This window comes from Ovis canadensis, chromosome 25, assembly GCF_042477335.2.
Source record: "Ovis canadensis isolate MfBH-ARS-UI-01 breed Bighorn chromosome 25, ARS-UI_OviCan_v2, whole genome shotgun sequence".
NCBI lineage: Eukaryota > Metazoa > Chordata > Mammalia > Artiodactyla > Bovidae > Ovis > Ovis canadensis.
The window spans coordinates 51,079,344-51,304,912 of NC_091269.1; the positions used below are offsets into that span (position 1 = coordinate 51,079,344).

Here is a 225,569-nt window from a genome sequence, read left to right on the forward strand (position 1 = left end):
TGCCTCACCACCAACCAGTCAGAAGGGGTCACAAACCTGTAACCCTCACCCCAAATGCTGCCTTCTGTTTCCAGGGACCAGAGATGACCATCCTGTTAGGTCTCTGGTTTGGCCCTTGTCTATTTCATCTTTGAGAGGGGCCAACTAAATTACTGCAACTACAAGGGTAAAAGCTGGTTTCAGATGTGAAAAACCCCAACTTAGATCAGGTAGAGAGACTTCTGCTCTGCTAGGCAGGCCTACGCCCAAGAAAGAGACCTCCGCCTCAATTCCCCAAAAGTATCTTGAGTATGAAGTCTCTCAGGGGGCCTATGTGCTGTGTTAGGGGAAAAACGTTGTTTTTATGTAAATCACTCAGGGATAATCAGGGAGTCCCAGGCCAAGATAAGAAAAGGGCTAAAAAAAAAAGTCTCAAAATTAATTTGAATCTTAGTTCCAACAGTCCCTGTGGTTAACACCACTAATTTCTACCCTACTCAGACCGCTCATCATACTCCTACTCATTCTAACTTTTGGCCCATGTATTTTAAATAAATTGATAACCTTTGTAAAAAAAAAAAACAAATCAGTGCCGTTCAGGTAATGGTACTGAGGCAACAATATCAGGCAGTGTCTCAGAATGGAGAGGAAGATTCCTCTCAAGGATAAAAAGACAGGGGGGAATGTTAGGACCAAACTGAAGCCAGAACAGGCTCTAAGGGGCGGGCTAGGCCTGAGAAAAGCTGAGGCTCTGGGAATTCCCACAGGCAGTGTAGCTCGACCAATCAGAAAAAAAATCCCCGTAGCCCCCCACCCGCGCCAGACCTGAGCCAATCCGGATACGGATGCGAGGTTTAAAAGTCCCACGCGCACACATACGGTTTAACCAATCAGCTATGCTGTTACCGAAACAAAGAACCATCTGTATAAAAGTATATGTGATTCAGAGCTCGGGGCCTTTGTCTGATTCCACTGTGCTGGATGAAACATGGGTCCTGGCTCGAGCTGGTAATAAACCCCTTTATGCTTTTGCATTGCTGTGGACGTCTTATTCTCTCAGTTTTGGGGACTCGGACTCTGGGCATAACAAGATGGACACATGGGAGGGAAGGAGGGAGTCAGAGGGGCTGACACTGCAGATGAGAGGGGCGCCCAATCATCGCGAGAGTTGGAACCTCAGGGAGCGGCCAGCTCCAGCCAAATGCCGTGGGGGTGGGGGACGGCTGTCTCAGACGTAGGAAAAAAGAGCCGAGGAAGCCGGGGAGAGGTGGAAAACGCATGAAACACAGGTGTCTTCACAACGAGTTACAGAAATTGACCTTTATTTATTGTACTAAAGTCTGTTTAACTTTTGATACAAAGGAAGGTTTTAGTACAGAAAACCCCAGTCTGTGAGAACAGTACCCGTGCACACTGTACCATCTCTGTGCCAACCCCAGCCGCCCAGAGCAGCGGCCCCGCGGGTGCCAGCGAAACCCCTCGCCAGCCTGTGGCTGGTCCTAGCTGTCGCAGCCAGAACGCGTGTACCTGTGAAACAAGGGCAGCACGGAGACGGAAACGTGTCTCCTTGCGAACGACTGTGCAAGAAAATATATCCCTTTTTAAAAAAATGTCAGTATGGCTAAACTATAATCTAGTGTCTAGAATTACAAAGAATAAAATGAAATCAGCGATTTCTTGCTAGTAAAATGAAATGTTAGGAACAGTATTAAAATAGAGGTCCTACCCCAGTGACACTTACCCGGAGCCCCGTACAGTACCTATTATTAACAGGACACACAGTTTAAAGAGGAACCACACCAAATCTTCAGCCAGAAACATCTGGCATCAGATGCGTTAAAAAACAAAACAAAACACAGCCATCCTCGTGGAGCTCTGCTCATGGTGTGAGAGCTGAAGCCAAGACTAGATAGATCCCAGCTTCTCTTGAATTGTAACAGTGACCACATTGATCCTTAAGCTTCCGTTAAGAGCTCTCTTTTCAGAGTCTGAAATATGAATTGTTTTTAGATCAAACAGAGCTGATGTCCCTGCCCCATTGTAAAGCATTTGGGAATTACTCTGCAAAATCTGCACTGGTAAAGGCTGTCACTATTCACAGAACCTAAGGAGGACCCAGTGGCATGCCTCAGCCCCAGCCTGACATCCTGTCCAGAATTGGCTGTGTCACAGTGAACCCACGAAGCTCTGAGGACCAGAGAGAATGCTGGAATCATGAACACAGGTGGATGAGAAGTAAGAGGTTGCAGGAGACGAAGTCTGAGGGACGCGCCTACAAGACGGTGGAAGTCACCTTCCTAGGTGCAGGAGGAGAGCGCGCAGCCCCATGAAGGCACTCGTTCCGCACGCGACGGTCTAAACAGCCGCAGTCACAGGGCCTTCCAGGAGAGGGGCCGCCGAGGAGCGGGGCATTCGTCAGAGCTCTGGCCCCACCGCTAAGACCCTCCCAGAGCAAAGCGGCCCCCAGTGAGGTTCCAGAGTCGTTTCGTTGAAAGCAGGCACAAAACCAACACCAAAGCGACAGTGAGGAAAAGGGCGGGGGCTGGGCAGCGACAACATGGAGCCATTCAAGTAAACATAAGCCACTGAATACTTAGAAAAGGCTTGTAAACTTGTGATCTGAAAGGTTCTCTTTGCAGCATCTGTTGAGCTGGCTACAAGGAAGGTTGGTGTCGAGTCCCCCACTCCACAGTCTCTGTCTTAAAGCACACACGTGTGGGAGAAGCGCAGTCCGCTGGCCGGGGTCTGGGTCCCGTCCGTCTGCGGCCTTCCGTGTACAGAGGAGGTGCTTCTGGAGCCCCGGTTCATGGATCCCTCCCCTTCGTGTTTACACACAGAGGCATCTATCCGTAGTCACTGCAAAGAGCTGCGCCAGGCGGTCGGGCTGGAGGCCAAGCTACAGTCATCCCCAGCACTGTGTTCTAGAGAGGGCAGGCTGGGATCCACAGGACTTTATTTTGCTCTTGATTGACCACTGCCAAGATCTGAGTACAAATGCTCGACAGGGCTCCTCCCTGGACGACCCCTGCAAGAGAGTCCCCAAACACACACGTCATTGGCTGGGAGGAGGACGCCCAGAAGGAGGCGAGTAAACAGATCTTTCGCTCTTCCTGGTTTCAGCTACTTGGCTCAACTGCTCTACCCCCGCCTCACTTCTCTTTCATCAGCAAGAAATTGGAAAAGAAAAAAAGAGTTGAGTGCAAATCACTTCGGCTTTTTATCTATCCCTCTCGGCAACTGTTCATACGATGTTAAAATCTGGGGCTCACAGGAAGGCTGGGGTCTGATTTTGCCAGGTTGCCCTGACCCCTGTAATAAGGGTGACAGGATGTGACTATGCAAATTTGCCAGGCTCCGCAGCAGGGATGACCTGGGCTGGTGTGCCTAGTCGTGCAACGGGGAGTCCCAGTATATTGGAACGCAGTCTGGGGTATGCTGTAATGGTCCAGTTGGCAGCAAGCTTCTAGAGGGAACAAGGCTGGGTCTCAAGAGCTGGGCAACCCACGAACCAGAGAAGATTCTCAACAAAGATGATGGGCCATCCCCAGCTCTGGCTCAGGCCTGCTGCTCGGCAAGGTTTCAGCACCACGGCCCAGCAGACACTAGACGAGGGCTCTGTGCGTGCTCCATGGAACAGCGCCATGCCCTGGCTTCTTGCCACAGATACTGACAGTGAACATTTAGAAATTGCTATGACAATGCGACGGAGCAATTTCACATCTGCTAAATCTGATAAGAAGTCAAAGCCTGTATGTCGTAAGTTTTGAAGTTTTAAATTTTCCTTTCTCTAGTAAATTGCTAAAGTATTTAACTGAAATATAGGCCTGTAATGGATTTGAAATTAAAACACAAACACACTTACACGTACACAGAAGAGCCAGGGCTGGGTTCTGAGACCAAATAGTGCATGAGAAGCACCCATCATAACACTCTCTACAAGTTAATTAAAAGCACAGTCTCCACCTCTCTTGACCACAATGCTGTTATGCCCCCTACCAATGACTGATTTCATGGAAGAAGTTGGAAGCCACCAAGTACGATGGCAACTGCTAAATTAGAGTTTCTTTTAGTTTGCCTTGTTTCAAAGCTAAGAGACAGTAATGGTGCAGTTTGTCTTCAGATTCCACTGCAAAACTGGCCTACCCTGGAGGATGCCGGGGATAGACGGTCACAGCCACCACTGCTGTGCCACCTGCCTGGTGAATGCTGGAGCTGTGCCACAGGGTGCCTGTGCAGCCATAACTCAAGACCAGATTGTGACCCAAGGACAGAATCCGTGAACTTTACCTTTGGATCGACAAGCCCCCGATGCGGCCCTGTGCCTGCACTGAGATCATCTGTAATGAAAGTGCTCACTGCGGTGGCATCACCAGGCGCCCCGGAAGTGCGGGCTATAACACCTCCAAGAAGGGCATCCTTGGGAAGGCTGTGTCCGTCCTTGCCACCCGCTCCTCTCTGGGCCTGACGCACACCTACCTGTGAAGTACCTGCTGTACTCCTGTTCAATCTTCTGAGCTGTCTCAAACTGCTCTTTGGAATGCCTCTGAGTCACCTTGTCCTTCAGGTAGATGGGGTCTCTCTGCTCCCTGTCGGGACATCCAGGAACCTGGCTGAGCCTTCTCACCTTCCCCATGCCCTCCTCTCAGCTTCTCTGTCCAGAATAACAGGGCTATTCCCCACCGCCCGTGCGCCCCTGGTGGAGCACAGGGCAGCCTGCTGGCCCCACAGGGAGCTCTGGGCAGAGAAGGGGAAGAGATCAGATGCCCCAGCTGGCCCCCGAGTGCAGGTACCAGAAGACTGGGAGCGCCAAAAGGTAAAGGTCGGTGGGGAGCATATGGGGGCTCGGCAAGTCATTAGCCTAACCACAAAGGCTGAAGCTCAGTAAGAGCAAAGGCCCGTCCACATCACAAGTCAGCTCCTGGTAGAGCTGGGCTGCCCAGTTCCTGTGTCGCTGTGAGCACCAGGACGAAAGGTGGGAGAGGGAGAGAGGGCATGGGGGTCAGGAGGGAGGGAAGCAGACAAAATGGCACAGACTCGAGGCGCTGCGGCGGCCCCCAGACAGCACGGAGAGGACTGGGGGGCGCTGTGCCAGCTTAACACGACTGGCTTAACGTGACTGGTGTGAGATGGGCACGTGGGGGAGGGCCACTCCCACACAGGACGCCTGCTCGACGCCAATGCCCCGCCACCTCCCGTGGCTTCGAGCCAGCAGCCCATGCCCAGCACGGCTCCGCAGGGGCCTGGCACCTACTTGACGTGCTTGGCGCTCTTGTAGTGGATGAAGATGACGATGGGGTAGATGTGCATGTGGTGCAGCCGCTCGATGGCGTGGGGGGCGACGTCCAGGAGGCAGTGCCGGTTCTGCGGGGAGGGGGCGGGGGAGCGCCGGGCAGGGGCCGGGCTGGGCCTCAGGGACCCAGCCTTCGTCTGCCACGGAGGGGCCCCACTCCTCACCCGACACTGCCCGGCCTCGCCCTACCCGTGAATAAGTCAGGTGCTACTGATGAGCAAGGCAGCTTGTTCATTCTGACACGACGAGGGCATGTGACACCCGGTGGGGAGACCTCATCCAGGGAAATCTCTCCCCACAAGGCTGTCGGCGTTGATGACGGCCAAGGCTGGGAACGGGGGCCATGGGGGGTCTGGACAACCCGACTCCAAACCCCTTTCCTGCCTTTACCCAGATACAGGAACGTTCTAAAGCGCCACCCCACTTGGCCTCGGAAACGTTACCCGGAAAGCCGATGGGTACCTTTTCCGTGATCTCCTTTATGGAAGCCACAGTGGTTACGTCAAAGTGGCCACTCCTCCGCTTGTAATCGACAAACAGGCAGTCTTTGACGCCCCGCTCGATGGCCTGCTGGGAGGCCTTCATCACCTCTGCAAAGCGCAGACACAGGAATCAGCAGGTCGGGCGCCGTGAGCCATCACTGCACGGGCTGGGCAAAGCACTGCACGGAGACCCAGCCCTGCCGGCCTCACTCCCAGAGAAAGAGCCAGAGGCTGAACGCCGATGCGACCCAAGTCAGAAGGGTGAAAAGACTGTGAGATCCATCCCCAGGAAGCAGCTGAACAAACACAGACACAGACACAGGTCTGAGGGCCGCCCGTACCAAGGGGGCATCTGCAGAACTTGCCAGGCGCCTCGTTCACCAGCATCTCCTTCACCACATCCAGGAAGGGCCCCAGGATCAGGACGGGCCTCAGGGAGGTGCAGTCCACCTTTTGGACCCGCTGATAGGCCAGGCTCACTGAATCTGCAGGGAAGAGGGCAGCAGAGGATGGGTATCCACCCGGAGCAGAGGGAGGGCCGCCGGGAGGGGCTGGGGACTCACTGCTCCCCTGACCTTGCTTACCCCAGGCAGACCTATCTCCTTTACTCCACAGATCTCCTTCACTCACAGGGACCCAGCTCACCCTGGTCTGCCTGGGACTCGCCCAGTTTTAGCACTGAGCGTCCCACACCCCGGGCACACCAGGGCACGGCCACTCCTGCACCGTGTCCCCACTCCTTGGACACCCAAGGCGTTGCAGCACTTTATTCTGCTCAATTTCTCTTATGTGTGTTCAGCACACAGTCCCCTCACTACTAGACAGTCTGTTCTCTACACGTGCCACCTCCCCTGAGCGGGGCGGGTCATGTGACCCAGACCTGCCCCATGCAGTGAGCAAACTATCCCCCTTCCCATGAGCTGAAACGGACAGGACCAGGGGCAGTGACCCAGCTCTGATCCTGCAGATGACAAGCACCCTCAGGAAATGACTGAGCCACGAGACAGAAGGGACTTGGCTCCCTGATGGTCCCCAGGACAGAGCTGCCTCCAAGGGACGACCCACCAATCCAGACTCATACGTGGCAGAGAAAGAAGCTTCTTATGCTTCACCCATTGTTATTTGGTCTCAGTTATAGCACTCAAACCAATATCCTAGTTGATACATGTAGTTAAGTCTCCTCTTCCACAAAAAGAATAAAAAAATGCTCACAGAAAGAGCCTAAAACCAGCATGCAAATATCTTCCTGACACCTCTCGGGTACCAATCACTGTGCTGGCAACTCAGAAACACTTTTAAAAACTTTTAAAAGAATAGAAAGCACAGACCCAGAGCCAAGAACTTCCTCCAAGAAGAGATAAAAACATCCCCTCTTTTAAAATTCTGAACGTGACTGGTAAGCTAGGCATCCTCTCCAACCCTCTTTCTCCAGTCTTGGTCCCTGGCAGCTTCCTCTCAACTAGCATCATAGTTGGTTATGAGGATTCAAAGTATATCCCATGGACAGAGGAAAGTGGTGGACTACTGTCACAGGGTCACAAAGAGTTGGACATGACTATAAAGCATATCCTTTTACATGCTCAGAAAACCTAGAAAATACGTATGTCCAACAAAAATGACACAATAAATATTCTGTAACTCCCTCTTCCACTCAGTCTTAGGTTTCTGTTGAAAGCATCCCTGTTGCTTCACACTGATCCTCCTTTATCCTTTGCAGCATCCTCCCACATGAAGGCACCGCACCTCTCCATCTCTCTGGATATGGACATTAAGACCATGTCTTCAACTCAACAGAATCGTCTTCTCCCCTAATGACTATTAACATTCCACACTGAGGGGCACCAATTTAGAAGTTTTCTGATCCTCTCAGAATAATCTGCTTTGTCAGAAGTCCTCATAATAACAGAATCACAGGGTTCCAGAGCCACTCACAAGCACGATATCCAACCAGAGTCAGAGGCCCAGCGAAAATAAACTCCCTGGGAAGGGTAAATATACAAACATATAATCTGGAAGCAACCTAATGGAGGTATATAGACTCCTTTTAAAACTGGTACAGATATTAAAATCAAAAGCATTAAAGTAATCATATACCTAATACTCACATAATATAAAAGGAGGTAATTGGTGTCATCCATAACAGAAAGGAGTGGGGGGAACACAGAGATGTAGCTTTTATATAAGATTGAAATTAAGCTATCATCAGTTTAAAATGAATTGCTATAACCTAAAGATATTTTATGTAACAATAGTAACCAAAAAAAAAAAATATATAAAATATACACAAAAGGAAATGAGAAAGAAAGTAAAACATGTTACTAAAAAAAAAAAAGAAAATCAATGAAATACCAAAGAAGGCAGCAAGGAAGGAAAAGATAAGATGAAAAAGCAAGAAGACATATAGAAAACAACTAAAAAATAGTCTTTCATGTGAGCAATTAAGTATAAATGGTTTAAATGCCCCAATTAAATGACGCAGATTGGCTGGATGCATAAATAAAAGAGATCCAACTCTATGCTGTCTACAAGAGACTCACTTTAGATCTAAGGACATACATAGGCTAAAAATGAAAGGACGAGAAAAAATAGCTCATGCAAATGGGAATCTAAAGAGAGCAGGAGTGACCATAATTGTATCAGACAAAACAGACTTGAAGACAAGACTGTCACAAGAGACAAAGGACATTACAGTCGGCTAAAAAGATCATTTCTCCAAACAGATATATCAAGCATAAATATATGCGCACCCAGCACTAGAATTCCCAAATAAGTCAAGTGAACGCTGATGGAACTGAAGGGAGAAACAGACGATACAGTGTCAGGACAGGGCTTCAACATCCCGAGTTCAATTACGGACGGTACAACCGGTGCTGTGCTGCGCTAAGTCGCTTCAGTCGTGTCCGACTCTTTGCGACCCTACGGACTGTAGCCCGCTGGGGTCCTCTGTCTATGCGACTCTCTAGGTAAGAACACTGGAGCAGCTTGCCATGCCCTCCTCCGGGGGATCTTCCTGACCCAGAAACTGAAGCCACGCCTGTAATGTCTCTTGCACTGGCAGGAGGGTTCTTTACCACTAGCACCACCGGGGAAACCCAGCACAATCAGACAGAAAACCAATAAGGAAACCGCACTCGAACAACATTATAAACCAATGGACCTAGCAGACTCCCTGCTAGAGCCTCCAAGGAAGCACGGACCTGCCAACACCGTGATTTTGGCCCAACAGTACTAATTTTGGACTTCTGGCTTCCAGATCTGTGAGAGAATAAACCCATACTGTGCTGACCACAAAGCTTGTAACGTATGTTGCAAAAGCCCCAGGAAATGAATACACGGTGAAAGCTAGAGGACAACGAATAATATCTTTAAAATGCATGGATAAAATACCGACCCATCTACAATTCTATATCCAGTGAAAATCTGCAGAATCGTGGGAAGATTGGCAAACAGAGACTGAGACTGTCACCAACAAACCTGCATCACAAGGAATGCTAAAGATCATCACAAGGGCACAGTCCACGGGGCCGCAAAGAGTCAGACCTGAGTGAGAAGCTGAGCACACGCGCGCGCGCATACACACACACACGCAAAGGGCATGTTAACTATAGCTAACCTCACTGTGGTTAATCTTTTGCACCTCATACACATATCAAATTATCGTTTTGTACACCTTAAACTTACACGATAATATATGTCAGTTATATCTCACGTTGGAAAAAAAAAGAAATGCTGAAGGGAGTGCACATCAGAAAGAAAAAATCAGAGGGAAAGAGGATGACAGGAAGGAATCAATAATGGAAAGGATAAATATAAGTGAATAACTGATGCGTAAATCAATAACACTGCTGGCTTTAAAAATATGTATAAAATGAAAACGATAAGCAAAAGGTAGGAAGGAGGTAAGGAAGTCATGGTGTTCTGATGTTTCAAAATTATTGGGGAAGTGGTCAAAGTCACGATTCATGTTAGTAGTAAGTCAGATACACATTGTGAGGGCTGCTGTAATCACCACCCCCAAAAGAAGAAAAACTAAGAGACTGAGGAGGGGGCAGAATAATGAAAATGCTTGATTAATCCAAAAAAAGTAAGAAAAGGGAACATAAAATGGGCAGGATAACAGAAAACAAATAGTAAGATGGTAAATGTATCAGTGATGATATCAGTAATTCAGTACTCTGATTAAAGGATAAAAATTGTCACTGGTGCATTCAAACATGAAAATATCTCAGGCTGTACACTTTTCTATAGATGTATTAGCACTTTTCTATACACATGTCTCAATAAAATGAAAAAAGATGAAGTGTCACGGTGAGTTAAAAAAAAACCCTACATGCTGCTTACAGAGCCATGTAAATACGAAGCTGTAAAAAAGTATGAAACGATGGAAAAAGATGAACTATGCAAACACTTAACCAATAGAAAACTGGCGTGATAATTATACTTTAACAGGATAGAGATAGTTTTCTGGCCTTTTTTAAGGCCAGAAACATTACTAGAGATAAAACATTTTATAATGATAAAAGGGTCAATTTAACAGTACGATATAACTATTTAAAGACAACTTCAAAATATGTGTGTGCACACTAAGTCGCTTCAGTAATGTCCGACTTTTTGTGACCCTGTGGACTGTAGCCTGCCAGGGTCCTTGGTCCATGGCTTTCTCCAGGCAATACTGGAGTGGGTTGCCATACACTTCTCCAGGGGATCTTCCCGACCCGGGAACTGAACCGCGTTTCTTATGTCCCCTGCAATGGCAGGCGGGTTCCTTACCACCAGAGCCACCTGGGAACACCCCATAACTTAAAAACATATAATGAAAAAAAATACACTGAAGAACTGCAGACTAGACAAGTGGCTATTTTCCAAAGACATCTCCTGGATATACACCACAGACCAGAGATGCTGTCTACAGAAGAAAAGAGAAAGGAGGACCAAGCAACTATCATTGTGAAAAGACAGTCTTTTTTTTTAACATTTTAAATTTAAAAATATAAAAACCTATTTTCAGCTTGAAGGCCATATAAGAGCAGGCAGTGAAGCAGATCTGGCCCATAGACTCTGGTTTGCCAACTCCTGACCTGACTATCGTGACCGTGGGCCATGAGCAAGGGCGGGACTCACTCAACTCACTGCGCCGAAGACCTGAAATAACACGTGAGGAAGCAGGGGAGGAGGCGGCCAGCTGTCCTGCCTTCTGAGGCCCACTGCCCCCCAACCCCTACAGCCTGCCTATCAGGGAGGGCACAGCTTCCAGGAAGGAGTCACACCCAGGGCTCCAGGGACCAGCATTCATCAGAGCCTCCTGCTTTACAGGACAAATATACCGCTCCACAGGGTGCCTGACACTCCCTGACATGCAGCCCCAGGACTGGGCGGGTGCCTGGCCCTGGGAGGATCTTGTAAGGATAGACACAGGAGTAAAGCCAGGAAGGTTACCACCAAGCAGCCTGGAATAACCCCACAACACACTAGAGGCAATGCCCCGGGCAAGAACTGCTTTTTGCCCACCCAATACCCATTCTTCCTTTCTTCCTTACTAAGAGAACCTGCTTTACCGAAGCCAGCAGGGCACCAGTGAAAACCTTGCCATTTCAGCCTCCCTTGCAGTTGCAAGCAGTCAACAAGGTGTAAGTGGAAAATGAAGAGTGGGCTTCCAGGCAAGCTGTTTAAAGAGGCACACTGTTGCCATGCCCTTTTCTTCTCCTTGCTGCCTGAATGTGGATGAGATGGCAGGAGATGGGGAGACCGTAAGGACGGAGGACGCATCCTACAGGTGGTACACTCTGAAGGCTGCAGCACCACCAGCCCAGCCCAGACACATTCCTCGACCAATTACGTCTGAAAAAAGCAAACCTCTGTCTTTCAAGTCACTGCAGTGAGGCTTCTGTGGTGAACAGCAAACCTCAGCCTGCAAGCCTGCTGGAGAAGCCAGCTCAGTCACTTGCCTTCGAAGAGTGGAATGGAGTCATTGGAAAAGGTGTCCAAGGCAAGGAGGTCTTTCCCATCTTTGGACCCGCTGCGTTTGTGCTTATGTTTCCTTCGAAAGAAGGATCTGCGTGCAGCCGCCGAGAGCGTCTTTGCGGCGCTGTTTTCATCTTTGACTTCAGACATGCTGAGCCTCCGGGAGAATTCTTGGTCCATTCTGAAGACGAGAGTACAGCAGTGCTGGGAAGGGCCAAGGGACCATCGCCTGTCGCCCTGCCCACCTGCGCCAAGGAGGGTCAACGCCGGGGCTCCAGGCTCCCCCACCACCCTCTGCAGGCTTCCCGGCCACTTCAGCACCCAAGCCCCGGAGGACCCCCTGATGCCAGTACTCTGGGGTGGCACACAGACCAATGCTGGGCAAGTTCTCAGAGCAGGTCAACTCCTATATTCAGGTGAGGGTCAGAGGGCACTGCTAAGACAGCCTTCACTTGTGACACTAAAAGTTATAATTCCAGCCACGAAAAGGAGGAAAGCATAGAAATGTACTGTAACATGGAAGAACCTTGAAAAAAATCATGCCAAGTATAGGAAGTTGGTCACAGAAGACCATGTGCTGTATGTGTGACTCCATTCATGGAAAGTCCAGACAGGGAACCTTGTAGAGACAGGTTCCAAGGAGACCAGGGGTGGCTCAGGGTTGGCAACAGGGGGCAGGCAGACAGAACAAGGCAGGTAGCTGAAGGGTACAGGGCTTCTCTCTGAGATGATGAAAATATTCTCAAATTGACTATGGTCATGGTTGCACATATCTGTGAAAACACTAAAAGCTAAGCAATTGCATACTTTGGATCAATCGCCTGGCACATGAATTATATCTCAACACACATAATTTTAAAAAAGCATGTCTCCTAAGTTGCCGCTACACTTCTGTATAGCACTGACTTGGATACATCACTGACCTAAACTTGGAACAGCTTTTTGAACAAGCGACTCTGGCAAAACTTACAGACCAGAAGCTGAGACGACATCAGAATAAGCCCCCAGCAGCCCAGGCCGTCATCACATGGGACGTCCCCACGGGTGCCGCCCGCCCCTGCCCCAGACTCTAGAACACTCACACGTATTTGCTGGGGATCTGCCCGCGCTGGATTTTCTGGGCATTCTCATCCAGCTGCCAGGCCATCCAGGACCCAAATGAGCCCTGGGGCAAGGTGTCATCCACGTACAGAATGTCGTCTTTCTTAAAGCTCAGCTCGGGCTCCACCTCTGCCAGTCGCTCATACAGGGCCCTGGACAGGGAGACGGAGGGGAAGAGTCAGGCCACAGGCCACCCCTTACAGCCAAGCTCCCAGGCCCACTCTCCTGCTCTAAAGCTCTCCCCAGACCATGATCAGGACCCATCTCTCCCCATTCTAGCAGCAGTTCCCAAAGGAGGGAGCCCGGGCTCCTGGAGATCAGGGCTCCCTCACGCCCATCAGATAAAAGCCTTTTTGCCAAGAACCAAGGCCATATCTCCGCTTCCAAAAGAGTCTTTCCCATTTGTACCCCTCCCACATCAAAGTTGATGCTTCCTACACAGCGGAAACATCTCAGAATGGAAACGTGCCATCCTTGACTGAGGAGGGTGTGCCTAGACATAGGGACCCCAAACCTCATGGAGCACAGTCAATCAGTATTTTCCATTCTTGTGTGGCCTCAGATCTCATGAAGAAAGCTGCATGCCTCCTAGAAAATGCCTGATGCCTGTCCCCCACCCCCTACTCCACCCTTTTCCGGCATTACTTCCGGGCACTCTGGATGCTCCGACATCCACAAACACTGCAGAGGGATCTGCCAACCTGAGTCAGGAGAGACCCGGAGAGGGGCACGGGCCACAGGAAAACGAGGCTCAGTGGTCTCAAACTTCCCCAGGCCCAAAACCCTAAAGAGAGAGCCTGTCTCACCCTAGGAGCTTCCAAGGGTTTTTCTAAGTCACAAGCATCTCATCATAAGCTTACAATTTGGGGCCCAAGTAATAATGCTCATAGTCCCATCCCTCAAGGGCAAGAAACACAGGGTCATTCACAGGGAACAGCCTCCACCAAAAGCCCCTCCCCAAGTGCCAAGTCCCTGGCAGCCCTGGCCACTGATACCTGATGTAGAAACTGTCGCCAGGCAGGCCCTTGACCTTGGAGAACTCCTCGGGGCGGTACTGCACCTTCAGGCGGACACTGTCCTTGGGCTTTAGCATCTCCACGTAGACCTCCTCCACCGTCTTGCTGCGTACGTCCAGACCGCCGTACTACCCAGAGACGGGAGGCGGGGGTCAGAGGGCAGAAGCAGGGAGGCCTGGGCACCCATGAGGGGCCAGCAGTGGGATAAGGAGGAGATTCAGCATCCCCATCACTGGGCATCCATCTGCCCCACGTCCACAGAGGCTGAGGCCTCTGCCGAGTGCCTGCTCTGCCCTCCACTGCTCCCAGCAGAGACCCTGTTCTAGCCTCCCAGCCAGTAAGGCCCACTGGAAACATGGCACTTCCCCTTGCTAACGCTCCTTGCAGCTTTCAGCACCTACCACCTGCCTCCCCCATCCAACAGGAGACCCAGTGAGAGGGAGATGGCACTCGCCATCCTGGTCCTACTGCTGCCAGGCGCAGAGCATCTGCCCCCCCGATGCCCAGGCTGGGTCCTAATATGCCTGATATGCCTGCTTCCCTAATACTTACCCAGAGTGGGTCTGGGGAGCATTCAACACCCAAGGGGGATGCCAGCAGAGGCTGTGCTCCCCCGCCTCCCATGTCACCTGAGATGGCAGGAAGCCCGACACGTGGGCAGAGGGCAGCCTGGCTGCGGCTCAGCAGCTCAGAACTTACCTCAAGGATGAGGTCCCCGGGCACAAGGCCGTCGGCGCCCTTGGCAGGACTGTCGTCCTCCACCTCGGCCACAAACACCCCGTGCAGGTTCCCTCCACATAAGTGCACGCCAAGCTCCAATTGCGACTTCTTGATGAAGACGACTCGTGGCTCTGGGGTCTTCTTGGTGGCATCTCCCACCGTCCTTTCAGGAAGGAAAACGAAGCTCTTCAATTGTGCACAGGAAGGGAGGCAGGCGCGAAGAGAGATAAAACAGCGGTGACACCCTAACCATTTTCTGCTCCCCTCTCGGGTCTCATAAGGCCCCAGAACCAGGAGCCAGGAGCGAGGCGGACACAGACTCTGCCGCTAGTGGCTCGGTTCATAGGCAGGGCACTAAGATGAGGCAGAGGTGAGCACACAGCCATGGCCACACAGCCACTCAGGGACAGAGTGGACCTCACCGCCGCGATTTCCAGCCCAGCTGTCCAGCACACGTCGTGGGCTGCATCTCACCCACCTGGACTGCACTTGTTTTCCTAACTTTGTTCTCCCGAGAAAGTCAGAGCCGGGGTAACCTCCAGGCCACAACTCATTCGGCAAATGTTTACTGAGCAGTGTCTATGGCCCAGAGGGTGCTGAACCAGAAGCCACCAAGGAACTCACAACACAGGGGCGCTGAAAGGCTAGCAAATAACCTGAGCAGAGGCAACGGGGCAGCAATGGAGCGTGATGAGTGGGACCTCAGGGGAGGAGCCAGAGAGCGACAAAACTTCTGCTGCAGGCAAGTATAGCCAAGGTTGCCAGGAGAAATATCAGTAACCTCAGATACACAGATGACACCACCCTTAGGGCAGAAAGTGAAGAGGAGCTAAAGAGCCTCTTGATGAAAGTGAAAGAGGAGAGTGAAAAGCTGGCTTAAAACTCAACATTCAGAAAACGAAGATCATGGCATCCGGTCCCATCACCTCATGGCAAATAAACTGCAGATGGTGACTGCAGCCATGAAATTAAGAGACACTTGCTCCTTGGAAGAAAAGCTATAACAAACTTAGACAGCATATTAAAAAGCAGAGACATCACCCTGCCAACAAAGGGCCATCTAGTCCAAGCTATGGTTTCTTCAGTGGTCATGTATGGATGTGAGATCTGGACCATAAAGAAAGCTGAGCGCCAAAGAATTGATGCTTTTGAACTTTGGTGTTGGAGAAGACTCGAGAGTCCTCTGGACTGCAAGGAGATCAAACCACTCAGTTCTAAAGGAAATCAGTCCTGAATATTCATTGGAGGACTGAGGCTGAAGCCGAAACTCCAATACTTGGGCCACCTGATGTGAAGAACTAACTCATTATAAAAGACCCTGATGCTGGGAAGACTGAAAGTAGGAGAAGGGGACGACAAAGGATCAGATGGTTGAATAGCATCACTGACTTGATAGACATGAGTTTGAGCAAGCACCAGGAGTTGGTGATGGACAGGGAGGCCTGGCAGGCTGCAGTCCATGGGGTCGCAAAGAGTCAGACATGACTGAGCGACTAAACTGAAGTGCACTCAGTGAAGGGTCACAAGAAGAGCCCTAAAGATGCCCCACTCTCCAGCCTATGACTTCCGTGAAGAGTCCATTAACGCCATGCCAGAGAAAGGGCTCCATCCAGGATTGCAGGGACAGCCTCCCAACCCAGCCTGCATAGCCCTCTCCCCTCCTCCCTTCCAGTTCCTGCAAGAACAGGGCCTCCTCCTGCCCACATTACCACTGGTCCCTCCTCCTGACTTCTCTCCATGCCCACCCTTTGCATGGCTAACCCCTGCTCGTCCTGAACACCGTGACTCAGCTCCCAGCCACACTCCATCATGGCCCCTGGTCCCCCTCCCAGCACTTCAGCTGTGCTGCACACGCCTGTTCACTGATCTGCCACCCTCAAACCAGGAGCTCCTTGGGGGCAACACTGCTGTGGATGGCCAGAGCCCCAGCCTAGAAGGGTGAGGACTGTGGGATTCAATGTCTGAGAACAAGTGAAGTGAGAAGAGGAGGAGAAAAACAGAAGAAGTAGAGCTAAGAATGAGTCAGTGGAAAAACTAGAGAAAAAAGAGCAGGAGAGAGAGAGGGAAAAAGGACTGGCAGGCTCCCCACGCCAAATCCTGACAAGCTGGTGAGCCATCTGCAGTGCGGGGCAGCACTGGGACCCACATCCCTCAGAGGATGTACACAGGCTGCAAAAAATGACCCTCCTGGCCGCCCCGCTCAACCCAGGTGCACTGATGGAAGGCTCTTGGCAGGCAGTTACTGACCTGGAGCTGGGGGTGCTCTGCTTGGCCGGGGGTGTGCCAGGGCCCTCGTCCTGCTCCATCAGCGGGTCGATGACAGAGGGATGCTCTGGGGTGGTGGCACCGCTGCCCTGGAGAGTGGAGTGAATACCGACGGGGTCCAGGTGGGAGCTGGGGACAGAGGACAGGAAGAATAAGGAGCGGCAGGCAGCTGCCCAGAGCCATCCCTCTGTGGTGGTGCTGGGCTCTGGGATGTGAACAAAGACCAGGTCACACAGCTCTGCGATCTGAGTCCTGAGAAGAGCAAGCGCCTTGGCAGCTTGGACTCAGCTGTCCACCTGCATGATCTGCCTGTCCTCAACTTGAGGACAGACGGTGAGCCCGAGGACACATGAATCGGCTGCCCCCCTTTCCTGTGTCTGAGCATCTCAGCCCCTCCCTCCGCAGGCGCTGCAGCGCGGGGGCACCAGTGAGCCCGAGGACACATGAATCGGCTGCCCCCCTTTCCTGTGTCTGAGCATCTCGGCCCCTCCCTCCGCAGGTGCTGCAGCATGGGGGCACTTCTCTTTCTCTGCTTACTTGTCCTGCAACCTGCAGCACAAAGGCAGGTGTCCGGCGTCTGCCCATGGACAGGGGTCGGACTGCTCTATGTGAGAATCCACCAGAGGCCTCAGTGCCTGGCTACCACACACATGCGCCGGGGCTTCCTGCTTCACAGGGTGCCTGGCCACCTGTTTCCATACCCTATTTCAGGAGGGGAAGCCCTCCTTTGATATGTTTCTTCTCCAAAGCCCGAGGCTGCTCAACTCTCCCCTCACAGCAGCAGAATCCCCAAAGCTTGCAGCTGCACGTGGTTTCCTCGGAGCAAGCCACACACCTGCGGCCTCCACTTCTCCTCCCGCAGCCCAGATGCCCCTCAGAGGCCTGGGACCTCACCTGGACCGGGAGTGGCTGCTGAGCTGGTGCATGTGTGGGTTGTACTGGGCCAGAATGGTGATGGTGTCACACTGCTGCCCGATGATGAGCCGGGCCTGCTGCTCTGTGGCGCTCCGCAGGTTGATGCCATTGAACTAGGAAACACCGAGAATGGGCTCAGCAAGGAGAGAGGAGGGCACGGAGGAGGTCCTGGGACTCAGAAAGGGATGAGGGGAGGGAGAGGAGGGTGGCTTCCCACTCACCTCAAGTAACTGGTCCCCATACTCAAGGCCAGCCTGGTGAGCGATGCTCCCCCCGGTCACCTTGGAGACGTAGACGCCGCCCTTCTCCCCACTCACGATGGAGATGCCCAGTGGCTCGGAGCCCTTCTGCAGCTTCACATGGCGTGGCTCCTCCACATAGGGCCTTGGAAGAGAGCCAATGGTTTTGGGGACTCAGACTCAAAGGGAAGGTCTGGGGAGAGTCTGAGGTCAGGCATGCATTCGCTATGCATAGAGGGCCAGGGAACGTGGACGCTCCTATGACGACACAGCTGGATGGGCACACGATGAAGTCCACCTTCACACAGGGTGATGCTCAACCTCATGCAATACAAGCACGACCCCCAAGACGGACGCAGAGGCACCAGTCCCAAAGTCACAGAGTGGTCTGTGTGAACTATAAACACTGATATACGCAGGGAAAGGGCACGTAGGTTTCCACGACAGGAGAGGAACGGCCTCACGATGTGCAATTTACAAACCTCCAGTGGGGTCTCAGACGCCCTCGGAGGAAAAGAAGTGCCTTCTGGGATGATGTTTACCCCCAAAGGGACAATATGAAATATCAGGTTTTGTATTTACCAGTACACAGGGTGATGTAAATTGATCATGAGATTAAGCTGCTGCACACCCGAGGCACTTAAATGGGACCGGGGAGGCTGAGAGCAAGGTGACACCATGCACTCGCTGGCCCCAGGCTGCCACCCACCGCCCTGTGGGTCTGAGGGGCCTGGGGCCTGGGGTGGGGCCCTCCTGCCAGGCCAACCTCAGACTCCTCAGCGAGGAGGACCTGGGCCTGGCAGCCGCAGGCAGTCTCAGGAGGGATCTGTAGTGGCGGAGGCATCTGGAAGGTGCAAAGGGTTAGAAAGAAGAGAGGGGTGATTGGAGGGGGAAGACAAGCACAGACGCCTGGAGTGTGCACACAGACAGACAGACAGCTGCACGACGCTGAGCCGCCAGGACCGCACTGCACGCAGCCTGAGCTCCAGGCAGAGCCACCCCCCAGGCCCCCCTCCTCCAGAGCACACGGGTGGGTGTGAATCCACGTGCAGAAGGCTGGGAGGGCAGCGGGGAGCCCTTTTGGAGGTAATCCTTCCTTTTTAACCTCCTGAATGATTTAAACTTTTATAATACGCAGAATTTTGTCAAAACAATAAAGCTTCTTTGTAAAAGAGGTTTGTAAAGTATACTTAATATTACAAATAGCTTGAAACATAACATTAAGGAGGAAATGTTTACATATATAAAATAAGATAAAACGCACTTACACTGTAAATGTAATACTTGTACGTATTGCACACACACACACACCCCCACCTCAAAAGGTTAAATAACAGCAATTAAATCTCTGGTTGATGATCAGTGGTCCCCAGCCTTTTCAGCACCAGGGATCAATTTCATGGAAGACAGTTTATCCACGAACCAGGGTTGGAGACGATGGTTTTGGAATGATTCAAATGCATTACATTCATTGTGCACGTTATTTCTTATCAACTGCCACCACTGATCTGACAGGAGGTACTGGTCTGAGGCCCAGATGTTGGAGACTCCTGAATTATGCAACTTTTTTTCTTTCTAAATCCTCCTGAAACCATCTCCCCCAACCCTGGTCCATGGAAAAACTGTCTTCCATGAAATATATCCCTGGTGCTGAAGAGGCTGGGGACCGCTGATCATCAGAGATTCAATTGCTGTTACTTCTTTCTACTTTTCCAGTTTACCCAGTTTTCAATAATGACAGTGTATTTTAGACTGAGGAAAAGAGGGATTATTTTTAATGAGTAATCCGTCCTTCAGCCAGGTCGCACACATGTTAAACTTGATGTCGTTTAAGCACCATGAAGGCAGGCGTCATTGACACACACAGGCTCACACACATTGGTTCTCTGTGCCCTGTAGAGGAAGCTGAGGGGATGTCCGACTGCATGTGATTCTAAGGAACCCACCTTACTGGGGGGAAGATCTTGTTCCCTCAAAGATCTGAGCTGGGGTTCAGTAAAACCACACACCCACCCCTTACCCCTTCAGGGCCAGTGTGTGCTCCCGTCTGCACAACGCAGGTGAGGCTGTCATGAACACAGCCATACCCACTGCGCCTGACTCCCCTGGGGGCCTCCTGGCAGTTACAGGCACATGCGGCTCTGCAGTTCACACTTGCTAGGCGTGCTGTCTCACAAGTTCAGACTGTCAAGTCAGAGGAGGTCTCCTTAATGAAGGGCCCAGCCAGCAGCATCGTTTCTATGGCTCATAGCCACAAGGGCCCTCGGCTTTTTGGACTGAAGTGGAGGAGAGTAGCTCCAGTCCTTGTAAGTAAAAGTGTTGGTCGTTCAGTTGTGTCTGACTCTTTATGGCCCTATGGACTGTAGCCCGCAAGGCTCCTCTGTCCCAGGCAAGAATACTGCAGTGTGTTGCCGTTGTCTTCTCCAGGGGATCTTTCCGACCCAGGGATTGAACCTGCGTCTCCTACCCTGAAGGCAGATTCTTTACTATCTGAGCCACCAGGGGAGCTGCAGTCCTTGCAAGGAATTAAATAAAGGTAAGTTTGAGCTTAATCCTATCTCCCACTAGCATCCAGAGAGAACCCTTTAAATAGAAATCTGATCTGGTGAATCCCACTCTGAAGAACAACAGAAGCAGATGAGGAGCCCACAGAGTTTGTGCAGGGAGGGATGGCCCTGAGGAGAGGCACGTCTGGAGGGACAGCTGCTTTTCAAAATGAACCAATAAATGGCCAAGTTGTACGTGTATGGCTCATACCCTTTTTTTTTTTCCTATGTGTGTTTTATCTCACAATAAGCGTGGGGGGGCAGAGGTCAAGCAATGCAGCTATGTTCTGGGGTCAAAAAGCAAAGGATAAGAAGGAGCCTGATTCTAATTAGGATAGGTTGATCGCTAACCAAGTGAGCACAAACAGACTACTCCAACCTCCCCAACTTCAGTTTCCTCCCCTTAAATGGGGTCAATGATGACACTGCTGATCACGGGCTTACACGGGGATTTCACAGCTTACTATGTGGACAGTGCTAAAACAAGGGCCTGGGAGGCAGTGAATGGCATCACTCCATCACCATGTCAGGTCGACGCCAGCATCACTTGCTGGAGCCCCCACCTCTGCCTGCGGGCACTCGGTGGAAGAGCTCACCCTGCCTCTCTGGCCAGCCAGGTGCGCCCCTCCTCCTGCATCAGGAGCACCCAGGATCTCCTCATGATGTCCTGCGGCAAGACCCCAACGAACGCAAGGCGACCCGAGCTGCAGCGGCCTCGCTGGAGGTCAACTCTGCGGGCCCTCCCCAACCCCCGGCACCTCCCAGGACTCAGCGCTGGCCGACTGCGGGGGTGCCCGTCCCCCGGGGCCTGCTCACCTGTCCTTCCTGCGCTCCCCAGGGGCAGCAGGGTTGACAGCAATCCTGGGCAATGTGGCGGCTGAGGTCTGGGGCTGGCTACAGGAGGACAGGCCTTCGACGCTGAGGGGAGACTGCGGGGGCGTGCTGCACTCCGAGTGCGACAGCGAGCCTGCGGGGTGGGCGGGTGCGGCCGAGACAGCCCAGACACATGGCCGTGAGCGCAGGTGCCTGAGGCCTGCCCTGCCAGCACTCACTGATGGCGGAGGTGGTGGGGGAGCTGCGAGCGGTGCCCAGAGCCCCCACCCTGAGGACGGAGGGGCCAGCAGGTGAGGGAAGCCCTGAGGGAGGCCTCACCTCTGTCAGACCCCATGACAGACCGCGGGTATCTTGGTGTCGATGGGATTTTAATGCGTTCTGCCTTGAACTGCAAATTGCTCGAAGACCCTGTGGCTCCACAAGAAGACGACAGTTTAGGCCTGCGACTGAACAGCGCCCCTCACTCCCTCCCCACCACCCTAGGCGTCAGGAGAGACACGCGGTTACACAGAAGTAAGCGGGCCCGGCCATTTGTCCCTGGGGGCACCTCAGCGTGGGACAGTCAGGGAAAGCAGACGCTCAGTCCTCAGCATGCGAATAATCTGTGCAGGGGGAGGCTGCCGCAGAACGGCATCAAGTCTGGCTCCAGCCCCGAGCAGACGGTAACTCAGGTGACAGAGGTCACTGTAGCCTTGTCTCCACAAGGCTGGAAGCAGCCCCACAAGAGTGTCCTTCTGGGGTAACTGTCAAGCTCGACTCCGGGTGGCATTCTCTGAGTGAACAGTAACGCAACATCCCCTAGAATGACCTCAGGGTAGTGAGCAAGGCTGCTGGGCTAGAGATCATCGGAACAACATGGCCACCGTGGGAAGCTGCAGGAAGGCCACAGGAAAGGGCTCTGGGGGCAGCATGGAGTCAGCCTCGGCCCCCGGTCAGGAGAGGGGCCACCAGGAGGTCTGGGCATGAGGGTGTGGATGCAAAGGAAAGCTGGTGCCCACTCTGGCGAGAAGGCTCCAGTAGCGCAGTTACCGAGGCGGGCGCTGGAGGGCAGGGAGTTGGACCCATGGGAGGCTCTCATGTCAGAGCAGTCGCTGCAGGCCCTGGGGCTCAGGTCCAGGCTGAGGCGGCCCTGGTGCTGGACACTGCGTGAGAAGCAGACAGGTGAGCAGCTCGGGAGGAAGACCAGGATGGGACCAAGTGACTGGCTTTCCCGAGGCCCTCTGCCAGCTCAGAGGAACCCAGAAGCCGCTCCCGGGCAGTTGAGGACAGCGATCACCCACAGCCTCATGCAGAGGGCCCTGCAAGCCCCGGGCCAGGACCAGGCTCAGTGGGACAGAGGGCTTTCTACAGGGACTGCAGAAGACTTGAATCCTGCAGGAGGTGGGCAGGACGAAGCTGGACGGCACTGAGGACAGAGTCCTGCGCCTCCCTCAGGAACGCCCGCCCAGGAGACTGGAGAGCAGAGGGCGGGGAGACGACACAGCCCAGGTCAGGGCTGGCCTGCGGGCAGCCCCAACAGTGACCTCCTCTAACTGTGAGGCTCCATCTCGTCAGTGCTTGCAGCCTTCCAGTGGTCTTCACTGCACTCAAGATAAAACCCAAACTCTGCATCATGGCCACAGACCCTGCAGGGTTTGTGCCTTCCTCCTGACTCACCATCTCTTTCCCGGACTCCCCTCCTCTGTCCCTTGAGCCCATCACCTCTCTCTCAGACACCTGGGCTGCGGCACCCACGGCCCTCCTTCCCAGAAGCTCCTCCCCCAAGTCCTGTGCGACTGGCCTCCTCTTGCCCCTCTGGTCACGGCAGCATCTCCCTGCGTGGGGTCCTCCCCATGGCCCAGTTGAACTTCTCACAGCCTAATCTGTTGACATTTTAGGGTCTTCAAGGTCACTCAGCACCATCTGATCTGAGTAGCTCTGTTCTCTCTCTCTTTTTTTTTTTTTACACCCGCCCCCCACCCCCGCACCTTGAACACAAATGGCATAGGAGAGGAAGTTTATCTGCTTAATTCTCCACTAAAACCCTCCAGAACTATTGCAGTCTGTGGCATGTAGTAGATGGTCAATTAAAACCTTAAAATCTGTCAAGTAACTGAAGCAATGCGTGACCTTGCGTCAATCTATTCAGTTTTAAGGCTCCATTCTCATCTATCAACCAAAGACAGTTAAGAGTAAGGTTGCTATAGCAATCAGGTGAGATGATGCTTATAAATGTCCGAGCATACTGCCTGGCACTCAGTTATCAGCTGCCATCACTACCATCTTCCTATAAATACCTTTTCAAGCTCCATGCTGGTAAATGAAGACAGCGACCTTAAAGTTTACTTCCCCTGGAGTCCCACTGCTTCTCTACCAAGTCCCTTCCCCATACAGAGCCCCTCTACGTACAGTGGCTTTACACGAGGGTAGGCTGGGACGGCTGGGGTACAGGGAGGCGTGAGCGGCCTCACATACCTGGGGTGCAACCCGTGGGGGCCAGCCTCTCTGGGGATGGGTGGAGAGCTGCAAGGGCCGACCCTGTGGCTGCGCACGGTGTAGATGGGGTTCCTCAGGACGGAGCTCACAGTGCTCGGGGCCATACTCCGGGGAACCGTGCCTGGAAACGGGTAGGGTAAGACACCTGCCCCGCAACACCCAGCTAGCCCCGGACCCATGCAAGCATCTGGCCCTTCTCCATCATAAAGCAGGAGAACTCTCTTCAGTGCTGCCTATTTCCCAGAGTGCCATGCTCAGAAAAGGCTCTGAAAAGCTAAAAGATGTCACTGATACAAAATGAAACCCTCCAGGTAGGTCAGCAACTGCTAAATCTTTGGGACTGCTCTGTTGAGGACAGGCAGCAGCTCCCTGAAACGACCGTCTCCGCTCTCCCTGAGGCTGGGTGGCCTCGTGAGCCCATATCGACCCTCCTCCCCAGCCCTGCCCTGCCAGCTCACCCACAGATGCCCTGCTGGGGTAGAACGGAGGGTTGCTGTGTCGACTGGAATGTCCAGGAGAGTAAGGGGACCACTCCTGGAGATCTGGGGAGAGCTCTCCACTGGCCGGGGTGCACTTCTGCTCCTGCAGAACCAAAGGCAAGAGGCAGTGGCTGGAAACAGGGAAACATACGGGCATTGGCAAGCAATTTCTGTCCTCTACGACCTAGCTTCTCCCACTTGGACACACGCAGTGACACCTGGGAGAGTTCATAGCTCGTTACTCATTCATGTTGTCTTAACACATCTGGAAGAGTAGAACTTCCTTCAGAAATACTTGGGAAGAAAACCAGACAAAGAATCTGTTCTTTCAAAGAAACAGATTTTCTGTGTAGAAGGTGGAACACGTGTATGCCTGGGGCACACGTCTGTAACAGCGCCACGTGACTTGCCCAGCCACGTGAAGCTGTGTCTGCCGACAGAAGCACATTCGTTCTCCTGCTCACAGCCATGTCTCCCTCCAAAAATGACCACAGCACCTGCAAAACCTCACCCGTCCTCCTGCCAGCTAACAGATTCACACGGGCTATACAGTCTCCCTAAGCTCTTCAAGGTAGGTCCCTACCACTGGGTTCCATTGTAAAAGTCAAAAGTTTCTTGCTAGATAAGCAAACCACAGCCCACACCCAATACGGTGCTCCTCTCCTGGCTTCATGTTACCACCACCATGCACGCCTCCGGGGACATTCCAGTCTCCTAAGGGAGTCTGTTTCCTGTTGGCATCTACCTGCTACCCCCACCCCCTACCCCCAGGCAGGTGCTGAGAGCTAAAACAGAGGAGCCAGGGCTAAGCCTGAGCTGGGGGATGCTGGTACAGGCAAGCATGGGCCCCTTCATGGAGTGCTCACAGCCCACTGCCCCACCCTCCTCCAGCGGGCCCTAATCCCCCCTGGATCAAGCACCACCTCCAGGAATTGAGCAGGGATCACGACTGGAGCGAGCTTGGGCCGAAAGATGGGCGCGGACTTGGGCCGGCGGCGCTTCTGCCCCAGCTCGTCCGCCTTCTGGGAGGTGAGGTCCTCGTCACAGGACTTCTTGGCTGGCAGGCAGGAGGGGTCCCTGTCCCCTTCGGGGCAGTAACTTGAAGCGATGCGGACCCTGGCTTTGCGAGGGGGCGAGGCGTGCATGGGGTCCCCAGGGTCCATGTCAGGGGGCAGGGCGCTAGGGGGGCTGGTGGATGGGGAGCTGCCCACCAGCGTGGCCTCTGACTCAGAACTGGTTTCCAGCTTGTGCTGGAACTTAATGGAGTCACCTCTCCTGGGAGGTTTTGGGGGCGTCAGAGGTCCCACCCTCTTGGAGGGCAGGGGGGAATGGGCAGGCCCAGAGCCTGGGAGCAAGTAGTCTATTTTGGGGGGCGTCTGGGGGCGTTTGAAAGTGTTGGGGTCAAAGATAGATTTTCTTTGCTTTGGCTTCCTGTAAACAGAGAGCTTCTCGGGCCCCGCCATGGAGCTGAGCACAGCCTTGGGCCAGGTCCCACCGCTGTGGGTGTTGTCAGGCTCTGCCTTGTCCAGGGGGGCCTCTGCCGCCCCACAGGAGCCCACCTCGGTCTCGAAGGGCAGCAGCGGCCGCCGGCTGCGCACGTCTGCCGGCCCGTAGCCACGCTCCCCCGAGGCATCTGAGCGGAAGGAGCTCAGGCTGCGCTCGGACGCGCTGGGACAAGCCTGGGGGGAGACGGAGAAGGGTCCCCCGGAGAACGGCTTGTGCAGGAAGGAGCTGCTGCCTCCAGGGGGGCCCAGCTCCTTCCTGTCCTCCAGCCTGTCCGCGTAGAAGATGTCTGTCTGCGTGGAGTTGTTGTGCTGCATCAAATTCCGTTTATTCTGAGCCTGGACCTCTGGGCCGTGGGCTCGGTAGCTCAGCATCTTCTCAGAGTCCTTGATGTTTTCAAAGATATTCTGGCCGCTCCACGAGGCGCTCTGAGGGAACACCTAAGTAGGGGTTGCAAAGGAGTGAGGGAGAGAGCGGGTGAGACGGCAGCACCTGGAGCTGTCACCGAAAAACCCCCCTGGAGGTAAAGCCGTGGTAGGGAATGGGCCACACAGCCCAAAGTCGGACAGATGGACAGACGTGCAGGCACACGCCTCGCCCGTGGGTGAGGCCTGTTTACAGCCTGGCCGCTAGGAACCCACAGGAGAGACACAAAGTTTCCCGGCTTTGAGCGTTTTCTGAAATCATGTGCACTGTGTTCTGCCTAATTTTTTAAACAATTAAACAAAATGTAAAAGCTTCATTCTTAAAAGGTATTTCTTATAGTATGCCAAGGCAACGGCATATTATTCAGCAATAAAAAGAAACAACCTATCAGGCCACGAGAAGACACTCAGGAGCCTTAAATGCATATTACAAACTGAAAGAAGCCAATCTGAAAATGCTACAGAGTCCAGCTATATGACATTTTGGAAAACACAAAACTACAAAGATAGTAAAAAGATCAGAGGCTGCCAAGGGTTACGGGGGAGGAGGGGATGGATAGGTGAAGCCCAGAGGATCTTTAGAGCAGTAAAATTATTCTCTATGGTAGTGTGCTGGTGGATACATGTCCTTATACGCTTGTCCCAACCCATAGAATGTACTCCAAAAGTGAATCCTCATGTCAAATGAACACTTCAGTCAATACTAATGTATGAATACTGGCTCATCAGTGGCAACAAATGTACCCCCACTGACACAAAATGAACAGTAGAGATAGTGGATAATATGAGAACTCTCTGTACTAACATAACTTTTCTATAAACCCCAAACTGCTCCCCTAAAGGTCTGTTAATTTTTAACTAATACTTTAAAATATCTCCTAATGAAGTAGATGAGCCTATTTCCAACCTTCTTAGAAAAGTTGACAGGAAAGCACAATGAATGCCCTTAAATCCACTCAGATTCAAAATATTCTGCCAAATTGTCTATACCTATTTACCCTGCAGAACATTTGCCAATGAGTTACAAATATTATGACATTTCACCCCAACAGCTTCAACATGCCTTTCCCTCAAATAAAGCCATTCTCCCGTATAATCTCAACACCATTATCATACCCAGGAAAAGTAAAAATTTCCTAAGATCATCTAATTATCTAGTCCAGATCCAAACATCCTTCATAGCTGGGTTGTTTGTCCGTTTTGGGTTTTTAAACCAAGATCCAATCAGGGTTAGTGCACACCCTAGATTTAGAAATCAAGACTTTTCCCCCAAGGATCCCAGTGATGTGGAGAAGCAGCTCGGGAACATGGAGCTGAGGCTCTGCCCACCCCACAGATGGCGAGAGCAGAGCCAGGGCAGGGTGGGGCGCTTACCTTCAGGAGGGACAGGGTCAGGGAGTCCTGGCAGCTTCGCAGCAGAGACTCACACTCATTCAGAGACTTGTTGTCCAGTGCAATGCCATTGATCTAGGGCCGACAAAGAGCCCGTCAGGCTCACGCCAGGCCAGGGGTTCTGCCCAGCTGCTGACCCATGCTGGACAGCGGGCCTGGTTATGTAAGGTGCCCATGTCTGGAGCTGGCAAAGGAGAGAAAGCCCCTCGCCAGTAAGGCCCTCAACGTCCAGTCATGGGGCTTCTGAAGCAAATGAAATACACAGCCTTAAGAGCACTCTGGGGATGGGACTTGTCTGGCTGGGACCAGAATACCAGGGATCCCAGGGAGCATCCCACCCCTGCTGCTTCCTGCTGTGTGATGCTGGACCACGGCTCAGAACTCCTTCACACGCAAAGAGGAAGAAAAATGTGTTTGAGCCCCCAGGAGTGGGAGGAGACTGAAAATGAGGTCCCGGCGTGGGAGGCCACAGAGGAGCCACGTGACACCAAGCAGCATCACAGAGACTCCCACAGCCCCACGTGCCCGAGTCTCTGCCCACGCCCCCCTCAGACTCGCTCCAGTCCTTTTTAAAAGTGTACACGCAGTAGACGACCGGTGATACTGGGGTGGTGCTCTTGACGGAGCACCACTCAGCATCACGGACCACGCCATCAGCACAGCCGACCACGTGACAGAGCTCACAGCATAAAGCCAAGTGAGAAAGGCCATCTCAGATGGGCACACACTCTAAATCCTACTTACATAATATCCTCCAAATGACAGAATGATGGAGCTGGAGAACAAATTAGTTGCCAGAGTTATGACAGGGGGTGGGGGGCGGAACATGCTGACTACTGTGGAGGTTAATATAAAGGGTAATTCATTGTGAAGTATGACGGAAATCAAACCAATATTGTAAAGCAATCACCAATCAATTAAAAGTAAATAGAATTATAAAAAATATAAATAAATGTTAACATGAGGGAGATCTTTGCAGTATTGGACAGTTCTGTATCTTGATATTTTTTCTTAATCTAAAATGTGATAAAACAACAGAAATCTATACATAGACACTGTGCCCGCATCAACTGTCTGGTTTTGATGCCACAGTTACATAAGATGTAGCCAACTGACGTAACTAGAGGATGGGTATAGAGGACCTTCCTGTATTATCTTTGCAACTTTTTAAATACTACTTAATATCATAACTGAGCTATCTCAGCAACTATTTGAAAATCAAAACTTAAAAATATATATTCAGAGTGATTATCTTGGAGCGGTAGATTAATTTTTTGGTTTTTATCTTGGAAGGGTAGATTAATTTGGTTGGTTTTGTTTTTCTTTGTAACTTTCCTACATCTTAAAAATTTTCACAACGGCCGTATTGCTTTTAAACTCTAGCTTGCCCCCATATCTGAAAAACCGCTGGCAAAGACGTGACATAACAAGCTACCCCAAACACTGCAGATGAGACTGGAAAGGCCACAGCTTCCTTGGAGCACACGGAGAAAGGTCGCCACGTCACAGGATAAATGCTTACAGCCTCTGATCCACCAGTTTCCCCCGCCCCCCCCAGAACTATACCCCATGGGAATACACAGCAGTGGCCACACAGCACTGCTATAGAAGCAAAAATGTCCTGACCGTGCATCAGGGGACTGGCTCAACAGCCACTACGGAGCATGCAGTTTATTGAAACGACCAGATTTAAAGATGCAAATCTGGAAGAACCTCAAGGCATGCTGTTAAAAATAAAAAGCAAGGTTAGCAGTAGCACAGTATATTAGGACCACATCTGAAGTTTAAAACAAAAAAAAAGTGGGAGCTTAAACTGTAAGATAATAAACATTTGTTGCTTCAAAAAAAAGTGGGAGATACAAGTTTTGGAGAGAAAAACACAAGGAGTTGTTAAAAGTGGTTGCCACCAGGGTGGGAACTGGGAGACAGGGAGTCTAGAACTGGGAAAAAGAGTTCCCAAGACTTACGGCCACGATCCTGTCTCCCACGGCAAGGGACCCCTCCTTGGCAGCTGGGCTTCCGGGCACCACGGCGGCAGCATACACTCCATTCTCGAGACTGATGCCACTGTCTGCAAACCACAGAGGCCCACAGTCAACCCCCGCCAGGGTCAAACAGCCCTCCGGCTATCTCCCCTCATCTTTGTGAGATCAACTTATAAAAGGGATGTTGGCAGACTATGAACTATGCATCTCAGCACCCCACCCAGATCAGACCATCCAGGGGCCTGATCACGTCTGGTCTAGTGAGTCAGTCAGTCACAGCAAGACGCAAGACCCAGACGGTCCCCCGGCGGGAAGCACACACACTGCAATGCCTTGTTCTGGGAGTAAGGTACGCTTGAAAACACTCGCACCCTCTCTGCACAAGAAAGGGTACCCTATCCATCTCCACGGCCCCTACCTTTATGCCCGCTCAGGTTGATGTGCAGTGGGGTGACCACCTTCCCACCCAGGGACTTCCTCCGACGCACAACCATGTTGATGGCCCCCTCCCCATTGAGAAGTGCCTTGATGGCCTGCTTCTTGTCCTTGTTGATGAGGTCCACGTCGTTGATTCTCAGCAGCCAGTCATTGACCCTGAGGAGGGGCACAGCCAGGTCACTGCCTGAGAAAGCCTTGGGACCAGGGGAATGCCTGTTGCTCCTACTCGGGAGCAGAACACCAGAAAGCAGGTACCCCACAAACACATTCAGAAAGATTTCCTCTTCCGAGAGGGTAGAGTAGTTAACCTTGTAGATGTTGCAGCCTGGGTTCAAATCCACGTGCTGCAACTTACTGGCAGTGTGACGTAGCCCCTTTGGGCCTCAGGGTTCTCATTTGTAAAATGGAGGCAACAAGCACCTACCTCATGGAATTGCAAAGGTTAATGAAAAGTGACTGAACTTATATAAAGTGATTGAACTTAGCAGTTCACAAGCACTATGTAGGTGCTAATTGTTATTATTGCTATGTCATGGGATGAGCAAGCAATGCATATTCTAGACTCTCACACACACCACCTGAGTCCCCCTTTAACACACAGAAGTAAAAGGAGAAAGATCAGATTCAGAGGCAATTTGGAGTCGGTGTGTCCTTTAAGAATAGGGTTAACAGTTGAACCTGCAAGCTTCAGGTTGCTTCTAAGAGCCCCCCAGATCCTAGGATGCATTCATTTAAATGCCAGCTGGTGGTCTCCCTGGTGGCTCAATGGCAAAGAACCCACCTCTCAATGCAGGAGACAAAATGTTTGATCCCTGATCCATGAAGGTCCCACAGGCCATGCAATTACCAAGCCTGCGAGCCACAGCTATTGAGCCTGTGCTCTAGAGCCCGGAACTACCACTACAGAGCCCGTGTGCCCTACGGCCTGTGCCCTGCAACAAGAGAAGCCGCTGCAGTGAGATGCCTCCACACCACAAGCAGAGAGCACCCCCTGCTTGCTGCAACTAGAGAAAGTCTGTGCGGCGAGGAAGACCCAGCACAGCCAAAAATAATTTCCTTAAAAAAGAAATATCTTATCAATGTCACCTGGCTCTCCTCCAGGTCCTCTGCATTAGGTCAAAGGGAAACGTCCCCCTCCCCGCCAGAGCCGGGGTCCTGACGCTTACCGTAAGCGGCCATCAGCGATGCTTCCTTTGTCCACCTTAGTGACAAATATGCCACAGTCCCCCGGCAAACAAGGCTCGTTCACACCTTCTGCCATATCGAACCCAAGTGCTTTCAAGTCAATATCCTCCTGCCAAGAACAGCAGCAACAGCTCACTTTAAGCAGGGGTGAGAAACACTTGGCACTTACACCTCTGGCCACTCACTCCAATGCGGGGGTTGTCCCTTCACTCTGACGGGGCACTTGGTCCCCAGGATGAAAGCTCTGAGCAGCTGTGATCCACCCCTCTCTGCCACTGCAGACACACAGCCCCCTCATGCTCTGCTCTCCATGCACTGCCAACATCTGCCAGGGGATATAGGAGGCCAAGCTGCGGATGCTACCTGGCTCGGACAAGTGCTGGCAAAGGATGCATCTGCGCCCCGGGAGCAAAAGCTGACCTCCCAACTAGCAGCCATGATGCTGGAGGGCACTGTGAGAGGGCCGGCCCCCTCTCACTTCCGTCCCAAGCCTGCATGTTGAGGAGAGCTGGGGAGAAAAAGACCTGCGGGCAGTTTACCGTCTCCCTTTCGAACTCCACAACTTCTGTTTCCCACTCCATAGAGTCTGTGTCGATGGCCGAGTCGTGCGAGCTGTGGGCCATCAGCTGCCGGAACCGGGCCTCCTTTTCCAACTGGGATTCCATCTGCTCCCTGCAGACGACGAGAGAGTCATGGCAACGGCCCTCTGGGGGGCAGAGTATCCCAGCCGAGTCCACTGCGAAACGAAGTGGACCACGCCCATCTCCCTCACACTACGCACCAGCTTCCTAATAAATCCGAGGATCAGGTCAAGGCTTCCTGAATCAGTGGGTTTTCACAGTTTTTAAGCCTCAGAAATTTGCCCCAAATTTATCTAGGTAGGGGTTTAATGCAATTCTGATAGAAATGCCAGGAAGACTTTTAGAATAGCCAAGACTATTCTAACATGTATATGGAAAGGCAAGGAATTAGAATGACTAAACTGATTTTTAAAATAAAGAATAAAATGGGAGGGATCATTCTACTTGATTTCAAGACTTATACAGCTACAGAAATCAAGGCTGTGTGGAATTGCCAGGAAGACAGAGACATGGATCAATGGAACAGAATAGAAGACCCAGAATCAGCTCCACAAAGCACAAAAGATACAGAAGTCGTTCCATAAAGAAAGCACCGTCTTCAACGAATGATGCTGGAGCAAGTGGACATCATGGCAACAGACTCTCAACCTAAAGCCCATACCTTATGTAAAGATTAACTCACGATCTATCATAGATTTAAATGTAAAACTATAAAACTTCTAGAAGGAAAGTATAGGAGAAAATCTTTGAGATCTAAAATAGATTAAGGGCTTTTCAGATATAACATAATCCATTAAAGTTTTTAAAAAATCAATACATTGGATTTTATCAAAATAAAAAGCTTTAGCTCTCAGAAAGACCCAGGGAAGAGGATGAAAAAAGACTCAGAAACCTTGTAATCTTCCCCAGCAACACCCTTCTTCCTAAAACCTGGGCCCAGATGCCCTTCCGACTTCATCGTCACTGCCCTGACACCCTCGTGCTACACGGTCACCGCACGTGGCTCAGCTCTCGCCCACTATGCAAGTGTGCTGCTTCTGCAGACGGGGGGCTTCCTGGGCAGCAGCACCAAGTCCCTTGCCTGCACCCCACCAGTTAAGAGAACTCAGCACCGAGAAGGTGCAAATACAAATGTGCTGAACAAACAAACAAATGGAACTTGACATTTCTCAAAAGTTCCAGGCAACTCTGGCTCAATTACTGTACGAAACCTCTTCCCGTGCTCAAGCACCCCAGGGCTCCAGGCTTTGCTCTAATTTGATTCTACCGCTTGCTAGATCCAAACTGGGTCCCTGGAGAGCCTTTTTGCCTCTTAACCTCCGGGATTTTCTTAGAGTGCTTAAGTCCCAGGGCTTCTGGGTTTTCATTGAGCAAATGAAGCTGTTTGTCTCATGTTAAGAGATGCTGCTGAACAGGGAGGAAGGGGAAGCAGTCACCCCCACTTCTGGAAGGCTTTGCTTGAATGTGCGAGGCTTGCACACTCACTAGCTTCTCACCACCCTATTGGGTTGGGAGGTCTCACGAACAGACAGAGAGCCACTGCTTCTCAACTACAGAGTCTGGTTCCTATTCTGAACTGCAATGATGGCTGTTGGGATCTGCCAGTTTCTCTTTTTCAGCTTGGATCTTTATATTTTCTATACACTGGGAGAGGCTACCAAGTCTGAAGTGACGTCCCTGGAGCAGCACTGCAATCAAGTGTCTGACGCCCCACACAGCACAGTCAGAGTAGACTGGAGTGGTAGTAACAACCACCTTCAAATGCTGCTTCACAACCTGTCATCTTTCTGGCCCATCGCATACTGGTCTCTCAGACGGCCCTGCCTTGGGTCCACCTCCATGTGCTGCGAGCCCCCACAGGGACCGATGGCTTGTGCCTCCCCCAGGGCCTGGTCCACAAAGAACAGGTACCTTGCAAATCCTTGCTGAGTTGGCGAATGAACGAGGGAGGGAGAGGGGGAATAATGGACAACACATGCTTGCCTGTCCCCCAGCGGACTGCCCGGGACAGGGGCCTTCCTTCCGATGCCCCTGTGCACACGGTGCCCGTCCACCTCCACAGGCTCACCAAAGGGCCGCTGCCACTTCTGTGCTGGTCTGAGGATTTCTAATTAATTCTCAACGTAGAGGCAACACTGGGACACATTTTATGGACTGACCGAGTAAGGGGACCGGCGGCCAGGCCTGCCCATGGGGCTGCTGTGCTCTGGTGGGAGGGGGCCCCGTGCTCCCCGAGTGCCAGCTCATCCCAGTAGCGCCCACCCCAGCATACTTGAGCTCCTTCAGCTCCCGGCTGACATCGTTCTTCTGTTTGCGAGTGTCGTCCAGGCTGCGCAGGGCCTCAGCCAGCTCACTCACTGCCCGGTCCCGCTCCCGCCTCAGGTTGTCACAGAGCGTCCTGACAGAGGGGGCAAGGGGCAAGGTCACTGTAAGGGGCAGGGGCGGAGGACTCATGGCCTGCAGTGAAGCTTGCAGCCCATGCTCCTAAACACCCCGGATGCCTGCCTCGGCCCCAAATGCATGAGAGGAGTGCTTGAGAGTCTGGAGACAAGACCTCCCAGGCCAATCCCACACAGGGACAGAGGGGACACCTTGGATCTGGCAGAGGGGACAACCCCATGGTTACCAGGCAACAAGCATCTCATTCTGCAGTCCAGAGTTCATCCCACAATTTCACCCTCAGTATACCTGGGGTCAAACACCATGCTCCCGCGCTCCCAGCCCATCTGGCAAGCCCCAGTGCTCCAGCACCGACCACATGCTTCATGCAGGTTTTTCTAGAGTTGCCCTCCACCCCACAACTAGATGGAGCCCCCCATTTGGACAGAAATCATGTCTTACGCATCTCTGCAGCCCCGAGCCCTGTGCAGGTAGGCTTAAAAAGTCTCTACTAACAAATGTGTGGCCTCTGGGATCCCAGGATCAGCTTGGTCAGTCAGACAGGAGGTGGGGACAAGTGACCCAGCAGCAGGGGAGTCTGTGCTCTGTGCCACCTGCAGAACTGCATCCTGCCACCGGACGGACCCTGAATGGGCAGGTCCCTTCCTCTCAATGGCCCCAAGTCCCCTCCAACCCTGAACCTTTATCTCCCGATCAGCCCAGAGTACATCTGTCTCTCCAAAAGGCCACAAGTTACAAAAAGTCTCACTGACCGGGTTCTCAGTCATCACCAGAAACACCACGCCACTAGGGCCTCTCCTGGCTTTACTCCAGGCCAAGCTCCAAGTCTACACTCAAGGGCTCCCCTCCAGCGGTCCTCACTACCTGCCCTCAGGAGCCCTGTCGGCCGTTTCTCCTACTGACTCTGGAAGTGTGCACCCCACTCATGCCACACCCAGTCCCAGGCCTGCCCTGAGTTCACCAGCCACCTTTGTTCATGATGGTCCCTCGGGCTGCAGGACCCATCACCTTCCTCCATTTAGAAAAAATGCCACTCAAGCTTAAGTTCTGGCTCGAATGCCATGCTTTCAGGGGAGACCTCCCTACCTGCCCCCCAGTTCCCTGCACACCCCCACGGGTTTACTGTTCACGCATCTCCCTCCCCGCATTGCCCTGTCCCATGACGTTGCTCGGCCCCCGCACAGGCATCACACACGCCCAGGAGCCTAAAAGGCTATTTCTCTCCCAGGGTCTCCTTAAAGCTCAAGGGACACTGGTTGTCAACAACCAATGAATACTAGCTGTAAGAATGCAGTTCTGTGATACAAATGAATTTACTTACCAAACAGAAAGAGAGAGAAACTTAGAGTTACAGAATGAACCTCTGGTTGCTGGGTGGGGAAGGGAAGGATGAGCGGAAGGGAAAGCTAGGGAGTTTGGGATGGACATGTACACAGTGCCATATTTAAAGCGGATAACCATCAAGGACCTACTGCGTAGCACTGGGAACTGTGCTCAATGAGATGAGCCAGCCTGGATGGGAGGGGAGTTTGGGGGAGAGTGGATACATGTGTATGTACGGCTGAGTCCCTTCACTGTTCATCTGAAACTATCACAACATTGTTTGTTAAGCAGCTATACCCCAATACAAAATACAAAGTTAAAAAAAAAAAAAAGAATGCATTGCTGAAATGTCAGTTGCACCAGAAGCCCCCTAAGCCTAGCCTTGCGCCACTTCACGAGGGTCTATGCTCTGGACACAGCATGCACTTGGACATCTAGGGTGAAGGCAAACAGGAAGTTGAGATGCAATGGAAAATTCCAAACTTTCACTATGAGGCGAGACTGGGGCATCACCTAGAGTGAGAAGGACTCGGGTCACTCCCACCAGACCTGGAAGTAAGTGGTAAAGACTCTGACCCTCCCACAGACCCACTGCGTTGTGGGGAGACCTGAGCCCGTGGGGGCCCCAGCGCCCATACCGGATGCTGTCCCGCTCAGCCACGATCTTGTCCCGCTCCTGGAATGCCCAGTCCCGCCGGCACTTGGCCACGTCCGCCTCCTGGAGGGCTTCCTTCAGCTCCTGGCACAGAGCCTTGCACTGCTTTCGAAGGATTTCAGCCTCCTTGTTGGCTCTCCCGGCGTCCATCGTCACTGTGTCTTTGATCTGCAGGGGGACAATGAGCGAGCAGAGGGGGAGGTTACTGGGCCTTCTGGTCCACAAGTGCCCTCCGACTGGTGCAGGAGCTGGGGCTGCACTCTCAGGAGCCGGATGGAGGGAAGTGCTGGGATCCCAGCCAGAGCCCATTCCGACACACCCCAAACCGTGACGACACGCTCCACAGCCATGCTCAGACCCCTAGCGATGCTGTACTAGTGTTCACTCAAACTCTCTCAGCCCCTCACAGAGCCAGGACTGGAAGCCCGGCCCCTCCTCTGTCCTGGTCTCAGAGGCCCAGACCCCCAGAGGGCTCCTCCTAAACCCCACCTGCCACTTCCGGGATGTGTGTCTTGCAGAGAGCCCTCTGCATCTCTCTAGACAGTGCTTGTGGCAAATCGTGACACGAGGCCCCACTGCAGTGAAGGGCGCAGCACTGGTCACGGCGCTTCCCCACCCGCTGCGTCTACAACACAGCTGTCACACTCTGGCACACAGTCATTGCTAAGTCTGAAAATCCACTGACTGCTATGTTTGCTGGGGAAGTCCTAGGTGTATCAGTTCCTTTAAAAAGCTGAAATCTAAAGGATCTGCTTCTAGACCTGTTTCCAAAGCACGACATGCTCCGTTAAAATTTCAAATCAAACTCTTTGAAGCATTCATACAGAAAGCTCCCTCTGTGCTTCCACAATCCTCAGAAAACATGAAGAATATGAGAGACAACGAAGTGAGTGCCTACTGCTAGAGTAACTCCTAGTCCAGCTCAAACGCTTTCTGAAGAAGTGAAATACACACAAGGCGAGAATGCTCCTCTGGGTCATCGTCCACCTCCCCCAGTGCCTCGCCTCCTATCCCCCTGCTCCCCACTGCTCCTTCCTCACTTCACGCAGTACCTCCCCCCTCATACCATGCTCCCCAACTTTCTACCAAATTCAATCCCCCAAGCAGGACTGGACATCAGAGATGCAGCTGCGTTCAAGGAGCAGTAGAAAGCACTGCCAGTCCAAGTGGCCAAGCTTGCCTTTCAAGGGGACAGCGGCTCTGTCAGACGGGCCTGTCTTAGGAAGCGACCCAGTCTCCGGAAGGACCTCTGTGAAAGGCAGCAGCGCCCCACGGCTTCCCTGGGGCAGCAACCAGTTTCCATGTCCTCCTGAAGCCGGCAAGCGTTCACGGAACCTGGCAGCCCACAGCCGGAGGTTGGATGCCGGCCCAGGTGAAGGAAGTCCCTGGCTGTGCCCTCTCTCAAAGGTGGGAAGCAAGGGAGAGAGGTGGCAGAGCTGACCGGATGTCCAGAGCGAGGCAAAAACCCTGACAGGGCCCCCACCTGCTCTTTCTTTGCACAACCCACTCTGCAGAAGACAATAGGGTGGGTGGGAGGCAATGAAAGAGAAAAGAGGGTAAATAAACTGGAGGTACAGAGAGGAGGTGGGGAGCACAGGAAGGCACACGTGTCAGAAGGAAAAAGAACCACCAGCCCTGTTGAGCAGAACAAAAACAGTTCTGAGACCTGGGCCCTGGCCTGGCTCAAGGTCCATCTCAGGTGACCCCGCAAGAAGTGGCTGCTGGAGAGGGGTGGGAGCAATCCTTAGGGGCCTCGCAGGCCATGGGGAGATAAGACCCTCCACGCCCATACCTCAGAGCCAAGACGGCCCAGGCCAGAGACTTAGTTAGCCTCTTCTGTCCAGACGGGGAGTGGTCTTGTCCCAGAACCCAGACAGATTCCAGAGGGAGCCGATGGTTTCAGCTGTGGAAGCTACAGGGGTGGGGGCTGGGCTGTCCTCACCTACTGACTGGGATGGGTGCCCAGAAAAGATTCCTGTCTCAGCGGACAGGCAGACCTCATGTGTGGCCAGTGCCCCCTGTGAAGGTTCAGGGCTCCAACTGGAGGCACACGTGAGCCCTGGCAGAGTGGGCGACACGGGCCACCAGACCGAGCACTGCGGGGCAGCCGGGGGTCTTCCTCCGCCCCCGTGCTTCTGGATTCCTGCCAAGAGCACAACTGACCTCTATCATCTCAGCCAGGTGGCTGCTGGCCTATCACAGCCTCACCTTCAACGGCTTTAACACACTGTCCTTGACGTTGTAGTTCAGGGACTGACTCAGGCATTTCTGATGTTTTTACTCTTCATCATTTTGTTTTCCTTATTTGGTATCAACATTTTCCCCAACAATTAAGCTCTCATACCAGAATATGAAAATGAGGTTGATGTTTTCTCCAGGGCAGTCACCAAGCCACAACATATTATATTTGCTTAGTAAGAATCTCTTCAATTACCTAGAATAATAGTCCAATTCAGAGTCAGACAGTACGTTGGTAGATAGATGTCAGGAGCCGTGGGTGGGGGTGGCGGAGGGATGGGGAGTTAGTGTCTAATTGGGACAAAGTTTCAGCTTAGAAAGGTGAAAATTCGAGAGATGAATGATGGTAAGAGCTACATGACAATGTGAATCAACTTAGTACCACTGTACTGTGCAGTCCAATACCATTAAAATAGTTTGTTTTATATTATGTGACTTTTACAGCAATTAAAAAAAAAAGAATCTCTTCATTATGGTCTTTTATTCATCAAAGAAAAAATATTCCTTTTCACGATGGCTTTCACCTTGATGATGTGGAGAAGTCTCACTCTCTCTGCATGAAACTGTCGTTATTTGGCCATTTTTGCCTATAAAAACAATTTCATAGGATGCACCCTAATCCTAACAGGGTGGTAAAGTTCAGATGGGCATAAAAATAACCCTGATAATAAAGACTTAACTCATCCCTACTTTACGCAGATACTATTCTAAGTGTGTTTTCAATGTTAATTCAGCTGATGGTTGCAACCACCCTGTGAAGCGGATGCTGTAGATGAGGCAACTGAGAGGCCCAGAGCTCTGAGAGAGGTAAGAGGTCACGTGGTTGAGGAGGTCTGCCCTCCAAGCACTGCTCCCAGCACTGCCAGGGCCTGAGGCAGCATCACTGTCCAGAGAGAGGCTCCCCAGGCCCTGGCCACCCCTCGGGTATCAGCCCTGGCCACCCCTGGGGTATCAGCCCTGCCTCAGGCTCAGTCCAGGGGGCTCTGGCTGCAACAATCCATGCATACACTCTCTCTGCCCAAACCGCCCGACCTTTAACACCTTCTTTTCACTTTTCACAGGCCAGTTTTCAAGCCTTTATTCTAATGGACCTGCAGAGCAAAGCAGAATTGAGAAGAATGAATGGAGAACTACTCCAGTGGAAAGACAATCTGCTCTGATCAAGTTCAGCAGCAACAGAATGCAAAGGCAATCTCAAATAGGGAGAGTCCACGGGCCTATGTCCACGGCCCTGTGCTCCGACTCAGCAGAACACACCTGGTCATAGGAGTAAGCAGTGTCAGCAATGAGGCCTGGGTGGCGAGGCAGGAAAGATGCAGAGATGCCACACTGGTCACTCAGCAGTCAAGCTCAGCAGCTCAATTTGGATGCTCCTGAGCCCCACTCTCTGCAGATATGTCCCCCAGGAAGCAAGGCTTGAAAGGGCCCTTGGACTCAGCCTAGTAGACCATCTTCCCATCAGGAGCCCAACTACCCCTCCACAGAGCAGATTCCTCAGATGTCGGGGGAAAGGAACACTGAGTGTGCTCTTCCTGACTCGCAAGGCCAGATGTATCTATGGCTCTGGGACCCTAGCCTTGGGATATCTTCTTAATGAGCAAGTCCTTGAGCTGACTTCCAGCTGGAGACTCATCAACCATCACATCCCCAAGGGCATGGGGGAGCGTCTGCATGTGTCATCCAACCTTCTTCCTACACTGTCAGCTCCAGATACCCGGGACCATAGCTGGACCTCACCTGTGTCCGATGCAGCCTGACCAGAGCCTGGCACCGAGTGTGAGCTCAGCAGCCGCCCAGGCGACATCCGACAGCCCAGCCAGCAGCAGGCCTAAGGCGAGAAGCCATCAGCTCCCCGCTGCTCCAAGCAGCAATGCACCACAGCCCTTGCTCCCTCACCACCTTCCTACCTGCCGCAGTGCCTCCATCTCCTCGCTGGCCGCCTTCTTCTCAGATGTGCTGCTCTTGAGCTTGGACTCGGCCAGCTCTACCTCGGTCTGCAGCTTGTCCAGCTCGGAGATGACCTGGTCGCGCTCGCTCATGATGAGCTTGTACTCGCTGTACACTGCGTCCCGCTCCTCCTTGTACTTCTCCGACTCCTTGGCGGTTTTCGCCTGTGTGGTCCTCAGCTCCGTCAGCTCTGACTGCAGTAACTCCATCTCCCACTGCAGGTCCTTGTTCTGGGCCGTGGCTTTGTTCAGCTCATGGTGAATGGCCTCGAACCTGGGGCAGAGGGGCAGCCAGGACGTGGGGGATGGGGACCTGCCCAGCCAGCTCTGCTGTGCTGGACAGTGAAGCACGAAGATTTGAGAGAGGTCATTCTCCACACCCCCAAGAGAGAAAAGTCATGAAGGACCAGTGCCCCTGGACCCAGACTTTTTCTCAACCTTTTACACATACGGGAAGTTCCACGGAAGACTTCACTGCCTCTGCTCTACCAGAACAACAACAACAAAAAAACCCCAGAATTCTTTCTTTCTTCCATGGTCAAGCTACATTATTTTTATAAATTAAAAAAAATAATACTAGAATCGCAGCCTATGAAAGATAAAAGTGGCCTGAATGATCACTGAGTCTGGCCACCTCATTTCACAGATACAGATGATAAGGCTTTGAGATACAGGTGACTGGTCCAAGGTCACCAGGTTGGCATCAGGGCACAGCTCAGTCCTTTCAGGCAAGGAAGATCCTTCCATGAAGGTAGCCCTGCAAATTAAAGCCTGCAGCTCCAGAGCAGCATGTCTGAATGTGGGTTCCTTGGCGCACCAACCCTGCATGGTGCTCCACTGAAGGTGTGCCCTTTACAGACCGATGTTTAGGAGACATTGCATCTGCCCCCTCCTGGGAGAATCTAGTGCCCAGTACCAGAGTAAAGGCTCTGAGAAGTCCTGCAGGGCAGACACCTGTTTATGTGCCAGCTGGCAATTCCCAAACCCCCTTACAGCCGGAGACTACCTTTCATATAAAGCTAACAGGCAACTCAGAGGACAGCTATGCTGCAGAAATGTACTTAAGAAACACTGTTTGAGGGCTGCGGTCAGAGCCCTACAGATTATCTACCTTAATAAAAAGTAGAGCTTTTGGGAGAAATGCTGCCTAGGACAATTAACTTCCCTGTCTGTTAGGTGAGTGAGAGACAGGGAGGGAGAGGCTTGTGGGGCAAGCTCAGAACCAGGACGGTCAGAACACCTGAGCCGCTCAGACGGGAGACGAGCTCAGTGCCCGCGGCATGCTGAGAGTCAGGAAGGTGGTTTCTGGAGATGTGGCAGGGAGCCTTGCAGATGACCAAGAGCCCACGGAGGAGAGAGTGGTCCCTGGCAGGGAAGGCAGCACTCGGCCCTCGGGCCATTCTCCGAGAATGAAAGACAGGCCAGCTGCTGCCTCCCGTAGCGGCCCAGGCTCCTACCTCCTCAGGGAGAGGGCACACTGGTGCTGCAGCTGGATGGCCGTGTCCCTCTGCTGGGTCAGCATCTCCGTCTGCTTCAGCAGGCGCTGGTTCTCCTCCTCCAGCTGCTCCAGGCGGCTCAGGTCCGAGCTGTGGATGGCGACTTTCTCGCTGTACCGCTTCCGCAGGGCGTCATAGTCCTTCTTCACCACCTCCAGCTTGTCCAGGGCCGTGTCGTACAGCTTGTTGAGGATTTCTGATGACCCGTTGTGCTTCAGCACCTGGGGGCCAAGAATCATGCTAACCAAAGGTTGGAGGGCAGGAAGCAGGACAAACTGGCCTCCGTCTGTCTGGGGGAAGGACTGTTGACAAGGGAGGAGAGGTTATACCCTGTGGCCTTCAGGAGTCTCACGGTCTGATTCCACAGGCCCTGCAGTCACACTGAGCTGATTCACTCATTCACAAACATTCCTTCAGTAATGTTCAGGAAAGAGCTATTATAGCAGGTCTGAGACGTCTAGCCTTAGGGAGGCCTGCTTGCAAGCTGACCCTTGGCTGGTGTCTGGCAACATGAATGGTAAGTAGTCCACTGCACTGATATAAAACTTTTCCCAAGTGATAGGAAGAGTTTTCCATGACTGGAGTGGATGGACAGTGAGTCTTGGGCTTTCTTCTGGGAGTCTTGAATTTCATAACATGCTAAGCAAGGGGCTATGTATATGGCCACTCCCAGTAAAAGCTTCCTGGGCAGGGAGAATCTCATGGGCTTCCCTGGTTACGAGTCTCACGTGTTGTCATGATTCAGTGCTGGGGGAACTAAGCCTGTCCTGTGTGACTCCACAGCAGGATTCTCAGAACCCATCAACCAGTTTCCTCTGGACTTTGCCCCATGCAACCCTTTCCAGGAGAAAGGAGCAGTGACCCCACAAGAAACTGACCTAGACTTGCCCAGGAGTGTCCAGGCGTCTCCAGCAGAGGCGTGGGTCGGTGGTGGCCGGCTGCAGGGTTGGGGGCAGTGAGTGCAGGAGTGCATGCATGGGATCTTTTGAAGGAGGTCACCATTATCTTCATCACCTCCACCACAGTTTTGGCCCCAGGTAAATAGCAGGGAGGGAACACAGCCCCACCCATCAACAGAAAACTGGATTAAAGATTTACTGAGCATGGCCCCACCCATCAGAATAAGACCCAGTTTCCCTCTCAGTCAGTCTCTCCCATCAGGAAGAGATGAGCCTCTTATCTTTTTCCAACAGAGGGCAGCCAGACTGAAAACCACCATCACAGAAAACTAACCAATCTGATCACATGGACCACAGCCTTGTCTAACTCAGTGAAACTATGAGCCATGCCATGTAAGGCCACCCAAGACGGAGAGATTATGGTGGAGAGTTCTGACAAAATGCGGTCCACTGGAGAAGGGAATGGAAAACCACTTCTGTATTCTTGCCTTGAGAACCCCATGAACAGTATGAAAAGGCAAAAAGATAGGACACTGAAAGATGAACTCCCCAGGTCGGCAGGTGCCTAATATGCTACTGGAGATCAGTGGAGAAATAACTCCGGAAAGAATGAAGAGATGGAGCCAAAGCAAAAACAACACCCAGTTGTGGATGTGACAGGTGACAGAAGCAAAGTCTGATGCTATAAAGAGCAATATTGCATAGGAACCTGGAATGTTAAGTCCATGAATCAAGGTAAACTGGAAGTGGTCAAACAGATGGCAAGAGTGAATGTCGACATTCTAGGAATCAGTGAACTAAAATGGACTGGAATGGGTGAATTTAACTCAGATGACCATTATATCTACTACTGTGAGCAAGAATCCCTTAGAAAAAATGGAGTAGCCATTATAGTCAACAAAAGAGTCCAAAATGCAGTACTTGGATGCAATCTTAAAAATGACAGAATGATCTCTGTTTATTTCCAAGGCAAACCATTCAATACCACAGTAATCCAAGTCTATGCCCTGACCAGTAATTAATGCTGAAGAAGCTGAAGTTGAACACTTCTATGAAGACCTATAAGACCTTCTAGAACTAACACCCCAAAAAGAAGTCCTTTTCATTATAGGGGACTGGAATGCAAAAGTAGGAAGTCAAGAAACACCTGAAGTAACAGGCAAACTTGGCCTTGGAATGCAGAATGAAGCAGGGCAAAGACTAATTGGGCTTTTCCAAGAGAACGCACTGGTCATAGCAAACACCCTCTTCCAATGACACAAGAGAAGACTCTACACATGGACATCACCAGATGGTCAACACCGAAATCAGATTAATCATATTCTTTGCAACCAAAAATGGAGACGCTCTATACAGTCAGCAAAAACAAGACCAGGAGCTGACTGTGGCTCAGATCATGAACTCCTTATTGCCAAATTCAGACTTAAATTGAAGAAAGTAGGGAAAACCACTAGACCATTCAGGTATGACCTAAATCAAATCCCTTAGGATTATACAGTGGAAGTTACAAACAGATTCAAGGGATTAGATCTGCTAGACAGAGTACCTGATGAACTATGGAAGGAAGTTCGTGACATTATACAGGAGACAGGGATCAAGACCATCCCCAAGAAAAAGAAATACAAAAAAGCAAAATGGTTGTCTGTGGAGGCTTTACAAATAGCTGTGAAAAGAAGAGAAGCAAAAAGCAAAGGAGAAAAGGAAAGATATACCCGTTTGAATGCAGAGTTCCAAAGAATAGCAAGAGATAAGAAAGCCTTCCTCAGTGATCAGTGCAAAGAAATAGAGGAAAACAACAAATGGGAAAGACTAGAGATAGCTTCAAGAAAATTAGAGATACCAAGGGAATATTTCAGGCAAATATGAGCACAATAAAGGACAGAAATGGTATGGATCTAACCGAAAGCAGAAGGTATCAGGAAGAGGTGGCAAGATTACACAAAAGAACTATACAAAAAAACATCTTCACAATCCAGATAATCACGATCACTCACCTAGAGCCAGACATCCTGGAATGTGAAGTCAAGTGGGCCTTAGGAAGCATTACTACAGACAAAGCTAGTGGAGGTAATGGAATTCCAGTTGAGCTATTTCAAATCCTAAAAGATGACACCAGCAAATTTGGAAAACTCAGTTGTGGCCACAGGACTGGAAAAGGTCAGTTTTCATTCCAATCCCAAAGAAAAGCAATGCCAAAGAATGTTCAAACTACTGCACAGTTACACTCATCTCACATGCTTGCAAAGTAATGCTCAAAATTCTCCAAGCCAGGCTTCAACAGTACATGAACCAAGAACTTCCAGGTGTTCAAGCTGGATTTAGAAAAGGCAGAGGAACCAGAAATCAATTTGCCAACATCTGTTGGATTATCAAAAAAGTAAGAGAGCTGCAGAAAAACATTTATTGCTGTTTTACTGACTATGCCAAAGCCTTTGACTGTGTGGATCACCACAAACTGTGGAAAATTCAAGAGATGGGAATACCAGACCACCTGACCTGCCTCCTGAGAAACTTGTATGCAGGTCAGGAAGCAACAGTTAGAACTGGACATGGAGCAACAGACTGATTCCACATAGGAAGAGGAGTACGTCAAGGCTGTATATTGTCACCCTGCCTATTTAACTTCTATGCAGAGTATACCATGAGAAACGCTGGGCTGAAGGAAGCACAAGCTGGAATCAAGATTGCCGGAGCAACATCAATAACTTCAGATATGCAGATGACATCACCTTTATGGCAGAAAGTGAAGAAGAACTAAAGAGCCTCTGATGAAAGTGAAAGAGGAGAGTGAAATAGTTGGCTTAAAGCTCAACATTAAAAAAACTGAGATCATGGCTTCCGGTTCCATCACTTCATGGCAAATAGATGGGGAAATAGTGGAAATGGTAACAGACTTTATTTTGGGGGGCTCCAAAATCACTGCAGATGGTGACTGCAGCCATGAAATTAAAAGATGCTTACTCCTTGGCAGGAAAGTTATGATCAACCTAGATAGCATATTAAAAAGCAGAGACATTACTTTGCCAAAAAAGGCCCATCTGGTCAAGGCTATGGTTTTTCCAGTAGTCATGTATGGATGTGAGAGTTGGACTATAAAGAAAGCTGAGTTCCAAACTGATGCTTTTGAACTGTGGTGTTGGAGAAGACTCTTGAGAGTCCCTTGGACTGCAAGGAGATCCAACCAGTCCATCCTAAAGGAGGTCAGTCCTGAGTGTTCATTGGAAGAACTGATGCTGAAGCTGAAACTCCAATACTTTCGCCACCTGATGCAAAGAGCTGACTCATTTAAAAGACCCTGATGCTGGGAAAGGTTGAAGGTAGGAGAAGGGGATGACCAAGGATGAGATGGTTGGATGGCATCGTCAACTCAATGGACATGGGTTTGGGTAAACTCCAGGAGCTGGAGATGAGCAGGGAGGCCTGGCATGGTGCAGTCTATGGGGTTGCAAAGAGTCAGACATGACTGAGCAACTGAACTGAACTGACCCCTTTCCATGGCTGATTTTGTGTCCTTTAACTGAAATAAATTTTATCTGTGAGTACGGTTATATGCTAAGTTGTACAAATCCTTTTAGCAAATCACCAAACCTGGGGGTGATACTGAGTACCCCAACACAAGTACCTAAGATGTTCTAGTCCTCTCTAGATGCTGGTGATGCTGGTCAGACACAGTGACTGTGGTCTCAGGCCCTCTTAACCTGATGGGATGATACAGACATACACAGGGACAGAGATAGGTAGTTAGTTAGAAAAACAGGCCAAATAAAATAACCTGAGAGTGTAAGAAGAGCTGTCAAGGAAATAAAAAATAAAATAGAATAATAAGCTGGAGAGAGATTTTTGAGCCACAGAGTAGGTCAGGAGAGAAGCTAAAGCCTGAAGAGGAGTCTCTCAAAAGGTGAATTCTGAGCTCGGGTGCAAACGAAGAGCGGCAGCCAGGAGCACACCCGGCAGAGGAGCGAGCAGGTTCAAAGGCCCTGAGGCAGGAGCCACCAGCCACCCTCCACGCACAAACAGAAGGGCAGGGCAGAGGGACTGGAGCCCAGTGAACCAGCAGGAGTGGACACACACAAAAAAGGCCAGAGAGGCGGACACGGCTGCAAGGCGTACAGCAAGGACTGTATCCCGAGTGACATGGGAACCACAGGAGGGTTTTAAGCAAGAGTGCTCTACTCTGACTTACAAACTACACGATGAGCTAAGAGATGGTCAGGGCCTGCTGACCTCCACTAAGCACCTCAGGGGATCTGAGCCCTTGCGTGGGTTTATTTCCTTATTCCACAAATGATAGCACTGAACCAGAAAAGCCTGTTTAACTGTTCCAGCTCCAGTCCAGGAATCACCTGGCTCCATCCAACATGGATTCTGGGTTATCAGAAGATCTTTGCAGTCAAGAAAAGCAAAACCTAGAAATACTGAATATTCCCTTTGGAGGGAATAATAAATATGATTAACAAGAAAGAGCTCATTCAAATGTCAGAATTTTTCAGAGACAGGGAAAGTGAGTTCACCCCTCTGAGACATTATCTCCTAGGGCTGTGGACTATGGGAAGAAAGGGAATCACAGAAATCAGCTCACTCAGGGCTTTCAGTCTTCTTCCTTTTCTTTTCTCCTTTTTTCTTTTTTTTTTTTTTAAGGCAAAACCCTTTCCTTCAAAGGAAATTTTACAACACTAAACTAGAAACCTCATTTTAAAAAACAGTACACAGGCTCCTCAGGTGATTAAAATCATCAATAGTTTCATAAAAATGCTTCGCTACTGCAGATCAGGACTGCATGCTGAGAAATGGTCAGAAAACCACTGATGGAGCCTCACTTCATCATTTAAAGTCTTCTTAAAAAACAATGCAGTATCTTCCAAACATACAGTAAAGCACAGCAAATAATGCAATAAAATGATAAGAACCCACTACTGTGCTCTCATCTTAAGGCAGTCAATGAGGGATTGATTCCAAGACCCCTTTCAGATACCAAAATCCATGAATGCTCCGATCTTTTATATCACGTGGTATACGCGTGTCTGACTCTTTGCGGCCCCGTGGACTGCAGCCTGCCAGGCTCTTCTGTCTATGCGCATGCTGCCTATCCTTTACATCATCTCTAGATTATGCATAATGCCTAACACAATATAAATGCTTCGGAAATAGTTGCCAGCAAGGCAAATACAAGCTTTGCTTTTCCAAGCTTTCTGGTATTTTCCCCCCCAATTTCTGGTTGGTTGAATCTTCCGATGTGAAACTCAAGGATATAGAGGGCCAACTCTACTTTGTCACATATCTCAAACTGCTTTCCGAAGATATAAATTATTACAGATGCTTAGCCAAAGCCCTCAATATACCCTTCTCTTACTCAGTACCCCTCACATCCCCCTCCAGAATTGCTCCCCTATGTTTGCTATCAACCATCAGAATGCATATTTTACTTCCACTACTTAGTACTCTTGCCTGGAAAATCCCATGGATGGAGGAGCCTGGAAGGCTGCAGTCCATGGGGTCGCTGAGGGTCAGACACAACTGAGCGACTTCACTTTCACTTTTCACTTTCATGCATTGGAGAAGGCAATGGCAACCCACTCCAGTGTTCTTGCCTGGAGAATCTCAGGGACGGGGGAGCCTGGTGGGCTACCGTCTATGGGGTTGCACAGAGTCGGACACGACTGAAGCAACTTGGCAGCAACTTATGTACTCGTGAAAATTCCTAATGGTGTTACATGTGCTTCCTTGTATGCAATTCTGCTTTTGAGGCTTAGGCAGTGGTGCAGGCTGTATTTCACTGTAGAAGTACATCATACATTTTTAGATTTTTAAAAATTCTATTAAATATAACTGATTTGCAATGTTGTATTAATTTCAGGTGTATAGCAAAGTGATTCGGTTATATATATATATATATATATATATGTGTGTGTGTATATATATATATATATGTAGTCTATGTAGTCTTTTTTTAGATTCTTTCCCGTTACAGGTTATTATAAGATATTAAGTATAGCTCCCTGCGCTGTACAGTAGATCTTTGTTGGCTATCTATTTAAAATATAGTAGTGTATGTTGTGGACAGATTTTTTTAGGTTGAAGTATGGTGGCTCAGACAGTAAAGAATCCTCCTGCAATGCGGGAGACCGAGGTTCCATCCCTGGGTTGGAAAGACCCCCTGGAGGGGGGCATGGCAACCCACTCCAGTCTTCCTGCCTGGAGAATCCCCATGGACAGAGGAGCCTGGCGGGCTATCGTCCATGGGGTCGCACAGAGTCGGACACGGCTGAGCGACTCAGCACATACACACAGGTGATTTACAGTGTGCTATTTTCTGCTATACAACAGAGTGAGTCCGTTATACCTAAATACAGAGGTTCTTTTTTACATTCTTTTCCACTGTTTTATCACAGGACGTTGAGTGTATGTCCCTGTGCTGCACAGTATGACCTCACTGTTTATCCGTTCTACATATAACAGTTTGCATCTGCTAGTCCCAAACTCCCAGTCATCCATTTCCCACCCTTTTTCCTCCCTCAGCGACCACAAGACTGCTCTGCATCACGCCCTGTCACTGTGATAGATGTTTGCTGCTGCTGCTGCTGCTGCTAAGTCGCTTCAGTCGTGTCCAACTCTGTGCGACCCCATAGACGGCAGCCCGCCAGGCTTCCCCGGCCCTGGGATTCTCCAGGCAAGAACACTGGAGTGGGTTGCCATTTCCTTCTCCAGTGCATGAAAGTGAAAAGTGAAAGTGAAGTCGCTCAGTCGTGTCCGACTCTTAGCGACCCCATGGACTGTGGCCCACCAGGCTCCTTTATCCATGGGATTTCCAGGCACGAGTGCTGGAGTGGGGTGCCTTACATTGTCTTTACTTTCTTTTTCTTTTTTGCTGTTATAAATGATACTACTGTGAACCCTGTCCATATCTCCTCTCTCACATCTGTGAGATGCTCCCCTAGGGTGGACATCTAGAAGCAGAGCTGAAGGTCATAATATGGGCTTTTCCCCACTGACTGGATGATATAAAACTGCTCTCCGAGTTCATACACCACCAGCTCTGGGCAGGAGTTCTGAGAGTCACTGTCATCAACACAGCCTCACCAAGATTTCAAACACCAGGTTTTCCTTTTAATTTTTAATTGAGATAAAATACACATAACATAAAACTGTTGCAGCCAGCTCTCACCCTCTGAGTATATATTTCAGTAGTGTCACACATATTCACATTGTTGTGCAACCAATCTCTGGAACTTTCTCATCTTGCAAAATCCTGTCCCCATTAAACAACAGCCAGCTATCCCCTTCCCCCCGTCCCTGGGTGCCACTCTTCTGCTCTGCGTCTATGAATCCAGCGGCTCGAGAGGTACATACGCTATTTATTAATGGAATCACACGCTACTGATCTCTTTGTAACTGACTTCCTTCATTTAGCATCATGTTCTCAAGGTTCATCCAGGCTACATTACATGACAGGATTCCCTTCCTTTTAAAAGATGAATAATACTCCATCACATATGTGTACAGCCTTTTATTTGTCCATTCATTAGTCAAAAGACACTTGGGATGTTTCCACCACCTCTTGGAACCAATGAAAACAGTCAGATTTCTGAAGTAATGCCTACCTCATGGACCAAAAAATGTCTTTAAAAAAAAAAAAAAAATTTGCTTTCCTGATTACTAGAAAGGGCAACGCTCTCCTTATGTTGACCTTACGTTTATTGTCTATACACATTTCCTCTTCCATGAATTGCTTGTTCATATCCTTTATTTTCCTTCCCCTCCTGCCCCTCCCTCCCCCACTTCTTTCTTTCTGCAGGACTTTTAAATTCCAGGTACTAACCCTTTTCCAGTTATATTCATTACAAGTATCTTTTCCCAACATATAGCGTTTAAATTTTCTTAGTGTCCCTTGTTTCTAAAATTTCACATTTTAATGTGATAAAACTCACTCAATCATTTCCTTTATGGTTTGCGCTTTGGCTGCTTTATTTAAGAAATTCTTTCCTTCCAAGGATAAAGAAGATGTGGGACACATATATGATAGAATATTATTCAGATATTATAAATAATGAAATAATGCCATCTGCAGCAACATGGATGGACATGGAGATTGTCACACTGAGTGAAGTAAGTCAGAGAAGGAGAAGCATCATATGACATCCCTTATATGTGGAATATAAAAAGTAATGATACAGATGAACCTATTTATGAAATAAAATGAGACTCACAGACTTAGAGAATGAACTTATGGTTGCCGGGGGGAAGGAATAGTTAGGGAACTTGAGATAGACAGGTACACACTGCTATAATTAAAATACATAACCAACAAGGACCTACTGTGTAGCACAGAGAACTCGGCTCAATGTTATGTGGCAGCCTGGACTGGAGGTGAGTTTCGGGGAGAATGGATACATGTGTATGTATGGCTGAGTCCCTTTGCTGTTCACCACAACCTGGGAAGCCCTGAGACTATCACAACATTATTAATTAGCTATACCCCAATACAAAATGAGAAGTTTAAATTTTAAAATGAGAATACATTTGAATCAGCTCTAATGAGGTGGATGAAACTAGAGCCTATTATACAGAGTGAAGTAAGCCAGAAAGAAAAACACCAATACAGTATACTAACGCATATATATGGAATTTAGAAAGATGGTAACGATAACCCTGTATGCGAGAGAACAAAAGAGACACAGATGTATAGAACAGTCTTTTGGACTCTGTGGGAGAGGGAGAGGGTGGGATGATTTGGGAGAATGGCACTGAAACGTGTATAATGTCATATATGAAACGAGTCGCCAGTCCAGGTTCAATGTAGGATACAGGATGCTCGGGGCTGCTGCACCGGGAAGACCCAGAGGGATGGTACGGGGAGGGATGTAGGAGGGGGGTTCAGGATGGGGAACACGTGTATACCTGTGGCAGATTCATGTTGATGTATGGCAAAACCAATACAATATTGTAAAGTGATTAACCTCCAATGAAAATAAATAAATTTATATTAAAAAAGAAGAAATTCTTTGCTTCCTACCTTGAGATCATGAACATATTCTCTCATTAGTTTTTCTAAAAGGAGTTTTATATTTCACATGTAAACCTCTAAACTACTTATTTAAAATATATATTTTTATGTATGTTGCAAGATGGAGATAATAACATTATTTCTTTCCATAAATCACTAGACAAAGGAGAAATAGCCCCCCAAATGCAGAACGGACCAAGGACCCCTGAATTTGTCCAGGCACAGACGAGGTCTGGAGTACCCCAAGGGTATCAGCTGACACAGAGCCCACCAGTGAGGGGTGAGAAAGGCATCCCACAAGGATGTGCCCACACATGCCCAGAATACACAGAGCCAGTGGAGAGCTCTCCTGACTTCAGGCTCACATCTGGAAATGATCCAGCTTCTGGACCAGATTTCCCTGTCTTCTGGGCAGTACCTCAAACAGTCCAGTTAAAAATCACTCCAAACATTTTATACTCTAAACATCCCCAAGCCAGGTAAGAACCACGGAACAAAGGCATTGCTGCCATTCCCAGAGTTTTCCACGAGGTGGCAGCCCTGCGTAGAACAGCCAAATGCACCCCCATAGCTGTCCAGCCTTCCAAGCTTCATTAAGAAACAAAGCTCATTTAGCTCTCATCACAAGAAAAACTTTTACCTATGTAAGTTGATGAGTGTTAACTAGACTTACAGAGGTGAGCTTGTCACAATGAATACAAGTATCAAATCATTATGTTGTAGACCTGAAACTAATACAATGTTACATGTCAATCATACCTCTGTTAAAAAAATAAGGAAACAAAAATGATGTTATCCCAATATTAAAATAAAACCTAATTTTAAAGGCAGCTTTGAAATGATGCAAAGAAAAACCTTGTTGTGAGCATTAGCCCAGCAGAGCCCACCAGCACCAGTCCACACAAAAGCTGGACTTGGCCTCTCTTCACTGGGAAATAGTCCCCAGATGCCCACCATAAGGAGCTTGGATGGGGTCTGCATGATGGCCCAGGCACAGCTTAGCACCAGTGAATCCGCTGCCAGGATGGGTCACAATTTCCCATTGAGACAGGGTCAATCAGAGAAAACCACAGAACAGACCCAGGGATCTTTTCTGATGCCCAATCCAGCCGGCTAATGCAATAGGCTCTGGGATCAGAAGGAACCCTGGGGAGATCAGGCTGATACCTCACACTGTCCCGGCCGAGGCTCTGCCCATTCCACAGCTGAAAGCTCTGCACAAGCGGGTTCTGCTTATTGTGTGCTGAAATCTACCTTTCTCAACTCCTAATGTCTTGTCCGAGCCCTTAAGGCACAAAAACAGTCCCTTTCCCACAGGACGGCACCGAGACACTCAGAGGCTCACGGGGCCCCTAACACTTCTCAGCTTTTCTCTACAAACAGGGCTGAGAATCCTGCCTGTGCTAATGTGCTCAAAAGCCTCTGGAGAAATTTTGGAAAAACCACAGCCACAGTTAACACCAGAGGATTTAAAAGACTATCCTATCAGTCTAGAATTTTTCCTTTTTATGGTTAGAAGATTATGTTCTTAGTAGGCAGTTCAGCACAAACACACTAACCATCAAACTAAACGTTTAGCTTCCCAGCTAAGGCTAACAGCAGTCTGAGAGAGAATATTTACATTTGGCCCAGAGTTCTGAAGTGAAAAAGCTGATACACTTCTCAGCTCAGGCAGGCGGCAGTCTTTAGAGATGACTCCCGTCCGGCCTGTGAGGAGGGGGTGGAAGTGGCCCAGGGGAGGCAGAAAGCCAGGGCCTGGTCCCATTCACACAGCAAGACAGCCACAGCCTGAGTTGTTCCCCACAAGGAGGCCAGGAACAGCTGTACTCACATCCTGCTCCACGCTGGTCAAAAACACGCTGGGCTTCTCTGAGAGCCAGGCCCTTTGGAGACTAAGAAACCCAATTCCTGGGTTATCGGGGAAAAGAAGTCAACTTCCATGAATCATCAGGGAAAAAAGTATATTTAAAGAACGGTAACAGGGCCAAAAGGAAGAGAGGGAAGTTTCCTGGAGACTCAAGCTTCCCAAATAAACTGGTAGAACCAACTTTTTTTTTTTTTTTTTAAAGAAAAGCATTACTTTGAACCTTCCAGGGATATCTCTAAGAACCAAACTTTAGAAAAACACGCACAAAGGAACACAATGATATATGTAAGGGTGCCCACTAAAAAATTATTTCTAACAGGAAAAAGTGCAGACTACTATGATGCTCAACAAACAGAATGCTGTTCATAAAATACTGACAGCTAGCCTATAAAATATCTTGTTGGATGTTTCAAATTTACAGAAAATATAAGGAGACCTATGATATACTGCAAGTTAAAAAAAAAAAAAAGGCAGGTGGCAGAAAATAAAGACAAAACTTTGTGTGTTAAGTATGACACAGAAAATGTCCACATGGAAATATCCCATGGGGTTCAGAGAGGTTGGTCACCTCTAGGGAGTGACACCAGGGCTGAGTGACTTCACTACACTGAAGGTTTTTTTTCTTCTTTAACCAGAGATCAGGTAGGTACTACCGTAGTCAAGATAGAAGATGCAAAAATATCCCCTATGTTGCCCCTCCCCGCCACCAAGGCTTGGCCATCTCTGCCCCAAATCACTTGGGCATCCAGATAGCGCATTCTGACTGCAGTCCCTTGGAGACAGAACTGCTACATTATGCCCGCCCCCCAAAATACACATGCAAGCAAACACACGCAGCCACACACAAAAAGCCACCTGTCTGCCACTTCTAGAGAGGGAGAGGTCCTGGGACCCCAGCCCACAGCACCCTCCCCACCAGCTGCCTCATTTCCTCTGAGATAAATCACACTGAGGGCTGGGGAGCCCACAAATCCCTCGAGCAAACACGCAAGTCAAACAGCACCATTTACCTCGCAAGGGCCTCTTCAAGTTAACAAGGCGTGGGAGGATCCGGGCAACAAAACCGGCCTTGTCCAGGGAGGTCGGCCTTTGCCCCAGGGAGGAGACCTACGGCCGCCCCCGTGTCCCCGCTTCCTCAGCTGCTGGCCTACCCGAGACCTGAGCTTTTCACAGGCCAGATGCCCACCTCAGACCTGGTAAAGAGGCTAAGGCCCTGGCCTGGAGAGCAGGCGGCCTGGTGGCTCAGATACACCCCTGACCCCCGCACTGGTGCTGGGTTTCCTCTCCTGGCGGGGTCCCGAGGTGGCTCCCAGGCCACTTGCTAAGGGGCACTGGCATAGCTAAAGAGAACTGGGGATACTCACTGACCACTGTAATCAGCTGCCTCACCCCAAGGGTCAGAGCTATGGGAAGAGAAAGAAGAGGAGTGGGCTGGAAGAGAGCCAACTGGGCTCCTGATACCCTGGTCTTTGTTCTTACCTCCCTGCTTCCAGGAACCTTCCTGTTACCATCGCTGGGCCAGGCCCACCCACTCCCACTGCCAGACTTGCTGCCACATAACCAACCCCTCTAATCAGAGGCTCTCTGTCGGTGACTGCAGCCAAGAAATTAAAACACGTTTGCTCCTTCCACTTGGAGGAAAACCTATGACAAACCTGGACAGCAGATTAAAAAGCAGAGACATCACTTTGCCAGCAAAGGTCCATCTAATCAAAGCTACGGTTTTTCCAGTAGTCATGTACGGATGTGAGAGCAGGACCATGAGGAAGGCTGAGCACCAAAGAACTGATGCTTTTGAATTGTGGTGTTGGAGAAGGCTTCTGAGAGTCCCTGGGACAGCAAGATCAAACCAGTCAATCCTAAAGGAAATCAACTCTGAATATTCACTGGGAGGAATGATGCTGAAGCTGAAACTCCAATCCTTTGACCACGTGATAGGAAGAGCCACTGGAAAAGACCCTGAGGCTAGGGAAGATTGAAGGCAAAAGGAGAAGAGGGCAGCAGAGGATGAGATGATGAGATAGCATCACTGACTCAATGGACATGAATCTGAGCAAACTCAGGGAGTTTGTGAAGGACAAGGAAGCCTGGTGTGCTCTAGTCTATGGGGTCACAAAGAGTTAGACACAACTTAGCAGCTGAACAACAACAACAAATCAGAGGGCTCGCAGAAAAGGCTCTAGGTATCTCCAAGTATCTCCAGCTTAGGGGCCTGCCCTGAGCCTGCAGTGGGTTAATTCCGCATAAGGCGTCAACAAATATCAGAGAAAGAAAATAAACCATAGAAACAAATTTTTCAATAGAACATAGCTTGTGACAGGAAAAGACTGAAAATAGTCCAAGGGTCAGTCAATAGGAGACTAGTTAAATCAATTATGCGGCTTTTATGTAACTCAATAATCTGCAGCAGTTAAAAACAAGGAAGTAGAATTTGTACTGAAAAAGAAAGATGCACATGACATATTCAGCCAAAAAAAACATGCTAGCCATAAAAGCACTGTGCGATTCTGTTTTGTCGAATATGTTAATAAGATATAAAGTATTCCATGTGTACAGATAAAAGTCTCAAACTTTTCATGGTGATATACTCATGGTTAGTTATTTCTGTGGAGTGAGACTACAGGAAGAATTCTTTTATTTTTTAAATGTCTGTGTTGATTTTTTAATTATTTACAAAATGTATATTAATGTTAACAAATTTAAAAAAGTATAAAAACATGAAGAAAGCACTGCCCTTCCACTTTTTGAACTATTCAATCTAACAGTCATTCGGTAAGGCAGAGCGGGCCAGGAGGCTGCAGCGGGTGAGGGGCACCCTGGAGTGGCCATCAGGGCCTGTACACACAAGCAGAGGCCCTGCAGAGGCACATGGGGACCCAGCAAAGGGTGACAAGGGGAATGGTGTGGGGAGGGAGGCAGCAGAGGGAAAAGCAAGCAGGTACACATAGAGCCACTAAGTAAATAGATTAAGAAGAATCAAAACCAGATTTCTCACTGCTGGAAAAGGGAGATGCGAAAATGGAAAGGAAGAAGACAAGAATGAACCCTTCATATTGTGGTTCTGCGCTGGAATGAAAAATGTGAGTGTGAGCTCATGGTTTCCAATATACATATTACATATTGAAGATACAGGTATGTTAGGAAGAGAGACAGAGACGCATGGCAAGAGATATGAGCGGAAGTGTGTGTGGCTGGGATGTGCTCAGATACTCTCACTCTGTTCCCTCAAAGGTCCTGGAAACCATTACCCCCAGGAGCTCTGAATACACCAAGTACACCCAGCTTTCAGACCTTGCTTCTATTCTCCACTAAAAAGAATGTGAACTCCTAGGATACACATCTGATTTCCAGGACTACAGCAAGATAATTATAAAACAAGCCTGAAACATCTTGTGCCAGAGAACAAGAACGTGCTCAAAGAATGAGGGGATGTGGAGAAAAGACAGAGAAGGGACTTCCGTGGTAGACCAGTGGCTAAGAATCTGCCTTCCAATGCAGGGGACTTGTCCTGGGTGAGGGAACTATGATCCCATGTGTCACAAGCAGCCAAGCCTGTGAGCCACAATAAGGGAAAAGCCGAACACTGCAACTAAGATTGGACACAGTCTTAGTTGAATGAATGAATAAACAGAGAAGCAAGCCTGAAGTGGTTCCCACTGGCCATAGGGGTAACCCACTAAGTAGAACAGGAAGCCGTGGGAGGGACAGAGAGAAAGAGAGACAGAGAGACAGAGAGAGAGAGAGACAGAGAGAGAGAGAGAGAGACAGAGAGAGAGAGAGAGAGTAAAGGAAAAACAAGTATCACTACAGTGGTGAAGCCTAGAGACACCACCTTAGTCAAATGATCAAAGTGAACATCCTTAGTAATAAGTCATATCAAGCCAAGTCCCAGTCAACAGGATGCAACAAGAAAAGGCAGCTTCGGCCTGTGAAAGTCCTGCCTAAGATGAAAAACTCATCCACCCATGGAAGAAAGAAAGAAAGTGAAGTCGCTCAGTCGCGTCCGACTCTTAGCGACCCCATGGACTGCAGCCTACCAGACTCCTCCGTTCATGGGATTTTCCAGGCAAGAGTACTGGAGTGGGGTGCCATTTCCTTCTCCAGGGGATATTCCCAACCCAGGGTTGGAACCCGGGTCTCTCACACTGAGGGCAGACGCTTTACTGTCCAAGCCACCTGGGAAGCCCCAACCATGAGGACCAGACAAATCCAGACCGAGAGACTACCTAGAAAATAACTAACCTGTAATCTTCCAAAGCATCAAGGTCACACAGGTTACAGCCTGGGGAACTGTTCCAGGTTGAAGGAGATCAAAGAGAAACAACAAGTAAACACAGCGCTTTGTTCCAAACAAGCTCCTTTTTCTGTTAAAGACACTATTAAGGCAACAACTGGCAGACCTTGACCAGGGTCTGACGGTTGGATGGTGGTACGTAGCAACATTAATGCCTGATGGGTTACTGTGATACGGGAGAAGATCCTTGCTGGCAACAAGTACACATTTACGTGCTATGGGGTGATGGGACATCAGGCTGGCAACTTAAGAAAAAAGGGAAAAATTCTTTATACTGTACTCGCAGCTATTCTGTAAGCCCGCAGCAGTTTCACAATTTAAAAAAATTTATTTGCAAATGGAAGAAACCTAGTGCTAACAGGTGAGTTCAGATAGTTATATACCAGGTTTGTGTCAATCAAATCGTAACAGTCCTCCTTTAACTGGGGAACCATAAATGCTTCTGATGGGGAAGGGGCTCTGCTTAAATCAGACCTCTGACGCAGTGCTAGGAGGACACTCTGCCTCCTCCTGGGACTTTCTTCCAACCCAAAAGGTCCAACCATCTACGGACACAGAGCGTGTCAGTCCTTGCCATGGCCCTGCAGCCCAGGCAGCTTCAGACCATAAACTGCAAGAGAAGGGGCACTGGCCACACCACCCATAGCAAGCGGTGTTCTGAGTGGCCTGCTCCTCACACCTCTGTCAATGCGAAACAAGAGCTGAGCAAAGGGAAGAAACTGACTCCTAATGCAGAGAGCAGCAAGAGAAACAGGACACACTCCCACCCCCAAACCACAATGGAAACGGTGCCACCTCGTACTTGCAAAGAGATTTAATGTTTCCAAGCTTCTCTCCGTCTATAAGTTCACACAAAATCCATACAAAGAAGCTATAGACGCTCAGGCTCTCAGACTAAGTCAAATTCCTGTTACCCAGCACACATACCACAGAACACCTCCTTGTTAGCCCTAGCAACACTCATAATGATACAGAGTGTGTGTGATTATTTGATTAACATTTGTATCCTCCATCACACTGCAGAGTCCAGGACCACAAGGGTTCAGTGTTTGCTCACAGATAGCCCAATTCCTCACAGAAAGCAGACACCAGAAATACTTGCTAAGTAATCACATGGATGCGTGGGTGGTGGATAAGCAGGTGGTAAGTGGACAGACGCATAGATAGATGGCGGGTGATAGGTGGGCGGGTAGGTAGACGGATGGATGGATGGATAGAGAGTGGTTGGGTGGGTGAGATAGCAGGTGGGTAGATGAGTAGGTGGAGGGGGGCTGGTAATCGGACTGTGAGTGGGTGGATGCCTGACCTTGGCCTGCTCCCGCTGCCCAGCCTGGTGGTACCTGCTGCTGCTGGGCCCGGAGGTCGCCAATTTCCTTCTGGTCCTCCTCGTGGAGCCGCTTCATGTCCTCCCACGACTGCTGGAGCAGGTTGCGTTCCCGTAGCAGCTGTCCATTCTCCCGCCTCAGCATATCCACGTCATCCTTCAGCTGGGTCTGGTCGCTCAGGAGCCGGCTGTGGAGTGTGCTGAAATGCCCCCAACACAGTGAGCCCAGCCAGCCTCCAACTCCCACCAAGGTACCACCTCCTCCTCCACCAGGTCCCAACACCCCGAATACACCAGACAGGCCACTCAAACCCTGGTGTCAGCCACATGCCGTTAAGACCCAAACCATTTTTTAGCAACCTGACACTAAAATGGTATCTGTGTGGCCAAGGAAAGCAGATTAGCCCCCAGCTGGTAGGGACCCAGCACCTTCAATGCTGAGGGCTGGGCCAATGTCAGCAGGTGGGCAGGCAGATGCCCTCGGAGGGGCCCCAGGAGAACAAAGGGGAAGATGCCCCATTGGCCTCTGTGGACCAGAAGCCCAGCAATCTGCCTGGCTCACGCATTCAACCACTTTCCTACCGACCATGCTTCGGAAGCTGACCGCGGATGCGGTATGAAAACTGAGGTCCAAAACCACACACCTACTAGGTGAAGGCCCACTGCTTGCTAGACAGCAAAGACAGAACCAGAAGCCCAGGCTTTGGGTCCAGAAATAAAGACTGGCAAGAGGCAGCAGCTGGGAGCCCCAGGCACTCACTGGTAGAAGTCCGTCTCCTTGGCCACCTCCTCGCACCTCCTCAGGGCATTGGTGTGCTGGCTCTGCAGACTCTGCAGGTCCGACATGGCCCGCACGCACTGGATCTTCAGCCTCTCGTAGTCTGGATTCAGCCTGTGGTAGGGCCTGGCCCAGACAGCAAACAGTCCAGTGAACACGGCACTCGGGATCACCATGACAAGGACGTCTCTCCCTGAAGAGCCATGTCCTAGGTCACTCCAGCCTAGCGGTTCCCAAACACCGGCCACCTCCACACCACCACATCTACCTGGTGCCCTGCTGAGCCCAGAAGTCCTGGCCACACCCAGACAACCGGAATCAGAACCCCCAGGACGGAGGGCCCCTATTGCTTATCTCCCTGGGTGGGCCTGGAGAGCTGGGAGGTGCTCTGGATCTCTGGGAGCCTCCAGGAGGCCACGCGACCAGCCTGCACACTGGTCTACCAAGTCCCTGTGACGAAGCTCCTCCTCTCCTAAGAGCAGGGATTCTCAATCCTGGGTGCATAATGAAAGACCAAGGCCCAGACCAATTACATCAGCATCCCTGAGGGCAGGACTCAGACATGGGGATTTTTTTTTTTTTAAACCCCCTCAAGGGATTCCAATGTGCAGCCAAGATTGAGAAAAATAGCCAGGAGCAGGAGTTCTCAAAGTGAGGTTCCCAGACCTGCAGCATTGTAATCACCTGGGAATTTGTCAGAAGTGCAAATTCTCAGGCCAGCCCCAGACCTCCGAAATCAGACCCTCAGGAGGGAGGGAGGAATGGCCAGCAATCTGTGCTTTACAAGCCCTTGTGGGTGGTCCTGGTGTGAGCTCCAGTCTGGTACCCCCTGCTCTAGGGGGCATCAGCAGCCTCATATAGAAGGGCTAGTCTCTGTGTAGCCACTCCTCTGCCTTGGTGACACGAAAGCGGCTAAGGACAGTTCACACTCACGCCCAGCCCTCAAGCTGTCTGACCAAGAGACAGGTCTTCATAAAAGCCACCCAGGAAAACCTTCCTTGGGGTGAGGCACATACCCCTGATGCTTTCAAAGGAAACAGATTAAACCGAGCCTGCTCCCGCCTCCCTCAGAACCCTGTCAGAATCTCCCCAACCCTTCCTTGCTATCTACCTCTTAATCCCAACAAAAGAAGCAGCCAAAGGTGTTCTTCAAAATAACAAAAAGTCAGGTGGGACCAACCCTTTTTAAAGTATGTATGTGGCGGGAAACAACTAACAGGTCGACAAACCACATAAAGATCTACTCAACAACGAAGCAGGCTAGGGTTCCCAGCAGACAGCAGCGCCCCTGCACAGAGAAACACGGATGCGTGTGGACGCACAGGTCAGTCAAAGGCTCAGCGACGGGGCGACTGGGGCAGGGGATGCCGCGGCATCAAGGCAGTGCCCTTGTCCAGCAGGGGAGGTGCATGGTGCCCACCTCTTGTCAAAGGTGGTCCCGTGGGTGGCAAAGGCCAGGCGCTTCCGCAGCTCGTTCCTCTCCCGGGTCATCAGCCGCAGCTGAATGGAGAGGTTCTCCACCTTCTCATTCACCTGCCGGTCGCTGAGCACAGGCGGTGGGGATGGCGCCTTCCCGGTGGTGCCTGCAGGAGGAAGGTGACACAGTGAACTTGCTTTTGTCCAGCCCTCACCAGCAGCCAGGTGCCATGCTGGGCTCTCAGCTGGCCTTCACTCCTCACACCCACCTTCCCGGGTGGGTCCGGTTAGAACCCTCTTTCCCAGATGACACCCCCAAGTCAGAGAGCAAGAGGCAAGGCAGGGACCAGAGCCCAGGCAGACTGGCTCCAGCATCCGCTCCCGGGGCCCTGGCTGAGGACGCCGGGGCCCCCCTCTCTCTCCCCAGCCTGGCTTTGGCACCTCCAGGATGGCCCAGCCTCATCTTTGCATCTTTGCCTGCTCTGCTACCACCAGCTGTCACCTTCCTCTGGGCAAAGAGGCTGGCCTAAGCCCTGAACAGAGTGGAAGACACAGCCTGAAGAGGAAGGCACGGTTGCAATCCAGAGAGGGTGGCAGAGAACAGAGGCAGCCCATTCCTAAGCTGGGCCAGTGGGCCATGTTCTGTTCTTCCCTGATCAGGGCCGGACAGGTCTGTATGGCTCCCGAAGCTGCCCGACTGCTTGAGGACCTGCTCCACCAGCCCAGATATGCAGCTTAGAGGAGGTGCAGGGACAGCTGCCTATGGCCAAAGGGTGCAGGGAAGCCCCAGGGCCTCTGGTGGCCCAGCCCACAGCAGGGCCTCCTCACGTATCCCCGGGACTAGACATGTTCTGAGAAGGAAACCCCACGCCGTATGCCGTTAGTTAGGAAAAGTGGCCACCACCAACACCTCTGGTGAGACCCCAATCTGTTTCTAGGAAGAATGCACCTCACTCAAATGTCCCAGAAAAAGAGACAAATCCATGGTACTGGTATACTTGTATATTTAAGTATATACTTGCATATTTATATATTATATATTTATATATATATATACTTTATATTTAAGTATCTCTACCTCTCATGGATCCTCAGTGGGGTAAGCAAAACCCACAGCAGTCACCCCAGCTCATGGATGGGATCCAGAAGCTGACTCACCCCAGAAACACAGTATCTGGGTCCCCAGGAGCCCTGTAATATGCAAAGGGCAAGACACATGTCCTCTGACTCAGTGTCTCCTGACCACTGCCCCTCAGCTGACCCTTGTTGGCGGATCTGTTCATGTAAACCAAGTGTCCCCCAAAACGGGGACTCAGGTGTGACCTTGCGTCTTCTGGGAGTGCCGGGGAGGATGGAAAGCTTGACACTGTGGCAACAAGGCAAGCCACGGTCCGAGGCAGGAGACTTCGCCATTACCCAGGATCAGCACCCCAACCACCAAATCTACTACCCCTTGCAATGCGTGTTATTTTAAACCCAGCACCACCATAACATCAGGATTTCTGTGCTCAGACGAGAACTCTGGGGCCAGAATATCTCTAAGGTGGGGTCCAGGACCACCACCAATGAGCATCGTCCTCCCTGCAGGGGTTCTACTCTGCAGTGGGAGGAGCCTTCCCTCACCCTTCTCCAAAGACCCTGGATCCTCACCCTTGTCCCCAGGGCTTCTGGAAGACAGGCTGGTTACAGCTCTGTGCAGCTATGTGACTTGACGTCTTCCTCTCTGCGAACGAAGGCACTTCTACCAGCTCTAGTCCTGACTGTTTTCTGATTTGCACTAACTTACCTGGCTCTCTGACACATGGGGCTGCCTCTGGATATGTGCCTGATACTCCTTCCAGAGAAGCCCACAACTCACTCAGCCTCTAACCAACCCAGGGGGATGCGATCTGTGTAAGACTGACGAACCCAAGACAGGGGATGAACAGACTAAACAGACTCCGACTCAGCTCGGAAGAGAAGGATTTCAATGTAAACCGTCACAACCAACCCACACAACAGCCACCAACACAGATGTCCCGGGCATTCATTTAATCTTCCCAGCAACCTTGGAGGTGATAAGAATATTATCATCTCCATTTTACAGGTGGGAAGGCAGGCCAAGCAAGGTCAAGGAATTGACACAAACAGCGAGTGATGCCCCGGATGAGAGCCCAGCCATCTGTCTTCAGAGCACATGCTCTTTGCTGCAGTCCAGGCCTTGCAGCCCCACAAAGACAACCGTGAGTAGCACTCATGTATGCCTGGCAGTTTCTAAGACGCTTTTCATACATTATCCCATCCCATCCCCTTAAGGAAGATACTGCTGTTATTCCCGTTTTACAGAACAGGAAACAAAACCTTATCAAGCTTAAATAATGGGTCCAGGTCACCAAGCCAGTAAATGACAGCATGGCATATAGAGTGCCCTTTGCCTGACCCCAGTGCCCAGGGCCTCAACCTAAAGGTTCTTAAATGTTTTGATCCTAGGACCTTCTTTATACTTAAAAATGACTGAGGACTCCAAAGAGCTTTTATTTATATGGTTATGCCTAATAACATCTACCAGATTAGAAATTTCAAAAGTATTTTTAAATATTTTCTAATTTTAAAATAACCAGACTTGTTACATATTCACATAAGATGTCTTTTGTAAAAAATTAACTACCCTCTCCATCACCAAACACAAAACACAGCGAGAAGAATGGCACTGCTCTGGGTCTCTGTGACGCTGTTTGATGTCTGGCTTAACGGAGACAGCTACAGTCTCACACGTGCGCAGCATCGCGGATGGAACCTTTAGAAAACTCCACTCCACAGTGGAGTTTGTGTGAGGACGAGCGTGCAAAAGGCAAGAGACACCCTAGTAGCATCACAAAAACAGTTCTGACCGCACTGGCTCCCTGCAAGGACCTCAGGGACACCAGACCATGCTTTGAGAATGACCTGACCTATGGTCAAGTTCAAAAAAAAAAAAAAATCAGAGAAACATCATATCTCAATTTCAAAACTGAAAAGCATCAGCAGCCCCAAAAACCTGCCTCCGGAGAGATAAAGAATTCGCACCCCATTTTAAAAGTGAACCAACAGAAAGACGCAGTCCTCAGCTTTTGCGGAGGCTAGAGAGAGAAGGTGCAGCACCACAGAAGTGGGGGTCAGACCTGTCACCACACACAGCCGCCGCCTCCTGTCTGTCTCCAGCAGGAGGAGGCCACTGGCCCTGCAGCTGGAAAGGACCCGGGGCAGCTGGTCATGGGGACAATGACGTGAGCACTGTCATTTGCTGGGGGCAGCCTAGGTACTGGGTTCCATGCTAAATGCACCTGGGTCCTCACCTCATTGACCCCAGGGTACCCTCCCAAGTACACGCTGTGATCACCGCGTGAGAAACTGACATCTAGCAAGACTGCACAGCTAGGAAACGTGCGGACACCCACACAGACCCGGCTCCGGCTCCAGACCCAGGGCCTCACTCGCCGTGCTGCAGTCTCCCAGCAGGACTGGCTTCCTGGTTCCCTTCCCCTGCCCCGAAGGCTTGCGCATACATGAAACCCACAGAAAGGAAGGTCACCCAGGCCTGTGAATCCATGAGATAGCAGGCTGACGTAGGGAAACTGCTCCCTGGATGCTCCGGTCCTTTCACAATAAGGAGGCAAGAGGGCAGAGGAGGACCACAGGGGACCTCAAGAAAAATCCCAAGATGGGCTAAGCCAGGAAGTTCCAAAATAAATAGCAAGTGTTGCCGAGAACCTTTTCCATACCCATCCAATTCAAAATAAAGTTTTCCCCTTCTACTTGCATCTCAGGGCTGAAAAACATTTTGAGGATGATGCAGTCCTTTCAAGAAAATGGTTGCTGGAATCCTCTAAGTAGCTAGAGGACTGTTTGAGTTCTAGCACAGTGAGGGAGCTCCCTACTTCACAGCAAAGCCCATCTAATCTCCCCCCAGACAATTACTCTGTGAACCAAGCCAAGATCTTTATTTCTCCCACCGACCCTAGATCTACCCCTAAGGCCACAAGGTACAACTGTAATTTCTCTTCTATACCACAAACAGGCAAGCATTTGAAGACAACTGCCAAGTCCCTTTATCATTACCAGAATGGCTAAATTTTTTAAAAAGTAACACCACCAAACGCTGGCAAGGATGCAGAGAAACTAGGATTTTCAAACACTGCTGGTGGGGCTATGAAATCATACAGCCACTTCTGTCAAAGAAAACACTTTGACAGTCTTTTATAAAGTTAAACATGCACTTACCATACCACCCAGTAATCCCCCTCCTAGATATTTACACAAGAGAAATGAAAATTTATGTTCACACAAAAGCTAGCACATAACTGTTTATAGCAGCTGTTGAATGGATAAATGACAGTGTTATTATATTCATATAATGGAATACATCTCGGCAATAAAAAGGCTCTGACTATCACACAAACTGCTGGTACATGCAGGGCAGAGGGAATGGGGAACCTTGAACGCACTAAGCTGAGTGGAAGAAGCCAGACTCAAAAGGCCACACACCGTATAATTCCATTTACATGATATCTGGAAAAAGGCAAAACTACCGAGGCAGGAGAGAGATCAGTGGTTGAAGAGGGCTAGAGGGAGTGGAGGCAAGAAAGGCTGACCACAAAGTCACAGAAGGGAATTCTTCAGGGTAGGGCGATCGCTCTGTGTCTTAATTGTGGCACTGGCTAAATGACTAATGTGTTTATCAAAACTCATCAAACTATACACTAAAAAGGATAAATTTTACTGTGCATACCTCAATGAACATGACTTAAAAAAAAAAAAAGTCTTGATATTAAAAAAAAAAAAACTCATGGTGCCCTAAAACTGAAGCAACCATTCCAGGAGAGGTGTGGCTTGTCACCCCCACTCTCATCAGTCACTGTGCTTTTAGGAAACAGTTTAAAGAAGCAAAATTAAAACTAATGTCAAACGAGTTGCCCACAGACGCCTCAAACGCTCTTTGCGCAGCTGTTCTTTTGGATTCAAATGCAAAACTGTCCACTCTCCCCCACAACTTCACTCCTTCCTCTTCCCAGATCTGGAACCCACTTGAAAAGAAAGCAAGGGACCTCTCTGCGGGTCAACATTTGGTGCTTTCACTGCTGAGGCCAGGGTTCAATCGCAATAGGGAAACTGAGTCAAGGCTATGGTTTTTCCAGTGGTCACGTACGGATGTGAGAGTTGGACTAAAGAAAGCTGAGCCCCAAAGAACTGATGCTTTTGAACTGTGGTGTTAGAGAAGACTCTTGAGAGTCCCTTGGACTGTGAGGAGATCCAACCAGTCCATCCTAAAGGAGATTAGTCCTGGTGTTCACTGGAAGGACTGATGCTGAAGCTGAAACTCCAATACTTTGGCCACCTCATGCGAAGAGCTGACTCATTGGAAAAGACCCTGATGCTGGGAAAGATTGAAGGCAGGAGGAGAAGGGGACGACAGAGGATGAGATGGTTGGATGGCATCACCAACTCAATGGACATGAGTTTGGGTAAACTCCGAAAGTTGGTGATGGGAGGCCTGGTGTGCTGGTGTCCATGGGGTCGCAAAGTCGGACACGACTGAGCGACTGAACTGAGCTGAGGGAAACTGAGCCTGCAAACTGAGCAGCACGGCTAAAATAAATAAATAAATATAAAAAAATAAAAATTTAAGGCAGATTTTCTTTTTCCTTTTTACGTCCAGGGTAAGATTCTGGGGTTAAGCAATTTGGACTGGACTAAAATGGCCCCAAAAGGAGTGCTAAAAGATGCCAGGAAAGCTGGCATGGGCCCCGGAGTTTAAAGAAAGTCATCACTTTTCTGGGCCTTGGTGTGAGAGGGGGCACCGGCGAGGGAAGCACAGCCTGTTGGCCATCATGAGTCCGGGCCCCTCCTCCTGGTTACCCTGACTTGTATTGCCTCCTCTGTGGACCACTGAGGCTCAGTGAGAGCCTGGCAGCTGATAGTCTTCTTGGTTATAAGCTCCTATGCCACACCACAGCCGACCCTGAAGGCCATCCCTCAAGTCTTATTTACAGCTAGACAGGTCACAGCTCTGCTTCTGAGCCCTGCTGACCCGTGGTACCAGAAGCCAAGGAGAATACAGGCACTGGCCAAAGGTGGTCAGGTGGAATGGGGATGTCCAGGTGAACTGCTCAGCCTCCTTCAGACCCTGACCATCAGGAGCAAAGCAAAGCAAGAGAACATGGTCACCACCAGCCTCAGCGAGCAAAACCAAGCCATCCTCATCTCCAGCCCAGAAGAGCCAGCGCCACCGGGGAAGACACAGTTCCACCCACAAAAGCAGCTCAGCTTCACAGAGCTTGTTAGAAACACTCATTTCCAGCCCCACCCAGACCTACCAAGTCAGGAACCCTGGAGGGGAAGCCAACAGCCACCTCCAGGTAAATCTGATTCCCCATAAAGTGCGAGAACCTCTGGTGTGAACCGAAGTTGCACCGGCTGCCCAGAGTGGTTTTCCAATCCCTTGACCTTTTGGCCGTCCAGGATCCACTACATTGAAAAGCATCGCCCACTGACGTCCAGGGGATGCCCTGCTTGGTCAGCACAGGACTGCAGCTGGGCTCCCCGTGGACTTGGAGAGGAAGGAGGTGAGATTCCAGGGCAGCAGCAGCCGCCTCGCCCAGCTCCCAGATCTCCCAGATCAGCTGCTTGCTCTTGAATCCTTGACTCGGGGTCAGTCTGCAGAAACCCAAATCAAGACAGACAGCAAGGGCCTGTTGCTTCCAGGCTGCTCCTGCATCCAGAACGCCATTCCTGGAAGGCCCCACTCAAGGGCCACCTCCTCCCTAGAGCTTCCTGACACCCCTCATTAGACACAGCTACTCCTTCCCCTTGGTTTTCTTGCTCGGTCAGTCACTTCCCTCTTTAGGGCTATGGCCCACATGGTGGTGTGCCCCACCAAGTTCCCATGTTGAAGTCCTTACCTCCCCAGGTGTGGTGTTAGGAGGTGGGGCCTTTGGGAGGTGATCAGGTCATGAGGATGGAGCCCACATGAATGGGATTAGTGGCCTTATTAAGGAGACCCTAGAAAGCTCTTCCCTTTCCTGCCATGTGAGGTTACAAGGGGAAGGCACCATCTGTGAACCAGGAAGTGCCTTCCCAACCCAGGACACTGACTCTGCCTTAATCTTGACTCACAAGCTTCCCAGGATGGTAAGAAATGCATGTGTGCTGTTCCTAAACTGCCCAGTCTAGGCTCTGTGACAGCCTGGGCAGACTAAGACAGCTGGCTAGCCTGTAAAACCTGGAGCCAGGTCCTCTGTGATCTCCGTGAGTGTGGAGCACAGGCTCCATGGGGACAAGGCGCTCCCATCACTTCATCAGAAGTGAAGTGAAGTCACTCAATAGTGTCTGACTGTGTGTGACGCTATGGACTCTAGCCCACCAGGCGTCTCTGTCCGTGGGATTATTCTGGCAAGAATACTGGAGTGGGTTGCCACTTCCTTCTCCAGGGAATCTTTCCAACCCAGGGATCAAAACCAGGTCCCCTACATTCAGACAGATTCTTTACCATCTGAGCCACTAGGGAAGCCTGTCCATCTGATAAACTGAGAAAAAAACAGCCACTGGGTCCAAAAGGACCAGAGAAGGAAGGGTCAGAGGGCACAGGGTCAAGGTGCAACCCTGCCTCGATGCTCATTCACCCCACTATCCTTTCAACCGGAAGCTGGACTTTAAAGGAATCCTTGCTGGGACAGTAAGGAAGCCCTCCAGCTCTTTTTCCTGCCAATAAACCAGGACATCTCTCTCTTTAAGAAGAAAGCTCCCCTGTTACTTTAATTTGTATGAAATTTAAGGCTCATTTTATAAATGTTGCCCCCAAATCTCTCTTCTTCTTAAAATTTCTCGTTACCCAAGATGAGGGGGGGAAAAAAAGGCACCTGAGAAATGAGGTCAGGATGAATAGGGAGGAAAAAATATGATTGCCTGAAAAGAGTGTGCCTCCCCTGGGCAGATCCATGGGGCCTACTTAAATAACAGTCCAGCTACTTAAATGACAGGCCACATGGGGTGGGGAAAGCCTCAAAAAAGCCACATGTGCTCAGCTGATGAAAAATGCCTAGAAAGATATGGCAACATTTAAGTCTGTTGGTATGTTGTTAGCAGGGTGAGGCTGGAAAGCTAAAATGGACAGACTACCTGAGGACCTAATGGAAGCTGGGAAGAGGTGAGGGACAGCCAGGTACCAGCTGTTACAGGGAAAATGCTATACCCAAGATTCCACCTATCAATTTTCTCTTAGCTGTGTATAACTTGCTCTTTTCCCAAACATTCTTGGTTAGGGAGATAAAAGCGGGAAAGTGAAAATTATATTTTTATTATAAGACCTTGCCTTTCCTTAGGTTCATGGAGAAAGACCATAACAAACAAAAGCTGCCAGTCTCCATCTGACTCATCAGCCCCTCAGCCAGGGCCATGGTGCGCCTAAGACGGCCAGGAAGGAGGTGCTCTGCCCATCGTTAGGTGCGGCTGAGCCAGGAGGAATTCCTCCTGAAGGTGCTGCAGTGGGCCATGGCTGACCCTCCGTTCATTCCATTCCAAGGGACTGGTCCAAGCTGGCCACAGACATTCCAGTGCCCTTGCCTGGGACCAGGTTAGGTCAGCTCATCTCCAAACAAGAGGGCTGTTAAAAGTGGATGCTGAGACCCGTCCTCAGAGCTTTTGAAGCCCAAGAACCTGCATTTCTATCATCTATCTGGGTGCTGCTGGTCCAAGGACCACACTACATGAGCAGTGGTGGACACAGACAAGAGACAGGGACTGGGGACTGTGCTGAAGACCTTCTGGGAAAGTCTTCTTTGCCCATCAGGAGACACAAGAGGCGATGACCTCCTTCATCCTCTGGGCCACTAGTGATGATAGAGACGTTCTTTTATCTGCTCTGTCTACCACAGTAGCCACTAGCCACAGGTGCTATAGAACACTTGCAATGTGGCTAGTGTGTCTACTGAAACTAGCGATTTAAATTTCATTTCACATTAATTCACTGGAATTTAAATAGCCACATGTGGCCAGCGGTTCCCACAGTGAGCATTGTAGCCCTGGACGCTGTCAGGTCCAGATGTGACGGCTGCCCCTGCCATCAGCGTGAGGGAAGACACCACACAGAGGCCCGCAAAGTCACCCTTGACGTACTCAGCCCACCCTCAGCACCTTCACCACGCAAGATCACACATTCCTCTCATCCAGGGCCGTATGAATAGGTATTCCGTACTGCAGCAGCCAAAAGCCTCTGGCCAATACAGCCATGGGGACACTGAGGTCAGCCTGCAGAGAAAGGGGCTCCTCACCCCAAGGTCAATGCTGACTCTATGCAGAAAAGCAAGAGGAGGAGAGCTTGGCTGCTGGGGAACTGGAGAGGTTTTGACCTGAAGGGATGCACGCAGATCTTGAGCATCCAAGATCTGGGCACAGACAGCGAAGTGCAGCACAACACTGCTCTCTGCCGGCCTGCTGACACGCATCCAGGGACACGGGTGACCCCTCCATCAAGGGCCAACTGGCGGGTCACTGACATGACGCTTCTTCCAAAGTACACAAAGGTCCGGCCGCACAAAAAATAACTTCCTACTCATGCCTGAAATTCCACCATTAACAATAACTGCTGTGGTTTAAGCACTCTCTCTAGAATCTCCTTTTAAAATGCAAATGCTCCTAGGAAAGGCAACACTTTAATGTGAATGGGTTGGTCACTGGCCACTGTACCTTGTTCCCAAGGGAAAGACAGAGCTGGAAAAGGGTGGGACAAGAGAGGTACGCTCAGAGCTCAACCAGCTCAGTTTTACAAAAACCCATCTTAGCGCTGCATTCAACCTGACTGCCCCACCATGCACTTCCTGAAAGCCAGTCCCATGTTCAAAATCCCCACAACTCCACCACTCAATCCCTGTATCTCACTGACCCAAAGCGGGCAGGGCAAAGTGAACTGCGGTCTCAGCAGAGTCCTCCCTGAACCCTAAGGAGGATGTGGGGACCTCTGAGGGGCTGAACTTTGCCCCACAGATGGATGCTAAAGTCCTCATTCCCAGTAAACGTGAATGTGATCTTACTAGGAAACATGGTCCTTACAGATGATCAAGTTAAGATCATACTAGAGTAGGGCAGGTCCCAAAACTAATGTGAACGGTGTCCTGTTTTTAAAAGAAAATTTGGAGACACATACAGAGAGAGAGCACCATGTGAAGATGAGAGTGGTGCACCTACAAGCGAAGGATGATCTGAGATCGCCAGCACGCCGCCAGAAGGAGAGCGGCCTGAGAAAGACCCGCCCGCTCCTGGGGTCCTCGCCGAAGGATGATCTGAGATCGCCAGCACGCCACCAGAAGGAAAGCGGCCCGGGAAAGACCTGTTCCTGGTGTCCTCAAGGGCACATGGCCTTGCGGACACCTTGATCTCAAGACTCTGGCCTCCAGAGTTTGGACAGAATAAAGTTCTCTAGTGTAAGCCACTCAGTTTATGGTGCTTTGCTAGGACGGCCCTAGAAAATGGATACAATCTTCCCTCTGGTACTCCTCTCATCACTCTGACCTTACTTACAGTGTCTACTCACCTATCGCCCCAGTAGACCCTAAGATCCATGAGCACAAGGACTACATCTGCCTACTCACCACTATATCGTAAGCCCACGTCTGCCACCCTGGAGGTCCTCTGGATCAGTCAGATTAACTCACAAGAGGCCTTTCCCTGGCTAGTTCCAGAATCTCAGACATGAGACGTCCCCTCTCTGAGTGTCCATTTCCCCATCTGTCTATTGCAGGAAAAGGAAAGAATTGGACCAGATCACATCTGTGAGCCCTTCTGACTCAAAACCTCTAGCACTCACCACCAAAGGTGTCAAGGTCAGACCAGGACACAGAGCCACACTAGGGTGTTACACGCAGCACAGGTGGGACACAGGGGACAGGCCACGGAGATGCGGGAAGACTGGAAGACTATGACAACTTTCCTCCCCTGAGACATCTCCAGTGACAGCAGGGACGGCCTCCCTCTATGGCTTCTGGAGCCCAGGTGCAGAGACACACACCTGATTCAGCATGAACTGGCGACTCCTGCCCTCAACGCAACACTCACTCCCTGTGGGCTGTTCCTGCTCACAAAGGACAGTTCCCAAAGGGGTCGGTCTCCTGGACAGCAGGCACTAGGCACTACGAGGCCGGGGGCTGAGGGCAGGGGACAACAGGCTCTCTGAGAAGTCCTGTGCCCTGACAAAGTGGAGGAATGGTGACACGGGTACCTCCCCAGCACGTACGCCCCTGCTAACAGCAGAGTTCTGCCCTCCTCCAGTAAGAGGACGTGCCGATGAGGAACAGGTGAATAGAGATGACTCCACGAGGGAGGTGACAGCCAACTTCCCACCCATGTACCCAGCGCTGCCCTGGCTCGCCCCTAGCCCCCCGCCTCCCTGAGGTCCTCCAGAAAGGAGGGGTCCCCAGGAAGGAGGTACTCACCCACACTGCTGAGTGAGCTGCTGCTCTCCGAGTCTGAGGGCATGATGGACAAGACGCTGTAGGTGGAGCCTGCAGGCAGAAAGAGGGGCCATTTGTTACTGATCCCAAAGGGCTCTCTTGTCTACACCCCAAACCACTGTCAGACCAACTGACTTCAGTGAGCGCCAGGCTGAGAACCAGCACAGCACCAGGCACTAGACATCAGAACCACGGGCCAGGCAGGGGAGACGTGGTCGACAGGCTCTCCTCTGTGGTGCTTCTGTGCCAGCTGCCGCCTCACCTTTGGCCACCTTCTGAGTGATCTCTGCACGCGCAGAGGACAGCTTAGAGTCAGTCAGCTGGCTTCTTGTCAGGACATCTGGGGAAAGGCTTACCTAGCAAGGGAGCCACACATCCAGGTGACAAGGGGCCTGGGGATTTCCTACAGGTTTATATCAGGGTGATTCTGGCTTCCATATAGAGAGTAACAGAGCCTAAGTAAGCGTCTGTCAACCTTTTGTTCTTCATGCCAGACTGTTCTGCTCTTAGGTTCTAACTGTATTCAAGCTCAGTCCTCAATAATTTAGTCAGTGGCCACCCCCTGATTAACAGTTACTCATAAAATTATGAGCAATTACACAGTCACCAAAGCTGGGGGTAACAGGTTTTTCAGGGGCAGAGAGGTTGACACTTGTTGATTCCTAGTGGCAGACACATAACCACCATGGTTTGCTTTGAATTCAAATATCTTCAAAGCCAGGATGTTACCTGCCTGGCATCAGGAAAAACCTCTGGGTCAAGAAATCCAGGTCTAAGCCCAGCTCTTATCCACATGTGAGCAGCTGGCCAGTGGCCTCGGTTTTCTGGATCGCTATTTCTCAAGTCTGTAACATGAAGGGGTTCAACCAGACGGCTCAGGAGGTCCTTTCCCCTGACGCACTTCAGAGATAATGTTTCCCATGATGAACGCAAACAAAGGTGTGCTTTGCTCACCAAGACTACAGATGACACAAAAGCAAAAGGGTGAGCGAATCAACCCAGAGACTGAATGGGAGTTGAAAAAAGCACAACATGCAGAGATGGTGGGTCAAATAAAACAAGACAATGGGAAGAATGCAACGTTTTGTTCTTAGAACCAAAAGAACTACACAATGAAGGCGTGTGTGTGCCGGGCAAAGTGGGTGAGCCAGAGATGAGATTTTTGCAATAAAGCCTTTGAATGAGCCTTAGGGCTTTGGTGTCAGAACACAACCAAGAATTAATGAGACCTTGGACTCCAGGATCAAAAATGCAGGGTCACATCTAAGAGGTTCCCTCCCATCTCAACTGTCGACTAGCTACTCTATACCTGTATACCCTCAGAGGGGAAAGAAGAGGGATAAAGACATGGAGTGAGCAGGGGAGAAGAAGAGCAAGGAAACTCATGGAGGAGGGGAAGAAGAGGTGCACCAGGGGACAGGGAAGACCCTGAAAGGACGGGGAAGACGTGGAGGGGAAAGATGAAGACTACACACAGCGGGCAGGGCAACGAACAGCCCTGGCATAACAGACAGCGTGCTGGGGAGCTAGTAAGAGCAGGTGTGCCCACCAGAGAGAGACGAAAGGAGAGAGGGGAAAAAAGAGAAAATTACAAAACAGGGACTTCGGTAAAGGCAAGCAGTGCAACAGTGGCCTGAAATGGCCAGTGGCCTCATTACCACATTTTCTGAGAATCTCTGATGAACCTCTGGCTGTGTAGCATGGATGGAAGAGGCTCGCTCAGGAAGTGGAAAGGACCCCCCAAAGGGATTCAACTTGTTCAACTGGCCTCCAACAGCACCCCTGAAACAGCTGCTGGATGCAGGGCAGCGTGGCCTGGCGGTCAGTACTGCCTCGGTCCGAGAAGACCCGGGTGCTGGGGGCTCTCACGACACATGCATTCACCCCATGCCCACCTGGCAGGGATACCATAGGTGGGCTCTGCGCATCCTCTGAAGGGAGATGAAACCCGAAAACCCGCGGCAACCCAGCAAGTCCTCTGTCGAGCCTACTAAAAGATATTAAGCGATGTTCAGTGAGCTATATCCTGCATTTCAAATTCAACCCACACGATTCATTTCTGTCTCAACAATGAGCATCACAGACTTCTCACAGCATTCCTCTTCCCCTATCATAAACATCAAGCATGACATAAAGATCTATGAAATAAAGTCAGGTGCAATGCAGCCAATCCATGGGTATCTTCAAAAACCAAGAATACCACAGCATGCCTATCTGCTAAACTCAACTGCTACTTTCTTAATTATTTTTTGCTGCTGTTATGGGGGGAGGGGTGGTTAAAGGGGTTAGGGAGTAATATACCAAACCAGCCGGTGTGTTGGTGGACTGTTTTCAAAAGACAGCTACTCAGATAAAGCAGGCACCGCCTCCCGCTCACACCTCCGAGATCTGAGCTCAGCCCAGCCCCGCTCATGACACCACAGGCTGCGCTCTGGTGATGCTCCCTGCAGAACGCTGCGCCTCTTTCTCACTATTGGCATCAGCAGCGGCCCATCTTCCAGTAAACCGCCCCTCCCCTGCAGATTGTCTCTCTCCTCCCCCGTGGTGAGTTTCCACTGTTAATTAAACTTGGCAGACACCCTTCCCTCTCTCCTCCCACCTTCCCCCCTGGCTGGGAGGAGTCAACTAGCCAACCAACACATTCTGTTCCTCTTCCCTGCCCCCTATGTCCTGACCTGATGGGGCTGTGGGGCCTGACCCGGGGGCGGTATGACATCTTTATCTGCATCTCCGGGCATTACCTCCCCCGAGCTGGCTGGCAGGGCTCCTGGGAGCCAGTGCTGGGGCTGCCAGGGGATGATGAAAATTGGACAAGGCCCAGTTTCTACAATGTTCCCAGGGCCTTAGACGTCATTCAGGGGGGAAAAAAAGGTCCGAAGACGACACTGTCTTGGTCATGCTTTGTCTCTGTGGCTATTGTTGTCTTTAAAAGCCGGTGTGGTCAGGACTGTCGGGAAAAGGCAAAAGGAGTCACTTTCCTCCAAAGTCACGCGGTGTCTTTGCTAAGCGATGGCTTCCGAGGGGTGAGACAGACGTCACCTACCCCTGGGATTTCACAATCCAATCTGGAGGCCGACAGGGGTCCCATCTCACCGTGCCCGCTCCCCTGCCCCGCAGAGCCCCTCACCCTTGGCCATGTGAGCAGGAAGGAGTCCCCTTGAAGGCACCTGCACCCCCTGCCCGCCCACCCTGAACCCGAAGGCACATCCTCCACCTCTCACAGAGGTCTGGATGAACGAGAGCCAGCTTCCCACACCACTGCTGCCTCCACTGCCTCCCCCTCCACCCCCACAGAACAGCAAGGCACTGACCCTCAGGACGGTCCCACAAACTCAGACAAGCCAGTGCAGAGGTCCCAAGAGGACCCGGAGAACATCGTATGATTGTGAGTTCCAGAGGAGAGCAGAGTGGGGGCCAGGTTCTCATGGCCATGTGGAGCAGAGTGATGATACAAGGGGTTCCCTGCACAGCAATTACCTGGGGAACCGGTCAAGGTGCAGGCTCTGGCTGGGGAGACCTGGGGTGGGGCCTGAGACTCTGCATTTCTAACATGCCTGCAGGGAGTGAGGTCCACAGGGGGACTGAACGCAAGGCTGACCCGAGTCAGCAGGCAGGCAGGGATGCGTGTGGGAGCCAGGCAGAAGCCCTGGGAGAGAGCTGGCAGACGGGACTGGCTTGGGCCACAAGCATTGTCTGCGTCCTTCCCCAGAGGCCGCAATGCTAATTGTATTTACTCTGTGACTCAGCCCCACTGGGTCACAGAGACCACTTCAAAAGAACTTCCAGTAAAATCACCCAAGCGGTAACAGAATGCCCAGCCCTCCGAGGCCCCCTCCTGGGGCCTGGGCACCTCCCCCCAACCCGTCCGGCCCCCCCAGAACACACCCCTCCATTCACCTGGGGTTTGTAAAGGCCCTGGTGACTCACGCTTCCTCCCCATGAAACCAAGACACTGAAGGGGCTTGCTCCAGCCTCCAGCGGCAGGCAGAGTCCGCTCAGTGCTCCAGCCTGAGGCGACCCAGCTCTGGGCACTCGGAGGACACGCACCTCCCCCAGCACCCGGGAAGGGGAGAGAGGCAAGCCGCTCTTCCCTGGGAGCTCTGCGACAGGGCGGGGAGGGTCACCACCAGGCCACCTGTCCCAGCCCAGAACCCTCCCTCCGGCTCAGAGCTGACCACCCACGGACGGCCGAGGGCAACCAGTCACTCTCACGCCCACGTGCGTCCAACAGAGTCCCAGCACACAACTGAGCCCTGCGAGCCCGACACTGGGCTGGGTTCAAGAGGCAGAAGAGAAGCCAGGGGCTCGGGAGGCGACGTGCCTGCTGAGAGCCTACGGAAGGCCCTTCCCCTCGCTGATCCTGGGGAGCAGTGACCAGAATACTGACGGTACCAGTCGGCCTGGGTTCAACTCCCAACTCTGCCCCTCAGCGGCTGTGTACCCTCAGCCTCCGCCTGCCTCCACGTGCGCATCTGTAAAATGGGACAAGAGCAGTACTACCCTCACAGCGTATCAACTGAGCTAATATGAAAGGGCCGTGACACAGCTCGCGGCCCCGCGTGTCAGCTGCTGCTCCTGCAATCACACCAGACCTTCCAGCCCCACCGTCCTCAATCCCTGGGCCACCCATAAGGAAAGAGGTCTGCCAGGGTGACAAGGCTGAACAGTCCACAGTGACAAGCTGCTGGCCTGCAGAGCACTGATAACAACACCACCGGTCATAATAATAGCAGCAGCTGATACTGAGCCCTGTAAGTGCTGGGGTGTACTAAACTCTGCACGTATTCTCTCAGTGAATTCCCACACTAACCCTGAGGTTGTCATTACACCTGCAATGGCAGAGGAGAAAACAAAGGGTTAGAACAATGAAGTAACTTGCTTAAGGTCATGGGGTGAACAGGATACAAACCCAGATAGTCCAGCTCAACGTCTGTGCTACTGATCCCTAGTCACAACACTGCTGCCCAGCTCTAAAGGTCTGGCAGTCCGGGGAGACTTCATGGAGGAAGGGGCCTGGAGGCCGGTGGACTTGGACAAGCACCAAGAAGCCAGATCAGCCTGGAGGAGATGTAGGCCCCACCCCTCTGTGTAAGTGAGAAGTCTCAGAGCAGGGCCGCCCCTGTCCAGGACCTCACAGTTTGGAATCCCCCAGAGTGGGCTTGTCCCCTCCATGACAGACACTATGAGCTGAGTGGGGCCTGGGGACTAAAAGTGAGAAGAAAGAAAGAGGGATGAACTGTGGCTTTATGGCCCTGCATGTGCTACTCCTTCCTGCCCATCCCAATGTCCAGACCGTGCTGGGTGCTGAGACACTGGACTCCATGAGCTGCAGGGATGAGAAGGAGGCAGGCAGGTGAAAGTGCTGTGTGCTGAGCCTGCCTCCCCTGCTTCTAAGGACCTCGGGAGCTGCTGGGAGGGTGGGCACCTCTGGCTGCTGAGCAGCCCCGTTGCAGAACCACAGTTCAGTGCAGCTATGCCCCTCCCTAGGGCCTCAGCTTCCTCCTCCTTTAACAACATGGCCCCAGATCGTGAATGCGGAGACCCACGGTTAGAGGCTGACAAGTCCAGACATTTCAGGAGATGGGGAGTGACCGGGGCCCTGGAATGGAGCAGCCATGGAGCCTGGCACATTGATCAAGAAAGCCCTGCTTCAGGTACTTGACTCGCCCACCTCCGGGGGAGGGGGGGGGGAAGCACCTTCTCCCTGCCTTGCACGAGAAGGCTGGTGCCTCTTGGCCAGGCTGGGTGACAGTTGTCACCTGACCTAGAAAGCCCAGGAAGTGGCCCAAAGCAGGATCTGGATGGCTCAAGGAAGGGAGGCTGAGCTGGTCATCATTTCCACCCTAGAGGGTAGGGAGGAGACTGATACAGACTTCAGGAGTCTCCTACTAAAACGCAGTGATGTAATGGAGCGTGTTCGTCATCACTGAGCACAGCCACACCTGATGGGCACCCCAGAACAAAGGATACAGATGAGAGAGAGACGGGGCCGGCTGCGGCGTCTCTGCTCTGCTGCCCTCCCCAGAGCTCATGCCCCTAAGTCAGCAGCCAAGAGGACACGCTGAGGTGGGACAGGAAATGGTGCGGCACAGGCAGCCAGGCTTCCACTGCGCTGCAGCCAGACACGGCACAGTGAGCACGTGTGCCCTGGAGTAAACTTCCGATCCGCACCAAGAGTCCGACAGACCTGCACCCTCCTCTCTGTCTGGCCTGTGCCTGCGTGGCCTGTGCTGCCCTCTACCACAGCCTTGCACCGCAGGCTGTTGCTACAAGAACAGGCCCTGGGCCCACACCCCCTAAGCTCAGCCTTGCCACCTACCCGCAGTGTGACCTAAGCAAGCTGCTTCCACTTTCTGCCCTGCATTCCCTGGTTTATGAAACAGTTAGAATTATGGGCCATAAGAACTGAATGAGGAAAGGTAAAGCCCTGGGGACTGAGCCAGGCACACAGACAAGCGTTCCACCAACGCTAGTTCCCATTCTTGTTACCTGACTCTCAACCTTGAGTGTCCGCTCCCAATACCTGAATCCGGCCCTGCTATGCCTTTGTTTTCTTCCCCTCAGGATAAGGAAGCCTCCCATCCCCTTCCATCATTCTGCCCAGCTATGGCCAGTTTCAAGCCTTTCCAGCCTCGCTTGCTGATCTCTTGTCCTCTGAATCAAACAGAACAAGACAGAGTGTTCACTGTGTGCTGAGCCTCACACCAGGCCACGCTCCAACCTTCTCATGACCCTCACCTGCACATATATGGGCATCGGTCAGCCATTCAAGAGAGATGGAATAACGGTGCTCTGCACAGACACCATCCCTTAGTAGGCATGCCTGCCCTGGGAACACAAAGCCCACTGCTTCACCAAATGCTTAGTGAGCAAACTGGGGATGCAGCAGAGAATAAGACAGAGAGAGTCCCTGCCCTCATGGCGTTCAAAGGAGTGCAGATAGCAGAGAAACAACTCAACAAGCAACTGCATTAGGTAGTAAGCGCTATGAAGAAAACTAGAGCAGAGTGAAATGTAGGGTGAGTGGGGTAGGCAGAGAGGTGGCTGTGGTGGGACAAGGGTCAGGGGAGGGCTCTCTGGTATGTCACATCTGAACAGAGACCTGAAGGAGTCTGGAGGAAGCTGAGTGCTGGAGGAAGACTGTTCCAGGGAGAGGAACAGCAAGTGTAAAGGCCCTGGGGTCAGACCAGGAAGTGGGCAAGGACATGACACCCCAGGCTGGACAGGTCAGGGACATTCAGTCCACAGAGGCCAAAGACGGTCATTACAAAGGAAAGGCCTTGTCTTCATCAGCAACGAGTTGCCATTCGCCCCCCTCTTCCTTCAACAGCATTGACACCTCCCCCTTGCATGCTTTGTGTGATGCCTTGGCTATTACTGACCACCAAGGCAGCTCCGTCTGGGTCCCCAGGACTCTGAGATCGAAAAGGAAAGCCACTTACCCTCCCACCAGCCCAACAGCCCTGCTGGGTCTGAACCTGCTGAGACACCTGCCACAGGGATGCGAGGGACAAAGTGACCGTATGCTGCAAAGAGCACAGGAGCAGAAGCTGGATGGACCTGGGCTCTTCCACTCTGGCCACACACGCAGGAACTCCGAACAGCCAAAACAATCTCGGGAAAGAAGAGTGAAGCTGGAGGACTCACACTTCCTGATTGGGGACAAAGCTGCAGAGATCAAGACAGTGTGGTACTGGCTCAGAGGCAGACACACGGACCAATCAAACAGAACACAGAGCCCAGAAACTAACCTTTGCATAATGGTCGAGTAATTCTGACAGATTGCTGAAAGACAATCCAATGAGGGAAGAAGAGTGTCTTCAAGAAATGATGCTGGGAAAACTTGATATCCACGTGTAAAAGGGGGAATTTGGACCCTTTCCTAACAGCATATGCAAAAATTAACTCAAAAGGAAATCAAAGTCTTAAAGACAAGAGCTAAAACTAGAAAACTCTTAGCAAATGTCAAGATACTGAATTTGGCAGTGATTTCTTGGATATGACACCAGAGACGCGGCAACAAAAGAAAAAGCAGACATGCTGGACTTCATGAAAATGTTTAAAACGGTAAATGGGAAAATGCTATCAACAGGGTAAAAAGGCAACACACAGAGTCAGAGAAAATATCTGCAAATCACATATCTGATAGCGAATTAGTATCAGTATGTGAATGCTAAATCGCTTCAGTTGTGTCCAACTCTTTGCAACCCTATGGACTGTACCCTGCCAGGCTCCTCTGTCCATGGGATTCTCTAGGCAAGAATACTGGAGTGGGGTGCCATGCCCTTCTCCGGGGATCTTTCCAACCTAAGGATTGAACCCGTGTCTCTTATATCTCCTGCACTGGCAGGCGGGTTCTTTTCCACTAGCACCACCTGGAAAGCCCCTCAACAGAAAACTCCTAAAACTCAACAACAGAAAATGTTCAAAATTAGGCGTGACTTGATAGACATTTCCCCAAAAAAGATAATAAGCAATACAAGTGTCTACTGATGGATGAAATGATAAGGAAAATGTGGTATAAACATACAATAAAATATTACTCAACCTTAAAAAGGCAAGAGATTTGGGTGTCTTCTACAACATGGATGAATTCTAAGGACATTATGCTAAGTGAAATGAGCCAGTCACAGAGACACAACCAACCAGTGATTGGTTCCATTTCTATGAAGTACTTAGAGCAGTCAAAACTGTAGAGAAAGCAGAATAGTGGCTGCCAGCGTGAAAGGGGGAAACGGGGGTCACTATTTAATGGGTGTAGCTTTAGTTTTGCAGGATATAAACAGTCTTGGAGATGGATGGCAGGGATGGCAGTGCACTGTGAATGTTTGCATTAATAACATTGATGGTTAAGATGGTAAATTCTAGGCTTACTTTACCACATCAGAAAAACTGGTAGCAAAAAGCAAAACAAATGAAAAACAGTGGGGGCAGGGGGCGGGGGCAGGGGCGCGCAGAAGGCACCTTTCTCTCCCTCCCTCTCCATTAAAGTAACACAAAATCTCTGGGACTTCAGTGTGATCCAAACCCCACCAAGCATCACAAAATCCTACAACAACTTTGATCCAGCAAAGCCCCAGCCCCTCAGTCCTAGAAGTCAAGAACGCTGCAAGCTTCTGAGCACAGGAGTAAGACAGCAGAGATGAGCGTCAGGAAAATGTCTCCAGCACCTGTGAACAGGGTGGGTGGAAAGAGGGAAGGCCTGGAAGTCAAGAGAACAGTTAGGATGCTCCTGCAAGAGCTCCCCTGAACCACTGGTCAGGGGTGCGAGCTGAGCAGGGACACAGAGACTGCAGAGGGGAGGACAGGCTAGGATGAAGGAACTGTGGGTGGGGAGAAGTGGAGGGTGATACTGGGTCGGGGTGAAGGTACTGGAAGGTACTTCAGTTAACAGAGGCAGAGGACTGAAGAAGGCTGGTGAAGAGAGATGAGGAGACCCTGCTGAGGCTCAGGCTGAATGAATGTGCTAAAGGAAATCTCTGCGGGGGTGGCCTGCTGCCACCTGGAGCTGGGGAGCCAGGTTCAAGCTAACACAGTCACCCCGTAGAGCATGGGGGATATGAGTGCCAAGCCTAGAGTGGCTCACTGGCAATGTGAAGCCCTTGGGTAAGAAAAAAGCGAGGGGAAGGGGAAGGTCAGATCTAGGACTTCCTAAATAGCACCCACACAGGAAGTACTGTTCTACGCACTGTGTTGTTGGTGAAGTCACTAAGTCATTTCTGACTCCATTGCAACCCCATGGACTGTAGCCCACCAGGCTCCCCTGTCCATGAGATGTCCCAGGCAAGAATACTGGAGTGAGTCGCCATTTCCTTCTCCAAGGGATCTTCCTGATCCAGGGATGGAACCCAAGTCTCCTATTTGGCAGGTAGATTCTTTACCACTGAGTTACCTGAGAAGCTTACCGTTCTAAGCATATACAGGACAAAATCCTAGGACATGTAACCTGTGGGGACAGGAGAAGGAATACAAATTTCAGAGAGAGACACAGAAAGACTACTTGGGGAAACAGGAGGAACAAGAGAATTAAGTCTTCCAGAAGGCAGTGGGGTAGAGTGGTCGGAGGGGCTGGTCTGCCATGCCAAATGCTAGGCTAGGACACAGAGCACAGACATTTGATTCGGTCATCTGGAGGTCAGTGATGTCCTGCTAATTAAGTACGGCTATTGATTGGCTTTGGTTTCTCCATCAAAACTGCAGGGCTTGGATTAGACCAGAAAAGGCTAGAGGTTCATCATGAAAGAACGGCCATGGCTTGTGACAGCTGCCTGCTGTGCTTAAGGAGCGTGAGGCTACACCTGTGCTTAGGAAAGGAGCCCAGGATGGATCAGCGATGTCTGCCAAGGGCAAGACCAGGGGGTATGCATTGCTCCTGATCTGTGTTGTTCCTAAGGGCCAGTCCACCAACAGAAACACTATTTCAAGGTTCCCAGCTCTTAGCAAGCTTACTACACTCAATCACTGACCAGAATTAACTCTAAAATCCAATCTGTTTCTCCAGCATTCTTTAAATGCCCAGGACTGAAAGGGCCCTCCAGGAGAATAAAAGGACAAGATCTCATCTATTCTTTCCTTGAGGCTCTGAGAAACAGAGCACAGAAGAGTGTGGCCCTCCGGGGAGCCTCTCAGAGGCCCTGCCCCAAGCAGGCGGCTGTCCCACCCAAGAGCCCTGGGACACTTTGCCGGCCTTTTCTTCTTGGATAAGGTGACATCACCCAGAAAGATTCACACTTATTTGCACAATGCTTTTATGGATTTTGAGAGGACCTTCAGAAGAAGATGAAAGGAGTCCATTTTCAAAACCACAGGGACATTTTACAAAGTTTTACAAAAAGGACAGCTACATGCACTGGCCTGCAGGAATCTGCTCAGGTACCAAATGCTGAAGCTGAAGCCCCAATACTTTGGCCACCTGATGTGAAGAGCCGACTCATTAGAAAAGACCCTGATGCTGGGAAAGACTGAAGGCAGGAGGAGAAGGGGAGGACAGAAGTCAAGATGGTTGGATGGCATCACTGACTCAATGGACGTGAGTCTGAACCAGTTCCGGGAGATGGTGAAGGACAGGGAAGCCTGGCGTGCTGCAGTCCATGGGGTCGCAAAGAGTCGGACACGACTAAGAGACTAAGCAACCACCAGATGTTGTCAAACCCCAAACAGGGGAGAGGACTTGGGCTGCAACCCACTCACTCAAGCAGTGTTCTCCTTTCGCCAGCCATCTCCTGCACCCCGCCACAAATAAAGGTGAAACATCGAGAGCATCCTTCTCCCTAGGATCTCGCAACAAAGCCTTCCATCATGCTCCAGTTTCTAACCTATAATCTCATCAAATCCGGCGCTCACATTTACCTTCAGCCTGAGTGCATAACCAACCACCTACTCTAAAGCCCAGAAGACGGGCCCATGGCCACTCTTTCCTCAAATGAAGAAATAATAGTTCCCCCCACACCCTACCCCCAGCAAAATCTGGCCACACACTGTCTACGAATTGTCCCAAATCAGCCCCAGGAATTGGGGGAGGTATGATCACAGAAGGATTTTAGGTTTGGAGATGGATGGCAGGGATGGCGGCACACTGTGAACGTTTTTATTAATAACATTGACGGTTAAGTTGGTAAATCCTAGGCTTACTTTACACCACATCAGAAAAACTGGTAGCAAAAAGCAAAACAAATGAAAGACAGTTGGGGGGTTGGGGTGGGGAAGGCACCTTTCTCTCCCTCCCTCTCCATTAAAGTAATACAAAATCTTTGGGACTTCAGTGTGATCCAAACCCCACCAAGCATCACATAATCCTTCAAAGACTTTGATTCCGGAAAGCCCCAGGCCCTTAGTCCTGGAAGTCAAGAACGCTCCAGGCTTCTGAGAAGGGGGAGGAGATCACAGAAGTATTTCAAATGCACAAATGTGGGTTACCTTTCACACACACAGGCAATCCTCACGAGACAAAGTAGATCGTGATAACAAAAGAAGGTATTTCACTTTCTTGTGCAAGGAGGAAAAAAAAAAAAATCCACATTCACAACCACAGAGTAAAGCAAATGAAACCAAAGCACACCAGTCCCCAAAGACCTCAGGGTCCACCCAGCTCCAGGCACACTGGCCACCTGCAGGAAACCCTGATAGCACAGCACACGCACCCAGGGTCCTTCAGTCAATGGGAATCCCCACGGCAGTGTCACTGTGCTGTGCCTGCCACGACCGGCCCCAGCACAAGGCCAATGCTCAGTTAAAGCCTGAAGAGTAACTGCTGGATCCTCATTCTCAGTTGCACTTCAGCCTCCTTAGAGCCTATGCCACCCAGCCTTGACCTTCTACAGATGTCCAGAGGAGACACACGGAGCCAGGTCACATGGCGAGGTGGAGACAGTGCCAAGGCCAACTTCAGGGTCCCTCATCACTACGGAACCACACATAATAGAAATAATCTGTGAAGGGCTGAATTGTGTTCCCTCTAAAATTCAAATGTCAAAGTCCTAACTCCCCAGAATCTCAGCATTTGGAGATGGGGTCTTCAAAGAGGAAATGCAATTAATACCAGGTCAGTAGGGTGGGCCCTAATCTTTCTAAGAAGAGGGAATCTGGACATAGACAAGTGCACACACACAGAGGAAAGACCCTTGAAGATACAGAGAGAAGACAGCTCTCTATAAGCCAATGCAAGAGACAGGTCTCACAAGAAACCAGCCCTACTGACACCTTGATCAGGGACTTGTAGTCGCCAGGACTGTGAGACAATAGATACCCATCGACTGAGCCCCCAGGTCTGTGGTCCTTTGTTACGGAAGCCCTTCCACACTAATCCAGTTGCTACTGCGCCAGGCTTTGCACAGCCCTACCCAATACGGACATCGTCCACAGTGAAAGCCACGGAAAACTGTCAGATGAATCCTTTATCCTGGGTTTCCCTGGTGGTTGAGCAGTTAAGAATCTACCTGTCAGTGCACAGGACACGGGATCAGTCCTTGGTTGGGGAAAGTCCCAGATGCCGAGGGGCAACCAAGCCCAGGAACCACAGCCACTGAAGCTCAAGAGACTGGAGTCTCTCCAGCCATCACAAGAAGCCATCACAAGAAGTCCACGCAGCAGAACGAAGAGTAGTTCCCCTTGCTGCAACTAGAGAAAGCCCACACGCAGCAATGAAGACGCAGCGCGGCCAAAAATAAATAAATCAATCTTCTTTATAAAAATGCTATCCTACTTAAAACTCACAGCACTCCAGAAAAGGGATACTGCTATCAGCCTCAATTTACCAACAAGGTTCCTGTAGCTCAGAAAGATGAAGGAGCCAGACACAGATTATTCAGCTAGACTTGGAACAAATGTCCCCAGTTCTGGGGCCTGCACCTTTACTCCTAGCTGCCTCTAAGCAAACCCTGCTCCCTCAGCCTGTCCCCCACCCATTCAGCAGCTCCAGTATGATCCCAGAATGGCTCTGTCCACCCAGACCACTGATGACCACCATCTGAGACCACTGCCTTCCTCGTCACCCTCAGACCTCCCAACAGCTACTTAAGGAAACTCTGTTGTCCACTATGAATAGCTCTGGTGTCTTTTCTTCTTCTTTTTTTAATGAATACTGCTTTCATCATCAGGAAAAAAAAATTATTCTTAAAAAGTTAACACTGTTAATGAATTCTATAGACTCTTCAGCCTGTGTGTAAATAAGTAAATGATCAAAAGGAATATCTTTGGAAACACAATTAAGAATAAAAAGGGGGAAAAAATACAAGCAACCTTTGCCAGTGTCCCATCAGCCAAGATGAGATAAGGGACTCACGCGGCAAAAATAAGACCGTCACGGCCAATAACCCCAGTCAGGCCATCTCCCGAAAATATCTATTTTTAAAAGCATGTTCCATTTCATCACGTTTCAGAAAAACAAAGAAGAGACCTTGAGGGGCAGACAGGCAGGCTCCAAAGCGAAACGCAGCACGCTTACAGCTTACAGCAGCGGTGTGGTCGCCCGTGGCCAGACAGTGATTTTCATCTGAAAAATGCGAATCTCCAGTGACAGATGGAGCTCAGATACAGAGCTACCATCAGCATGCAGCCCAACAAAGCGCCAATTTTCATATCTCCTAGGGCCTGCTGGGCCCCCAACTTCTTAGTTTAAATGGAAACTGTTAGACCAGATTTTGTGCAAACATGCGCTTTCCTTGGGGGCAAACATTCTGAGTCTACAACCTGTTGTTTTATTTTCTCAGCTTTCTGTCCATGGCAACAACATCAAAGACGAGAGAGGCAGGTGGGGGGGGCTGTCAGGAGCACCCGAGAACAGAGCAAACACAAAGTGTAGCAAGAGCCGGCTGAATGACTAGGAGGCATCGTGCAGCAGGCGCCTCTTTACTCTGCCCCTCGCTGTCAATCACAGGCAAATGACAGGGCGGGGCCACATGGGAAGAGAGCTCCCCTTCTCCTGCAGCTCCTGCGTGGATGTACCAGTCTGTGTTAGCACAGCTTCCCTCCCGATAAGCTCCAAGGTCCCGGAGAGGGAAACGACACAACAAAATATGCGCACACACAAACACACACACACAGACCCACACATACAGAACTGCTGGGGTGGGGAGAGGTGGCCACGCAGACAGTGAGAGCAGAATTCCCATATGAACAGGATTAGATGACGGGGTTCAAAGTATGACTAATATTCACAGGAAAAGCTGTTGGACACAGTTTCAGCTGCTGATACTGATTCTTCTGAACCACTTTAAAACGCCAGTCACTTTTTCATTCTAAGCGTATTCATTGGAGCCTGTTTAAACCATCTCAAAACACAGATAGGCCTCTGCCCAAACTCACCTTCACGCCATCGGCATGCTTCAGGCAGATGGAAAGAATTCTGAGGCAGGGACATCTGTAAGGACCATTCCAGCCCCTGTTACTAAATACATCTTCCTCTAAAGTCTCATGCGCTAAAAACCTCCTTAAGCCAAGTCACCTACTACAGACCGCATTCCTCTGAGGTGTGTGGTCTTCAGTAGCCTGCACGGTGTGTCTGGGGTTTGTGTTTGGTGGGGAGTGATGGAGAGGCTCCCTCAAGATAACTGAGGAAGAACTGCCAAAACTGAAACACTTCAATCTTTCAGAGTCTCATTTCCCAGTGTGTCCGTATCTCAAGCAGACAAGTCAAATCCCGGCCGTGAGGAAGGCTCACAGCCCACAGGCAACCTCCCAGACCTGGGCCTGTGCCAGGAGAGTAACCAGTGAGGTTTCTCGAAACGGGCATGATAAAAACTCTAGGAAACATCATTTTTAATAGCAACCAAAAAGGGAGAGCAGCAGTCCCCAAAACTCTGTGTACCCCAGAAAAACAAAGAGACCTTGAGAGGCAGACAACAAAAATGGAGGTTGGGGTGGGTCTCCCAGCTCAGAGCCTGCTGCCCAGGGCCCCACACAACCTGGAAGCCTGCGTGTTTCAGGCACCTCTCCCATGCTGACGGCCACTCTGTCCACCGGCTCACCACAAAGGCCACTTGTTTCCCATGAGTGCCCAGAACAGTGGCTCAACCAGTTGGCCCAGTCGGGGACTGTGGTCCTGGTGGATGGGTGGTGACAAGGGCTGCTGTGACCTCAGCAGACAATTAGCAAGGTAGTGTTGAGTTTCCAAGCTCTGGCAGGTCACCCACCAGGCTGGGAGAGCGTGTAGGAGTCAGCTTGCAGACCCAGGAAGGGGTCAGGCAGGGTCAGCTGCAGGCTATTTCAACTCCATGCCTGTCCCTCCACACTGAGCATTGCTTCCTCTGACCCTGGCTGAGGGTAGGGGGGTGTGCAGGAGAAGAGAGGTGATCACAAGGAATTTAGAACCTGTCACACGAGACCTTGTCACATGGGGTCTTGGAGCACAGGATACAGGAGGACAGCGCTCCCAGGAGGGTGGAAATGTGTGGGGACACGGTTCAGTGAATGTGTGATGAGGAGGGTCACTGTGGACCCCTGGGGGTGGGGGCCAACGGTAATGACCATCTTAAGCATGCAGGGAGATGCAAAGCCCGACAGCATCTGCTGGACACTCTGAAAGTCAGATCAATCTATCTCGGCTGTTCTAACCATACCTGAATATGGTGGTTCAGTATGGTTAGAACAGCCAAGATAGATCGTGTCCGACTCTTTGCAACCCCATGGACTACACAGTCCATGGGATTCTCCAGGCCAGAATACTGGAGTGGGTAGCCTTTCCCTTCTCCAGAGGATCTTCCCAACCCAGGGATCGAACCCAGGTCTCCCTCATTGCAGGCGGATTCTTTACCAGCTAAGCCACAAGGGAAGCCCATATTTGACATAAAGCCACAATAACTGTGGGAGGTGGAAAAGAACCAAAAGCTGCAAAAAGGAAAAAATACGAGGTCTGAAGGAACAGACTACTCACTGTCTTTACAGGGCCAAATGGAGATGATGAGAAAAAGGGAAAATGTGGAGACAGTTTAGGGCCAAAAGATCAAGAAGTAAAACTGGCCAGACTTACCCCAAGAAGGGCGAGCACCTTCTCAAAGTGGGGTGCCCCCACTGCTGTCACAGAGCTGCAAGAGACGGCCACTTACCAGGGCTGCAGGGTGTCTTCAGCTGTGGGCACTCTTGACTACGAGGCCCACTCAGGCGCCAACATCCACCCGACCTACCTCCACACCCCTCACCAGTCCCTCCTTGCTGTTGCCACCATCCAGGGGATACCTCCTAGCTCAACTGTTTCTTCTACCTCCCAACTCGCCTCGAGTCTCCAGGGTCCCAGCTCTGCCACCTGCCCCTGCAGACAAGGCCCACAATACCTTCCCATACCCGGTTTCCTCATGCACAATGGCTCCAGAGGGTTCAGGGAATAACCAGGGTCAAGAGCCATTCTGAGCTTCTGGAAACCCAGCAAGCACCACCTCCCAAAAGCGCTTCCCAAGGCTCAGCTCTGTGCCATCTCCAAGCTTCCGGGAAGTCCTGGCTACAGAATAAAGTCTGCCTTGAGGCTGGCATCCAAGGGTCTTCTTCAAGGGCTGGGCCCAGCCTGCCTGCCTGCACCCTCTCCCATTGCTCTCCTCACCATCCAGGCCTCCAGCCTGGCTAACGGGCTATGCCCTCATCACTCCCTGCCCACGCCCACATATCCTGCCTCCACCATGACCACCACCTCTACCAAGGTCTACACCGTCCCTCCAGTGTGCACACATGCACGCTCAGTCATGTCTGACTCTTTGCAACCCCATGGACTGTGGCCCGTCAAGCTTCTCTGTCCATGCGATTTCCCAGGCAAGAATACTGGAGTGGGTTGTCTTTTCCTCCTCCAGGGGATCTTCCCAGTTTTAAATGGGCCCTCTCCAAGGAGCCTTCCCAGACCTGTCCATCTGGAAATTATCTGTTCTGCTATCAGCCTGCTTATACCTCCCTATGGTTCTAATCGACATCTAGCAGGTCTGGCTGCACCTGTGAGAATGGGTCCCAAGGCCAACATTACGGCTGCACGGCCTGCACAGTCTCACGAGGCCCTCCACTTGGCTTCATGCTCTGCTGTTGCTGTCTTAAAATTACTAATGATTTACAAGTCAAGGGTCCTGCAATTTCACTTTGCACTGGGCTGCAAATTAAGTACCCAGTCCTGCTGAGGACTTCACAAGGAAGAGGCTTTTGTTTATGTCTGCATCGCTGCAGTAGTGGGCAGTGGGGCCTGTTATCTAGCAGGAATTCACAGGAAGAGGAAAGGGGTATGCGTCTAGTGTCTCTGCCACCTCGGGCAGCTCATCCAAACGTGTGCAGCTCACCTTTCTCCCTTCCTTCCTGCTCCCCACACACACACACATACGCAGCAGAGCACAGAGCAGCAATTGGCCTCAGATCATGCCCAACACCTATCTTCCCTCCCATCCCCACTATGAAGCACTCCACAGGACACCACAAAAAGAGTCCTCTGACTCTCCCAAAACACAGCATCTTAAGGACACACTGGTCTGCTGAACAGCTCACCCCCGAAGAGCTTTAGGACCCTGATTCAGGAGTCAACCCTGCTCTGCTGCTTACCGACTGTACCACCTTGACCATGAGGCCCAGAAAGGGGACGTGTGGACAGCCCTCTCCAGCCTTCCCACCTGCCTCCCTGCCCTCCTTCAGACCTGGCTGCAGCCCTGTCCCTTCCTGCCACCTGGCTGGATGGCAAGGGCCCACTGTGACCACCTTAACCTGCTCTCACAGTCTTTATCTGTGGTGCCCACAAGCCCCAGAGTCAGGAGAACAGGACAGACATACCCACAGGCCAGACACGGCCTTAGGAACCAGGGAAGGTGGCCACTTGCCCTCACCAGTGGACTCACCCTCCGTGCTGGCTCAGACCTGCAGGAGGTCTGGCACATGCCCTCAATCCCCCCTACCCCGTGACCCATAAGCAGCCTGCTGGCACCGGCACTCAGCCCTAAGCCAAGCCAACTCGTGAGAAAAACTCCCTGGCCGTAAAAAAACAAATGCATTTGGCCCATTATGGAAAGATAAAGATAGAGAACATAATAGAGTCCTCCGTCTTCATCTGATCTGGGGCCACTAAACAAAAAGTTTCAGCTTAAACACACACTAGGTGTGTTTCAGCCCCCAAGATAACACTGTTTTCATGAAGAATCACAAAACGTGTAAGACAGAGGGTAGATAAACAAGGTCCTGTTGTATAACACAGGGAACTATATTCGATACCTTGTAATAACCTATAAGGAAAAAGAATATGAAGAATATATGTGTGCGTAACTGAATCACTGCTGTACACCGGAAACTAACAACACTACAGATCAACTATACTTCAGTCAAAAAAAAAAACAGAAGGTGGCAACCCCAAAGAACAAGTAATCCAATGTACCCGTTTGTCAGATGAGGAAACAGGGGCTCTAGCAGGGTCAGAACTGCCTACCTCTGAGCCCCTAGAACCCCACCACGCTTCACTTGGACACTACATCCGTGCACTGTATTGGCACTAGCTGTTTACAAGCCACCTCCCACACGCCTCTGTGAGTTGCTGGAGACTAGGGTGTTAACTGTTTCACCTCTGCCGATCCAGTATCACTGCCCAGGCCTGGCAATCATAGGCAACTCAATAAAGAAACAAACGACCCACAGAGACATAGAGAAGGCCAACAAAGCTGGGCCTGGAGCCCTAGTTCCCGTGTGGCCACCTTCCCATTCTTCTCTCAGACTGAATGCAGTGGATGCTGCTGCGTAACTTGGGTGAAGGAACAGGAGCATGGCAGACCCGTATGCTGTACACGGCCCCGTTAGGATGCTAGCCTGGGGTCAGACTTGTTTCCAGCCCTGCCTGTGACCACACGAACTGCCCTCTCTGAACCTTGGTTTTTTCCATTGTCAATTGAGTATGGACTGATGATAACACGCAGGTGGAGCTGAGCGCACCCAAAACCCACGTCTCCCTCACCATCAGCGCACAAGTTCTCCCCTAACCCTGGTGGCCGGTGAGAACAGACACCATCAGCGCCACTGTACAGATGGGAAAGCACGGTCTTGAGAGGCCACGCTGCTCCTGCAGTGCCCCCCTCCCATGCTCACCAGGGTGCCAACAAGAGCCCCAGGCCAGGGTGGGGGCAAGAAAGGGCTCCAGGAGCGCCTGCCTCTCAGAGAGCCACACCTGCCAGCCCCACATTGAGCTGGACAGCAGCCCCTGACTGTGACCTGCTAAGTCCACAGCCAGTCCCTGGGTGCCACGGGGAAGCATCAGCTATAGACCCTTCCATGCTGTGGACAGGAGTCCAAGGAAGCTCAGATGGCCAAGCAGAAAATACGGCCTAGAAGTCACAGCAGACACTGTTACCTGGTTTTCTGGTTCTCCCCAGAGGAGACGTTGTTAATGGCAGATGGAGGGAGGGCAGTTTCAGCACGTACCTGCCCCTGGACTTGAGCTGGGACATCCCCTCTTCCACTCCCCACTGTGTCTCCTTCACAACAGAGCGATCCTGGGTCCCTCCCACGGTGGGGCTGACTTCTCTATCCTCGGGTACCAGAGAGGTAGACAAAGCCTGTTTCTAAACCCACAGACACCAACCAAGACTTTAGTACAAGGAGCTACGGGGAAGAATATGGTCCCCATAGACAGCCATGTGTATCTGTATCCACTGCATGGTGACTGGGGTCTCCATTGCCCACTGAGAGGCTGAATCCTGGCCTAGGTGTGTATGTGGACACGTCAGGTATCTGCTGGGATGATCAGTATCCCCGAGGCGATACCTGCGTGAGCCCTGGAGCCCACCTGCCTGCCAGGAATTCCAGCTCACACACATTCTGTATGACTCCAGGCACCTTCTTTAATCTCTCTGTGCCTTGCTGGTGTCTCCCGTAAACAGGGATGATAACAGTATCCACCTGCCAGGGTTTTGGAGACGATGAAACGAGGTAACATTTGGTGCAATATTTAGCATATAATAAAAGCCCCATTTTCCCCCAACACGATGTTAACAGAGTGGCTTCCAGGACTTATGCGTGCTTTTCTTTTGTCTTCTTCATTAACTGAATCTCCTACATGAATGTACATGTTTTACTGTCAGCAAAGAATAAAGCCTTTTTTCTTTTTAAGCTAGGGTAGGAAGAATCCCAAGTAACCCTTTCCTCCAAACACACGGTGCCGAAGTAGTCCTGCCCCTGCTGGTCTGTTTTGAGAGAGTTTCGAGAGGCCCTCTTTGGGGCAGGGCACTCTACTGCTCAGGGAAGCCCCAGGCCATTCTCCTCCCTGACCCATGCTATGCTTCTTTTCCACCCTGCCATCCAGCAGGACTCAAGCCTGACCTCATCCAAGAAGCCCTCCCTGTAGGCCCACCCTGCAACCTTCCTCCTGGGGAACATTAGCCTTCCCTTCACCCGTTCCCCTGTCTGAAGCTTGCCCACCCCACAGCAAGCCTCTTTTGTGCCAATCTGAGAGTCCAGCGGTGAGACTCCCACCAACCCCCTGGACGGATAATCTTGAGGGCAGGGCCACCTGCTTCCTCTGCGATTTCAAAGCACTCACCAGACTTCTCTCCTTGGATCCTCACTCCACAGCCCACGAGTGGGGGAGGGGTTCAGGGATGGAAGTCATAAGTGGGCCCTGCCACTGGATGAAGGCCAGTCTGACCAACTGCAATCAAGGGCTCATTCCCAGTACAGTACTGCGTCCCAGGGGAGGCACGGCCAGGCCCCTCAGCCAACAGACCCCAGGGCTAACGGAACAGCCCAGCTCCACAGGGCAGAACAGCACTGGCCACCGCAGCACCTCCCTGTCCTCCCCCTCCCACTGCTCACATTCCTCCTTCCTCTCCCCTGGCTGGGCTTTGATCCTCAGCCGCCCCACTGCAGGGCCTGGTCCTTTTGAGGGTGCCCAGACCTAAGGACACAGTGAGCCACGCTAAACGGGGGGGAGGGGGAAGAGGCTTTGAGCTCTGTACAAAATGCCTCTGGTTTTTCTCTGTTTTATGTCAAATGACCTATAACGCCCCAGGCAACGGTACATTTGAGCCCTGGGTGCTTAGAAGAATTTAGCAGGACGGTTTAAAATGTCCTGACTTGAAGGTGTCAGATTTCGTAAAGCGAGGAAATTTGGAACACATATGCAGACCTCAACGCTGGGACGCTCGAAAGGTCTCTCAACTGTCCAGACCAGACTGTGTAAAGACAAAAGAGCAGCTCTCCCGAGCTCCTCCCAAGTTTCAGGAATTCTAAGATTGCCCAAGGGATAGCAATCAGCAGTGTGCGTGTGTGTACACACATCTATAACAATGTCTTCTAGCAAAAACATGTCAGTCACGGACAATCAAGCTTATAATACATGTCTTTTTTTAATGACATGAGCATAACAGCCAAATACAACATGTTTGTTAGAATTTTTAAAAATCTATAAAAAGCATATGTAGGACAAATGTTGTGGTTTAATCGCTAAGTCCTGTATGACTTTTTGACCCCATGGACAGGCTCCTTTGTCCATAGGATTTCCTAGACAAGAATGCTGGAGTGGGCTGTCATCTCCTTCTCCAGGGGATCTTCCCGACCCAGGGATCAAACCCATGTCTCCTGCATTGGCAGGCGGATTCTTTACCACTGAGCCACCAGGGAAGTCCACGTAGGACAATTCAGGAGAGTGAAATGCACTGCCTACTAGATAATGTGACTCTATCAGTGCTGAATTCTTGGATGTGATAATGGTGGAGAGTTATGTAGGTGCACGTCCTGGCTCACAGGTGACACACGCTTCAGTGTTTAGGGGTAAAGTATTCCAATATCCACCACTTTTCCCAAAAGAATCAGGAAAAAATTATATGTGAATAAAAATGGAATGACAATGAAAAGAAAAACAAAAAAACAAGTATGCCAAGCTGCTACCCAGCGACGATTCTAGGTGAAAACTATATACATGTTCACTGTACTATTCTTTCAACTTCTTTGTATATCTGAACATTTACAAATGGAGTATCCGAACAAATAGTATCATTTGAAATTTGTTTACAACAGAAAATTTTGAAGAAAAATAAAATGGCTCATAATTCTACTGTCTAGGAGATTTTTAAAAAATCTTGCTATTTAACTACTAATTTAAAAACATGCGAGCAGGACTTCCCTGGTGGTACAGCGGCACCTGCTAATGTAGGGGACACCGGTTCAATCCCCGGTCTGGGAAGATTCCACGTACCTTGGAGCCACTAAGCCAGTGTGCCACAACTTCGGAGCCTGTGCTCCAGAGTCTGCAGGCCGCCGCTACTGAAACCTATGTACCTAGAGCCCATGGTCAGCAACGAGAAGCCACAGTGAGAAGGCCGAGCGCCGCAAAGCAGAGAAGCCCCCACTCGCCGCTACCAGCAAGAGCCCGTGCAGCAACGAAGACCCAGTGCAACCCCCCAAAAACAGGTAATAATGCCGTATGTGTGCACTTACAATGCTGTAACATCTACCCAAGAAGGAAAACATTCAAAGAGGATTTTTTTCTCTTAATAAACTAATAGTTTAGACAAAGAACAATCGAGAAAAAAGCTTACTGTACCATTTCTTAACAGCAGAATGGACCTTTTATTCAAGTACGTGATTCCCAAAATGAGGGCCTATCCAAAGATAAGAAGACATGGGGAAGAAGTATCAAAAATGTTCTACCAAAATATTCTGGACCCCTTTGCCTCTGGTTCAGCTGATGATGGTGGAATTTCCAGGCAGGACTCTCCCCACATCTCCACCACCCACAGATAGGACTGCCCTCTGGGGCTTCCCTGGTGGCTCAGACAGTAGAGAATCCGCCTACAATGCAGGAGACCCAGGTTCAGTTCCTGGGTTGGGAAGATCCACTGAAGAAAGGAATGGCAACCGATTCCAGTATTCTTGCCTGGAGAATTCCAGGGGCAGAGGAGCCTGGTGGGCTACAGGCCATGGAGTTGCAAAGAGTCGGACACAACTGAGTGATTAAAACACAGTGGGGCTCCCCAGAAATCCCTGAGAGTCCTGTGATTGCCTATGCAGGTCCAGGAGTATGGGGGACCGTCCCCCAACAAAACACCCATGATCCCACCAGCTTCAGGAAGCACTTTCCTCCCACCTTCCTGGAGTACTTGAATTTCCTCAAGGCACCAGAAAGGCCCTTCCATCAGGTTTAAGAGACAAGGGCTCACAGTCGCCCCCTCACACTTAGGCTAAGTTGACCCTATCTTCCCCACCTCCATAAAGGCTTGGACACAGTCTGCTGATGTCCACCCTGCCCCACCACACCTCCCTCCCAGCGACAGACTTATCATCAGAGACGGGGAGTAAAGGAAAATAAAGCAAATCCTGCTGAATTGCTCATTAAGATTTTGAAAATGAGGGATTTCCCTGGCGGTCCAGTGGTTAACACTCCATGCTGACAATGCAGGGGTCCAGGTTTGATCCTCGGTCAGGGAACTAGAACCTGCATGCCACAACTAAAGAGCCCGCCCACATGTTGCAACTGAGACCTGCCACCGCCAAATTTTTTTAAAAAATAGGATTTTGAAACCTGTCCACAGAGAGGAGGCTGGTGACAACGAGAAGGAGGCAGAGGTGCAGGAGCATCTGAGAAGAGTCGTCCCGGCAGGAGGAGAGCGAAAGGAGAGGCAGAGGCGTCCAGGAGCGGGGCCAGGAAAGCTTGCACAGAGCCCACCACTGGCCTGGCTCCTAACACCAGGAGAGGGCTGCTCTTCCTGCCAACAGAGTTATCTTTTAATCCAACCCCCGGATGACACCATCTGGCAGGAGCAGCTCCTCGGGGCACACAAGTCACGCGGCTAGGCCCTGTCTGTCCCTTCAGGCCGGGGCTTGCCCTGCGATCCCAGGAAGCACAGCCGCTGCCCCTCCGAGGCCTGGCTTCCGACAGGCCTGTGCATGCCTGGGCGGGTGAGGCAGTAGGTGAGGAAGTGGAGAAAGCTGCCATGCCGGGCAGGGTCACCAAACACAAAGACCCAAGAAGGGAAGGCAGTGGCTCCAAGTCACCGGGCAGGTTGGCATCATGCCAGGAAGAGGCAGCCACCCTAGCATCTTCCTTTTCCCCAGATGTAGTGAAGAGCTTTGCAGCTTAAGAACAGCTGATATCGAGTGGCCGTGGCGGGCTGCCCGGAATCCCGCGCAGGAGGAATCCTGTGGCCCTGGGCAAGCAGAGCAGGCCAGAGCGTGCTGACAGATGCTGAGACCAGTGAGCGGCGCTGCCCAGCCTGCCTCCACTCCACGCACTCCTGACAACTCAAGGACCAGCCTGGAGCTACGTGCTACCTACTGGGAGGATTTCTGAGGCCTCTCTCGTCACCCAGATACAAAAGCCACGTTCTCTTAGAAGCAGCAGGCTTGTCCCCACCTCCACACCAGAGTCTGTCTGGGCGCCTGCCTCTGTGAACATCCAAGTCCCACCCACGCCTCCAGCCCCAGTTCAAAATCCCAGCTCCCAGGGGGTGTGGGTAAGACATGGGGGACGTGGAAGTCTCGAGGCTGGCAGGGAAGGGGGACATGTAATGTGTGCCCTCCAGTTCCGGCAGCACCTGGCAGGCAGCCCTGCAGGTCCTCCCGGCCTCGGGCACGCCGTCTCCACAGGCAGCCGTCCCCTTGCTGACCAGCTCTCCATGCGCAGTGTCCTTCCTTGTGGGCACCTGAAATCTGCCAGAAGAAACCAGGACCCAAAAGTCCAGATCTAGCGGCCCCAGAGGCTGCTCTGATTTCCCACCATAGCTCAGTGGGTGTGCCCTCTGGATCCCAACCACCAGATGTGAAATCCTAACTCACCAGCTTAGACTCTGGGCAAGTAGCTTGCCCTCTCTGTCCCTCAAGTCCTCGCATCTGTAAAATGGGGGAAATAAAAGCCCTTCATCTTCGGGTTGCTGGGACAACCCCTGAGACATCCGTGTCAGCCCCCTGGCACGTGCTGTAAGTGGTCAGTAACTGTCTACAACACTTATCATCTACTGCACTGCTCCATCAGGCCTGTTCCCACGAGCTCTGTCGTGGCCCAGCCTCTGCCCGCTCCTGACACTCATCCCACTTTCTCAAGACTAGACTCACACTTGGCAAGCATCCAGTTCTACAGCCTCCGTTAGGAGGAGCCAGCTCTCTGGGGACACATTTCAAACCCTAGCCTCTCCCGCAAAACCTTCTGCGCAGAGCTCAGTTAGGCCATCCGAGTAGCCCCGTGGAGCCAGCAGACAAGAAATGTAGCACAAGACAGACCATGATGGGGAAGGGTTCTCTTCACCCCTCCCAGTCTAGGCCCGAGTCTCTAGCCTCTCCACCCTAGACCCCAAAAGGCATCCACCATCAGACCATCGAAGATCTCTTAAAAACAGACACGCACCCAAGCAAACAGATGCAATCTTGGTAGTTCCCTGCTCTCCAGCCTTCCATGTCTCCCTCTAGCCTATTAGGGTAAAGTCACAAAGCCTCACCCCAGCACTGAGAAGAAGGAAATACGTACTTGTTAAGCATCTAATTCTCTGCCCAGTTCTCAGCTACATACTTTATATGTATTGCACCACTTAATAACTTCCTCCAAGGCTGGTCTTGTTACCACATCTCACAGGGGGAGGAAGGCACGGCTCCAAAACATTAAGCCTCGCCTAAGCCACATGGCTCAGCAGCATCAGAAGCAGACCTGGAGGCCAGGTTCACAGGCTGAATCCCGGCTCCTGCTTCCTTCTGCAGCTCTTCTGCCCCAGTCCCCGCTGACCAGACAGACCACTGTCCAGCCAGCACAGTGCCCACGGTCACCCAGCACACCTGGCTCCTGCCAAGCTCCTCTCCCCTTGCCTGCAATATCCCTACCCATCACCTGACAACTGCTACTCAACCTTCAAAGCCTGGCCCTCAAGTCACCTCCCCCATGAGACCAGCCCTCAACCAGCTCTCCCTTCTAAGAGACTAAGCCAGTCCCTTCCTTGAACATGCTCCCCCGGCACCTTGTCTCTACCCACTTTAGAGCACGACTCACCAGTCCCCAAGCCAGCCACGCTGCTATCTGCTCCCTCATGTGCATCTCTCATCTGACGCCACCACACCTCAGTATGTTTGCTTCAATAAGAGAATGATCTTCCTTCTAGACTTACAGACCAGCAAACAGAGGATAGGCAGAGACTCAGCTTCTGCAGGGACAACTGGTAAACAGCCCATCTAAAGTGGCTCCCTTGAGGTTACACCTGGCCAAGAGTCCATCCCTAGGTGCGTACACCTGAACAAGCTCGTCGGGACCAGCAGCTCCAGTGTTAGGAAGCAGCCCATCCAAATGGGAAGCTGTGATAAAAGGCAACATGGGTGACTTCTGGGAGCTGCGGTGCTGGAGAGAGACCTCTGGGCCTTCTCCAGGCCCCCGCACTGGCAGGGAGCCCCACACAGGACTCACTCCTACACACAGGGAATGAGCAACAAGCTAGGGGCAGAAGCAGCTCCCCTGGTTGGCCTGAACAGAAAGACGCCAGGGCCTGAAGGGGGCCACAGCACCCTGTTCCAGCAGTGTATCAGCCCCACATCCCTGTGGGGAAGAGGAGGAAAGATGAGCTCGATCCTGACCCACTTTTCCCAGAGCTCCCTTCCCAGGTCTGGCCGGGCCCAGGGAGTTCCTTCTCACCTGGTGACGTCGGTAAGTGAAAACACTCACGCGTGCATTCATACACGGAGGACACCCAGCTCATCAAAACAGTAGAGACTCCCACTTAACAGATAAGAGAAACAGCAGCCAGCGGTAGGTCCCTAAACAGGACACTTCCCACTCCAGAGCCTCCCAGACCTGCAAGCACATCCCAGTTCTCCCTTAGATGGGAGAACAGACGCTTCCCTGCTTCCCTTCCCTGGGCAGGCTCAGACGCTGAGAAAGCACCATGCGCTAGGGGAAGGCTCTCCCGGGCGCTGGCGAAATGAAGGTGAGAGGCAAGCCCACTCTCGGGTTCTGTTTCAGGAGACCTAGGGAGGGGCTAGGGAGTCTTCACTTTTCAGACGCTTCCCAGGGGATTCTGAAGATGAGGACCCAAAAACCTGCTTGGAGAGGAACCTAGGAGGAACTCAGAATCAATGCCACGAGCCTGGCGATTTTTATCACCAGACTTAAAGATGTTCACACCCTTTGACCCAATAGCCCCACTTCCAGATAGGTACCCCAAGGAAATGAAAAAGTACACAGATCCTCATGGCCACATGATATATGCTGAAAAGTAAAAGTGAAAGTGTTAGTCGCTCAGTCACGTTGGGCTCTCTGTGACCCCATTGACTGGAGCCCACCAGGCTCCTCTGTCCATGGGGATTTTCTAGGCAAGAATACTGGAGTGGGATGCCATGCCCTCCTCCAGGGGATCTTCCTGACCCAGGGATTGAACCCAGGTCTCCTGCATTGCAGGCAGATTCTCTACCATCTGAGCCACCAGGGAAGCCCAACTGAAAAATAAGACATTCCTAAATTTCCAATCAAGGGGGACCGGTGACATATTCTGATACGTGCATCCATAGAAAACGATTCCTTTGTTCACTCTCTTAAAAAAGCTTTATAGTATTTAGCTCCAGTTAGTAAAAGTATCTGCAAAATAAAAGAAGGTAAAAGTACCTTCTTTTGATTACCTGAATTTTCCAAATTCTCTACCATGAACATGGCTAATTATATTTTTTAACTGATTATTTTAATGACCAGCGTCAGACTTAAAATGTGAAGCCCGGTTCAGTTAGGGGAGGAAGGACGGCAGACGGCATCTAGTTCAACCATGAACATGAGACAAGAAAAACACCTTCCCTGCCACCCCCGAGGTTCTGCTTGAATACTTAAAGCAGCTGGGAGCTCACTCCCTTTCCTAAAGCAGTGACTGCTGGCAATTAAAAAGTTGCTCCTTACCCTGACTATTGCTTCTGGATCCACATACAGGTTTCTCAGGAGACAGGTAATACGGTCTGGTATTCCCATCTCTTTAAGAGTTTTCCAGTTTGTTATGATCCACACAGTCAAAGGCTTTAGCATAGTCAATGAAAGAAAGGTAGATGTTTTTCTGAAATTTCCTTGCTTTCTCTATGATCTAGCAAATGTTGGCAACTTCAGCTCTGGTTCCTCTGCCTCTTCTAACCAGCTTGAATATCTGGAAGTTCTCAGTTCATGTACTGCTGGACTCTACCTTCCTGTAGCTAAAACCTCCATCTCCCTTGCAGCACATGGCATCAAAAGCTCAACAAACACAACAGAGCTGTCTTTCTAAAGAACTGACTTCAATGGTGACTACCCACTTTCCCACTATGGCCAAGAGGTGAATGTGGGCTACTGCAAGCACTGCTGACACAGATTCCCAACGCCACGTTTAAACCAAGTGTTGATCAGGGTCGGGGCGGGATGACCTGGGGGATTGGGATTGCCATATATACACTGTTGATCCTATGTACAAAATGACCAACGAAAGCCTACTGTATAGCACAGGGATTCTACTCAATGCTCTGTGGTGAGCTAAATGATAAGGAAATCTAAAAAAGAGGAGATATATGTATATGTAGGGCTTCCCAGGGGGCTAAGTGGTAAAGAATCCACCTGCCAATGCAAGAGACGCGAGTTCAACCCCTGGATTGGGAAGATCCCCTGGATGAGGAAATAGCAAATCCTTATTCTTGTCTGGAGGATCCCATGGACAGAGGAGCCTGACGGGCTACAGTCCATGGGTCGCAAAGAGCCCAACACAACTGAGCGACTGAACAAGCACACATCCATGCATATGTATATATACAGATGATTTACATTGCTGTATAGCAGAAACTATTAAAACACAACACTATAAAGCAACTATAATCCAATAAAAAATTTTTTAAATTAAAAATAAGAGTTGGTCACCTCCCCACAATCACCTAGATGAATATCATAAACACCCACATCCCTTTGGAGTCACTGAGTCAACTGTTCCACAAACTACAGCTGCCCCTCCCCTACTAGTGACTACAGCAGCCCTGCACTGGCTTGGGAAACTCTTCACTGAGGCCATTTTTGGGTGAGCAATCTGCCTGAGGTTGCCAGATCAGCCAAAACACACAGATGCTACACCATCAGAAGCCAGGCCGTCTGGAGCAGCCCAGTCGGGAGCAAGCAAAAGACCTTTCCCTGGAGGACAGCAGCCCCTAGAAAAGTGATGTTTCCTTTTCACCTCTCGTCTTATTTATTTCCTTTTACTCCCATTTCTCTTCCACTCTTCTCCCCCAGGCACAGAGGCGACCATTGCTCTTTTCCTTTGTGTTCTTGCAAAATGGGCATTGTTTCGTCTTATTAATTTACACAGCACTGCAGTGTCCACCTCGCTCTACTCCCTACTTTTTCACCAAGCACTGTGCTTTACACTCCATCCCATCGCCATGGGTGTGTCTCAGTCATTCGGATGCACTGCACTGTCACCTCTCCCAGGGACGGATGCCACCCACAGAGCTCTGCAGCACCCCTGCAGGGACTGGGAGGGAGCCTGGGGCGCTGGCATCCAGGAGAGGGCCTGCAGGGTCAGGGCTCAGCAGCAGCCCTGCCAGAGGCTACAGGACAGCTGTCCCAGCAGGGGTGAGTCCCCACCACCCCACACCCTGCCGTCCACTGACATCATCTAGCTTTCTAGTTTCTGCGCAGTCTAAGAGGTGGAAAAGGAGCGTTCAAAGCCAATTCTTACCAAACGTGCCAGAACCATGCCTACTAGGAGAGCAATAAGAAAAGCATTTGCCATGGTAAGCGTCAGCGGCACTGATGGAAACAATTGCTCCTTAATGAAAACCTCCACTGGGAAAGCTCACTACAGACTGACAAAGCACAAACATCAAGCACCGCCTTGCAAAACGTCCTGGGTCCCACCCGCTCTGGTGGGCGGAGGATCCTCGCAAGGACACGACTGTTCAAGAATAAGCGACAAGGGGTTCTCGGGCTCCTTCACTTCTTTGTCATCACACAGTTGCACCACCGAGCACTGCTATGCACAGTTCCTACCACACGTGACTCCCCGTGTGATCTGACAGCACCTGAAGCAGTCTACCTGTTCAATGCGTCCCAGCAAGGTCAAACTGCTTTCAAGATTGCTAAATGCCGATTCCAATCTCTGTGCTAACTTCATCGTGGATCAGGAGCCAAGAGTTTACAGGCCAGCACTGGTTTGTGGACCATACCCTGAGCATGAGACAGAAGGGGGAACAAACCAACCAAGCTGCCCCAGAAGTCAGTGTAGGGTGGTGCTTAAGAGCCCTGGGATTGGGGCATCAATAATAAAACAAGTTACAGCTTACATAGTGTCTACTGGGTGCAAGGAACTGCTCTCAACACTTCACAAATAGTAGCTCCTTTAATTCTTACAAGACAAGGTCCTATTATGCTTCTTATTTCACAGATGAGGAAACCAAGGCACAGAGAGGGAAAGTGACTTGCCCATGGTCAGAGTAAGCAGAGATCCAAGATTTGAACCCACTTCCTGACTCAGACACAGGTGCTTGGCAATTTGACTAACCTGATTCCTGAGTGACCTAACCTCTCCCATCTGTCCCCTCACCGTAAGGTGGAGTAAGGACCCCCAAAGTGTGACCGAGGTCAAATGAAAAAATACAAAACTAGACAAGTATCCTATGCAACAGAAACACCTATCACCTGCACAGCACACCTGCAGGGCACACAACCATCCACGTGCATGGGACCATTTGCCCACATCACGCACCTGCTTTCACACCAGCTCAGAAGGAGGTGACATCGCAGTCCCCACCAGAGACAAGGCTTGCCGAGCCTATATGAGATAGCCATGGGGACACAGCTAGAGGGCAGTGATCACTTGTTCCCCCTCAGCCAATTCACTCTTCAACCACTCCCTTCTCCTCCCCAAAGAGAAGGCCAGCAAATGGGAATGGGTCTCAAGTCTCCTGGAGAACTTGGAAAGTATGAAAAGTGTTAGCTGCTCAGTCACATCCGACTCTTTGGGACCCATGGACTGTAGCCCACCAGGCTCCTCTGTCCATGGGGATTCTCCAGGCTGGAATATTGGAGTAGGGTGCCATTCCCTTCTCCAAGGGATCTTCTCAACCCAGGGATTGAACCCGGGTCTCCTGCATTGCAGGCAGATTCTTTACCATCTAAGCCACCAGGGAAGCCCTTGTAACCCATTTCTAAACATCCCAGCTATAATTCTCAGACTTCAAACTTAGGAGGAAAAAGAAGGCCTTCTAATCCATCTAACAGCTCACAGAAAGCCAACGATTTCAGGGATTCCAAGGAGGCTGACCAGTCGGTCTGAACCCCCTCCCCCCACCATCTTCTGGCCACAGTGCCCTCTCCCACACTCCACAAACCACCCTCCTGCCCATGCCAACTCCACCTATTCGCCTAGGACGCCCGGGCTCAGGTGGCCTCACAGAGGTACAGGTGCAGGCAGCATGACTGGATGTGACAGCCAGCCCTCCCCTATGCCTTCCGGTTATCCTGACCCCACTTTCCCAGGGCCTGCTGAGTACATGGTCTAAACAGGAGCTCGGAATTCCCATGAAGACCCACTCTTCACAGAATGAATTTTCTCCCAAGCCTGCTGCCCCTACTGTGCATGCTGCCTCATTAGGCCAGCCTTCCTCCTTGCCCCTCTCCAGCGCCCACCCAGCCTGCCAGCCGCCCACCCGCACCAGCTCATCGTACACCAACCTTTAGGCGGTACCGGCTCCCTCGGGCTTGGGCTTTCCAATGAGATAATAAACTCCCGGTGGGCAGCAGCCATCTTCTCAGTCACCCTTTCGAGAATCTTATAGATTTTTGTAACCAAACACACTCGCATCTGCTTTACAAACCACAAAATGGAAGGTGAGGAGTAGAGGAGTAGGAAGTCGATAAGCTAAGCTGATTACTTTTCAGGATTTCTAAAAGCTCCAGTCTAGACAGTGCAAGCAGAAATGAAAACCTTTGAGGAAGAATAGGACATAATTTCCATCTGAAAGGGCAGATCCAGGTCGGGGTGTCCAGTATGGGACTGTGGTTGTCATTCACGAGCGAGGCTAACGTGCTCCTCTCTGCAAGCTCAACATTTAGCGCCTGGGTGGAGCACTGACCAGGTGCACACTGGATGGATGACGGGTGGGCAGACGAGTAGGTAGCCGGTCCCTGCAGATGGACGGATAAAACCTGGCTCCACTTCTGTCTGGGCTCTACCCCAAAGGCTGAATGATCTCATGCAAGACACTGACTGCCTCCGCTGAGTCTGCATATGGGAAGCCTTAATGTACAGGAGACTCAGGGCAGAAACAGGAGCCTATGTGAAATTCCACAACTCCCCGTGGAAAGCAAAGACAAACGGTCTCTGTTTTGTGTCCTCTCCCTGAGTTCATAAAATGGGTGACAATATACGACAAGATTCATAAAAGCGGTCTGCCATTTTCTATCAGAAATGAGTTAGGAGAGGGGCTTCCCTGGTGGTCTAGTGGTTAAGAATCTGCCTTGCAATGCAGGGAACACCCTGGTCCAGGGAGATCCCACATGCCACAGGACAGCTAAGCCCGCGTGCCCACATGCCCCAGCTGCTGAAGTTTGCCTGCTCTAGGGCCCACGCGCCATAAGAGCAGCCACCACAATGAGACGCCGGTGCGCCACAGCTAGAGAGTAGCCCCCTGTTCGCCACAGCTAGAGAATGCCCGCACGCAGCAACAGAGACCCCTAAATAAATAAATAAATAAAAACAACCAAAAAGAAATAAAAAGTTTAAACAAAAATTTAAAAAAAGAAATGAGTTAGCAGCATAGACAGTCCCTGCATAAACCCGCACTCAGGCCATAAATTCTAAGCTGTTTCAGGCTCAGCTATATTTTTTCCAAGAGAAGGACCCACAGCCAGCACATTTTAGTTTTGTTTATTTTCTTGCCGTTTCCTGGATCCAGTTTCCACTGAGGTTGGCCATGGGGGTGGGCCAGCTCAGTGTTCACATGGCCTTTACCCTCTTATCTTTATTAAAGGCTGTCCTTCTGAGGCAAGAGGCTTGGTGGCGTCATTCTGCTGCTTGAACTCTGTCCTGTGACTAAGCACTAAGAAGCCACAGCAGTCAGCGCTGGAAGTTTTTGCTGTGTCATATAAAGAATGAGACAAGGAGGTACCTCCTGCCAACATCAGACCCATTCTCTGACTCAGCACTAAATGTAGTTGTCACGTCCTACGTTTGCATCCAAACAGTACCCTCTGTGTGACAGGTGCTCAGAACATGTCTGCTGGATGAATGAACACTGTCATGAAGAAGAGAAAGGGTGCCCAAGGCGTGGGACACAGAAATCTCAATGGGAACCTTCCCAGGATGGGCCAGGGTACAGGACAAATGCAGACTCTCTAAAGAAACGGACACGGACTTCAAAGCCTACCCAGTCTCCTCTCAGCAGCTGGAGGCCCCGAGAAGCTGAAGAACTTCTTTTGGCCTAGTCCACCCATTAGTGGAACATAAATATTAATACCACCTGCATCATCTGATTTTTCTTAATGGTCAGGAAGGAGAGCTGCAGTACAACTCATGAACTGCTGTGATGCCCTGTCACATGCTGGAAAGGCTGCTGCCTGCAAAGCCAGGCCCAGATCAGGAAAAACGAGCCAAGGCTCTGAGACTCCCCGCCCAGGCTGTGGCTGGCAGAGAAGACTGGGAAGGAGTTCTGGCCTGTGGAGAAACCTGGACCCTGCGTCCGGCTCCGCCAGGGCACACTATGAGCGCCTGGGGGAGCCCCTTTGTGTCTCTGGACTGCTAGCTCTCATTTCTAAAATCAGCAGTCTGGGCAAAGTCATCTCTAAGATCCCTTCCAGCCGTGATACTCAACAATCTTAAGCTGCTTAAGAAACATAAACAGGAAATGAAAGTTCTGGCCAGATAAGACGAAAAAGAGGTTACCCTGAGCAAGAAGAATGGAAGTTATCGTGACTATTAAAAAGGTCATTATATTTATTTAGAAGTATGCCTTCTTACATCATAATTTAAAAATACAATTAAGTTTCTTCCCATGTGGTTTGTTATCCTCTCACTCAGTCTTGGCTGGATAGATTTTCATCACATTTGAACAGCAGATTTACAATGGTCAAAGTGATAGACAAGAATATTTGTCTGGGGATCCCAGGCCATGTTAAGGAGTTAGTTACCATCCAGACAAGTAACCTGAAATTGACCCAGAAAGAAGCCTGAGAGCCACCAGGGAAAGAGGCCACACCTAGAAAAACACGGAGGGCAGAGAAAACACACCCTGGCTTGAGACAGCCACCAAGGCCACAGCTCAGAGTCACAAGCGATGATCTCTGCTGGCTTTCCACACAGGCAGCTCCAGGAACCCCACCTGCAGGCTGCAGGTCAGAAGCAGCTTATTTATGCATCAGCAACTAACCATTCTCTTAGGCAATGTAGGGGTAGGGCCAGTCAGTGATGTTATTTTTTTAAAAATAATTTTTCAAAAAAGGTAACATTTTCCACCTGACCCCATCTGATGAGGTTTCACTCTGCTCCTTCCCATCACTGCCTTGGGTAACAGAGAATAGTTTTTTTAAGTAGTTGGTCATTTGTCATTTTTGAGAGCATGGTTCATCCCCAAAGAAAACCTACAAAGGTAAACAGAGGAAACAGGCAAAGACAAGAGTATCTGGTGCAAAAACAGCCTCTGCATCTCGTTGTCACTCACTAACCCAGCTCAGTTCAGGCAAAAGAAGGTGAGACTTTGGGTGGCTCTTCACTTCTCTCATCATAGAGAGCATCTTACAATAAAAGCATCCAAGCACAGTGGTTTCCAAACTCAGTTCCAAGGAATCCTGAGAACCCAAAGAACCCTATGGAGGCACCTCAGGGAGTCCACAAGGAAAAGGGGCAAGCATCAAGCCTCCATGGCCCCTGTCTAGCTTATATATCCGGCTTACTTACCTAAGAGTCCAGTTAGTGAAAAAAATCCCACAGCTAAAAAAATAAAATAATCTAACTCATAAACAGTTACATTTCACATATGTTGTTTCCATTTAATTGTCTGTTACACTCCCGTGAGGAACCTGGAGCTACATGGGTTTGTGATCAGACTCCACAATCCGCTCCTTAACATAACCACCCTATGCTCATCCAGCATCTACGTGGACTCTCAGGGAAGGAATGTCACCACCTTTCACAGTCCACTCCATAGCTGGATGGCACAGACCATGAAAACAAGCTCTTCCCTAAACAAAAAGCCCAGGGAAGGGTCCCAGGCAACCTTATTAATGTGTGGACCTTATTAAAATCCTGATTTAAATGAACCATCAATAAAAAGGCAATAAGCAATAAGCAAAGTGTGAAAGTCACTCAGTCGTGTCCGACTCTTTGCAACCCCAGGGACTGTAGCCCACCAGAGCCTCTGTCTACGGAATTCTCCAGACCAGAATACCAGAGTAGATAACTGTTCCCTTCTCCAGGAGATCTTCCCAACTCAGGGATCAAACCCAGGTCTCCTACATTGCAGGCGGATTCTTTACCATCTGAGCCACCAGGGAAGCCCATTAAGGAAAACTGAATATCAGTTGGATATGAGATGACATAAACTGTTAATACAGTCAGCTGTAAAAAAAAAAAAAAAAAAAAAACATTTTTTTAAGATTTTATCTCTTAGAGACACTTCCTTAAGTATTTATGGAGAAAGCAATATGATGGCTGGGATTTGTCTGAAAATATTATAGAAAACAAAAGTTTGGGAGCTGGGAATTTGTAATCTCTGCACATGTTTGAGTATTTTATAATATATAGTTTCAAATGAAGATAGGAGGGAGAGAGAAAGGTTCTTCCTTATATTGGACTCAATTCTATCTCCCAGTATCTTCTACCAGTTAGCTCTCTGGGGTCAGAAAAAATCAGGTCTCATCACCCCTCCATGTCCATCTGAAAACAGGCATCCAAGCCCCTCTAAGTCACCTTTCCTTTAAAATAACTCTTCCCTGGGTCCTTTTGGAGCTGAACTCCTCACAGCTCATGGCAATGCCCTCCTTAACTGCAGACCCCAGGACCAAAGCACTGTGAAGGTGTGTTCTGAGCAGCCCCAGGAATGTGAACTTCCAGGTCCACGGCACACTCTCCACCCTCCCTTGAGCATCTCTCTGTACCCTATGACACTTCCTGATTCCAAGGACAGTTAGGGGATTGGCTCTCCACTCAAGGGCAGGTACCTCCTAGAGCAGAAGCAGCAGCAATAGCTTCCCCTCACTCCACATAAATCTCCTAGATCCTCACCAAAGCCCTACGAGGAGAATGTTAGTCCTTTGACAGATAAGGAAAAAGAAAACCCACAGAGGTTAAGCAATTTGCTAAAATCACATAGCCTAAGATGGAAGACCCAAGATTTAAACTTGTGGGGGTTCCCCAAGTTTGGGCTCATGACACTCAGCTCTTTGTGGCCTTACTCCTGGGCTCCAAACCCATCAGTGATGCTTAGGCTACCTCGTCATTCAGCTGTATCACCCATCTTTTCAGAAGTAACATCATTCTCCAGGCCATCTTCCAAATCTCCAGCCCAACAACTCCCCAGGGCTCAGAAAGATTCACACAACAGTTAACCAATCCAGAACCTACAGTCACCAAACCACCAGGACAGGTCTCTACAAATCCTTCCAAGGTTCCCCTCAGAAACCCCAACTATGGACCAAAGCTCAGTCTTAGAGAAGACGACAAGAGGTTTAACCATCTCAAACACTAATCATCATGAACAAGACCATTCTTATTGAGCTACATTAGGGAAATGAAGGCCCAGAGAGGTCACACTTCTTACTTAGACAGGATCACACACTCTTCCCTAAAAATCTACTGGTCCCAGAATCCACTACACGTCAGAATCAGCAACGTAGCAAAAAAAAAAAAAAAAAAAATCCAATAGCCCCAGAATCATATGCCCATTTCAGCTGGTATCAGAATTTAAGGTTTTTGGTTCCTTGAGTGAAAGAGTTGTGAGAAAATTCAAAAAATGATGGTATACATTGATGTTCCAACTCCCTGCACTAATGCTAAAGTTTCCCGAGAGAGCACTTCTCAGAACACTTATGTTGCAAGATGCTCAATGAAAAAGGGCTTTGTGGTCAAATCAGTTTGGGAAACACTGCAGTGAACCCACTCCAGTGAAGTCCCAAGACAGGCTTACTGGTGGCTTGAGAGGCTCCCACTAAAGGAGCCTGCAGGACCTTCTCAAAACAACACTGCTCAAATGTACTTAACCACAGGACCCTTTTACAAATACCATCCCTGACATCCCACCAAACTACTGTTTAGAAGACGTTTTGGTGGGAAATGCTGATCTAGGTTTTTCTAAAGAAAAATCTTAACAGCCAGTTATCCTGGATTCAAGTCTATATAACCAAACTAACCCTGAATGGGATAAAGAGCAAGTGTCTACAAAGCAGAAATAACTAACATACTTCTAGGCCTCTGGGGATGGAGATATGAGCACTGCAAACATGAAGGAAATGTGTGAACATCTCCTGGCCAGATATGAGCGCTGCTGGGATGCTATGGTCTACAACTCCTGTCCTCAAAAGAGCCACAGATGACTACTAAAACATTTAAAGTCCAAAAGGAATGTCTCGAGACTTTCCAAAATGAGTCTGGGGGGAAAAATTACACAATTTTTAGAAAATAATAAAACATACACTGGGACTCCAGGCAGGACACTCACCCCTGAGTCAAGGTGCTGTAGACAGTAGGAATTCCTTTAATTACAACTCAAAGCAAACAGTATGGAAATTCCTTAAAGAATTAACACAGAATTCCACTCCTGGATGTATAACCAAAAGAACTGAAAGTAGGGCCTCAAAGAGGTATTTGTGCATGAATGGTTCACAGCAGTTTTAGTCACAAGAGGTGAAAGGAACCCAAGAGTCCATCGGCAGATGAATAGATACACAGAATGTGGTATATACATGAAATGGAATATTATTCAGTCTTTAAAAAGGAAGGAAATTCTGTCACATGTCACCACATGGGTGAACGTTGAGGATATTACCCTAAGTGAAATAAGCCAGTCACAAAAAAGACAAATGCTGTACGATTCCACTTACACAAGCTAGCTAAAGGAATCAAATTCACAGCAACCAAGCAGAAGGGTGATCCCCAGAGGTGGAGGAGGGAGGAAGGGGGAGTTATTGTTTAATGGGTAGTTTTAGTTTCACAAGATGTCAAAGTTCCAGAAATCTCTTACTCAACAATGAGAATACACTTAGCACTTCGGAACTGCACACTTAAAATGGTTAAGGTGGTAAATTTTATATTACGTGTTCTTTAAATATTTAACAATTAAATGGAAATTCTGACATGGATGACCCATGAAGACATGATGCTAAATGAAAACAAGCCAGTCACAAAATGATGAATACTCTATGATTCCATTTCTATGAGATACCTAGAACAGTTCCATTCAGAGACCGAAAGGATAATAGAATGGTTGCTAGAGGCTGGGGGGAGGGGAGAATGGAGAGTTATTGTTTAATTGATAGAGTTTCAGTTTTGTAAGATGAGAAAAGTTCTAGAGATGGATGGTGGGGATGGTTGCACAATGAGAATGTACTTAATAGCACTGAAATGGACACTTAATAGTGAACAAGAGAATTATTTTAATGTGACAGATATTTTGTCATAATGCAAAAAAACAGCAAAAAATGTTTCAAATGGTAAATGTTATGCTATGTATATTTTACCACAATATTAAAAAAAAGTACAAAGCAAATGGATTATGACCCTTAGTGTGAAATGAAACATCAAGGTCAACAGTCACCCCACAATTACCCACCAAGGGTTCAAAATTGGATGGCAAACATGGAACACTCAAAGTATCTGTTTAATTTAAAATATTTCTGTAGCACTTTCATGGAACTCTGTCTCAAACAGATCAATAGACACACACAATCCAGAGATATGCAATCTGCCCCAGGGAAAAAGGTAGAAAAAAAGAAAGAAAAAAAAACAGTATCTCCCCAACTCAATCCCATTTCTACCCCCCCCCCGCCTTTTTTTTTTCTCAATCCCATTTAAAATTATTTTCTGAACACGTTCAGCCTCTCTACTGCACAGGACGACAGGCAGTTCAGCCCTCTTGCTCTATGCCCACTATCTGTGTGGCTCACATCTTCCTAAGATAAACAAAATAAAGAGCCCCCTCATGATGGTGGGTGGAATGCTGCCTCTGCTGCTAAGTCACTTCAGTTGTGTCCGACCCCATAGACGGCAGCCCACCAGGCTCTTCTGTCCCTGGGATCCTCCAGGCAAGAACACTGGAGTGGGTTGCCATTTCCTTCTCCAATGCATGAAAGCAAAAAGTGAAAGTGAAGTCACTCAGCCGTGTCCGACTTAGCCACCCCGTGGACTGCAGCCTACCAGGCTCCTCTGTCCATGGGATTTTCCAGGCAAGAGTACTGGAGTGGGTTGCCACTGCCTTCTCTGGTGGTTGGAATGAGGTGGACCAAAAAAACAAAGACAAAATACTTCTCCTACACTGCTTAGTTTTTCAGGAAATAGAAAGCCACAGTACAAAAATCACTCAACACTAATGCTAAATCAAAAAATAGTGAGCGTGGTACAGAGCTAGAAGAAGTCTCAGAAGTCTAATCCAACCCCATCACCAAGTTTCCTTGGACCTAATGCCACCTTGCAAGTTCTGAGAACCCTGCACCAGCACCTCCTGTCAGATCAACAGTGGCATTAGATTAGAAATTAAGTGCACAACGAATGTAATCTGCTTAAATCATCCCAAAACCATCCCCTCCCCATCCCGTGGAAAAGTTGTCTTCCACGAAATCAGTCCCTGGTGCCAGAAAGGTTGGGGACTGCTGCCCTAGAGGACCAAGGCAGTCCTGAACTTCTTCCAACTTTACCTCATCTAGCTTTTCACTGGGAAAAAAACAAGCCCTGGATAGTTAAGAGGCTCATCAAAGGTCAAGACATTGCACAGTTAGGAGCAGATTCCCATCCAGAACTCTTGGTAATGGGGTTGCCCCACAGGCCTCCTGGCAGCCAGTCCCACAGTGCTGGCACCTGAGGCGTGACTTGGGGACTTCCGACACCAAAGTCACGCCATCTGCTTCCATCACAGACAGACAGTGGGAGGGGATGTCCGTGTGTGCATCTGGAACTCACCCTGGCCTTCCCGCACTTTCACAGCCCTCTATCACTGTGAAGTCACCACCTAGGAATCTGCACCTATTTCTGAAGAGGATCTGGACTTCACAGGGACACATCACTCATTCGCCACACCAGCTGAATAGTTATCCATGCAATAGAAATTTACTGAATGCCCATCCTGGGCCAGGCTCTATTCTAGGCATTGGGAATACAACAGCAAATTTGGCTCATGGAGGCTACATTCTACTCTTGGTGATCCACAGCCACAGTAAAAGCAACCCCGGCATCCGTTTATAAGGAGTTTATAAGGAGTTCTCACATAACCCTCAGATACATCAGGAGAATCCCAAGCTTCTGGTTCTAAGGCTGGCTCCAGGCTTCATTGCCCACCATAGTAATAGATGCTCCTTTTTTCCTACCATGGATTGTCAAATAGCACAGTGAAGTAGTTATTGTTTTAAATATTCTGTAGAGAGAGAGGAGATCAAATCAGTCAATACTAAAGGAAATCAATCCTGAATATTCATTGGAAGGACTGATGCTAAAGCTGAAACTCCAATACTTGGCCACCTGATGCGAAGAACTGACTCCTTGGAAAAGACCCTGATGCTGGAAAAGATTGAAGGCAGGAGGAGAAGGGGATGACAAAGGGCAAGATGGTTCCATGGCATCACCAACTCAGTGGACATGAATTTCAGCAAATTCTGGGAGATGGCAAAGCACAGTAAAGCCTGGAGTGCTGCAGCCTATGGGGTCACAGAATCAGACACAACTGAATAACTGAACAACAGAGAGGGAGATGCGTTCAGTAAGGCTAACTGTCTTGCTTAAAATCTTAAAGTCCAGTTGACCTATTTCAAATCCTAAAAGATGATGCTGTGAAAGTGCTGCACTCAATACGCCAGCAAATTTGGAAAACTCAGCAGTGGCCACAGGACTAGAAAAGGTCAATTTTCATTCCAATCCCAAAGAAAGGCAATACCAAAGAATATTCAAACTACTACACAATTGCACTTATCTCACAAGCTAGCAAAGTAATGCTCAAAATTCTCCAAGTGAGGCTTCAACAGTACGTGAACCGAGAACTTCCAGATGTTCAAGCTGGATTTAGAAGAGGCAGAGGAACCAGAGATCAAATTGCCAACATCCATTGGATCATCAAAAAAAAGCAAGAGAATTCCAGAAAAACATCTACTTCTGCTTCATTGACTACGCCAAAGTCTTTGACTGTGTGAATCACAACAAACTGTGGAAAATTCTTCAAGAGATGGGAATACCAGACCATCTTACCTGGCTCCGGAGAAATCTGCCTGCAGCTCAAGTAGCAACAGTTAGAACTGGACATGAACACAACAGACCGGTTTCAAATTGGAAAAGGAGTAAGTCAAGGCTGTATATTGTCACCATGCTTTATTTAACTTATATGCAGAGTACATCATGCGAAATGCCAGGCTGGATGAAGCACACGCTGGAATCAACATTGCTGGGAGAAATATCAATAACCTCAGACATGCAGATGACACCACCCTTATAGCAGAAAGTGAAGAGGAACTGAAAAGCCTCTTGATGAAAGTGAAAGAGGAGAATGAAAAAGCTTCAAGTCAAAAGCTGTGGTACATATACACAATGGAATATTACTCAGCCATTAAAAAGAATGCATTTGAATCAGTTCTAATGAGGTGGATGAAACTGGAGCCAATTATATAAAGTAAGCCAGAAAAACACCAATACAGTATACTAACACATATATATGGAATTTAGAAAGATGGTAATGATAACCCTGTATGTGAGATAGCAAAAGAGACACAGATGTATAGAACAGTCTCTGGACTCTGTGGGAGAGGGCAAGGGTGGGATGATTTGGGAGAATGTCATTAAAACATGTATATTATCATATGTGAAAAGAATCGCCAGTCCAGGTTCGATGCATGAGACAGGGTGCTTGGGGCTGGTGCACTGGGATGACCCAGAGGGATGGGATGGGGAGGGAGGTGGGAGGGGGGGTTCAGGATGGGGAACACATGTACACCCGTGGCAGATTCATGTCAATGTATGGCAAAACCACTAAAATACTGTAAAGTAAATAGCCTCCAATTAAAATAAATAAATTCATATTTTTTAAAAAAGCTTCAAGTCTAAAACCTAGTAAAATCTGACAACCTCTCCCAGCCCACACCAAACTATATCATCATATGAAGATGAGACCACATGTAGCAGACATACTGGTACAAGCTGCCAATCAATCACAGCATCCCATCACGCTACCCTATTGGTTGGGCCAACCCTCTAGCCCTAGCCACAGAGGCTGGATCTCACATGGACACGTGACCATAGTTAAGCCAATCAATCCTTCCATGAGATTTTTCTGCCTGGTTTATTGGAGTCAGCTCCCTTTATTCTCTGGTCAGAGGCTGTGAAGATGAAGCCAAGAGGGGCCTGAGGTCATGTTCCAGGATGACATTAATAGAAAACGCCCACGGCATTCAGGATCAATTACCCAAAGGCCATTTACCCCAATCCATTCCAAGGTTTTGGAATATTATACAATCAATCCCTCTTTCCTGTCTAATACAGTTTGAGCCAAGTTTCTGTTGCCTGCGATCATAGGTGCCTGATCTAATACATCGAGGGATAAATAATAACTGCCTTTCTGTTAGAAATCTCATTTCAATCATTACTTTCAAGTTCTTCTATCACTTCCTCTTAACACAATTAAAATAACCAAAGGAGGGCTTCCCTGGTAGCTCAAGGGTGAGGAATCTGCCTGCCAATAAAAGGTCCAGATAACCTCTAATGAATAATAGATAATCCACACCTACAATCAGCAGCCAACTGCACTCCTCCTACCAGAAACGCCTGGCAGGGTTATTCCTTTTTAGAAAACTCCTTCAGCTTTAATTCCTGACAAGTGTACAAAGCCTAAACTCCAAGTGGTGTATAAACCCCTCGCTCCGCCTAGCCATCATGGTCCTTCTGATTACCTCTGCATCCCCACCCATCTAGAGCCAATGCCAAAGCCCTGCTCACTCAGGCTGGTCTAATTTCTACAACCTGAAAACATACTGCTCCTCTCATGGTCTCTGCTCTTGTTTCTCCCACCCAAAACTTCCTCCTTCCCCTCTGCACGCTCAGAGAACCCCTTCAACACCGTGCTCAAGCCACAACCCCTCCTCGGAGCCTTCCTCGGCTTCTTCAGCAAACACTACTGTCTCCATCCTCTTGATTTGAGCGAAGCCAAGTCAGTCAGCTCACCAGGAAACTCAAGAGGAGGCACAGAGGGCACGAGAGGAGACACTCGGCTCAGGACGCACAGGAGGGAGGGCAGCCAGCAGTCGCCCTGTTCTGCCACTTTTGCACCGCTTGAGAGGCCTGCTGGGAAAATAGTCTGGGGAGCCCTCCACGTGTAGATGGTAACTAGAGCCACCGGAGGTGGATGAGTGGGGAGAGCGAGTGGTAGACAGAGTTAGGATGATGATGGTGTGCATGCTCAGTTGTGTCTGACTCTTTGCGACCCCACAGACTGCAGCCCACGAGGATCCTCTGTCCATGGAATCTTCCAGGAAAGAATCCTGGAGCAGGTTGCCACTTCCTCCTCCAGGGGATCTTTCTGGCCCAGGGATCAAACCTGCATCTCTCGCACTGGCAGGCAGATTCGTTACCATCAAGCCCCATGCTATTTCTATCGCTCAGTTGATCTGTCTCATAATGTCCCTCTTCTCAGTGTCCCATTCCCCCACCTAGGCAGCAAGCGGCAGGCTGGAATTACATCCTACACACCCTGGCCCTGTCTGCACCAAGTGCAGGACCAGACACTTCGATCCTCCTCAATCACATTTTGCCTCCCAGTAGCTTAGGCAGGCCATGAAGCCCCAACTCACAGACGAGGACCCTGAGGCCCAGGGCCAGGCGGTTGAGGAGCTTCAAGAGAGAAAACCCAGATGCTGGCAAATGAATCAAAGAGAAAAAACAAAGGACCTCATGGGTTCCAAGTGAACAAACCTGATCCTGGTACAACTGCGGGAAAAGCTAGAGACCTGAGCCAATCAGAAGAGAACAGTTCTCTCCTCTCTACCACCAGCAGGGACAAAGGTACCTACTCCTTTCTTAAATATTCATGTACTGGGATAAGGGAAAGCTACAAAATTCCACAGAGCTCCCAATGCAGGAAATGGCTTGAAGCTGTAATGGGAGGCCCTACCCAGGTAATAGGAAAAACCACCAAGGACATGGAATCTGGAGTGCTGCACTTAGCCTGACTCCAGCTCCCTTCTGCCCTGCGACTTCCAGTCTGTCCTCAGATCTCACAGACAGGCCTGGAACCCTGCGTCCACAGGAAAGGCGGCACTCATGCCACGGGGTGCCACAGGATTCAGTGAGATATTAAAGTATGCTGTAAGATTGAAAATGCGCAATAGCAATGTGCTGTCAATTCTGTTACAGAAGTCCCCCTTGCCCCCCAGAATAAAACCACACTGTGGTTTCTTAGTCACCTTCAAACTCCAGGCCTAAGCATGGTAGATTATAAACGTCTGGGCTCTCTCTCACTGAGCATGAGCAGAATAGACAAGTTCGATTTGCTTACCTGCCCAGTGCCACCTAGGCCAGTTTCCCCCAGTTCCAGACCCCACATGGGGAGCTGTCAGACATCATTTCCCTGCACCACAACAAAGTCCCGCTTCCCTGGTGGCTCAGAGGCTAAAGCGTCTGTCTGCCTGCAATGCGGGAGACCGGGGTTCGATCCCCTGGAGAAGGAAATGGCAACCCACTCCAGTATTCTTGCCTGGAGAATTCCATGGATGGAGGAGCCTGGAGGGCTACAGTCCACGGGGTCACAAAGAGTCGGACACGATTGAGCGGCTTCACTTTCCCTTTCACAACAAAGTCCCACAGCGCACAAGCGCTAGCCAGGGGATGGGCATTCCAGGCCAGGGGTCCACGTGGGATGCGGAATCCAGCAAGGGAGCCCTTAACTGGGTGCTGGCAGCACCTTGGATGGAGAAACAGTGACAAGGGCGCCTCCGCTTGAGGCTGTGGGTCCTTGGGAAGCCAACAGGTTTCTCCCTGGAGCTCCCACAAGAGCCCTGCACTAAGGCTGACTGACAGGCAGCGCTGTGCACCTGTGTGCCAAGTGGGACCTGCTGGGAGAGCAAAGACCAGGACACAGGGCTGAGCCTCCCTGGCTTTGACTCCTCGGGGATGAAACCGGTGCTTCTATCCCTTCAACCTGAACAGTCCTTTTAGGCACTGAGCTTTGGAACATACGAGGGGCTCCCTGGCTGCAAGAAAATATGCTGGAAAAATCACTGCACAGCAATTCATCCTTTACAAAGATCCCAAGGCTCTGCGGTTTATGTTACACCATGTCATCCCTCACCCCCAAAAGCTCTACATGGCATCTTACCAGGTCAAATGCCATCCTATTTTTTTCTAAACTATTAACTAAAATTGGGCTTCCCTCGTGGCTCAGTCAGTAAAGAGACCGCCTGCAATGCAGGAGTCCCAGGTCGATCCCTGAGTCGGGAAGATCACCTGGAGGAAGAAATGGCAACCCACTCCAATATTCTTGCTCGGGAAATCCCATGGACAGGGGAGCCTGGTGGGCTGGTGGGTTACAGTCCATGGGGTCGCAAGAGTCGGACATAACTTAGCGAACAACAACCAAACCAAAATGAACAACTTTCTTTTGAAAAGCTACTACACAGCTCTACACTGTGTTAAAACTAGGGTCTGAAAAGCTGCCCTTGAGAATAAAATCCAAACCTTATTTCATTCTTTCCTTAGAAGTCAGACCAGCTTCCAGAACTTCAGCTCGGAGAAGCCCCACCTTATCCACCAGGCATGGAAAAGAGAGGGACCTAATTAATGACAATTCATCTATTCCAGAGATTAAACCTAGCACTGATTCAACACATCCCACCCAGAACCTGGGGCTGCATTCTTTCACCAGCTTCCAGCTTCCTTGATCAATTTCTTCCTTCAAACACAGACAGCTAGACAGACAGCAAGCAATTAAAAAGATACTATGTATAAAATAGGTAAATAACTGGAGAACCTGCTGTGTAACACAGGGAATTCTACACAATGCTTTGTTGTGACCTAAATGGGAAGGAAATGTACAAAAGAGGGGCTATAGGATATACCCTTAGCTGACTCACTCAGTAAAGTGAGAAACCAACAGCAGAAACTACTATAACATTGCACTCCAATGAAAAAATTAATTTTTAAAAAAGAAAAGAATAAAAAGTTAGCCCAAAGAGATTTCCCTCTGACCTTATTATCCTCATAGCCACATCCAACAGCTCTTCTTAACATCTTCCAAACCATCATCCCAGGAGAGGACTAGGTTGACCAGCATAAATGATCGTAATTGGGGGACAATGCAGATTTGAGAGACGAAAATGCTAGAGTCAGAAACCCACAGTGGAGACAGAGGGCCACCAATGAAACGATCTGCTGTGTAGCCAGCAGTTCGGTCTTTGTATGTCAGCTGCCTTCACTACAGAAAGTCGGTTGAGATGGCCAATATCCAACGGAGCTGTTACCAGGAACAGCTTATAAAATCATCTCCTTAATAAGTCAGGCTTTTAACAGCCAAATAAACGGGTCTCATCAGCCTGTGGCCTACAAGCTGTTACAGGCAGTTTGTCAGCCCTCTCCATTCACTTTAAAACAAAGACAAGACACAGAAAAGGTGGCACTTGCTGCTTCCTGGCTCCAAAGGGGTTAAATAAAACAATGGGTCATAATTGGAAACTCCTGGTGCCCAATACTTTGAGTGACTTAACCAGTCCAAGCTGGAGTTTTCTCTCTGGAAAAGTAGGAATCACAGCTCACAGAGTGGTAACAATTAAACGTGACAAAGCAGAGTGCCTGTCACAACAGTAGGTGCCCAACAATTGCTGGCTCTTCCTTCCTCAGAGCTATGCTTTCCTCAGCTTCCCTGTCTAAAAGCCTGGCTTTCCACAATCCCCAAACAGGCCACGCCAAGCCTACCAGTTGTCACCAACTCTCAGTAATACCCACCTCCACACACACACACACACACACACACATACACAGGAATACTCAAGGATTCATCACCCACCATCCAAGGGTACCAGCCACCAGCCTTCCCTCTTCAAACAGCTAGCGCACCCTCAGGGAAAGACCTGAGCCCCAGCAGCTACTACTAAGATTTTCCCATGGTGCAATGCAACTCCCCCCAACTTTTCCCGGCCCAGTTTCCAAAGAAACCTAGCAGGCATTGTGCAGAGTCAACCACAAGTCTCGCCGAGCAAAACAGACTTGAGCTCAGAGCAGAGAGAGCTAAGAAAATCAGAAAGTGAAAAGGCACGAGCGGTCCTGAAACCGGGTGCCAGGGACCAAAATTCAGGAGTACCAGCCCTGGCCCGGGTTCTATTCTTTTAGACCTTAACATTGACTGAAGGCTAGCAGAGGTTCTCAAAGGACTGGTGGATGAAGTCTTAGAAAAGGGACTGACTAGACATACCTCCGAGGTCGCCCCGCAGGCTGGACCCGGTGGTCTCTAGTGGACCCCGCTGCGTGCCGCGGCACCTGGAGAATGAAGGCCTACAGTGCCGGGCATTGTTCACAGCAAGGGCGGGATTGCAGGAGGTGGGAAGCGGGGGACGGTGGGGGGGTGGTCCACGCACCAGCCCCTCCCCGGGCGGGCTGAAGGAAAGCAAATTTTCCGCGCGGCCAGCGCCAGGTAGATGAATGGCCCTCGCGACCTCCCCTCTCGGAGAACCGGAGAGAGGAGTTGCGGAAGGCGGATGCGAGGGGCCGGGCAGAGGGGTCTGACACTCACCGGCGCCCTCGGCGGGCTGCGGCGGCCCGACGACGCCGTTCAGGTAGAGGATGGGCAGCAGGTGAGGCTGCGTCTTCTCCAGCGCCGCCCGCAGGTCGTGGAAGTGGTCCCGCTCCTTGGCCAGCAGCAGCTTGAGCAGCAGCTCCGCCTTGGCGCCTCCCGCCTCCTCGTCCAGCTGCCGCCGCTCGCCGGGGCTCAGCGCTCCCGCGGCCTCGAGCAGCCCGAGCACGGCCTCCACCTCCGTCATGGCCTGGGCCAGGCTCTGCTGACACTGGGCGAGCAGCTCCCGGCGCTGGGGCTCCATGGTGGCGGCCGCCCCGCCCCGCCCGGCCGGACGGCTCCCGGGCTCCCCGAGGCCGGCGGGCGCGCGCGCGCAGGCGGGGAAGCGGGCGGGCGGGCGGCGTCGGGACCCGGGCGCCTCGGGGCGGCGAGCGCTGGCGGTCGCCCTAGCGCGCCGGGAGCCGCGAGGCCGCGGGGGTCATGCGCCGGGGCCTGGGCGGGCTGGGGGCCCGGGCGGCGAGAGCGCTCAGCAGCGGCCGCCTCCCGGGCTCAGGAGCGCAGCCATGTTGGCGGCGGCGGCGGCGGGACTGGAAGAGGAGGAGGAGGAGGAGGAGACGGAGGAGGAGAAGGAGGAGGCGGAGGTGGGGACGGCGGCCGGGGCGCGCCCCGAGGCCCGGCTCCAGCCGGGCATGCTCCCCCTCCCTCCCCCTCGGTGCGCGCCGCTCTCTCGCCGGCCCCGCGAGGAAAAACTCGCCCCGAAACGCCGCCCCCCGAACGCAATCACAGCTGCGAGAGGAAAAGCGGCGCGGTCGTGCTCGCCAGGCCCCCTCGACGGCTCAGGGCCCGCCTCGGCGCGGCCCGCTCCGTGCGCCCCGGCCCGGCTCACCGGGGCCCCGCGGCCGCCGCCCGCTCCGCCAGGCCCGCGCCCCGCCGCCGCCGCTCTGTCCCTCCGCCCCCCTCTTCTCTCCCCTCCCTTCCCGCGGCCGGCCTTTCAGGAGCCCGGGCGGCCGGCCCCGAGGGGATGGGCGAAGGGGAGGGGTCCCCACCTCCCCGCCCCGAGCCCGCCCGGGAGGCGGGGACACCGCGCGCGCTGGCCCTCCGGGTCTCCGAGGCCCAGGCTCCACCCGCGGTAGAGTTCGCGGAGTTAGGGGCCGGGTGGGAAGCAGCCCGCCCCCTCAGCTAGGCACACGGCCAGCCCGCAAGCTATTGGAGACCCCCTTCAAACAAAGCCCTGCCCCCCGGTCTAGCGTTTTCTAATCTGAAATACTCCACAATCAAGCCTGGAGACAACTGAGGGCATGTCCCCTAAACTTGGCCACCTCCAAATTTAGACCTCCCCCAAATCTGTGAGCTATCCCCACTCACTGTAAGGAGCTCTTATATAGAAAATGATGGTGGTTTAGTCGCTAAGTCGTGTCCGACTCTTGCGACCCCGTGGACTGTAGCTCGCCAGGCTCCTCTGTCCCTGGGATTCTCCAGGCAAGAATACAGTCCCAGGGACAGAGGAGCCTGGCGGGCTACAGTGCATTGGCAGGCAGATTCTTTACCGACTGAGCTGGGAGGGAAGCCCTATATAGAAAATATCCCAGCGTTATCCCCTGAGACCGAGTTAATCAGGATTTATGCCTCACCCGCATTTTAGATGGTTGGTCCCCAGTGTCTAAAGAAGCGGGATGTTGGAGCAAGAGATGGAGGGATGGGTTGCTGGAAGAACAAGAGAGCGGTGGGGTGTGCTGTGGAGCCACCGCGTCTCTTTGGCAAGAGAAGTGCTCTCCTTCCTAGATGTCACCCCAGATTCCAGCTAGTCTCTGGAGAAGGTAAATCCATGGGCTGCAGAAGCCTTGCTTCCCTGATGGCCTCAATGAGGATCTACACTTGGGCTCCAAGTTCAAGAAGGTCTCCTGCCCTTGCGGACACATACCATTTACCTCCTTACCACAGGAGGAGGTCCTTAAGAGCTGGACTCCCAACTGGGCACTTCCAATAATCCCACCCGGCTAGTGTAGAGTGGAAATCCCAGGGCTGGTGCATTCATTGAGTGAAGCTCATTTACAAACCCTGGGGATCACAGGGGCCTTCTCTGCTGTCACACCCACCACCAGCATCGCCACTTCCCTGCATCCCCTCATCAGCAGCTTTCTTCCATGCTGCTTCTTTAGGGGGAGGAGTCGCTTTTATTCAGTGGAAACAAACTCTATGTATAGTGATTGGAACAAAAGTACCAGAGTTTGCACTTCGGTTTTGGATTTCCTTTTAAGTAGCTACATGGTGTGGAAGCAAATCAATTGTCCCTGGCTGTTCTCAGTTTTCTCCTGAGAAAAACAAGATGAGGGGAGAGTGTATCCCATCAGGGGATATGAACAAGCTCAAGGGTGTCGATGAAGCTTTTGAAATTATCTAAACCTTTTTTGTAGACACATATTGTCTACAATGGGCTTCCCTGATGGCTCAGGTGTAAAGAATCTGCCTGCCAATGCAGAAGACACAGGTCCAATCCCTGAGTCGGGGAGAGCCGCTAGAGAAAGGAATGGCTAACCCACTCCAGTATTCTTGCCTGGAGAATTCCATGGACAGAGGAGCCTGGCAGGCTACAATCCATGGAGTCGCAAAAGAGTCAGACACGACTGAGTGACCAGACAACAACAACAACAACAACAAATTGTCTACAATATGTATTTTTCTGGGACAGGAGTCCGTGACTTTCTTCTAATTCATTAAGGGCTTCACGACCCAAAGTGGACCCAAAATGGTGGAACTCAACTCTTTTCAGAGGACTCCCTTCTTAGGTAGTATGGGCTTCTATAACAGCAAAGTTCTAGGGGATGGGAAGGCTATTCTATTGCCCAGTGCCCGGGGTCTAGACCAGCTCCCTCCCTGCCCTTCCCACTCCTGCCCCTGAAAGGTGGCTCCCCCTTCTGGTCACCTGTTCCCCTACATCCTAAATCATCTGCAAAGGCATCCACTCTTCCGGACACACTGGGAGCTCTGTTCTAGCTGGATTAACTAGAAATCTAGGGGTGGGAGGGAGGTGGAACAGAAGAGGAGAAGTTTGGGAGACTAATTTGGTCTGTGGTTAGAACAAACTGTGACTAAGTCCTAGGTCCAAAGGGTGCCTGGGTAGGAGAGGGAAGGAGGGAGGTACCATCTCCCAGTAACCCCTAAAAAGAGGTGAGGAGCTTGGGTGCTGTGTCCCTGGAAGCTTTCCCAGGAAGCAGTGAGGAAGTCCATTTGCTATGAGTGCTTTCTCCCAGGGGCTACAGAGTGATAGATGATTACTTTCAGCAGACCCTTTATTGGAAACTCGGGGGTTTTATGCAAAACATAAATTCTGGAGGACATCATTTACTTTATAAACATATTCAACCGTAGGAGTTCTTTAGCCAGTGACCTTGATATGACCTTGCATTTCTGTAGCATTTTAACTCCTCTAGGGCATCTTCCCTCACACCGTTCCCTTTGTGCCCTGTTCTAGGTTGAATTGTGTCATCCCCCTCTCAAAAAAAAAAAAAAAAATGTTTGAGCCCTGACTTCCAGCACCTGTGAACATGACCTGATTTGGAAATAAGGTATTTGCAGATGTAATCAAATTAAAACAAGGCCATGGGACTTCCCTGCTGGTCCATTGGTTAAGAATCTGCCTTGCAACGCAGGGGCCACGGGTTTGATCCCTGGTCAGGGAACTAAGATCCCACATGCCGCAGAGCAATTAAGCCCATGCACCACACTCCCGTCAATGTGTCACAATGAAAGATCCCACGTGACACAGCAGAGCTCCCCCGACTAAGGCCCGACACAGTCAAATAAATATTTTTAAAATGACATTATACTGGATTGTTGTTTAGGCACTCAGTCGTGTCCAACTCTTTTGTGACCCCATAGACTGTAGCCCACCAGGCTCCTCTGTCCCTGGGATTTCCCAAGTAAGAATACAGGAGTGGGCGGCTCGATTAGGGGGCCCTAATCCAGAATCTAATGTTCTTAGAGAAGAGGGAAATTTGGGCACAGACACACATAAGACCATGTGAAGACAGAGGCAGAGGTTGGAGTGCTATATCTACAAGGCAAGAAACGCCAAGGATTGCCAGCCATCTCCAGAAGCTGCGGAAAGAGGCCTGAAATAGACTCTCCTGCAGAACTTCCCAGTAGGAACCAATTCTGCCAGCACCCCTATTTCTGACCTTCAGCCTCCAGAACTGTGAGCTAGTAAGTATCTGTCATTTTAAGCTCCCCCAACAGTTTGTGGTAACCCACTCCAGTATTCTTGCCTGGAGAATCCCACTGACAGAGGAGCCTGGTGGGTCCATGGGGTAGAACAGAGTCAAACACGACGGAGCGACTGAACAACCACAACAGTTTGTGGTAACCTCGTACAGCAGTCCCAGGAAGCTAACACAGTCTCGTTACAGTGGACAAAGACGGCTGTCCCCGTTTTCCACATCTCCTGGTCTCCTCACTCTTCTTCTGCCTAAGAATTTCTCTATGGATTTGTAGACCTTTCCTCCTTCTGATCTTAGAGGAAGAGGGCCGCTCCTCCTTGACAACAGCCCTCCAGACTCTGGAGAGAATCTTTGCACGCCCTCCCTGCACACAGACACACACACAAATGGCCTCCCTTTCCCTTTGTCAACAAACAGGCCTGAGTCTCCCCATTCTCAAAGGGGCCCTTCCCTCTCTCGTGTCCTCAGGAAAGAACCAGTGCCTGACAACAGAACCTCCACATGCTCATGGACCCCATATCCCTCGGTTGGCGCTTTGCAAACTGACTGCTGAGAACAATTTCCCCTAGAGAACTGCTCCCCCCACTTAGGTCTCCTGACACCACCCCAAGGCCTTTCCTTCACTCTGGAGCAGGACAGACTTGAGCTCAGATCCCAGCGCTGACACTCACTCCCTAGATAACCCTGGGCTAGTTAACATTTCTGAGCCTCCATTTCTGCCTCTCAGCCTTGGGACTGAACATTCCCCTTTGGTGGAGTTACTAGGAGTATTCAGTGATAGGACTTATACGAAGCCCTCAGTATGTGGCAGGCATATGAACCCCATAACGCAGTGCTTGATCAGGCAACTACAGCAGTGGGCATGCCTGATTTATTTACTTTTTAAATATTTACTTGGCTGCACCAGGCTTTAGCTGTGGTATGCAAATTCTTAGTTGTGGTATGTGGGATCTAGTTCCCTGACCAGGGATCAAACCTGGGCCCTCTGCATTGGGAACATGGAGTCTTAGGCATTGGGCCACCAGGGAAGTCCCTAGAATGCCTGCCTTGTAGAATGGCTTTGCACCTTGTTAGCTGGGTGGTTGTTGTTGTTTAGTTACTAAGTCATGTCTGAGTCTTTTGAGAACCCTGTAGCCTGCCAGGCTTTTTTGTCAATGGAATTTCCCAGGTAAGAATACTGGAATGGGCTGCCATTTCCTCCTCCAGGCGAATCTTCCCAACCCAGGGATTGAACCTGGGTCTCCTGCATTGCTGGTAGAGTCTTTACCACCGAGCCACCTGGGAATCCTATCAGCTGGATGACACTGGATAAACCTCTTTGTGCCTCAGTTTCTTCATCAATTGATGAGGGATAGTGTCAAGCATTATATCAAAGGAGTTAATGCTCAATCAATAGCAGGCTTCCACCATCTCATCTGTCTGTCTGAAAGGAAAGGCTCCCTGTAGCAAGTAGCAACAGGTTTTCAGCAGTTGTTTTTAGGCTTCTGAAAGCATGGTGTGGGCTCCAGCAGAAAGACGTCTATTTCACTTCTATTCAGAGGACAGGTGAGGACAGGGGCCCTTTCTCTGCTGTTCTCTGCTGTACCCGCCTCCCATAATGCCTGGCATGTGGTGGTGGGTGCTCAGCTGATACTTTTTAATTAACAAGTGAACAGAATGAATGAATGAATGAATGAATGAATGAGTTGTGCACTAAGGCCCTGCTTCAAAATATTATATGTGCTTAAAAAAAATGGAAAGATGAGGAAAGAGAGCCTCTGGAAAAGGAGCAGCATCAGAAACATCGTAAGAGAGGTTGTATTCTTGCTTGGAAGTTTCCACAGGCAGAGGAGCCTGGCAGGCTATAGAAGGTGGGGCCGCAAAGAGTTGGACATGACTGAGTGACTGAGCACCGAGAGGGGGCCACATCTGCAGGCAGGGGGCAGGCTGGGGGCTCCAGGCAGAGCCACCACCCCTGGAGGGCTAAGCACCAGGACCCCATCCTCTCCTGCACTGTCCTGCCCTGTCCTGCATACATCCTTGGCTCACAAGACCCCACTAAAGATGCGTCTCCTCAGAAATCCATTCCCCAGCTTAGTGTAAGCCCTGAGGGTGGGCATGGCCCACTCCACGTTTCTGCAAGCACAGTCTTACTGAGAATTTTAACCCTTTGATTCAGAGTTGATTCTTCACATTTCAACTTAGATGTTACCAGCTTTAGGAAGGTAACATGCTTTACATGCCTTCCTGACTTCCTCTAGAAAGGGCTAGATGTTTCTGCTCCTAGCTAGACTGCAACTTTTTACCTCCCCTTTATTAACATTTATCAACACTCATCCTCAAAATTGCTTCCCAGGTGACTCAGTGGTAAAGAATCTGCCTGCCAGTGCAGAAGATGCAGGTTCAAGCCCTGGATCAGGCAGATCCCCTGGAGGAGGAAATGGAAACCCACTCCAGTATTCCTGCCCGGACAATCGCATGGACAGAGGAGCCTGGCAGGCTACAGTCCATGGGGTCACAAAGAGTCAGACGTGACTAAGCGCGCAAGCATGTATGTGCATCCTCAAAACTGCCCGTTTACTTCTCTCTATCCCCTTGGTACACAGAATGCACCCTCACAAAGATGTCCATGCCCTAGTCCTCAGAGCCTCCAAATATGAAATATATTATGTTCCACAGCTGAAGGGACTGAGCAGATGTGACTAAAGCGACAAAAAAAGCGAGAGCACAGCCTAAATTATCCAGGTGGGCCCGATCTAATCAAAGCAGGGAATTTTCTCAGGCTGGAGCCAATAGAAGGGGAAACTGGAGAGATTCCAAGCATAAGAAGGATGTGACATGCCTTTGCCAGCTGAGCTATAGGAGTCCACATGCAAAGGGGGCAGAGAGAGGGTCTAGGAATGAAAGGTGGTCCCCAGCTGGCCAAATAATAGGGATAGCAGTCTTGAGACAGCAAGAACCTAGGTTCTGCCCACAATCGGAATGAGCCTGGAAGTGGATTCTTCCCATGACCGACCAATTAGAGCCCACCTGGACAGCGTCTTGGCTTTTACCCTGGCGAGACCCTGGGTGGAGAAAACCAGCCCAGCTGTCTGGACCTTGGACCCACAAAGCTGTGAGATCTTAGATGTAGGTTGTTGTAAAGTCTGTAGCGATGTTGTTATGGCAACAGAAGACTAAAGCTCTTCTGGGACAGAAACAACACCCACTGGAGAATCCCCAGTCGCTGCCAGAGTGCCTGCCCCCTGGTAGGCCCTCAAAAAACGGCAACCTGCTCCTCCACCAGGGCTTACTTTGGGGGTAATTTTTTATGGTGTCTTTGGAAAACAGAATCCAGTCCTCCAACAGCAACTGGTGGGGAAGTTTTCAAAGGAAGATCCTTAGAAACCGGGCCTTCTCTGCAGGCTGAGTGAGCTGGAGCCCCAGAGGCCTCTTGACCCTGGACTTTCCCAGTGGGTGAAAGACAGCTGTTCCCTGGAGAAGAAACAGATCCTCGTGTCTGCTGCCTGGATGCAGCCCCCTCAGAGGTAAGCAAGGCTGCCTTCGAGAGGGAGTATTTGCGCGTGTGAGCACATGCACAAGAGTAAGGGCGTTGTGGGCAGGAATGGGGCTGTTCCAGTGTGAGCGTAGTATGAGCGGAGAAGCAAGACTTCCCAGGATCCTTTTATCGTTATACCCTGGAAATTGCAGGTGGCGCAACATCTGAGATATGACATTTCAAAGGATTTCCTTGAAGAATTCCTTAAAAGAATGAACTCTCCTGGGATGCCAAAAGTGGAATTCTATTTATGAAAACACCACCTTTCACATAGCTCTTTAGGAATGCTATGATGATGAAGTGAACTACACCTGTTCAGAAAAACACTGGCTTCAGCTTGGCTCTTGGTAGCATCTCAGATTGTGAAGACATTTTTCTTCCAGACTGTTTTTGCTCTTAGTTCAGGAAAACTCAGAGGCAAATGCTCCAAGATTTTGAAACAAGTAATCGGAGAGTGGCTCATACCTAGTGATGAAGCTTGCCTGGAGTGCAAGGACAGGTTGAAATTCTGAGTGAGATCAGAGATTCAAAGCACTTAAGAACCTTAGAAAGGAGCCCACCTGCTCCTGGTGCCCATCACCATGCTCAGGAATGCCCTAATGGAGCGCTTCCATCTTTCTGGTCTAAGCCAAGGACTGACGCTAGTCTGAGAGGTCCACTGTCTCAAAGAGCAAAGGATGACAGTTCCCCTTTCCTGAGTGCTAAGTACACACTGGGCACTGTACCGAAGGCTTTCCCTACCGTCCGAATTCCTCTCACTACACCCATGGGCCATAAGAACTACGATCAGCTCCATGTTACAGAGGAGGGACCCAAGGCTGCTCCCAGCCCTCCTAGCTGTGTCTCCCATCTTGCAGGAGAGAGAAAATCCCTAGGGTAAGAGAGTGGCTGAGAAGCCTCAGAAGAGTTTTTTTAAAAAATAATCATTTCTTTATTTTTGGCTACACTGGGTCTTGGTTGCGGTGTGCAGGCTTTCTCTAGCTGCGTGAGTGGGGGCCACTCTTCATTGTGGCGCGTGGCCTTCTCATGGTGGTGGCTTCTCTTGCTGCAGGGCACAGACTCTGGGTAACACACAGGCTCAGAGTCGCAGCGGGCAGGCTCCAGAGCCCGGGCTCAGTAGCTGGGGCACGTGGGCTTTAGTGGCTCCGCGGTGTGTGGAGTCTTCCTGGACCAGGGATTGAACCCATGCCCCCTGCACTGGTAGGCAGATTCGTATCCCCTGCACCCCTGGGGAAGCCCTCAGAAGAGCTTTGGACAGTGCGTCAGTACTACCCCTGCCAGAATATATAATAAACTGGTATAGCCACTATGGAAAATAACATGGAGTTTCCTCAAAAAACTGAAAACACAGTTGCCATATGATCCTACAGTCCCGCTCCTGGGCATGTACCCAGACAAAACTACAATTCAAAGAGACACGCGCACCTGTACGTTCATTGCAGCGCTATTTGCAATAACCAAGACATGGAAGCAACCTGAGTGTCCATCGGCAGATGAGAGGATAAAGAAGATGGGATACACGTCCACAATGGAATACCACTCGTCCCTAAAAAAGAATGAAGTAATGCCATGGGCAGTGCCTCGGATTGCTGGAGATTAGCATACTAAGTGAAGTAAGTCAGAAAGACAAGTACCGCATGATATCATTTGCATATGGAATATGAAATACCAGACAAATGAACATATCTACGAAACACAAATAGTCACAGACATAGGAAACAGGCCTGTGGTTGCCAAGCGGAGGGAAGGATTGGGAGTCTGACATTAGCAGATCCAAACTATTACATATAGGATGAATAAATAACAGAGTCCTAATGTATAGCACTCTATAGGAACTCTTTTTAATATCCTGTGGTAAGCCATAATGGAGGAGAAGATATATAATTGAATCACTTTACTGTACAGCAGAAATTAAACACAACACTGTAAATAAACCATACTTCAATTAATTAAAAAAAAGAAAACTACTCTTGCTTTCAGAGGAATGGAATCCAGCCACTACAAAACAAGCTAGAAATCAATAGCTGTCCTGTCTGCAGACACATGTAAATCAGATGCAAATGGACCCAAGACCTAGTAAGACTCTTGGAGGTGGTGGGAATGAACCCGAGTCAGAAGCAGCGTGTTAGAAGGGACGGAACACTGGCTTTCAGTTGCCAGCCGGGAACCACCAGCACTGTGCTGTTTTACTGGAGTTGTTCCTGGGTGGGAAAGCCCCTCTGTGGGAGTCCTTGTTTAGGCAAGCACAGACACACAAGGTGTTCCTGCAGCAGTGGCCACAGGTGACAGCACAGGTAGTGGCTTCAGTGGAAGGCCGTGGAGACCTCTGAGAGACTGAATGTGCGAATGGACGATGGCCAGACCACATCCAAAAATAGAACTCTGACCCACAGTCTGAAGCAACCAGTTTAGAAAACCAGCTGATCTGTCTGCAGAAACCAAACAACCCCACTAGCAATCAGCCTCAAAGAGCCAGGATTTAATAACTGACTACTTCCCTAATTTTGTATCTTCTTATAACTTCGCACCAACAAGAGAAAGCCAAATATGCTCCCCTAACCAATTACATAGGATGTGTGTGTGTGTGAAGTCACTTCAGTTGTGTCCAACCCTTTGCCACCCTATGGGCCATAGCCCGTCAGGCTCCTCTGTCCATGGGACTTTCCAGGCAAGAATACTGGAGTGGGTTGCCATGTCTTCCTCCAGGGGATCTTCCCGACCCAGGAACTGAACCCGCATCTCTTACAGCTCCTGCATTGGCGGGCAGGTTCTTTACCTCTAGTAAGGAAGAAGCCCTACACAGGCTGTCTACTAGTTAATGCACCCCATGCCAACAGCCTCCAATCAGAGCATACCTGAAGTCTTCCCCTTTTTCCACGAAAAAACTTTATCCCTTCTCTGCATACCAAAAGCAAGCGATGTTGGCTGACTCGCTTGCTATAGCAAACTCAGAGTATATAGCCTTTGCTTATTCTCATCTGAGTTATCTTTGTGTCTTTCCACATTTCCTAATTGTTGAATTTCTTAGTGATTCTGTTTTCTTACTTGTAAACCTAGGATACTAGTTTGGGGCATGAATCTTGGGGGATAAAACTGACTAGATTGTTGGAGAGCCTCCTGATAAGCCCCCTACTCCCTGGGTCACCTCTGATCTCCATGCAGCAGCCACATACCCCACTCCCTTCTTGTTCTCTGCACATGGAGGTGCATCCACACGTCCAGTTCCTTCACTGTTCTCAAGGGAAGAGCCCGAAACCCAGGGGGGAAAGCTGCCTGCTTACCCAAGGTCCTCTCCTCTGGACGTCTTGGAGAAACCAGTCCTCGGTCTTCAGTTTCTCCCCTCTGACTCCCAGACTCTGAGAGCAAGCACGGGAGCCCTTTTAGGAGTCCCACGGGTGTCAGCTTATGCCTCTAGTGAAACTGAAGCTGACGAAAGAGGGCAAAAGTCCACGCAGTACCGAGCTGCCGGGAGCCATAGGAACTTCCCAACCAGGGAAGGCCAGTCATTGCCTGTACACAGCGCTCTGCTCTCTGGAGGGAGTTTTCCTCTGGTTTCAGGGTGCCCCACCCAGCTTCTCTGAGTCTCTTTTATTCGGGGAGGCCAGTTGACTCCTGAGGAATTCCTTCTTTCCTGAGGTTGGCTCCACCCAAGGCTGGCCCCACCTTCTCACCACAAGACAAAAGCCAGAAAAACACAATAGTAACAGTTACCATTCTTGTTAGCATGGTGCCATGTGTGGACTGTGTTCATCCTCAGAAAAACCCTGTGAAGTAGATACTATAAATGGAGTCACAGAGAAGTCAAAGGATGTGCTCAAGGTCACACAGTAAGTAGGAGAAGAGCGATGAGGGCCCAGGTCTGGAGGTAAATCCTGCACCCCTTCACTCGACTGCTCCTGGATGTCTTCAAATGAACCCAGGTGCTAAGAGAAGAATCTTTAGGGTGTTCTAAAGTCGGAAGCAAGATTTATTTACATTTCAAAGAAAGGCTAGTTTCTCTCTTGTTTACTAATGTTGGTTCCACAAACATTTGTCAACCCAAGAGAAATACCAAGAGAACTGAAATGAAGACCTTCTCCACCTCACTTTTCTAAGAATGAGGAGGCCTCCCTGCTAATCCCCCACCAGTCACTTCATGGCCTCCCAAAGAGGGAAACACATCATACGTTCCAAAGAGAGAAGAATGTACATCTCAATAGAACTACCTTATGACCCAGCAATCCCACTTCTGGGCATACACACCGAGGAAACCAGAATTGAAAGAGACACATGTACCCCAATGTTCATCGCAGCACTGTTTATAATAGCCAGGACATGGAAACAACCTAGATGTCCATCAGCAGATGAATGGATAAGAAAGCTGTGGTACATATACACAATGGAGTATTACTCAGCCGTTAAAAAGAATTCATTTGAATCAGTTCTGATGAGATGGATGAAACTGGAGCCAATTATACAGAGTGAAGTAAGCCAGAAAGAAAAACACCAATACAGTATACTAACACATATATATGGAATTTAGGAAGATGGCAATGACGACCCTGTATGCAAGGCAGGAAAAAAGACACAGATGTGTATAACGGACTTTTGGACTCAGAGGGAGAGGGAGAGGGTGGGATGATTTGGGAGAATGGGAATTCTAACATGTAGACTATCATGTAAGAATTGAATTGCCAGTCTATGTCTGACGTAGGGGCAGCATGCTTGCGGCTGGTGCATGGGGATGACCCAGAGAGATGTTGTGGGGAGGGAGGTGGGAGGGGGGGGTCATGTTTGGGAACGCATGTAAGAATTAAAGATTTTAGAATTTAAAAAATAAAAATTAAAAAAAAAAAAGAATGTACATCTCACCAGACAATACATGTGACACCAGAGCAGTGATTTTGACATCCAGGTTCCTGGGCCCCAGCCCAGAACCCGCAAGGCCAGATCCTCCAGGGCAGAGGCCCAAGGACCTGAGTTTTTAACCAGCACCCCAAGTGAATCCTGTCTATAGTCTAGGAAACAGTGAACCCAAAGCTGGGCCTCTCTGAACTCCCTTCCTACTTGACACAGCTTGTGTTTTAGCCTGAAGAGCTTCATGCTAACTTGCATACCCACCCTACCAACATCCCCTGAGCACTGTGCTAGACGGGTGGAGAGACTGCAGAGATGCAGGCAGGGCACCCGCCCCCTCCACACACGCACACCCTCCTCTGCTCCAGTGCTGCCATTTTTATCAGAACCCAGGCCCTGGAGGCACAGGACCAAATGAGACCGCATTGTTGGGGATCTGTCTTTCTCCCTGATGAGGTTCTATGCTATGGGAGGAAAGAAGCCTGGTTCACTCATTTTTATTGGTTAACTCCTTCCTGTCACCCCCTCCCTCCGGCTGACACTTTGGAAACTTTCAGTAATTGTCAGCTGAATGAATAAATTGATGACAAAGGGAGACAGACGTGTTAACAGCTAACAGTAATTTGAGCAGAATGGAGTAAGTGCTAAATGGTGGTGGAATGAGTCATTATTGCTGACGGGGAAGGAAGAGGGGGAAAGATATTCATACTCTCTCCCCTGTACTGTCAAAACAGAATCTTAACTCTTCCTCCCTTCCCGTCTCTCCTGCATAGAGAAGACAGCAGAATGCGCACGTGTATGGTTTAACTGATTCCAAAGCACACACCAGCATCGTCACCCCCTCTCCAGCTCCCCAGACTAATTATGAAATAGAACCTTGCTAGAATCCCAGAAGTTTGAATGCAGAAGCTTGAGCTCCTGTGTTCCCCTCATGGCAGCCCATCACCCCTCTCTTCCCCCTCATCCAAACTCTGTCCTGACTCTGGTGTGAACCATTTTCTTGCTTTAATCATTGAACTGTGAATGCATATACATGCCCACTCAGTTGCTAAGGCATGTCCAACTCTTTGGGATCCCATGGACTGTGGCCCGCCAGGTTCCTCTCGTCCAAGGCATTCTCCGGACAAGAATACTAGAGTGAGTTGCCACGTTCTCCTCCAGGGGATCTTCCCAACCCAGGGATTGAACCCGTGTCTCCTGCATCGGCAGGCAGATTCTTTACCGCTGAGGCACCTGGGAAGCCCATATAAATGCATATACCCCTAGACCACACGCTGTCTAGAGTTACCTGGCTTTCAGTGTTCCACACTGGCACATTTTCTTTTGTGGCGTGCCCATTTTCTGGAGTTTTGCCCACGCCATCATGGTTCATTCCTTCTCTCTGCTGTGTGGTCCATTTTATTGTATAAACACAGCCCCCGTTTCCTTGGCTTGCTTCTAGTGATGGTCACTAGGACTGCGTCAAGTCTTTGGTGATGCTAGCGATGCTGGTGTATGCATCTCCTATGGTATCAAGGCCCATGCGCCCATCTCTTCTATATTTAAGAGGAATTGCTGAGTCATGGGGTATGCAATGTTTAACTTTACCAGGTGATGCCTGTTTTCTGAAGTGGTTGCAGCCAGAAAAAAAGTGCATTCTTTTCCCACATAAATGAAGACAGTAAGTCAGCTGGTTTGGTACCCCATGGTATAGGATCCTTCCACTGGGCTTCATTCTCCTCTGCACAGGGCTTGAGCTGCTTAAACTCCCAGAAGACTGCTTGAGCTCCAGCCATCACATCTAAATTCCAGCCGACAAAAAGGAGGAAGAAAAAAGGTTTCACCCTTTTTCTTTGAATATACTTTCAGAAATTCACGCAAGCCACTTCTTCTTATTTCCCATTGGCCAGACTTAATCTTATGGACACAATAAACTGCAAGTGATTGATTGTAGGAAATGTAGTCTTTATTCTCGGTACCAACACGCCCAGCTAAAAGTTGAGAGTTCCATCATTAACGAAGAAGAGAGAATAGATTTGTAGGACAATGAACAATGTCTGCCATAGACTGGCCTAGCCCAGAAGAGCACTTGTAAGCAGATCTGCCTAATTGCTTCCCTGGGTAAACATACACACTGACATATCCCACGACACAAAATACTGGAGGGTAAAATACGTCTTTAACAAGGCGACATTCTTAAGCGTTGCAAGTTACACTATCTGTTCGCCTAGAAACCTAGGTAGTGCCCTCATGGTCAATTTTACAGTAAGTATTTTTCTTCCGGCTATAGTGTTGCCATCCTTCTCTCTGGGTCCTCTACTCCTGATTTTTTAAAGTTAGGGCTTTTCTCCCAGACCTCTCCTAATTAACTGGTATTTAATGTCCCTTTGAAACATGAACACTGCATTGAAACCAAATGGGATGGGCCCAGAAGCCCATCCATCCAGCCTAGGTAAATAAGGTAAGCATATAAAATTAACTGCATGCAAATACATTTTTAACAACCCAGAAATTCTCCATCTCAAAAGTCTTCCAAGGCTTCTGGCTAGAAAAATATGACCAAACTTTTGGCTCCCCAGGCCCTTTGTAATCTGACCCTGACCTATCTTTTTAGCTTTAACTTACCACTGTCCAAATGGACTTCCCAGGTGGCACAGTGGTAAAGAATCTGCCTGCCAATTCAGGAGACACAAGAGCCACAGGTTCGATCCCTGGGTAGGGAAGATCCCCTGGAGAAGAGAATGACTACCTCCTCCAGTGTTCTTGACTGTAAAATCCCATGGACGGAGGAGCCTGACGGGCTAGAGTCTATGGGGTTGCAAAGAGTCAGACACGACTGAGCAACTGAGCACACACCCATTGTCAAAAATGGGCCAAAATATAATAATGGCAATGATGACGATGACGATGATGATAACAATAGCAACGATACTGGAAGTTACCATTAAACGAGTGTGTATTATGTGCCAGTTAGTCTTAGCCTATTGACATACATTTCCTCATTTAATCTATGGTGTTGGTATTTTTGCTTTTTTACATATGAGGAAACTGAGGCTCAAAGGGAGTTTCCTCAAAGTCCTAAAACTGATGTGGTAACCAGAATTCTCTGGTTTGGTCAAACCCACTGTTTGAGAATATGGCTCAAATGACCTTTTCTCCATAACCCACCCCTCTTCACCCCTGAGCAAAATGCCTCTGTGCATCCCTGTAACAGCTCCCTTCTTGTTTGTAGTCCTCTCCACCAAGTGTTCAACAAATCGTCACTGGGCACCTATTACATGTCAGGTGTTGTGTTATGTGGCCATCCTCCTGTCTCTCTGCCCAGCTAGATCTGGGAATGTTGGTGGAGGAATTGTGTCTCTTCTAAATAAATAAAAGTCAAATTATGATTATTATAATTACGCTTAAAATATCTGTAACATAAAAATTATCATCTGAATCATTTTAGAAAGCATGCATTTATTTACTTTTGACGGCGTTGGGTCTTCGTTGCTCTGCACAGGCTTCAGCTGGTTGCAGTGAGTGGGGGCTGCTCTTCCTCGCGGTGCGTGGACTTCTCGCTGCAGTGGCGTCTCAGGGCTTCAGCAGCTGTGGCGCTTAGTTGCACCGTGGCATGTGCAGTCTTCCTGGACCAGGGATGGAACCCATGTCCCTTGCATTGACAGGTAGATTCTTATATCTAGTGCGCCACTAGGGAAGTGGGAAGTCCCTTCTTAATCACTTCTAAGTATACAGGTCGGTAGTGTTAAGTATATTCACACTGGTGTGCAAGCGATCTCCAGAACTCTGTTTCATCTTGCAGAACTGAAACTCTACATGCATTAGAGGACAGCTTCCCAATCCCCTCTCCCCTCTGCCCTTGGCAACCCCCATTCTACCTTCTGTGTCTGTGACTCTGACTACTCTAGGTATGCGACATCATATAGGTGGGATCATGCAATATTTGTCCCCGTGTAACTGGCCTGTTCTACTTAGCGTAAGGTCCCCATGGTTCGTCCATGTTGTAGCATGTGACAGGATTGCCTTTCTTTATAACCCTGGATAATATTCTGCTGCATGTATTTACCACATTTTGTTTATCCAGTCATCTATTCACTGACACTCGGGTTGCTTCCACCTCTTGATTATTGCGAATAATGTTGCTATGAACATGGGCGTACAAATACTTCCATGAGATACCACTTTCAATCCTTTCGGATGTATACCCAGAAGCAGAATTGCTGGATCGATATGGTAATTCTCTGTGTAATATTTTCAGGAACCATGATACTGTTTTCCACAGTGACTACATCATTTTCCATTCCCACCATCAGTGAAAAAGGGATCCCATATTTGCACATCCTCACTACTGCTTGTTATTTTCTGGGTTTTTCTTTTTATACTTCCTTATTGAAGCGAAGTGACCCATGAACAAGGCAGGATTAATCCTTGTATAATTTATAGTCAGCTCTCCATACCTTAGGTTCCTCCAAATCCTTAGATTCATCCAGCCATGGACCATGATAGTAACTGTAGTATTTACTATTGAAAAGTTTTGTGTCTAAGTGGACCTGTGCAGTTCAAATCCATGTTGTTCAAGGGTCAATTGTATAGTTGACATGCTTTTTGAATAGTAGCTATCCTAATGGGTGTGAGGTGGTTTTGTTTTTAAATTCTCACTAAATAATCCCTGATTTTGGCATACAGAATGTTTGTGGAATGACTGAATGATTTCACCACAAACGGATGGGATAGTTGTGTTTCCCAGGGTTTTTTCCATGAAGAAATAGTCAAGAACCTGAATAGAATTAACCGTGAGACCGCACACCCTCTACAGAACAGTGGCTTTCTTCTGAGCCCCAAGGGGTTTATCCTTGCCTATCAGGTGCCAACAACCCACCCTCAGTCACCTTGGTGGGCAGCTCCTTAGGGGTAAGCAAGAGGTGGCCAGTCCCTAGGGCAACCTCTCCAACCTGGCCTCACTCTGCATAAAGCAAGCAAATCTAGGAGAAAGAAACTCACAGGCATGCCAAGTCCAAGGACTCCCAAGCCCATCCCTGCCTCCCACTCTCCCCTGCTGGTCCCACCAGAGATGCTCTGGGAGTGGAGGTGGGGAGCAGGAGCCCAGCCAACTTTCCCCTCCACCCTCTGTGCTCAGTGGAGCAGAGCGAGTCACATTTCAGCAATGCTCCCAAGCCAACTTGAAAGCCGAAACAAGCGGCCACACTGCCTTGTGAGAGCTCCTCCGGATGCCTGCAGGCTTATGCTGGGCTGAGTCACTTCCTCACCTTAATTCTCTCCTAATTCCTTCCCTTTCTCTGCAGCTTCACTCCCGGCACCACTGTTTGGGTGTGGAATGTCTGGGGAAGCTGCACAGGTGGGTTGGCTGGGCTGTCTGCCTAGATACTGCAAACATGACCATGACTGGGGATAGAGGACGTGGGGGGCAAGAGTGGGGTGCAAATCCAAGCCAGGTTTGTCTGCTGGCTCTGAGGAGCATCCTAATCCCTGAAGCCAATTTGATCTCTGCAAGTCTGAGCGCAGAGTTGTCACCTCCTGGCAGGATTCCTGAGGGGCCCTGAGCAGGGGTTGCTGGAGGAATGGGCAGACGATGGAGGGGAGCAGAGGAAAGGGTCGGGAGTCGTGACTGCTTTTGCATTCCAGGGACATCCATCCCACAGTGCCTGCCCTGGAGAACAGGGCTGCCTCCTGGAAGGTCAAGTTCAAAGGTGGTCTTCTATGTGCCAGTTTCCTGGAGGTCACAATAGTTAGCTTGGGCCAGCCTGTTTCTGGAAGCACAGCTGTTCCTCCTACCTGTGTGTACTGTTTCTTCCCCTGTCTACAACGAAAGTTTTCTTTTTGGATCCTGGATTCTATGTCTGTATCTCTTTTGCACTGTTTCCTGTGTCTGCCTGCCTCAGCTTGTATATCCTAAGATAGAAATCAGAGCATAGTTTTAATTTTCATTACAGTTATTCATTCACGTTGCTCCAAGAGGCAAATAGTGGCGCAAAACTTATGAAAAAGCTCTCTCCCTCATGAGAGCTCTCCTTCAATTTCTATGACTCATTCTTGAGGCATTTGCCATAATTTCCTAAATAATATTGTTTTATTACTACTTCAATGATTTTTTCAGCTTTAGGCACTACTTATTATTGTCTTCTCCATTCCAACAACCCACTATCCCTTCCTGGCCTCCATCCTCCCAATATAACCGTATAATGATTTGACTAGAACAACAGTTGCTGTTTATATTATTACCAGTTGGTGAACACTATTCCCATGTGTTTATGCTAAAAGCCATGGCATGGATTATGATTACCTCTCTTTTCATGCATAAGCTTTTATTTTCCCTGCAGTTACTAATCATCCCCCTGACCCCGATTCACTTAGTTTTCTTTGTACTCAATGTCAAACTCTTCCAGTTACTGAAATCTCCCCTCATTACCTTTAGATGATGTTCTATCAGGTTCATTTTCTTGAAGCAATCTCTCCTGGAGCTTCCTGACCTAATCAGATTTAGGCTAGGTGTTGCCTGGGCCTGTTGTACTATTTTTATCTAGCGATCTTTCTTCACTAACATCTTCTGAGTTAGATTCCTGCTGTCTTTTTATTGCTTTACAAACTTATTTTGGTGAAACATATCTTCCAATAGCCTCTTGAATACATGAAAAAAAATTTTTTTCTAATCATTTAACAGCATTTCAATCACAGGAAATGTCTTTTTTTTTTTTTTAATTTCAAACTTGATTGATAGTTTGGTTGGATATAAAATTTTAAGTTGTGGGTAATTTTCCTGGAGAATTTTGGAAGCATTGCTGAAGGGTCTTCTCCCTTTTGGTGCTTCTGTTGAGACTGTTCAAGCCATTCCAGTTTCTGACCTGATCTTCCGTTCTTTTGGAGAGATCTCTTTGCTTTCTGTGTTCTGAATTATAATGATTTGTCTTGGTATGGGTTGTCTATTTTCATTCATTACATCAGGTACTCAATGGGCCCTTTTAATCTGGAAATGCATGTCCTTCAGTTTTGGGGAAAAAAAGTTTAAAAATATTTACTTATGTATTTATTTTTGGCTGTGTTGGGTTTTAGTTGCAGCGCATGGGATCTTTCGTTGTGCTTCTCAGACTTAGTTGCTCTGCGGCATGTAGGATCTTAGTTCCCTGACTGGGGATTGAACCCACATCTCCTGCATTGGAAGGTGGGTTCTTAATCACTGGGCCACTAGGGAAGTCCCTGGAAAATTTTCTTCAAGGATTTCTTTGATCATTTCCTCCACTCCATTTTCTCTGTTGTTGTTGTTTTTGCTAGAACTTGGCTTTCTCGTTTACAAAACAGCGAGAGTAATACCAGCCTCAGAGGATCGTTGTAAGCATCAACAGTCACAGCATTGAGTAGGTTTAGCAGGGTGCTGCGTACATGGCAAAACTACAGAAGATGGAGACCGCTGATCATTATTTTTATGGACATGATGCTTTGTACACTGTTAAGTACTTGGTGGGCATCACCTTTTCAACAGCCCAGCATCTAAATCCCCCTTTTCTCCATTGAGTGAGGGCCTCCCATTGACTCCCATTCCCCAGGACAGAAATGAAAGCCCCTTACTACCTCTGTCCCCTGGTCCCTGGAGAGCCTTATTTTGGCAGCAGGGACTAAGGCAGCACCAGGCCCACTGGCACAGTGCCTCGGGTCCCTAGGTTCTCTGTCACCATTTACCCTTGGGTTTTGCCCATTTTCTCATTGTGGGTTTCCAGTCTTCACAATGATTCTCGAAGCTGCCTGATATGTTTCCAAAGACAAAACAAGACTTTTCCACGTCATTGGCAGGATTTGGTTTCTGTTTCTTGTTACCAGGAACTCTGGTTACAAAGGCAAAGGAAGTTATCAAAACTAGGGCAATGATGTTTGAAACACCAATGGGGCTAGGAAAAAAGTGCTCCCACCTGCTCTCCTGGATAATCCTGTGTCATTAAGAACAGGCAGCTTGTGAAAAATGAAAACAAATGGTCAATAAAAAGTTGAGTCTTGGGAGAAGACAAAGAAATCCCAATTAAAACAGACATCATTTTCTACTGTCCTATTAGCGAATGCACCCGTACGTGTGTGTGTGTATGTGTGTAATTAAAGTATAATCACTGGTGTGGGCAAAGCGTCTCACCCATGTCACAGAGTGCTCAGCCTGCCAGTCCCAAGGAAGTCTAAACAAGTGTTGTGACCTCACCAGTGTGGAAACAGTTTAAAGATCATTTCCCACTGCCTTGCACAGTTTTGCTATGGGACAAGGTGGCGAACAGTAATTATTGCCACATGCATGGATTTGTTGGGAAGTACGACTTGGCTGTACTTTCAAAAAACTTGTGATAAAATAGACATAACATAAATTTACCATTTTAAAGGGTATAGTTCAGTGGCATCCAGTACATTCTCTTTGTTGAACAGTCGATCTCCACGACTTTCTCATCTTGCAAAATTGAAACTGCATCCTTAGACAATAACTCCTCCTTCCCACCTCTCCTCAAGCCCTGACGACCACATCCGCTGTCTCTGAATCTGACTGCTGTAAGTACATCCTGTAAGCGAAAATCGTATAGTGTTGTCTTATTGCTACTGACTCTTTTCACTTAGCATAATCTTCTCAATGTTCACCCCTGTTGTAGAATATGTCAAAATTTCCTTCCTTTTTTCTTTCTTTTTTTCCTTCCCACTTTATTGATTTAATTGACATACAGCACTGTTTAAGTTCAAGGTGGACAGAATAATGATTTGACTTGAAATGATGAAATGATTACCTCTATAAGTTTAGTAAACGTCCTTTATCTCATACGGACACAGCACTAAAGAAATAGAAAGTTTTTGCCTTGGGATGAGAACTCAGGATTTACTCTTAATAACTTTCGTATATAGCATACAGCAGTGTTGATTAGAGTTATGTTGTACATTACATCCCTAATACTTATTTATCTGATAACTAGAAGTTTGTATCTTTTGATCACCAAGTCCCTCTCCTCCTACCTTCTGTCTATGATAACCACAAATCCGATCTCGTTCTCTATGAGTTTGTTTGTTTTTGAATATAATTGACCTACAACGCTGTTAGTTCCTGGTACACAAAATAGTGATTCCAGATTTCTATACATTTCAAAATGATCACCGTGATAAGTCTAATTGTCCTCTGTTGCCATACAAAATGATAACATTGTTATTGACTGTATTTTCTATTCTGTACACTTCATACTCATGACTCATGTGTTTTGTAACTAAAAATTTATGTCTCTTCATTTTCCTCACCTATTTCTCTCCTGCATCCCTTCTCCTCTGGCAGCCACCTGTTGGTTCTCTGTATCTGTGATTCCATTTCTGTTTGGTTACACTTGTTCGTTTGTTTCTGTTTTTGGATTCTATTTATACGTGAAATCATACAGTATTTGTCTTTTTATTTATTTTGGACTGTGTTGAAATCATATAATATTTGTCTTTCTCTCTTTTCGTTTGTTTATTCCTGGCTGTGCCGGGTCTTTGTTGCTGCGTGCGGGCTTTCTCTAGTTGCAGGGAGCAGGGAATGCTCTTTGTTGTGGAGGACGGGCTAGAAGGGCACAGGCTTCAGTAGTTGGGACTCTCAGCCTCTAGAGTGCAGCCTCAGTAGTTGAGGCACTGAGCCCAGCTGCCCTGCAGCATGTGGGATCTTCCCGGACTGGGATCGAACCTGTGTCCCCTGCGTTGGCAGGTGGATTCTTAACCAGTGGACCACCAGGGAAGACCAGTATTTGTCTTTCTTTGTCTGACTTATTTTACTTAGCATAATACCCTCTAGGTTCTTCCATGTTCTTGCAAATGGCAAGATTTCATTCTTTTTAGAGATGAGTAGTATTGCCTTGTATAGAAACACCACATCTTCATCCGTTCATCCATCAGTGGGCTCTTGGGTTCCTTCCATTTAGCCATGGGAATAAAGCTGCTATGAATGTGATCATACAAATCGTACAGATACCTGTTCATTCATAGCCTGGGTGTTAACTCAGGTCATCTTCCTTTGAGTCAAATAAAATCAACTTGAGGTATGCCTACAGCCCCCATCCCTAAAAGTGAAAAATGGAAGCCTTCCTTGATGTCATCACAGTAGCTGGAGCCCCCTCCTGCCTTCCAGAGACCACAGTGACACTGCTTCTGCAGCGCTAGGTGCTGTCCTAGGTGCTCCACTTCTCTTCCCCCTTTTAATCCTGACGGCAGCCCCAGGAGGTGGGCCAGGACCGTTGCTGAACCATTTGGGTCTTTTTAAAAAGTAGGATGAGATGCTCATTCCTCCTGGCAGATCCATAACTCGGCAAGCAGAGCAGGGTCTGGATGGGAGTGTCCACTTGGGCCTTTGGCACAGCCCCCCTGTGCAAGCCACAGACAGTTATATATATACAACACGATAATATATGAGGGCCCTTAGGCAGGCTCAGCGGATAACTGGGTAACCGGGTTTATGGATGAAGAAAGTGAAGCATGGAGGTGAAGGAGTTTGCCTGAGGTCATAAGCAGCCAAGGCAAGCTTAGAGCAGAATGAAGCCTGCTTTATTTTGTTTTTAAAATGTTGAGGTCTGCTTTAAAAATTGTAGACCTTATTTAGATATGATGAGGCCAGCAGATCAGGAGATGATCGTCATTGAGAGGATAGTATGTGTACAGCTTGTTGACTACTCTTAACACTGCACTGTGTATTTAAAAATTTAAAAATTGCTAAGAGGGAATTCCCTGGTGGTCCAGTGGTTAGGACTCCATGCTTCTTCCACTGCTGGGGGCCCAGGGTCCCATCCCTGGTCAAGGAATTAAGATCTCACAAGCCGTGGGGTTCAGCAAAAAAAAAAAAAAATGTTGCTAAGAAAATAGACCTTAAAAATCCTCATCACACGCACAAAAAAATCCTCATCACAAGAAAAAAAATTTTTTTTGGTATGGTGACACACATTAACTAGACTTATTGTGGTGATCATTTTGCAGTCGTAGTCACCTGTTGGTATTTTCTCTGGATTGGCTCCAGGACCTCTGAGAATATCTGGGTCAAGTCCCTTATATAAAGTGGTGTAGTATTTGCATATAACCCATGCACATCCTCCCTTAAATCATCTCCAGATTATTTATAATGTCTAGTTCAGTGTAAATATCATGTAAATAGTTATAAATATAAATGTAAATAATTGTTGGTTCAACAAATTCAAGTTCTGCTTTCCAGACCTTTCTAGAATTGTGTGTGTGTGTATGTTTGAATATTTTTGTCCATGGTTGGTTGAATCCATGGATGCTGAACCCTTAGATATAGGGGGCAGACTATATGCAAATACTGAGTCACTATGTTATACAACTGAAATTAATATAATGTTATATGTGTGAGAGCTGGACTGTGAAGAGGGCTGAGCGCCGAAGAATTGATGCTTCTGAACTGTGGTGTTGGAGAAGACTCTTGAGAGTCCCTTGGACTGCAAGGAGATCCAACCAGTCCATTCTGATGGAGATCAGCCCTGGGATTTCTTTGGAAGGAATGATGCTAAAGCTGAAGCTCCAGTACTTTGGCCACCTCATGCAAAGAGTTGACTCACTGGAAAAGACTCTGATGCTGGGAGGGATTGGGGGCAGGAGGAGAAGGGGACGACAGAGGATGAGATGGCTGGATGGCATCGTGGACTCGATGGATGTGAGTCTGAGTGAGCTCCAGGAGTTGGTGATGGACAGGGAGGCCTGGCGTGCTGCGATTCATGGGGTCGCAAAGAGTTGGACATGACTGAGCGACTGAACTAAACTGATGTCGGTTCAACCTCACTTTAAGACAAGGAAAGAAAGAAAAGATAGTATTTTACTCACCATGCAGGGTTGCACCAGCAAGCACTGGGGTCAGTCAGGAGGCAGAAGGGGAGAGAGAACATGAGCAAGAGCCTTTACTGTGGTTTCCGCAGGAGCACAGGGGAGATAAGAAAGCAGGCATAAGACTGACTAGTTTGAAAACTTTCAGTGGGCTCTGGGGCATAGGGCTCTCTACTTGTCTGATCCTGGGCTCTGGACTGATTAGGGCAGGGAAATAGCTGCCTAGACTGAGAGAGCTTTGTAAGGACTTGATGAAGAGAATGCTTGGGGTATGGGATCTGAATTGATTGGTTTGTGTGTAAAAGCTGTGCTCACTGGAGAGCCCTTGACTACCTGTGCAAACTGGCTAATTCTGGGAGGCACAGTCTCTCCAGGGTCAGCAAGGCCCCAAGATGTCAAAGCATCAGAATCAGAAGAGATGCTTCTTACAAGGCCCATGCTCAGGTTCTTAGTCACTTTGCTTTCCTCCTTAAAAATACTGTCTCTGGTCGATGGCTTTCAAACTTTTTTCTTTCTTTTTGGCAGTGGAACTCTTTCTCCAAATGAAATCTTGAGGCTGCCCAGTTTACTAAAGAATGCTGCTCTGATGCTAACAGATGATAACTAGATTTATTGTGATCGTTTCATGATACATAATATATAAAATATTGACTCACTAGGTTGTACACCTGAAATGAATACATTGTAAGTCAAATATATATATTTCAATTAAAGAAAAAAAGAATGCTGCTGTGGCTGGGGGCAGGGGGTGGGGGTCACAATCTGAAGCCCTCAGTAGTTTGCACCTGCTCATTTTGGAAGCAGACGTAGAGGCCCTTCTGGACACCCTTATAGAGAACAGAAAGAGTGGGAGGAGGCTGCCTGGGAGGTAGGTCTTAGATCCCTGGCTGCTAAGGCTGTGTAACCTTGAGCAAGTACATTCCCTCTCACTCCCTATTCCTTTTTGTTTGTTTGTTTTTGGCTGCACCACATAGCTTATGAGATCTTAGTTTCCTGGCCAGGTCCTTGGCAGTGAGAGCTCAGAATCCCAACAACTGGATCTCCGGGGAATTCCCTCACTCTTTTAAAAATAGCTTTATTGAGATATCATTCACACACCATACAATTTAGCCATTTAAAGTAAACAATTTAGTGGCTTTTAGAAGCCAGTGCCAGTGGTAAAGAATCCACCTGCCAATGCAGGAGCTATGAGACAAGGGTTTGTTCCCTGGGTCAAGACGGTCCCTTGGAGGAAAGCATGGCAACCCACTCCAGTATTCTTGCCGTGATAATCCCATGGGCAGGGGAGCCTGGTAAGCTACAGTTCATAGGGTTATATGACAAAGAGTCAGACACGACTGAAGCAACTGAACACGCACGCAGAATATTTAGAGTTGTGCATCAGTCACCGCAATCGATTTTAGAACATTTACCCCCACAAGAAACCTCATACTCATTAACAGTCACCATCCAATCTTCCTATCCACCCAGGCCCAGGCAACTACTGATGTCCTTTCTGTCTTCATAGATTTTCCTATTCTAAACATTTATTGGTCATGTGTGGTCCCTTGTCAGAGGCTTCTTTCATGAAGTAGAGTGCTTTTGAGGATCATCCCCATTGTAGCATGAGTCAATACTTCTTTCATTTTTGTGGCTGAATATATCATGTTTATGATATACTCATTGTATTTCACATTTTGTTTATCTGTTCATCCACTGATGGGGATCTGGGTTGCTTCCACTTCTTGCCTATTATGGATAATGCTGCCATGAGCATTCATGCACAAGCTTTCGTGTTACAATGTTTTGCATTCTCTTGGGGACATACCTAGGAGTGGCATTGCTGCATCACGTGGTAAACCTATGTTTAACCTTTGGTGTAACTACCAGACTGTTTTCCCAAAGTAGCTTGTTACAGACTAAGTGTTTGCTTGCCCCGCTCGCTTTAATTCATAGGTGAAGCCTTAACCTCCAATGTGATGGCATGAGAAGGTAGGGCTTTGGGGACATAATTAGGTTTAGATGAGGTCATGAGGGTGGAGGCCGCATGATGGGATTAGTGTCCTTTTAAGAAGAATAGACACCAGAGCTTTCTCTCTCCACCCTGGATCCAGCAAGAAACTAGCTATCTGCACATCAGCAAGACGACCCTCATGAGGAACCAAGCAGGCTAGGACCTTGATCTAGGACTCCAATTCAGTTGCTCAGTCGAGTCTGACTGTGCAATCCCATGGACTGCAGCATGCCAGGCTTCCCTGTCCATCACCAACTCCCAGAGCTTGCTCAAACTCACGTCCATCGCGTCAGTGATGCCATCCAACCATCTCATCCTCTGTCATCCCCTTCTCCTCTTGCCTTCAATCTTTCCCAGCATCTGGATCTTTTCCAGTGAGTCAGTTCTTCATATCAGGTGGCCAAAGTATTGGAGTTTCAGCTTCAGCATCAGTCCTTCCAATGAATATTCAGGACTGATTTCCTTTAGGATTGACTGGTTTGATCTCCTTGCAGTCCAGGGACTCTCAAGAGTCTTCTCCAACACCACAGTTCAAAAGCTTCAATTCTGGGACTTTCCTGGTGGTTAAGTAGTTAAGACTCTGTGCTTCCCCTGCCGGAGGCATGGGTTTCATTCCTGGTCAGGGAACTAAGATCCCACATACCATGCTGTGTGGCCAATAAATAAATAATGTAACATTAACAAATAAAAATACATAAATAAAAAATTTTTTTAAAGCATCAATTCTTTGGTGCTCAGCTTTCTTTATGGTCCAAATCTCACATACATACATACATACATACGTGACTACTGTAAAAAACCATAGCTTCGACTAGACGGACCTTAGTCGGCAAAGTGATGTCTCTGCTTTTTAATATGCTGTCTATTGGTCATAGTTTCTTCAAGGAGCAAGCGTCTTTTAATTTCATGGCTGCAGTCACCATCTGCAGTGATTTTGGAGCCCAAGAAAATAAAGTCTGTCACTGTCCAAAACTGAGAGATGACTGTCTGTAGCTTAAGCCACACAGTCTGTGGGGTTTTGCTGTGGCAGCTCAGACACAGCTGAACCATTTTACGGCTGTGTATGAAGTTCCTGATCTCCCCACCAGCAGTGCACGAATGTCTCAGCTTGGCAAACACTTGTTGCTGTTTCTCTTTTAGATTGTAGCCACCTTCATGGGTGTGTGGAGGGATCTTAGGGTTTCCCTGGTGCCTTACCTTTCATCCTGTCCAAAGTGCCAAGCTATTTTATAGGTGAGGAAATTGAGCTCCAGGGGCCAAAGTTACCTAAAGTGCTCAGTGTGGCACTGGCAGGTCAGAGGATCCAGACTTGCTTAGAGGTGCTGGAGAAACTTGGGTTTGATTCCCACTCACCTGTGTGGCTGTGGGCCTTTCTGAACCACCATTTCCCCATCTGTGTAACAGACATGATACCTACCTTATGGTGCTGCTCTGAGGATGTAAAACATCTAAGGTAGTAAATGCTTTGTAAATGACTTTTAAAATTTTGGAATATTTAATACCTACATACCTCTGATAAAAGAAATTAAAATAGTACACAAAGGACCATACGGTGAAAAATCTCTCTCCTCTTCTCCCTTCTGGAGGGCCACCAATTTTACTAGTCTCCTGTCTTTTCCTTCAGATATATTCTGTGCACACAACAGAAGTTATTTATCACATGGGCCCCTAGACTTGGTGGAGATCATTAACTTGCCTGCCTTTTTAAGCTGGTCTTTCCCATTCTGCCCCTTCACCCCCTCCGCCTGCCAGCACACAGAACCGTGGGGCTCCCTTCTTTGTCCAGCTCCCCCTTCCCAAGCCCCATCCACCTGGTAATGATTTCCTAGAGAGTCTCCCAGGGGTCTCCATGGGGACGTTTCCTGCTCCGATCTCCATGGCAACTCTCCAGGTTGCCATGGTGACACTTAAGTGATTATTTGGAGACCCTTAAATAAATCACCCACGGTGGTATATGCTAGAAGCATTTGGCTCTGGCTCTTATGTTTGGGGCCAGGGTTGGGGCCCGAGCCTGCAGGCAGAAGTGGGAGGAGGGGAGGTGGCAGTGGTCGGGGCCCCTCACCCTTGGTTCTAGCCCTGCAAGGGGGCCTCTCTGGGCAAAGGTGGAATTGAGCCTTTGGGAAGCGATGTGAGGACAAGCAGCAGTCAGGCTCCTGCAGTCCTTGATCAGATCCAGCAGCCAGCAGGAGACCCTCCACGGAGTTTGGGCTCAGGACTAGGGGTGGCTAGCTGCGACGAAGCTGGAAAATGGGGCAGGGATTCAAATCCACGCCTCCAAGGCTCCAAGGCCCTCACTCCTAGATTCCAGCTGCTGAGAGGGGATTCCAGGCAGAATCCACTCCTTCACTCGAGATAATATTTTTAAAGTCTTTAGTACATACCGTGCTAAACACTGAGGTTACAGCAGAGAGTAGAACAAATTCCTGTCCCTCTGGAAGTTAAATTCTGCTGGGGGAGATAAAAGAATGAACTCTGTAGGCTAAAGTGTGGTTTAAGTACAGTATTAGGGAAGGGGGCTCGGGAGTGCCAGGATAAGCAGTGGCATACGCTGCCACAAGGGGCCAGGACCCCTGGGACTCAGCTTCTGGGACTCAGCTTCTGGGACAGTGGTCTTGGGACCATTCCCCCAAGGGACGAGAGTGAGGCATGAGAACTGGTGGAGATTGCAGGCTCCATCAGCAGTGACTGGCTCCTTTCAATGTTCTGGCAGCATGGCTAATGGTTTAGTCTTCCAGCTTCCTGGATGCCTCATAAGAAGCATTATAGCAGACAGGCATGGCTGAGGGTTTAATCTGTACAGACTGGGAAACTGAGACCAAAAGCAGGAGGCGGTGTGCTTAAGGCAATGCTGCTAATGGCAGGCAGAGTGAGGACGACAGTTTGAGTCTTGGAAAGTCCAAGGCCGTTTCTGCTGGACCCATGGATTTATCAGCAAATCTGCAAATTTGTGCCCACACTGAGCATTGTGCCCACACTGAGCACTGTTTTACAAAAGGCTGAAGATACTGCTTGTCTTGAGTACCTGGGAGACTGCTGGAGTCGATCCAGGGAGTTTGGTTTTGTTTACTTCTGTCAAGCTCCGGTGTATGTGACAGCCTGTGCTCTGGTGGTGGTGCAGAGGAAGGGCATGGCAGGGTGATTCTTCTAACTCCTGGCTTCCCCTGGATGCAATCTCTCTTCCAGGAAATGCAGAAGTTTGGAAGCCCAGGTCCAAGTGCACACAGTGTATACAAAGTGTGTACTCTGTGCCAGAGAGCTTCCTGAGGCAGCAAGAACGAGGCTTTCAGTGCTAGGCTCTGACTTCCGAGTATAGGTTGCTGCTGCTGCTGCTGCTAAGTCGCTTCAGTCGTGTCCGACTCTGTGCGACCCCATAGACGGCAGCCCACCAGGCTCCCCTGTCCCTGGGATTCTCCAGGCGAGAACATTGGAGTGGGTTGCCATGTCCTTATCCACCTTTAAACAGGTCTTGGGTTTGGGGCCAGGTTCAGAGGCAACAGAAAATTATTTGGGGCCAGTTTAAGCCTTGAGAGATGTTCACTGATAGTTCCTTGGACAGTGAATGGAGGAGCTGAGTGGGCAGCTTCAAAAGGACAGGAGACTGTGGGCATTCTCGGGGGCCCGGCCTCGGCTCACTCCCAGGTCAGATCTCTAGTAGAGCATGGGGCTGGTCTCCCGCCAGCAGCCCTCCGGGGACCAGCTCCCTCCTCCCATAAGCCCTCCTGCCTGGCGGACCCTTCCGCTTGCTCTGCTCATCCTTCAGGCACCAGCTCGGGCCCTGCTCGCAGCGGCTGCCCCTTCCTCCTCACTGCAGCTGTCTCCTGATTCTTAGTGCCGTTCGTAATTGTCCATTTGTTTGCTGCCTCTTTCAGACTATGCTTTTCTTTCTTCTTCTTTCTAAAAAATTTTTGGCGGCGTGGCTTGTGAGATCTTAGTTCCCCGACCAGGGTTTGAACCTAGCTCCTCAGCAGTGAAAGTGCAGAGTCCTAACCACTGGACCCCCCCGCACCCAGGAAATTCCCCAGACTGTGTTTTTTGGACTGAATATAGTATATTCCAGCCACATCTGGCTGCTGAGAACCTGAAACTTGTTGTACTCTTAAAACATGCACTGGATTTTGAAAACTTAGTATATGGAGTGTAAAATATCTCATTCATGATTTTTATATTGGTTACATATTGGTATATTGTAGATATGTTGAGTTAATTAAAATAGATTACTAAAATTAAGTTCACTATTTTAAAAAATGCGGATACTAGAAAATGGGAACTTACATATATTGTTTGTATTATATTTCTGTGGATAGTGCTGTGACTACATTAATTTGCTAAAAAGAGGGGTCACAGAAATTCTGTTCACCACTCAATACCTGGTACTGGGGTTGGGACATAGTAGGTGAGCAATGAACAGTGTTATTTATGGAATGAATGTTTGACAGCTACATTTTCCATAAGCCCAGAAACGTTTTGAACATCTTGCTAAGGGAATGCGATCTAATTTACATGTCAGGTTAGTAAACAACAACAAAAACTCAGGCATGAAATCTGCAAGAAAGGGAAAAGGAGGAGGAGAGTGAAGGGCTTGGGGGTCGGGGAGGGGGCGCTCTTAATCCTTCTGAAGAGGAAGAGGTCCCATGGTTGTACCCACCCCAGAAATATTCCAGTCCCAAGAGGCTTAGGGGAATTTTCTGAACTTTATCAAGCAACCCCCCCACCCCCGCCAAAACAAACAAACAAAACCCCACAACGCACCCTTATACGCTGCAGGCGGACATGGTCATAGCCCACTTCTGTACCTCCCCGTGCTGTTTACTAACAGAAGCCCCTTCATAGCCACCCGGAACCCAGACGGCATCCTCCAGCCTCCTTTGGAATTGTGTTTGGCTAGTTCTGGCTGAGGGGATGTGAACAGAGATGCCAAGTTAGCTTTTGGGAACTCTCCTTAAAGCGAAGTGCTGTGCCTCTTTCTTCATTTCTTCTGGCTGTAAGGCCTGGAGTTCAAGTAGCCGCCTTGGATCATGAGGAACGAGGGCTGGGCCACATGCTAGGGTGGAAAGGGAGGTTGGGAGAAGCCTGGTTCTCCCACAACTTTGTGAAACTGCTGTTATTAATCCTGCAATATCATCTATGGTCTTTTTAAGTATGAACAAAAAACCACCTTAGGTATTTAAGGCTGTTAACTTAGATTTTTTGTTAACTTATGCTGATAACAGTGTCCTGCTCCCTGAATATTTGGTGCTTACTTGTTTTGTTTATGTAATTGGAAATGACCACTCTACTATGTTCAGGGCAGAACACTCAGCACTTTCCAGAGCAAAGTTTGGTCCAAGATGATGTGATTTCTTTACCATCAGACTTAAAAAAAAAAAAAAAAAGGGGGGCAATACCTTCAGAAGGTACAACATAACAGAGTGGTTAGTAAGGTGGCTAAGATTACCAATTTCTTATTGGTAATATTTTTTGCTGATGATTTTTCAATGGCAACCTCTCTTAGTGGGATGTGTGTGCGTGCTAAGTCACTGCAGTTGTGTCTGACTCTTTGCGACCCTATGGACTGTAGCCCGCCAGGCTCCCCTGTCCATGGCATTCTCCAGGCAAGAATGGTAGAGTGGGTGGCCATGCCCTCCTCCAGGGGATCTTCACAACCCAGGGATGGAACCCGCGTCTCCTGCACTACAGGCAGATTCTTCACTGCTGAGCCACCAGGGAAGCCTGAAGAGAGGAACACCCTATCATATACACATCTATATAAATAAGCGTATTAATACCTACATCTCTCCCTAAAGAGCCTCTGAGTTAGCTGGTATTACTACCAACAATTCTTAAAACGAGATCACATTTACTTTATGGCCTAAATGAAAATGTTCAAGCTCTGATCCACACAACTGCTAAGTGTCAGTCCCCGCCCTGAGCCTTCTTTGTCCCTGGTGCGAAGTACTTCCTGGGATCTACTGACTGAGCAGAGAGTGAAGCAGGAGTTATATCCAGGGAGGCCCGATTTCCAAAGCCACAGACAGGTCCATCCGAGTGAATTAAAAAGCGTCAAAGGATTGGGTTTTCCTTGTGAATTCACAGAGCATGTTTTTCAGTCAAAATAGTGATAGTCATCACAACTGCAACGTACTTAATGAGCACATACTCTGTGTGCCAAGCTGTACTAAGACCTTATATGCATAATCATGTTGAAACTCACAATGGCCCTATGACTTAGATACCAATAAATGGCATTTCTATCTTACAAATGAGTAGAGGCAGAAAGGCTAGGTCATTAGCTCAAGGTCACCAGATAAAAAGGGGAAACTGGGATTTGAATTCGGACAGCCTGATCACAGAACCCAGGCTCTTAACCATAAGATGACCCCAAGCAGATGGTAAACCCCATGCAGGCAGGGACTTCCTCTGAGGGTCCAGCACACCACCTGGGCCAGAACAAAAGCATAATACTGCTTATTAACACTGCATGTTGATGGTGGGGAAAGGAGACAGCATCCCTCCCCACTGACCAGAGGCAGCTGTCCTCTGCCCAGGGCACATCCTCCAGAACTCAAGTCCAAGGGGAGGAGGCCTGGTAGGGCTGGAACCTGGGGAGTGTGCTGGCTCAGAGGGACCTTCCTCTTTGCTCTGATGAGGCCTCATGTGCTGAGCCTGCCCACAGGAGCCAGGCCCTCAATTCTGAAGCTTCAACCCTAGACTGTGTTGGACACATTTTTGCCGCCCCACCCACTTCTGCCAAAGAATTGTTTCTAGATGCGTATCTGATTCACCTGTTTGGTTTACTGTTGTACTTTCAGTACCTAGAACAGGACTTTGGACACAGCAGGTCTTTACTAATTGAATGAATGAAGTCAAGCTAAATACCTGATCTTGGCCAGGGGGCACCTCCAGAGGATGGGTGTGGGGGACGTTGCCCCACAATTCACTGGATTTGAATTAGCCACATGGGGTGGGAGGGGGCTGGATGCTTCCTGCTTACCTTTAGAGTTGGGCCTGCAGCAGGAACATTCATTATTTTAGGAGTTGAAGCCCACCCATAACCCAGTTACCCTGTTTCACAACCATCAGGGCTGAACTGCTACACTTTTTTGTATAGCACGTTTCCTTCTTTTGAGTTTTGATAGAAAAATGAGTTCTGCCAAGAGACAAAAATTTAAGAGAAAATCACCACCACATAGTGTCAGATTGAATCAGACATTCATCAGTGTGAACGCACGTGGACAGAGCCTGAAGTAGAAACATAGCTCTGTGTTTAACTCTGATCTGACACAGACCCTGAAAAACTCCAGAATGTCTCTCCCGCCCCCAAAGTGCTGAACAAAGTGGGGCGGGGCTGTAACTGAGTCAGTCACTATTTTGATCCTTGTGTACAAAGGAGGGAAAAAGGGTCAAGGACTGGACAGATCACCAGTCAGAAATACGTGTCTAATTGATGAGGCAGAATTTAAACATTTTCCTTATTTCCTCCAAATAGGCCAGAATAACATCCTAACCTGTTGAGCTCGCCTTCTGTATACACCGCTATTTGAGTGTTTGAGTTGTTTGCACAAAGCCCAAGGCCAGGGCAGATGATCAGATTAGGGGGAATTTTAACTCCCACCCCTGGGATGTGCAGTGGGGAGCCCGGAGTAGGGTTTACCAGTCAACACCGCCTATGGAGGCAGGGCTGGTGGTGAGGGTACCTCACTGTCGCTGGGGGTGTGCCCCTTCCCAGAACCACGTGGTCTGAATCCAACCCAGAACCTGTGTCCACTGCAACCACGCCTCACCCAGGGAGTCAGAGTGCCCGCCAGAGACCAGGCCAGGCTCCGAGAGGCGCCACCTGTCACTCACAGCAGCTGTGGCCACGGCCTCTCTGCTTCTGTCACACAGAGCGAGGTGGGCACTGTGGTCCCTTCCATCACCCAATTCCACCCTCCTTGGCCCTCACGTGTAGTCCAGCAGTCCTGGATCTGATCAGGCCAAGTTACTTCTCAGGTTTTAGGAAGCCAGTCTTGTGGCTCCTGGCAGGTTGGGTGAGTGAAGCAGAGTCCACGGTGAGGCTTCAAGGGGCAAACCTGCATAAGCATTATTAACGGACTCAACCATTTGTCTTAAACTAGGCCAGATCAGTTCAAAGGTAAATGGGGAGCTGGATGTGAAAAACGGCATTTTTTTTTTCATATCACTGGCACCCTAAGAGAAGTGTGTAAGTTAACCTCATAGGTGTAGGGCCAAACTAATTTTACGCTCAGTTGTGTTCGACTCTCTGTGACCCTGCAGGCTGTAGCCTGCCAGGCTTCTCTGTCCACGGAATTCTCCAGGCAATAATACTGGAGTGGGTTGCTGTGACCTCCAGGGTATCTTCCTGACCCAGGGATCAAACACAAGTCTCTTGTGTCTCCTGCACTGACAGGCAGATTCTTTACCACGGTGCCACCTGGGAAGCCTGGACTCACTTTGGTAGAATTGAAACCTGAGCGTTGACAAAAAATAACTCAGGTCAAAAATTCCTAACTTATGTCAGTATGGGGAAAAAAGCACTCGTTCCAAACACGCACCCAAGAACCTAGGGCTTTGCAGAGTACCTTAGCAGCATTAACTCAGAAGGTGGGGAATCAACTAGGGAATGACCAAAGAATGTAATTCTATAAAATACTGGTTGAATTCTTTGAGCCTCCCCTTTTTCTTTTATCACACCCTCTTTAATCATCCAAACCATCTTCTCACTCAAAAATAGATGCTCATCTCTTTGGCCTGCACTATTGCGTCTTCCAGTAGCTTAATACACCGAGATGCACCAGCTATCATTTCAGAGGTTGACCTTCTTCCCAAGAGCAGGGAGCCAGAAAATAGGGTCAAAGCTCCACTTTTCCTATCATCTCACTTCTGACCAAGCAGCCTAGGTTTTCCAAGGCCCCCAGGGAGGGAAGGACAGGCTCCAAGGAACATTCTCGGAGGAGAGCTGCGGCCACCACAGTTCCTTCTCCGTGGCCTCAGGCCAACCCCAGGGAGCAAATTCGGCACAAAGAACCGTCTCTGTGAGCAAACCCCTGCGCTTGCTAGAAGACAAGCTATGTACGTTTCTTTCTGGTGTTTCACAAAACCCCCTTGTAAGCCTTGAAAACCCCACCAGCGATGGATGGCGCAGTCACTGGCAGAAGCCCCAGCAGGCAGTGAAGCACGGGTCTTCCTGGGACGCCCTTCCGGGTCCTTCCTCACAGCCTCACGTGTGTTATCATCACAGATGTCCTCCGAGAAACCTGCTGCAGCCGTCTGGGGAACGTCAACTCCAGCGGGTGCCCACCCCCGTGCGGGCCCCACCCTCCCTGTCTGGGTGGCCGCTTCACCCGAGCGCCGGCGCCTGCCTGCACCCAGAGGGCCCTCTCACACCAGGCCCCGGGGCACTTGCGAGGCCTCCGGCTCTGCAGCTGCCTCGTGTGCTCCCTGGCTGCGGGAGGCGGGCACCCATGTGGATTCCTCAGGAGGAGTGTGGATGCCCCCAGGCAGGGCAGGGGGTCTGGGCCAGCCCCGCTCCTCATCTCCATGTACACCGGGGGTCCCCACCCCAGCTGGCTCTAAACTCTGGAGAGGCTTCTACAGGCCACAAAGACTGAGTCTGACTCATGTGCCCCCACGGGCACTGGAAATAGACACAAAGGGGGTGGCAGGGGAAACAGACAAAAAGGGTGCAGCTTGGCCTCATGACAGTTTCAACGCAGTTTCAAGTCCTAGACAGCCCCATTTGCTTAACTAGTTTTTCCAGTGATGCTTCAAAGCTGGCTCTCTTGGTTTCCACAGCTTCTTGGTTTCAACAGGAAAACTAAAATAACAATAAAAACTCCAAATTCTTCAGTGAACAAATAAATACTACGAACAATATTTACATTAGTATGTCACATTGGGAGATTCCAGCGTGACCAGGGAACGGAAGAACTGAGGATGTGCCCTGGCTTTGGGGCTCAGAACTGGCGCCTGGTCAGCCTGGGACCCCTGTGAGCGGATGGAGGGACAGGGGAGGTCGAAATGAGCAGAGATGCTTGGCTCTCCTCACCAGTCCAGGGAGGTGGAGTGGGCAGGAGGTGCAGAGCTGTCCCCAGATTAAGCAGGTTTCAAACAGACAGAAAAGTCCTGGTTTACCCCACCAAGCACTGTGCTATGGCTGGGGTCATGGGATGAGCACCTCCCAGGACTCCGGGAACCTTCTCCAACAGCCAGCATGGTGGGGGCAGCAGGGCCTCGGTCCTGGAGAGCACAAAGCTCATGAGATGGCTGCTGGCCTCCAGCCCTTTTCCAGGTGACAAGGAGCCAAGGTCAGGAACAGCCCCCTCTTCCTTGGACTAGGTGACAAGGGGGATGTGGAATTCGTTTGTGTCGAAGATGAGGGGCCTCCTGGGAGGGCTGGGGTCCCTGTGGGCCTTGTGGAGCAGCTTGAAGAGTCCAGTTCCAATGTTCATGGGGATCCCCATGATGATGCATTCAGACACCCCTGAAACCAACCAGAAAGGAGGTGAGAGAGCTTCTCCACGCTTGGGAAAGTCTTCAAGCAGGAAAGAAAAACTGCTGACTTGGAGTCCCAGCCCCAATGTGCTGGGCCTGGGCTGCTCACTTTACTCCTCATCTGTGGATGCTGAAGGCATGGCCTGGTGCTCCTGGGCAGGCTGGGGGAGTTCCTGCATCTGGTTGAAGGGAAGTGCTTGCTCACAGCCCCGCTGCTGGCTCAGCAGCCTTTCTGCCTGAGCTAAAGCATCGTGTGGCCTCACCTTTGAGCACTAAACTCAAACAGCAAGGATACACTGAATGATGCTCAGGAAACCCTGAGTCTGCTACCCAGCATGTCCTTAGCTTAGGGCCCAGGGAACAAGCAAATGAGCAGATACCAATCCCCATGGAAACAGCAGCACAGATTTGTTCTGTGCCCAGGGGTCAGGGGTGGGCCAGGGTTAACAGCACCCCAACCTCGGAGTCCACAGCTTGAATCAGAAACACTAAGAAGGCAGGGCCCCTCATGGAGTGACAGGAGTCAGGCGACAGTATAGATTCTTTCTCCAAGCTCCCTTTCAGCTTTCTAAGATCTAAATGCTGGGCTCTGCGTGAGGCCTCTGGTTCTATAGCAAGCAAGTGTCCATCTGCTATGTTCTGGGCTTTGTGCTATCAGGGGCCAGAGAGACAATCAAACTAAAGGCCAGCACAGAGTGAGGGCTGACACCAGGCTGCAACATGCAGAGGACCAGGAGGCTTTAGAGCTGGGGCAGCGTGACCACGCCAGGCCCCTAAAGTGGAGTGGGATGCTGGGTCTCCGGCCTGCAAGCAGGCTTACTCTCACTTTTGGCTGGGCCTTGCCCTTCTCCTGCCCCCATCTCTGCCTTTTCTTTCCTTTCACCCTTCGTTCTAGTAAAGAACCGTGTAATTTCTCTTTCCCTCTATTTGCAACCTGTGACCCTAATCTTGGAAGCAAAATCTAGGCATACACTGCCAGGTCCCATCCGACCATCACCTTGGGTGGTGAGTCCACAAAGGAGGTGAGAGGGGAAATGGCCACTAGGAAGCAGAGCTCTGGCGGCAGCGTTGCGGGCCAGGTGTGGCGTCGCTGTCTGAACCCCGGACCAACTCCCACCTCAGGCCACAGGGTCTGGAGCAAAGCGGGCACTCTGGGGCAGGGGGAGCCGAGCTCCGCTGTGACAGCCACCCCTCTCCCCTAGGCCCGCCAGACAGGCTCTGTGTGGGGAGAGCAGGCCCGCGCAGGGCGAGACTCTGATAACGAGTTAGTGCCCTTGGTCTTCTCCCTGTGAAAGGGCTGATATCCATGCCTCAGCAACGTGCTGAGATGGCATGCGAGGCACCTGGCAGAAGCGTGCCAGCTGCCTTGTTTAGGGAGTTGGGACAGCAGGAGCGCCTGGGGCAGGACCAGAGTGGCTGACTCTCATTCTGAGGGCTAGAAAATTCCTACCTGCCCAGGGGTGACCTTTCCTCTGTCCTGACTGAGCAGCCTGCTAAAGGATGGGGGGACGCAGGCCGCCATGGTCAGGCTTTGGAGACAAAAGATCGTTAGCTCCAATTCTGTGAGCTGCGGCTTTACTCTTAAACAAGGCAAAGCTCTGCATGCTCAGTTTCTCCACCTCTTGAGAAGCCCTGGCCATAGTTTAAACTGTAAAAAACAAAACAAAAAACCAGCGAAAACCCACAAAGGCCTCTGGCGAGGCTGCTGGAAGCACCAAACCTACCACACACAGAGTCCTTCTGGCCAAAGTAGGCAGCGTCAAAGAGGTGGTCGGCCGTCTTCTCAAACGAGGCCAGCATCAGCACGCTCTCCTTCATCTTGGCCAGGCCAAACCTGGTGATGCCCAGGACTTCACCCTGTGCCAAGGGAGAGAGCCAGAGTGGGGACTCCTGCCAGGTACAGAACGCAGCCCCTGCGCCCCTCAACAGAAGCAGCAAAAAGCAGCCAGGCTGCTGTTCAAGTCACAATCCAGGTTTGAGAAGGACCCCAATGACCATCTGTCCCACCTGTGTCCCTCTGAGGTCACTGGCACGGACAGCACAGATCCTGACACTCACAGCCAGGGGCCACTGGAACAAAGAATTGAGAACTGGAAACTACAGCGTGGATATGTGTGTATGCGTAACTGATTCACTTTACTGTACAACAGAAACTAACACAACATTGTAGAGCAACTATACACCAATGAAAATGAACTAAACAAAAGCTGAAAAGCAGGGAATTCTCTGCTGGTCCAGTGATTAGGACCCTGCACTTTCACTGCTGAGGGTCTGGGTTCAAATCCTGGTCGGGGAACTAAACTGCACCCCTCCCCCCCAAAAGAAAAAAAAAAACACTTCTGAAGATGTTTCTTATGGCTCAAAGAAATAAAAACCCAAATAATTTAAAAACCTCAAAGTAGGGAAACAAGTAAATTTAGGTACTTTCATTCAAAGGAATATTAAACCATCATTAAAAAAATGTATCTTTATAAAACTACATAGCAATGTGGAAAATACTTATAATGTTCAGTAAAAATGACATGCTAATTTTTACTGTTTACCTGTAGTAATCTAATATGTGCGTATAGAACAAAAATGGAGAGGAAGACTTTACAATGACTGTCTTTACTACCGGATGGCAGGAAATGGGTCACTTCTCCCACCCAGTTTCTGAATTTGCTGCAATACAGCACAAGCTTGTCTGTGGAGGCATCGTGCCTTATGGCACTGAAGAGGAAAGGGTTTTGGTACAAGAGACAAAAACAAAAACCAACCAACCAACCAAACCCAGTGCCCCACTCAGATTTTCACCTAGAAACGGCTATAGACGTATGAGAAGTGGGTTCCACAGGACATAAACCTCAGTCTGTCACGGAACCCTCAGGCTTCTGGCAATGGCTAATGTTCTTTTAGGACAGAAACCACGCCCTGCCTCCTGCCATGCGGCTGCAATTTCCACACTGGAATTTTACCAGCACGCCCGGCTGGACCCCTGTACTCTGGGTCTGGGGTCACGGTGGCCGTCACAGCCAGGCACTGTATACGTCCTCCAGGCCTCGTGCCCTGAGACCGGGTGTGCGATGGCAGCCACAAGGCCCCCGCGCACCTTGTAGGTCATGAGGTCGGAGAGCAGCATCACGTGCCGCCGGTCGATGCTCATGCCGTGGTTGACCATCGTATACTGGATCTCGTTGATGATAGTTGTCCGGGCAGCTTCGATGCCCAGGGTCTTCTCCACCTGCGGAGGGCAAGGATGAAGGGAGGCAGCTGCGTCCAGGGCTCCCCAGCCTCCCCTCATATCCTCGTCTGCCCTGCAGGTTCCCAGCACCGTGTCCCTCCCCAGAGATGCAGCGTGGGGTAGTCTTCGGTGCAGAGCCGCAGTGAACGGCAGGGTCAGAGGAACGTGCTGGGACGACTGCAGGAGCCCCGTCCGTGAGCGCTACCTCGTACGTGTTGTTGGAGGTGGTCCGGGTGCCCTTCACGCCGTGGGTGGCCATGACCGCCCGCAGGTTATCCCCCTCCACCAGGAGCTTGTACTTCTCCTTCCCGCTCTGCTCGTCGATGTGGATGACAGCTCGGGATACCTCCGGGATGCCCTGTACCACCACCTGCACTCAGAGACATGGAGGGCTCGAGACCCCGCAGTGCGTGCGGCCCCACCCACCTAGCAGGCTGGGAAACCACAGTGAAACCACAGTGGCTGCGAGAACTGGGGGTGTCACAGCCTGTGTCTGTGGTCTTGATCACTCCATCTCAGGGGTGACTGTCAGGGACGCGCCGAAGCTGGGAGTGCCTGCGTGCTGCCTCAGTCGCTGGGAGGTGGGGAGGCAGGAAAGCAGAAGCTCAGGGGGTCGTGCCCTCTTCCACCACCAGTTTTATGAGAGAAGAGAGAAAAGCTGAATAGGCAGAATGGTGAGGCAGTGCCAAGAAGGCAACCTGAACCTGCCCGACTCCTCAGGGATGTGGCCAAGAAGCGAAGGAACAGGGCGCCACCCGCAGTCTCAGCAGCCCTTACGCGCCCGCTGCCTGGCTCTGCAGCTTAGAGCCGAGCGTGCTCCCCGCGTTAGGCCTGACCACCTGGGGAGGCGGCCTGCCACTCACCTTGGGGAGATCCTCCTTCAGGAACTGCAGCACGTAGTACATGGAGCTCTTGCTGTTCTCTCGGGGGGTGACACACAGCACTGCCTCGCCGTGCACAGCCACGTCGCCGGGCTTCACACGCAGCCTGGACATGCAGATGGAGTATCTCACCGTCTCCGCGTTCACCTGTGAGGGGTCGCATGCCCGGGAGGTTACTGGCAGGGTTTGGAGGCTGCGGTTTCTGTTTCCTGCCCCTCTAAGGAGCCTTTTAAATTAATCCCCCCTCATCAGTCTCTCTCCTCGTCATGTCTTTTTTGGTACTGTGATATCTTAATACCAGAGACGTATGTACTGTATATACACCTCTGCTTTCTTCACTAAAAAAGCAGATCCCACCACCCGCCCCTCCTAAATCCACTTTGCCACCATTACCCGTTTATAAATGCCAATAAGAAGAAGCCAGGTCAACCCACATATCCTGAGCCAGCCGTTGCTGCGCTGGGCACCCACGGGTGGGTAAGACATGGCTGGCACTATGGCCCTTCCGACTGCTGGCATGCTGTGCCACAGCAAATGGGCACTGTGGTCTGCACACCACCTCCACTAATTTCCTGTGTGCCTCTAGGTGGTCATATCTGTGCCAGGGTCAGGGTTAGACAGAACGTGAAGGTACAACAGATCCAGAGGGCAGACACCAAGTGGAAGCCTCTCTGGGGCTTCCCATGCTACGCGTAGCTCTTGCCCTAGTTCATCAGCACCTGTCCTGGGACTGAAAGGGGATGACTTCCTTCACGCCTTTAATTACGGGACTCACCTCCAGCCTCAGAAGTCTGATCCGTTCTAGGGAGAGCTTGACGAGAATGAAGCAATCATCAGGAAGAAACACTTCTTCAATATACTCTGAAATCTGCGGTGTCAAAAGATCAGAACATCCGTCAGTCACTTCCCCGTCCTTCAGAGCATACGAGGCTCCCTCTCGGCTTTAAGGACACAGAGCAGCGTGGACACCCAGATTGGTAAATCCACTGCAGGCGGTTCTCACACGTCCTGGCGAAGCTGCTGGCTTAGTTCTCTTATTGTTGAGAGGGATTTCTTCTTACCTCTCCCAAGAGGGTTTTCTCAATCCTCCCTTTCACCAGACGAGCATAGTCGGCATCGTCGTCCTTGTCCAGCTGTGCTGTGATGATGGGAGTGCTGTGGGGAGGGAGGGCAAAGGATTACGAGGCTGCTTGAAGGCCACACTGCATTAAGCCCGGGTGAGTTTGGAGCCTTAACAGCAAGTGCAGTTTACTGTACTGACCATTCACTGGAGCCAGGCGCAGTCCTGAGGGCTGCACACACCCGTGCTCAGGAGGCAAGCCACTCCATCAGTGAGTGAGTGGCTTTCGGAACAGTCTTCCTGGCCACGCAATCCTGCCTTCTCCTCTTTGGTCCTAATACGTAGTTATTTCAGTTCTGCTCCCTGAGTAAACTGACCCTTGGTGTGCTACAAGTTTGTATGTTACGGCGTGCACAGTGACAAGATCCAGTCTCTTACAGCTTACCCCACTGCACCCCCACAACCTCCCCTCCAGGACACCTCTGGCTCCTCCAACTACTAGCTAGCCGCTTCCACCCTCGCCATCCTGGATGGCATCCCCTGAATGCACCCTCCTGGGTGATCTGACTGACCTAGAGGCGGGCAGAGCTCCTGCCACCCGGGACACGGACAGCTGCTATTCCAGAACCAAGTACAGCGTTCTCGCCTTTAACGCTGTGTTGTCATTTCGTCACACTCCGATCATAGGTAAGACATGACTTTGTCACTGAACGCGCCATGAAGTATTTCTGTCTTTCCCAGTTTCAGGACACCTACAAATTCTACCATGAAATCACCAGGGGGTGGGATTTGGGCTGGGGGAGTTGTCACAGAATACGGCCCCAAATCGAGTTGCAGACACATCATCAGTGAAGCTGGGAATAACAACATCAAATGCATGAAGTCTACAATGACACATGGTTCCAATTTTTCCAGGCATTTTTTTAGGTTTCTCTCTTTCATGGACTTGTGGTCACAAAGAACCACTGCTTCAGTTCTGACTCTCTCCAGTTTGGACATTTTGTCTTGGATTTTTTGTAAGAGCCACAATATGATTAACACTAGCACGTGTCACTCCAGAGTCTGAGATACTGTCCTAGCATTTATCAGACACCCCCTCATGACAAGAGAAACATTGTTTCTCCAGGACATGACAGACGAGTGTGAGAACAAGAGGGAAATGGATGAGGGCACCTGATGGCCTTGGAGGCGTTGATGATCTCTTTGATGCGGGGCACGCCCAGGGTGATGTTCATGGAGGCCACGCCCGCAAAGTGGAAAGTCTTCAGGGTCATCTGGGTGCCCGGCTCGCCAATGCTCTGGGCACACAGCGCGCCCACCGCAGAACCTGGCTCCATCTGTGCCCTGAAAAGACAAGACAGGATGAAATGTACAGCCTGGGGATTACAATTAATGATGATGCAATATCTTTGTACGGCGGCAGATGGTAACCAGATGTATCGTGGTGATCTTTTTGCAATTACAGAAATATTGAATTGCTGTGTTTACACCTGAAACTTGCATAATGTTATAGGTCAACTATCTGTTGTTTGTTAGTTGGCCAAGTTGTGTCCGACTCTTTGTGATCCCATGGACTGCAGCACACCAGGCTCCTCTTCCCATGGAATTTTCCCAAGCAGGAATATTGGAATGGGTGGCCATTTCCTTCTCTATGGGGATCTTCTTGACAAAAAAAAAAGAGACAAAACTAAACCCCCCAAACTGCTGGGGAGGTTTCTGATTATCTTTCAACAGAAAAAATACATATGCCGTCAGGGTCAGGAAGGAATTGGCAAGGACCCAGATTGGGCTTGTGACAGAGGAAAACCAGACACAGATCAGTTACAGGTACAAATGAGGGGGAGTAATGCTTGGAGGGGTCCAACGATGACAGTGAGCACTGTGTGGCTACTTGTGGTCAGCATGGGATGACTGGAGAAGACCTAAGAGCTCTGCTCACACATGGTACTGCAGGCGGACAAAGCAGCCAGCCCTTGCCCAATATGTTGGTAGTTTCCCTATGAAAAGACGATGCTCGGAAATTTCTCTGCACTTCCTACCACATGTTGGAGCATTTGGCCTGTCTACCCACTGGAGCCCCTAGAGAGGAGGTGACAGAACCTGCTCGAGGCCGGCAGTTGGTAAGTGATGTGGGCACAGGATTTTGTTTCCTGGGGAGATAGGAAAGATGCAAGAGACCCACTGGACTGCCCGACCGCCTGAGACAATTAGCACCCTCACCTCATGTACTTGTCCCTACACGTCTCCAGAAACTTCTCTGTTTGGGTAGGGGTGATCCGGTCCAACTGGTACAGCACACGGGGCTAGAGGAACGAAAGCCGAGTTCAGGGTCAGGGCCGGCAGTGTGGGAAACCCTCCGCATTGCCTGAGCCCCTGGGGAGGGCCGCTACCTCTGTCGTGCCATTGTCGTTGATGCCGTATTTATCTCTGGTCTTCTTGATCTTCTCAGAGACCTCCTTGATGAACTTTTTTATCTCCTGAAAGATTACACAACAAACATCAGGTCTATATTTCTCAGTGATTTGCATGACCTGATTCATTTTTAAGGAAACTTTAGTCATGTGATGAATCCTTCCTACTTTAGTGGTGGCTAAATAAGACACTGTAAGGGATATGACACGGATACGGGTTCTATTACAACATGCTTTTCTAAGGAGCACACCACATTACCCATACCCTGGACACGTCCACCTGTGCAGCGCTTCTCAGGTCTTTTTACTGTGATGATGCTTCCTATGAAGCTGCAATGCTAACCCAGCACGTGAGAGTGACATAGGATGACCCTTTCCACCCGCTGCCTTCTCCCCTGCCCTCCTGGAACACCTCGCTGCCCACGCTCATGCGGCCCAGAGGAAGTACTGTTGCACCACTTGTACTTCTAAGCCTTTAGACTGATACATTTTTGAGGGTTTCTTCTGCAATTGTTCTGCTCAACTTAAATACTACAGAGCTTGGCTTTGTAGATGCTATGCACATTTCAAGCACATACCTTCAGCTTGCCTTCATTTCAAAGGAAACACGCCCAGGTCTCAGCTCTATCTCTGACCCTCACCTCTGCCTTGCTCCCCTGTCTCATGCTCAGAACTTTGTAAGGCCTCCAGGAAATCACCCTCAAAGCTGGAAATGAAACATTAGCCTATCTGTAGCTCCCGCTGTATTTTAAGAATAGGGCTCTAAGTCCCGGGATGATGACAAAATGGAGCAAGAAAGAAGGTGAAGAGAATTTACATTGTATGGAAGATCCATAGGTCACGGCTAGAAATGACAGGCCTAGGTTTTCTGGTAACTATTCTAAGGGAAGCCCCATATGCTTTATACTTTGGTATGTGTCTGTGAAATAGCCTTGTGGTTGCTCCTAGAACCAGGAACAGCCAGGATCTCCTTTCGAGGAGTTTTCACAGGGCGCACCCTGTGTGTTTAACGGGCCACACACATCCGTGCCCTGTTGCCAGCACACACCACGCACCGTGGGACTGACTCCTAGAGCACCTTGCAGGTGCGCTGAGGACACATGCAATCTAGCAGCTGCATCCTTCAGAGAAAGCACAGCAGCCACTCTGGTTTGATCCTGGGGTGTTTCTGACAGTAAGGGAAAGGGTGGATAGACTATGGTTCCTCTCAGCGACCCTCAGGGAAATATGATTTCCCTCAATGATTCTGGACAAATTGGGGGTTGAGGGGCACTCTGGCCAAGTGCAGGCATCCAGCTGCTTTGTGCGACTGGCTGAGGTCAGATCCACACATCTGGACAAATCCCTGGGCAGGTCCGAGGGTGGACAACTGTTTTGATGGCTGCAAAGCCTCACTAGGTCATGTTTCTCAATTGAGGATAACTGCAGGAGAAGACCAGCATGCCTGCCCAGTGTCTACTCAATCTGTATCACAGCTGAAAGTATCTAAAGTTTCGTCTGAAATAAATGTTTCCAAGGGCAGATTGGACCAGATGCCCACTTTCGCAAAAACAGAATTCTATAAGGCACTTCCAGAGAGCTTGAGACTTAACTAGCCGGGTACTGTCCTAATACTGCAAAAACAAATCTCTCTCACCTCCCATAGACTAATGAGCAATTTCTAGTTACTATCTTTTCTGAAAGCAAAAAACTAAAACTTCTGGGATCCACAGGGTCTGTGACCACAAACTCCTTAGTCACTTGCTGTCCAGCGTGGTGTGCTCTCCCTATGGGGCGGTAGGATACTGGCTCCATCACTCTAGAGCGGAGGCCATTTGGGCTGAATAAGGTCAGGGCTTGGCCAAGCGAACAGGCCCCTCTACAAAGTCAAATGTTTCTGCACAGTCTACACTCAGAGGAGGGGTTTTCTGCAAAGCTGTCTTGGCCCGCTGGACACTTCAGACTGGCTCCCAGGAGCCCAGGTGATCGGGAGGCTATAAGGGTGGACTCCATCACAGCTGGGCTGTCCGCTGTTCACGAACACAGGCTTCTCATGACTATCCTTGTTGATCAACTCCCCTCACTGACAAAGAGTGGAAAGTTACCATGCCACTAAGCCATCATTCTATGCAGAAAGACTTCTATTTAAGAAAGAACTTAAGAGACTCTTTTTAAAGAGACACTCGACAGGCTTACTTGTTAATTACAGGTTCGAGGCCACATTTTTCAGATATAGTTAGTTGTTACAAACCAGAGGTAGAACTTAGAGCTGGAGAAGGTGGTGGGACAATCTCCCTTGAGGAGGCTCTGCCTTCAAGTGGGATCCTCATCAGCAATAAAACCCGTGGCCACCTAGTGTCTCCTCTGTATCATTCAGTATTAAGAGCTTCCTCCAATGGGTGACTTCCTCCCTGAGCCTACTTATCTAGCTGTGGTCATGTCCTTTAGGGAGAGTCTCTGAAAGCCCTCCTGACCCAGATGTTGCCATTTGCCTGCTAGGTGTTCAAGGCTGCCCCACCTGTTGGCACAGGGAAACCGGGGCCAGAACCCAAGGCCAAGCCGATCCAGGGGGTTTTCATCTGTCGAGGAAGTTGGTACATACGAGCAGTCAAGCGCACACACCTCACACCATTCCCCCGTTCTGGTGCAAAGGACAGCTTTCAGCTGCCACCCACGTGGACATGCTTCTGGGAGCGGCTTTGCTAAAAGGAATGAGTTCCCTCACCCACGAGTTATGGCAGGTATTTTGGAAGTTAGGTTAAAAGGAAAAAGCTCCCTTTTTGGAAGGGGAAACTGAGATAAGCTACTAAGAACTTAGCAGGATCAACCCATGCATACCAAGGGCACTCAGAACACGGCAACTGGCAGGCTGTTAATCACACGGCTGACCAGCAGCTACTGCTCGCACTCAGCCCGCAGCGTGTGTGAGCCTGGCTCTCGGCTTCTGGCAGGGCTAGGGCTCAGCGCCACCCGGGAGTTCTCTCTGCCTCCCCAGCTCTAACACCACAGCAGGACAAGGTTTTCTCGGCTCAGATGAATCTCTTCTGGTCAGCGAATTTTGGAATCCCTCAGCAAACCTGATGTCAGACTGACTGACTGGAGGGTGAGGACGTGTTCCGCCACCTCTGGGGCCCTGGATCTGTGGGGCGTGTGACAGATGGGGACGGGATGGATGAACAAGTGCTCACTGAACCCACAAGCGCTGCTGGTCAGGGGACCACTGTCAAACCATATCTAAGACAAGAAAGGGCCTGGGCCAAGTGACGAAGGGGAAGCCCTGCTAGTCGGACGGGACAGCGCCCTGCAGCGCCTGGGGCTGGCAGACTGCACAGCACAGCCAGGCCCCCTGCTCGGTAGCCACAGCACGGAAGCATGTTACCTCGTTGTATTTCTCATAGCCTGTCTCAGTTAAGGTCTTCGAGGAGAAACAGAAACATAAATAAGTGAATACAGTCATGGAGAAAAACCAAATCATCTCTCTCATTTGTTACTTAAAAAAAAAAAAAAAAAAATTGTGAAGCAGAAAAAAAAAATGAAGGCACTCAGCTTAGCCAGGCTCTTAATTTTAAATGTGTTAAAATCTGGAAGAATCTCTTTTTCACCTTTTGTATCTCACCATGTCAAAGAGTGAAGAGCTTTTACCTAAAATATCTTTATTTAAGTGTCTTACTCTTTTTATCTTTTATATACTTCAAGGGATATATTTTGTGCTATATTTGAATCACAATCAGTGTACACAGGGAACCATGTATTCCTGTATTCCTTTGCTTTTGATCATAAACATGATTATCAACAGAAAGGAGGAGGTCTGTGAAATAAAAAACAAACTAAAAAACCAAGAGGATGTCAAGGTAACAGGTCCCTGGAAGAAAAAGGAAGGATGACTGTACATTTCTAACCCATATTGTGGCAAGAAAAAAAGCAATTTAAAATAATGATGGTATTCAACAAACCCCACTGCATCATTTATTGTGTAAAACACAATAAATGGCATTAAAACAATGCTCTATTACAAATTACTGGGTTTCAAAACCACGGAGGGAGGAGTTGGCCTACAGGATGCGAGACTGGGTGGCAGGGGGTGACAGGGACAGGGTTAAAAAAAAAAAAATCAGTTCTCGTAACTAGGGCACTTGTCTTCTACCAGAGAAACACTTGTGCAAAAGACAAACTAAAAAAGACATGAGATAAATTCTTTATGCTGACTGCTGAGATTCTCCTGCCTGGGCCACTCTTAAATCTTCTAACGAGAAACACTCTTACATAAACACCCCCAGCTTATACACTTCACTGTCGGCACCTGGAGAATGATTCCTTGGTGACGGCCAAGCTGGGTGTGCAGCCCCCGCAGAGCTCACCTGCAGGAAGCTGTCCTGGCAGCAGAGAAACTCGTTCTTCTTCATGATGGACTCGGCGCTCAGGAGCAGCTCGTTCTTACTGAGAGCAGGCTCGCTCCGGCATGGGAAGACTGCCTCGAATATCAAAAGAAAACAGTGTGATTTGGAGGCGGGCAGGGGGCAGTATTCAGTGAAGGAGCTTATAAGAGACAATACAACCTCACCCAGAGCTTTCAGCAACCTGTGATGTTTTTGTCTTTCAAAACACATACCTTTAATACGAAGGTGAAAACAGCATAAACTGATACTCCGCCTTACCTAACAGCTTGTGGGCTATTCAGTGGGTATTGTGTCATTCCTTCCCAACCTTCACCCCGCCCCAGATTTGCACTAAAACCATAAACTGCTGTTATGAAAAAAAAAAAAATTCAAGTGTGAAAATACCTCTCCACCCCCAAGCTCATGGGTTTTTCCTGAGTTTTAATGGTTACACTGCAGCCTAACATGTGGACAGACCATTCCATGTTTGACCTGTCCTCCACAGATGGCCTGTATCTGCTATAAACAATGCTGGAAGAACATTCTTGTCACATTTCGATCATTTCTGTAGGGCAAATTCCTATAAGTGAAATTTAAGTATCGCTCAAGGGCACCCAGATTTAAATTCAGATCAACACTGTCCAGCTACCTCTCAAAAAGCTTGCTCTAAACTGTATCCCCTGTTAAAACTATGAGAAACAGGCCTGCTTCTCCCCACCCACGACATCTTCATGGTCTCCATCGTACTCGACTAGACACTGGCAAGAAGACCAAGGCCTCTTCCAATGGCACTAGTTCACTACCAAGAACTAGACTTTGAACTTGAGACACTCGAACAAAAAAGACTAACACCATCACAGTGGTTGGGTAGATATGACAGGGTTAGCTGTATGCTATGCCAAAGGCACACCCACTCTAAGGAAATGTCCTTGAAAACGCTCACAGATATGATGCTCAATCTTACTTTGATGTTGTCCAGAACCCTTTTAAACTCTAAGGGCTCATCTTTTCCCTCCATGGCTGCAGGATCTAAGCCGTCTCCTCCGTAAATGAACTGGATGATATCGCCCGTAGAGCTGCGGACTGTCAGGTCATACTGTGAACAAAGATCTTCCAGGGACTTGACGAGCCTTCTCTAAGGAAGAGAAGGAGAGGAGATAAAAGTTCAGGTGCTTTGAGAGCACTAGTCACGTGCATGAAGGTTGATATTTGCAACTGAGTTTCAAGGCTACCAGTGCTTTTAATCACATAAAAACATTTTATTAGAAATCCCTTAGAAAGAGTTCCTGACCTCAAGAATGGCCCCACAAGTGCCTCACTAGCCTGAGCAGTGGGATTTAGAATATGCTCCACGCTCCAGTATGTTTTAGAATACATGCAATTTAAACCCCATCACCCCTGAAGGACTCAGCAAACACTGTTTTCCTAGGCTGCTTTGCCTTCCCTCTCTGTCTCCCTAAGGTTTAAACTAATGCAATTGCTTTGCATTTCTAAACACAACTTAAGCTGGAACCCCTGTGGACTTCAATATGAATTACAGACGATCCGGTGCAGGCCCTCTTCTGGGACGGATGGGTAAGAAGAGAGAACAGGACTAGTGTGTTTGAACCAGCAGGCAGCAGGCATTTCTCAAACCTGCTTAGGGAGAACCTTCCACCAGCAGAACCCTCCAGCCAGCGGGGTGAAGGGGTTCAATGAGTTAAAGGGAAAGATATCTTCCTCCAGGCAACTTCAAAACAAAAATCCCTCATGCCAGAAGTAATTTGTTCCAGGTTAACAAGCCACTCTGGGAAAGTCATACTCTCGACTTCAGAAAGGTACAGGACGAAAAATAAAGTCAACAGACATTCAGGCAAGAGTGTTAAAAGCATTTCAGAGTCTGTTAGGTTTCTGACAAAAGCACACTCTGAAGCTAAAGGGCAATTTCCCATTAAAAGATGATTAAGAGGGAAGCACTATCAGTAATGCTACACAGGGGACAGATGAGAGGTTATGGAAATAGGTGGGTACTGACTCGAGTCCATTTTGCTCTCATCAACCTTGTGTATTCTGGCTTACTCATTCACTCATTACTCATCTTTGGTTTATCAGTCCTCATTTCCCTGCTTGCCAAGGGCTGCACTTCTCAGTCCATGGTGGGGAGAAAAGGGACACAAAACCACAGGAGTTCATGGCCTAGCAACTTGGAGTGTTAACCTCAGCATGTATTGTAAGCAGATAAAATCATCAAAAACACAAACCAAAACCAAAACCAACCGCAAAATGAATAACAAAATGTAGGTTATGGAGTACAAGGTAGAAATGAGAATTAGAGACTGGAGAGAGATCCTTCGCTTGTGGTCTTATGGAAGCACAAAGCAGGATGTGCTCTCACCTCTCTGCTGTCTAGGATGTACCTCTGTGGCATCAGAAACACAGGCATAAAAAGCATGTAGCTCAGCCCTATCCCCGAAGACTACTCTCTTACAGCTGTACACACAATGGAGAACGAGTCAGCCCTCCAAGTGCCCACGCCCTCCTGCGGGCAGTGGAACAGGTTCTCTGAGTCCCTTAGAGTGACATTAATGACAGAGTCCATAAACCGCTGCACAGTGAGCACAGGCCTCTCAGTGTGTCATCAGGAGGTGGGTACTGTCAGCCTATCTCCGTGTGTTAGCAAGTAGTGGCTCAGTGCGATGGCGTGCCGGGGGACTCCTGGCCCATGTTCTCTAGCGGGGCTTTGGTACATGTGCTTCCTGGTCTGCACCATTCGAAGGAGACACTGATTCTGAACTTTTTTAATATCTTACTTTTTCGTGTTGTTTATTTTTAGGGCATCTACATCTCTCAGTTATTCCTTTTAAATGCCAAGACTTAATAAATCAGAAGTCAGGTAGAAAAGAAGCAAACACTCAGCAGTCAAGATCTGCAGACCTGTCCAGCTTCATTGCTAATGGGCTACATTTCTCAGGTTACCTGCATATATCCTGTTTCAGCTGTCTTCACGGCTGTGTCGACCAGACCTTCCCGGCCAGCCATCGTGTGGAAGAAAAACTCGGTTGGTGTCAAACCAGAATAAAAGCTATTAGCCACAAAGCCTTTGGCAGCTGGGAGCTAAAGAGAGGTAGAAAAAAAAGAGAAAAATCTAACAAATAAAAGTTTAAGGTCCCCAATTCCAAGACCCATTCAAATCAGGAAATACCTCACCTTTAGACTATAAATACCTGGCCAATGCACTGCCATGTTTTATGCCCTTTCCTAAAGAAGAAATAATTTAGTTCAAAGCATCCTTACCAGAGAAAAGGAGAGTGAGTTCCCAGCCAGGAGGCTCAGGACAGGGACACCGAAGCTTGGGCTGCTACTCCTAGAGCAGGCAGGCAGTCATGGATCTCAGTTTAGAGGGCACCCTGGCCTTCTCCCAGGAAACCTGCCAGCAGGCCAGACCTGTCCACTTCCAAAACATAGCCGTGTGCTGCTACAGTTTATGGGGATTCATTTTTGGGCTGTTGAAAATATCCTAAGATTTAGATTATGATGATGATCACACAACTCTGTGAACACATGAAGCTGCTGGAATTCTACACTTTAAATGGGTGAATATTAAGATAAAGAAAAAAAAACTGTAAAAAACCAAAAAACCCACATATAAAAAACACCCTATGAAATGCCCAATGGCCTTTGATCTGGACAGGTTCGTGTTCCTTGGAGAACAACTCAGATGAATAGGCTAAAATCCTTTTGCCCCATTTCACTTAAGGGGCAACTGGCATACTCAAAAGCACTTCTAGGCAAGTACCATCCTCCCCAAAGTCTGGCACTAGATGTGCTTGGCATTTCTTCTAAATTGGTCAGGCTTTGACTCCGAGCCATAGAAGCACAGTCAGGTACCACTCCAGTGACTTGCTGGCTGCCTGACCTCTAGTAAATTCTGATCTTGGGCAGGGAGCCCAGGTTGTTCCTGGGGCCACCTGATACAGACAGTGTCTGTCAATTTCAGTACAGCAGGCCCCTCTCCCCAGGAGGGGCTGGCCGTAAGTCCTACAGCTCCTCAGGCCAGGAGCAGCTGGGGCATCTGTGTTTTAGTGTGAATAACAGTTGACTCCGTCCAGAATTACTAAGTGACCAAATCAGCTCTAAGTTCCTCAACTGTTCATTTCATAGCTATCTACCCCAGAATCTCAGAAAACCCCAATACAGGCGTGTCTGTCTCACTCTGCTGACAGTAGTGCCTAGACCACGAGGGCCAACAGAACTCAGAAGTCATTTACAGGCAGTTTAGGAATTCCAGAGAGAGCCTGGAATTTCCTAGTTGTTTCACTGTGGTTCACATGTTCACTGTTTAAAAATCTTTATACTTTTACGTAAGTGTTCCCTAAAATAAGTATACAGGTTGAATGCACACAAACGGTAACAACACATTCAGATTACTTCAGATAAAGTTGGGTAGGAAACGGACATCCTCCCCCTTAAAAGAGAAAATGTACAAAAGGGCACTGGTCCAAGTTTTACAGCTCCGAGTTTCATGAGGCTCCTTCTACAGGACTCAATCAAGTTTGGGCTGCAGAGGGAATAACCCTGAGTGGTCCTCACCCTCTATACCAGCTCCAGGAGTCGCCTAATTGGCAGCCCCAGAGCTTCAGTCATTCTTTCGTGCTCCTGAAGCTTGTCCTTCAAAGTTGTATTTGATCCACTCCTGCTTACCTTTGAGTGTTTTTCAAAGTGAGGCAGGGACCTGTTTTCAAAGCCATCTGGCACTCGAGAGCCACTGATAGCTTGCTGTCCCACACAGGCAATCATCTGTGATATGTTAATGAAGGAACCTGGGGAAGCAGATCAGAAATGGAACATTCATTTACCAAAATCACAGTAACTGAAGTACAAGCAGATCTGTTGGTATGACAGGAATACAACCCGGCACAGCCCCCGTCCTCAACAAGTTCATACTCCAGGGACAGTAAAGGCCAGAACCGGGACAGTAAAGGCCAGAACCAGAACAGCAAGGACAGAGCTGTCAGTAACACAAGGAAGGCCAGGCAGGGCTGGAGCTCAGGGGCGGATGAGCACTCTGGGGCTGGAGGAGAGACTTCCAGCGGAGTATTCGAGAAGGCAGCATTAACCAGCTGGACTCTTGGAGAAGATTATGACTTCCACATAGAGGACTTCCAAAGTGGGTCAGAGAGTAGGAAGCAGAGACACAGGACAGGAGTGTGGGGTATGCACCAGGGGCAGGGAGGAGACTATGGGGTGAAGGACAGCAAGGCTAAAGAGACTGGACTTTATTCTGTCGAAAATTTGTTAAAACAGGAAGTCTGCAAAGCTCGGGGTTCTGAATTTGAGTGCAGTATCATGAAACCTAACACTTTCAGGTCCTGGCTAACTATAAAATTTAAGTGTATTTAATTATCATCTAACATCATCCCTGGCTCTTCTTTCTTTCTTCAAAAAAAATAAGACCAAGTTTACTCAAAGCACCCTCAAACTCAGAAATCCACACACATGATAAACAAGTTTCTCCAAAGGAGTTAGACTTTTTAAAAATGCCAAGAACCATCTCCTTCTCTAAGCATTATTTGAATAGATACACCCTTATAAACAAAAGGCCTGAAGCTCTTTTTTTAGGGGGGTCCTGAACAGGGGTTGCCAGCTTGTGGGATCTTAGTTCCCTGACCAGGGATTGAACCTGGGCCTGGGCAGTGAAAGCACTGAGTCCTAACCACTGGACGAACGACCAGGGAATTCTAGGCCTGAAGTTCAGATGCACATTTTCCAGAGCACACCCAGCCAGCCTGCATGGAAGGCAGAGGCAGCAGTGGCCAGAGGAGGTGCTCACCTTTGGAGCCACACAGAGCCATGGTGAGGGGGCTGTTGCTCTTATCGAGCTCCCGGAGGCAGGCGCTACCTGCGTGGTCACGGATCACAGACAGCTCCTTCAGGATCAAAGCCTGGCGGGAGAGAGAGAGATGCATGGTGCCTATGTGATTACCGACGCTCAACGTGACATTTAAGAGAATGTGAGGAATTCGAGCGAGATGTCAGATTTCCAGCAGATAAAAGGTTTCAGACCTTAGAAGACCAAGATGTCCTATCTCTGCAGACTGACATTTTCCACGTGGTAAGTCACTTCAGTTGTGTCCTACTCTTAGCAGCCCTATGGACTGTAGCCTGCCAGGTTCCTCTGGCCATGGGATTCTCCAGGCAAGAATACTGGAGAGGGTTGCCATGGCTTTCTCCAGGGGATCTTCCTGACCCAGGGATAGAACTCATGTCTCTTATGCCTCCTGCACTGGCAGGCAGATTCTTTCACCACTAGCGCCCCTTGGGAAGTCCCATGGGTTTCATAATCAGTGTGTAAGGAAAAAATCCTGCTGCTAAGCCACTTCAGTCGTGTCCAACTCTATGCGACCCCATTGATGGCAGCCCGCCAGGCTCCCCAGTTCCTGAGATTCTCCAGGAAAGAACACTGGAGTGGGTTGCCATTTCCTTCTCCAATGTGTGAAAGTGAAAAGTGAAAGGGAAATTGCTCAGTCGTGTCTGACTCTTAGCGACCCCATGAACTGCAGCCCACCAAGCTCCTCTGTCCGTGGGATTTTCCAGGCAAGAGTACTGGAGTGGGGTGCCATTGCCTTCTCCGTGTAAGGAAAAAATGGTTAGTAACAAAACCTCAGAAAATCATTTAAATGGCAAATGAGGTAGAATATACGCAGCTTTGTGTATATACCCTACATAGCGGTGTCTCTGTATGTATATTATATATATTACTGTATATACACATGCTTATGTATACTGTATACACATGTATAACATTTTGTACCTTATATGACATTATGTAATACATACTAAAAGAGGGTGGCGTGTACTGTTTCTAAAATTTGTCTCTGCCAAGCACACACTTGAATTCCCACCAACTGGGCGTGTGATTAGGCGACTCAATAGCAATACTCTAGTCCATGGGCTCATCTAGATTGCCATCCCTCAACCCACAACCTATGATGCTCAGTCAGCTGGGAATCATGCTTCCACTAAAGAGGAGTGCAGCTGAGGCCTCAAGTGATCATCTAGGTGAGAAACACCCGATTTCTCTCTCTTTCTGTTTTTCTTTAAGACTTACATTAAGAATGAGCTAATTGTGAATGCCTCACACAACTCTTTCTTTTTGCTTTAAAAAGTTCATCAGAACATTTCTTATTGGGTTTTCCCTGGTGGCTCAGTAGTAAAGCATCTGCCTGCCAATGCAGAAAGACACTGGTTTGGTCCCTGGTCTGGGAAGATCCCACATGCCTGGGAGCAACTAAGCCCGTGTCCCCCACTACTGAGACCGTGCTCTCGAGCCCAGGAGCCGCAACTCCTGAGTCCACGTGCTGCAGTTACTGAAGCCCGCGTGCCCTGGAGCCCTGTGCTCTGCGACGAGAAGCCACTGCAGTGAGAAGCTCGGGCACCACAGTGAAGAGCAGCCCTTGCTCACTGCAACTAGAGAAAGCCCACACGCACCCACCAAGGCCCAGCGCAGCCAAGAGATACACAAAATTAGAACAAATTGTTTTCACTGTTCAAAAATCCTTTCTTCCCTGCTTAGTTGAGTTGAAGCCCTGAGCGCCAGGCTACTGGGAGGCAGAAGAGAGTCAGACAGGGCCCTGGTGCAGTCAGACTGCTAAGGCAGGCTGCTTCAGGGAAAATGCGGGACTCTCAGGCCGTTCTGACTCTGACCCCTGCAGGTCCAGCTCTCAGCTAACTTAGCTCCAGACTGGAACGTGACTGGAACGTGACTGGACTGTGCAACAGACGGGACTGTGACTCTCAAACGCGACTTCACCACGTCTCTTTCAAAGACCATCCTTTCACAGCTGTGGTGTCAGTCTGGTCACAGGATGCTGGTAATAGGGCAAAAGCATTGAAGTACTAGCGACAGAAGGGGCCCAAGTGTGACGACGGAACAAGAGCAGCCCCATGTGGCCAAATGGACAGATAGCTGTTCACCGCCTGGAACACGAAAGCTGGAACGGATGGAACCGATTTGATGGGAGGCCCCCCATCATTAGAACACACACGAGCTGCGCAGCTCAGAGACAGGCTGAAGCCACTGCCTTTCCTCTCCACTCACCTGTCGCTTCTCTTCAGGGCCTACAGTGCCACTGGCTGCTAACCTGACCCAGAGAGCCAGACTCACCTCCAGAGTCTCCTCGGCGGTGCAGCCGGGCTGCTGCTGCAGCTTGCCTGTGTTCAGGGCTTCGATGTACTCATCGCATTTTTTGTAGCCAGCGTTCAGTAACTCATGCTTGGCCTTCAGCAGCCCTTGGCCAGGTGTGACGTCACCAATCCCGATTGAGAATCCGCGGTTAGCTGCAGAAGGGTTGGCAGGGAGAGCCGGAAGAGAACCATTGATGTTAGTCAACCTGTTATGCAGAAACAAGTTTATACCTTCAGAGAACTTGCTGCAGGCCAGTTAAACAAAAACTTACTGTACCGGTCCCTGGGTTGTTACACAAAGATGACCAAGACTCACTAACTCCTCTCAGAGAGCTCACAACCTGGTATGGAGCACAGGGATGTCCCAACTATATTATAAAGCAGACAGCCACTGAACAGGAAACAGAGACTGAGAGAGCCAGTTGTAGAAAGTGGGCTACCGGACGGATGGCACTCAGCATCTCAGACACCTCTCTGCTCCAATTCTTTTTCAGAAATCATTCCAAAATAGAGGAAAAGAAGCAAATGTGAACTCTACCTTTGATGGAACTATATACCATCAATAATCCTAACCCTAACACCTGTAGCAAGTAGGCAGGTGAGGAGCAACTGGATTAACAGGGTGGGGAAGGGGATGCTGGTAAGTGGCAATGGAATGGAGGGACACTGAGTCTGAAAGTCTCAGAAACAAATCTTCATTTTCTGCTGGAGGTAATGTACAAACTGCAAATGGAGAAAGCCGGGTGGAAAGTTTGTATAGGTACACCTTTTTTTACTGTGCTTCACAGATAGTGTATTTTTTTTAAAATCATAAGGTTTGTGGCAACCTTCTATTTGAACAAGTCTAAAAGCACAATTTTTCCAATGGTATTTGCTCACTTTGTGTCTCTATGTTGAATTTCAGTAATTCTCACAATATTTTAAACACTTTCATTATTATATTTTTATGATGCTCTGGGCTGTTGTTATTATGATTCACTGAAGGCTCAAATGATTAGCATTTTTCAGCAATAAAGTCTTTTTTTATTAAGGTGTGTACATGTAAGACACTAAGATCATTGCATCTGATCCCATCACTTCATGGCAAATAGATGGGGAAAAGTGAAAAGTGACAGATTTTATTTTCTTGGATCCAAAATCACCGTGGATGGCGACTGCAGCCATGAAATTAAGACACCTGCTCCTTGCAAGAAAAGCTATGACAAACCTAGACAACATATTAAAAAGCAAAGACATCACTTTGCTGACAAATGTCTGTATAATCAAAACGATGGTTTTTCTAGTAGTCATGTATGGATGTGAGTGTTGGATCATAAAGAAGGCTGAGCACTGAAGAACTGATGCCTTCTAACTGGTATTGGAGAAGACTCTTTAGAGTCCGGTGGACTGCAAGGAGATCAGACGAGTCAGTCCTAAAGGAAATCAATCCTGAACATTCACTGGAAGGATTGATACTAAAGCTGAAGCTCCAATACTTTGGTCACCTGATATGAAGAGCCGACTCACTGGAAGAGACCCTGATGTTGGGAAAAACTGAAGGCAAAAGAAGAAGAGGGTGGCAGAGGATGCGATAGTTAGATAGTATCACCGATTCAATAGACAAGAATCTGAGGAAACTCTGGGAAACACAGGGAAGCCTGGCGTGCTACAGTCCATGAGTCACAAAGAGTCAGACACAGCTTAGCGACTGAACAACAACATGTTAACACACAATACTATTGCACACTTAATAAGACTATGGTGCAAACCAGTTTTTTATGCATTGGGAAGCCAACACATTCATCAGTTGCTTGATTATCTGTTATATATGCTTCGTCACGGTGGCCTAAAACCAAACCTGCAATGTCTCCGAGGTCTGGCTATAAAAAAAGAGGCCTCAAGCCCTCGCCCCTATGCGAGACAGAGTGCTGTACAAGAGCTATTTGAGCATCAAGAATAGGAAGTCTTAAAAAGAGAAGAAAGACAAGAAGGAAACAGAGAGAAAAGAACTATGGCTGGAAATTAAATATATGAAACTGAAAAATTGAAAAAAAAAAAAAAAAAACAGAGACAGTGTTAAAAAGAGAACTGAATCCAGAAACAAATGCATGGACAACAGGGAAAAAGGGAAAATTAGAGAACCACTCCAAGAACCCCACCAGACGACTAACAGAAATTCCAAAAAGCAAGAACAGAGAAAGTAAAAGGCTACGATCAGAAGAAGTACAAGAAAATTTCCAGAACCGAAGGACACGTGTTGCAGACTGAGAGAGCCTGCAGAGCGCTCAGCACAATGAATGATAAGCATCCCAAGGCTGCATCACTGTGAACTTCCAGAATGCCAGAAACAAAGAGGATTCTCAAAGCTTCCAGAATAAAAAGACAATTCAGGATAAACAAGGTCCTACAGTACAGCTCAGGGACTTATATTCAATATCCGGTTAAAAAAAACCACAATGGAAAAGAATATTTTAAAAAAAAGAATGCATATATGTATATAACTAGGTAAACTAAACTGGATTACCCAAAAACTGGATACTGCAATTTAAAAAAAGACAATTCAAATACAAAAAGTTGGGAATAAGAAGGGAAATACATTTTACAGCAACCCTCAAAGAGCAAAGTAGAGTAATACCTTCAAAATTCTCAGGGAAACAATATTCAGTCTAGAATTCTATACTCAGCCAAAGAGTCAAGTACAAGAGTAGACTAAAGATATTCTGGGGCATGCAAAGAAAATCTCCTGGCCTAGTGTACAAGGACAGTAGGGAATTACTGAGTCAGCTGGTAGGGCTGAACTGTGGAAGAACCAGAGGGTGACAGTTCTGCACAGCCCACCTTGGAAGCAGCCCATGAAGGCCCTTTATGTAACAACCCACGTATGCCATGGGCATTAGGGAGCTACTATAGCTTTTGAGAAGAGAACTGAAAAGCAAATTCGAATCTGCAGTCAAGCTTGTCAGCATCAGGTTTATTTCATTAAGAAAAGCATAAATGGTTTAGCCTGGAACAAGTATCCTTTTCTTTGTGTTTCTATGTGTTTGGGGCAGGGGGATGAAATAGTAAAAGAACCCCCTAAAACATCAATAACCTATAGCAATAAAACAAGGACGCTAAGACACTCACACAAGTAGACGGGAGCCAGCCTGGCAAGCCGTGACATCGCATCGGCAGCTTCATTCTGCCCCCAGTCTCGGAGCAAAATGTAAAAAATGTTGTTCTTGGATCCTGACCCCAGCGTTCCTTTGTCCATGCTGCCACTCATCAGCTCGCTGTTCTGGATTGTGACATCTGGAAGGAAAAGATTATGGACTCACACAAATGATTATCTGTTACTTTGTTTCATTCCAAAATGAATTTAAGGCAGTTGAGAAAATTTGCTTTTTTTTTAAGGTTGCTGCTACTGCTAAGTCACTTGAGTCGTGTCCGACTCTGTGCGACCCCATAGACGGCAGCCCACCAGGCTCCCCCCGTCCCTGGGATTCTCCAGGCAAGAACACTGGAGTGGTTTTTTTTAAGGTTAGAGCAGAGCAAATAGAAATGCTCTCTAAAAAATTTCTTTTTGACGGGGGAAAAGGAGAAATCTAGGAACTTTTGAAAAGCAGGAAAGATCTAGTTTGTTACCCTATAGTCCTGACTCTGAAAGGTATTAGTTGACTCTCATCATCTTTATCTGTGATCTGTGGATGACAGTATCAAGCTCTTGCCATCTTTATGTCATGGCGACGTTTTGAGCACCAATTCAATCATGTACAACAAAGTGTTGTTTATAAAGCACTTTGTTATTCACTAAGACACTGAAAACTAGCAGTGGCACCATTGTGAAAAGCCTCAACAACAAAATGAAATTTGTATCTAGAAACAAAAACACAATATAAAACAAGAACCCAAAATACAGTAAAGACCAGGGAGTACATTTATGAAAGAATGGTTGTAAACCTGGGGTGGGGGTGAAGAAAAAAAATCAGTGCTCTTCAAAATATTTATTCATCACGAGACAGCAGAGAATCCTTGACCTTCAGAGAGTCTTTGCGGTTCGGTCATCAGTATAGAGGCCTGCAGATCCACCTCTCATCACAAAGCCTTGCTAGCAAAGGCCGTTTTAAATCAGTGTTACTCAAAGCAGTCTGCTGGGGAACCGTCTGTTAGCAGCCTGAGACCCAGAAAGTAAATGCTGCCTGAATGGCATAGGTCTGGGGAACACACTCTTGGGCTCATCAGTCAGAGACTCATATTTAAATGTTCTCACTGTTACACCTGGGGCTTCCCAGGTGGCGTTAGTGGTAAAGAGCTGGCCTGCCAATGCAGGCGGCTAGAGCCACAGGTTCGGTCCCTGGGTCAGGAAGACTCCTTGGAGAAGGAAATGGCAACCCACTCCAGTATTCTTGCCAGGAGAATCCCATGGACAGGGGAGCCTGATGGGCTATAGTCCACGGGGTCGCAAAGTCAGACACGACTGAATGACTTCGCACAACACAGCACTCTTACACCTAATCTACATGTGATCAAAACACCCACTGACCAGGTGAGGCAGGTAAAAACATTAGCCTTTTCAATATACTTTATAGCCATGGATGCGTGTTCGACTCTGGGTGACCCAATGAACCAAGCCCACCAGGCTCCTCTGGCCATGGGATTTTCCAGGCAAGAATACTGAGTGGGTTGCCATTTCTTCCTCCTGGAGATCTTTCTGACCCAGAAATTCAACCTGTTTCCTGCGTCTCCTGAATTGGCAAGCAGATTCTTTACTACTGAGCCACTTGGGAAACCCACTTGCTTACTTATACTTTTAGTCATACTTTTAGACAATGAACACATTTTGGGACATAAAATAATAAATTATAAGCCTTAAATAATGAGACCCTTGTATAGCAAAACACACACACACACACACACACACACACCAATAACAGAAAAAGAAGAAAAGAATTTGCATTAATTGGTAGAAACAAGTCACCGGAGAAAAACATGTGGAGAAGAACACTCTAACTGCTGGGCTGGTCATGTTTCCACATGACCTCTACCTTTAGGAGAAACACCAGCTGCATTTCCCTGAAGAACAAACTTCCTGCCTAAGGCCTTAGAGAAACAGGGGAGTTACTGGCAAAGTGAAGGGAGCTGCTGGCCCCAACCTGCCGCTCTCACTCACAGGAGTCATTGACGCAGAGGTCCTCTCCTCTGCCGCAGTACTGCTTGCCCTTGGTTCGGAGGTTGGCCCTCACTGGATTGTCATCGCTGGGTCTGAGGATGACACTGAAGATCTGCTTTCCCGTCCACAGGGTGACAGGCTGGAGGAGGAGAGAAGCCAGAGCATCAGCCGGCTCAGCCTGGTCTCACCTGCCCTTCCCACCAATGAGGCAAGACGGTACAGTGGTCACGAGCCTACTTGGCACCAGTGGGTGTACACCAGACTACTGGTGCATCCACACAGACACAGCCACAGCTCCTGCACAAACCTTTAGTATTGTAGGGGGTGGGAGACGAACTTTAATTTTCTCATCCTTGCCCACCAGTATTGAAGCGATGATCTGACAAGCTTTGGCTCGGTCAAAGAAAGTGTCCTTAAGAGTGAGGAGATAGGCACCTGAGGATGTTAAGAAAGAACACAAAACAAAGGAAAGGAATGAAATTGTGAGAAAAATCACGAGGTTTCAACTTTAAAAATACAGATGGACTATCACTAAAACAGTGAGGTAAAACACAGCTGCTTCTTGGTTTTCTCTTCCAACGAGAATCCATGCTCCACAAGGAAAGGGACTTTGTTTTACTTGTTGCCATGTCCCCAGCACTTAGAAAAGTAAAAAAATATCTCGTGTGTGGTTCATTAACTCAGTAAACAAACAACAGAATCACACAGCTTTTCAAGTGGTCACGTGAACATGTGAAAGAGAATCCTTGTGTTCCAAAGTCTCTTTTCAAGTAAATTCCACAAAACCCACCTGTCAGAAAATCCTGAATAGCAGCAATTAGCGGTTCTCCATTTCTTGGTGTAACAAGGTTTGCTTTAGTCTGCAGGAAAAAGGAACACAGTGAGTTAGCCATGCCTGGATGCATGATGCGGCCCCAAGATTCTTCACTGCAAACACTCTTAATGGTTATGGATGAATGCAGAGCAGCAGGAAGGCGGGGCTGTGAACCGGAAGCTGGGGTTCTCAACTGCAGCTTTGTCACTAACATCTAGCACCTTCATCTGTCAAAGGGAGAGGAAAAAAATACCAGCAAGATTGACCTCAGAGGTCCCTATGTTTAAATACTGTGTGGAGCTGTTCTGCATTCTTATAAAGAACTCTTTGGGCAAAAGACGTTAGTGTAATTATAATGCTTTCCTCCAAAGAAAATTTTCTTCTATGAATGATGAGTAGCACGGTGTTATCTTTGAAGTCCATCAATTCCACACGAGTTACAATAATGGCAGGATGGTCAAATTTCTCTTGGTTGAGACACTAAGTTCGAACAACAGCATTTATTAATCATCAAAATGTAATGAGAGCCTACACTGGCAAAAACAGGTGCTAGTTGTTCGCTGCATAAGCACTCAATTTAAAGAAGGTTCTGTACATCAAGGTGCATTTGCTCGGGAACTCCCTGGTGGTCCAGTGGTTAGCACTCTGTGCTTTCACTGCTGAGGATGTGGGTTCAATCCCTGGTCGGGGAACTAATATCCTGTAAGTAGCCGCTTGGCACAGCCAAAAGGGGGAAAAAAAGGTGCATCTGCTCAAACCCTTTATCTGAAGTATAACCATGATATCCAACAGTCAAGCTTCTGACACACCCGTCTTAGCTTTTCATAACTAGTGCTCATGTGCATATATTCTCCTAGGAACCGACATTACAGTCAGCAGATACCCAGTCCATTCAACTCCCCACCTATGAGAGAAAATAACTCCCTTATATACTATGGGGTGCTTTCAAACAAGACTTGTTTCCCTTCTCCTCCTTTTAAGGAGCTTTTTCTCAGGAGTTGGGCTGCGCCACCCTACTTACCCCCATGAGAACAAGGGCTTCTGCTTTAGCTTCTTCTGTTTGAGGAAGATGAAGGTTCATTTCATCTCCATCAAAATCCGCATTGTAGGGTGTACAGACACACTCATTAAATCTGAAAGTCCGGTGGGGCTTGACCCTGGCCTGTGGAATACAAAACAAAGCAAATCAGGAAAAGGACATAAGTCATTTATTCAAAAGCTTCTGAGTCGCATTATTTTTAAAAAAAGGCTTCCTGCAGAACTGGACACTTTACATTAAGGAAGAAAATTCCTAGTATGTTCTGGTATGGATGAGGTCATTAGTTCAGTTCAGTTGCTCAGTTGTGTCCGACTCTTTGCAACCCCATGGACTACAGCATGTCAGGCTTCCCTGTCCATCACCAATTCCTGGAACTTGCTCAAACTCCTGTCCATTGAATCAGTGATAGCATCCAACCATCTCATCCTCTTCTGCCTTTAATCTTTCCCAGCATCAGGGTCTTTTCCAATGAGTTAGTTCTTCGCATCAGGTAGCCAAAGTACTGCATCAGTCCCTCCAATAAATATTCAGGACTAATTTCCTTTAGGATTGACTGGTTTGACCTCTTTGCAGTCCCAGGGATTATCAAGAGTCTCTGATAAGGAACTTTGCAAGGAAGGCACCACGCTGAGGCATCTGACTCCCTCACCTTCTTCACATGGCTAAGACAGCCAGCCGGCCAGCGTGTACCTCCTGAAATACGGGAAGAGGAAGTAGCCAGCACCACCTATGAGTTATTATTGCCAAAGAAGTTCTATTTGAGTCTGATTATGCTGTGAGAGTTTATTTTCAGTGACAGGAAAACAATGAAGCATGAAGGCACCCTTACTGCCACACAGAGGCGGACAAATAACGAACGTGCAGCGTCCTTCAGGACAAAGGACCTGTTTTTTCAAACATGACACAGAAATTAAGAGGAGGAGGGAGGACTACACTAGATTAATAGGGGCTTAAGACAGGGATCAATTAAATGTGTAGATTTTATTTTATTTTATTATTATTATTTTTTTAAATGTGTAGATTTTAGATCTCACTTTGAACAAACTAGCTGCAAAAAGATTTTTGAGACACATGGGGCAATCTGACTATGGCCGGGTACTAGACAACACCAGGGAATGACTTCATTTTGATGAGGTGTGATAATGGCACTGTAGCTATGTGTGTTTTGCAGAAGTAGGCTGAATATACATGGAAAAAAAGACATGGCATCTGGTTTCATCAAAGGAAAAAGGGAGAGAGAAAACCAGGGTGGCAAAATCTTGAAAATTACTGAATATAAAGGATGGGAATATGTGAGTTCATCACAGTACTCTTTCTACTTTTGTACATATTTGAAAGTTTTCAAATGAAAATATTTCTATGTTAAATGGGCCAAGTTTCCAGAAAGGGAAGGCTCTTTGTTCACCTCCTAGAGCTCCATAATCATAAAATGTATCTTTGGTATTTCTGCCATTGAGCAAAAAGATTGATGTAATGTTTCCATAAACTACTGGAAAAAAAAAAATCAACCTAGAAAAACACTACCTTAGGAGCCTGTTTGCAAATGCTCAGGGATTTAATGGTTTTTTCATATAGGAGAATTTATGAATATTTAACAAATTGAAGTTGCATCTTGTTTCCATTTGAAATCTCCAGAAAAGGAAACTGCTGCTGTTGCAAAGTAAACTGCTCCAAAAAATATGCATTCAGGTCTTAGCTGGAGGACGACTGCAAAGGAAAATCCTGTAAGCATTTTTGTTTCGTAGTGAATATGCTGCTTCAAATCAAGTCAATTTTGTGCCATGTCTATTTTGCATAATTTTGTGCACACACAGATATGCATCTACGTTGTTTGCAAGTGAAATCACAGTAATCACTTTCATACTAATTTCCAATTAGTTCCCGTTTCACTGTTGTGTGAACAGTATGTTATAAATATTAAAAACACTGAAGGGAAGCTTGAAATTGAAGAGTTTCACTCAAACCAAAATGGAAGAGAAGAGGAGAACCAAAAGTTGTAAAAATCTGAGACTGCTGGCAATTTAAATTTTAGATGTCTGGAGACTCAGCCTGGCACACACAGCAAAGTCCCGCCCAGCAGATATGAGCGCCTGTCCCCTGCTCACCAGGTGCGCCATGATGCTCAATTTGTGCAGCGAGGGCTGCCGGTTGAATAGGACCACGTCTCCATCAATGAGGTGCCTCTCCACAATGTCCCCGAACTTGAGCTCCTGGGCCATCTTTTCTCTGTTTCCGTATTTCAGAAACCTTAACATACAATAATGGACATAACCTGTGAGAACAAAGTTTCCTCAGCAAGTTTCTCCCTCTTCATAGCAAGATCTGGTCTCTAAAACGACCATGTTTCACTGAATTTAAGGTGCCTCCCTCCACTGTCGATTAAACTACCGTAACAACAACAAAATTGTTTTTGTAACTTTATTTTTTGGCCATGCCAAGTGGCCTGTGGGATCCTAGTTCCCCAAACAGGAATTAAACCCCGGCCCCCGGGAGTGGAAGGGCCAAGCCCTAACCAATGGACCACCAGGGAAGTCCGTAAACTACAACAAATTGATTGTATGACACCTCTTAATTTTAGAAATGTCCAACTATGATAAAAATATGTCTCAGAGTCACAGAAACCAAGTAATAAACTAGCTTCTCGCACAGGGCCCTGGTGATGTTTGAATTTCACGAGACGAAAAGCACTGGTGATCAGCTCATGTCACTGTGAAAAGCCAGAACTGGCAAAATGTGCGCCTCCGGGGTCATGAGTGCACTGAGGCAACCCCAGAGCATCCAGGAGACCCAGAAAATGATCTGCTTTCACATCCCAATGCGTTATGTCTACCTAAACATTAAATGCTATAGAATAAATGAACACTGTGCACACGTTCAAAGAACCAGCAGAGGAAACAAAACGTACCTCGGCTAACTGCAATTTAAACAGGTGTTTTCCACATGTTAAAATATCACGATAATCGTGCTTTGGACTGCCTTCTGTGGCTGAGTATGGCGACTGTGAACTTGGTCATGAGGAGATAATTACATCCAACCACACGGGGAAAGCATTACCTTTTCATCTGTGTGTGTCTCTGCTGAATGAAATTGGCTCCTGGGTGAACTTCAGGGCCATTTCGAACCAGTTTCCTCAAAAAGTTGATGTTTGCTTTGTTCACCTGGAGGACCACAACATAAAACAGAATGAGGCACTGTTAGGTCTCGATGCGCCAGCATGCTACACTGAACTGAATCTCAGTCTCTACTTTCTTTAAGTGATTCCAGGGGATTTTCCTGGTGGTCCGTTGCATAGGACTCTGCAACTTCCACTGCGAGGGGAATGGGTTTGATCGCTGGTCAGGGAACAAAGATCCCACATGCCACTTGTGGGGACCAGGAGAAAAAAAAGCATAACTGAACCCCCTGTGCAATTCTAGGAGAAGAGAGGTGCCTGCAGCGCGCTGCTGCCAAGGTCTTCACTGTAAGGACAACGGTTCACGTCTGAGTTTGGCCACTCACTTGCTGGGTGACAGGGCCAGGTCCGAGACTGACCTTTGGTTTCTCTACTGATAAAACGACTGGGCTGGACTGATCTGCGGGGACCTTTCAGTATATTCTGTGATCCTAAACACAGGTGGCAGCTTCACCTGCAGTGACTGACTGTGGGTTCTATGGTTGAAAAGCTGTTAACGGCAGAACAGCAGGTCCTGTACTGCTCCGCCGTGCCCTGCGGCCTCCTCGACAACAATCTTGCGGGGCACCGTCTCAGAGAAGGAACTTGAACTCATCCAAGGACACTATTTTTTTTTTAAATTCTGACTGCACTGGGTCTCTGCTGCAGCTCTTCCCTGAAGGGTGTGCAAGGTTAGCTGCCTTGCAGCATGTGGGATCTTAGCTGCCTGACCAGGAACTGAATCTGTGTCCCCTGCATTAGAAGGCGGATTCTTAACCAATGGACCACCAGGGAAGTCCCAACCAAGCAGACTTTTTATACAAGCTTTACCAGAAGCACCTAATTATGGGCTGATTATGAATTTCAAGAGCAAAGTCAAAGCCAATCAATATCTTCCTGTTATCAGGCCTTTCAATTATCTACACCTCAGTTAAAAAAGAAAATACTGTAAATACCAGCTTACACTCACGACGAGTATGAACTCAGTGTAAAGTGGTACAGCCTTTCTGGTTATATATCAACAGCTTTTTAATATTCAGTCTTTGAGTCAGTGATTCTAATGTTTTAAAAATGATTCTAATGTTTTAAAAATTCTAATGTTTTAACTCATCCCAAGAAAATCAATTGGGTGTGGATGTTTATCATTTAGTTATTTAAGGCATGAGGTATGAACTAGCACAGAAAAATATCAAAGACGGAAAAAGAGTAGGCATGAACGTTTAATGTGTATCTGAGTATTTAAATATAAAGGCAGACACAACTGTGTCGATGCTGCAGATGTTATGCATGGTGACACACGTGTGAATCAAACTGGAAAAACACACATACACACACACGCCACACCGTGGGCTGGGTGGGTTACTGGGGGTTTCCCACTGTTCAGACTGTTTGGAATCTCAGAACGTAACATAAAACACTGGGTTCAGACAAAATACTGAGCAATTCAATGTACTTACCTTCTCAGGAAATGTTAGAATTTTGGCCACGTGAACTGGCACAGCTACCTCATCAATTCGGAGGTTGGGGTCAGGTGAGATGACTGTTCTACCAGAAAAATCCACTCTCTTTCCTGAGAGATTCCCTCTGAATCGACCTAAATAAATAAAAATATATCGTAAGTCTCCAGGGCACAACGTGTGTTGTTTGGGAGCAATGCGACCAGAAAGGCCAAGGAAAGACTGTGATCTCCAACGAGATAAGCTGGACATACATTCCCCCAAACGAACCAAAGGCAGCAGGCTGCCTTCTGCACAGGTAGGTGGACGCGTACCCTGCTTTCCCTTCAGGCGCTGGACGAAGCCTCTGGTCCACTTCTTGGGTGCCATGTTGAGGGGAATGCCTGAGAGCTCGCTGTTGATGTAGAGGGCGCACTGCAGCTGCAGGAAGTCCCAGTCCTCCATGATCATCTGGGTCTTAGCTCCAGATATCCGATGCTAAGAATGAGCAGAGGCAAGCCTGGTCAATCTGACTTTCTCCATCAGACGCTTCCGTTTGCATGGACATACTCCAAAACCTGGAGCCTGGAAACGCTAATGGGAAGTGCTGACCTTTTTAATGACGTCATTCAGGAAAATGATCTCTGTCAACTTCATCGTCAGATCGTCTTCATTGGTGCCAGACTTCAAATCGCTCACGACAGAGGGTCTGATGCACAAAGGGGGCACCAAGAGGCGTGTGAGGATCAAATCGGAGGGCTTTCCAGCTTCCGGATTCATCAGAAGTAGAGGGATGTCTTCAGCTGGGATTCGTTTAAATAAATTCAAAACTACTAAGGGATTCAAGTTCTCCTGTGGAAAGGAGGGAAGAGCAGAGAGAGAGCTGAGCTTTTTTTCCACAGCTTAGGCAAAGGTTTACTTCATGCCCCCTAACCCAGCAGTACCCAGTCTTCTTGGCACCAGGAACTGATTTTGCGGAAGATAATTTTTCCACGGCAGGGGGAAGGGGGAGATGGTTCAGGCAGTATTACCAGTGATGCGGAGCAGCAGATGAAGCTTCACTTGCCTGCCGCTCACCTCTCACGCGCCCGGTTCCTAACAGGCCTCTGACCAGTACTGGCCCATGGCCCAGGAGTTGGGGAGCCCTGCTCTAACCGCTTAACTGACAATATGTACAAGTGAGGACAACGGCTTCTGATAATTTGCTAAACTGCAAGAGCCCTAAAAATGTGCATGACTTTTATTCCAATAATTTAAGCCAATAATTCCACTTAATTTTTCCAAAGGGTATGATTTTAGACATTAACACAAAGATTTAGCTATAAGGATGTTCACTAAAGCAGATCTTAATTGTAAAAGCTGCTAACAACCTGAAAGGTTACTGGCCAGATAAAATCATGGTACATTCATATGTAGAAAACTATGAAGCCATTTAAAGAAAAAAAAAATGAAGACACAAAAATGTGGCTTATGCCATGAAAGGTGCTCACAAAATATTGATAAATGAGATAGGTATGTTTACAATGTGATCTAATTTGGGCAAAGATGTACATATACAGAAAAGAGGAGATGGAAGAGTTTACCAAGGTGTGAACAGGGCCATCTTTAGCTGAGCTGGATTACCATTTTGCTTCTTTTTCTACATTTCACTTTTCTGTAATGAACTTTTCTTCATATTAACTTCATATAACAGAGGTGTCACGGTGTTAAAATGCTGGTTATTAAATTTTCTTGGGATCAAAGACTGTGACTGAGACTATACGTTGTCAGTACAATTTTCCGCACAGGACTGAACGAAACGGGGAACAAAGCCAAGAAAACTGATCAGCTCCTAGAACACTACCAAAGGAAAAGTTTCTACGGTCCTGCCCTGGAGGAGATGGCAGTGTGGCTGGGCAGAAGGAAGGAATCTTACCAGAGGCTTTCGAGTCCGGGCCCCTGTCCAGAGAACAATGCATGTCCTTGGCTCCCATCTCCCAGCAATGGGCACCTCACTGCCATCAGAAACATCAGGGAGGAGGAAGTTTAAATCTAACAAAATTCTAGAACGGGATGAAGGTGAGACGTTGCCTGTAGTACCACAGTCAGTCCTGGACAAGAACATTATGGAGCTGAAGGCCGTCCAGGAGGGCAGGAAGACTGGCAATGGTCTGGAAACCAGTTCTCAGCAAGAGTGGTAAGAACAACTGCATCCCCAGAGGCATGAGGAAGAGGCCGCTGACTTACTGTTAAACACCAGGAACCAGACGTCAGGGACTGATGGGCAGCAGAGCAGGGCCCAGATGTGCATAAGGCAGAACACCCTACCAGCCCGAGCTCTCTAGCCACGGGGCGCGGCTGCCTCGGGGGGTGGCGAGCCGGCACAGCTGGGGACTGGCACTCAGTCTGCAGGGATGACGTCATTATGGAGAGAGCTCATCTGCAGGTCTACCAGTCCCTGGATTTGTACTAAAACAGGAGTGGATACACATCAGCCCTCTGGGAGTAGAGTCCAGAGTTTCTGTCCAATTCCTAAAGGCGTCTCTGACCCACGACAGGTCAGGAACCACTGCTCTAAGGTCTCTTCCACTGCAATCTTGTTGTGCCTCCTATAAAGGCACGGGGCTCTAAATCCCTGAAAATTCAATGGGTGGGTACACGTCAGTAAGTGAAAGTCGCTCAGTCATATCTGACTCTTTGTACCCCCATGGACTGCCGCCCGCTAGGCTCCTCTGTCCATGGGATCTCCCAGGCAAGAATTCTGGAGCAGGGTGCCATTCCTTTCTCCAGGGGATCTTCTAGACCCAGGGATCAAGCCTGGGCCTCCCACGCTGCAGGCAGACTCTTTACTGTGGGGGTCACCAGGGAAGCACCACATCAGGACATGGGCCATCCTGGGGTTAATGAGACACCTTTCCGCTGCCTGTCTTTATAAAAGGCAAACGTAACTCGATAATTCTTTGCTTACTTTGGTGACTGAGTGGCTCCCTCTGAGGAATCTTGGAGGACCCACCACTACTCCAAGCACTGTGATTGGCATCACACAGGACCTCAGAAAAAGGGATCTTGTGAGGGACTCAACTTAAGTGGAAGAAACTAGCAGAAATATAAGACGGAACACAAGAGGTGTATGGGGCATAGCAAATGTACATGTGGTTGACGGACGGTGAAGACTGGGGTGGCGGTGTGTTGCAGAGAGCAGAGGAGGCTGCATGGAGGCCCAGGGATGGGGGATTCGGGAGAGAGGGAGGGCGCAGAGGCTCTCTTGAGCTGAAGGGACACACAAAAAAGAAACGGAAGAAGGCTTACCTCTCCATCATTATTTCTGTTAATACAGGAACATCAGGAATAAGAAAACCACAGTAACTGGGTCACAGGCTTGAAGCATTTGCTATTTGCTAAGCATCTGATCTGGAATCCATCTTTTAATCCTCATAATGGCCCTAAAGCAGACATTCTTGCAATCCCTGTTTCATAGTTGTGGAAACTCAACTCCAGGTTGGGTCACGCGTCTAAGATCATAGAGTAAGTGAGCGGCAGTGTGCGTGTGTGCTAAGTCACTTCAGTCACGTCTGACTCTTTGTAACCTCATGGATTGTAGCCCACCAGGTTCCTCTGTCCTTGGGATTTTCCCAGCATGAATACTGGAGTGGGTTGCCATTTCCTCCTCCAGGGGATCTTCCTGATCCAGGGATCAAACATGAGTCTCCTGCATTGGCAGGCAGATTCTTTACCACTGAGCCATCTGGGAAGCCCCAAAGCTCTCAGCCATCACCACCCTAAATCACATCGAGGGTGTCAGCTGGGTCACGTGGGCTGGGGTGGACAGAGAGGTGGCGGCAGTGGGGGACACAGAGAGGCAAGACGGACATGCTAGACGGGTGGCTCCTGAGTGGGAGGAGGTTACCTCCTGGGCCCAGTCACTCAGGACAGTGGGCCCCAACCTTCTGGCACCAGGGACTGATTTCATGGAAGACAACTTTTTCATGGACCTGGGCTGAAGGGGATGGTTTTGGGATGATTCAAGCACACTACATTCACTGTGTGCTTTACTTCTAATCTAATGCCACTGCTGATCTGGAAGGAGGTACTGCTCCCTGGCCTGGAAGTTGGGGACCCCTGACTTAAGAGACTTTTCCAAACAAGATGCCTCCTAGGCCTTAGACAATTCTACTGCAGAGGGTGCGGGGAGCAGAGGAGACTTGGCCCTCTGCACGTAAGGACAGTGGCCTCAGGGGCCCAGGCGGAGAGTGGGCAGGGCAAAGTGGCGACAGGCGTCAGGGAGGCTGATCTGGGGGCAGCAGAGGGAACACACAGGAGCCTGCAACTAAGGCCACACTCAGGAGAGCTGGGCAGCCCTCAGACTCACTGAACGCTTTCCGCACAGTTGTCAGCCTGGAGGGTAGAATTCCTCTACACTCACGCTGGGAGGAGACGAGATCAGCTTTCTCAGTCTGCACCTTCACTTCCTCTGCAGGAGCCTGAAGACATCTCCACTGGGATGCACGGCTGATGCTGTCCCCCATCACGGTACTCCATGTTTCCAGACGCCGGCGCGTGGATTCCGGCTTGTCTCTGACCGCCTCCTCTCCCACCCGTTGCCACAGTGGCTGGTCATCAGTGTCCATTCTACCTGCACACTCTGACCTCTGGCTTCACTATCACTGCCCAGGGTCACAACCTGCTTCCTTTTTACATCTCTCTCCCTAATATATAATAGTAAACTGCACAAATCTTAAAGAGATGGCTAAAGTTTTACACAAGTACACATACACCACCATTCAAATCAGGAGAAAGAACATGTGCCCCTCTCCAGAAAATGCCCTGATACCCCTTTCTCAGTGCTAAGCCCTCGCCCCAGTTCAGTCCGGCCTGTTCTTGGACTTGACCTAAATGCAATCACACGCTTCGGACTCTCGTATAAGGCTGCCTGCTCTCAGCAGGACTCTGCTATTCAGCCAGGCTGTGTGTGCCAGCATGACTCTTCACTCCAGGACAGCACTCCACCGCGTGGACCTACGACAATCTGCACACTCTCCTGCTGACAGGCATCTGAGGTGCTTCTAATTCTGGCTTTTATTAATGAAGCTGCAACGAACATACTTGCACAGATATTTCTGTGGACGTATGCACTTGTCTCTCTTGGGTACATGCCCGAGAATAAGGCTGCTAACCACATGCTAAGTGTAGGTCTTACTTTGTAAGGAATTTCAAAGTGGTGGAAACATTTTACAAGGTTACTATCGACACAGGAGTGCCAGTTCCATCAGATCCTTGCCAGCACTTGGTTTTCAGTTGTTTTACATTTAATTTTTCTAAGAGGGTGTGTGTTTTAATTAGTATTTCCCTGATGACTAATAATGTGGAACAACTTTTCATCTACTGATTGGCTGTTTGAACATATCCTTTTGTGAAGTGCCGATTCAAGTCTTGCTTCTGCTTTTAAAAATCAGGACTTTATATTCCAGACATGACAGTCCTTTGTCAGACATATGAAAGGTGAGTATTTGCTCCCAGCTTCTGACCTGGTTTTTCATTTTTGTTACAGTGTCTTTTGAGCAGTCAGGCTGTTCTAAAATGTCATTGTTTATGTCCCTCCCTTGCTTAAAACCTGAATGGCTCCACATTCTCCAGAGCGGGAGGACCTCGACAAAGTGCGTTCAGCTGTCTGTCTTTTCTCCAGCACAAGCCTTTTCTCCAGTGGCCTCAACGAGGATTCCCCCTCCACCACTTACTATTTTCTTGGCTGATGCAGCCTCACAGGGTTGCTGTGAGGATAAAATGTGAGGATAAAATATGAGGCAATCCATGGAAAGAAGTTGGACTGACCCCGGAAGGTAATAGCAGTCACTAAGTGCAAGGTGCTTTTGTTAGCAAAATGCTGGGACTTTTGAGCAGAACTTGGCTTCAGAAGGAGCCCCAACACAGCCTCCTGGACGTGGCAGGCTCACTGCCCTAGACTCTCTAAACCCTACAGGTTTAAGGACCACAACAAGCCACACCTTCCCTCACAGTCTGCCCCAACCAAGCCCCGCTGACTTCCCACTCCTCCCTATCCTTTCCATTCCTGTGACAGTCAGCACCGTGTCGCGTGGTATTGGCTATGTTTTCACGGGTTAATGTCCTACAACACCTTTAAAACCATGGGATTCCTGGGTGCAGACCCACTGCCTTGTGGTTCCTGATGCTCCCTACAGGTCTGACAGTTTGGTACTCAGTGGCCACTTAATTGTTAGTTTTGTACACTATCAATTCTAGAAGGTACCGTGTGTCTCAAGTACTAATCAAATTCAGAATGAGGCAGAACAAGACACTTCATAAAATCCTACTAATTAATCTGTGCCAAGTAAAGCAATGGAAATTACCTAGAAATTGATTAATGCCACATCCATATGAGAAACAGGATCCCTCAGTGTATGCTGTACACAGCTATGCTTTTACAATCTTTTACAATGAAAATGTAACACGTGTTACCTATATAATTAAACTCGTTAGTTACGAGGACAGCTCACAATAAACTGATTGCCAGGCGAATACCTGTCACGTGAAGTATCCCTGGAGATCTAACCCCAGTGGACCTTCTGTTCTGGAGGAATGGTGTACCCAGATGGTGAGGAGACAACACAACGTGTGATGCGGACAGAGGGGGCAGGCAGGGGCGGGCTCACCTGCGCCTTTCCCAGCAGAGGCTCCACTTCTTTGTTATGCTCTATGGCGGTTTCAAAGGACTGGAGGAAACTTGATACGATGGGATCCATCACTTTCTTGTTGGTCTTGTATTTCTCATGGATTATCTTCAGCAACCCGCATTTCTTGACAGTACCTGTGAGAGTTAATCCATTTTACCATGGTTGGAAAAATCAAGTTCTTGGTTAGGCTGGTCTGAGCTCATGATCTAGGAAATGCAGTTGCGGAAACTGCCATCGCGATGAAGACAGGATGTGTATCTGGCTCACCATTGAAGGCGCCACAGTGATGGCACGTGTTCTTTTTCCGGCACTTGTCAGAGATTTTCTTCTTTAGCCCTCGCTTCTGGAGGTAGGTCAGGCCGGGCCTCTTCAGATAATCCAGAAACTGCTTCTTCTCCTCCTGGGACAGCATGATGTGGCAGCAGGTTTTACAGATCATCTTTTGAAAATTAAACAAAACAGATAAAAGGATGAGAGGATGAAAAAGTATTTTCTTTTTTTTTTTTTTTAAAAAAAAAGCTGCATCTACCCCTTGTCCAGGACACTTAATTATATGCACACATCTACAGGAAGACATGCTTAGAGGCAGCCCATGTTCACCACAATGCTGGCTGTAGCCACAGCCGGCAAGTGGGGTTTTTGTTAGCTTTATCCCCTTTCTGGTGCTTGAATTATCTTGTGCTTGTACTGCTTGAATTATTATTATTTTTTTATAATATATATATCTACAACCTACTCAAGAAAAATCAAGGAAAAAGAATCTTCAAGCAATTTAACTTATTGCAGGATGAAATATTATGCCACAAAAACCAAACCAAAACAAAAAACAAACCCCTCAAACAAAACAAACATTACATGTTTAGTATAAAGATGTTCCCTCTGTGTATCCCCGACCAAGCTCACTCCCATGTCCCTGGGTCAGTAACTTTCAGGGAGATGGAGTTACTGCATGGAGATGAACACACACACGCTTACCTGTAAGATGCCTATAACTGCTCGGAAGTACCCCACGTGGAAGCACGGCAGCTCCAAGTCAATGTACCCATAATGGCCCAGACAGTCAGCCAAATTCTTCCCACAGGTTTCACAAGGGCGGTCCTTCTCACTTGTACCCTGTGAATAAAAGCATGATCAATAATACGTTGAGACCAGTGGAGAGGAAACTGGGACGAGCTCTCACAGGTGGCCAGGGGACCCAGAGTCAGAATCACCTGGGAAGGTGCAGGGTATTCGTGTTCACTGGATCAAGGAAGGCTGGAGTCCCTGAGATATGCTGGGGAAGGGGGAAGGTGGAAGGAAGACCTGGCTTCTTCCTATCTGGTAAGTCACCAGTTTTACCAGCCAGTCAAAACACACGGAGCCACGAAGGGCAGCAGGTCTTACCATCCTGTGGTCCAGCACCCCGTATAGCAGCGGGGCGTGGTTGTTGTCCTGGCTGTACAGGTTCTTACTCACAACCTGGATGTGTGCCTGCTGCCGCATCTCCTCGGCTGACTTCATCCCAAAACAGATGTGGCTTCTGCAATGGAAAGAGACAGGGGAACAGTTACATCAAAACCACTTACCAGGAAGAGCATTTATGCATGTGACCCACCATAAGCAACCTTATCCTTCCCACGCCTGACAGGCTCTGCTCTCTCATCACTAAATGTCCTTCATCCTGCTGACTGTTCTCACCTTCATTATCTAAGGACGGTGCTCACCAGTTGTACCTACCTCCTTGCTGCTAAATCCAGGAAGAATTTCTCATTTTAACGTCTCTCTGTAGCACTGACAGCAACCTCTTCACCCCTTATCTTGCAATAATTTCTTTCCTTGGCTTTGGTAACACCATCCACGCTTTGAGTTTTTTCCCCTCTCAGGCTGTTACATCTTAAGTTTCTTCTGTGGCCTCTTCTACTGCTCTCTCTCAGACGTTGGCTTTTCTCCTTACCTGGGGTTACAACCCCATTCCTCCTTGCATTCTATACCTTCTTCCTGAGTGGTGTCTGTCTAATCTCTATCTGTAGGCCAACTATTCCAACTCATACACACACCTCCTTTGGACAGTTACACAAGTACCTAAACTCGGCACTTTCTCTCCCCAATCTGTTCCTTTGTTCACTTTCCCAACAAACTGGGGGTTTACAATGTGCCAGGCACCATCCTGAGGGGCTGAGGGTACAGGTTAAGACAAGACAAACTCCCTTCCCACATGGGGCTCAGTTTCAGGGAGGGCAAGACAGAGAATAAACAGATTCACAAAAGTGAATAGATGTAAAGACTGAAAACACTAAAGCCTAGGGGAGAGTTTGACAAGACTATGTGATGTGGTCAGAAAGTCTGGAAAATTGACATTTCAGCTGAATTCTGAATCAGAGGGAGCCAGTCATAAGACGATCAAGAAGTGATGCATAAGAAGTACAGCTTAACTAGGGCAAGGGTTCTAGAGGCAGCTCAAGCCTGGCATTGTCAAGGCACCAAATGAAACCAGCAGTGTAGAGCACAGAAAGCTAACGGTACAAGAAAAAGCCAGTGGGGTTTGCAAAGACCAGCTTTAGGGGGCTTGGGGACTCTGACAAGCAATTTAAATGTTAGTCCAAGGGAAAGCTGCCTGAAGAGTTCAAACTGAAGTGTCAAGGATCTAATTTGCATTTTAATAGAGTCACTCAGGTGGTCAGAGGAAAACAGATTATATCTACATCTGAATATAGTTGGAGGTTGGGATGGGTTTGGAGGGACCACCAGGGATAATTTATCCAGCAAAGAGGCACGTTTCCCATTCCAGTGAATGGCAACCTCCACAGAGTCACCCAAGCAAGAAATTCTGTGCATCAATTTCATTTCTCCCTTACCCATCCCTACCAAAAGTGTCAATTTCACACCCCTCAACCGAGGGGTGATGATGGCCATCATCAAAAATTCTACAAATAATAAATGCTGGGGAGTGTGTGGAGAAAAAAGAACCCTCATTCACTGTTGGTGGGAATGTAAATTGGTACAACCAGTATAGAGAAAGGTACGGAGGTTCCTTTGAAAACTAAAAAGAGTTACTGTATGATCCAGCAAGCCCACTCCTGGGCATATATCTGGAGAAAACTACAGTCTGAAAAGCTACACTTCAATGTTCACTGCAGCTCTACTGACAAAAGCCAAGACATGGAAGCAACCTAAAAGTCTATCAACAGATGCATGGATAAGATGTGGTGTGTGTGTATGTATATACACATAAGCCACACACACACCATAAAAAAGAAACAATGCCATTTTCAGTAACATGGATCGCTCTAGAGATTATCAGACTAAGTAAGCTAGACAGAGAAAGACAAATGTCAGGATATTGCTTATATGTGGGGGAGAAAAAGATACAAATGAGCTTATTTACAAACACACAGCAAACAAACTTATAGTTACCAAAGGGGCAGGTGGGGGTGGTGGAGATAAATTAGGAGTTTGACATGAAAATATACACTTACTATATTTAAAATAGATATCCAGCAAGAAGCTACTGTATGGCACAGAAATGTATACTTAATATTTTGTATAACCTATAAAAGAATCTAAAAAAATAATACGAATATAATCTAAGAAAGAACGTGTGTATAAAACAACATATAGTATATATATATAATAAAAGGTATATTTTTTAGATTCTTTAACAGATATTATATGCATTGTTTCTTATATCTATTATAGGCATATTATGTTATTTTATACATATATATTCTTTCTTATATTACATATACATATTCTTTTTTAGATTATTTTCCCTTATAGGTTTTAAAAAAAGAGTATCTGTCTGCATTGCAGGAACTGCAGGAGACGTGGGTTCGATCCCTGGGTCCGGAAGATCCCCTGGAGGAGGGCACACAACCCACTCCAGTATTCCTGCCTACAGAATCCCATGGACAGAGGAGCCTGGTGGGTTACCGTCCAGGCAGTTCGCAAAGAGTATATAACTAACACAACATTGTAAATCAACTATACCTCAACTGACAAAAAAGCCCCCTCACTGCCTCCAAGATGACTCTGGAACAAAGCTGCAAAATCAGCTTTCTTCTCATCACTGTAATGTCTCCCTCCTCTATGCTCCTGGAAGAAGGCTGTTTGGCTTGCTTTCTTCCATCTGAACCCCTTTCCCACCGGTGCCAACCCTTGCCCTTGCACTAACCGTTGACTGGCCTACCTTTTCCAACTAGACTAAGCAGTAAGGTCTTCCTCATGTCACATCTCTTAATGCCTATCACCGGGCCCAGCACACAGTACCTTCCTCAACTAAGTGTCTCCTGCAGGAACGATTGATTTATTTCTTTACTGGAAGTTCTAAGGGCGAGGCTGTGACCTATTAAATTTCACCTCATTTTTGAGACTGCTATCCATGTGCCTGTTGACACAGCTTTCTAGCTGGTAACTCCATTCTTTTGGTCAACAAATATTACCTCCGTGTCACGTGTTCTGCAGCAAAATGAGTCCCCGCCCCAGGCTGCTTCCCAAGCTGTAGTGACCAAAGATTCGCAGAAAGGGGTCATCATCTGACCTCAGGAAAACTCTAGTATCGACCCAGGGTGTACGTTATCGCCAAGGTTCCCACCACATCTCCCATTCTCTGCTGAAACCCAAAGGAACACCCCGGCCTGCGGTTCCCCAGACGCTGAAATACTCTCTGCCCAATCAATATTCATTAACCTGATACTCCTGAGCTGTGCCCACACCTCCCACTGATTCTTGGTCCTTTCCTTCCCACTGACCCTCAGCTATGACGCTTCGAGACCCAAGACCCTTGGCCTTGGATTCCTTTGCCCCTAATTTCTGTGCCCTTTGGGGATTTTGGCTCCATCTTACATTTTCTTGGCCACATCTGTCTCCCGGAACTGCTCCTTCACCATGGTGACGGCTGCCGGGGCTCCCTCCTATAAACTCCTGGAGCTGGGTTAGAAACACGATGTTCTCCGTACCACCCGCGGCTGCTTCTTCCCCGGTTGCTAACACATCTGCGGCATTCTTTCGGCCACCGTAGCACGCCCCACGTGCCCGCCCCCACTTCCGCTACTCGCTAGCGCGAGTCTGTCAAGAGAGGCTTCAGGCACGCAGCTTCTCGCCTTCTCCCCATACCGCCATCTGGCGGCACCTCGTTGAAACCGCCGCGAAGCCCGAGCTGTATTTTCCAAGTTCAATTTCCAATCTATTTCTGGTTCATTGGTCTCTCTCTCTCTGAACCTGCACTCTTTATTTTATTGCTACACATCTATCTCCCTGTAATCAATGGACAAATTTCAAATAGCAAATACTTATTAGAAGCTATAAAGAAAGCTGAGCATCGAAGAATTGGTGCTTTTGAACTGTGGTGTTGGAGAAAACTCTTGAGAGTCCCTTGGACTGCAAGGAGATCCAACCAGTCCATCCTCAAGATCAGTCCTGGGTGTTCATTGGAAGGACTGATGTTGAAGCTGAAACTCCAATACTTTGGCCACCTGATGTGAACAGCTGACTCATTGGAAAAGACCCTGATGCTGGGAAAGATTGAGGGCAGGAGAACAGGACGACAGAGGATGAGATGGTTGGATGGCCTCACTGACTTAATGGACCTGAGTTTGGGTAAACTTTGGGAGTTGGTGATGGACAGGGACACCTGGCGTGCTGTGGTTCATGGGGTCGCAAAGGAGTAGGACACAACTGAGCGACTGAATTGAACTGATTAAAAGCCCACTCCAGTAGTCTTGCCTGGAAAATCCCATGGACAGAGGAGCCTGGTAGGCTACAGTCCATGGGGTTGGATAGAGTCGGATACCACTGAGCGACTTTCACTTTTCACTTTAACCTTGATTGTTGGGATGGGGAGGAAGGTGGGAGGTGGGGGGTTCAGGATGGGAGACACATGTACACCCATAGCTGATTCATGTGAATGTATGGCAAAAACCACTACAATATTGTAAAGTAATTAGCCTCCAATTAAAATAAATTTACAAAAAAAAAAAAAGCTCACTTTTGTAGGGACTAAGATTTTCATAAAAAGACAAAGTTTGGGGAAAAAATTTAGACAATCAGATTCTCTAATCTCACAAAAATAACGGTCAGGTCTGAGTACTTGAAATAACAAAAGGTTTTGAGTCAGTTCTGCACTTTCCCCAGCGGTAAAATGAGGAGGCTAGTCGAAGGGACCGCTAAGGATGCCTTCCACCCTTACCAACCGCTAACGCGGGTGGAGGGGATTTAACTTTAATCTGGTTTAATTTAAAGTCCAGACAGTCCAAAATAATGAATCGAAGTGGAACATGTGCTAGCATAAATCTACTCCATCTAAACTGTGCGCCCTCGGGATTGGCCAGTTCTCGTTCGGCGGGGTGTGGCGAAAGACCACAGAGATCAGATCTTAAGCACTTTCAAACAGGCATTGGCGAGGTCGGCCTCACGGTCCGGCCACGCCCCCACGTCGGCGCCGTCTGGGGACCTTCCGTGAGCGTTGATATGATTGGCCGGCGAAGTTTTAGCCCTCTTTTCCTCCCTGGCTGCTTGAAGATCAGCCGCCATCATGGTGAGTCTCTCCGGACCCGTGCATCCATCCGCCGCGTATCCGCGCCATCCTCCGTCCCCTGGTTCTGACATTGGCGTTACATCCCTCCAAAGCCCAGTTACTCTTCCTTGGCCGAGTCTGGCCGGGGAGACCTGTTGCCGAGGGCCTGGGAGCCGCCGGCGAGGAGTCCGGGCTGTGTGTTGTCTACCTAGACATGCCGGACTTTCAAAAGTCCCAGGAGTGGGGGATTGCGGGAGTACCTACTGCGTTTGTCGTCCTCGTGGAGTCTAATGGGTGGGGTGGGGTGAAGAGAGAGACATCACATTTGCACTCCCATCCTGGGGTAGACGGTTTGCCAGTGAAGGCTGCCCAGGAGGTGAAGAGGGTGCCAGCAGCGCCCGGGCGAGTTGCGGCGAGTGAAACTGTCATGTGTAAGCTACAGTTACTGTCAGCCGAATGTATTCTCTTGTTTCACATGGGGGAAACGGAGGCCTCCGGGTGTGGAGCCACTTTAAGGCTTGCCATGCCTTTACTAGTTCACTCATTTGAAGGTTCACCAGTTTTTAACCCCGCTCCATCCTCGACCTATTTTTTTCCTTGATCCCGACTTGAAAGAATTGAACTTTGCTGAAGTGGATTTAGTTTGGTGTGGTTTTTTAAAACTGTAGTTGAAATAGCTATCCGTTTACTCTGAGAGCTCTTACCGGTTAAGTTTTTGTTTGTAGTGTAAACATGCCGAATGCCCACATTCTTCGCTAGTTACTGTGTACAAGCAGTGGGGCCGTTCAGAAGGGAATACGATTTTTGTGGGATGTAGAGTTGGTCATTCAAGAAGGGTAGTTTACCTGAAGAAAGTGCAATGCTTGTCAGACCTCTGCGGGCTGTTACAAACAGGGTGGTCTGACAATAACATTTGTAGAATCACAGCTTCACCCCGGAGGAGTGGAACTTGGGGTGATTTTTGTCTTTAAGGGTACAATGGGCAGAGTCTGGAGACATTCTTGGTCACAACTAGGAAGTGGGTATGCTACTAGACGTTCTGAAACACACGGGACAGTCCGCACAGCAAAGTAGTAGCGGGGGCAAGGCATCTGAGGTTTGAGAAACCTGGAGAGTGATTTCTGTAACAAAATGAAGTAGCCTTTACAGATTGAGTGTGTGGCTGTTGAGCATGTATTCTTGGTACTGTTTTTGTGTTGGGGTGACTTGTAAGTTAGGCAGTTTGCTAGTGTGTTAGGAGGAGATGGGAATTGGTGCCTTTTTCCCCCCTTTTATTCATGGTTTCCTGGCACTAACGCGTATGACTATGTTTTAAATTAACCGTTCACAGATAGTGGCTATTGATGTGGGCCTTGCATTTCTAGATCTTGGAAAATCACAGTAGGGTCAGGAAAAGATTGACTAGTTATTACAACTATTATTATTAAAATGAGCGTTATGTTTTCAGAACGACACAGTAACTATCCGGACTAGGAAGTTCATGACCAACCGACTGCTTCAGCGGAAACAAATGGTAAGGAAGGGTACATCAGTGTTTGGTTGCTCAGTTTAGAAGATGTGTTTCCTTATAATATACACTAAACTTGATAATTTCTTCGTAGGTCATCGATGTTCTTCACCCTGGAAAGGCAACAGTACCTAAAACAGAAATTCGGGAAAAACTGGCCAAAATGTACAAGACCACACCAGATGTTATCTTTGTATTTGGATTCAGAACTCATTTTGGTGGTGGCAAGACAACTGGCTTCGGCATGATTTACGATTCCTTGGATTACGCGAAGAAGAATGAGCCCAAACATAGGCTTGCAAGAGTAGGTGTCCTCGTTTGTTCAGTCGCTGCTGGAGACTTTTTTAATGGCATTGTATTGTGGGTGCAGCAGAATGAGCAAGAGCAAGCAGTCTGGGGGGATAACACTAAACTCTTGAGTGGTTGGCAGAAAAGGTTCTTTGATAAAACGCACAGATAGAGTGTGGAGTTCAGATGGTGTCTGCAGGATTTAAGGAGGTGCCTTTTCAGCTGGGTCTGGAAGAGTAGGTGAAGTGCTCCTGGAGGTGGGAACTGGCTGGCAGTAGAGGGATGGGTTTAGAAACCATAGGTTGGCCCTACTTGAAGTGAAATCTTTATTCCCAAATGTCTTAGAGTTTGCACTTAGCTTCGTAGCTTAGGTTCATTGAGCAAGGAGCCATGAAAAGTTGCGGGTGATTTCCTGAGTATCAGGTGCATAGTGAACTACAGTGGATCCTTGAAGAACACTGGTTTGAACGTCCACTTACATGCAGATGTTTTTTTCAGTCGTGAAGTCTATAGTGCGGTGATCTAAGGTTGGTTGAATACATGGTGGCAAAAGAAAGCGGATGTGGAGGGCCAGGCCAGCCATACATTCTGCTGAGCTACTTGACTCTGTCGAGATTTGATGTGCTTATTCCTGGAGTTGGATGAGCTGATGTTTGCAAGTCATATGTTCATATGTACACCTTTTTCCTTCAGCATGGCCTGTATGAGAAGAAAAAGACCTCAAGAAAACAGCGAAAGGAACGCAAGAACAGAATGAAGAAAGTCAGGGGGACTGCAAAGGCCAACGTTGGTGCTGGCAAAAAGGTATAGTCTATCGAGGAAAATACAGAAATGTTTCAGGTTTTTAGTTTGTAGAAAAGTGGGGTTTTGTTTTCTTAATAACCTTTCTTAATGTTTCTTCTTTTCCCACTTCTTCTGGATTACAGAAGGTAACCTGTTTTGAGAAGCCACGTAACGTAGTATCTTAACACCTCAGTAGAGTAGCTTTGCCCACCCCTTAGCTCACAGATTAGCACAGCACAGGGCCACATCGGTTCAGTGATCCTGGTGGGTGCCTTGCAAGTTTTACCAGAAAAGTTTTCACTTTACTGCTAATTGCAAAGGTTTGTAAAGAGGGAGCGGATCTCGGTTCCCAACACTGACGGCCTTAAAATTGGCAGCTGATTGAGGAAGCAGCTGAATCGATGTGGTCCGTGTTTTCCTGGCACACTGGAGAGGCAGCATGGTTTTCCCTTGCTTTCCTCTCCAGTTAGTCAGGACTTGAGTGATTTTAATTCTCAGCTTTTTACCAGCTTGGCTAGCTAATTGTAAGTAGTTGAATGGAATTAAGGTGTTGGGTTGTCAAATTAACAAATAATTAAGTGTTCTGTGAACTTTTTTTTTTTTTTTTGCCTTTTCCCTCTACTTTCTTGGAATTCTTGTTCATCAGAAATGAAGTGTCTAGCAGGTACTGAGATTGTGAGCACGGTGTGGGGATGGATGCATCACCTTCACTGAATTTGCTTTGATGCTTTGCATGTTGGCTTCCAGAGGAGAGTTTTGTAGCAGAGTCTGTTATATAACAAACACTACTCCTATGGTTTAAAATAGTATATTGTGAGCAAGGGAGAGAAACTTTAAATCACGTTTATTTTGGAAACTCAGAAATGCATGTTAAGTTGTGAAGTGTCCCAGTGGAGGAAGGTGGCCCCTTTTAATTGGCACTTGCTGTGTTCCAGAGCACCACATACCCAGGAAATGAATGGCTTTACTTCATTAACAAGGGATTGGGAAGGGTTCTCTGATCCAGTCATGAGCAATGTCTCTCTTGGAGACTGGTTGATTGACTGGCAGCTTGATAAACTGGCCCAGAAAATCTGGCAAAGCCTCTGTCTCAGTGCACCCACTCAAAGCTGCCTTTCACCATCTCTCTACTGTCTCATTGCTTATCAGCTTTCTACCTGATGCCCCCTTTTTTTAATTGAAAAATTTGATAATGGAGTATTCACATCAAAACCTTTGATAAGCTTTTGCCATAGACGCTTAAATATATTTGTACCGTGAGCAGCCTAAACATGTAACATGAACAGTGGCCTGAGAGTGGACTGGGGCTGCAGGGTTTGAAACAGTGGTGGTCACAGCCCTGTGTGTTTCCCTGTGTGACTCCCTGCAGAGTGGGCAGGACACCTGGTGTGCGCCCTCAGGCTCTGACCACTTCCTGGTGCTGAGGAGCTGTAGTGGACGACTGCAGAGGAACTGCTTGCTGCTTAGAGCTGCTCCCTGTTTGTGAGGCTTACTAAACCTGTTGACAAATTCCAGAAGTTGAAAAGCAGTCAATATTTGTGTACTGATCTAGATCTGAAGAATGTTTTTACGTTTTGTTTTCTTCATTCAGCCACGTGTTAGTGCTCAGTGGTGACAATGTGCAGAAAGTCAGGCATCCTAATTGTTCTTTTTAACTTAATTTTTGTTCACATGTTGGAATTACATCTTTTGGGTGCTGTAGAGTTTTACATTAAAAGGATAGTCTTTTGTTTGAGTAGCGATTGAACTATTTTTATATCAGCTAAATTCTGTCTCTTAAGATACTAATTTGCTACTTTTGTTGATTGTGAATAGTGGCTTTTAAATTACTGAACCTGAGACAGGTCTTAAAGACTTGCTTGATCCTTTAGAGCTCTCCCTTTGGTTAAATTAGACTTCAGTCTGGGATGATTCTCAAGTCTGTTGATGGTGCTAACATGCCCAGCATGGTGTTGCTGAGCAGAGCAGAGGGGCTGAGGCTTCTAAAGTGGGCATTGGTAGCCTAAGAACCATAGAAATCGGGCAGGGTGTTCTCAAAATTGGGGAGAATAAAATCAATTAGTGCATCTTGGGAGTGCTCTATATACAATTGCAAAGAATAAAACAATCATCATTAAGGTACCTGATTGCATGCAGATTATTTAGGAGTTTGCAAAGGGACTATTAACGAAATGTTTCTTTTCCCTCTTCCCTCCTTTCTCCCTCCCCTGCCACTATTCAGTGAGCTGGAGATTGGACAACAGGTATTCAAGCTTTTCGTTTAGATTGTTAGATTTTTTGGTTGACAGCATTAAAGCATGTGAAATGATTTAGAAGCATATTTACAGTTGCTGTCAAGAGTTGTGCCTTTTAAAAACTAGCAGTGTCATGGTTTTGTTTTCAGCACTTGTTTTTTGTCTCATCCCTAACTGGAATGTTTTTTATGTCTTCGTGCTTACATTGTGTTGAGATTACACAGACTTACTATGGACTAGGTTACTAATGTTCGTTCTGCATGAGTGCCATTAAGTTTGCAGTTTGTTGAAGACTCTGTACTGTTAATTTTAAAGACTTTTAAAGGTAGTTGCTAACTAATTTCTTTTTTCTTTGCTTCACAGAAGGAGTAAAGATTCTGCAGTGACTGTATCTGTGGTGATTGTGCAGACTTTTCATGAAAGAGAAAATAAACTAAGACCTTTTACATGTCTGGCTGTTTGGAGTATATTTGAAGTTTCCTGGGAGTGTTGTAAATTGGTTTGCTATTTAACAGAATTAAACAGCCCAAGATCACATGTTCCATTAAGCATTCAGTGAAAACTTGCCACGATTGGGGTGGTATGTGTCCTTTCCTTTACTAGCACAAAGATGTGAGTGTGTAGAGTATCTGTAGCATGGGGGCATGTAGGGCCAGTCCAGTGTGCCGTGTTAATACTTGGTATTGTAGTGGTCAGTCTCTGAAAGAGACATTTGAAACCTGAATTCCTTTTTGGTCTTACTAAAACCCTACTTTGTTAAGGAGAAAAAAATGTGCTGGCTGTGATAAAAATGAAAGTTACTAGGTTGCATTCTCATTATTTACCCTGGAACAAATAGGATCTGACAAAATCATTAGTCTATCACAGGTTTGTGCTTATGTGATAAATGGGTATTCTGTTGTGGGTGGAGAATTTGGAAAAGGCTCTAAAGTGGTGAATATTTGTGTAGTGTGTAGTTGCTTGGTAAGTCTGACTGTGCATGGGTTTTATGAGGTATGGAGGATTATCTGGTGCTGCTTTTTCTTGGCCAGATGCTGATTCTCAGATTGGCTTTTTCGGGCTGAACTGGCTTGCTGGTCAGTTGTGTGGGGGTGGCGGGCTTGAGGGTGCATGAGTTGGGAGAGCTTGAGTGTTCAGTGGGGACAGAAGAGACGCTGATAGTTTGGGTTTTTCTGTATCATTCATTCTTTCCCGCAGTTGGTGTGATTGGTTTGTGCATGTAGGGGTCAAGCTTATAAATGCCATTAGGAACTATGTCAGTGGATGGAAAGCTCCAGAGAGGCTTCAGGAAGCAATAGCGGACTGCTTGGTTGGTTGGTTGCTTTGATGGGGGAGCCAGGAGAAGTAAGAATTGACAGCAGAAAGCATCTAAGGGTTGCAGGAAGGAATGATATTTTGAAGAGAGCATGCTGGGAAGCCTTGACTTGAAGGAGCTATATGCAGGGAGGGCAGGGATGTGACTAGGTAGGTGAGGGGCCTGAGGCCTAGGGTACAGAGGGCAGGGTGGGTGTAGTTCATTTGTAGTTAACACTGAGGCTAGATATTTGGGTTTGTGGAATTCATGGCCCTGTGGGTTCCCTTACTAGGAAATCTGCTTTGTGTTCCCTTAATAGGACCAGGAAATAAGATCTGATGGCCTACTTGTAGGAAGAGTAGAGAAATGGGGGATTTAGGCTTTAACCAAAATGGCTAATGGGTGGTGTGGAATCTCGGGGGGATTTGAGGTGGGTGGCAGTTTTCAGTGAGCAGTGCATGGGGCCCAGAAGAGGTCATCTAAGCCTGGGGAAGGTGCAGTTTTTCCCACTACTGACCTGGGGTGTGGGAACAGACCCATTGGTGAGCAGGATGTAGGCAAGAAGCAGAAGATCCTGGGAGGCTCAGGACTGGGCAGAAGGTAAAGTTGGAAGCAGTGGTGGGCAGGGTTCACAGGGTGGCCCCAAGTTCCCGTCACCAAATTAAGGAACGAGGCTCAAAGCAATGGAGCAAGAACCAAAGGGAAGGAGGTGGTTTTCAGAGTAGGGTACTAGAGGCCGACGTGAAGATAGACACACTGCCGGGAACCTGACCAGGTGAGGGTTGGCATGCAAGTCCCAAGATGTGTAGGCTTTTCCATTGGGATATGCTCAGGAAGGGCAGGGTGCCGTCATTCAGCCAGGAGTCTCTGAAGGGGGTTGCATATGAAAGATCCAGATTTCTAACCTCTTGAGTTAGAGGAGTCAACAGCAGGCCCAGCCTTCTGGATGGTGACAGCTGGCAAAAGTTGGGCGGTGGGCTGTGTGCCTCCGGGGAGATGCTCTGTTCTCCCTGTGGCCTCTGCTCCTGCAGCTGGCCTCAGCCCACCTGCCCTCTGTTCCCATGTCCCATCTGCGTGCAGCTTAGCCTTCGAGCTAGTCCAGCTGGGTGGGCAAGTTGCCTGGTCCCCTGATTGGGTTAGCTTCTCTATATTGGGGCCCTCCAAGAGAGCATTAGCTTCCCAGGTGGCACCAGTGATGAGTCCCCTGCAAGGCAGGAGACGCCGCTTTGATCTCTGGGTCAGGAAGATCCTTTGGAGGAGCAAATAGCAATCCACTTCAGTATTCCTGCCTGGGAAAGCCCATGGACAGAGGAGCCTGGTGGGGTAAAGTCCATGAGGCTGCAAAGAGTTGGACACGACTGAGCGTGGATGCAGTGTGTGCTCTGCTGACTTGACACAAGGCCGTTGTGAATCTCAAATGATAAAAGCATCTCATATGAGAACAGTTTGGAAACTGAAGTGCTGAACAACTGTGCCAGAAAGGACGCGCTTTAAGTTGTGCACAATTGTGTGCAATTCGAGGGTTCTTAAGAGACTGAGCTCTTTGTCGGCTCTGATAGTAACCAGATCAAATTCTGCTGTCAACAGGCTTTGAAAGAGCCTCCATGAAAACACAAAGTCGACTTTACTGATCAGCAATGAGGGAGGGCACATCCCTTCCGTTCGCTTGTCACTTGTGAGGCTTGTGTCATGAGGAGAGCTAGAAAGAGCCTGGTGAGAAGAGCATAGGACCGCACCCTTTCTTTCCACTTGTAGCTGCAGGTGCCCAGGTGGTAGTTCAGTTGCTTAGTCTGTCCGACTCTGCGACCCCATGGCCTTCCCTGTCCTTCACTGTCTCCCAGAGCTTGCTCAAACTCAAGTCCATTGAGTTCGTGATGCCATCCAGCCATCTCGTCCTCTGTCGTCCCTTTCTCCTGCCTTCAGTATTTCCCAACATCAAGGTCTTCCAATAAATTGGCTTTTTGCATCAGGTGGTATTGGAGCTTCAGCATCAGTCCTTCCAATGAATATTCAGGATTGATTTCCTTTAGGATTGACTGGTTTGATCTTGCAGTCCAAGGGACTCTCAAAAGAGTCTTCGTCAACACCACAATTCAAAAGTATCAATTCTCATTTGTGCCCAGGTAATCAGCTTCTAACTGCTGTGCGCTCTTCCAAAGAAAAGATCAAACGGCAGGTTGATGATTTTGGGCTCTCCTGAAAGATAGCATCTTGACAAACCACACTTTTGGAGCTGAGTTAGGTACTGTATGAACAGTTCTTTAGTCTGTACAATAGAAGAGGCAGGTCTCACTAGACCCATGTTGGAGAGGGTTTCGAGTGGGTAGGCAACTTTGAGCTCAGTGATGGGGTGGGATTAGAATGCAGTTGACTGACTGGAGATTTTATTGTGCATTTCTGCGCATGCGAGCCGTGCTGTGCTCAGTCGTGTGCGACTCTGCAACTCCATGGACTAGCCCACCAGGCTCCCCTGTCCGTGGGATTCTCCAGGTAAGAATGCTGGAGTCGGTTGCCATTTTCTACTGCAGGGGATCTTCCCAACTCAGGGGTCAAACCCGTGTCTTCTGCATTGACAGGTGGATTCTTTACAACTGCACCACCTGGGAAGCCCGCAGGACTGCCTGTTACGTACTCTATGTGTCTAACTCTTATTTGTAGTTAGAGTGCCTGTTGCCAGGAGTGTATTGAGCAGTCATTGATGGCCAATCGAGTCTCCCATTTACTGACCTGCTGTGCAGAGTCCTCCTTGTTCTGGTAGCTGGGGAGATGCTGGAGAAGCTGTCCCTGCCCACAGAGCTCAAAGGGGCTTAAGCCGCTTACCCCGAGGCTCGTGGCCAGGTTTCTGTTCCTGGCCGTTGAAGCCGCAGACTAATTAAGTCACGTGATGGGAACCCAAAAAGGCAAGAAGTCTCCCGAGAGTAAAACCTAGGGCAAGAGGTGGTGGTCTGGGCATATGGGAGCAGGTGTCTCACAGGAAGGCTGTGAAAGTGGAGGAGGGTCACACAGCAGTCATCTTGCAGAAGAGGGGATGAGACTGGAGAGAGTGGGGGCGCAGAGCAGGCAGGCTTTGTCGTCCTCACTGAGATGGCCCTGTGGTGACTGGGGGCTTCCAGCAGGGTGTTGCCCGGTGCATTGCTGGTAGAAATTCTGTTTCAAAAATAGACTTCAGGTTGGCTGCCAGAGTACAGAGGTGTGACACTTGATTGATTTATGCTGGCAAAGTAGAGGTGTTCCTGGGTTCTGGAGCCCTATAGTGTGAGCCAAGGGGGTAAACACACCTTACTTTCCTTTGTCCATTCCTTCCCACTCACCCTTGAACTTCCTTTCCTATATGCTAGACTTTGTGGAAGTTGTACCCATAGAACAAGTGTCTGTAGTCTGGTTGAGGATCAGTGCACAAGGGAGCTTCTGGTGGGAAATGAGGTCAGCAGGGAAGAGGTCAGGGAGGAACCTTGTATGCTGGGCTAAGGAGGTCTCATATAGTATTTTGGTTGAGTTGAAACTAGATGTTCAGCAGTGAATTGATTGCCCTTGTCATGTGCTAAATTCCTCTGCATGGAGGATACCAAAGCCCTTGGACTGCTCATTTATGTAGGAGAGGGAGCTTATACAGAAAGTTAGGTGCTGATGAGATGGTATCCAAGCGTCTAGCTTAGTGGGAAAAGAACTAGACTGGAAATCAGGAGACTTAGTTTCTGACGACTACTCAGCCTCCAGCCACCTGGGGCCCTGGAAAGACAAGAGGCTTCCCTTTCCTAGGTCTCTATTTCCCTGTGTCTAGATAAGACACAAGGGCTTGATGAGTGCTTCCCAACCTGGTACCTGGGTGCTTGTTAAAAAAGCAAATGCCCATGCCTCCTTCCTGTGTCCAGAAGTCTTGGTCACAGTGAAGGACATCTGAAGTTTTAACAGCTTCCAGGTGATGCTGCGGACAAGCTCAGTACAAAAGGTCTCTAATGTTCCTTCTGCGTCAGAATTCTGTGTCATTCTGAATTGTCTTATCATTAAGAAGCTGGCAAAGAAACAGTAATGCTACTGTTACTGCTGCTAATAAAAGTAAGAGAAGAGCTAACACTTTTGGAGCACTTCCCAAGTGCTAGTGCTGAACTGATTTCTCTCATTTGCCTTTTATAACCACTCTGTGAGGGACGTATTCATATCCTTGTTTTACAGATGAAGAGGTTGAGGCTCCAAAAGGTGAACTGTTCTGGTCAAAGTTTCACAGCCATGGGGCCACAAAAAGCCAAGTATGAGCATGCATGCGTGCAGCTTTGACAGCCTATGATACACCTGTGGGCATTACTGGAGTTTCCCAGTAAGGAGGTATAATTTGCCCTGAGTCTAGAGTGCAGAGAGGTTAGCTAGCAATTCTCCGAAGGCTACCCAGGCAGCTTCTACATCACCCTGCGGCATGTGAGAAATGCAAGTTCTCAGGCCCCAGCTGAGACACACTGAATCAGACTGTGGGGTCCACCCACCTCTGTTAACAAGTCCTCGGGGAGGTTCTGATGCAGGTTAAGGTTTGAGAGAACCCCTGAGCCAGAGAGCGAGAAGGTCGTTCCAGGATTGCAGGCTGGCCCACCACGGGCCTTCCCTTTGGTGGAAGCGAGAAGCGAGAGGTCAGAGGAGCCACGAAGACGCCCGCGAGGGGGCGCTGTGGGCTCAGGCTTGGGTGCTGCTTGCTTTGTTATGGCTGCTACCCTGGTGGAAGCGTGGAAAAAGCCTGGTGTCGCATCAACGGGAGAGGTCATTCTTTCTCCTCAGAAAAGGCCTGATGGGGCTGGCAGTCTTGTTTATAGGATTCGGCCCTCGTAGGGAAGCTGAACCTGCAGGGCCTTCTGCCGTTCACGTGTGCACAGCTGTCTACCCGTGCCGCAGTGTCTGCAGCTCTAGCATTCCTCTTGGAGCTGCCCAGCCAAGGGGCTTGTAGTTTCTTTGAGAGAAAAACCGCTTGAACCCCTGCAGCCTGATTCTAGTTCAGTGTTTTGCCTATAGGCGATGCCTCTGTCTAGTTCTTTGACACTTTGGGAGTAGAGTGCAATGCTGGGTCACAAGACCCATCTTCAGGCCTTAGCTGTACCCCAACTATATTTCGTGATCTCAGGCAAATACCCCTTTCTTCAGGCTTGAGTTTCTGGTTGTGTTACATAAAGGAGTAGTGTGGAGAAGGTGGCTTCCAGCATCTTTCTCTACATATAAAATGCTGCCCTGGGGAGTTGAGGAGGAGCTAGGCCTGTCTTATTCAAGGAGCTGGCAACGCAGGGCCGCAGCAAGCCCAGCTGCACTACATCCATCTCCTGTATCCGCTTAAGTAAGTCAGGTACTTTGTATAAGGCAGAAAGGTGGAACCTGTCAAATTGGATTTTTTTTTTTTAAGTCCAGATCTTTAGGTAAGGATTTGCCTCTGTAAATTTCTGTTCTGAAGAATGAAAGATTTACACCTTGTTCTCTCAGCTGCAGTGTGTATTTCTTCTGAAAATACTGGGGTTGTGGCAGCGTGGGCGCTTTGACGTTCTCATTAATCCGGGGGTTGGCATTCTACACCTCATGGTGACTGCACACCCAGCTGAGCTTCTCTGCCTGGGCACTTCATTTCTGGAATTGTGGTGTTTTCAGAGAGCTGTAAATGTGCTCATCTCAGAGCCAGAGGGAATTAAAGAGAGGGTCTGGTCTAGCCCTCTGCTGGTTGCCCCTGTCTATACACAGTGATGTTCAGAGCATTTGGTTAGAAATTGCCCCATCCAATGGGCAAACGCTGTCAAGCTGCAGCTCTTTGGTGGAGGAAGCTCCTTAAACAAGATACCTCTTTCCATCAGGCCTCCTTGGAGAAGGAAAGAAAGCCCTTCAGTTGATCTGGCGCCTCTGTTTTGTGTCCACGTGATTCTGCACTTTTCTCCCGTTTATGGACGAGGCCGCTGAGGCATCATCAGGTCCAGTGGCTTTCCCCAGCCCTGCAGCTCATCAGTAGTGGTGGAGGGGTGCGCATCAGGCCTCTTCCCCTTGAGCTGCTCCCCTCCTGATTGCTGCCGAGCCACGTGCTATTCAGGTACCAGTTTCTCCTCTTCTTTTTATTTTTTGAAGTATTCCACCCTCAGTTGTTCCTTTAAAAAATTTTTTTTTCCAGTTTTTGAGATATAATTGACATGTCGCATGATGTGAAAGATCTATATATCGTGAAATTGTGAAATGGTTACCACAGTAAGTCTATTTAGCATCCATCACCTCACATAGTTACAAATTTTCTTTTTTCTTGTGGTGAGGACTTAACAACAGCTCTCAAACATACAACACTATATTTGGTCCCTGTAGTCACCGTGCTGTACACCATGTGCCCAGAACTTCGAGCTGGAAGTTTGTACCCTTTGGCCACCTTCCCCCATTCTCACCCTCCTCCTGCTACTGGCAGCCGCCGCCCTGTCCTCTGTCTGAGTGAGTTTGGTTTGTTTTAGATTCCACATAAAAGTGAGATCATACAGCATTTGTCTTTCTCTCTGACTTATTTCGCTTATCATGTCCCCACGTCCGTCTATATTGTCACAAAAGGCAGGATTTCCTTTTGAAAGACTGAAGAATACTGTGTGTGTGTGTGTGTGTGTGCGTGTACGTGCGGCGTTGTTAGTCATTCATCTAGTCACGGACACTAAGTCCGTGAACAGTGCTGCGTTGAATGTGGGAGGGCAGACACCTCTTGGAGAATGATTTCATTTCCTTTGGATATATACCCAAGTTTGGAATTGCTGGGTCATATTACAGTTCTATTTTTAATTTATTTATTTTAATTTTTTGAGGAAACTCGATACTGCTTTCTATAGCAGCTGCAGCCATTACGTTCCCACCAACAGTGTACAAGGGTCCGTCTTTCTCCACATTTTTGCCAACACCTGTGTCCTTTGGTCCTTGCCATCTTCAGGGCCTTATGGTTGCCTGCTTCTGCCTGGCAGAGTGAGCAAATAGGCAGAGAGGCGCCCATTCTCCATAAAGGCCTGACCAGAAGCCACCCACAGCTCTCCATTCCTACTCTGCTGGCTGCAGCTTAGCCCTCGGCACGCCCAACCACAACGGGGGATGAGGAATGTAGGCAGCTCTATCCCAGGCAGAGGCCAGGAGAGTGGTCTGAGGGGACGTCTGCTAGTCTTTGCCACGGCAAGACGGAGGAAGTGGGTGCCCTATGGGGACCCTTCGAACAGAAGCCTTCAAGCAAATGGGATTTATTGGAGAGCTGGAGGTGTCTAACAGCCATAATGCAGACAGCGCTGATGGCTTTGCTGGGATTGGGACTAGGAGTTGTTCCAGTAAAGATCAGCTCTTCTTCCTTCCCCATCTTTTGAGTCTATTTCACTCCTTTCAGGTTGGCCTTTTCTTGCTCTTCCCTAGGGCTTTCATTTCAGCTTCCCATTCCCTTCCTTTCTAAGCATCCAACAATATTAATTCGAACCTGCCTCCCACTTAACACTTCCCAAGAATGAGACACTGACTGGCCTGGCCCAGGAGTAGGGTCCCTTCCTCATCCTTCCAGCTCGTGGAGCCTATTTTCCTCTTAACCAGGACTGAGGGAGCACTTGCTGAGAGGGAGTGAAAATAGGGGGCTGCTGACGTGTGCACAGTGGCTGCCCTTCTTACTGCTAAGACTTGCCTTCTCTCCTTGTCACTCCCAGACCACCATGTTACCACTTAAACAAGAAAACCAACGCTTTATTTTTAAAAACAAACAAAATAGCTTTATTGAGATACAGTTCACATACCAAAATCCTTTTGAAATGTACATTTCAGTGGGCTTCAGTATTTTTGCAGTTTTATAACTATTATCACCACCCACTTTTTAGACATTTTCATCATGCCAGAAAGGAACCCTGTGCCTGCTAGGAGTCTCCCCCTTTACTCCAGCCTCTACCCTTTAACCCTGGGCCACTGCTAATTTGCTTTCTGTTTCTATGCACACATGCATGCTAAGCTGCTTCAGTCGTGTCCAACTCTGTGACCCTATGGACTGTCCATGGATATCCTGTCCATGGGATTCTCCAGGCAAGAATCCTGGCGTGGGTAGCCATGCCCTTCTCCAGGGGATCTTCCTGATTCAGGGATTGAACCAGCGCCTCTTAGGCCTCCTACATTGGCAGGCAGGGTCTTTACTACTAGCATAGATTTGCTGACTTTGGACATACTCATTTCATATAAATGGAATTATATGAAATGTGATCTTTTTGTGATTATATTCTTTCACTTAGTATTTTTAAGTTTCATCTATATTTTAGTGTGTATCATTACTTCATTCCTCTAAAAAAATACAGCTTTATTGAGTTATAATTCACATAGCATGGAATTCACCGTATATAGCCCTCCATTGTTTTTAATATATTCACAGAGTTGCGCAGCACTCACCACTGTCTAATTTTAGAGCAAAGTTTCATCCATGTAGTGGCAAGCAGCAGTATAATTAATGCCTTTTAATTGTCAAATAATATTCAATTGTATGGGTATACCATATTTTGTTTATCCATTCATCAGTTGATGGACATTTGAATTTATTTCTGTATTTTTGCTGTTACGAATAATTCTATGAACACTCACATACGAATTTCTGTGTGGACATATCTTAACATCTTGAGGTGCTGCCAAACTATTTTCCACAGACACAGCACCATTTTTTGTAACTCCCAGCAATATGTGAGGGTCCTAATTTCTTCACATCCTTGCCAACACTTTTTGTCGTCTGTACTTTTGATTTTGGCCATCAAGTGAGTATGAAGTGGTTTCTCACTATGGTTTTAAGTTGCATTTGATAATCAGTGTTACTGAGCATTTTTTAATGTGCTTGTTGGCTGTTTATATGTTTTGCTTAGCAAAGCATTTAAGTCTCACTTATTTTAGAATTGGATTATTTGTCTTTTTAAAAAAATTGTAGTATAATTGATTTACAATATTGTGCTAGTTTCAGGTATACAGTCAAGTGATTCAGATATATATATATCCATTATAGATTATTTTAAAATATCAAATATAGTCCCCTCAGCTTCCCTGGTAGCTCAGCTGGTAAAGAATCCACCTGCAATGCAGGCGACCCTGGTTCAATCCCAGGGTTGGCAAGTTCCGCTGGAGAAGGGGTAGACTACCCACTCCAGGATTCTTGGGCTTCCCTCCTGTCTCAGTCGGTAAAGAATCCACCTGCAATGCAGGAGACCTGGGTTTGACCTTTGGGTTGGGAGGAAGATCCCCTGGAGGAGGGCAGAGCAACCCACTCCAGTATTCTTGCTTGGAGAATCCTCATGGACAGAGGAGCCTGGCGAGTTGCAGTCCATGGGGTCGCAAAGCGTCAGACACGACCGAGTGGCTAAGCATAGCCCAGTGCTACACAGTAAATCCTCATTTATCTGTTTTATGTATATCAGTTTGTTAATCTCATCGTCCTAATTTGTCACCCCTCCCCCCTTTGGTAATGTATTTGTTTCTGTTTTGAACACGGATTCATTTGAGTCCTGTCTTAGGTTGCATGTCATCATAACATTTGTCTTTGGTTGTCTTACCTCGCTTGGTACGATATTCTCTAGATCCATCCAAGTTGCTGCAAATGTTGTTGAGTTATAAGTGTTCTTCATATATTCTAGATATAAATCTGTTAGATATGTGGCTTGTACGTATTTTTGTCCATTCTTTGGGTTGTGTTTTCACTTTTTTGATTGTGTTCTTTAAAAGGCGAAAAGTTCTACATTTTGATGAATTCCAAATTCTATGCTTCTGTTGTATGTCTTTGATATTTAGGTAAGAAATCGTTGTCTAACCCAAGGTCGCCAAGTTGACTGGTTTCTTTTGTGAGTTGTGTAGTTTTAGTTCTAGCATTTAGGTGTGCGACGCATTTTGAGTTAATTTCTATAGATGGTGTTAGGATGGGTTCTGGCTTCCCTCTTTCCCTGCGGCTCCTCCGTTGCCCTAGCACCCGGGTTGAAAAGCCTACTTCCCCATGAACTGTACTGGCACCCTTGTGGGAAACTGGTTTTGTGTGTAGCCACTTACTGGATTTTCTGTCCTTGGAAACTGCTGTCAGGGCCCCCATGAGACTTTGAATATGACGATAATGTCTTTCTTGTATTGAACACCTACCATTTACACTGCTAGGCACATTATATGTATTCTCTTTTGTCCTTGCAATAATTCTTCAAGGTGAGTATTACTCTCCTCATGTCAGAGATAAGCAAATTGGAATTTAGGGTTTCAGCCATTTGCTGAGGGTCCTTTCGCATGCGGTGGAGCTGGGCCTTGAACTTCGGTCACTGTGGCTCCCAGGGCAGAGCCTGACCCTGTCTATGGCTCTGTTCCCAGGAGACCCCATCCAATTTAGGTGTCCTTTCTGGGGTTCTTTGAGGCCATGACTAGTCAGGTATATGTATGGCAACATCATGGCCTGAAACCTGAATGTAGATTATATGATTTCACAGTGTACTTTGGAATTTTTTTTAAATTAATTATTTTTAAAATTTTTTATTTTTACTTTATTTTACTTTACAATACTGTATTGGCTTTGCCATACATTGACATGAATCCACCACGGGTGTACATGCGTTCCCAAACATGAACCCCCCTCCCGCCTCCCTCCCCATAACATCTCTCTGGGTCATCACCGTGCACCAGCCCCAAGCATGCTGTATCCTGCATTGGACATAGACTGGTGATTCGATTCTTACATGGTAGTATACATGTTTCAGTGCCATTCTCCCAAATCATCCCACCCTCTCCCTCTCCCTCTGAGTCCAAAAGTCCGTTATACACATCTGTGTCTTTTTTGGAATTTTTTTTTTTAAAGCAAATTTTTGCCTCCAGCGGCTACTGTAGAAATTGGGCACCTAAAGTGAAGGAATGGTGGGTGGGTCCTATCCTGCCCTGTTGGGCCACTCCTGGGGGTTACGTTATTTTAGAAGCCATGAAGTACATGGCTTTAAGAAAAGAGTATCAAGATGGTGACTTGCCTTCAGATAATGGCCTATGAAGTAAAGGTTGAAGGTATTTAACTGGGAAATGAATGGAGACAGTTGCTGTCGACTCGAGGGCTGTCATGTGGGAAAGGGTGCGACTTGTGCCAAGCACGGTAACGCAGTTGGCTGGACAGGAGGGAGCTTTAGAGCTCAGAACCTATGGGAGCTGGCAGGGCTACCCTGTGCAGGCGTGAGCTCTTGCCGCTGGTGGTGTACAGGCAGAGCCTAGTGCTCGCCTTGTGGGATGGTTCTAGAGGCTCTTGGGGACTTCTGTCAGGTGTAGGCCTGTGGGACTTTTTTAAGGCTTCTTTTGACCCCCAAAGCTTATGTGTCATGGCTTCTGGTTTTACAGGGACTTCCTGTCTGTGCATCTGGGATTGCTCCCAGCTCAGATCTGTCATGCCTCACTGATCCCGAGGGCTAAATTTGGAATTTAATAACAACACTTTGGATTTATGTAGCCTGTTTCCTTGGAGGCACTTCATCTGTTATCCCATTAATTCTCATAACATCCCTGAGCGGAAAGTGAGGGAGGGCAAGAGAGGAGAAGGAATCTCTCTGACTTCTGCACAACCTGAAGGTGAGAGGAGGTGGTGGGATTAGGAGCTAGCCAGGCCCCTCCAGCTCCCCACCCATCCCCTTACCCTCACACACAGAGAAGCAGTTGCCCACTGGATAAAGGGTGTGTCTGCCCAGTAGGAAGCTCAGGTCTTGGGCATAGTATGTTGGTGATATGATTCCACAGAAAGTTTAAGACATCTCTATGATGCATATAGCTCCAGGTCAACTCTGTCGTGTGTGGGAGTAGATGTGTATGGAGGAGAGCAATGAAATTTGAGCCCCAAGGAGAAGGGAAAGACCAGTGTCCATCGTGTCCACCACTAACTTCTAGTGGCGGGGGTGGTAGGGGGGCCAGGCAGAGGCAGCAGGCTGGCTTCCTGGGGGAGGACATTGGAGCCAAGTTTGAAGAGTCTTGGAGAGAACTTTGGATTTACAGTCTGGAGCTCAGAGTTTGAGTGGTTTTCCTACAACTAGCCATGTAATGTGGGTAAAGTCCTTACCTCGCTGGTGCACTTTCCCAGGGGAGGCCTTGCCTTGGGTGCTCTTTAAGTTTCTGACCCTGTGAGCTGAGTGCTGTTGCAGGGATGGGTAAAGAGTCTGGGCATGCAGAGGAGGACCTGGGGACTAGCTTAGGAGGAGGTGCTGGAACTGCTGTAAACGTTGAGCAGGGATGGAGGGAAGAGGACCCCGGCTAAAGGTGTCTGCTTGGGCAAAGTCCTTTTCACTCCAGACCATGCTGCTTGTCACCCCTGCCTCTGTTCATACTCTCATGGGCATCTGGCTTCTCCATTCCTCCCAAGCTCTTTCCCTTTAAGCCCTGGCATTCTGTTTCAGGCTGGCCCTCAGTAAGTGTCCCAGCCTGCAGTGGGGACACTCCTGGCTGGACTCTGAGTGCTGCTAGTCTTCCCTGGCACCAGGCAGGAGAGGGCATGGGAACCTAAGGCCACAGACTGGAGACTGCTGCAGCTGGAAGGTCCCTTGAAAATCGTCTGGTGCTGTACTCCCCGTCACCTTTTGGTAGATGAGGGAATTGGGGCTTGGAGTTGCAAGCCCTGGGAGAGAGCAGAACAGGTGCCAAGACCCGAGGCAATAGAAAGCAGATGGATTTGTGGAAGGTGAAAGAGTCAGGACTGCGAGTGTTTGAGAAATAAGGCCGAGGGGTGGGCAGGGCCAGGCCACCGCAGGACGATGTTAAGCAGAGGAGCGGTTCCTCTCGCAAAGGGCACTGGCCGGAAACCAAGCCCCGTTTTCCCTGCATCCCCTGTGCCTTGGAGGCCTTGCCCACTGGTGGCGCACCCAAGGCAGGGCCCAACTTCTCCTCTCACCTCCACAGTCCAGACTTCAGTGTTTCCTCTCTTGTGAGAACTTGCTCAGCAGGCACTTAGTTGAGCAGTTACTGTATGCCAAGCCCTGTGAGAGGTACTGAGGGTCTAAGGATGACTAAACATGGTACCTGCCCTCAGTGGCCTGGCGTGGCCACTGCCGAAGAGGTTGGGCCCATGCTGTCTGGATACTGTCACCCAGCCCCCCAGCACACCCAGAGTTCTGTCTAATCTACTTTCCCAAGGAGCAAACCCAGGGGCCAGGAGCCCTCCAGAATCTTGCTTTCCTTAATGAAGTCCTAATTTGCCCCTAATGGGCGACAGGTGCTTGCTTGACACTGGTGAGCCATGACGAGCGGGCTGCTGGGGTACCCTTGGCTTCGACTCTCTGAGCCTGTGGGGGCAGCGGGGCCCTGGGCCCAGTACAGTGCAGGGGTCCCCACAGGAAAGAATCCTTTGGTGATGAACATTGTGTCTGCAGAAACTAATGGCCCAGCCTCCTATTCAGTTTATGTAAAATAAAACAGGCCATATGCTGCTGCTTTCAGAGTTTGGGTGTTTAAATTAAATGTTGTTTAATGAATATTCAAACCCATTTGCTCCAAAGTTGCGCTCAATGTGGTGGCGGCTTTCATCCCCACTCCTTCCTTGCAGCCGCCTCCCTCCTCCAATACCCAGGGTATTAAACCATTAGAACGGGGTGTGAACATCCAGGCATCTGCCTTCCAACGGAAAGTTGGATATTAAAATGCTGGAGCAGATGACAGTATAAATAAAGACATACAGTGAGAGGCTCGTCTGGTTATTTTTTTGTTTGGTAATTAAGACTGAGGAGGTTTTGACTTAAGTTCTGTCTTACTGAGAAACAGAGCTGGCTGGCCAAGAACTCTCCATGTCTTTCCTTTGCCCATCAGCCCAGAGGGTCTTCCACACTGGCCTCTGTGTAACTGGTTTATTGACGAGTGTCGACTTGGTGGCACAGAGAAGTAAAATGGTTTATTTTCTTCCAGTCACTGCTTTCTGTTGAACTCTGTCAAATGACCCTTAACATCTGCTGGAGTGGAGTCCTTAGTTTTATGGTCGTTTATAGTCCAGGCTCTGGGTCGGGAATAGCCCCTGGAAGAGGGCATGGCAACCCACTACAGTATTCTTGCCTGGAGAATCCCAGGGACAGAGGAGCCTGGCGGGCTGCAGTGCATAAGGTCACAAAGAGTTGAACACGACCGAAGCAACTTAGCACACACAGTCCAGGCTAGTTCACTCCTGGCTCACCTCTGGATAGAACCTCTCCTCTTGGCCTGCACACCAGACCCAACTCGGATGATTGAAGTGAGGAGGGGGTAGTATTTGCTCTCACTATTCCTCCAGCTCTAGAGCCTTGGGTCTCACTCCTTCAAATTCAAGGGCAGGGACCATGCGCTGCGGAGGCAGGATGTCCTAGGGGAGCAGTCCCCAGGGTGGTGGGAGGTATCTACTTTGGCTTGCTGCTGTGGCTGACCTGGTGGTCTCTGTGTCAGTGGGGAGCTGGAGTCCCTGGGGGCAGAGTCTGTCTCATTCCAGCACCATCCATCTCTGAAGATGCCCTTAGGAGATGCCCTTCTCTGAGGCCATGACATCCTGTTGCACACATTTAGAGTGAGGGTTTGTGTATGACTGGAACCATTTTCAGAGCATCATGAGGGTTCCCATCCTTCTCTCCTACCCCGCAAGACACCCCCCAGCCTGGAGAGCTCCAATGCCTCTATCACCTCCACATGGAGACCTCCAAGCCTCTGTCAGCAGCCCTGAGCTCTCTTTGTGGCTCTTTCCACTGGGACATCCCACTAAATTTCATATGCTCATTTTCAACTTCCTCATCTCTTCTCACCTCCACAGTCCAAACCAGTGTTTTCTCTGTTGTGAGAACTTCCTCAACAGGCGCTTAGTTGAGCAGCTACTGTATGCCAAGCCCTGTGATAGGTACTGAGGATCCAAGGATGGCTAAAAATGCTCCCTGCCCTCAAGGAGCTCTTGGCTCAGTGGGGTCCATGGACCTAAGGGAGAGACTCTCAGTATGAAAAGGTAAGAGCTAAGGATGGAGGTGGAGAGCTCTTAGAGGTATTTCACTAACCTCTAAGCATGTGGGCACTCAGGCTTTCTGGAGGGGATGACCTTTAAGCTCAGTCTTGAATTGTAATAACTAGCAGGGTAGGAAATGTAAGAAGGACATCCCGAGGAAAGGAAATAGCAAGAAGAAAGAGATGGAGACATGGAAGAGCTGTTCTGTGTTCCTGGCGTCTAATACACAGGGTAGGGAGTGGTAAGAGGTGGCTGTTTCCTGTGTCTGTTTCTGGCCTATTTCTCCTCCCAGTCCTCCTCTTGCTAAGAGTCGTGGCTGACACCTCTTCAGCAAGCCTTCGGCCCTGCAGCCTGTCTCACCACAGGGTGAGTGAGGGAGTGAAGTGGCTGATCACATCCTGCTTTGGTGCCATGCCACCAGTAGGTAAGTCTGGTGCTGTCTCTCCTGGGGGAGGTGGCCTGGTGGAACCATATGAAGGTGGGAAGCTATCCTCGGGCCAGACCTGCTCCTTCACCCTGGCCTTCCTTTGGGCTCAGCTCCTGGTCTGAATTCTGACTCTCCTTCATTCATGACTTCATTTGCATTTTTTTAGGCTCTGACTTTCTTTTAGAACCTGCTTCCCAGATTCGATCTGATCTCTCAGAGTAGGCAAGCTAGGTAGATCCACCTCTCTTGGTATCGCACATGCCCAGACCTCAGAGAAAAGGACCCGCCTGTGGACCCCAAGGTATTCTTACAGATCCCCACCTGACCCGGATCCCACAGCTCCTGTTGTCTAGGAGGACTGGCATCTTCTAGGTGAGGTCAGCCTGGAGACTTTCTTCCCTGCCCTGACTGTGTGTGCCTGTGCATATAAATGCATGTCTGTGCCTGTCTGTGTTGAGAGGGATTGGCAGGGAGCCAATGTCCCAGCTGAGAATCTGTTTCTGGAACTCGGAGGAAACTGGACATCCCTTCCACTGGCCTGGGCTCCCAGTCATCGATAAGTGCGTTATCTGTGATAGGAGTATTGCATTTTGGGGGTGGAAGCCCTAGTCCCAAGCCCATGCCTAGGCCCCTGACTCTCCCAGGTGGCAAGTGTGGACTCCAGTGCCTTTTCCTGGTAATCAGAGCCAAACAATTCAGGAGCTGAATGTGCTATAAGGAACCTGTTCATTTGTTCCTTCTTGCTTACAATTTGTGTCAGAGCTTGGGCTGGGAATTGGGGGGTAGCGGGACAAATAAGACATGGCTCCTGCTCTCAGGGCTTCATAGCACGCTGCAGGCTGGGGGAGAGCATTCTGCGCTGTGTGTGTTTAGTGGTCCTGGGCATCAGGGATAGCCACCTCCACAGGATGAAGGGGCTGATGTTCGTCAGGCCCTTACCTTGCACCTGCCTCAGGACTGACCTCTCGATTATTTCACTTCATCCTCATAACTGCCTGATGAGATCAGTACTATTCCATCAGAAGAAATAGGCTTAGGGAGGGCAAGCAAAGTGTCTGAGGTCACACAGGGACAGCCTTTGAGGTTGGGCAGCCCCTTTCTAGAGATCCCACTCGATTCCTGATGGCTCCCAGTCTCCTTGTGGGGCAAGGTGCTGAACTGCGTTTACCTGATGGAGTTAGTGATTTGCTGTTCCATTGGGCAGAGGCTCCCTGCCCTGGCTTTTGGAGGTCCACAGAGCCCTTCTAAATGCCTAGAGACAAAAAGAAGTAGTTCCAGGGAAGGAATTCCCTGG

The 225,569-nt window shown here is 49.0% G+C and overlaps 3 protein-coding genes across 9 annotated transcripts; 1 reads left to right on the forward strand and 2 right to left on the reverse strand.

The window, feature by feature from the left end:
• Positions 1-1,284: 1,284 nt before the first annotated feature.
• Positions 1,285-121,587, reverse strand: DLG5 (discs large MAGUK scaffold protein 5). Of its 4 annotated transcripts, none has more exons than XM_069572548.1 (32): positions 121,193-121,585; positions 72,890-72,958; positions 61,453-61,615; positions 60,015-60,158; positions 59,271-59,454; positions 41,831-42,090; positions 40,335-40,647; positions 36,173-36,357; positions 34,084-34,209; positions 31,770-31,902; positions 31,212-31,339; positions 30,026-30,201; positions 29,590-29,693; positions 27,605-27,697; positions 25,226-26,245; positions 24,282-24,405; positions 23,803-23,944; positions 22,378-22,490; positions 21,667-21,756; positions 21,331-21,481; positions 17,951-18,113; positions 17,709-17,842; positions 16,797-16,943; positions 14,529-14,712; positions 13,809-13,957; positions 12,795-12,965; positions 11,697-11,893; positions 6,093-6,236; positions 5,732-5,859; positions 5,231-5,340; positions 4,456-4,565; positions 1,285-3,004 (listed from the first exon to the last, which is right to left on the reverse strand). In XM_069572548.1, exons 1-32 carry the CDS (start codon positions 121,494-121,496, stop codon positions 2,901-2,903), a joined length of 5,763 nt encoding a protein of 1,920 aa, XP_069428649.1. In that variant the 5' UTR covers positions 121,497-121,585; the 3' UTR covers positions 1,285-2,900. The 4 variants fall into 4 exon arrangements, 3 of the variants coding, with proteins under 3 accessions (XP_069428649.1, XP_069428651.1, XP_069428650.1); XM_069572550.1 differs by having other exon boundaries at positions 25,862-26,245; positions 121,193-121,584; XR_011253131.1 differs by lacking the exon at positions 11,697-11,893 and having other exon boundaries at positions 121,193-121,587.
• Positions 121,588-157,369: 35,782 nt separating this feature from the next.
• On the reverse strand, positions 157,370-201,392 carry POLR3A (RNA polymerase III subunit A). 2 transcript variants are annotated; one of them, XM_069572558.1, is made up of 31 exons: positions 201,169-201,392; positions 197,731-197,866; positions 197,323-197,460; positions 196,615-196,786; positions 196,327-196,481; positions 190,292-190,531; positions 190,015-190,177; positions 189,701-189,837; positions 188,147-188,250; positions 187,198-187,339; positions 185,075-185,215; positions 184,030-184,099; positions 183,547-183,674; positions 183,240-183,378; positions 181,217-181,381; positions 178,092-178,264; positions 175,758-175,869; positions 174,629-174,747; positions 172,904-173,041; positions 170,913-171,083; positions 169,931-170,044; positions 165,573-165,659; positions 165,403-165,485; positions 164,356-164,526; positions 163,184-163,277; positions 162,898-162,990; positions 162,105-162,269; positions 161,447-161,611; positions 161,110-161,241; positions 159,746-159,878; positions 157,370-158,010 (listed from the first exon to the last, which is right to left on the reverse strand). In XM_069572558.1, the coding sequence occupies exons 1-31, from the start codon at positions 201,210-201,212 to the stop codon at positions 157,862-157,864; spliced, it is 4,173 nt and encodes a 1,390-aa protein (XP_069428659.1). In that variant the 5' UTR covers positions 201,213-201,392; the 3' UTR covers positions 157,370-157,861. The 2 variants fall into 2 exon arrangements, with proteins under 2 accessions (XP_069428659.1, XP_069428661.1); XM_069572560.1 differs by lacking the exons at positions 196,327-196,481; positions 196,615-196,786; positions 197,323-197,460; positions 197,731-197,866; positions 201,169-201,392 and adding an exon at positions 191,595-191,798.
• A 1,424-nt stretch (positions 201,393-202,816) lies between these two features.
• On the forward strand, positions 202,817-208,101 carry RPS24 (ribosomal protein S24). 3 transcript variants are annotated; one of them, XM_070289504.1, is made up of 6 exons: positions 202,817-204,350; positions 204,439-204,648; positions 205,326-205,436; positions 206,062-206,079; positions 207,637-207,658; positions 208,013-208,101. In XM_070289504.1, exons 1-4 carry the CDS (start codon positions 204,318-204,320, stop codon positions 206,065-206,067), a joined length of 360 nt encoding a protein of 119 aa, XP_070145605.1. In that variant the 5' UTR covers positions 202,817-204,317; the 3' UTR covers positions 206,068-206,079; positions 207,637-207,658; positions 208,013-208,101. The 3 variants fall into 3 exon arrangements, with proteins under 3 accessions (XP_070145605.1, XP_070145606.1, XP_070145604.1); XM_070289505.1 differs by lacking the exon at positions 206,062-206,079; XM_070289503.1 differs by lacking the exons at positions 206,062-206,079; positions 207,637-207,658.
• Positions 208,102-225,569: the final 17,468 nt, after the last annotated feature.

Excerpts from the sequence above, each read along its gene's own strand:
- POLR3A (XM_069572558.1), bottom strand. The coding sequence starts at position 201,212 with ATGGTGAAGGAGCAGTTCCGGGAGACAGATGTGGCCAAGAAAAT. Across the intron at positions 196,787-197,322 it reads CAGTTATAGGCATCTTACAG|ATGATCTGTAAAACCTGCTG; the intron begins GTAAGCGTGTGT and ends AATTTTCAAAAG. Across the intron at positions 189,838-190,014 it reads GCGCCTGAAGGGAAAGCAGG|GTCGATTCAGAGGGAATCTC; the intron begins GTACGCGTCCAC and ends TTATTTATTTAG.
- RPS24 (XM_070289503.1), top strand. The coding sequence starts at position 204,318 with ATGACCAACCGACTGCTTCAGCGGAAACAAATG. Across the intron at positions 204,351-204,438 it reads TGCTTCAGCGGAAACAAATG|GTCATCGATGTTCTTCACCC; the intron begins GTAAGGAAGGGT and ends ATTTCTTCGTAG. Across the intron at positions 204,649-205,325 it reads CCAAACATAGGCTTGCAAGA|CATGGCCTGTATGAGAAGAA; the intron begins GTAGGTGTCCTC and ends TTTTTCCTTCAG.
- DLG5 (XM_069572548.1), bottom strand. The coding sequence starts at position 121,496 with ATGGAGCCCCAGCGCCGGGAGCTGCTCGCCCAGTGTCAGCAGAGCCTG. Across the intron at positions 29,694-30,025 it reads CAACCTGAGCGGGCATAAAG|ACAGTGGCATCAGTCTCGAG; the intron begins GTAGGGGCCGTG and ends TGTGGTTTGCAG. Across the intron at positions 12,966-13,808 it reads GGCGACAGTTTCTACATCAG|GGCCCTGTATGAGCGACTGG; the intron begins GTATCAGTGGCC and ends CTCCCTGTCCAG.